We start from the raw sequence: 222,704 nt of genomic DNA, 5'->3' as shown, positions 1-222,704 counted from the left end.
TGAGTTGCTGAGTTATCCCGAATAGCTTCGTACAAGCGCTAACGGACCCTGGCAGTATCTCCAAAATTACCACACTAAAATCACATGCCATGACACCAAACTTCTACAGGAGTACAAATATGGTCTGTACTCAGAAAAAGATGCATTTGGAAGTTTGTACATAGTCCAGGAGTTTATTATTATCAACACAAGCCTGATAGCTTCTCTGCTGCTAAAGCTGCGTCGACGTCACTTCCTTGATCTGGGAGCTTCAAAGTAAGATGAGGGTTGATCTACTACTGTAGACAACAAAGTATGTGCTATATTCTACATGTTTTTTTTTATGAATTTTTATGTTGTAGAGTTGTGAAATTATTTTATCAATGGAGAAATTGAGCAGCCTTGCTTTGTTGTCTACAGTAGTAGATCAACCCTCATCTTACTTTGAAGCTCCCAGAAGTGACGTCGACGCAGCTTTAGCAGCAGAGAAGCTATCAGGCTTGTGTTGATGATAATAAACTCCTGGACTATGTACAAACTTCCAAATGCATCGTTTTGTGAGTACAGACCATATTTGTACTACTGTAGAAGTTTGTTGTCATGGCATGTGATTTTAGTGTGGTAATTTTGGAGATACTGCCAGGGTCCGTTAGCGCTTGTACTAAGCTATTCGGGATAACTCAGTAACTCGGCTGATGTTCAGCCAATATCGAAAAAACTGCGGGTGGGCTACTTGGCTGGATATCACGGTTCAAATGACCCCAGGGTGAATCTACTCCGGAGTATCGGTTTAATGTAGCAATAGTTTGAAGGTTTGTGCTCCTTCTGGACCTCCGTGTTCCCCTCAGGAACCTCGTCCGGTTCTTTAACAACTCAGAGATGCATTAGAACTTAAATGGTGCAGTAGAGGTTATTAATTAAAGTCCTTCACTTTTGTCAAACCTGTTAATTAAAAGCAGGTGTGAACAAAAAAGTCTTCAGGTTTCATTTAATAGAAGAAAAGTTGACGTTCTGCTCCATAAATGCTGAAACTAAGCATCAAAATGACCTTGTGTGGTTCTTTTCCTCGACGTAAATGTCAGGATGGCTCATGGCCACAGAAAAGCTGAATAACAGTCATGTTTCAGGACATTTACTTCCATACATCTGTTTCCATCATGGTTTTACACAGAAGCCTGTCGGATGGTTCAGTTAGTCGCCCTCTGCTGGCAGAAATAAGTATTACAGAAACAGAGGAAAACAAGTAGAAGAAGAGACAAATTTTTCCTTTTTTTTTTCAGGGCAAAGTTGAAAGAAAAAGGATGACAAGAATCTCTTTTTGTGTTTTGCATTTCAGGGCTTCCGTAGGCAAACGAAAAGAGGGGGGGGAGAAAAAAAAAAGAAAAAAAGTGACGAACTTAAATAAATTAGCCTCTCCTTAATTTTTATTTTATTTTTTTTCCTGTTTGCCTTTCAGGGCTTCCATAGTTTTATAAAAAAAACAAACAAACAAATACGGAGGAAGTCATACTTGGACCAGAAATGTTTTCTGTTTGCTTTGTGGGGCTTCCATAGAGCCCTGTAAGAGGAAAAAGAGTGGTGGAAAAAAACACTTTTTAAAAAAATAAAATGTATCTTTAAGGGCTTCCACAGTTTTAAAAAAGAAAAAAAATTGGAAAAAAAGTTCTGTTCATCCATTTTCCATCTTAAAGGAGAAAAGAAAGTTATTTGGCCACTTTTAGAAAATAAATTTTTTTTGTTCACCCTTCAGTTTTAAAGTGAATTTTTTTTTCTTTGTTTACCTCTCGGGGTTCCATACACTGTGAAAGGACAATGAAAAGTGGCTTTTTTTGGGGTTTTGTTTTTTGGCATCTTGGTGCTTCCGTAAAACAGTGTATGATGTAAAAATAATTAGTTAAGGGGAAAACTCAGTTATTACAGATGAAGTAAAAGATGTTTCCCACAGTGCTCATCATGCTGCACCACCTAACTCCGCCCAAACCGCTGCTGTAGTAAAGGTAAAATAACAGAGAAAATGAAGCTTTTTTTTTTTTCTGGTCGCAGCAGCAATTTGGAGACATTTTGCTGCCAGAACCTGAAACGCTGATATAATCCAATCTGAGGGCAGATGGCACCGGCTCCGTCCTCCTCTGATGGAGCTCCTCTTTGGCTCGCTGTTTAAGTAATTAAATGATTATTCCTGCTGAGCGCTGCCAGCGTTTCCACACTTTATGGAGATGAGTCGGACTCGACGTGCAAGCTTAGCAGATTGTGCTCCAGCTCTGCGGGACTTCCAGAGGAACCGACGCCGAGGTAAGACGCACCTCACTGCCTGTGAAAACGTCTCTTTTTAGGGTCAGATATCCTCCAGAGTCCAGCTGTTTACCTCACAGCTGCATTTTATTGATATTTCAGGGGAAGAATCGTGTTATTCTGATCATTTGGGTTTGTGTTCAGCTGTTTCTTCACATTAAAAAGTCAGTTTGAGCTTTTTAATCTACTGATTAACTCTTAATGTGTTTGTTGATGACTGATGACGATGATCTGAACTTTTTACACGAGTCTGAGATCATCTTCAGTAGCTGCAGCAGAATGCAATCTGAACTTTGATCAGGACATTCGTGGGTTTATGTTTCCCTGCAAGACCAAATAATTAAAGCTACAGCAGCTTAATTTATTAAAGTGTGACTGAAAGCTGTAAATCTGTCTGAAGAACTCAGTCGCTGCTTAAATGTCTTCATCAGCCAAACGGATTTCTGCTTCCAGCTGCAAACTTCCAGCCAACAGTGATACAGAAGTTACTGCATTTAGCAGGTTTAACACCAGCGAACGTTAAACATCAAATACAAACAGATTCATTCAGGCTATAAATCTGTCCAACTCTGGGTTTTATGGGATAAAAATTCATTTTCACCTGCTTTAAATCACTTCATTTTCAGTGAGAAACGAACAAAGATGGTTGTAATTTCACCTGCTCCTCAGCACGTGCACATTAGCTGTTAAATACAGATTCAAAGTTGCCATTTAAGTCCCAATATACAGTATGGTGCACTGAAACTGCCAAAATACAAAAATATCTAAATGGCTAAATGATGAAGTTTCTATGATAACAAATGCTAACTAACTAAAACATAACTACAATTATACAAAAACAATCGTATAAAATGTGTTTTGTGCTTTTTAATCAGCATTATTTTAAGCTTTGTTAATGTTTAATTTTATTTACATTTAGATTTTATTCATTTTAATTAGAATATATTTAATTTTTTACTTTACATCATATTTATCTATTCATTCCCTCCAAATGATTTATTTATTTTTGATTTCACCATAAATTTTTGTGATTTTATTTACGGATGTATTTACTTATTTGCATTTTCCTCTCCTTTTTATTTCCATTTTTCTTTTTCCATTTCTCCTAACTATGCAAATGGGGGGGCGGTCTCTGCGTAATTTGATTTGATATTTAAATATGCAAACGAGTTTTTTTTTTGCCTAATTTAATCGGGTGCTTAATTTTAGTGGCATTTATCATCATATAAACATCTTAATTTTGCAATTTGTATATAATTTTTGTCGTTATTTTTTATTCTGACCAGTTCTCCAGGCTGTAACATATAAAAAACATTAAAAGTCAGAAAGGTTTTTTCTTTACAATTATAAATATGACAGAGCAGATCCTGCAGATGATAAAATATCTCTGACGCTGTCGAAATTTTCAAATAATCATGAAACGCAACACATGTTGAAAATATTACTAATTTCCCATCTGCTCAACTGTTTAAGAATCAGAAAATACAACAAAGTTTGGAGATTTCAGGTTTTATTCTATTGTTAGTCGACATTATATTGAATTGTTTGTAAGTATGTTTACGGGCCTCGAAAGGGTAAACTTGGGGACCAATGAGGGAATATGTGACCCACAGAAGTCACAAAAAGCATCGTTAGCCAAATTAAACACAGCTCCACAGTTAAAGCTACATAACCTCCTGAACAGGAGAGGCTTTAACCTTTTTTGCTTACCCTAACCTTGAAATAGTCTATCAGCCGCAACGTTAAATTTAATTTCTGCATTTATTTTCTCACGAAGTGCTTAAAAAAGACTTGATATCGGACATAAAGCAGTAAGTCGTGTTAGTGAGCAGCTTCGTCTCTACGCAGTTTACTGTAAATATTCCAAAAACATCACATGATGCTTAAAAGGGAAACGGAGGAGTTGAAGCTTGGTAGTGTTTGAATATTAATGCCTGTCCTGCGGGGTAATTCTCTCAGTGGCGACATCTACAGCTCGGGTTGAAAACTGCAGCCAAAGTCACGATTAGCTCAAGAAATTATAAATAATCTAAAAGTGCTGCCGTATATTTTCTACAAATTAATTCTCGATGAAGAGTCTAAGACAGAGAACTATATGTAAAGACATCTGAGTTCTTGATGAGCATGGACGTTCAGTTGTTGTTACAGGAAGAGAAGAGATGCTGACTCAGCTGGTTCTGGGATGGACTGCCTTGCTGATCGGCCTCCCGCCGGCTGCCTCCTCTTTCACATCCAGTAAGTATCAACAACACTAAAAGATCCAGGTACTCGTGTCTAACTAACATTACGAAGTGTAATGAGTACTTTCTATAAACAACAGGAACAACTTCTTACTTTTGGTGTCCGTAAAACAAAACCCGAGTACAGAAGCTGGATTCAGTGCTGCTGAAGATGAGGCTGCATGTTTTCCATCTCTGCCCAGTGTGTCCCGACCGAGGCTGCAGCCTCGGTATCTGTCCTGAATAAGGCAGCAGCCTCGGTATCTGTCCTGAATAAGGCAGCAGCCTCGGTATCTGTCCTGAAAAGGCAGCAGCCTCGGTATCTATCCTGAATGAGGCAGCAGCCTCGGTATCTGTCCTGAAAAGGCAGCAGCCCCGGTATCTGTCCTGAATAAGGCAGCAGCCTCGGTATCTGTCCTGAATAAGGCAGCAGCCTCGGTATCTGTCCTGAAAAGGCAGCAGCCTCGGTATCTATCCTGAATGAGGCAGCAGCCTCGGTATCTGTCCTGAAAAGGCAGCAGCCCCGGTATCTGTCCTGAATAAGGCAGCAGCCTCGGTATCTGTCCTGAATAAGGCAGCAGCCTCGGTATCTGTCCTGAAAAGGCAGCAGCCTCGGTATCTATCCTGAATGAGGCAGCAGCCTCGGTATCTGTCCTGAAAAGGCAGCAGCCCCGGTATCTGTCCTGAATAAGGCAGCAGCCTCGGTATCTGTCCTGAATAAGGCTGCAGCCTCGGTATCTGTCCTGAATAAGGCAGCAGCCTCGGTATCTGTCCTGAAAAGGCAGCAGCCTCGGTATCTGTCCTGAAAAGGCAGCAGCCTCGGTATCTGTCCTGAATAAGGCAGCAGCCTCGGTATCTGTCCTGAAAAGGCAGCAGCCTCGGTATCTATCCTGAATGAGGCAGCAGCCTCGGTATCTGTCCTGAAAAGGCAGCAGCCCCGGTATCTGTCCTGAATAAGGCAGCAGCCTCGGTATCTGTCCTGAATAAGGCTGCAGCCTCGGTATCTGTCCTGAATAAGGCAGCAGCCTCGGTATCTGTCCTGAAAAGGCAGCAGCCTCGGTATCTGTCCTGAAAAGGCAGCAGCCTCGGTATCTGTCCTGAATAAGGCAGCAGCCTCGGTATCTGTCCTGAATGAGCCAGCAGCCTCTGTATCTGTCCTGAATGAGCCAGCAGCCTCGGTATCTGTCCTGAATGAGGCAGCAGCCTCGGTATCTGTCCTGAAAAGGCAGCAGCCCCGTTATCTGTCCTGAATAAGGCAGCAGCCTCGGTATCTGTCCTGAAAAGGCTGCAGCCTCGGTATCTGTCCTGAATAAGGCAGCAGCCTCGGTATCTGTCCTGAAAAGGCAGCAGCCTCGGTATCTGTCCTGAAAAGGCAGCAGCCTCGGTATCTGTCCTGAAAAGGCAGCAGCCTCTGTATCTGTCCTGAAAAGGCAGCAGCCTCGGTATCTGTCCTGAATAAGGCAGCAGCCTCTGTATCTGTCCTGAAAAGGCAGCAGCCCCGGTATCTGTCCTGAATAAGGCAGCAGCCTCGGTATCTGTCCTGAAAAGGCAGCAGCCTCGGTATCTGTCCTGAATAAGGCTGCAGCCTCGGTATCTGTCCTGAATAAGGCAGCAGCCTCGGTATCTGTCCTGAAAAGGCAGCAGCCTCGGTATCTGTCCTGAATAAGGCAGCAGCCTCGGTATCTGTCCTGAAAAGGCTGCAGCCTCGGTATCTGTCCTGAAAAGGCAGCAGCCCCGGTATCTGTCCTGAATAAGGCAGCAGCCTCGGTATCTGTCCTGAAAAGGCTGCAGCCTCGGTATCTGTCCTGAATAAGGCAGCAGCCTCGGTATCTGTCCTGAAAAGGCAGCAGCCTCGGTATCTGTCCTGAAAAGGCAGCAGCCTCTGTATCTGTCCTGAAAAGGCAGCAGCCTCTGTATCTGTCCTGAAAAGGCAGCAGCCTCGGTATCTGTCCTGAAAAGGCAGCAGCCTCGGTATCTGTCCTGAAAAGGCAGCAGCCTCGGTATCTGTCCTGAAAAGGCAGCAGCCTCTGTATCTGTCCTGAAAAGGCAGCAGCCTCGGTATCTGTCCTGAATAAGGCAGCAGCCTCTGTATCTGTCCTGAAAAGGCAGCAGCCCCGGTATCTGTCCTGAATAAGGCAGCAGCCTCGGTATCTGTCCTGAAAAGGCAGCAGCCTCGGTATCTGTCCTGAATAAGGCTGCAGCCTCGGTATCTGTCCTGAATAAGGCAGCAGCCTCGGTATCTGTCCTGAAAAGGCAGCAGCCTCGGTATCTGTCCTGAATAAGGCAGCAGCCTCGGTATCTGTCCTGAAAAGGCTGCAGCCTCGGTATCTGTCCTGAAAAGGCTGCAGCCTCGGTATCTGTCCTGAATAAGGCCGCAGCCTCGGTATCTGTCCTGAAAAGGCCGCAGCCTCGGTATCTGTCCTGAATAAGGCTGCAGCCTCGGTATCTGTCCTGAATAAGGCTGCAGCCTCGGTATCTGTCCTGAAAAGGCAGCAGCCTCGGTATCTGTCCTGAAAAGGCAGCAGCCTCGGTATCTGTCCTGAAAAGGCAGCAGCCTCGGTATCTGTCCTGAAAAGGCAGCAGCCTCGGTATCTGTCCTGAAAAGGCAGCAGCCTCGGTATCTGTCCTGAATAAGGCAGCAGCCTCGGTATCTGTCCTGAATAAGGCAGCAGCCTCGGTATCTGTCCTGAAAAGGCAGCAGCCTCGGTATCTGTCCTGAAAAGGCAGCAGCCTCTGTATCTGTCCTGAAAAGGCAGCAGCCTCGGTATCTGTCCTGAATAAGGCAGCAGCCTCTGTATCTGTCCTGAAAAGGCAGCAGCCCCGGTATCTGTCCTGAATAAGGCAGCAGCCTCGGTATCTGTCCTGAAAAGGCAGCAGCCTCGGTATCTGTCCTGAATAAGGCTGCAGCCTCGGTATCTGTCCTGAATAAGGCAGCAGCCTCGGTATCTGTCCTGAAAAGGCAGCAGCCTCGGTATCTGTCCTGAATAAGGCAGCAGCCTCGGTATCTGTCCTGAAAAGGCTGCAGCCTCGGTATCTGTCCTGAAAAGGCTGCAGCCTCGGTATCTGTCCTGAATAAGGCCGCAGCCTCGGTATCTGTCCTGAAAAGGCCGCAGCCTCTGTATCTGTCCTGAATAAGGCTGCAGCCTCGGTATCTGTCCTGAATAAGGCTGCAGCCTCGGTATCTGTCCTGAAAAGGCAGCAGCCTCGGTATCTGTCCTGAAAAGGCAGCAGCCTCGGTATCTGTCCTGAAAAGGCAGCAGCCTCGGTATCTGTCCTGAAAAGGCAGCAGCCTCGGTATCTGTCCTGAAAAGGCAGCAGCCTCGGTATCTGTCCTGAATAAGGCAGCAGCCTCGGTATCTGTCCTGAATAAGGCAGCAGCCTCGGTATCTGTCCTGAAAAGGCAGCAGCCTCGGTATCTGTCCTGAATAAGGCAGCAGCCTCGGTATCTGTCCTGAATAAGGCAGCAGCCTCGGTATCTGTCCTGAAAAGGCAGCAGCCTCGGTATCTGTCCTGAAAAGGCAGCAGCCTCGATATCTGTCCTGAAAAGGCAGCAGCCTCGGTATCTGTCCTGAAAAGGCAGCAGCCTCTGTATCTGTCCTGAAAAGGCAGCAGCCTCTGTATCTGTCCTGAAAAGGCAGCAGCCTCGGTATCTGTCCTGAATAAGGCAGCAGCCTCGGTATCTGTCCTGAAAAGACTGCAGCCTCGGTATCTGTCCTGAATAAGGCAGCAGCCTCGGTATCTGTCCTGAAAAGGCAGCAGCCTCGGTATCTGTCTTGAATAAGGCAGCAGCCTCGGTATCTGTCCTGAAAAGGCTGCAGCCTCGGTATCTGTCCTGAAAAGGCTGCAGCCTCGGTATCTGTCCTGAAAAGGCAGCAGCCTCGGTATCTGTCCTGAAAAGGCTGCAGCCTCGGTATCTGTCCTGAATAAGGCAGCAGCCTCGGTATCTGTCCTGAATAAGGCAGCAGCCTCGGTATCTGTCCTAAAAAAGGCTGCAGCCTCGGTATCTGTCCTGAAAAGGCTGCAGCCTCGGTATCTGTCCTGAAAAGGCAGCAGCCCCGGTATCTGTCCTGAATAAGGCAGCAGCCTCGGTATCTGTCCTGAAAAGACTGCAGCCTCGGTATCTGTCCTGAATAAGGCAGCAGCCTCGGTATCTGTCCTGAATAAGGCAGCAGCCTCGGTATCTGTCCTGAAAAGGCAGCAGCCTCGGTATCTGTCCTGAATAAGGCAGCAGCCTCGGTATCTGTCCTGAAAAGGCTGCAGCCTCGGTATCTGTCCTGAATAAGGCAGCAGCCTCGGTATCTGTCCTGAAAAGGCAGCAGCCTCGGTATCTGTCCTGAAAAGGCTGCAGCCTCGGTATCTGTCCTGAAAAGGCAGCAGCCTCGGTATCTGTCCTGAATAAGGCAGCAGCCTCGGTATCTGTCCTGAATAAGGCAGCAGCCTCGGTATCTGTCCTAAAAAAGGCAGCAGCCTCGGTATCTGTCCTAAAAAAGGCAGCAGCCTCTGTATCTGTCCTAAAAAAGGCAGCAGCCTCGGTATCTGTCCTGAATAAGGCAGCAGCCTCGGTATCTGTTCATCAGGAGTTCAGATCTGAAGCTGCAGGAACTCTGCTGGTCCTCAGTCGACATGGACCCTCCTCCTGACATTCCTGCTGATTCTTCAACACATTTGTCTTCCTCCACTTCTCTCGGAGAAGAAAATTAGAGGAAGACAAATGTCTCTGAGCAGGAGACCGATGCGGAACAGCAACTCATCAGGACTTCTAACACAACTCGTGTCCAACTGTTGTCCGTCTGCAGGATTTCCATCGAGCAGAGGCGGCAGGTGGTCTGCTCGGAGATGTGAAGTCTTCATCCCCCCTCCTCTTCCTCCTCCTATGTTTCCTCCAATCAAACACAAAGTGGAGCTGATGGTGACGACTTCTGTTTGTTTGTCCTCCCACAAAAGATCACACATCACAAAAGCATTCAGGACATCAAGCCGACTTGTGTTTGACTTTTCAGGTCGATATAACGGAAGCCATTACAGGACCTAAAGGGGAAAATGTGAGTCAAATTCTCCTCTTATTTACGTATTTGTTTATACCGACGGGCCCTAATATTGTGACGCCCACCTAATATGGAATGGGTCCCCCTTTGGTAGCCTTTATTTATAAAGCGCCAAATCACAACAAATGTCATCCATGTAAAGACACTTCAAAGATTCATTGTAATCATCCAATAAAGAATGTACTATTAACACGGTAGCTGCTGTTTTCAGTTCACTTCCTGATGTTTGTCTCAACAGGGCTGCAGAGGAGCCAGAGGACCGAAGGTGAAGAATAGCACAAGTCATTAAATGTTTTCAGACGGGTAGAGATTATAGATGATAGTTTGTAAAAATGTGTATATTTCAGGGTCGACCTGGTGTGACGGGGCCAGAAGGAGAACCAGGACCACAAGGTACCCTGGGACAGCCCGGTCAAAAGGTAACGGTCTCTAACTGGAGCTAACCGGTTTTCCAACGTGTACGTAAGCAGTTTGTTTTTAGTGAGAGGAACAAAAACAAGATAAAAGCCTTTAAAACAGGGCAGTTGGTAAGCTTTACCATGTAGCCAAGAAGGAAGCGGAACAGCCGAGTCACCGAAAGCATCAAAAACCAAATCTGAAAGACTTTAGCTATGAATCGACCTCATGATTGAGGTTTAAACAACTACATCACCGCCCAAAATCATTCTGGTACGCACAAAAATTGTAATACTTCGAGAATCAGTCGTTTCTCCTCTGCCATCTTTCCTTCGTCTGGAGTGCAGTGCATTCTGGGATACTTGGCTACACCCCGGCGTCACCTCTCAGCCGGCACGCCGATGTTTCCCCAGTGGCCACTCGTGGTATTGCGACAAAAAATCCCCTGTGGCCCAAAAAGCATTTTTCCCACAGACTGCAGTAGTAAAAGAGATGCCTGTAAAACTGTTCACAGGACGCCTCCAGCTGCAATCGCTGTTATTTACTAATCTTTGTATTCTATATTTTTAAGTCATTTTTATCTGTCAAAAAGTTTTCTAACGGCCAGAAAAGTCTCTTTTCCCAGCGTGACGTCACAGCTGTGTACGTGCACTGTGATGTGTACCTACGTGCACGTCCTCATCGCCCCGAAGCATGATGGGAGGCCCCAAAGCATCATGGGGGGTGACTCTACTGCGCATCCTCTATGGGCCGCATAACGCGGAAGTAAAACCCAGATGTCAGAAACTTTTTCGGCGTATGCGCCAGGCGAGCGACTCCATTGAAATCAACGGCGGCCATTTTGCGGTCCGTTATCCAGATGATATAATACATCCATGCTCCAAGCCCACACAAGTTGCCCCAAGATGGATCCTCCGTAAAATGGGCGGGGCAAGAACTCACCCCGCATACTTTGAATTAGTATTAGTACTTGGGTTCTGATTGGTCTGATTAGGCTCCGCCCACCTTTCTGTTACAGCTCTGTTGAAATTCAAAATCCTGAGGAAGCATTTCATTGGACGCAAAGTTAGGAGAGCAAAGCGCTTTCCAAGACGTCACAAACTTTAAAATACAGATAAGAACAAATACAGAAGTTCTTTTTTAACATTGTTGGACAGCATGAGCTTGTTTTAGGTCATATTTTAACGTAAGAACCTTTCACTTTAATTAGAATTTATGCTTTTTTTTAAAGAAGTTTTGGGAAGATTTTTTAGATGTGAACTATCGGCAAACTGAATATAAAAGTACTTGATCTGTTTTCATGGGGAATTTCATTCTTTGATATGAAAACGTGACATGAAACCACTTATTTAATGTTTGTTGACCGGAGCTCATGCATCGATGTGTCCGCAGGGAGAGAAGGGCAACAGAGGCTGGAGAGGTCTGTACGGAGACATCGGAACTCCTGGGATGATAAAGGTACAGCTGCATCCATTCAGATCTTAAGAGACTCATCATTGCGTTGGTAAAGGGTTCTGGCCGGGTAATTTATCTTTCATCAGTTTAACAGAGAGAACAAAGATGATGCTGTATGATTCAAAGACGCATTGAATGTACCGATGTAACCGATAATGAGAAATGTTTACATGATTTTCTGCAGAGATTTCTGTCGTCCAGGTCATGATAATCCAAAGAAAATGTAAAGAAGTGGTTTACGTCTCATCAGAAATGTTTCTTCAGCTCTGACTGGTGAAGAGTTTCAGACTTAAGATGAATTAATGGTGACTCATTCACAAATCTCTGACGTAAATCTGGTCATCTGCACCAGTTTACGATGGTGCGTCAGCTCCATCTGTGGCCCAAAAATCTCTAATCATGACTGAATGTGAGACTGGATCAACCCCCATTCAAGAAAAAAGAGTAAAGGACCAGATGAAGCTGAAGAATAAGATGGGACACTTGTTTTGAGGATGGGTTCATGGATCGGTGATGCACATGTGACTAAAGTGGCCCAGTTTCAGGCCGGAACCCGAACTCTTTCAGCTGGGGTCTGACCAGAGGTGGGTAGAGTAGCCAAAAATTATACTCAAGTAAAAGTACTGTTACTTCAGAATAATATGACTCAAGTAAAAGTAAAAAGTAGTCATCCAAATAATTATGAGTAACGTCTGATTTATTTGTTAACACAAGCATTCAATCAGACAGACAAAAATACTAAATAATCATCTTTAGGAAAATTAGAGTTCATCCAATTGATAAAATTAAAATGAATTTATTACAAAATAGCTTAAATTAAAATAATCCAGGTAAATTCAAGAACTTCAATAAAAGATAAAAGAGACTTAGGAAATGTGTAAAACATATGTAACCCATATGTAACCTAAAAAACAAACATTCACCTATCCATGGGGGAAAAACGAGTTTAGGAAACTTAGCGCTACATGTTTCCTCAAGTTAGATGTTGAGTTTCTGCTGAAATGTGCGTTTGTTTTGGTTGACACAGAAGACACATAATGTAGCTGCTGTTTCTCACTCTTTGTAAGGTAAACATGCTTTCAGTATGAGGCCTCGTCTGCGTCTTCATTTCCCACCGTTGGTTCTGACATTTTTCATCTGTTTCTTTGTTTGTTTGCTACGACTGCTAATGCTAAAGCTAACCCGTCCCGCCGCTGAGATCGAGTACGGTCACGTGACCAGACCGCACGGCTGCGTCTGATTGGTGGAACACAGTCAGGTGGTAGAGCCATTGGCGGAAGTCTCTCTCTCTGTCAGAATAAAACATTAAAATGAGGCGTACGCGGGGGGATAAAAATAATGAGGCGTAGAATACCAAAGAGGTAAGAAGAAAAGTAACCAGCTCATTGTAGCCTAATGTAGCGGAGTAAGAGGACAGTTTCTGCTGCACACATCTACTCAAGGAAAAGTAAAAAGTATAGAGATTTAAAACTACTCCTAGAAGTATAATGCTTTCAAAAACTTACTCAAGTAAATGTAACTCGTTACCACACACCTCTGGATCTGAAACATCTTCTATTCCAGCAATCTGCCCGTTTTTCTTAACTTCTCAACGTTAAAGTGTTGCATCGTCTGCTGTACTGTGTGTGTTTGCAGGGCAGTAAGGGACCCAAAGGATCCAGGGTGAGTAACGCCTTACTTTGGTTTGCTTAACTCTTCCTGTTCTGCTCGTTTCTGAGTTCACGCCTATCGATCTTTTAGGGCCATAAAGGTATGAAAGGATACCGAGGCCTGGCTGGAGAGAAGGTGAGGAACCCTTTCCTTTTTCTTTGTTTGTTTCTGGGTTGAAGCGTCGGAACTGATCCGGATGTGTGTGTCTGCAGGCTCAGCGTGGCATCCCTGGGATGTCGGGACAGAAGGTAAAACAGCGGCTGAGGCACTTGGGATAGAAACTGTGGATGTGCAGAAGCTGTGAGGGTGCATGTGTGGTGTTTCAGGGCGACCCGGGTCAGCGAGGCGACGCCGGTCCGAGGGGGGAGCAGGGACCCAGAGGGAAGCTGGGAGCCAGAGGACACATGGTAAATATACACAGATGTTCTACAGGGGAACTGGTCCTTTCATCATTAATGGGAGAAGAAGATTAAAAGGCTGCAGTCTGGAGCTCTGCTTACCCTGAAAATCTCCTAATTTGGGTTAAAGAGATCAGGTTGATGTCAAAATATTGTTGTTTGTGTGCCTGAGAACCAGCCAAAAGTTTCCATCAAGCTATCATTAATGGTATAAATGTGTGCAGGGGTTGGGGGGATCTGATGGGCTCACGGGACAGCAGGGACATCCTGGTCCGGCAGGACTGCCCGGTCTAACCGGAGAGCCTGGACGACCTGGACAAGGTTTGTGACCAGATGGCAGTTACAGTGCAAGTTCTGTTAAAAACGGTGAAATTCTTCTTTAATCCTGTTAACACAAGTTAATCATCCATGGCGCAGATTAAAAAAAGGTAAAAACCCTACAAACATCTGGCTTTTGATTGTATCTGAAAAGAGTTGCATGTTTATGCATTTAGCTTTTATCCAAAGAGACTTACAATTGAAAAATATATAACATTACAGCTAATATCAAAGCTAACAATAAGCTACATAGAAGGAAACCACAAGTCAGAGGCTGTGTTCGAAACCGCATACTACATACTTGCAAACTGATCGATCAGACGGTATGCAGAGCTTTTACCCACAATGCATTTCGCTCCTGCCCGAGCCGAAATCAGCCGGCCTGAAGCTGATTTCTCTTAAGCTCTAAACTCTGTAAACTTTAGCAACATTTGAAACATTTTCAGGTGAGAAAGTAGTCGTTTAAATCAAATCAAATTTATTTATGTAGCACATTTCATGTACAGAACAGTTCAAAGTGCTTCACATAAAATAAAAGCATTGCAGCAGGGAGTGTAAGAAGCATTAAAAATACATAAAAGAATATAAAGAGAAACAAATAAAATAATTTAAATGAATTTAAAAACAAGCAACAGTCCAGATAAGTTCAAAGATATCGTGCAGATTTCGTGCATAGACACATGAGAACAGAAATGTCTTTAACCTGGATTTAAAAATGTCTCCATTTGGTGAAAGTTTAATCTCCACTGGCAGTTTGTTCCACTTGTTTGCAGCATAACAGCTAAATGCTGCTTCTCCATGTTTAGTCTGGACTCTGGACTGGACTCTGGTTTAGATCCCCAACGTGTTGTAAACCTGACAAAATACCAGCTGTTTACAGTTTTGTTCCCACGAATTCGGCGCTACTAAAGCTAGCCGCAGTGAGCAATGCACTTCCGGTTATTTTCACAAAATAAAATACCCGTTGCCTTTTATCATAGGGAAAGCCATTACCATACAATTGGTGCTTTTGTTTTGAAAACAGGAAGTGAACCTACCCTCGTTGTAGCTAGCTTGAAACTGCCGTTTTGGCAGGAATTGACGATCGGCGACGTCACGTTACGTTGCATCTTGGGTAGTTTGAGTATAAGTAGTAACCTCATGATGCATACCCAACATTTCGGAGAATCTAGTATGCATCCGGGAACTTTTCGCTTACTAAAACTCGCATACTGACTCTAAAAGTTAGTAGGAGAAGTATGCGGTTTCGAACACAGTCAGAATTTGTCAGAAGTGACAGTGTAGCGATAGAGTGCAGGTATAGAGGGAAGTACAGGGTCAGTGCAGGATAGGAGATGCTCTCTGAAGAGCTGGAGGGTCTTCAGGAGCTTCTTGAAGACATTCAGGGACGCCCCTGTTCTGGTAGCGCTCGGCAGGTCATTACACCATCTTGAAATGACACATGAACAGAGTCTGGATTGTCTTCAGCGTGGTGTAGGCACTGCTAGACGACCGGAGTGACGAGTCGTGACGTAAGCCTTTGTGAGAGCATTCAAGAAGATTGGAGCTGTTCCATTAAGCACTCTGTAGGCTAACATCAGTGACTTGAATTAGATGCGGGCGGCTAAGGTTAGCCAGTGGAGCTCAATGAACAGAGGGGGGACGTGTGCCCTGATCTTTCTTATGTTTAACAAAGCGAAGCGGCGCTATCAAGCGGCGGAGGTAACATGATATTTAAAGGTCAGCTGGTCATCAATCATGACACCCAAGTTTCCAGCTACCTTTGATGGAGAAAGAGATGGGGATTCAGTTTGGATGCAGATGCTGGGGTGTACGGTTGGTTTGGCTGGGAAGACGAGCAGTTCAGTTTTAGAGAGGTTCAGTTGGAGGTGATGGGCTTTCACCCATGTTGATATGTCAGAGAGACAGTCTGAGATCTGTGTGGTCGTCAGGTGGGAATGACAGATAGAGCCGGGTATCGTCAGCATAACTTTGGTATGAGAAGCCATGTGATGGGATGATCTGGCCCAGTGAGGTGGTGGATATGGCAAAGAGAAGAGGTCCCAGTACTCTCTTTGAATCAGAATTTCTAAGCTTTAGTTCTCAGCTGCACATGGATGCTGCGCTCATGGCTGCGAGAGTGGGAACACCCTTCTTTTCTTCACAGAAACACGTTTACTCATCGTTTCGTAATGGGTTGAATTAGAACATAAACTTCTCTTTGATTCAATCACCCTGTCAGTGGGAAGTAAAAACTCAGGTTTAACTGGAAGAAACCTGTTAAAGAGGGACAACGAGCACCGTAACGGCCGGCCTGGGACACCAAACGCAACCAAGAGTCGATGGAAGGAATTGACCCACACTCGACGGAAAACTTAAGGAAGGCCTGGGATTCTGACCTTGGAGTAGTTTTCAGAGATGATCAGTGGAAGTCCGTCTTAAATCTGATACATACATCATCTACATCTGCTAAACACGGCCTAATCCAACTGAAAGTCGTACACAGAGTTCACTTTATCAAGGCCAGGTTGGCGAAGATTTATCCAAAACTTGACCCATTATGCCCCCGATGTAGGGGTCAACCTGCAGATTTAATGCGTATCTTCTGGCTATGTCCGAACCTTTCTACCTTTTGGTAGTATAATTAAAGCTCTCAATTAGATCCCGACCCGATTTGTGCCCTCTTTGGAACATCTGAGGAATCTCGAGCTGCCCTACCGACTAAAGCCTATGTTGTCATTGCTTTCACTTACACTCCTTTTCAAATGGAAGCAACACACACCTCCATCCTTTTCTCACTGGGTCAAAGATATCATGTACTTCTTAAAGTTAGGAAAAAAATCAAGTACACACTTAAAGGATCCTCCCAATCATTTCTCAAGGTACGGAGGCCCTTTCTTGATTATTATGACTCCTTACAAGGACCCCTTGATAATGAGTAGACTTGAACATATACATGGAACTTCCCCCTTCTATTACTTCAGGTTTGTGTAAATTTTATTTATAGAGCACAATTCGTACACAAGGTAATTCAAAGTGCTTTACAGCTACATAAAATCACAAGAAGGCAATAAAATCATAAAAAAATAATAATTAAAAATAAATAATTAAATAAAAATAAAAAACCCATTCAACATAACCATTAATTCATTCATTTAAGAAGGGGTGGGGTAAGAAGGATAGGGTGAACTCAATCGGCCAATGTAACTGATGAACATTGTACCCTGTGTTTTGGAAATTACTGTGTAAATGGAATTAACATGTACATGTGCTGTATTCTTGTGGGGTAAAAATTTCCAGAAAATCAATAAAACATATTAAAAAAAATAAATAAATAAAAAAAAAAAAAAAAAAAAATGGAGCGAGCGGGGCTTGATGAGTAATAATGGGGTGTGTTGTTGCAGTGTCCGTCCTGCCAGGTCTGCAGGGAGACTCGGGACGTCGAGGACCATCAGCCAGCTGCAGCTGCTCACAGGTTCAAACTCCACAGAGACTCCAGGACAGAGTCCAGACGGTCAGTGTGGCGTGAACATCTGTCCTCGCTCATCAGAGCCGTCCCAGCCGACTCTGTTCAGCTCCATGTGCTGCTTCTCTGTCTGCTCACACTGTAAATCGGTTGTTTTCTTTTTCCACGTCAGATCTTTGTTGCAGGTGGAGAGAAAGAGATGAGACGGCTTCGGGCGGAGAACGTGATGGTGCTCCGTACAGACAGGAGAGCTCTGTACCTCTACACTGAGTCCCAGTGGATCAACGTGCTGGTAAAAAAAAAAAAACACCCAACACAATTGTTTCAGGTAGAAACGACGCGCTGCCTGATGGCTCTGAGAACCAGAAGCAGTTTCTTTTTCTGGGGTGAGATGCCTCTTTTCTTCTAGGATCCAGGAATAGTGGCTTGGATAGCTAAATATTTAATGTTTTGTCCGGTCAACTTCATTTGATTTGATAATATCTTAATATTTACACATCTCAGACCGACAACATCTGATAAAACAAAAAAATCAAAGCTACCAATGATGTAAAAAAGAAATAAAGATGTTAACTAAACAGGTGATTTTAACCAGAAAAGCACATTCTGCACACGTTCCAAAGGCTGAGGAAGAAGAGGGTACGGGTGCTGGACTGGCCTGTCCTATAGCATGAAGTATATAAACTAGGGCTGGGCAACGATTAAAATGTTTAATCTAATTAATCACATGATTTCCCTGATTAATCACGATTAATCGCATTTGTACGCAGAATCCAAAAATGAATCCAAAAGTAGTGTATAGCTTTTAGCATTTAGCTTTATTTTAAATGTGCTGCCATATGAATGAAAGTGCCATAACATTTGTTGTGCAAACACACTTTTAACATCAGCATCTTCCTGTAGTTTTTATGTAGAAGCCTCGCTCCACTGTCTGTTTCCTTGAATGACTTGCTGCTATCAGTTGTGTGTTTTGCCTTTAAGTGATATTTTAGACTGGAACTACTACGCTGAGAAGACAATTCAACTTGGCAGAGTTTACAGATGACTTTGGTTCTGTCGACTCCGCCGTCTGGAAGAACTTTAAAATGAAAATGGCCGAGTAAAAGTTCCGTACCCTTCTCCATGTTTGGTGGATCCGCCGATTACTTTCTTTTCCTGTTCCACAGCAGACAGCAGCAGACTTTTACAAAATAAAAGCCTGTGAGCAACAAACTTTTACAAAATAAAAGCCTGCGAGCGACAGACTTTTACAAAATAAAAGCCTGTGAGCAACAAACTTTTACAAAATAAAAGCCTGCGAGCGACAGACTTTTACAAAATAAAAGCCTGTGAGCAACAAACTTTTACAAAATAAAAGCCTGCGAGCGACAGACTTTTACAAAATAAAAGCCTGCGAGCAACAAACTTTTACAAAATAAAAGCCTGTGAGCAACAGACTTTTACAAAATAAAAGCCTGTGAGCAACAAACTTTTACAAAATAAAAGCCTGTGAGCAACAGGCTTTTACAAAATAAAAGCCTGTGAGCATCAGACTTTTACAAAATAAAAGCCTGTGAGCAACAGACTTTTACAAAATAAAAGCCTTGAGCAACAGACTTTTACAAAATAAAAGCCTGTGAGCAACAGACTTTTACAAAATAAAAGCCTGTGAGCATCAGACTTTTACAAAATAAAAGCCTTTGAGCATCAGACTTTTACAAAATAAAAGCCTTGAGCAACAGACTTTTACAAAATAAAAGCCTGTGAGAAACAGACTTTTACAAAATAAAAGCCTGTGAGCAACAGACTTTTACAAAATAAAAGCCTGTGAGCATCAGATTTTTACAAAATAAAAGCCTGTGAGCGACAGACTTTTACAAAATAAAAGCCTGTGAGCGACAGACTTTTACAAAATAAAAGCCTGTGAGCGACAGACTTTTACAAAATAAAAGCCTGTGAGCGACAGACTTTTACAAAATAAAAGCCTGTGAGCAACAGGCTTTTACAATAATAAAACCTTTAATGTGATAAAATATTTATCGGCGTTAAATAATTAGCGATTTAACGCGTTATTTTCGCCCTAATATTAACAAATGAAGGGAAGTTGATGAGATACATTAAATATCTGGGGTTCAAACTATCTGGAAGGAAATAAAAGTAAAAGAAAATGTTGGAACGGATGCATTATTTAGATATGCATTTCCATCCCACTCCAGTTTTTTCTGATTTGGTCCATCCATTTAATCCATCTAAAGCCTGCAGTTACCTGTTTATGACCTGCAGCGTCGGTGCTGAAACGATAATAATAATTAATACTAACAAGCCCTAATTACAGTATCATCACCCTTTTTTCTTTCTGTGTGCTGTTCTACTTCCTCTTCGGAGCAGGAGGACCGCAGAGACCGCCCGGACTCCAGCGGTTAACCAGATCCCGCCGCCGCTGTGAGCTGCTTCTGTCTTCCTGCAGCAGTTTTTGGTCCTGATTAAAGATTTCTGCTCACCCTGCACTCACTAAAACGGACCCTTACTGTGTTATTATTACCTCTGATGTTCTGCTCGTCTAAAAATGTTTACATCATAAATGTAGAACACAATGTGCTGCTACAAAGACACGAATAAAAATCTGATTAACCCCTCAGTTTGATTTCAGAACCAAGTTTATGGGGGAAAAAACGTCTGTTTGCTGTAAAAAGGAAACGAGGCGGTTCAGTTTTCACTGATTTCAGTGCTGAAACTTGACTTATAACATTTGAACATGCGTGTCCTCTACTGGCAGTAAAGACGGGACACAGAAATCATAGTAAACCTAAATATGGGCTTAAATTTGTCTCAAAACTAACTGCAAATGCACAGAGTTTATGGGATCAAATAAGGGTCAGAAAGACTTTTCACTTGTATGATGTTCACATGTGTCACAAAGTTTTGAAGTTATAATAAACGTTATAAAAAAAGTAAAAATATTTTGTGCATGTGTAAAACTAAATCCGATGGACACACAAATGCGACCCTGAAGTTATGAGTGTACAAAACTCAAATTAGAAGCACGAATTTTGACCCTTTTTTTACGCCTGCGTGAACAGCCAATCAGCACGTTGCTTACTGACTTGCCACTTCGGTCTGCACAGCAGGCAGTGATACGAAGGGAGAGGAAATAGGGCCAAGAGATTGTGAGGTCTGACTTTTTCCTGGAGAACGATTTTGTGAACGCATACATCACATTACGGTCATTCTGCAGACGCTTTTATCCAAAGGGACTTACAATAAGTGTGTTCCACATCGGTAGGCAAAAGAACTTCAGGTCACAAGAAATCATAAGTGCATTTCCTTCCAAAACCAAACAGCTAAGAGCATAACTAGTGCTAGAGTAGGTGCAGTAAGTTAGGTACCGAGACAGATGGGAAGACAATTTAGGAAACGAATAAGTGCATACATACATTTTTTTTTACATACATTTGTATGTGTTGTTTTACATACATTTGTGTGTGTTCTTTTTACATACATTTGTATGTATTTTTTTTCATACATTTGTATGTGTTTTTTTTACATACATTTGTATGTGTTTTTACATACATTTGTATGTGTTTTTTTTACATACATTTGTATGTTTTTTTACATACATTTGTATGTGTTTTTTACATACATTTGTATGTGTTCTTTTACATACATTTGTATGTGTTTTTTTACATACATTTGTATGTTCTTTTTACATACATTTGTATGTGTTTTTTTTTACATACATTTGTATGTGTTTTTTTTACATACATTTGTATGTGTTCTTTTTACATACATTTGTATGTGTTCTTTTTACATACATTTGTGGTTTTTTACATACATTTGTATGTTCTTTTTACATACATTTGTGTTTTTTATATACATTTGTATGTGTTCTTTTTATATACATTTGTATGTGTTCTTTTTACATACATTTGTGTGTGTTCTTTTTAAATACATTTGTATGTGTTTTTTACATACATTTGTATGTGTTTTTTTACATACATTTGTATGTGTTTTTTTACATACATTTGTATGTGTTCTTTTTACATATATTTGTATGTGTTTTTTTACATACATTTGTGTGTATTCTTTTTACATATATTTGTATGTGTTCTTTTTACATACATTTGTATGTGGTTTTTTTACATAGATTTGTATGTTCTTTTTACATACATTTGTGTTTTTTATATACATTTGTATGTGTTCTTTTTACATACATTTGTGTGTGTTCTTTTTAAATACATTTGTATGTGTTCTTTTTACATACATTTGTGTGTTCTTTTTACATACATTTGTGTGTGTTTTTTTACATACATTTGTGTGTGTTCTTTTTTCACACATTTGTATGTTTTTTTTACATACATTTGTATGTGTTCTTTTTACATACATGTGTGTGTGTTCTTTTTACATACATTTGTATGTGTTCTTTTTACATACATTTGTATGTGTTCTTTTTACATACATTTGTATGTGTTTTTTACATACATTTGTGTGTGTTCTTTTTACATACATTTGTGTGTGTTCTTTTTACATACATTTGTATGTGTTTTTTACATACATTTGTGTGTGTTCTTTTTACATACATTTGTATGTGTTTTTTTACATACATTTGTATGTGTTTTTTACATACATTTGTGTGTGTTCTTTTTACATACATTTGTGTGTGTTCTTTTTACATACATTTGTATGTGTTTTTTTACATACATTTGTATGTGTTTTTTACATACATTTGTGTGTGTTCTTTTTACATACATTTGTGTGTGTTCTTTTTACATACATTTGTATGTGTTTTTTACATACATTTGTGTGTGTTTTTTTACATACATTTGTGTGTTCTTTTTACATACATTTGTATGTGTTCTTTTTACATACATTTGTATGTGTTCTTTTTACATACATTTGTATGTGTTTTTTACATACATTTGTGTGTGTTCTTTTTACATACATTTGTATGTGTTTTTTACATACATTTGTGTGTGTTCTTTTTACATACATTTGTATGTGTTTTTTTTACATACATTTGTATGTGTTCTTTTTACATACATTTGTATGTGTTCTTTTTACATACATTTGTATGTGTTCTTTTTACATACATTTGTATGTGTTCTTTTTTCATACATTTGTATGTGTTCTTTTTACATACATTTGTATGTGTTTTTTTACATGCATTTGTATGTGTTTTTTTACATGCATTTGTATGTGTTTTTTTACATGCATTTGTATGTGTTTTTTTACATACATTTGTATGTGTTTTTTTACATACATTTGTGTGTGTCCTTTTTACATACATTTGTATGTGTTTTTTTTACATACATTTGTATGTTCTTTTTAAATACATTTGTATGTGTTCTTTTTACATACATGTGTGTGTTCTTTTTACATACATTTGTGTGTGTCCTTTTTACATACATTTGTATGTGTCCTTTTTACATACATTTGTATGTGTTCTTTTTACATACATTTGAGTGTGTTCTTTTTACATACATTTGTATGTGTTTTTTTACATACATTTGTATGTGTTCTTTTTACATACATTTGTATGTTCTTTTTACATACATTTGTATGTGTTTTTTTACATACATTTGTATGTGTTTTTTTACATGCATTTGTGTGTGTTCTTTTTACATATATTTGTATGTGTTTTTTATTTTGCATACATTTGTATGTGTTTTTAACATACATTTGTATGTTTTTTTTTACATTTGTATGTGTTTTTTTTACATACATTTGTATGTTCTTTTTAAATACATTTGTATGTGTTCTTTTTACATATATTTGTATGTGTTTTTTTTACATACATTTGTATGTTCTTTTTAAATACATTTGTATGTGTTCTTTTTACATACATTTGTGTGTTCTTTTTACATACATTTGTATGTGTTTTTTTACATACATTTGTATGTGTTTTTTTACATACATTTGTATGTTTTTTTTACATACATTTGTATGTGTTTTTTTTACATACATTTGTATGTGTTCTTTTTACATACATTTGTGTTTTTTTTTACATATATTTGTATGTGTTTTTTATTTTGCATACATTTGTATGTGTTTTTAACATACATTTGTATGTTTTTTTTTTACATTTTTATGTGTTTTTTACATACATTTGTATGTGTTCTTTTTACATACATTTGTATGTGTTTTTTTTACATACATTTGTATGTGTTCTTTTTTCATACATTTGTGTGTGTTTTTTTACACACATTTGTGTGTGTTCTTTTTACATACATTTGTATGTGTTTTTTTTACATACATTTGTATGTTCTTTTTAAATACATTTGTATGTGTTCTTTTTACATACATTTGTGTGTTCTTTTTACATACATTTGTATGTGTTTTTTTTACATACATTTGTATGTGTTTTTTTTACATACATTTGTATGTTCTTTTTAAATACATTTGTATATGTTTTTTTACATACATTTGTATGTGTTTTTTACATACATTTGTATGTGTTTTTTACATACATTTGTATGTGTTTTTTTTTACATACATTTGTGTGTTTTTTTTACATACATTTGTATGTGTTTTTTTTACATGCATTTGTGTGTGTTCTTTTTACATATATTTGTATGTGTTTTTTATTTTGCATACATTTGTATGTGTTTTTAACATACATTTGTATGTTTTTTTTACATTTTTATGTGTTTTTTACAAACATTTGTATGTGTTTTTTTACATACATTTGTATGTGTTCTTTTTACATACATTTGTATGTGGTTTTTTACATACATTTGTATGTGTTTTTTTTACATACATTTGTATGTGTTCTTTTTACATGCATTTGTATGTGTTTTTTAACATACATTTGTGTGTGTTCTTTTTACATACATTTGTATGTGTTTTTTTTACATACATTTGTATGTGTTTTTTTACATACATTTGTATGTGTTCTTTTTACATATATTTGTATGTGTTTTTTTTACATACATTTGTGTGTGTTCTTTTTACATACATTTGTATGTGTTTTTTACATACATTTGTATGTGTTTTTTACATACATTTGTATGTGTTTTTTTTTACATACATTTGTATGTGTTTTTTTTACATGCATTTGTGTGTGTTCTTTTTACATATATTTGTATGTGTTTTTTATTTTGCATACATTTGTATGTGTTTTTAACATACATTTGTATGTTTTTTTTACATTTTTATGTGTTTTTTACAAACATTTGTATGTGTTTTTTTACATACATTTGTATGTGTTCTTTTTACATACATTTGTATGTGGTTTTTTACATACATTTGTATGTGTTTTTTTTACATACATTTGTATGTGTTCTTTTTACATGCATTTGTATGTGTTTTTTAACATACATTTGTATGTGTTTTTTTTACATACATTTGTGTGTGTTCTTTTTACATACATTTGTATGTGTTTTTTTTACATACATTTGTATGTGTTTTTTTACATACATTTGTATGTGTTCTTTTTACATATATTTGTATGTGTTTTTTTTACATACATTTGTGTGTGTTCTTTTTACATACATTTGTATGTGGTTTTTTACATACATTTGTATGTGTTTTTTTTACATACATTTGTATGTGTTCTTTTTACATGCATTTGTATGTGTTTTTTAACATACATTTGTATGTGTTTTTTTTACATACATTTGTGTGTGTTCTTTTTACATACATTTGTATGTGTTCTTTTTACATACATTTGTGTTTTTTTTACATACATTTGTATGTTCTTTTTACATACATTTGTGTTTTTTATATACATTTGTATGTGTTCTTTTTACATACATTTGTATGTGTTTTTTTTACATACATTTGTATGTTCTTTTTAAATACATTTGTATGTGTTTTTACATACATTTGTGTGTGTTCTTTTTACATACATTTGTGTGTTTGTTTTCATACATTTGTATGTGTTTTTTTTACATACATTTGTGTGTGTTCTTTTTACATACATTTGTATGTGTTCTTTTTACATATATTTGTATCTGTTTTTTTACATACATTTGTGTGTGTTCTTTTACATACATTTGTATGTTTTTTTTACATTTTTATGTGTTTTTTACAAACATTTGTATGTGTTTTTTTACATACATTTGTATGTGGTTTTTTACATACATTTGTATGTGTTTTTTTTACATACATTTGTATGTGTTCTTTTTACATACATTTGTATGTGTTTTTTAACATACATTTGTATGTGTTTTTTTTACATACATTTGTGTGTGTTCTTTTTACATACATTTGTATGTGTTTTTTTTACATACATTTGTATGTGTTTTTTTACATACATTTGTGTGTGTTCTTTTTACATACATTTGTATGTGTTTTTTTTACATACATTTGTATGTGTTTTTTTTACATGCATTTGTGTGTGTTCTTTTTACATATATTTGTATGTGTTTTTTATTTTGCATACATTTGTATGTGTTTTTAACATACATTTGTATGTTTTTTTTACATTTTTATGTGTTTTTTACAAACATTTGTATGTGTTTTTTTACATACATTTGTATGTGTTCTTTTTACATACATTTGTATGTGGTTTTTTACATACATTTGTGTGTGTTCTTTTTACATACATTTGTATGTGTTCTTTTTACATACATTTGTGTGTTTTTTTTACATACATTTGTATGTTCTTTTTACATACATTTGTGTTTTTTATATACATTTGTATGTGTTCTTTTTACATACATTTGTATGTGTTTTTTTTACATACATTTGTATGTGTTCTTTTTAAATACATTTGTATGTGTTCTTTTTACATACATTTGTGTGTGTTCTTTTTACATACATTTGTGTGTTTGTTTTCATACATTTGTATGTGTTTTTTTTACATACATTTGTGTGTGTTCTTTTTACATACATTTGTATGTGTTCTTTTTACATATATTTGTATCTGTTTTTTTACATACATTTGTGTGTGTTCTTTTACATACATTTGTATGTTTTTTTTTACATTTTTATGTGTTTTTTACAAACATTTGTGTGTTTTTTTACATACATTTGTATGTGTTCTTTTTACATACATTTGTATGTGGTTTTTTACATACATTTGTATGTGTTTTTTTTACATACATTTGTATGTGTTCTTTTTACATGCATTTGTATGTGTTTTTTAACATACATTTGTATGTGTTTTTTTTACATACATTTGTGTGTTTTTTTTACATACATTTGTATGTTCTTTTTACATACATTTGTGTTTTTTATATACATTTGTATGTGTTCTTTTTACATACATTTGTATGTGTTTTTTTTACATACATTTGTATGTGTTCTTTTTAAATACATTTGTATGTGTTCTTTTTACATACATTTGTGTGTGTTCTTTTTACATACATTTGTGTGTGTTCTTTTTACATACATTTGTGTGTTTGTTTTCATACATTTGTATGTGTTTTTTTTACATACATTTGTGTGTTCTTTTTACATACATTTGTATGTGTTCTTTTTACATATATTTGTATCTGTTTTTTTACATACATTTGTGTGTGTTCTTTTACATACATTTGTATGTTTTTTTTACATTTTTATGTGTTTTTTACAAACATTTGTATGTGTTTTTTTACATACATTTGTATGTGTTTTTTTTACATGCATTTGTATGTGTTTTTTAACATACATTTGTATGTGTTTTTTTTACATACATTTGTGTGTGTTCTTTTTACATACATTTGTATGTGTTTTTTTTACATACATTTGTATGTGTTTTTTTACATACATTTGTGTGTGTTCTTTTTACATACATTTGTATGTGTTTTTTTTACATACATTTGTATGTGTTTTTTTTACATGCATTTGTGTGTGTTCTTTTTACATATATTTGTATGTGTTTTTTATTTTGCATACATTTGTATGTGTTTTTAACATACATTTGTATGTTTTTTTTACATTTTTATGTGTTTTTTACAAACATTTGTATGTGTTTTTTTACATACATTTGTATGTGTTCTTTTTACATACATTTGTATGTGGTTTTTTACATACATTTGTATGTGTTTTTTTTACATACATTTGTATGTGTTCTTTTTACATGCATTTGTATGTGTTTTTTAACATACATTTGTATGTGTTTTTTTTACATACATTTGTGTGTGTTCTTTTTACATACATTTGTATGTGTTTTTTTTACATACATTTGTATGTGTTTTTTTACATACATTTGTATGTGTTCTTTTTACATATATTTGTATGTGTTTTTTTTACATACATTTGTGTGTGTTCTTTTTACATACATTTGTATGTGGTTTTTTACATACATTTGTATGTGTTTTTTTTACATACATTTGTATGTGTTCTTTTTACATGCATTTGTATGTGTTTTTTAACATACATTTGTGTGTGTTCTTTTTACATACATTTGTATGTGTTCTTTTTACATACATTTGTGTGTTTTTTTTACATACATTTGTGTTTTTTATATACATTTGTATGTGTTCTTTTTACATACATTTGTGTGTTTGTTTTCATACATTTGTATGTGTTTTTTTACATACATTTGTGTGTGTTCTTTTTACATACATTTGTATGTGTTCTTTTTACATATATTTGTATCTGTTTTTTTACATACATTTGTGTGTGTTCTTTTACATACATTTGTATGTGTTCTTTTTACATGCATTTGTATGTGTTTTTTAACATACATTTGTATGTGTTTTTTTTACATACATTTGTATGTGTTCTTTTTACATGCATTTGTATGTGTTCTTTTTACATACATTTGTATGTGTTCTTTTTACACACATTTGTGTGTGTTTTTTTACATACATTTGTGTGTTCTTTTTAAATACATTTGTGTGTGTTCTTTTTTCATACATTTGTATGTGTTTTTTTTTTTACAATTGTATGTTTTTTTTCATACATTTGTTTGGTTTTTTACATACATTTGTATGTGTTTTTTCATGTTTGTTTGCGTGTTTGTGCAGTTATGCCAGTTCTTGTTTATTTTATTATTGTTCATTAAAATGAGTGTGTGAGTATTAATAAATACATTTAAGAATTTCCATCACATTTTTTCATGTTTTTTTGTGTCCATTATCTTTATTAGCCACTTGTAGTGTTGTGTTGGTCAAGCTGGTGTTTGTGCCAGCTCTTTTAAGTGAACTCAATTCCACCTAATTGGTTGTATCCAACCAATCATATGATCACAAGGATCATACTCTAATGTCCCATATATTTCCAGGGAGGTTGGTGGAGGTTACTGTCCTGGTATAGAGGATGAGGGAGGCAGGGAGAGCAGTACAGCACAATGGATAGCAGATGAGATGAAGTACCCAGAGAGAACCCATGCATGTACAGGGAGAACATGCAAAGCACATACAGAAAGACCCCTGGCTGGATTCTAACACCTGCAACCGTGCTACCAACCGCACCACTGTTCAGCCTCAAAACTGTACATTTACTCGTAATAATAACCCGATTTTAGGTCTTTTGCAGCTTCATAATAAATCATTTTCAGGTGGATCAGGCTAAACTGGTGGGGTTTTTATGGAGTCATTTCAAGTTGGTAAGAAAGTTTTTATCTGTGTCTACTATTGTTAATAAATTCCTAATAAATAAAGGTTCTGGACCAAATGAGTCCACCTCCGTTATAAGTATCATAAACGGATCCGAAAAGGATCCGGGCCGGATGATGAGTTCTATGAACGGATCCGGGCCGGATGATGTGATCTATGAACGGATCCGAAACGGATCCGGGCCGGATGATGACTTATATGAACGGATCCGGGCCGGATAATGAGTTCTATGAACGGATCCGAAACGGATCCGGGCCGGATGATTAGTTCTATGAACGGATCCGAAACGGATCCGGGCCGGATGATGAGTTCTATGAACGGATCCGAAACGGATCCGGGCCGGATGATGAGTTCTATGAACGGATCCGAAACGGATCCGGGCCGGATGATGTGATCTATGAACGGATCCGAAACGGATCCGGGCCGGATGATGAGTTCTATGAACGGATCCGAAACGGATCCGGGCCGGATGATGAGTTCTATGAACGGATCCGAAACGGATCCGGGCCGGATGATGTGATCTATGAACGGATCCGAAACGGATCTGGGCCGGATGATGTGTTCTATGAACGGATCCGAAACGGAGCCGGGCCGGATGATGTGATCTATGAACGGATCCGGGCCGGATGATTAGTTCTATGAACGGATCCGAAACGGATCCGGGCCGGATGATGTGCTCTATGAACAGATCCGAAACGGATCCGGGCCGTATGATGAGTTCTATGAACGGATCCGAAACGGATCCGGGCCGGATGATGCGATCTATGAACGGATCCGAAACGGATCCGGGCCGGATGATGTGATCTATGAACGGATCCGAAACGGATCAGGGCCGGATGATGAGTTCTATGAACGGATCCAAAACGGATCCGGGCCCGATGATGTGATCTATGAACGGATCCGGGCCCGATGATGTGTTCTATGAACGGATCCGAAACGGATCCGGGCCCGATGATGTGATCTATGAACAGATCCGAAACGGATCCGGGCCGGATGATGTGTTCTATGAACGGATCCGAAACGGATCCGGGCCCGATGATGTGTTCTATGAACAGATCCGAAACGGATCTGGGCCGGATGATGTGATCTATGAACGGATCCGGGCCGGATGATGTGTTCTATGAACGGATCCGAAACGGATCTGGGCCGGATGATGTGATCTATGAACGGATCCGGGCCGGATGATGTGATCTATGAACGGATCCGAAACGGATCCGGGCCGGATGATGAGTTCTATGAACAGATCCGAAACGGATCCGGGCCGGATGATGTGCTCCATGAACGGATCCAAAACGGATCCGGGCCGGATGATGTGATCTATGAACGGATCCGAAACGGATCCGGGCCAGATGATGAGTTCTATGAACAGATCCGAAACGGATCCGGGCCGGATGATGTGATCTATGAACGGATCCGAAACGGATCCGGGCCGGATGATGTGCTCTCTGAACGGATCCGAAACGGATCCGGGCCGGATGATGTGATCTATGAACAGATCCGAAACGGATCCGGGCCGGATGATGTGCTCCATGAACGGATCCAAAACGGATCCGGGCCGGATGATGTGATCTATGAACGGATCCGGGCCGGATGATGAGTTCTATGAACGGATCCGAAACGGATCCGGGTCGGATGATGTGTTCTATGAACGGATCCGAAACGGATCCGGGCCGGATGATGAGTTCAATGAACAGATCCGAAACGGATCCGGGCCGGATGATGTGCTCCATGAACGGATCCAAAACGGATCCGGGCCGGATGATGTGATCTATGAACGGATCCGGGTCGGATGATGTGTTCTATGAACGGATCCGAAACGGATCCGGGTCGGATGATGTGTTCTATGAACGGATCCGAAACGGATCCGGGCCGGATGATGAGTTCTATGAACGGATCCGAAACGGATCCGGGCCGGATGATGAGTTCTATGAACGGATCCGAAACGGATCCGGGCCGGATGATGAGTTCTATGAACGGATCCGAAACGGATCTGGGCCGGATGATGACTTATATGAACGGATCCGGGCCGGATGATGAGTTCTATGAACGGATCCGAAACGGATCCGGGCCGGATGATGTGATCTATGAACGGATCCAGGCCGGATGATGTGTTCTATGAACAGATCCGAAACGGATCCGGGTCGTATGATGAGTTCTATGAACGGATCCGAAACGGATCCGGGCCGGATGATGCGATCTATGAACGGATCCGAAACGGATCCGGGCCGGATGATGACTTATATGAACGGATCCGAAATGGATCCGGGCCGGATGATGAGTTCTATGAACGGATCCGAAACGGATCCGGGCCGGATGATGAGTTCTATGAACGGATCCGAAACGGATCTGGGCCGGATGATGACTTATATGAACGGATCCGGGCCGGATGATGAGTTCTATGAACGGATCCGAAACGGATCCGGGCCGGATGATTAGTTCTATGAACGGATCCGAAACGGATCCGGGCCGGATGATGTGATCTATGAACGGATCCAAAACGGATCCGGGCCGGATGATGTGCTCCATGAACGGATCCAAAACGGATCCGGGCCGGATGATGAGTTCTATGAACGGATCCGAAACGGATCCGGGTCGGATGATGAGTTCTATGAACGGATCCGAAACGGATCCGGGCCGGATGATGAGTTCTATGAACGGATCCGAAACGGATCCGGGCCCGATGATGTGATCTATGAACGGATCCGGGCCGGATGATTAGTTCTATGAACGGATCCAAAACGGATCCGGGCCGGATGATGTGATCTATGAACGGATCCAGGCCGGATGATGTGTTCTATGAACAGATCCGAAACGGATCCGGGTCGTATGATGAGTTCTATGAACGGATCCGAAACGGATCCGGGCCGGATGATGCGATCTATGAACGGATCCGAAACGGATCCGGGCCGGATGATGACTTATATGAACGGATCCGAAATGGATCCGGGCCGGATGATGAGTTCTATGAACGGATCCGAAACGGATCCGGGCCGGATGATGAGTTCTATGAACGGATCCGAAACGGATCTGGGCCGGATGATGACTTATATGAACGGATCCGGGCCGGATGATGAGTTCTATGAACGGATCCGAAACGGATCCGGGCCGGATGATTAGTTCTATGAACGGATCCGAAACGGATCCGGGCCGGATGATGTGCTCTATGAACAGATCCGAAACGGATCCGGGCCGGATGATGAGTTCTATGAATGGATCCAAAACGGATCCGGGCCGGATGATGAGTTCTATGAACGGATCCGAAACGGAGCCGGGCCGTATAATTAGTTCTATGAACGGATCCGGGTCGGATGATGTGTTCTATGAACGGATCCGAAACGGATCCGGGCCGGATGATGAGTTCTATGAACGGATCCGAAACGGATCCGGGCCGGATGATGTGCTCCATGAACGGATCCAAAACGGATCCGGGCCGGTTGATGAGTTCATCCATTTTGTGGATCCGTTCCTGAGCCTACCCTGAATCCTGAACGGATCCGGTCCGGAATCTCTTTGCTTTCTGGGTTTCATGCAGGATTTGAACTCAAGTCACCCACATGAAAGGTGGCAATCTTACCACGACACTATCCAGTGTTTTCATGTGGTTTTCCTTACATATTCCATTTGTATGCGTGTTTGTATGCATGTTTTTTTTCATACAATTGTATGTTTCTATTCGTGTTTTTTCATACATTTGTATGTTACTATACGTGTTTTTTCCATACATTTGCATGCATGTTTTTTTCATACATTTGCATGCGTGCTTGTATGTTTTTTCATACATTTGTATGCATGTTTTTTTCCATACATTTGCATGCGTGTTTGTATGCATGTTTTTTTCATTCATTTCCAATGCGTGTTTGTATGCGTGTTTTTTTTTCATACATTTGTATGTGTGTTTTTTTCATACATTTGTATGCGTGTTTGTATGTGTTCTTTTTTTTCATACATTTGCATGCGTGTTTGTATGCATGTTTTTTTCATACATTTGTATGTGTGTTTTTTTCATACATTTGTATGTTTCTATGCATGTTTTTTTCATAAATTTGTATGTTACTATGCGTGTTCTTTTTCATACATTTGTATGTTTCTATGCATGTTTTTGTCATACATTTGTATGTTACTATGCGTGTTTTTTTTCATACATTGGTATGTTTCTATGCATGTTTTTTTTCATACACTTGTATGTTACTATGCATGTTTTTTCATACATTTGCATGTGTGTTTGTATGCATGTTTTTTTTCATACATTTGTATGTGTGTTTTTTCCCATATATTTGCATACGTATTTGTATGTGTTCTTTTTTTCATACATTTGTATGCATATTTTTTTCATAGATTTGTATGCGTGTTTGTATACGTGTTTTTTTTCATACATTTGTATGCGTGTTTGTATGCATGTTTTTTCATACGTTTGTTTGAGTACACTTTAGTCACTTTTACCTTTAATGCACCTTTTATCCTGTACAACACTTTAGTCAACCTCGGTTGTTTTTTAAATGTGCTCGATAAATAAAGTTTGAGTTGAGTTGAGTGTTTATATGCATGTTTTTTCCATACATTTGTATGTTTCTTTGCGTGTTTTTTTCCATACATTTGCATGCGTGTTTTTGTCCATACATTTACATGTGTGTTTGTATGCATGTTTTTTTCATACATTTACATGTTTGTTTGTATGCATGTTTTTTTTCATACATTTACATGTGTGTTTGTATGCATGTTTTTTTTCATACATTTACATGTTTGTTTGTATGCATGTTTTTTTTCATACATTTACATGTGTGCTTGTATGCATGTTTTTTTTCCATACATTTACATGTGTGTTTTTGTCCATACATTTACATGTGTGTTTGTATGCATGTTTTTTTTCATACATTTACATGTGTGTTTGTATGCATGTTTTTTCATACATTTACATGTGTGTTTGTATGCATGTTTTTTTCATACATTTACAATTTTTTTTCTATGCATGTTTTTTTTTCATACATTTACATGTGTGTTTGTATGCATGTTTTTTTTCAAACATTTACATGTGTGTTTGTATGCATGTTTTTTTTCATACATTTACATGTGTGTTTGTATGCATGTTTTTTTTCCATACATTTACATGTGTGTTTGTATGCATGTTTTTTTCATACATTTACATGTGTGTTTGTATGCATGTTTTTTTTCATACATTTACATGTGTGTTTGTATGCATGTTTTTTTCATACATTTACATGTGTGTTTGTATGCATGTTTTTTTCCATACATTTACATGTGTGTTTGTATGCATGTTTTTTTTCCATACATTTACATGTGTGTTTGTATGCATGTTTTTTTTCATACATTTACATGTGTGTTTGTATGCATGTTTTTTTTCATACATTTACATGTGTGTTTGTATGCATGTTTTTTTTCATACATTTGCATGTGTGTTTTTTTTCATACGTTTTCATGCTTGTTTGTATGCATGTTTTTTTTCATACATTTACATGTGTGTTTGTATGCATGTTTTTTTTCATACATTTACATGTGTGTTTGTATGCATGTTTTTTTATACATTTACATGTGTGTTTGTATGCATGTTTTTTTTCCATACATTTACATGTGTGTTTGTATGCATGTTTTTTCATACATTTACATGTGTGTTTGTATGCATGTTTTTTTCATACATTTACATGTGTGTTTGTATGCATGTTTTTTTCATACATTTACATGTGTGTTTGTATGCATGTTTTTTTTCATACATTTGCATGCGTGTTTTTTTCATACGTTTTCATGCTTGTTTGTATGCATGTTTTTTTTCATACATTTACATGTGTGTTTGTATGCATGTTTTTTTTCATACATTTACATGTGTGTTTGTATGCATGTTTTTTTTCCCATACATTTACATGTGTGTTTGTATGCATGTTTTTTTTCATACATTTACATGTGTGTTTGTATGCATGTTTTTTTTCCATACATTTACATGTGTGTTTGTATGCATGTTTTTTTTCATACATTTACATGTGTGTTTGTATGCATGTTTTTTTTCATACATTTGCATGTGTGTTTTTTTTCATACGTTTTCATGCTTGTTTGTATGCATGTTTTTTTTCATACATTTACATGTGTGTTTGTATGCATGTTTTTTTTCATACATTTACATGTGTGTTTGTATGCATGTTTTTTTATACATTTACATGTGTGTTTGTATGCATGTTTTTTTTCCATACATTTACATGTGTGTTTGTATGCATGTTTTTTCATACATTTACATGTGTGTTTGTATGCATGTTTTTTTCATACATTTACATGTGTGTTTGTATGCATGTTTTTTTTTCATACATTTACATGTGTGTTTGTATGCATGTTTTTTTCATACATTTACATGTGTGTTTGTATGCATGTTTTTTTCATACATTTACATGTGTGTTTGTATGCATGTTTTTTTTCATACATTTACATGTGTGTTTGTATGCATGTTTTTTTTCCCATACATTTACATGTGTGTTTGTATGCATGTTTTTTTCATACATTTACATGTGTGTTTGTATGCATGTTTTTTTCATACATTTACATGTGTGTTTGTATGCATGTTTTTTTTCATACATTTACATGTGTGTTTGTATGCATGTTTTTTTTCCCATACATTTACATGTGTGTTTGTATGCATGTTTTTTTCATACATTTACATGTGTGTTTGTATGCATGTTTTTTTCATACATTTACATGTGTGTTTGTATGCATGTTTTTTTCATACATTTACATGTGTGTTTGTATGCATGTTTTTTTTCATACATTTACATGTGTGTTTGTATGCATGTTTATTTCATACATTTACATGTGTGTTTGTATGCATGTTTTTTTCATACATTTACATGTGTGTTTGTATGCATGTTTTTTTCATACATTTACATGTGTGTTTGTATGCATGTTTTTTTCATACATTTGTATGCGTGTTTGTTTCATACATTTGTGTACATTTGTGCATGTGTGTTAGTATGCGTGTTTGTATGTGTGTTTTTTCATACGTTTGTTTGAGTACACTTTAGTCACTTTTACCTTTAATGCAGCTTTTATCCTGTACAGCACTTTAGTCAACCTTGGTTGTTTTTTTAAATGAGCTCGATAAATAAAGTTTGAGTCTAGTGTTTATATGCATGTTTTTTCCATACATTTGTATATTTCTATGTGTGTTATTTTCATACATTTGTATGTTTCTATGCATGTTTTTTCCATACATTTGCATGCGTGTTTGTATACGTGTTTTATTTTCATACATTTGTATGCATGTTTGTTTGCGTATTGTTTTCATACATTTGTGTGTTTATATGCATGTTTTCTTTTACATACCTCTGCACGCTGTTTTTTTTCATACATTTGTATGCATGTTTGTATGCGGGTTTTTTCTCATACTGACAAACTTTGAGGTCATTTGAGGCCACAGGTGTGTGAGTCCACTGCAGAGAGCTGCCTTGTGGATAATAATAGTTAGCAGCAACAGCTGTGCCCCCTCTCCTTCCCTCACCTCTAATGTTCTCTAATCAGCCCTCTATCAGGCCTAATACCCTGCAGTGGTGCCCTCACAGCTGTCTGAGGGGCCCTGGACACCCAGACAGCTGTCAAGCTCACTCTGCCTAATTTACACTCAAACAAACACGAACACAGGCCAAAAACAGGGGAGAAACACGGTCTGTGATGGCCGTCAGCTCACAGATAACACAGTTTGATGTTGCGTTTTCAGTCGATATCTTTCAAATTTCCCTGATGAGAGACATGCGACGTCAGTAGATAAAAATGCTCATTTATAGCAGACTCTACATTTTTTACCACCAGAACTCTTTGTGACAGTTGACTGCATTTGACTCACATGGACACTATTTTTCATTTTAACTGGTTTTATTAAATATCTGCTTTTTAATTCTGGAAGGAGATGTTGTCGTGGGCTGAAACAATTCCTCGAATAACTCGATAACAAAAAATGGGAAGATTGTACGTTCAGGTCACCCCATGGGTACACACAAAGCTCACATACATACATATTTCTTACACAAGATCACAACTTAACTTAATTAACCATGTTATAAGTCTGTGTCAATAAACAGACTTTTCATTCCCCCTTAAATTCCATCTCCTCTTCACTAAAAAATGAATTGTTGTATTTCTTTTAGATAATCAAACTAATTACCTTGTTACCAGGGTTACACTAACAATTTCCCTCATTTTCTATACCCACTTATCTGTCGGTCGGGTCACAGGGGGGCTGGAGCCTATCTCAATAGGCTAGTTGGCTGGGGCCACAAAAATAAAGCATTTTGCTTCTCAAAACAATACAGGCAGTGATACGAAGGGAGAGAAAATAGGGCCAAGCGATTGTGAGGTCTGACTTTTTCCTGGAGAACCATTTTGTGATGCAAATGTATTACTCTTTTGAACGCATATTGTTTTGAGAAGCAAGACGCTTTATTTTTTAAACCCCAGCCAACTAGCCGGACTACCTTCATCAACACCAAAACGAGGCTGGAACTCTGCTCACAGGACGCAGCAGGGGGTAAGAAGATGTTCAGAAATGATGTTGCTGATATGGGATGTTACACAGCTTCATGTCAAAAGAGGCGAACTGTCCCTTTAAGAAACAAACACATTTTCAGTCAGACTAACCGGTTTAGGGCGACAAATCCTTCACTTTTTAGGTAAACACACCAAACCATATCCACTACATTCGACACTTTTATCATGCTTTAAACCCCCGGGAACTTCTAATGTGGGCTTGTATAAAATCAACACAACATGCGCTTGATTTAGTCTTTATTTATTTGAAATGCAACAACAGTTCTGACACCATTAGCAGCCATGTGCGCTGATGGGCGTCCATGAGCAAGACGACTGAAGACACTGATCAGTTTCTTCTGCTCGATGTTCTTCAGCGTCTCTGAAACGTGACGAGGCCGAGCGCGCGTTGTCCAGCAGGGCGGCGGAGTTCTCCTCTGCGCTGTCATCCCAGAACAGATCTGATGCTCAAACTGACAAAAACATTTCCTAAACACTGAATATAAACCCATAAACAAAGACTTGCAGGTGAGGAGTTGGACTGTGTCGGCATCGGCGGTGACGCTGTGCAGAGTCCAACAGGAAGATAAAAACAGGAAGCAGCGGCAGGTGTGATGGAGCAATAAACTGACCACAAACCAGGATGAAGCCAGCTGTTTCTGCAGCAGCTGCAGCTGAAGGACGTTTGGGTGGAGCATGTGGCCTCACACCGAACCTACAAGCTCATCGGACGTACACAGTGGTCTGGGTTGGAGCCATTCGGCTTTCTTCTTCATAAGCTATGGCTTTTAGAGTTTCCCACTGGCCCTGCCATTTGATATTACCATGGAGCTTTCCACCTTTGTGCTTTGGGGGTTTTCCAAGCACTTAATTCAATGTCGGGAGGTTCAGAGACTAGAAACACCAACGGTACTGAGGACGCTGTTAACAAGAAAGCTGGAGCTGCTCGGCCGTTATGACACCATAACCCCGACTAAATGCTTCAGGCCCTAAACTGTAGAATCATATTTGATTTGGGGTTTTTTGTCACTTATTCCAAAAATCAGTTACTCGTCTAATAGGGCGGTTTCTCAGGATGTTATCCAAGGCCTTTAAAACGTGAGCCTCTCCTGGTTACCTCCTTACTACAGCATGTGTGTAAATATTGTTGATTTCAGATGATGATGCTCCAAACAGACGCAGGATACGGCAGGCAGCCGTGGTAAACATGCAAAAGCATCGTTAAAAACTGTCCAGAAATGTCTTGGATACAACCTTAGAGTGTCCTTTGACCTTTGACCTGTGGAATTTGTGAACATTTTGGACTGTAAATCTAGTAAATTATGGTCCTGTTCAGAGTAAAAGCTACAAGCTGCTGCCCAGCTGACAGGGCAGTTGTTGTCAGATTTTGAGAAGACAAGATGGCGATGTCAAAAATGTCAGACTTGACGTTTCGATTAAATTTTATTGATGTAGCTCCATCTATGGGGCATGTTACATGTGGAAACCCAATCAAAAAGCAACCCCACAGACCGGGCTGTTGCTGCATGGGGACAACGTCCATCTATTCTATACAGTCTGAAGTGGCTGAAACGTTGTACCTCAGCTCCTGTGAATTAAAGGTTCACTGTTGTTGTAATGAGACATTAAGGCCTGTAGGGGGCACGTTCTCTGGTGTTTGAGCCCATCTCGGTTCCTTCACTTTGCTCCACATTAGCACTGGCTGATGGTTGTGAGTTACAGATCCTAAACTCCAGGCTCTAACGCTGGATCAGTTTGTTTTTCAGGCACTTGTTCCCAAAGCATCCCTTGGGCTACTCTCATCACTACAGATACGAGGTGGACAAACATCCTTCATCCCTAACTAACAAAGTAACTGACAGTCATTGCAATGACAAACACATGATGGGTTTATTAACAAGCAAAGTCGCCTTCGTTCCGGCAGAGTTCGATGTGGCTGATGAGCTCCTCGGTGGAGTAGCTATCATCAGAGCAGGGTCCCATTTACACGATAATAACGAAGTTTGTTCTTAGAATTTGAGGAAATGTGTTTCGTACTGCTGACCAGTAAGGCTGAGCTCAGATCTAAGGAAGATGGTGGAGTTCTGCTCGAGTCTGCACCTGACTAACGTGAGTATTTATATATCTGACCAGCTGAGACGGAGGACATGGTGGAGGGATGGTGGAAGGATGGAGGGATGGATGGTGGTGGAGGGATGGTGGAGGGATGGAGGAGGGATGGTGGAGTGTTGGTGGAGGGATGGTGGAAGGATGGAGGGATGGTGGAGTGTTGGTGGAGGGATTGGTGGAGGGATGGTGGAAGGATGGAGGGATGGTGTAGGGATGGAGGGATGGTGGAGTGTTGGTGGAGGGATTGGTGGAGGGATGGAGGGATGGAGGGATGGTGGAGTCTTGGTGGAGGGATGGAGGATGGTTAGTGGAGGGATGGTGGAGGGATGGAGGGATGGAGGGATGGTGGAGTGTTGGTGGGGGGATGGAGGGATGGTGGAGGGATGGAGGGATGGTGGATGGTTGGTGGAGGGATGGAGGGATGGTGGAGTGTTGGTGGAGGGATGGAGGGATGGTGGAGTGTTGGTGGAGGGATGGAGGGATGGAGTGTTGGTGGAGGGATGGAGGAGGGATGGTGGAGGGATGGAGGGATGGAGTGTTGGTGGAGGGATGGTGGGATGGAGGGATGGTGGAGTGTTGGTGGGGGGATGGAGGGATGGTGGAGGGATGGAGGAGGGATGGTGGATGGTTGATGGAGGGATGGTGGAGTGTTGGTGGAGGGATGGAGGGATGGTGGAGTGTTGGTGGAGGGATGGAGTGTTGGTGGAGGGATGGAGGAGGGATGGAGGGATGGTGGAGGGATGATGGAGGGAAGGAGTGAAGATGGAGGGATTAGCGCTGGTTCAGAACTCGGCTGCCCCGGGTTTTTATTCCAGTTTCCTCTCTCAGTCCACAGAATGGACGTTAGGTTAACTGTTGACTGTGATTAGAGCTCAAAGTGAGCTTTCAGAGATGGACACCACCTCCTCCTGCCCTCAGTGACCCTGAACAGGACACCTCTTTCAGGTTAGGGCTGCTGTGGTGGCGGGGGGCATTTATCCAAGGGTGGTGGTTGACTTTTCTACCTAAAGTTAATCTTGTTAAAGTCTACAGTGGACTCTGATATTGTTTCATCTATTCTGAAGCCTTGATGGACCTCTGAAGACCTCTTACTCCAAACTCTGGTTCTAACGGAGGAGGAGGAGATGGGAGTCCGGTGACCTGCAACGATTAAACCGCCACTCTGCACAGAGGTAAACCCGGGCATTAAAAATGATTTCATGGATTCATTCGACTTTGTGGTGTAGAAAAAAAAAAATCGATTTTCTCTTTAACTTCCACTGCTGCCCCCTCTGGGCTTCCATAGTTCAGGTGTTTCCTTCCCACAGGGACACAAACAAAAAGGCCCAGTTGCTTCTGTGGTTTGGAACTGGTTTGGATGTCAGACCAGGAACAAACTACGGTCCACTGCAGAGTTTAGGGGGATCAGAGATTTTATTTTAAGGTCATATCGCCCTATTACCAACACACCAAATCATAAAAACGGCCCCAATTCCAGCTAACCAGGTTAGCTATTAGCATGGCAGAGGCTGGAAAGCACTCTCCTCTGAGACTGATTTAATGAAACACAAACTGACAGAAGTGCTATTAAACAGTTTGTTACGGCAGCTGTCATCACTCTTCATGCGTTGAGCAGCCATGTTGGATTTTCATTTTCTGACTCAAATGAAAGGCATGGATGTGCAAACTGTGTCCTAATTGGACGGGTGGAGGAAAGGTGATCTGAGAGCAGCTTTACTGGCAGCTTCTTCTCCACAGGAAGCAGTAGCTGTTCCCCTTTGGCAGCAGTAACCAATCAGCCACGAGGCTCCAGATTCAAACAAATACTCTTTGGATGAAATGATCCAAACATAAAATCTGATCGTTGGGCAAACCAAATGTTTTAGAAAACAGACCCATGTCCAGTCAAACTCTCTCTTCTGACGCCTCTTAAAATAATTATAACAATATCTTTCCAGTATTAAATAATCTTATATAAAAACACAAAAAAGAGTGAAATTAATGGCAATACTCCCTCTAGGCTTGCCTCCCCACTACCCCCTAACCCTCAGTTCACAATATACATTTCTGTACACGTCATCGCAGTCCTTCGTTGTTTGTTCCTTCCATCGATCAGCGACGCTCCTTCCTTAACGCCGCTCCATGCAGTACCTGTGATTTTGCAGCAAAATGTCTCTGTTGCTGTTGTCGTTCAAGTCTTTTTGTATATTTCATTGCAAAGCTGCACAGATGTGAAAAAAGCTTGATTTGTGACTTTTTTTTCTTCTTTTTTTTTTTCTGGCTTGCTTATATGTACATATATATATATATTTATTTATTCATGTTGGATTAAACATGTTCTGGTAATGAAGATGGTAATAAAGAGGCTAATACTAACAATCATAATCTGAGATTAAGAGTAGGAAACTTGCTACTTGTTTTGGAATTTTAAGGGTGGATGTTTGAGGATGACAAACATGACGGAGAATTCAAGGCGGGAACAACGAGACCCGACAGGGTCAGTTCTGTTTTTCAGGCTGCCGCCAGAGTCCCTACCAGAGTCCCTACCAGAGTCCCTACCAGAGTCCCTACCAGAGTCCCTACCAGTCGCTGGTCAGTTTGGTGCTTTGGTCCCGTTTGGGGGGCGCGGGAGGCGGGCCTCGCCGCAGCGTTGCATAGCCTGAGATGTTGGCGTGTTTGGTGGAGTGGGAGCGGGAGTGGTGGCGGGACAAAGTTTGGGAGTGTCCTCGGACGCCCTGCTGCTGCTGCAGGAGCTCGGGGGGCGGCGGCGGGAGGAGCGCCATGTCGTCCATGGTGCCCACAGGCTCCATCTTAGAGGAGGAGATCAGCTGGGAGGAGGTGAGCGAGCCGTGGCGCGACACCGACTTCCTCTTCAGGGTGCGGTTGAGGTCCTCCAGGAAGTGAGGCTTCAGGGCCAGAGAGCTCGGTCCTGGCGACTTCGGGGAGGTTGGAGGAACCGGGGAGGAGGTGTAAGAAGAGAGGGAGGGCGGGGGCGTCTGGGACAGAGGTGGGGGCGACAGCGGGAGGGACATGGTGTTGTCGTACTGGTTGGTGTTGCTGCTCCGCCGGTTCAGCGTCGGCGGCGGGACCGCGCCCTTCTTCAGCGAGCCTTGTTTCCACGACGATGACGTTAAGGAGGAGCTGACGGACTGCGGAGCTGGCTGCATCTGAGGCTGCGGGTTCACCACCGCCACCTTCGGAGGGTGGTGGAACTCCGACGGGTGGGGCGGCGGAGGGAAGAGCTCAGAGTCGGGGGGGGGAGGCGGGAAGTAGTCCGGGGACGAGTCGAGGTGAGCGGGCTGGGAGGGCGGCGGCGGCGGAGGGGGGGACGGGAACTCGGAGGGCTGGTGGTGCTGGCCCGTCTGCAGACCCTGGAGAGCCAGCGGCAGATTGGCCAGGTTCAGCTTCCCCGGTTTGGGGAGCGGAGCGGGAAGCGTCGACGAGTCTTTGGAAGGAGAACCGGTCGCCGAGGACGAGCTCGACGAGGTTCCCGTCTGAGGAGCTTGGCCAAACTTACTGACCAGGCTCTCCACCTTCTTGGGCCTCTCGTCCTGCGTCTCTCGGATGGAGGAGGCCCTCTGCGGGGCCGGCGGAGGCCCCCGTTTGGTCGATCCCGTAGATGAGGTGGAAGGAGACTTCTTGATGGGGGAGCCCGTCTTGGAGGAAGAGGAAGAAGAAGAAGGAGGAGGAGGAAAGTCTCCCAGCGAGCTGTCGGGAGGAGGCGGGGGGAACTCCGGGGACTGTGGAGCCATGACGCCGGCCGGCTGCCACCTCGGTTTGGCTTTAACCGCCGGGGGAGACTGAGGAGCGGCGGCGCCGGAGGCCGGCTGAGAGGAGGCGTTCCCGGGGAACTGATTGACGATCTGTTTGACCAGAGAGGAGGTAGCGGCTGCTATGGACACAGAAGAAAAGGAGGAAGAAGGAGAGATGGCCAGGTTTTTGGAGGAGAGGCTGTGCTGCTTTGGCAGAGTGGGAGGCGGCTGATTGGGGGAGTGTCCCGTTGAGAAGCTCTGCTGCTTCCTGATTGGCCCGTGTCCGACCTGAGGCTGCGTTGGAGACACAGGCGAGAGGGCGATGGGCAGGGACGAGGGACCCGAGAACTTGCGAGCGGTTTGCGGCGGAAAGCCGCCGGTGAAGGTTTTGGGAGGTGCGGGTGGGGGGGCATTCGGGGAAAGGGGCCGGAGAACCTGCAGGGAGGCGGGAGGAGACAGCTCAGCGGGGGGTGGAGGCGGTGGGGTGGAGCTCTCCTCAGCCGACGGGTGGAAGTCGTACACCATGTTGGGGAACTTCTGCGACAGGAACTGCTGGAGGCCGGAGTTGGAGAGCTGAGGGAGGGACTCGAGGAGCGGGTCCAGAGGGGGCGGGGGGGGCAGCCCATTGGTCTCCAGGCTCTCCGGGGGTGGAGGTGGAAGGAAGGAGGGGTCCTGCACCTCCTCATCCAGCGGGGGTGGTGGCAGAGCCGAGGGGCTCGGCGGGCCAAACTTGAGCGCAGCCATGGCCGAGCCGGGAGCCGGTGCGGTGGGTGGAGGAGGTGGCGGGGGGGATGGAGGCAACGGGGGGGAGGTGCTGTAGGCAGCAGGAAGGGTGTTGTAGTTTGGTTTGGTGGCCTGGAGGGGGAGGGAGGGTGGAGCGGCACCACCCGGCTGCTGCGCTTTGGACAGATTCTGGTTCTGCAGCCGAGCCAGCGTGCTGTACTTGACGTAGGAGGCGGGTCCCGGCTGATGGGTCACAGTGCAGATGCCAGGCGGAGGCGGGGGAGGCGGCGAGGGCGGGGACGGGGAGGAGTCGTCAGATGGAACCAGACCGTCGGTGTAACTGCTCCGCGAAGGCGGAGTCTGGGAGAGGGGGGTGGGCTGGGGGGAGAGGGTGGGTATCTGCACCGGGATGGGCCTACTGATAGGGTCGATCTTCATCATCTGCAGAGAGGAAGAGGAAGGAGAAACAGAAAAACGACAAGAAAACGTCACGTTCACGTAGACAAAACGATTAAAAACAAGATGCAAGACACCGAACATCAAGGCAGAGAACAGGCGGCATTCAGGTGAGACAGACGCGAGTTTGTTTCATCTGACGGAGAGACGGCGCCACAGAGCTGCGCTGTGATTGGACAGAGCGGCCTGGGTTTCCATCACCATCTTTCATCCACATTCAGACGACGTCAGTAAGAAACTTCCACTATTCAACCCTTTCTTCAGGTGTTTTTTCCACCTCGGGGTTCCACTTAAAGGGACAGTTCGCCTCTTCTGACATGAAGCTGTGTAACATCCCATATCAGCAACATCATTTCTGAACATCTTCTTACCCCCTGCTGCGTCCTGTGAGCAGAGTTCCAGCCTCGTTTTGGTGTTGATGAAGGTAGTCCGGCTAGTTGGCTGGGGTTTAAAAAATAAAGCGTTTTGCTTCTCAAAACAATATGCGTTCAACAGAGTAATACATTTGCATCACAAAATGGTTCTCCAGGAAAAAGTCAGACCTCACAATCTCTTGGCCCTATTTTCTCCCTTCGTATCACTGCCTGCTGTGCAGACCGAGCAGCAAACACCGTAACAGGTGTTTGGAACTCTGCTCACAGGACGCAGCAGGGGGTAAGAAGATGTTCAGAAATGATGTTGCTGATATGGGATGTCATACAGCTTCATGTCAAAAGAGGCGAACTGTCCCTTTAAGCAACTACTTCTCCTAAAGCTGCGATCACACTCGAGCAGACTGTGACATCAACAAGGCGCCATAACGTTCAGAATTCTGCGTGCGACCACAAACCCGACGCCACAGGAACGGCTGCAGAAGAAGTCACAAAGCAAGAACAAAAACAGACACAACTACAGTTATTGGACAGCAAAATATGTTGATTCTGCTTTTTCTAAAGCATCAAAGTGTGCACGGTCCAACGGTTAGACACGTCAGATCTGACAAGAGGTCAGAAACAGATTAAACATGTGATCTGACAGAGTGATTCATTCGAACAGGTTTAGGGTAAACACACCATCACACCATGACGTTAGAAAGAAAAGCAACAGTTCAGCTGCAGCTGTTTGAAACCAGAGAGTTTCAGAGGTCATTAAAGGGTTAAACCTTTTCTTCTCAGCATCTCCTAAACTCTCTGATGAGTTGGGTTTGGTGCAGTTGGCGCTCTGCGATACTTCAGATAAAATAAGTTTAAATTAGGGCTGGGCGAGTTAACTCGTTAACTATTTAACACCGATAAATATTTTATCGTGCATTAACGCAGATTTTATTTTTTCAATTTTTTTTTTAATTAAAAAAAAATAAAAAAAAAAATATATATATATATATATATATATATATATATATATATATATAATTTTTTGGGGCTTTTGTGTCTTTAATGGATAGGAAAGTTCAGAGAGACAGGAAGCAAAGAGAGGGACCACCCCTGTTTTATTATTTATTTTATTTTGTAAAAGTCTGTTGCTCACAGGCTTTTATTCTGTAAAAGTCTGTTGCTGTCTGCTGTGGAACAGGAAAAGAAAGTTATTGGCGGATCCACCAAACCTGGAGAAGGGTACGGAACTTTTACTCGGCCATTTTCATTTTAAAGTTCTTCCAGACGGCGGAGTCGACAGAACCAAAGTCATCTGTAAACACTGCCAAGTTGAATTGTCTTCTCAGCGTAGTAGTTCCAGTCTAAAATATCACTTAAAGGCAAAACACACAACTGATAGCAGCAAGTCATTCAAGGAAACAGACAGTGGAGCGAGGCTTCTACATAAAAACTACAGAAAGATGCTGATGTTAAAAGTGTGTTTGCACAACAAATGTTATGGCACTTTCATTCATATGGCAGCACATTTAAAATAAAGCTAAATGCTAAAAGCTATACACTACTTTTGGATTCATTTTTGGATTCTGCGTACAAATGCGATTAATCGTGATTAATCAGGGAAATCATGTGATTAATTAGATTAAACATTTTAATCTTGCCCAGCCCTAGTTTAAATACATTTAACTGTATTTAGTGCACGTGATCACTGCGCTCTGACCTGAACATTCAGCGGCTGAATCCCAAAAATCATCAAACTAGTCAAATCTATCAGTACGCCACGTGTAGGTGCTGCACTGATCTGTAAAAACACGAGTTTTCATCATTAATTCCGACTTGATTTAGGGTTAAATCTCTAAGAAACGGACGTCGCTTCGAACCCGGAGCGCTCAGAGGCTTAAAGCTGCAGCCGAACTGTTAACATGCCTGTTACATCACTTCCTGTCTAACCTCCGCTCCCTCCTCCTGCACACAGAGGGACTGCCATACGTCCTTTGACCTTTAACCGCTGGTAGGAAAGCAGAGGGGAATCATGGGAAAAGTAGTCCAACACCTAACAGAACAGAGTGTGTGTGTGTGTGTGTGTGTGGTCACACCTCTCCCTGGGTTCCTCTCCTCCAGGCGTCAGAGAAGATGGAGCTGACGACACTCTGCGAGCGGGTGTGTCCCGATGATGTCATCTCTGAGACGCCACTGTCCGATTGGCTGGAGTGGTTGGACTGGGACTCTGCGGGCATCATCGGTGCAGAGGTTAAACACAGCTCACTTTTTAATTATCGGGTTTTAGATCCGTCAGACTGATCAGAACCAAAGTGGAGACACGCACCTGGAAGGCTGGACGAGCTGGATCCAGACTTGATGGAGGAGGAGGAGAGGGAAGACCAGTCGTAGGCCGCCTCGGACCTCCTCATCGCCTCCTGGAAGTTGACGTACAGCTGCTTCCCGTACTGAAGGTGAGACGTGGTAAGTTTCAGAGTTCAGAGTCTCCTCAGGGGTCAGAAACCTGTTTATGTGTCCGTGAGGGAGCTTATTTCTGCCAGAAAACCCAATTTGGACGCCATTTTTAAAAAACGTGCATCCAAAATACAGGTTTGGGTGACATATTATGTTTAAAGAGGTTTAATATCTACATGTTTAAACGCAGTAATTAACTTTGCAACTGCATCACTGCGAGTTACGCTCAGAGGCGGAAATCAGAACGGCTTTTACTCTTGCTGGTGACTTCAGACGCCCTGATATATGCTCCCAGGAACAAGAAGAAGGAGTTTTACACCTGCTGGTGACCTCAGACGCCCTGATATATGCTCCCAGGAACAGGAAGAAGGAGTTTTACACCTGCTGGTGACCTCAGACGCCCTGATATATGCTCCCAGGAACAGGAAGAAGGAGTTTTACACCTGCTGGTGACCTCAGACGCCCTGATATATGCTCCCAGGAACAGGAAGAAGGAGTTTTACACCTGCTGGTGACTTCAGACGCCCTGATATATGCTCCCAGGAACAGGAAGAAGGAGTTTTACACCTGCTGGTGACCTCAGACGCCCTGATATATGCTCCCAGGAACAGGAAGAAGGAGTTTTACACCTGCTGGTGACCTCAGACGCCCTGATATATGCTCCCAGGAACAGGAAGAAGGAGTTTTACACCTGCTGGTGGCTTCAGACGCCCTGATATATGCTCCCAGGAACAGGAAGAAGGAGTTTTACACCTGCTGGTGACCTCAGACGCCCTGATATATGCTCCCAGGAACAGGAAGAAGGAGTTTTACACCTGCTGGTGACCTCAGACGCCCTGATATATGCTCCAAGGAACAGGAAGAAGGAGTTTTACACCTGCTGGTGACCTCAGACGCCCTGATATATGCTCCCAGGAACAGGAAGAAGGAGTTTTACACCTGCTGGTGACTTCAGACGCCCTGATATATGCTCCCAGGAACAGGAAGAAGGAGTTTTACACCTGCTGGTGACCTCAGACGCCCTGATATATGCTCTCAGGAACAGGAAGAAGGAGTTTTACACCTGCTGGTGACCTCAGACGCCCTGATATATGCTCCTAGGAACAGGAAGAAGGAGTTTTACACCTCAGACGCCCTGATATATGCTCCCAGGAACAGGAAGAAGGAGTTTTACACCTCAGACGCCCTGATATATGCTCCCAGGAACAAGAAGAAGGAGTTTTACACCTGCTGGTGACCTCAGACGCCCTGATATATGCTCCCAGGAACAGGAAGAAGGAGTTTTACACCTGCTGGTGACCTCAGACGCCCTGATATATGCTCCCAGGAACAGGAAGAAGGAGTTTAACACCTGCTGGTGACCTCAGACGCCCTGATATATGCTCCAAGGAACAGGAAGAAGGAGTTTTACACCTGCTGGTGACCTCAGACGCCCTGATATATGCTCCCAGGAACAGGAAGAAGGAGTTTTACACCTGCTGGTGACTTCAGACGCCCTGATATATGCTCCCAGGAACAGGAAGAAGGAGTTTTACACCTGCTGGTGACCTCAGACGCCCTGATATATGCTCCCAGGAACAGGAAGAAGGAGTTTTACACCTGCTGGTGACCTCAGACGCCCTGATATATGCTCCCAGGAACAGGAAGAAGGAGTTTTACACCTGCTGGTGACCTCAGACGCCCTGATATATGCTCCCAGGAACAGGAAGAAGGAGTTTTACACCTGCTGGTGACCTCAGACGCCCTGATATATGCTCCCAGGAACAGGCAGAAGGAGTTTTACACCTGCTGGTGACCTCAGACGCCCTGATATATGCTCCCAGGAACAGGAAGAAGGAGTTTTACACCTGCTGGTGGCTTCAGACGCCCTGATATATGCTCCCAGGAACAGGAAGAAGGAGTTTTACACCTGCTGGTGACTTCAGACGCCCTGATATATGCTCCCAGGAACAGGAAGAAGGAGTTTTACACCTGCTGGTGACCTCAGACGCCCTGATATATGCTCCCAGGAACAGGAAGAAGGAGTTTTACACCTCAGACGCCCTGATATATGCTCCCAGGAACAGGAAGAAGGAGTTTTACACCTCAGACGCCCTGATATATGCTCCCAGGAACAGGAAGAAGGAGTTTTACACCTGCTGGTGACCTCAGACGCCCTGATATATGCTCCCAGGAACAGGAAGAAGGAGTTTTACACCTGCTGATGACCTCAGACGCCCTGATATATGCTCCCAGGAACAGGAAGAAGGAGTTTACACAGTATGTCCCCTTTAAATGTAAGGTAGCAGCCACCTGGTTTGAATAACCTTTATTGAACTGTCGGTACAATAAAGGTTATTCAAACCATGACAGAGTTACGGTTCATTCAAACTGTACATTAATGAACTTTAAAGGTTTAGATGACTGTGCACGTCACACGCCTCGTGCACACTCCTGCAGGTTTGTACCTTTGCGATGCGAATGCTGTTGATCCACTGCTGGAGGGTTCTGATGTCATCACAGCACAGGTACTTTATGTACTGGGACTTCTTCTGGATCTGCGGGTGCTGCACACACAGACTTTCCTTTACACCAAACACTTTTTCTTCACTTTAACCTCTAAAATCAAACCATGAGCGGAGGCGTTGTTGCTGTTTCTGACCACCAGGCGGCAGCAGTGGCGTCTCACCTTCAGCACCATGCAGTAGTCTGTTGGAGCCTTGTACTTTGCTTTGTAGTCCTGGCCCAGGTAAACGTTAACATGATCCAGCTGGAGGAAACACACCAGGTCTCTGGAGGCCTGCACACACACACACACACACAATCAAACTGAGCTTTCCACTAAAAAACAGCCCGTCTTCTCCACTTCCTCCTCTCAGATTCCTGTCGCTGCACACCTTGGCCTTTCCCTTCGGGACGTAGTAGATACCAGACGCCCTCAGCAGGAAGTAGCGTTTCTTCCACGACTTCTTGCCGTCCTCTTTCAGCCACAACACCCCCTCCATCTCAGGGACGGACACCGAGCTTCCCCCGAAACACTCCTGACACACAAAAAAGGCGTTAAAATGCTTAAAGATACAGCAGAAAAAGGTACAGACGAGTTTGATTAAAGTAAATTAAACAAAGACACAGGAGAACAGCAGAGTCTTCAGTTAAAGTGGCAGCAGATTTATTCCATCTGTGTGCAGCACGGAAGCTAAAAGCATTTAGTTTGGATCGGATTCCAGGTTCTAACAACTGAAGATCCGTGTCCTACTTAAAGGGATAGTTCGCCTCTTTAACATGAAGCTGTATGACATCCCATATCAGCAACATCATTTCTGAACATCTTCTTACCCCCTGCTGCGTCCTGTGAGCAGAGTTCCAGCCTCGTTTTGGCGTTGATGAAGGTAGTCCGGCTAGTTGGCTGGGGTTTAAAAAATAAAGCGTTTTGCTTCTCAAAACAATATGCGTTCAACAGAGTAATACATTTGCATCACAAAATGGTTCTCCAGGAAAAAGTCAGACCTCACAATCTCTTGGCCCTATTTTCTCTACCTTCGTATCACTTCGTATCAGGGGGTAAGAAGATGTTCATAAATGATGTTGCTGATATGGGATGCCATACAGCTTCATGTCAAAAGAGGCGAACTATCCCTTTAAACGCTGCAAGGAGATCAGAAATGTATCATGGCACCATATCACAGATGGATTCTGTAAACCAGCAGCAGAGTTTATTCTGCAGGGAGCTGGTAACCAGGGTAAAGATCTGAGATCTGCTCAGTTTTCCTGGTTCTGCTCTAAACTGAATGTTAGTGGTCCAAGAATCAATCCCTGAGCAACTCCACATGTTGTGGCGATACGCTCAGATCTATGGAACAACATAATGCCTGTCTGTGAGATCTGATGTGAACCAACTGCACCTGATAACCAGTTTAACAGATTAACCAGATGAACTAACTGTGGAAAATGATGCGTTTGAATCTCAGCTGTTAGCAAAAAGCCGCACATGCTGCTGATAATAAACACGAACTAACCAGAACCGATGATAAACCCACCTCCAACAAAGCCTCTTTGTTCCTCTCGGCCATCTCGCACGTCTCCTTCCGCCCCAGTAAATAGTTCTGCAGGAGGCAGGTAGCAGGTGTGAAACAGAGGAATCTGCAGATGTTCCAGGTGTGCGTGCGTGTGGGTGTGCACGTGCGTCTCACCTGCGGGTTTTTGAACACGGCGTACTTCTCGATGCGCTCGGCGAACATGAGGCGGTTCTGACTGTCTCTGGTCCAGTTCAGCAGGTTCTCCACCAGGTTCTCGTGATCCTCGAAGATCCGTTCTGCAGACAGTCGGAGCGAAGCGTGAAAATATGCTCGTACGAACGCTCGAGTGTGTGGACAACAAGCGGCCAATCAGGTCAGCTTTCAGCTCGCGGGGCGCCATGACGCAGCGCTCGTTCCATCGTGCAAAACACGAACTGACCGAGGGATTCAGAGGGGGTTAGTCACAGGACCCCCAGGCCAACTGGGGAAAATACTGAGTAAAACTGGGGAAAATACTAATGGACTGGCTTTTTTTCTCTCACTATTTTTATTTAATTTTTCACATTTTCACACACGCCCCATATAACCAAGGCAATCAACAACAAGCGTCCTCTTTGGATACACATCTGCAGATATACATCTTAAATGTACAGGTGATAGTAGTTCCATGCAGAGACTCTGTTGGCTCTTGGCATCCTGGCCCCGGTCGTTCCTGTCCTTAGATAACCTCTTCCTCTTGAGACGAGTCCACCCCATCCACAAATGTCCAGAGGGGTCTCCGTATGTTTTCCAATAACTCCCTTTTCCATTTTAGGAGATATGTTATGCGTTCCAGGGGTAAGGTTTCCAGCATTCGTATGATCCATTCTTTGATACCTGGCGCTGTTGTTTTCTTCCAGAAGAGTGCAATCAGTCTTTTAACTTCCAGTAGACACATGTCGATCAGTAACTGTTCACACTTGGTAAGCAAAGTGTTTTTGGGATACACACCTAGTATAAAAAACCATGGATCCAGAGGAATGTCCTTCGAGACAAGATGTTCTATAGTTTGCTTAATTGTTTTCCCGAATGTTTTAATATTCCTGCATTCCCAGATACAAGCTGTGTTCGAAACCGCATACTTCTCCTACTACTCATACTGACTTTTTTCCCGGATGCATACTAGATTCTCCAAAATGTTGGGTATGCATCATGAGGTTACTACTCATACTCAAACTACCCAAGATGCAACGTAACGTGACGTCGCCGATCGTCATTTCCTGTCAAAACGGCAGTTTCAAGCTAGCTACAACGAGGGTAGGTTCACTTCCTGTTTTCAAAACAAAAGCACCAATTGTATGGTAATGGCTTTCCCTATGATAAAAGGCAACGGGTATTTTATTTTGTGAAAATAACCGGAAGTGCGTTGCTCACTGCGGCTAGCTTTAGTAGCGCCGAATTCCTAGGAACAAAATTGTAAACAGCCGGTATTTTGTCAGGTTTTCAACACGTTGGGGATCTAAACGACTACTTTCTCACCTGAAAATGTTTCAAATGTTGCTAAAGTTTACAGAGTTTAGAGCTTAAGAGAAATCAGCTTCAGGCCGGCTGATTTCGGCTCGGGCAGGAGCGAAAGGCATTGTGGGTAAACGCTCTGCATACTGTCTGATCGATGAGTATGTAGTATATAGTATGTAGTATGCAGTATGTAGTATGCAGTATGTAGTATGTAGTATGCAGTATGCAGTATGTAGTATGAAGTATGCAGTATGCAGTATGCAGTATGTAGTATGTAGTGTGCAGTATGTAGTATGCAGTATGCAGTTTGTAGTATGCAGTATGCAGTATGTAGTATGCAGTATGCAGTATGTAGTATGCAGTATGCAGTATGTAGTATGTAGTATGCAGTATGCAGTATGTAGTATGCAGCATGCAGTATGCAGTAAGCAGTATGCAGTATGCAGTATGTAGTATGCAGTATGCAGTATGTAGTACGCAGTATGTAGTATGTAGTATGTAGTATGCAGTATGTAGTATGCAGTATGTAGTATGCAGTATGTAGTATGCAGTATGCAGTATGCAGTAAGCAGTATGCAGTATGTAGTATGCAGTATGCAGTATGTAGTATGTAGTACGCAGTATGAAGTATGTAGTATGCAGTATGTAGTATGCAGTATGTAGTATGCAGTATGCAGTATGTAGTATGCAGTATGTAGTATGTAGTATGTAGTATGCAGTATGTAGTATGCAGTATGTAGTATGCAGTATGTAGTATGCAGTATGCAGTATGCAGTAAGCAGTATGCAGTATGTAGTATGCAGTATGCAGTATGTAGTATGTAGTACGCAGTACGTAGTATGTAGTATGTAGTATGCAGTATGTAGTATGTAGTACGCAGTATGTAGTATGCAGTATGTAGTATGCAGTATGTAGTATGTAGTATGTAGTATGCAGTATGTAGTATGTAGTATGCAGTATGTAGTATCTAGTATGCAGTATGTAGTATGCAGTATGCAGTATGCAGTATGTAGTATGTAGTACGCAGTATGTAGTATGTAGTATGTAGTATGCAGTATGCAGTATGTAGTATGTAGTATGCAGTATGTAGTATGTAGTATGTAGTATGCAGTATGCAGTATCCAGTAAGCAGTATGCAGTATGTAGTATGCAGTATGCAGTATGTAGTATGTAGTATGCAGTATGTAGTATGCAGTATGTAGTATGCAGTATGCAGTATGCAGTAAGCAGTATGCAGTATGTAGTATGCAGTATGTAGTATGTAGTACGCAGTATGTAGTATGTAGTATGCAGTATGTAGTATGTAGTATGTAGTATGCAGTATGCAGTATGTAGTATGTAGTATGCAGTATGTAGTATGTAGTACGCAGTATGTAGTATGTAGTATGCAGTATGCAGTATGTAGTATGCAGTATGCAGTATGTAGTATGTAGTATGTAGTACGCAGTATGTAGTATGTAGTATGCAGTATGTAGTATGTAGTATGTAGTACGCAGTATGTAGTATGCAGTATGTAGTATGCAGTATGTAGTATGTAGTACGCAGTATGTAGTATGTAGTATGTAGTATGCAGTATGTAGCATGTAGTATGCAGTATGTAGTATGTAGTACGCAGTATGTAGTATGTAGTATGCAGTATGTAGTATGTATTACGCAGTATGTAGTATGTAGTATGCAGTATGTAGTATGCAGTATGTAGTATGTAGTATGTAGTATGTAGTACGCAGTATGTAGTATGTAGTACGCAGTATGTAGTATGTAGTATGCAGTATGTAGTACGCAGTATGTAGTATGTAGTATGCAGTATGTAGTATGCAGTATGTAGTATGTAGTATGTAGTATGTATTACGCAGTATGTAGTATGTAGTATGCAGTATGTAGTACGTAGTATGTATTTTGTAGTATGTATTACGCAGTATGTAGTATGTAGTATGCAGTATGTAGTATGTAGTATGTAGTATGCAGTATGTAGTATGTAGTACGCAGTATGTAGTATGTAAGTATGTAGTACGCAGTATGTAGTATGTAGTATGCAGTATGGAAGTATGTAGTATGTAGTATGCGGTTTCGAACAAAGCCACAGTGAAATAAAGTCCCTTTTTCTTCTGAACATTTTGTGCATTTCGTGCAGGCCAACTTTAGTTCGTCTTTCATTCATTTTACGGTTCTCTGTTAACCTCGTAAAAAAATGCTTTAAACTGTTCTTTAGCCTTCAGATTTTCTTGTATTATTTATTTTCTGAGGTACTCCTTTAATCCCATGCGCTGCCGCTCTTATTCCTGCAGGGACCGCAGTGTCAGAGGTCACCTGACAGCGGGGACAAAGAGCTGCTTCTGGGTGTGTTTTGATAAAAGGCTTCATCCCACTGATTCCCCTGATCAGCGCCGCCCAGAGTTACATCCTGGCCTTCAGCCCGGCCTCCAGAGCACGTGTCGTCCGGCCTTCTCTCTCTTTTATGATGCAGAAGCCCTGAAGATGTGGGTTAGATCACACGCTTCGCTGCACCGGGCCCACGTCAACACTGTGTGAGTGTCACAGAGCGTTAAGCTGAAGCCTGTGATACACTGTGCGCTGCACACTGTGCGCTTCATGCCTCAGAAACACACACTCGCAGTGAATGTGTCGCACTGCTACGAGATTTTATCGTGTTAATAATTCTGTTTGTGAAGGAGACTCGGATGTGCAGTCATGGAACCGACATTTTGATCTGGAGACACTTTCTTTCTGTAGAACTCGTTGGGCAGCCGAACTCCGATCGGTGAGTTTAGAATAAGTACAACAAAGTGAGCATTTAACAGGGATTAATTATTACGTTGAATCAGCTTTAAGCTTCACAGAAGAAAACTTCCCATTCTGACCACAAGATTCCAAAAGGCTGCAGCTTAAAAAGGCTCAGAGATGAAAGGGAAACCGGGGGAAATACTGATGGAAACTGGCTTGAATTGGACTCTCATTGAGATTTAAATTAAAGTCACATCTAATGTGATGTGACCCTTAATCACAGTGCAGCTCCACCCTCTTGTCCAAATGTGGCGAATACAGACAAACTAAAGGTGTCAACACAACAGTCAAAGTAGTGGGTGGGGTCTCAGGGGCTCCGCCCACTTCTTACATTGAATTATTAGTGTTTGTGTGTGTGTGTGTGTGTGTGTGTGTGTGTGTGTGTGTGTGTGTGCGCGTGTGTGTGTGCGCGTGCACTCACCCATCTGCAGCTCGCTGATGGTTTCCACCAGGGACCAGTCTGCGCTGTAACCACAGTGAGATTTGTCCAGCAGGCTGTCCAGAACCTGAAGGACAGGAAACTGTGAGCCAGTGTTCAGTTGGAGCCAAAATGGCCGCCACCACCGCCGTCACAACATGACTGCTTTCACTCGTCATCCAAGGGGGAGAGCTGCAGCCCGGCTGGAGATCTTACTGATCATCGATTCTCACGTCTGATTAAACATGTTCGTCTGTCTGCTATGACTCAGCATTTTATAAATAAATAAAATGAACTGAGATGGTCTTTACATCAACCTGTAAAGGACATTTTTATTGATGCAGCTCCATAAAGTTTGTTCCTGTTTCTCAGTTTATCTCCGTTTCCCCCCATCCTGAGGTGATTATATCCCTGCTCACTGTGGAGGACCCAAACTGACCAATTAAATACAAAAAATGTCTCAAAATAAACCGATAATTCAATAAAAACTAAGTAAAAATGTGTTTGGGTAATTAATCTTAACCTTGCATCTATTCATTTAACTTGTGTTTAAAACCCTATTTCCTTATTATTCATTTATATTTATTTTAACCCGTTTTTTTTTACTTTGTTTCTGTATTTTAGGAATATTTTTACACTTTATAGATGTGAATGTTTAATTTCCTCTCACCTCATGAGTTAAACCTGTAAATAACTACTGATAAGCTTCCCCTGCTCTGTTCATATCACATAAGACACACATATAAGTAAGCGGCTCTTCTTCACTTCTCGATCACCATGACAGATCTTGGCGAGCTGTTTCATACCTGTCTGACCGTCTGTCTCTCGTCCACCATCATCGTCTTTGAGCTCTCGTCTGACAGATGAACACGAATCACCAGCTGTGAAACAGACGAGGAGGAAGGTCAGGTTACTGCTGAGGGACGGATTAAACATCTGGAGTTTAATCAGCATTCATGATGACATAATGCAGCAGTCACAGCATTTATCCACTCCAGCTCCGATCAGCATTGATGGATCGCTGAGTGAACGCAGCTGTCTGGGCTCTAACTCTGTGGGGCCCTAACTCTGTGGGGCTCTAACTCTTTGGGGCTCTAACTCTGTGGGGCCCTAACTCTGTGGGGCTCTAACTCTTTGGGGCTCTAACTCTTTGGGGCTCTAACTCTGTGGGGCCCTAACTCTGTGGGGCTCTAACTCTTTGGGGCTCTAACTCTGTGGGGCCCTAACTCTGTGGGGCTCTAACTCTTTGGGGCCCTAACTCTTTGGGGCTCTAACTCTTTGGGGCCCTAACTCTTTGGGGGCCTAACTCTTTGGGGCCCTAACTCTGTGGGGCACTAACTCTTTGGGGCTCTAACTCTTTGGGGCCCTAACTCTGTGGGGCTCTAACTCTTTGGGGCCCTAACTCTTTGGGGCCCTAACTCTTTGGGGCTCTAACTCTGTGGGGCCCTAACTCTTTGGGGCTCTAACTTTTTGGGGCCCTAACTCTTTGGGGCTCTACCTTTTTGGGGCCCTAACTTTTTGGAGCCCTAACTTTTTGGGGCCCTAACTCTTTGGGGCTCTAACTCTTTGGGGCCCTAACTCTTTGGGGCTCTAACTCTGTGGGGCCCTAACTCTTTGGGGCTCTAACTCTGTGGGGCTCTAACTCTTTGGGGCTCTAACTCTGTGGGGCTCTAACTCTTTGGGGCCCTAACTCTGTGGTGCTCTAACTCTTTGGGGCCCTAACTCTTTGGGGCTCTAACTCTGTGGGGCTCTAACTCTTTGGGGCCCTAACTCTTTGGGGCTCTACCTTTTTGGGGCCCTAACTTTTTGGAGCCCTAACTTTTTGGGGTCCTAACTCTTTGGGGCTCTACCTTTTTGGGGCCCTAACTTTTTGGAGCCCTAACTTTTTGGGGCCCTAACTCTTTGGGGCTCTAACTCTTTGGGGCCCTAACTCTTTGGGGCTCTAACTCTGTGGGGCCCTAACTCTTTGGGGCTCTAACTCTGTGGGGCTCTAACTCTTTGGGGCTCTAACTCTGTGGGGCCCTAACTCTGTGGGGCTCTAACTCTTTGGGGCTCTAACTCTGTGGGGCCCTAACTCTGTGGGGCTCTAACTCTTTGGGGCCCTAACTCTTTGGGGCTCTAACTCTTTGGGGCCCTAACTCTTTGGGGGCCTAACTCTTTGGGGCCCTAACTCTGTGGGGCACTAACTCTTTGGGGCTCTAACTCTTTGGGGCCCTAACTCTGTGGGGCTCTAACTCTTTGGGGCCCTAACTCTTTGGGGCCCTAACTCTTTGGGGCTCTAACTCTGTGGGGCCCTAACTCTTTGGGGCTCTAACTTTTTGGGGCCCTAACTCTTTGGGGCTCTACCTTTTTGGGGCCCTAACTTTTTGGAGCCCTAACTTTTTGGGGCCCTAACTCTTTGGGGCTCTAACTCTTTGGGGCCCTAACTCTTTGGGGCTCTAACTCTGTGGGGCCCTAACTCTTTGGGGCTCTAACTCTGTGGGGCTCTAACTCTTTGGGGCTCTAACTCTGTGGGGCTCTAACTCTTTGGGGCCCTAACTCTGTGGTGCTCTAACTCTTTGGGGCCCTAACTCTTTGGGGCTCTAACTCTGTGGGGCTCTAACTCTTTGGGGCCCTAACTCTTTGGGGCTCTACCTTTTTGGGGCCCTAACTTTTTGGAGCCCTAACTTTTTGGGGTCCTAACTCTGTGGGGCTCTAACTCTGTGGGGCTCTAACTCTTTGGGGCCCTAACTCTTTGGGGCTCTAACTCTTTGGGGCCCTAACTCTTTGGGGCTCTAACTCTTTGGGGCCCTAACTCTTTGGGGCCCTAACTCTTTGGGGCTCTAACTCTGTGGGGCTCTAACTCTTTGGGGCCCTAACTCTGTGGTGCTCTAACTCTTTGGGGCCCTAACTCTTTGGGGCTCTAACTCTGTGGGGCTCTAACTCTTTGGGGCCCTAACTCTTTGGGGCTCTACCTTTTTGGGGCCCTAACTTTTTGGAGCCCTAACTTTTTGGGGTACTAACTCTGTGGGGCTCTAACTCTTTGGGGCCCTAACTCTGTGGTGCTCTAACTCTTTGGGGCTCCAACTCTTTGGGGCCCTAACTCTTTGGGGCTCTAACTCTGTGGGGCCCTAACTCTTTGGGGCCCTAACTCTTTGGTGCTCTAACTCTTTGGGGCCCTAACTCTTTGGGGCCCTAACTTTTTGGGGGCCTAACTTTTTGGGGCTCTAACTCTTTGGGGCCCTAACTTTTTGGGGCTCTAACTCTTTGGGGCCCTAACTCTTTGGGGCTCTAACTTTTTGGGGCTCTAACTCCTTGGGCCCCTTGGGGAATGATTTAAACCTACTGGAAAAAAACTGCAGAAGTCTTAGTTGAAGAAGCTGAAGAGTTAAAAATAAGATGTATATTTGTATATGTTTTATATATATATATATATATATATATATATATATATGAAGGGTTGAAGGAATTTGAATGTTAAAAGACAAGAGTGGAATGATTTCAAGCTATTTGAAGAACTTAGGAATTGATTAAAAAGTTTTAAAAAATGCAGAAGTCTCAGCAGTAAAAGGTGAAGGCTGAAAAACTACGGAAGGAGAACGAAGATAAGTGAAAAGTCTTGATATTTTTCTAAATCATTCTAAAAGACTTAAATGGAAAGGATGTACCAGCTTAATTGGAACCTGAAATTGAATTTTAAAAGTGCAGAAGTGACAGCTGAAGAGCATTTCACCACAGAGATGAACAGTTCTCATGAGAAAGGTCAAAGGTTAAATGGATCCCCAGAACACTGATGTTAAATAGGAAACAGAGAAACACAGAGAAGAAATAAAGAAATGTTTTAATTCAAAGCAGCTGATTTGAACAATGGGCTGGAGGGAAATGGGCTCACATTTTACTTCAAGGTTGAAGTAATGAAGACACCTGAAAAAGCCAAAGTAGCAAAAGAAATGTTTAATTTTAATGCAAAACACTGTTGCTGAATGAAGGAAACGAAGGGTTTGATGAGGCAGAAAACTACACTTAGTCATTTGCTGAAGCTTCAAAAGGCCTAAAAGGTATTTTTTTAAAGGAGTTGGAGCTGAATGAAGGCACAAAAAATACAGAAAAGAGAAGAAAAATTCAAAAAGCATCGGCAGTTGGAAGGTACTGCCGTGATTCAGAGGCTTCTAATTCAAAAAGTAAAGTTCTGAAGGCTATGAAAGTCACATTGGCTGAAAGAGGACAGATTTTCCTACGTTTTAATGCTAAAATTATTTCTGTGGCTTAAAGATTTTGGAAACAGTGAGAGGTTAAAAACTTTTTTTCTGAAGAATCTTTCTGTATTCTTCCACTCCGTCAGTTGGAGCCTCCACTCTGCACACGAACATTCCGTGTCATTGGAATGCATTGTAAACTCAGAAATCATCAAGGATTTTACTGCATTTTTAAACTGTGATAGTTCAAAATTGGCTGAATATTTGAAAAAGCTGCTTCATTCAGTAATAGCTGAATGTCTTATGAACATTTTAAAGTTTGAATGGTGTCTCTAGCTGAAAGTATGCTGAAGTAGTTAAGTTTGAAAGAGGAGGAAGCTTTTATAATGATTTGAAAGGATTTACCATTGCTTTCAAAGGGAGGAAAAGTTGCACAAAAACCTTAATATTTTAAAAATGATAAAAGTCAGAAACACCAAAAATAATAGCCCCCCATCTCCAGAAAGAGCTGAACATTTTGTGCAAAAATGGTGTAATTTGCTTAAACTATGCGGAAGCAAAAAACGTACGGAAAATAGGATAATAATAAAGAGAAACGGAAAAACAATAGTGAGAATGCAGCCGTCAGTTTTAGTGAGAATGCTTAACAGCAATCTCACAATGAGTGTTTTTGAGTCTGGACTACAGATTCACCTGCAGACCTTTAACATGCACCAGAAGCTCTGATACTGAAGAAGAAGAAGAAGAAGAAGAAGAAGAAGAAGAAGAAGAAGAGCAAAATAAGACTTCTTTACAGTCGAATCAGCGTTTATAAACGAACATTAAGCCTCTTTTCTGAGTCGTCTGCAATGTTTTAGAACCCCCCCTCACCGCTTTTTTGATGTTTACTGCTGTCTCCGGTATTTGCCTAATTTTGATTCTTCTCAACCTGCTTCAGAACGGCAAGTCATGTGCATGTCTACAAAGGTCCGTAAAAGCACCATAAACGTCCGTTTTCAAAATAATCAACTCACCGGAGTGGTTACTGGTGTGCACTGGTAATACATATCAAATTTCGTGGCGAAAAGTTGCTTCTGTCGTGTTTTATTTGACATTTTGTACTGGATGTTGGTTGATATTACTCCGCCACGCTAAGAAAATAGTGCGAGCATGAACGAGCTGCCAAATAAAACACGACAGAAGCAACTTTTCGCAACGAAATTTGATATGGATTACCAGTGCACACCAGTAACCACTCCGGTGAGTTGATTATTTTGAAAAAGGACGTTTATGGTAATTTTACGGACCTTTCTAGACATGCACATGACTTGCCGGTCTGAAGCAGGTTGAGAAGAATCAAAATTAGGCAAATACCGGAGACAGCAGTAAACATCAAAAAAGCGGTGAGGGGGGTTCTAAAACATTGCAGACGACTCAGAAAAGAGGCTTAATGTTGAAAATACCGCAGTTCCCCTTTAACGTGTCGTAATCAGATGCAGAGAGATCGCCGTCAGTTTCAGGGCATCGAGCAGATCGACATTACAGACGATTCCACCTCACACACATAAACACTCTCAGGTATCTGGAGAATGAGTGCATGTGAGTGTGTTAGTGGAGTAAATCCAGACTGGTAATCCCGTCTCTCTTGGATTGGGATTTAACTTGCAGCGGTCATTATGCTGAGTGCTGCGTGTGCGCGCGAGCGTCGCCCACAGCTGTTATCGAGCCGGGCTTTCAGTGCAGAGTAACACTGACCTGACCCAGAAACAGTCCGCCGGACACGTGCACGCACACATGCACATTCTGTGTGAGCGTGGAGCGGACTCACCTTCTTCACCTGAGCCTCCTTGATCTTCTCCAAGGCCACGCGGATATTCTCGGCCTTCAGCTTGGCAGCCTGCTCCTCCTGCACACAACAACAACAACACATCATGCGGCGGTAAATCCAAAAATCCCAAAATCCAACACGGCCGCGCTCGCAGACGCCCGCCCGCCCGCCTACCTGATGCCTCCAGCAGGAATTCATCCTGCGTTTGCAGCTGATTTCACTAGTGTGTCTGCTTCCCTTCAGATAAAAAATAAAGCCGGCGTCGGGACGGTTTCAGAGAGTTTGATCAGGCTTCGGCCTGCAGCGTTTCCGCGGCGTCCTGACAGGCTGAAGGAGCGTTGCCAAAGGTCAGTCCCAGAACAGACGGCAGCCGTCCGCAGAGCCCGGACCGTGAGCAGGCATCGCTCCTCTTCCTGCTTCCCCTCATCAGCATCATCGTGGCTCAGCGGGGGAACGAGGCTGGATTAGTCCCCGGGCGCTACACGTTTGCAGGATTATCCACGGTGACAACGCTTCAGCGAAACCACGAGAGGAAACAAAGCTTCCCGACCGACAGCTGAGCCGGTCAGCGCCTGAAATCAGAGTTCCTGGTGAACCCGACTGACTCATCAGCCCGTCACAGCGAGATGGAGGGACTGCGAGGAAGAGGAAGAGGAGAGGAAGAGGAGGGCGTTATGGGAGGCTGGGGGTGGGGCGCTGCTGCCGGGCCAACTTACATCCCCTGATCTCTTTATCTGAAGCCGCCCCTTCCTCTCAGCCGCCTCCTCTTCCTCATTTTCTCCTCTTTTCTCTCCTCGTCATCAGTCTGTCTGCAGCTCCGCTCAGATTCATCACGAGTTCACCGAGTTTTAGGTGTTTTTTCTGTGTCCCAAAGAGCTCCGCTTTGGGCTCAGGGACACACCAGAGAATCCGTGTCGGGAATGAGCGAAAGGGCAGAAAGAAATGAAGACGATGAGGAAGGGGAGATTAGCAGCCAATCTCCTTATGGGACCCCCCCCCCCCTTTAAAACCCACTGAAGCTCAAACACAACCCAAATATTCTGGAAGCAGCAGCATTAAGCTCATAAACAGCTCCGTGATGAAGGGCCGAATAACTCACAGCTCACCGATTATAACCTCACAAACTCGAGTTAAAGAGGAATTAATGAAAGAATAAAGCTAGAAATATTCTTATTTACTTTCATTTATAGTAATTCATTCATCTTATTTGGATTCTCTATTTCTTTATGTTTGTTTTATTCCTTAATCAGGCCTGAAAACCAATTAAAGCCGTTATAATCTGCCCCTTTTTTTTTTAACAATTTGACAGAATTTTTCTGAGGTCTTATCCAGATGTTTGGGTTGGTTAAAACACCTGTTGGTTTCCGCCTCAGCCCTGTTTTAACACCTCTTTGTTCACAGTCTGTTTTCAGCGGGGGAGACTTAGCGGGAGCTCAACCCTTTTGGCGAGCTCAGCAGCTACTCGTTGGACATCTGCTGCCTGATTTAATAACAGTAACACAGACATAATGAAGCTGCTGCTCCAGTCAGACCAGAAACCCTCCAGCTCTACATACAGATACAGATAGTTCCTCTGTTGATCCCAGAGGGAGACAGGTTAGCATGTTAGCTGTAAGCTAGCAGCAGATGCTAGCAAACAATGCTTTCTAAGCTGTGTCCAAGCTTTTAGTCTGTGATGGCCAGAGGTGGGTAGTAACGAGTTACATTTACTTGAGTAAGTTTTTGAAAACATTATACTTCTAGGAGTAGTTTTAAATCTCTATACTTTTTACTTTTACTTGAGTAGATGTGTGCAGCAGAAGCTGTCCTCTTACTCCGCTACATTAGGCTACAATGAGCTGGTTACTTTTCTTCTTACCTCTTTGGTATTCTACGCCTCATTACTTTTATCCCCCCGCGTACGCCTCATTTTAATGTTTTATTCTGACAGAGAGAGAGAGAGGCTGTGTTCGAAACCGCATACTTCTCCTACTAACTTTTTGAGTTAGTATGCGAGTTTGAGTAAGCGAGAAGTTCCCGGATGCATACTAGATTCTCTGAAATGTTGGGTATGCATCATGAGGTTACTACTCATACTCAAACTACCCAAGATGCAACGTAACGTGACGTCGCCGATCGTCATTTCCTGTCAAAACGGCAGTTTCAAGCTAGCTACAACGAGGGTAGGTTCACTTCCTGTTTTCAAAACAAAAGCACCAATTGTATGGTAATGGCTTTCCCTGTGATAAAAGGCAACGGGTATTTTATTTTGTGAAAATAACCGGAAGTGCGTTGCTCACTGCGGCTAGCTTTAGTAGCGCCGAATTCGTGGGAACTAAATTGTAAACAGCCGGTATTTTGTCAGGTTTTCAACACATTGGGGATCTAAACGACTACTTTCTCACCTGAAAATGTTTCAAATGTTGCTAAAGTTTACAGAGTTTAGAGCTTAAGGGAAATCAGCTTCAGGCCGGCTGATTTCAGCTCGGGCAGGAGCGAAATGCATTGTGGGTAAACGCTCGATTGTACGATGAGTATGCAGTATGGAAGTATGTTTCGAACACAGCCAGAGACTTCCGCCAAAGGCTCTACCACCTGACTGTGTTCCACCAATCAGACGCAGCCGTGCAGTCTGGTCACGTGACCGTACTCGATCTCAGCGGCGGGACGGGTTAGCTTTAGCATTAGCAGTCGTAGCAAACAAACAAAGAAACAGATGAAAAATGTCAGAACCAACGGTGGGAAATGAAGACACAGACGAGGCCTCATACTGAAAGCATGTTTACCTTACAAAGAGTGAGAAACAGCAGCTACATTATGTGTCTTCTGTGTCAACCAAAACAAACGCACATTTCAGCAGAAACTCAACATCTAACTTGAGGAAACATGTAGCGCTAAGTTTCCTAAACTCGTTTTTCCCCCATGGATAGGTGAATGTTTGTTTTTTAGGTTACATATGGGTTACATATGTTTTAAACATTTCCTAAGTCTCTTTTATTTTTTATTGAAGTTCTTGAATTTACCTGGATTATTTTAATTTAAGCTATTTTGTAATTAATTAATTAATTTTAATTTATTTTATCAATTGGATGAACTCTAATTTGCCTAAAGATGATAATTTAGTATTTTTGTCTGTCTGATTGAATGCTTGTGTTAACAAATAAATCAGACGTTACTCAACAGTTACTCAGTACTTGAGTAGTTTTTTCACCGAGCACTTTTTTACTCTTACTCAAGTAATTATCTGGATGACGACTTTTTACTTTTACTTGAGTCATATTATTCTGAAGTAACTTTTACAAGTACTTTTACTTGAGTACAGTTTTGGCTGCTCTACCCACCTCTGATGGCACAGCTTGTTCTTTGAATACTTATTCCATGAAGCCCACACCCTTGTTCTTGGCTATCCAAAAGGCTTGCAGTGAGCGGCTTCTGTGTGAGATCGATATAACTGCCTGCCTGCATTCTGTATCCACTTTGACTCTGTAAAACATCTGTTTGCACTATTAAACTGTTAGAATCGGTGAGCTGCAGCCTTCTTTGGTCATTTTTCTGCCTCAGAGGAGCCTGTAAGCAGTGAATTACACCCGTTACTGCCTGTTTAACATCACACTATTGGATTTTAAAAAAACTTTTCAGAAAAAAGCCATTGAGCACACATTCATGCATTAATAAACACCAAATGTGGCTTCGCCTGGTCAGTAATTCTCCTTTAAAACATCGTGTTTTGCCTTAATTCAGACCTAAAACGCTGTGTTTCAGATAGGAACCCTCTCCTGCAGTTTTCTGTTGCACCACAGTCATCACCATCACCTCACATATATTCAGCTGACCTACATTATGGAGCCACTGAAATTAGCTTCTGTCCAATAAAGATCCCACTGCCTTTGAAGTCAGGAGGAACGTGTCCCTCCCCAGCCACCGTAGGCTGGAAACAGAGCCAACTGATGTGAATGAAGCGTAAACATCAGGAGCAGAAGTGGGCCAGCATTGTGTGTGGGTGGATGCTGAGGCGGTGTAACACTGACACAGAAACAGAATGCCACATACGGCTGAACTCCCAAATGAGAGCAGATAATTACACCCTCAACCTAATCACTGGAGCAGGAATTAGACCGGCCCCGAAGCTCGTAATCTGCCTGAAATCTCAGGTCCCATCGTGGCTCCGTCAGCCTCTAATCTGGAGCAAAGACGAAAAGAAAATGACTTTTTTCAACAAACAGCTCAGAGCGTTTCACGTCACGAGTCAGAGCGGCCGCACGAGACGGGTTATCTGGGCCTGATCTGCGGCAGGAAAAGCTGGATTTGGATCCGGAGCCAGATGCTGCAGAGGCAGAAAGATCCCAGAAGTAAAGCATTAATCTGAGAGCGTTCGGTTGGTTTTGATCCACTGGGCTCAGAGCGACGTTATGTGGGAGCATCGATCAGTTCACAACACGCTAAAAAGTCCAGAATCTAAAACTTAAAGCGATACTCCGGAGTAGATTCACCCTGGGGTCATTTGAACCGTGACATCCAGCCAAGTAGCCCACCCGCAGTTTTTCTGATATTGGCTGAACATCAGCTGAGTTACTGAGTTATCCCCAATAGCTTCTACAAGCGCTAACGGACCCTGGCAGTATCTCCAAAATTACCACACTAAAATCACATGCCACAAGCCTAATAGCTTCTCTGCTGCTAAAGCTGCGTCGACGTCACTTCCTTGATCTGGGACGAGCCCGTTGTTGATAATAATAAACTCCTGGACTATGTACAAACTTCCAAATGCATCGCTTTGTGAGTACAGACCATATTTGTACTACTGTAGAAGTTTGGTGTCATGGCATGTGATTTTAGTGTGGTAATTTTGGAGATACTGCCAGGGTCCGTTAGCGCTTGTACGAAGCTATTCGGGATAACTCAGTAACTCAGCTGATGTTCAGCCAAGATCGGAAAAACTGCGGGTGGGCTACTTGGCTGGATGTCACGGTTCAAATGACCCCAGGGTGAATCTACTCCGGAGTATCACTTTAAGAGCATCCTCGGGTTTACTCCGACGTGCTTTCATTAAAAAGACATCGAAAAGAGAACTGTCCGTCACAATCAATGCTGCTGACTGGGAAAGTATGTGAACCCGTGCTAAATTAATATCAGTTGGTAACCGTGTCAAATCAATACAGATTAAGATTTTGCATAGGATGCATTTATCCCCCTAATCGCAGACATAAGTTCAACCCTAGTTTGTCTTAAATGTAAAACAGAAATTGGCACTCTAACTCGCTGTCTTTGGTCGTGCCATAAGCTGCAGAAATATCGGTCTGATGTCTTAACAGAAACTGAAAAGATGCTGGGATTAAAGCTGGGGATGGACCCACTGTCTCTTATATCAGGCCTTCCTGCTAAAGGTGTGAGGTCAACAAATCAAAGACTGTTTTGTTTTCTTACATTTGCAGCGAGGAAGAATATTTTATTGCAGTGGATTAGCAATAAGGAAAAAAAAAGTTAAGGGACGGCATAAAGTGCCTCTGGAATACTTGACTTGCGTATCACATTCAAACTCCAACCAATTTTACGAGGTTTGGAAACCTTATTTGAATTACCTGGATCCCGATGTATCTTCCTTTCTTTTACAGGGATTCTCTGGAAGGTCATAATAACGGGACCCATTCTTCTTTTCTTTTATTTACCCATTTATGTTCTTCTTTTTTACTGTCTATCAATATGGATGCTGATTGTGTGTTGCTTGACCTTATCATCATAGCACAATATAATGTAAATTATCCACATACCCTATATTTCTTATTGGTTCAGTCTGCTCAGTTAAATTTATTTTTACCTTTATTGTTAAATGTACAAACCTGATTTATTTAGTTTACTGATGTTTATTATTATTATTAGTAGTAGTAGTAGTATTGCTATTATTATTATTTACCCTACTCTTCACACTGTAGATTTGTTTATAGCTGATGTTTATTCTCTATTTTTATTCTATTTGCTTGTTTTTACTTTAATTGTTTACATATCTTTTATACTGTACGCTGCTGCAACACAATAATTTCCCAAATTGGGATGAATAAAGTACTTATCCATCCATCCATCTATCTTTAGTCATTGTGTTTGTTTATGTTGAAAAAGGAAAAATAATAAACACATTTAAAAAAAAAAGACATCGAAAGCCATAAACTCCTGGCAGCGCAGCCCACTGCCTGCCAGCTGCTGTGCGCGTGCATGTGCCTGCCAGCTGCTATGCGCGTGCACGTGTGAGGGCGTGTGTGTGCACGTGCGTGCATGTGCTGCTACAGGGAATCACCCCTATTTCTACAAAGAGGATTATCTCCTCGCAGCTCAAACATTCCTGTGACATCCCATCAAAGTGCTTTTTTTTTTTTTTTTTTTGCTCTATCGTCCAATCGAATGAGAGCAGTGTGTATCCAATCAGAGCAAAGCCAGCTCACTAATTCACAAACACACACAAACACAAACACGCACATCCAACTTTGCCCTCAGCCGTTCAGAAGCCGACCGTTTTTAGCTTAAGGAGGACCAGGAGACACACTTCTGTTCGTGCACGAGCACGAGCTTGAGCACAAGCACGAGCACGAGCACGTGCACGCACATCATCTGGGATGGCGGCAGAAATCCACTGAACTTAATCTGTGCTGCCCTTTCATGCAGCTTTAGTGCTCCAGTGCTCTATATTCTGCATCAATCATCTGATCCCAGGACGGGCCGATATCCAGCTGTGGCCAACATCCTGACCACAGGAAAACAAACAAACACACACACACACACACACACACACACACACACACACACGCACACACACACACACACACACACACACAGTGAATGTGTCGCACTGCTACGAGATTTTACCGTGTTAATAATTCTGTTTGTGAAGGAGACTCAGTGCAGTCATGGAACCGACATTTTGATCTGGAGACACTTCCTTTTAGAATAAGTTCAACAAAGTGAGCATTTAACAGGGATTAATTATTACGTTGAATAAACTTTAAGCTTCACGGAAGAAAACTTCCCATTCTGACCACAAGATTCCAAAAGGCTGCAGCTTAAAAAGGCTCAGAGATGAAAGGGAAACCGGGGGAAATACGGATGGAAACTGGAGAAAATACTGAGTGAAACTGGGGAAAATACTGACAGCGCAGTGCAACCTCTGCCCGTGAATAAACACGGGCAGAGGTTTGATGGGCTTGTTTCGCTAATATCACCGAAGCTGGTCACTCAGTGGGGTCACATGGCACTGAAAGGATCGGATTATTGGCTGAATTACAATCAGACTGAGTTATTAAGTGCATGTAGACACCTTAATCTGACTAAGAACTGGATCGGATGGGATTCAGACCCCAGATAACTGGGCTGAAAGTCACTCTAAACCTGCTTGTAGACGCTGAAGCACGTGGTGAATCAGACTTTGCGTTCTGCGCATGCTCCAGATGTTTTCCCGGGGTCGTGACCCGGAAGTCAAAGGAGACGATTTAAAACCCAAAACAGAAACTTCTACGGGATCTCCCCGACGCTCCAAACGCCTTCCGACGCGTCATGACAGCTTTGTTTCTTAATAAAGGAAAGCAGACACACAAGTGTGGCGCGTTACACTCACCTCGGCTGGCCTCGCACCGGTAATACGTCATCATAGGTAGCAACACGTCTAATGTTTAATCATCAGCAAACAGAGCTGAAGCACAACGATCACACAGGATGTTTCAGCAGCTCATTTAAAACCGTTAGCTTGTTCCAAACGTTTTATCCGTCAGTTAAGGGCCAGATTAAATATGCATCTCATGCAGATGTTAAATCAGCAGCACAAACTAAAGGAAAAACACTCCTGTGTGATCGTATCCTTCAAAGTCTCTTCAGGTGCTTTCACTTCGGCCATTTACCCATGAGACAAACTCCGGCTTCATGGAGGAAAAAGGGAAATGGCCTCGTTTGATGAAAGCAAATCAGCTGTGTCATCGCTGCACATACAGGCTGTTTAAAGGGGAAGAACAACACACTCAGGCAGGGACACAAAGGCTCAATCCCCACGTCTCTCCCATAAGATGCTGCTTTTCTTTCCTTCAGTCAGAGCGCTGGGCGCCACAACCACAAGCTTCATCTCCAAAAGAAAAGAGGCACCTTAGCTTAGAGCCACGGGGAGGAGTTGGGTTAGGGCAAAAGTTTCATAGCAACCTCTGCAGAGGTGGGTGGTAACGAGTTACATTTACTTGAGTTTTTGAAAACATTATACTTCTAGGAGTAGTTTTAAATCTCTACACTTTTTACTTTTACTTGAGTAGATGTGTGCAGCAGAAACTGTCCTCTTACTCCGCTACATTAGGCTACAATGAGCTGGTTACTTTTCTTCTTACCTCTTTGGTATTCTACGCCTCATTATTTTTATCCCCCCGCGTACGCCTCATTTTAATGTTTTATTCTGACAGAGAGAGAGACTTCCGCCAAAGGCTCTACCACCTGACTGTGTTCCACCAATCAGACGCAGCCGTGCAGTCTGGTCACGTGACCGTACTCGATCTCAGCGGCGGGACGGGTTAGCTTTAGCATTAGCAGTCGTAGCAAACAAAGAAAGAAACAGATGAAAAATGTCAGAACCAACGGTGGGAAATGAAGACGCAGACGAGGCCTCATACTGAAAGCATGTTTACCTTACAAAGAGTGAGAAACAGCAGCTACATTATGTGTCTTCTGTGGCAACCAAAACAAACGCACATTTCAGCAGAAACTCAACATCTAACTTGAGGAAACATGTAGCGCTAAGTTTCCTAAACTCGTTTTTTCCCCCATGGATAGGTGAATGTTTGTTTTTTAGGTTACATATGGGTTACATATGTTTTAAACATTTCCTAAGTCTCTCTTATTTTTTATTAAAGTACATGAATTTACCTGGATTATTTTAATTTAAGCTATTTTGTAATTTATTTTAATTTATTTTATCAATTGGATGAACTCTAATTTGCCTAAAGATGATTATTTAGTATTTTTGTCTGTCTGATTGAATGCTTGTGTTAACAAATAAATCAGACGTTACTCAACAGTTACTCAGTACTCGAGTAGTTTTTTCAACAAGCACTTTTTCACTCTTACTCAAGTGATTATTTGGATGACTGCTTTTTACTTTTACTTGAGTCAGATTATGCTGTAGTAACGGTACTTTTACTCGAGTACAGTTTTTGGCTACTCGACCCACCTCGGGACCTCTGCAGAGGTTCGGGATAGACGGCACAGCAGGGACATGTCAAAGCAAAATGACTAACACAGACTATTCCGCTGTCAGAGCACAGATGGAGGGGATCAAAGAGGGGTTGGCATGCTCATGCACAAAATCATAGCAGAGAGGCGGGAAGCTAGCATGCGAGAGAGGGAAGGGGTGGCGTGCAGAAACGGATGAAGAGCGTCACCTTGGTCAGCAGGTGGGAAGGTTTTCCAGCTATGTTTCTCAGAATCAGAGAGGTTTCCCTGTCCAGATAGGAGTGCTTTAAAGAGAAACACGGAGAGAGTTCCTGTGAATGAATCTGCTGCTCGATTGGATGTGGCTGTTTAGCAGAAAGCTGTGTGGTGAAGCAGAAATCAGCAGCAATGACAAAGTGATCGTAGACTGAACCCCTGCGAAACACATGAACCGATTACAGTTTAAAATCACATCATCTCACAGTCAAATGCAGAAAAGTTTGAGTGCACGAGGAGCCCTCTGCAGGGCTTCAATGCTGGCCCGGGTGGGGAGGCCCCCTTTGGCCACCCTTTGGCTCCGCCCCTGGTGTCATTAACGTCAACAACAATGAACATGAAACTGTTAAAAGATCTTTAGATGTAACCAAACCGCTGATTAAAAAACAAGTTGTGTGAAGAAGAAGAAGAAGATGTTCAGAAACCTGCATTACAGTTAAACTGGACATTTTGGGAAAAACTGACTTTTTTTCTGTGCTTGAGAGCCTATTTTTGGGCTTTTGAAGTAAAAAAAAAAAGGTCCCCCAGAACACAACCGCGTCGCTTTGTTTTGTGTTTGGGTCTGAAAATCTGTCTTTTAAGAGAGTACCGCTCCATCTAAAGGGCCTTAATGCTTCTTTAGATGGAGAATAAGTAAAAGGAGGGACTGATCAACCTCACCTGAGCTCTGAAATCCGACTTCTTCCTGATGTTTTCTTTGATTTTTCTCAGCTGTAAAAACTCTGAAACTCTGTGAAAACCTTTCAGATTTAATCCTGACGCTGAATGGACATCTTATAGGTGATAGAAGCTGACATATTTCAGTCTGAATACAATGAGCTGCATTTAGTTTGCAGGTTTTTTTTCAGGAAAAGGATGAAATCACAGCTGATTTCTGATAAAACGCTCGACTTTTAAGGTTCGCCTGTATCATATAACTGACTCAGACTCTCATAAAGTGGAAAAATCAACATTTTTTGAGGGGAAATAAAGGTTAAATAATTCAAACGGACTTGAGCGTGTTGTCACCGCCGCTTCAGAGAGTTTTTACTCCCGGCCAGCAGGACTCCAGACAGACACTCATTAATGATTCATCTGCTGAATCATTTACCGTTTTACTCGTATGTAAAATGTGAAGCGTGCAAACAGACGTGAATCTGCGGCGCAATGAGGCGTCCATCATCGCACGTACGAGCTGCATCAGAGCCACCACCGAGACGTTCCCTGCTCTGTTTGATCCTGATCTGAGGCGCAACAACGTGTCCAAAAACTTTGAAATCTCCCTTTTAAAATGAGAGATTCAGACACAATCTCATCTCTGATAATCTGAGCGTGCAGTTGTTTCCATCACTGGAAATCGTTTGATAGAAAGCATTCGTTCTCTGGTTGTGAGATTAAAACTGATATTTAGGTCAAACACGATTAGAGTCAGATTTCTGCTCCAGCGTCCGACCGAACACAGAAGCAGAAGTTTATATTAAATCATTTCATTTATAGTAAATTAATAAATAACTGTTTCTGTCACATATGATACATTTAAATGTGAAGATTTGCTGATATTGTTATCAATCAAAGTTTGACATTTTATACTGAGTCATTATTTACTGAAGAAAAACTGAGACAAAACACTGAAAAAACTAAGTGAACCCTTCTTGCTTCCACAGTTAGTTTAACAAAGGTTAAAGGTCACCCCAAGGTCAGAAACCCAAGAGCTACATCTCAGACTCTGCGGGCCTCAGTTAGCATGTTAAAGGTTAAAGGTCATGACAGCACAGTTAGAAACAGGCTGAACAGGTGTGGCTTGTGTGGAAGGGCTGCAGGAGAAAGCCTCTTCTCTCTAAAAAGAACATGGCAGCACAGCTTAGGTTTGCAAAGCTGCATCTGAACAAACCACAAGACCAGGATCAGGGGTTCACTTAGTTTCTCACTCACTGCTGCTCCCAGCTGCTGGATCAGGGGTTCACTTAGTTTCTCACTGCTGCTACCAGCTGCTGGATCAGGGGTTCACTTAGTTTCTCACACACTGCTGCTACCAGCTGCTGGATCAGGGGTTCACTTAGTTTCTCACTCACTGCTGCTACCAGCTGCTGGATCAGGGGTTCACTTAGTTTCTCACTCACTGCTGCTACCAGCTGCTGGATCAGGGGTTCACTTAGTTTCTCACTCACTGCTGCTACCGGCTGCTGGATCAGGGGTTCACTTAGTTTCTCACACACTGCTTTTACCAGCTGCTGGATCAGGGGTTCACTTAGTTTCTCACTCACTGCTGCTACCAGCTGCTGGATCAGGGGTTCACTTAGTTTCTCACTCACTGCTGCTACCAGCTGCTGGATCAGGGGTTCACTTAGTTTCTCACTGCTGCTACCAGCTGCTGGATCAGGGGTTCACTTAGTTTCTCAGCGCTAGTGACGCAGCATTCCTCTGATTACAGGGTTCAGGCTGGACTCTGCAGGAAGAACCAGAACATCTGCAGCTACTTTGGGATTCGGTCCCAAAACGCGGTTATTTTTACTGGCCTTAATAGCCGATCGGAGGGAGCTTGTAATGAGCTGGACTCCTGGGAGCAGAGGTGAAAACAGTCCATCTCATCCTCTCCTCCTCTGGATTCTTCTTCTTTCCCTTTTCTTTTCATAACTGCCTTCCACTCTATCTCTTACCGACTCACTTCCTAATTTAATTCATTTTAAGCAGCATTAGCCCATTTTCCTGCTCCCTGGGCAGGCTTTGTGTGTGCACCGGGGGGGTTAAACCCCCCCAGCAGCTCAGACACTGAACATAAACTCCGGTTTAGATGCTCTTAGCTGTGAGGAGATCTCTGTGGTGACGAATCAGGAAGATCAGAACCGGGCTTTTCTTTCTGCTGCAGCTTTGGTCAGAGATGAAGAGGCAAACTGTCAGAACCCACTGAGCAGTTTTGGGTAGAAAACACCTCAAAGACATTTAAATGGTCCACAGAACATTAGCCTCAGAGAGAGTTTATCCACTGGGCTCTGATACGACCTCAGACGTCCTGATATATGCTCCCAGGAACAGGAAGAAGGAGTTTTACACTTCAGACGCCCTGATATATGCTCCCAGGAACAGGAAGAAGGAGTTTTACACCTCAGACGCCCTGATATATGCTCCCAGGAACAGGAAGAAGGAGTTTTACACTTCAGACGCCCTGATATATGCTCCCAGGAACAGGAAGAAGGAGTTTTACACCTGCTGGTGACCTCAGACGCCCTGATATATGCTCCCAGGAACAGGAAGAAGGAGTTTTACACAATATGTCCTCTTTAAGTCTGAAACCAGCAGATAATACTCAACATTTAGATTAATAAAACGCATCGGACTCAGTGTGCGTCACGATCTGTGTCGGTCGATGGATTTGGACTCACATCCACAAATTTTTAAAAGAACTGAACAGAAACTCTGAAATTTGACGTATTTTTTAACTAAATTAAACTTCCATCACCCCGTAGCTCAGTAGTTTGGTGCTGAAGGATCTTAAAGGGCCGGAGCTGCACAGACTCCCACATATTCTGTTCGCTGCCTTTATTTTTAAGTCTTTTGTTGATCGGGACCTAAACGTTCTTGAAGCGATCTAATCTCTGTGTTTGATGCGTTTCCACGGCGTCCACTCTTTGTTTTGGGAACCCTCCCATCCTAAATCTGCATGCTAATAATTCCTCTGAATTAAATTAATTCTGTTATTGTCTGATGAACGTAATCGGCTCATAATCCGCCTGAAACCACTAATCCCAGAGAGGCGGATCCAGTCCGCCTTAAATTCGCTTTTATTGGGAATTATTCCCGTGAAGGTCTCTCATCAGCCAAATTATAACCGTGTTGGTCACCGGCTTATTGTACGAGGTTCCATTTGTGCCAGAAATATGCTCACGTGCACACTTTCCGTGCACTCCCTGTGTCTTCTTGGACTCTCGGTTGTCTCGTTATTTATGCAATAATTTCTCTAATTTCCTAAAATCATTAATATAAGCCAAATATGTCGTCAGGGGAGCATCTACACAGGTTCCTGTGTTCAGTGTGCACGTGTGCAGGCGTGCACGGGACGCATTTCAGGCCCAAATGGACCCTCGTGTCCTTGTTCTTCACCATCAGTGTTTGTTAAAAGCTGCTTCTGGACGTATCTGCAGAGCAACACGGGGAGAAGAATCAGCTTCTTCGTGTTCGCACCTCTGAGTTGTGATGGCGCTGACCGCCGCCGTCCGCCGAGGTCGCGGCTGCCGCCTGCGCGCCGTCCGACTCGGAGCGCAGGACGCTGTCCAGAGAGTCCATGGAGGAGGCGGAGTTAACGGAGATGCCGGACGCCGAGGTGACGGAGGAGCGTGAGGAGTGGACAATCGAACGCGCCTGAAGACAAACATGGATGCAAGTCAACAATTTAAATAAAGTTTTTAAAGAGATAAAACATGAAAAGTCTTGAGTTCAGTGTCTTAGATGCAATAAAAGTCCAAAGTGAACACAAGAATCATTGTTTTTTTCTTTGATTGTGTCACTAACTGAAAAATAAAGGTTAGAAACATGAAGGGAGAGACTGGACTGGAGGATAAATCACTGCTCTGATGATCTTTCTGGGAAATTAGGACAATTTTTAGGCTGTGTTCGAAGCCGCATACTTCCATACTACATACTGCATACTGCATACTACATACTGCATACTGCATACTGCATACTACATACTGCATGCTACATACTGCATACTACATACTACATACTGCATACTACATACTGCATACTACATACTGCATACTACATACTGCATACTACATACTGCATACTGCATGCTACATACTTCCATACTACATACTGCATACTGCATGCTACATACTGCATACTACATACTGCATACTACATACTGCATACTACATACTGCATACTACATACTACATACTGCATGCTACATACTGCATGCTACATACTACATACTGCATACTGCATGCTACATACTGCATACTACATACTACATACTGCATACTACATACTGCATACTACATACTGCATACTGCATACTACATACTACATACTACATACTGCATACTACATACTGCATACTACATACTGCATGCTACATACTACATACTGCATACTGCATGCTACATACTGCATACTACATACTACATACTGCATACTACATACTGCATACTACATACTGCATACTACATACTGCATACTGCATGCTACATACTGCATACTACATACTACACACTGCATACTACATACTGCATACTACATACTACATACTACATACTGCATACTACATACTGCATGCTACATACTGCATACTGCATACTACATACTGCATACTACATACTGCATACTACATACTGCATACTGCATACTACATACTGCATACTACATACTGCATACTACATACTGCATACTGCATACTGCATACTTACATACTACATACTGCATACTACATACTACATACTACATACTGATCGATCAGACAGTATGCAGAGCGTTTACCCACAATGCATTTCGCTCCTGCCCGAGCCGAAATCAGCCGGCCTGAAGCTGATTTCCCTTAAGCTCTAAACTCTGTAAACTTTAGCAACATTTGAAACATTTTCAGGAGAGAAAGTAGTCGTTTAGATCCCCAACGTGTTGAAAACCTGACAAAATACCGGCTGTTTACAATTTTGTTCCCACTAATTCGGCGCTACTAAAGCTAGCCGCAGTGAGCAACGCACTTCCGGTTATTTTCACAAAAATAAAATACCCGTTGCCTTTTATCATAGGGAAAGCCATTACCATACAATTTTGTTTTGAAAACAGGAAGTGAACCTACCCTCGTTGTAGCTAGCTTGAAACTGCCGTTTTGACAGGAAATGACGATCGGCGACGTTACGTTACGCTGCATCTTGGGTAGTTTGAGTATGAGTAGTAACCTCATGATGCATACCCAACATTTCGGCGAATCTAGTATGCATCCGGGAACTTCTCGCTTACTCAAACTTGCATACTAACTCAAAAAGTTAGTAGGAGTAGTAGGAGAAGTATGCGGTTTCGAACACAGCCTTGGTCTTTTTAACCTTTAACACCAGTTTGCTGATTTAATCTTCATCTGGAACTTTTAAATTTAAAGTTAAAGTTTCTCATTTTGTTCAGATTCAGACCAAACTTTGATCGTTTCGTACATTTAAACATTTCTTTTAAAGTTAAAGTCAGCAGACGAACTCGGGTGCTCACCTCGTGCTCGCTGACCGTGCCGACTGATCCCGTACGCCGGTGCTGGCGCTGAGAGGCCCCGGGGCGTCGCACCGCAGCCGATGTGTAGGAGGAGGCGGAGCTAAGAGAGTGGGAGGAGGTCTGACGGGCAGCTGCGTCCATGCTGATGGACGCCTGAGGAAGAAACGACCAGAGGAAGAAGGACAGAGTGATGAAGAGGAGAAACAAAGCCTTTACACAGCAAAGCGAGCTGTAACCGCCTCCTGAAACCTGAAGGACCAACATTCACTTTAATTTCATGTTTCTCAGCCTCTAATCAACCTAGAGTCATGAAATAAGAAAATAATGAGAGCTTTTATTGCCTCTAGCAGACGTCAGAGGTGTGGACTCGAGTCATGTGACTTGGACTCGAGTCAGACTCGAGTCATGAATTTGATGACTTTAGACTCGACTTGACAAAATCTAAAAAGACTTGTAACTCGACTTGGACTTTAACATCAGTGACCCGTGATTTCACTTGGACTTGATCCTTTTGACTTGAAAATACTTGCTACATTCCCCAAACCCAAAGATTAAAAAGTATGTTGACATGGTTGCTCTCTCTATTTGCACGTGTGCATCTGTGTGACTGTGAGAGAGAGAGAGCCAGCGCGCTGTCGGCACAATATCCAATCAGATTAGATCCACGTTGTTTTGATCTGACAGCATCCAACTAATCAAATTACAGGACAACCAATGAAGAGGAACAGAGAACAACGCGCCAGTAGGCAAAAATGATGCCAATAGTTTTGTTTGAATATATTACATATAGATTTATGTTTGCGTATGTTTCTATATCTGTGTGGGCCGTAACAGAGGATGTGAACATGCAGGAGTGGAAGGAGAGTTTTTGGAAAGTGTGGATTTTTTCAGGATGTGAAGACAGTTTTAGAGAAAAAGTTTGAAAACTAAAAAGACTGTTTAGCAAAACTGAGGATATTTTGTGATGAAGATTAACACTGATCGGGAAAGCCGCCTCTTATGATGTGGAGGTTGTTTCCCCCCAGAGCCAATAAACTGCCTTTCCCCGCCCACAGCTCTTTGGCCAGCTCATTGCTCTGTACGTAAAAAATCTGTTTAGAGCTCCTGCATCAGAACCTCTAAAGAGTCAGTGGACAGATTTAGTTTTTTTCTGGGAAAGTGACGACAGAACGGAAGAGATTTGTGTATGTGTGCGCCAAATATTTCACAGACGAATGTTTCCAGAACTTGGGCCAATACCGAGCCCAAGGGAGAGCCCAGACACCCTGCGGAGGAAACTCATTTCAGCCGCTTGTATTCGCGATCTCGTTCTTTCGGTCACTACCCACAGCTCGTGACCATAGGTGAGGGTAGGAACTAGAGCCTGGCTCGGGCCGGATTTTTCTGTCCGAGCCCGGCCCTCAACCGATAGAAAAGTTCTCAAATCCGATCCGAGCCCGAGATTAATTAAAATATTTGTGTCCGAGCCCGCCGGAAGCCCGAGACCAGTGACCAACGTGACTTTCAGTTCTCCAGAAGCTATTTTTCTTGTCCTCCATAGCGCTTCCAGCCAACTGAGCTCGGCTGCATCTGACCACAGATGCACACAGATGCATGCTGCACGGCATGAGGCACGAATAGCCTACCAACATTTTCATTTATGCATATTCAATTATTTATGTTTATCACAAAAACTGACGTTTGCAATGAACTGAAACCTGTCCTCTGGCTGTTTATAATTTTCACGATGTCTGGTTGCTTTCGAGCCCGACCCGAGTCCGACAAGACATTCTAATTTTTTGTCCGAGTCCGGCCCAGCCCGTCGGGCTTCGGTCGGGTTGCCATACTCTAGTAGGAACATAGATTGACCGGTAAATCGAGAGCTTCGCCTTCTGGCTCAGCAGATTTTTCACCACGACGGGCCGGTGCAGAGACCACTGCAGACGCCGCACCGATCCGCCTGTCAATCTCCTGCTCCATTCGCCCCCTTACTTGGGGAAGGATCTCATTCCCGAGTAAGTAATTTAACGCTCTATTATTGTGTTGCTTTCCTGTATGTACAGTATAGTTACATAGCTTCTTACCACAGGAAAGGGTTTGTATCGTTAGCAGCTAACGTTAGCTAACGGTTAGTTATGCAGCTAATAGCATCTGCAAGCTCTTATCTCTGCCAACTGGGCTGTTGGAGGTGTTTGCATGTCCATGAGATGGTTAGCTCGCTCATTTTAGACCAAAACCCCTACTTCAAGCTTCCTGAAGAAGAATGAATCTGCAAATTCAGTGCGTTTCATCAGGATAATGATTCATTCATGGTTCCAGAGTCAAAACGGTCAGTCTGTCTGTGTCGTTAGCTCTGCAGCTAATAGCTCGGTCACTGTCGCTAATGTAACAGTAAATAGCATGAGGTATGCGAGTGGACACCTCATTTACTGTAACGCCAGTGTTGTGTACGTATTTGTTGTTTTGATAGCCGTCCTGCTGTTGGTGTTATGGCGCGCACGATATCTGCCTTTCCCCTGATTGAAATGACTCGCGCTACGTGCATCTTTGCAAACCAGAGCAATCAGCTGAGAATGTCAAAATCCTCACTCCTGCTTTCCCCTTCACGCACACCTTTTTTGCTGTGTCTTGTGTAGCACTTGCTTGATGTTTGGCTGTGTTAGGAGAGTTGTTCACTAACTAGTTCGTCATATTGTCAAAGTAAGCTCATATCAACAGGTTTCGCTAGTTTTACGGCATAGGGCTGCCGTGCCATCTACGTGCCATAGCGATTCACAAAACATTTGCGCAAGGTACCACGGGCGCAAGTAAGGCCACACCCCCACTAAACAGCTCATTCTGAGGATCCTAAGGAAAGCTCATTTTTGGGACTGGCTGTAATTCTGCACCAAGGCAGAATTTTGGGGAAAAAAACTCAGATACAGTATTAGGGGACCACTAAAGCCTATAAAAATATATAAAAGCAACCATTTAATTTCATGCCATAGGATCTTTAAGGTTACACTTAGGTTTTGAAAGGAGTTAAAAAGACTGAAAATATTTGATTATATGAGATCAATACAATACAGGACAGAAACTGCTGTGCAACTAGTTATAGTGCAATAAGCTATGGAAATACAATGTCAGCACTTTATGAGGAAATTACTAGCTTGAAACTGCTGTTTTGACAGGAAATGATGATCGGTGAGTAGTAACCTCATGATGCACTCAATCCAAACCTTTTAACCACGGTCGGGTGGCTCAGATTAAAAGGCCACGCCTCCTTTCTGTGACACACACAACCTTCCTTTTATTTCATGGAACCATAACGGTGTTAAATGTGACGTTTTCTCATGTTTTTCTGGGTCCAAACCTTCTCCAGCTGGGCGGTGATGTCGTCCAGGCTGAAGTTGGAAGCCAGCGGCGGCCTCCCCTGCTGCCCACTGGGAGCTCTGATGGTGCCGGCCGGGGACGCCCTGGTGCTGCTGCTGCTGCTGCTCGCCCCGCTGCTGCCACCGCCTCCACCGCCGCCCCCTGCTGGCTGCTGCCTGCTGCTACGCCCGGCGGGCGGCTTCTGTCGGACCTGCAGGTCGAGGAGACAACAAACCAAAGGATGCTTTTTACTTCATATATAAAGAACGGCGTTTATTTCTAAACAACATGTGGTTATTGGCTTCAAACGTTTTAAGATTCTCGCTCCGGTTGTCAGATGTGTGCACCTTGGTGTCGGTCAGCCCCAGCCGGACCAGGCCGCCGGCGCCAGGTTTGGCGTTGATAGTGCTGAGTTCCTGCTCGATGGAGGACAGATCAGCCATGAGGGCGTCGAGGTCCACGTTTTCGCCCTGATTCAGCGCCTCTGCAGACAGACGGAGGACAAGTGTGAGTTTCAGATGGACGACAGAGAGGAAACGTGTGGGTTAGTGTGTATTTTTTTATATTAAAGAAGATTTTTGGGATCCCAGGGTTCCTGAAAAAAATTGGTGGACTAAAATTACACCTTTATTTCATCAAAGGATTTCTGTCACCATGTTTCACCAGTTAGAAAAGTTCCCCACGTTGCATATAAAACAGGTATGTGTGTGTGTGTGTTAGTGTGTATTTTTTTTTTATTAAAGTTGAGTTTTTGGGTTCCCAAGTTTCCTGAAAAAATTGGTGGACTAAAATTACGCCTTTATTTCATCAAAGAATTTCTGTCCCCATGTTTCACCAGTTAGAAAAGGTCCTCACGTTGCATAAAAAAACAAGTATGTGTGTGTTAGTGTGTTTTTTTTATATTAAAGTAGATTTTTGGGATCCCAGGGTTCCTGAAAAAAATTGGTGGACTAAAATTACACCTTTATTTCATCAAAGGATTTCTGTCACCATGTATCACCAGTTAGAAAAGTTCCCCACGTTGCATATAAAACAGGTATGTGTGTGTGTGTGTGTGTGTGTGTGTGTATTTTTTATATTAAAGTTGAGTTTTTGGGTTCCCAAGTTTCCTGAAAAAATTGGTGGACTAAAATTACGCCTTTATTTCATCAAAGGATTTGTGTCCCCATGTTTCACCAGTTAGAAAAGTTCCCCGTGTTGCATGAAAAACAAGTATGTGTGTATTAGTGTGTGTGTGTTAGTGTGTATTTTTTATATTAAAGTAGATGTTTGGGATCCCAGGGTTCCTGAAAAAAATTGGTTGACTAAAATTCTGCCTTTATTTCATCAAAGAATTTCTGTCCCCATGTTTCACCAGTTAGAAAAGTTCCTCACGTTGCATGAAAAACAAGTATGTGTGTTTTTGTGTGTGTGTGTGTGTCTGACCGTTGATGTTGTAGATGGAGAATCTGTAGGAGAAGTTAGCCATGTTGGTCTCCTGTCTGAGGGGAGCTTTCTGCTGGGGGGGCTGCTCGGGGCGGCCATCATCCAGGCTCTAAAACACACAGAAGAAGAAGGACTGAGCGTGTGCACGTGTGTGCACAAGTCGTATGAAAGCGCCTCCTCTGTGATCCGATCGGATACCTGAGTGAGTTTGTCCAGCTCTCCCAACCAGGCTCCGAACATCTTATCCAGGTCCTGGTCCTCCTTATCGCTGTCCTCCTCTTCCTCGTCCTCCTCCCCCCTGACCTCGACCTCCTCATCTGAAAGCTGGTCCATCTGAGGAAGAAGAGAAGAAGAAAGGCAAACATGAGGAGACGGTTAGAGTCTGAGCTCTCAGCTCCATCTAGTGGTCAGCGGCCTGTATTGCAGCACCAAGCTTTTTTTTTTTGACAGCTTGGTGTTTAACTTGAACACCAAAGAGAATCAGAAAATGGAGGCAGGGTGGTGCATTTAGAATAGAAATAGAATAGAAAAATACTTTATTCATCCCCCAATGGGGGAAATTCAAATTAGTCAAGAATATTAATATTAATATTTACAATGATTGTATATTAACAACAACAATAATAATGCAAATTCTAATAAAAATACTACTACTAACTAATAATAATAATAGTAATAATAATAATAATAATAATAATAATAATAATAATAATAATAATAAATACATTTAAAAATAAATAAATTAAAGAGATATTCCAGCAGCATCCGGTCAGCTTCCATCTCCGACAAGAACACATGATAAGTATTGATTTAACTCTCTCAGTCTGTACTCAGCTGATCAAAAACCCTGCAGCCAGAGTTCTGATGAGATCTAACAGCAGAGATCATATTTCTCCAGTTTTAGCTTCTCTTCATTGGCTCCCTGTTAGATTCAGAATAGAATTTATTTAAGATTCTTCTCCTCACATATAAAGCTATGAATGACCGAGCTCCATCACATCTTAAAGATCTCATAAGATATTTTCCACAACAGAGCCTTAAGTTATCAGGCCCCTCTCTGTGGAACCAGCTGCCAGTTTGGGAGGCAGAGCCTTCAGTTATCAGGCCCCTCTCTGTGGAACCAGCTGCCAGTCTGGGAGGCAGAGCCTTCAGTTATCAGGCCCCTCTCTACCTTTAAGACCAGGCTTAAAACTTTCCTTTCTGATAAAGCTTATAGTCAGCGATGGCTCAGGTGACCCGGAATCATCCCGTAGTTAAGCTGCTATAGGCCCAGACTGCTGGGGGAGCTCCTATGATTGTACTGAAGCTTCAAAGTTGTTCCTCCCTTATAGTTTTGGATGAAAGCGTCCGCTGAATGAGAAAAAACCTCCTCAGGAAACACTTTTGGGTAACTAACAAATCCACTACAGATATATAATTGAATAGAAGAGTATGAGACATGTCCATCTCTGCTGGGGACAGAACACTCTGACTAGTTGGTGATTGTTAGAGTTTTCTTTCCAGCTATAAAACACAAGAAGAAGAAGACAGAACCACACTGAATTCTGAGTCAGAGACGTTCGTCCCGCGGCCTAAAAATAACCTTCATAAATACGATTTATAACAAAAGAATCCGAGAAGCCAGAGAGGGATTCAGGGGAAAGGTCATGGGAGATGAATGCAGCGTGTTTGTGATAAACTGTTAATGTTCGAGTCAACGCACTGTGGGGGGAAGTGCTGCTGAGATTAATGGTGGCAATAACCATCTTCCTCCCACACATGCACGCACACACACACACACACACACACACAGGAAGATGTAAATAGGCGGCGGCCTAAAGCAGAGCATCACAGATACACAGCAGCTGCTGAGCTCTTCACAACCAGAAGAAAATCATTACATCCCAAAGCCTGACGTGACGCTCCGTCAGATGGTTCAGGAACTGAAAACAAGCCGGAACCAGATGCTGGTTCTGTGGGGCAGATACAACTGGGGTCCAGCAGGGGGCGCTGTGACCTCAGCTTCACCTAACGCAGGCTGACCTGTTGGAGCATGGAGCTAAAAATGTTGGGTTTGCTCTGAAAAATGGAGGGAAATAGTAGCTGTGGAGCCCTTCACAGCTCTCCATAATGTTAGGTACACAGTGACGGTGCATTAAAGCGGCCATGTTTGGTGCTTTGGCGACCGATGACATCACCAGGTGCTGAGTATCCTCTCCGGTTTGTCCCTTTAAGCTTCTCCTTCAGCACACAGAAGGCCGGCTCAGCTGGATGTGATTCAGCCGACCGGCTCGGCCATGTTTCAGCTCTGAGAAACTCTGCTGCTGCTCAGCAGGATGTTTGGGATCATTCTCCTGTTGCAGCCACACATGCCCACACCATAACACCCCCACCACCGTGCTTAACAGAGGAGCTGCTCTGCTTTGGATCTCAGGCTCTTCCTGTTGATCTCCACACTTTCTTCCTGCCATCACTGATGCAGGTTCATCTGGGTCCGGTCTGTCCAGAACACCTTTTTCCAGAACTCTGCAGCTCCTTTAAGGACTTTGTAGCTAACTAGCGGTTAGCATGTAGCAGCGTAGCCTCTGTGTTTCTGTGGCTAACAGGCGTTTAGCATGTAGCAGCGTAGCCTCTGTGTTTCTGTGGCTAACTAGCGGTTAGCATGTAGCAGCGTAGCCTCTGTGTTTCTGTGGCTAACAGGCGTTTAGCATGTAGCAGCGTAGCCTCTGTGTTTCTGTGGCTAACAAGCGTTTAGCATGCAGCAGCGTAGCCTCTGTGTTTCTGTGGCTAACTAGTGGTTAGCATGTAGCAGCGTAGCCTCTGTGTTTCATTATTTTGGGATTAGGATTTTTTTTAAACTGAATTTCTTATATTAATTTGACTCTTTTGGTAACTGAAAGCAGTTTTAAACGTAAATGTACAAAAAAGTTTAAACTATAAAGCTGTTTTTCACAGATGCAGCTAAAGAAATGGGAACAAATGATGTGTCTCTGTGACAGGCCGCCGTAAACCGATAAGATCGACAGATTTATACAAAGTTTTGGACTCTTCTGGGTGTTTCAGGAAGTCAAGATGGAAGCGACCGTAGAGCAATCTTATTACAGCTTATAGACGGAAACAGACGAGACATTATAGACTAAAAGTGTGAATATATCGAAGCAAACATTACGATCCTGCCTGCTTTTATTATTCCGTGACTCTTTGCCCACAGTATTAGATTCATCAACCCACCAAACTGCAGCTGCAGAACACAGAAAATATCTCTGTTTGCTTTGTCCCTTCAAGGCTACTGTAGCAACATGGCGCTTTAAACGTTTCCGGATCATCGGCGGGAGGAGGCAGCAGTCCTGTGGGTCAACATATTCTGATCGATAATCGATGAGTTTCCCGCTGCAGCTCCACCCAAACGACCACAGAGTTACACCCAGGGCACGGCGTGCTATTCCTGGGCAGCGGCTCAGCTGACGCCCCCTGGAGCCCCCTGGGGGGATACGCAGCCAGCCAACACACACATGAGATTAGAGAGCAAAGCGTCACACACCCTCATGCAAACACACTGAAAAACACACCCCGCAAACGGCGAGGAGCGGCGCTACAATTAGATCCCTGCGGTTATGGAGGTCTGTCATTTAGACTGGAGGACAGAAACTCTGAAAACTCTGAAAACTCCCACAGCTCGGCCCTGCAGCGCCCCGCGGCCTCCACTCAGCCGCAGGGTCGACTCAAACCGACACACAGAACAGAACTCTGCAGCATCCGAGCTCAGCTTCAGAGTCCTGGAAGCTTTTTGAGAAGTCCTGGAAGCTTTTTGAGAAGTCCTGGAAGCTTTTTGAGAAGTCCTGGAAGCTTTTTGAGAAGTCCTGGAAGCCATTCTTGTCGTATGTCAATAGTACAAGTTGTCAGATCACTGTGAACTGCAATGCTGAGCTAGTGTCTGTTTGTTTTTTGTTTTTTTGTTTTTGTCTTTTTTTTCTGTTTTTTTTAAATGATCATTTATTTATTACTATTTTTCTTTATTTGTAATTGATTTATATATTTTGTATTATTATCTGCCAATTCAGATATTTGTCATTTTATATTGATCTCATTCACTGCTTATACATGTATATATACCGGTGTATATATATTTTCTTTTACTGATATTACTATATTTATTCTTTCACACATTTATTTATTTGTTTGTTTTCCTTTGCTTTCTATCTAAACATATCTATCTGCTGGGGCTAGGTCCCAGAGGGATAGGGGTGGGGGGGCGGATATCTGTTTTGTGATACATTGAATCTATATTTGCCAATCTAAAAAAAAAAATACACTGTAATCATTATTGTATGGAACTATTGTTTATTATGTAAAACTCAATAAACAGATTGTTAAAAAAAATAAAAGAGTTCTGGAAGCTTCAGAGAGTTCGGGACCAGACTCTGAGTCATCGAAGCTCCAAAATATAAATTATCCCAATTAATTCACTTCCTGCTACTTTTTGTCCCACAGACTCAAACATGTAATTCACCTGAACTAAGAGCAGAAATCTAAAACTATTTTCCATTCACCTTCATAGAAAACTGCTGAAAAGTCCAGATCCAGCCCTCAATTTCTTCCTTTCGTTCCAGTAAAAACAGGAAGCAGCTGATCCACTGAAACGGGTTCCAACATGAACATAAACCCAGAATCTGAGTCAGAACCAGAGTTTGTTAGAGAAATGGGAACAAATCTTGATTCCAGTCTAAAACCCACAAAGAGCTTCTAGATTATTCATTTCTGGTGGCATAAAACACTTTAATCATTTCATTTATATTAACTGTTCCATAATTAGTCATTAGATTATATCTTATATTCCTTTTTTAAGCTTTAAATTGAATCTTATTTACTTTTTATTGATGTTGAATAACATATAATTCTTATTATTGTCTGTTATTTTTCCTACTTTTAGACGTGATAACATTCATTATTTTGGGATTAGGACTGTTTTTTAAAACTGAATTTCTTATATTAATTTGACTCTTTTGGTAACTGAAAGCAGTTTTAACGTAAATGTACAAAAAAGTTGAAACTATGAAGCTGTTTTTCACAGATGCAGCTAAAGAAATGGGAACAAATGATGTGTCTCTGTGACAGGCTGCTGGGAACAAAGTGCCTAAAGATCCAGTTTAAAACGGCTTCTTTGCTAAGTTGGACACAACACTGGTTCATCCCTTGAGTTAGGAGCCTTTTTCCTGCCTGAATGGTTCACAGGTCAGAGTTCAGTGGCTTAACAAAGAAAAAACTGGACTGAAGATGAGGGAAAAGGCAGAAAATGTCTAAAGAAAAACGTTGAAAGAGCTTCAGAAAGTCTTGAAACTATTGCTGAGGATCACTTAAGCTGCTTGGATGCAAAATATAAAGAAATAAAAGGTGTCTCGTGACCAAAATGCTTCAAAAACCACATAAAATCCTTAATATGGCTGTCAAAGTCATACAAATGTAGTTGGAAATTATTTGTTATACAATAAATTATAATTAAATGTCTGTTTCTGTTCATTTTAGGCCACTATTTGAGTAAATTAATGTAAAAAAAATCTAATAATTTTTTTGTTGCTCGTCTGACTCCAAATCTGAGGGAAGTTTGTTCCTGTTTGGTGACATAAAGTCCTGTTTTTAAAGTCCTGTGACAGGCTGCTGGGAACAAAGTGCCTAAAGATCCAGTTTAAAACGGCTTCTTTGCTCAGTTGTCTGTTCTGTGTGGACACAACACTGGTTCATCCCTTGAGTTAGGAGCCTTTTTCCTGCCTGAAGGGTTCATAGGTCAGAGTTAAGAACAAGGACTGGGCTTAAGATGTGTGAAAAGGCAGAAAATGTCCAAAGAAAAACTCTGAAAGAGCTTCAGAAAGCTGCAGAGCTGTTGATGACTTTAAAAAGATTTCAGGAGAGTTAAAGAGAAATGAGGCTGGATCAGGAGTTTCTGTTTTTCTGTTTCAGGAACATCTGGCCACATGCTGCTGTGGGCTCAGGATCCATCTTCAGGCCTCGTGTTGGATAAGGCAGAGCTTTGCTCCCCTCAGAAAGAGTGTGAGCAGAGCTGAGGCAGCAGGTCACTGATGGACTCAGAGTCCAAAGTAAACAGTAATTACGCTGCTCGTCCTGTCTGTCAGACTCAAACCGTGCAATCATCCTCCCCTCCTTCATTCCTCCTCCCACCTCTCTTCGTCTCCTCTCTCCTTTCATTTCATTTCTCCTGTTTTCCCTCCTCCTTTCCTTTTCTAATAACTCCTCATCCCTCTTCTTGTTCCTTTTAATCAACAGGAGTGAGACGATAAATCCTAAAAGATCAGAAACTCTTCCACCATCATGTTGGAGCTCCTACAGAGTAACACATTGTTCTGTTTTAAAAAAGCAACGGTCCTTTAAAACTGCTTTTATTAGCTTCCAAACAGACGAGAACAACTTCCTGCAACCATCCGTCAAACACTTCAAAGGACCTCAGACAGGAAGTGACCTTAGATATGAAGGTGAGGACGCCAGGAAACAGGCCTGACTGATGGTTTTAATGGGAACGCTGGGACCAAACCAGCGCTCACGGGTCAAACTGAGACAGTAAAGTCCGACACCGAGGAGAGGAGGCGCCGAAAAGGATGGAAGGAAAGAAAGGAAAGGATGCGAGGTGAGAGGAGACACCAAAAGGAAACAGACAGAGGTGAAAGTTAAGGAAAAACAACGGTGAAGAGGAGGAGAGGAGGCAAGAAAGGAGACAGGAGACAAGGAAAGTAAATGAGTCAAGAAGAAAGGATAGGATGCAAGGTGAGAGGAGGGATTAAAGGAGACACAGAAAAGAGTAGAGGAAACAAGATCAGTGGAGACTAAAGGAGAAAAAGGGAACAAAAGATGGCGGACAGGACACAAGGGAAGGAGACAAGTAGAGATGAATGTAAAGAGATGAAAGGTAACAGAACTTAAAGTAGATAAAAGATGCCTGTGAAGGAGAGAGGAAAAGAGAAAAGGTGAGATGTGATAAAGAAAAAGAAAAGAAGCGAGGACACAAGGTGGGAGGAGATGAGGGTAAAGTGGAGTAAGGAAGGAGAGAAAAAAGGGAACAGAAGGAGAGAGAAAAGTAGACAAAACGCAAGAAGAGGAGTGGAAAAAGAAGAAAGGATGTAAGGTTGGAGGAGATAAGGGAAGAGGAGGCACCAGGAGAGAAGACAAAAAGTGAGAAAAGAAAAGGAGAGGTGAGAAGAAGACAAGAAAAGGGCATAAGTGGAGAAGAAAGGACACAAAACAAGGTGAGAGGTGATCAAAGGAAAGGAGACAAGGAGAGAAAATGAATAAGACATGAGGGAGAAAAGTAAACAAAAGTGGAAAGGAAGAATGAGAAGGGGAGAGGATGCAAGAAAAGGGTACAAGTGGAAAAAAGCAGAGGGTGTGAGGTTGGAGGAAAGGAGGAAAGGAAACGATAAGAGGAGAAAAAAGTCAGAGATGAGGTGAGAGTTCAGATCGACAGCTTTTAAAGAAAACTCGCAGAGCGTCTCATCCCTCTCGACTCCACCAACATCTGCTGCCGGAGTGCCTTTGAGCAAATTCCTCATCTGTAGTGGGACGCTCCCAGTTTCCCACAGAGCCAAATGGTCTGCAGCCGCAACAAAACACAACACAGAGGGCTTTAAAGTCCCCTGAAGCGCACTGAATGCGGCCCATTCCCACGGTTCTATAACAGGACGCACACACTCGGTATTTTTAGGTCTGCGGCGGGTTTCTGTGAAGTGAAGCTATAAATCAGAACCAGAGAGAAAAGGGATTCCAGTTGTAAGTTAAGCAAGAAGACACAAACACTTTCTCACATTCAACATCTCATTTGTGTCATGTGAGCAGTTTCAAAACAACAGAATGTTTTGATTTGAATTTTCTAATTTCAGCACTTCTTCCTGCTTCTGTTTTCAGCCAATCGCAGGTTTTTTAAGACCCGATCAGGTGACTGGGAGCAACCTGCAGTATGTGCTAACCCACAATGCATTTCGCTCCTGCCCGAGCCGAAATCAGCCGGCCTGAAGCTGATTTCTCTTAAGCTCTAAACTCTGTAAACTTTAGCAACATTTGAAACATTTTCAGGTGAGAAAGTAGTCGTTTAGATCCCCAACGTGTTGAAAACCTGACAAAATACCGGCTGTTTACAATTTTGTTCCCACGAATTCGGCGCTACTACAGCTAGCCGCAGTGAGCTAACGCACTTCCGGTTATTTTCACAAAATAAAATACCTGTTTCCTTTTATCATAGGGAAAGCCATTACCATACAGTTGGTGCTTTTGTTTTGAAAACAGGAAGTGAACCTACCCTCGTTGTAGCTAGCTTGAAACTGCCGTTTTGACAGGAAATGACGATCGGCGACGTCACGTTACGTTGCATCTTGGGTAGTTTGAGTATGAGTAGTAACCTCATGATGCATACCCAACATTTCAGAGAATCTAGTATGCATCTGGGAACTTCTGCTTACCCAAACTCACATACTAACTCAGAAAGTTAGTATGAGTAGTAGGAGAAGGATGTGGTTTCAAACACAGCCTTGGAAATTTAACAGGGCCACTGTCCTTGTCCCAGAATTCATGTAAAGGGTCCAGTTATTGACTCAAGTTTGTCCGACTTGCAATAAAATGTTCAAGATATTCTGCGGCTGATATAAGTTACTTTAATGGTAGCTGCTCTTTAAAAGATTCAGTAGAGCCCAGGGATCTCAGATGTAATGGTAGTGAGGTCCACAGTCTTCTTTAAATTCAAATCCAGAATGAGGAACCATCAGGACTTTCGGTTATGGGGTCTCTAAGGGCGTATTCACACCTACCTCGTTTGGTCCGGACCAAACGACCAAACGGACCAGATTTTCGTTGGTTCGGACCTTTTGGGATGGTCTGAATACAAACCACCGAACTCTGGTCCGGACCAAACAAGCGGACCGAGACCGAGCTGAAAGGTCGGACTCGGTCCGGATCAAACGAACCCTGGTGCGGATCTTTTGGAGGTGTGAAAGCAGACCGGACCTAATCCCAGACTTTTTGCTTTTTTGTACCTCGGCGTTTGTCTGCTGCTCGGTAACAGAACAGAGCGTCGTTCTTCTAATTACTAGACCGGCTGTGGTAAAGCTAATGAAAGACCGAAAATAATATTTCTAGACCGAAAATGAGTCACTTTTGAACTTAGCACTTTGTGTTGCGCGTGTCGATTCTGACCAATAGCCGAACGACTTCAGGGACGCGCCCTGAAGTCGTTGACATATTTTGGTCCGTTTACTGAAATGTACAGTCTGAAAGCTAACCGCACCAAAATGAAAAAAAAAGGTTCGGACCAAAGCAAGTGAACTATCGGACTTTCCTGGTCTGAATACGCCCTAAGAGTGACAGCAGAACTCTGAGCTCCGACCTATCTATTTAAAACTACACTTCTATTTTGACTGAGCGTCACACAGTTACTCAGTTACCCCACAACAGGCTGCGCCACCTGACCACCTGAAATGTCTCAAGACCTAAACCGGAAAAAAATGAAAACGGCAGAAAAGAGGAAGATGCTAGCAATAACTAGAGTTTACTGAATGGTGAGGGAGTTGAAGAAGCTAATGCTAGTGGCCAAGCTAACAAAGAAGCTAATGCTAGTGGCCAAGCTAACGAAGAAGCTAATGCTAGTGGCCAAGCTAACAAAGAAGCTAATGCTAGTGGCCAAGCTAACGAAGAAGCTAATGCTAGTGGCCAACCGAACAAAGAAGCTAATGCTAGTGGCCAAGCTAACGAAGAAGCTAAAAAAGATTAAAGTTTATAGATATAGAAAAAAAAAGGTCAGCCAGTAACACCAAATAAATAATAAAACCCAATTAGAAACTAAATAAAATCCCTTAAAAGTAAGTGAATGTGTGTGTGCAGCAGGAAAAAAAGCTGGTTTTGGGACAAAAAAACTTTCGTCCAGATGGAAAAAAGAAGCTACAAATGATTGAACAAAGGACGGCAGTTATCGTTTAAAATGTATTCAGCTGAACTGTAGCTGAACTCTGGTTCAGGGGCGCTGGGAGAAGCTGTGGGTCACCAATCAGACGACACTTTAACATCCAGTTAAAAGAGTTCTTCTATTATAAAGATGTTTGACCAAACCACGACACCACAGAGAAAGAGAGGACTGACCACCTCGAGTAAGCGTAGAAACTTTCTTTTTAAGATTAAGATTAAGATCCGAGAGGTTTTTCCATATTTTTAATCAACCTTTTCCAACATTCAGCTTCAAATTCTTCAATAAAATCCTTTACAGAAAGACCACATCCACATGAATGAAATGACCAAAGGTTTCCCACCAGCCCTCTAACAAGATAATTATTCACTTGTTGGTGGTTTTAATCGTAGTGGCTGATCTTTGTATGTTTTGGAGAGAAAGCCTTTGCTGACGATGAAACAAAGAAGAGCTGACGTTACAAAAAAACCCGCCGAGTAGATGTCATTAACCGTTGTGTGTGATGTCATCAACGCTGAAAGAGACGCAGTAAACAAGCCGCACACTGTCTGTGTGTCTGGATGGGGTGATTAGCCAAGGATTCACACTGTGACATCAATTACAGCAGCGACGGTGTGTGTTGGAGCCGGTGTGTGTGGCCCGAGGCGCTGCCAGGTCCGACAGCGATCCTGCAGGGAAGCGATCATGCATGCTGCTCGGCCTTTCATGCAGGAGGCGGGTTTCTGTTGTCCCTCAGCTGGGCTCCAGTTTGGAAATCAGTTATCAAGGGCTCAAGTTCAAACGACCCAGCTCAGAAAAGGGGGAACAGAATGGAACATTCATAAAAATAAAATAAAAATTTAATTCACATCTATTTTTACTAGGTCTGGGCGAGTTAACTCGTTATTATCGCGTTAACTTGTTAATTATTTAATGCCGATCAATATTTTATCGCCCATTAACGCAGGTTTTATTATTGTAAAAGTCTGTTGAATGCATCACATTCACACAGTTACAGCAAACACCACAAAGCATGGAGGAATAAAATAAAGATAAACTAGCAGCTAACATCACCGCTACAGGTGCTCCTCGGTCTCTGGCTGTGTTCGAAACCGCATACTTCTCCTACTACTCCTACTAACTTTCTGAGTTAGTATGCCAGTTTGAGTAAGCAGAAGTTCCCGGATGCATACTAGATTCTCCGAAATGTTGGGTATGCATCATGAGGTTACTACTCATACTCAAACTACTCAAGATGCAACGTAACGTGACGTCGCCGATCGTCATTTCCTGTCAAAACGGCAGTTTCAAGCTAGCTACAACGAGGGTAGGTTCACTTCCTGTTTTCAAAACAAAAGCACCAATTGTATGGTAATGACTTTCCCTATGATAAAAGGCAACGGGTATTTTATTTTGTGAAAATAACCGGAAGTGCGTTGCTCACTGCGGCTAGCTTTAGTAGCGCCGAATTCGTGGGAACAAAATTGTAAACAGCCGGTATTTTGTCAGGTTTTCAACACGTTGGGGATCTAAACGACTACTTTCTCACCTGAAAATGTTTCAAATGTTGCTAAAGTTTACAGAGTTTAGAGCTTAAGAGAAATCAGCTTCAGGCCGGCTGATTTCGGCTCGGGCAGGAGCGAAATGCATTGTGGGTAAACGCTCTGCATACTGTCTGATCGATGAGTATGCAGTATGCAGTATGGAAGTATGTAGTATGTAGTATGTAGTATGTAGTATGCAGTTTCGAACTGCTGTGTAGACCGAGCAGTCCCCTGCTTCCGAGCAGCAAACACAGTAACAGGCGCGGCTGTCGGCAGGCGGCAGCAGGCAGTGATACGAAGGGAGAGAAAATAGGGCCAAGCGATTGTGAGGTCTGACTTTTTCCTGGAGAACGATTTTGTGATGCAAATGTATTACTCTGTTGAACGCATATTGTTTTGAGAAGCAAAACGCTTTATTTTTTAAACCCCAGCCAACTAGCCGGACTACCTTCATCAACACCAAAACGAGGCTGGAACTCTGCTCACAGGACGCAGCAGGCGGTAAGAAGATGTTCAGAAATGATGTTGCTGATATGGGATGTTACACAGCTTCATGTCAAAAGAGGCGAACTGTCCCTTTAAATGAAGCTAATGAGATAAAATATTAAATATATGTTGAGTTCAAACTGTCTGAAACTAAATAGAAATCAGTGTAAACACAAGTGGGACTCTGGCGTTTGAAGCAGTCGAAGTGAATCATGGCGTCCTTTCATCACAGAAACGCTTCGCCGCTCTCACACAGGAAGTAGAAGCGGGGGGGGGGGGGGGGGGGGCAGAGGAAGGAGCCGCCTGCTGATCTAGCAACAATGATATCACTTCCCCTGAGACCCGCAGCAGGGATTACATCATTTCCTCACATCGACATCTGCCTCCATCTTTCAATGCGAGGAAGAGAGATTAATGCAGAGGAGAGGGAGCTGGTCCTCTTTTAATCTGGAGTTTTACTGCTCTGCGTTCAGCCACCAGGTCAAACACTCTGTTAGTGTGTCTAACATCAGATCCCAGGGGTCCTCAGATCGGATCCCGGGGGTCCTCAGATCGGATCCCGGGGGTCCTCAGATCGGATCCCGGGGGTCCTCAGATCGGATCCCGGGGGTCCTCAGATAGGATCCCAGGGGTCCTCAGATCGGATCCCAGGGGTCCTCAGCTGCCGCCATGTAACGTGACGCTGACACATGCTCGAAGTGTTCCACATTTAAACACAGAACAAATGAGCTCTATTTTTACTCCCAGAGCAACAAACAGCAGGAAGTGGGATCTGCTGGATGGATTTACTGCAGATGGAGCTGACGGGGCTGAGGCCCCGGTGGGTTTCCACCAGCTGGCTGAGGCTCGGGTGGACTTTAGATGTGAGGCTCAGCAACACGATGGATGGAACGGAAAGACAGGATCTGACCAAACTATAACGAGGAGGATGTTTTCAGACCGATCCGGACACCAGGCGGGACACCATGAACCAGCATCCAAACAAACGTCTGTTTCAGACTTTAGCTGCAGGACAGCAGGTGACTCTCAGCTGAAGGACGAGTTCAGACAGCTTTGTTCCCTCTGACGGGATTTAGAGAAAGACTAAAATATTATTATCTGACTGCGGCCTGAAAGATTATAAAATAATCCAGATTCTGTTGTTTAAAACAGAGGTGAAATGTAGGGAGAGAGAATTCTTTAACGCAGTGAGAATCCAAACCAGTTTCCTCCCCTGGGCTCCACCATATGGGCCCTTTTTCTGGGATAAAGGAGAAGTGATTGTCTCCCCATCCAGGTGGCCCCCAGGTGGTCCCCAGGTGGCCCTCAAGTGCCCCCAGGTGGCTCCCAAGTGCCCCTAGGTGGCCCCAGGTGGCCCCCAGATGGCCACAGGTGGCCCCAGATTGCCTCCAGGTGCTCCCAAGTGGCCCCAGGTGGCTCCCAAGTGCCCCCCAAGTGCCCCCAGGTGGCCCCTGGTGGCCACAGGTGGCCCCAGATGGCCTCCAGGTGCCCCCAAGTGGCCCCAGGTGGCCCCCAGATGGCCCCCAAGTGCCCCCAGATGGCCTCCAGGTGGCTCCCAAGTGCCCCCAGGTGGCCCCAGATGGCCTCCAGGTGGCCCCCAAGTGCCCCCAGGTGGTCCCCAGGTGGCCACAGGTGGCCCCAGATGGCCCCCAAGTGCCCCCAGGTGTCCTGGTTAAAGGACACAAAGACATTATTGAAGAGTTTTGCCTCGTCTGCGACTCTGAATGGATCGAGCGGGTAGAGAAAATGAGATGGATGGAAGGTCGAAGAAACTATCTAGGACCCAAAGATTTAAAATTTGGCTACAAACAACAACTACGAACCAAACTGAGATCTGCTGATCTTAAAGGAACCGAGAGGATCAGAGTGTTGGCTGTAAACCTGTTTCTGATGGTCACCAAACCAGCACCGGTTCTCTAAGGGTTTGGACATGTGGAGCTACTGAGAGATTAATCTGCTTTTAAAGTCCGATCGATGCTCTCAGCTTCGTCCTTATTCTGGATGTTTCCACCTTTCATCACGCAGCGAAACACAAATAGCTCCTTCCAACGCAGGAACACGAGCCACTCCTTCCCAACAGCCCACAACCGCTCACTGTGTGTATATTTACATTTATATACACGCCGCTTTCATATCGTCACCGGTGTGGCAGCTGTGTGTGTGTGCCACCAAACTCCCTGCAGAGCTTAATGATAACAGGGCAGCGTCGCACACAAAGCTTCTGATCTGTGCAGAAAAACCAACATTCCCAGCTAAGTGTTCCCAAACCGTCTGCTGGGACGACCTCACGTACAACTTGTGCTCGCTGGGTTCATTTCCAGAGTTGAATAACTGGCAGAATATTTATTCAGTTTGTCTTCTTTTGGTAAGAAGTTTTATTTTCTTCATAATCACCTTGTTAAACCAGCAAAACTGTTCCACATTGGAGTCCTAAACACAGGCAAAGTCCTTTGGACAGAGCAGACCAAAGTGGAGATGTTTGCTCATGATGCACAGCAGCACGTTTGGAGCAAACCAAACACAGCATATCAGCACAAACACCTCACACCAGCTGTCAAGCACGGTGGTGGAGGGCTGATGATCTGGGCTGGTTCTGCAGCCACAGGACCTGGGCACCTCGCAGCCACTGAGTCCACCATGAACTCCTCTGGATACCAAAGTGTTCTAGAGTCAGATGTGAGGCTAAAGCTGGGCTGAAACTGGCTCATCAACAGGACAAAGATCCCAAACACAGCAGCAGATCTGCAGCAGAATGTGTGAAGAAGAGAAGAATCAAGGTGTTCACCGGTCCAGTCAGAGTCCAGACCTCAGCCTGCCTGAGACGCTGTGGTGGGACCTTCAGAGAGCTGAGCAGAAACCAGAGCTGCAAACCTCAATGAGCTGAAGCAGCTGGAGAGAAGAGTGGGAACAAGATTCCTCCTGAGAACGTCCCACAGGAAACCAGCTACTGGATCAGGGGTTCACTTAGTTTCTCACTCACTGCTGCTACCAGCTGCTGGATCAGGGGTTCACTTAGTTTCTCACTCACTGCTGCTACCAGCTGCTGGATCAGGGGTTCACTTAGTTTCTCACACACTGCTGCTACCAGCTGCCGGATCAGGGGTTCACTTAGTTTCTCACTGCTGCTACCAGCTGCCGGATCAGGGGTTCACTTAGTTTCTCACTGCTGCTACCAGCTGCTGGATCAGGGGTTCACTTAGTTTCTCACTCACTGCTGCTACCAGCTGCTGGATCAGGGGTTCACTTAGTTTCTCACTCACTGCTGCTACCAGCTGCTGGATCAGGGGTTCACTTAGTTTCTCACACACTGCTGCTACCAGCTGCTGGATCAGGGGTTCACTTAGTTTCTCACTCACTGCTGCTACCAGCTGCTGGATCAGGGGTTCACTTAGTTTCTCACTCACTGCTGCTACCAGCTGCTGGATCAGGGGTTCACTTAGTTTCTCACTCACTGCTGCTACCAGCTGCTGGATCAGGGGTTCACTTAGTTTCTCACTCACTGCTGCTACCAGCTGCTGGATCAGGGGTTCACTTAGTTTCTCACTCACTGCTGCTACCAGCTGCTGGATCAGGGGTTCACTTAGTTTCTCACTCACTGCTGCTACCAGCTGCTGGATCAGGGGTTCACTTAGTTTCTCACACACTGCTGCTACCAGCTGCTGGATCAGGGGTTCACTTAGTTTCTCACTCACTGCTGCTACCAGCTGCTGGATCAGGGGTTCACTTAGTTTCTCACTCACTGCTGCTACCAGCTGCTGGATCAGGGGTTCACTTAGTTTCTCACTCACTGCTGCTACCAGCTGCCGGATCAGGGGTTCACTTAGTTTTTCCAGGTGATTCCAATAGAAATAAATCTTTCGTACAATGTTCAGCAGTATTGTTGGAACACGTTTTTAGTGACCAAAATGAGATTTACAACCAATAACTGGTCAGCATGAGGTCAGGATATAAATACTATAAATTAGCTGTTTTAGGAGAACTTTATTCTCCTAAAAAACGATCTCAATGTTCCCATTTTTCCACGATTTCTAAGAAATGCCAGCAGGCGGTTCGTAGAAAGACTTCTGAGAGCTGTAGCTCGAGTATCCAGGAATTAGCTCGCACCGACCACAGATTTCTGACACCAACACTCTGAACTGGCTGAGGCTAAACGCTGGAGACTCAGAGACGTTTGTTTTTCCACACATGATGAATCCTCTGTGATATCTGATGAATGTGGGTAAACACACCCGCCCAGAGACGGTGGAAGAACAGTTTATCTTGGAAACCGCCGCATAGTTTTCCACCCATCAGCTGGCGGCCGACCAGGAGGACAACTGCTCTGATATTTACAGACTGGAAACCAACGAGCGACATTCGGGCTGAGAAACACAGCGAGGACACTAAAAACCTGAGCCTGGTCCAGACCCCAAAGAGCCGACAAAAATAAGATTCTATTTGGGAGCAGACAGAGGAGGCTGGACACGCAGCGACAGATGCAGAAGGTGGCGGCGGCGGTATAATAATACCCGTCAGGAGCCGTTTAATGGAGGGCCGCGAGCACGTGGACCACATGTGACCGTCACTCCAGAGCCGTGAGGCTGCTGCTGTGTGCGTTTCACAGTCCGGCTGTGAGAGAGAAATGGGCTGTGTTCCAAACCGCATACTACTCATACTACTCATACTGACTTTTTCCTGGATGCATACTAGATTCTCCTAAATGTTGGGTATGCATCATGAGGTTACTACTCATACGCTAACTACCCAAGATGTTACGTGACGTCGCCGATCGTCATTTCCTATCAAAACGGCAGTTTCAAGCTAGCTACAAAACAAAAGCACCAATTGTATCGTAATGGCTTTCCCTGTAATAAAAGGCCTTGTGACCTAGTGACTTGGGAGGTATTGGAAAAAAAGACACCTTATTTCCTTATTGTGAATATCTGTCGAATATCCGAATATCCAATATCAAACCAACTTCACCACGGTCTGTAGCGGCAGCTGCAGCAGACACATTTCCGGAAAGGTACTGGCTTGATTAAATTCATTCTGGACTCTCTATCCGACCACATGAAGACCTCGGGACACTTCGGTTTGGCTTTAGGGACCCTCTACTCACTACCACGTAAGTGTTATGTTGTTTGGAGCTGTAGAAGAGGTATAAAAATAGCGTTTTGTAGCGGTGACATCATTTGCTCCTCTCACTTCCAGGCTAACGACTTTTGGCTAAAAACGGTCAAATCGAAATTCTCAAAACACATCCGAATGACATGATTTTGATGTCAACTCAACGTACGTACTCCCAACATCCCGTAAATTGATCTAAAATGCATTTTACTCCGGATTATCCCTTTAAGAGAAATCAGCTTCAGGCCGGCTGATTTCAGCTCGGGCAGGAGCGAAATGCATTGTGGGTAAACGCTCTGCATACTGTCTGATCGATGAGTATGTAGTATGTAGTATGTAGTATGCAGTATGTAGTATGCAGTATGTAGTATGCAGTATGGAAGTATGTAGTATGCAGTATGTAGTATGTAGTATGCAGTATGTAGTATGTAGTATGCAGTATGGAAGTATGTAGTATGCAGTATGTAGTATGTAGTATGCAGTATGTAGTATGTAGTATGCAGTATGGAAGTATATAGTATGCAGTATGTAGTATGCAGTATGTAGTATGTCATATGTTGTATGCAAGTATGTAGTATGTAGTATGCAGTATGTAGTATGTAGTATGGAAGTATGTAGTATGCAGTATGTAGTATGCAGTGTGTAGTATGTCATATGTTGTATGCAAGTATGTAGTATGTAGTATGCAGTATGCAGTATGTAGTATGGAAGTATGTTGTATGCAGTATGTAGTATGCAGTGTGTAGTATGTCATATGTTGTATGCAAGTATGTAGTATGTAGTATGTAGTATGCAGTATGTAGTATGTAGTATGCAGTATGTAGTATGTAGTATGGAAGTATGTTGTATGCAGTATGTAGTATGCAGTGTGTAGTATGTCATATGTTGTATGCAAGTATGTAGTATGTAGTATGCAGTATGCAGTATGTAGTATGGAAGTATGTAGTATGCAGTATGTAGTATGCAGTATGCAAGTATGTAGTATGTAGTATGTAGTATGCAGTATGTAGTATGCAAGTATGTAGTATGTAGTATGCAGTATGGAAGTATGTAGTATGTAGTATGCAGTATGGAAGTATGTAGTATGCAAGTATGTAGTATGTAGTATGCAGTGTGGAAGTATGCAGTATGTAGTATGTAGTATGGAAGTATGTAGTATGTAGTATGTAGTATGCAGTATGCAGTATGGAAGTATGTAGTATGCAGTATGTAGTATGCAGTATTCAGTATGTAGTATGTAGTATGCAGTATGTAGTATGCAGTATGTAGTATGCAGTATGGAAGTATGTAGTATGCAGTATGTAGTATGTAGTATGCAGTATGTAGTATGGAAGTATGTAGTATGCAGTATGTAGTATGTAGTATGCAGTATGTAGTATGTAGTATGCAGTATGGAAGTATATAGTATGCAGTATGTAGTATGCAGTATGTAGTATGTCATATGTTGTATGCAAGTATGTAGTATGTAGTATGCAGTATGTAGTATGTAGTATGGAAGTATGTAGTATGCAGTATGTAGTATGCAGTGTGTAGTATGTCATATGTTGTATGCAAGTATGTAGTATGTAGTATGCAGTATGTAGTATGTAGTATGCAGTATGTAGTATGTAGTATGTAGTATGGAAGTATGTAGTATGCAGTATGTAGTATGCAGTGTGTAGTATGTCATATGTTGTATGCAAGTATGTAGTATGTAGTATGCAGTATGCAGTATGTAGTATGGAAGTATGTAGTATGCAGTATGTAGTATGCTGTATGTCGTATGTTGTATGCAAGTATGTAGTATGTAGTATGTAGTATGCAGTATGTAGTATGCAAGTATGTAGTATGTAGTATGCAGTATGGAAGTATGTAGTATGTAGTATGCAGTATGGAAGTATGTAGTATGTAGTATGCAAGTATGTAGTATGTAGTATGCAGTGTGGAAGTATGCAGTATGTAGTATGTAGTATGGAAGTATGTAGTATGTAGTATGTAGTATGCAGTATGGAAGTATGTAGTATGTAGTATGTAGTATGTTGTATGCAAGTATGTAGTATGTAGTATGCAGTATGTAGTATGCAAGTATGTAGTATGGAGTATTCAGTATGTAGTATGCAGTATGGAAGTATGTAGTATGTAGTATGCAGTATGGAAGTATGTAGTATGTTGTATGCAAGTATGCAGTATGTAGTATGCAGTATGGAAGTATGTAGTATGTAGTATGTTGTATGCAAGTATGTAGTATGGAAGTGTGTAGTATGTAGTATGTAGTATGCAGTATGGAAGTATGTAGTATGTTGTATGCAAGTATGCAGTATGTAGTATGCAGTATGGAAGTATGTAGTATGTAGTATGCAGTATGGAAGTATGTAGTATGGAGTATGTAGTATGTAGTATGCAGTATGGAAGTATGCAGTATGTAGTATGGAAGTATGTAGTATGTAGTATGGAAGTATGCAGTATGTAGTATGTAGTATGTAGTATGCAGTATGTAGTATGTTGTATGGAAGTATGCAGTATGGAAGTATGCAGTATGTAGTATGTAGTATGCAGTATGGAAGTATGCAATATGTAGTATGTAGTATGTAGTATGTAGTATACAGTATGGAAGTATGCAGTATGTAGTATGTAGTATGCAGTATGGAAGTATGCAGTATGTAGTATGCAGTATATAGTATGTAGTATGTAGTATGGAAGTATGTAGTATGTAGTATGTAAGTATGCAGTATGTAGTATGTAGTATGTAGTATGCAGTATGTAGTATGTTGTATGGAAGTATGCAGTATGTAGTATGTAGTATGCAGTATGGAAGTATGCAGTATGTAGTATGTAGTATGTAGTATGTAGTATACAGTATGGAAGTATGCAGTATGTAGTATGCAGTATGTAGTATGTAGTATGTAGTATGTAGTTTGGAGTATGTAGTATGGAAGTATGTAGTATGTAGTATGGAAGTATGTAGTATGTAGTATGCAGTATGTAGTATGCAGTATGTAGTATGCGGTTTCGAACACAACCTGGTGTAATTTCTGAGTTTAGTTGAAAATGACAACAACACAAAAACAACATTCAGTAGAAATGAATGTCCCCAAACATGATATATGTGTCGGGTTAGGATGGATGGATGGGCGATGAAAAGGGTCCTGATGATCCAGTTTAGTAAAAACCTTTAGACCTAATATGAATGTTGATGGTTTCCCACAGGAAGCTGCAGCTGTGGTCTTAATGGAAACGTTCCTGATTGATTTCCGCCCACCTCCTTAGCTTTGATTGACAGCTCTCTTAGCCAATTAGAGTTCCTGCCGTCCACAGAAACGCTGCTGCACTGCAGTCAGCGTTCTGGTTCCACCCAAAGGTGCAGGACGGGATGGAGAAGCTGTCCCGAAACAAAACGAGGAAGAAAAAAAAACCTGAGATGAAGGCAAAGTCGAGCAAAGGCCAACAGTCGACCTGCAGAGACAGTTAATGGGCTCCTCTCCACCTATGACCGTCTGGGTCAGCCCTGCTGTAGGAAACGTTTGGACACTTTGGACTATAAATGCTTCAGAACTCAGCTTTGTAACACATGTTTGTGAGAACATCCGGTGGTTCCTCAATCTAAAACATACGGGCTCAGAAAGGCCTGTGTTGTGGTTTATAGCAACAGTTTATATACTGTTTAAACCGGATCTTTAGGCACTTTGTTCCCAACAGCCTGTATGACACTCAGTGGGGTCACATGACACTGAAAGGATCAGATTATTGGCTAAATTACAGTAAGAATGAGCTGAGCAAGGGTAATTCTCCTTGGATATATGGCGGTGAATGAATGGGATCAGAGGCACAAAGCGTGTCATACCCCGGTATGATAGGTGGCGCTGTACCCATTCCAGCTGTTGCTAATAGAGCCACTTCCTGTTGACCTCTTCACCACCAACAACAACAACAAACTCAGGCATTGGAGAAAGATGGAGAACGCAGAGCCAGATGAAGCTACGTCCCTCTACATTTGGTCTGTGATGAGCTGCTTGTTGCACAAACTCGATGCCCAACGGAGCATTCTCCATCGCGTTGTTTGTTTCTTTCTGACGGCGACAACAACAGGAATATCGTCTCCTTTGACTTCCGGGTCACGACCCCGGGAAAACATCTGGAGCATGCGCAGAACGCAAAGTCTGATTCACCACGAGCTTCAGCGTTTACAAGCAGGTTTAGAGTGACTTTCAGCCCAGTTATCTCGGGGTCTGAATCCCATCCGATCCAATTCTTAGTCAGATTAAGGTGTCTACATGCACTTAATAACTCAGTCTGATTGTAATTTAGCCAATAATCCGATCCTTTCAGTGCCATTTGACCCCACTAACAGAGACACATCATTTGTTCCCATTTCTTTAGCTGCATGTGTGAAAAACAGCAAAGATAACACAGTGTGACAGACAGAAAACAGGATTTCTGCAGCAACAAGGTGATTCCCAAAGAGCTGTTAGCTGAAAACTTGGCATATCTCAGCATGGTGTGCAGTGTGTCCTTAAAACATTTGAGGAAACTGGACAAGTGGAGGACAGAAGAAGAAGTGTCAGGCCTAAAGAACTATCTACAGCAGATGAACAGGATCTGAAAGTGATGTCCTTAAGAAAGAGGAAAACATCCAGCAAAGACCTGACACAGGAGCTGAGAGATGCATCTGGACCTTCAGCTGATCCATCTGCTGTTGGCCCAAGCCTCATCAGAAATGGGCTCCATGGAAGGGTGGCTGTCAGGAAGCCGTTCTTAAGGAAGGGAAACAGGGAGAAAAGGCTGAGCTGTGCCAAAGGACACAAGAAGTGGGCTGAAAATCAGTGGCAGCAGGTCTGATGGAGGGATGAATCCTCCCCAGAGCCCGGAGCTCAACATTACTGAAGCAGTGTGGGATCATGTTGGCAGAGAACGCAACAAAAGGCAGCCCACATCCAAAGAAGAGCTTTGGGATGTCCTTCAAGAAGCCTGGAGAACTATTCCTGAAGACTCCTTAAAGAAAGGACAGAAAGCTCGTCTGAGAGGGTTCAGGCTGTGCTGGAGGAGAAAGGAGCTCAGAGCAGATATTCACTTTAAAGCTGCTCAGAGCTGAACTAACTCTGGTTCTGACTCAGATTCTGGGTTTATGTTCATGTTGCAACATGTTTCAGTGAATCTCTGCAGCTGCTTCCTGTTTTTGTATAAAATATATAAATAAATTAAGCTGATCAGCAGTTTTGAGCAGAATTGTGAAGTTGCCTCATGAAGATAATAACTTTAAAGCAGTTTACCTTTGGTCTGCGAACAGCTCAGTGCAGCTCAGCGGATGGATTCAGTCACCCTGCAGACACAGAAAATTACACATTATTATTCTGTCACATGATGCATCTGAACAGACGGCTGATGGTTAAAAAATAACATCTCACAGTCGGTTTTTAAGGCTGAAACTCATCCTCTTTATTTGGACTTTACACTTCCACCCACTGTGCGCAGCCTTGAACCCTAACCAGAGCCACCAGCACCCTGCAAGAGCCCAGAAATCGAGTACTGCCCCATCAGAAGTCGCTTTTTGGCCCGTAAAGAGAGGAGTTAGCGCTTGGAAATGTCCCGGTGAGGTAACACACAGCTGTCCTCACACTAAATATACCGTCAGCAGGTGGCATCAGTGTGTGTCGGCCTCCCGCTGAGAAGGCGGGATGTGTGCGACCTAAAATTAACCCACAGGCCTCAACATTTCGTTCCTCAGGTTTGATCCTTCAGCTTCATCTCTTTCATTCAGCAACACAAAGTGTTTAAAGACGTCTCTATAAATGTCAGCGCTTCACATGACAGAGGAGGGTTAAACACACACAGTTCGACCCTCACTTGCTTAAGATCATTAGCAGCTCTCATGTGATCGCTCGCTGAGGGCTGAAACAACAAGAACGCTGTTGTTGGTGCAAACACACACAACAGAGAGCTGTTGGTGTGCACTGAACTGAGCGGGGGTTCAAACCAACAACTTTCTGTGGCCAGCAAACGTGCACAGCCTTTCTGAGAACCGTCCACAGCTTTTAGAAAAACAGAAATCTTGTTTTAACGTTGCTTTCTCAGAGTTAAAGGTGACATATTACACACTTTTTTTTAAACAATTTTTACATTTTCTGAGGTCTTATTGAGATGTTTGAGACAGAAAATATCTGCTGCTTTAACTCCTCTTTGTTAACAGTCTGTTTTCAGGGGTGGAGCAACCCCACCTTTTAGGTGAGGTGGGCAGCTGCTCACTGGGCATCCACCGTGTGATTTAACGCAGTAACACAGTCATAATGAAGCTATTCTTCCAGTCAGACCAGAAACCCTCCAGCTCTATATACAGATACAGATAGTTCCTCTGTTGATCCAGCAGTATAGCTGTAAGCTAGCAGCAGATGCTAGCAGCAGATGCTAGCAAACAATGCTTTTTCATCAACAGTGACGGACCAAGCCGCAGATGCATGCAGCGTAACAACAAATAACGGAACACTCGATTACTTAAATAATCGTTTGCTGCAGCCATTGTAGGTAGAGTTGCACGATGATTGTGATTCATAAACCAGTGACGTCCCCCTCCCCTTGGATGGTGGAGCTCCTCCCCCTATCTCTAAGCCCCGCCCCCCTCTGAAGGAAACTCATTTCAGCCGCTTGTATCCACGACCTCCTTTGGGTCTCTCCCCAGATCTGTGCTCACAGGTGAGGGTTGGAGCAAAGATGGACCAGCAACCTGAAAGCTTCTCCTTCGGGCTCAGCTCCCTCTTCACCACAACGGACCGGAGCAGCGCCCTCATTACTGCTGACGGAGCCCCGATCCGTCCGTCCATCTCTGACTCTAACTCACCATCACTGAGAACCAGATCCAGAGATACTGAAGCTCCTCCCCCTGAGGCAGAAACTCCTCCCCCCGAGGCAGAGACTCCTCCCCCTGAGGCAGAAACTCCTCCCCCTGAGGCAGAGACTCCTCCCCCTGAGGCAGAGACTCCTCCCCCTGGAGCAGAAACTCCTCCCCCTGAGGCAGAGACTCCTCCCCCTGGAGCAGAAACTCCTCCCCCTGAGGCAGAAACTCCTCCCCCTGAGGCAGAGACTCCTCCCCCTGAGGCAGAGACTCCTCCCCCTGGAGCAGAAACTCCTCCCCCTGAGGCAGAGACTCCTCCCCCTGAGGCAGAGACTCCTCCCCCTGAGGCAGAAACTCCTCCCCCTGAGGCAGAGACTCCTCCCCAACCCGGAGGTTCAGAACCGAGGCCTCAGATCTGGAAGAGCTGACTTTCATCTCGGCTGTGAACTGAAGGTCATGGCTGGAAGAAGCCAACAGAACCACATCATCTGCAAAGAAGCGGAGCTGTAACCCTGAGGTTCCCAAACCAGACGCCCTCCTGGGTGACGAAGCCCTGGAGGAGTCCAGCTCGACTGTAAACCAGCTCGACTTTGTGTCCAACACGGCTCAGATTTATCAAAGAGTTTCTCCCTGATCAGCAGCCGGGGCTTCTGTTGATTCGTGTAAAAAGTTAAAATTATGTGATCGTTAGCAGGAAGTTTTGTTCTCTAATTTTTACGAGACGACTATGACAGATAAATGCACACATGAGAGGGGGGGGCAGTAATGTATGGCTCTCTATAACCAACAGTTGACTGTTAAACTGTAAGAAAAGCTGAGATGGACTCTACTGATCCCGCATTGGGGGAATGTGAGCGATCCACCAGCAGAACACCGAAGGAACAAAGTATAGAACCGAGCTGTGTGAGATGCTACAGCAGACGGGGATCCATCGTCCTACAGGAATGAAAACTGAAAACACTTCCTCACCCACCGTGTTGCAATCGATTACTTCACAGGAAAGAATGAAGGAACTGACCAATAACTCTGTTTTGAAACATCTGGTGTGGTTCTGGATGAAGAAACCGCCGGGACCACTCCGACTGTGGTTTAATAACAGAGTCTTTGTACTATTAATACCCTTTATTTGTGGTAGCGGCTCATATAAATAAGATTTAGGGTTTCCGGATGTAGTGAATCGGTTATTTCTGTGTTGGATCACTTTTCCAACTCCACTGTCCTGCCTTTCATCTGAGTTAAGCAGAAAATTCTTGCTTCGGTAGATCTGGAAGCTTCATTCACATCAATGTGAAAAATCATTCTGCACAAAAAAAGACTCTAAAGTCTGAAATGATTTCATCCATCTCTCATAAAGCAAAGGGAAACAGAGCCGATGATATTCTGAGCTTTTAGGAGATGGTTTGGTTTTCCTCGGTCCTTCAGGCTTTCTTTAACTTCCTCGTGTCTTTGAACATGTTGAAGAATAATGGAAGATTGTTTTCCTGGCTTCAGCTGTTCTGTGCTGCTAATTTCTGCCCCGACTCGGTTCTTCGGATTCTCTATTCAGTGAATTATTAAAATAAATTTATCCTAAATAATCCCGCCTCATTTGCGTCCTCTACAAACTCAGTTAAATTAATTTCAATAACACTTTATTTATCCCTGAAGGTGAATTATATGCCTACAGTATTTATTATTATTAAAGATCAGCTGCTGTTCCAGATAACAGAATAAAATATAAACCAGCTGAAGTGTAGCAGAGAGGAAGGTGCGGCAGAAACCTTCAGTGGTCTCCATCAGTGGGTTGGGCTGTTGTTTCTGTAGCTTAGCAACAGCTCAGCTGATGATGTCACACGCAGCGTCAGCAGGTAACTCAGGTGAACTCTGTCAGCAGGAAACATGGACAGAAGCTCACAGCCAGCAGTTCAACATCTGGGCTGCAGAGACGCTCCTTCTCAGTGACACGTCCAGGATTACAGCATCTGTTGTTAACCAGCTCTGTGATCCTCCTACTTTCCTGTTACCGCTCTGTCTGCGGTCTCTGTCTGCCCGGATAGTCTTAAAGCTGAGCAGAGAGCTGTTAGAGCTGTTCCTGCAGCCAAGTCCAGGATTACAGCATCTGTTGTTAACCAGCTCTATGATCCTCCTCCTTTCCTGTTACCGCTCTGTCTGCGGTCTCTGTCTGCCCGGATAGTCTTAAAGCTGAGCAGAGAGCTGTTAGAGCTGTTCCTGCAGCCAGGTCTCTGCCTGATATTCCTGCTGTGTCCTCATCAGGGCTCCAAGCTCGTCCATTTTATCCACCAGCGATCTCACATTTCCCATGATGATGGAGGGAAGAAATGGTTTAAACTTCCTCCTCCTTTGTCTCCATTTTGTTCCTACTCTGCATCCTAGACGTCTCCTCTTCAACTCATCTGGACTCGGGATTATTTTGAGTTATTTTGGGTCTCATTCCTGGCATAACGTGGGCTTTAAAAAGCTCAGTTCGCTGCAGAACCAGCAGAAGTCCTTCACTGGAAAAAATCAAAGTCTTACCAAGTATATTTGTCTAATTTCTAGTCAAAAATATCTCATTACACTTAATATAAGACACAACTGCCTAACAAGCACCATTTCAGCCAGATATAGGGACTTGTTTTAATACAATACATCTGGAATATCTTGTTAAATGAAAAAGTCTTGAAAACAAATTGTTTTGAGTCGGATTTCATAAGAAACAAGCTTTTTTTTTTTTTTACATTTGAAGAGGTTTTTAAGCTAATTTCAAGATCTCTTTTATCTCAAAAGTCCTAAATATCACATTTTATTTCAAGAAATTTTGACAAGCCGATTTTCACTAGTTCCATTGGCAGATTTTTTTTGCTTATTCCAAGCAAAAACGTCTTTTATTGTTGTTTTTCTTACTTATTTTTGGAGGGGCATTTTTTCCAGTGTTCTAGCAGCACAGTGTGTCCGGAGCTGCTGCAGCAGGGCGTCTTTGTGGCATTTTGACCTCCTGAGTCACAGTTCACCATCATGCTGACACCATCTTTTCGTTGGCAGAACGAAGCTTTCAAAGTTTGTGAAAATGCAAATACAGCATCCAAAAATATTCCTTTGGAACAACGACTTGGACATCAGGCACCAATGAGCAAAGCTCAACAAACAAAGTAGGAGAGATGAAGAAACGATGCTGCGGAGAAACTGCCGACACAACAAACCTCTCAACGCTCTTTAACCCTCCTGTTGTCTTGCGGGTCAAAAGTGAGCCACTACCATGTTTAGCTGTAGAAAAAATACCTTAAACTATCTTTTTCCAACTTGAAATGTTATTACTTTTCCTAAAGGGACCCCATCATTAGAAAAAGTCACACTTTATTTTTGTTTATGTTTCCATGTGGGCTGTATGGAAGCCCATTCCCACCATGATAGAAAAAATAAAAGACCAACAGGAAGTCATAATTTTGACTTTCAAAGTCATAGTTATGAGATAGAAAGTCATAATTATTACTTTGTATCTCGAAATTATGACTTTGAATCTCATAATAATGACTTTGAAAGTCGAAATTATGACTTCCTGTTGGTCTTTTATTTTTTCTTTCATGGCAGAAATGGGCTTCCATAGAGCTGCACACCACTAGGGTACAAAGATTGTCTTATGGGTCATTTTTGACCCATGAATTATAAAACATTTAAACACCAGAAAAAAGTTCACTGTTTTTTTCCCTTTCAGTATAATTAATTCAGAAGTAATTACTTCACATTTATATAATAGCAATAATAAACCTTTATTATGTAAAAGAAAACTGAGAAAACAAGAAAACTGTTGGTCCAACTGACAGTTGTTAGTGGTAAAAAAAAAAAAAAAAAAAGTGTAATCCTGAAAACTGGTGATTGTGTTTTTGTATTTTGTAACAAAAAATACATGATAAAAGATGTATTGAATTGAGTTGAATAGATAAATAACAGGTGGTTTCATCATACAAAATAGATTTTGGATTTAAAATTCAATTAAGTTGCTTTATTTTGGGGCTTTGGTAGGCCGGGTCATTTTTTACCCAAAGGACAAAGAGAGTAAACACAATGCTAAGACCGCACAAAGGGTTAAGAACTTATTTCCTGAATATTTTGCACTTGGTTGTTTTTCCTCAGAAAGAACGCTTTCATTTTGTGTCGTGACATGTTTGTGTTTGCGTGCAGCAGAAATCTGCCTCTCCTTCCCGGCTGATTGACGACTCTCGTGTTACCAAACAGGCCACTTTAAAGGGAGTTATGAAAGAACCCGGCCTGCCAAAACAGAGGCTTTAAATTCTGGAAACAACAGTTCTACCTCCAGAACCCCCCCCCCCGTAATGAGACTCAGATTGATTTAGAGGGTCGTGCAGTTGGAACTTAATATAATGCCACGGTTTCAGTTTCCACAATGCATCATGAGACGATCTGGCAAACAGAGACGCGTAATTAAAACAATAAAAGGCGCTGCTTGGTGTCTGATGCACCGCTTCATCATCCTGAGGACGGAGTTTCCATGTGAGCTCCATCCAGGTCTCCACCTGTTTAAACATGTGACCCGAGCAGTTTGCCCTTTTTAAAGTTAACGTGACCTCATATTATTCATTTACTGCATCTGATGAGCCACAATGAGGCTGACTAAGACTGAAACAATGGAACATTTTGTGCAGGCCAAACAGGGCAAAAAGGCTTTGAATTGTCAGTCAGTTATTATACAAGTAATTTTACTGTCATTGTCTTTTCTGTTGATTTTAGCCCCATAACTTTTATTATTGGTGCTCTGAGCCTCAGACTGTCTCACCAAAATGTTTCCACTGATGTTCTGCTGCCTCATTTCTTTCTGTTTCCTTCCAAGCAGCCAGACTTTCTTTAATCTTTTAAAGTGTCCTGATCAACAGTTCTCCAGCTTTCTGAAGCTCTTTCAGAGTTTTTCTTTGGACATTTTCTGCTTTTTCTCTCAATTTGAGTCCCTTTTTTCTTTGTTAACTCTGACCTGTGAAGCATTCAGGCAGGAAAAAGGCTCCTAACTCAAGGGATGAACCAGTGTTGTGTCCACACAGAACAGACAACTCAGAAAAGAAGCCGTTTTAAACTGGATCTTTAGGCACTTTGTTCCCAGCAGCCTGTCACAGAGACACATCATTTGTTCCCATTTCTTTAGCTGCATCTGTGAAAAACAGCTTCATAGTTTCAACTTTTTTGTACATTTACGTTAAAACTGCTTTCAGTTACCAAAAGAGTCAAATTAATATATGAAATTCAGTTTAAAAAGAATCCTAATCCCAACATAATGAACATTATCACGTCTAAAAGTAGAAAAGTAGGAAAAAAACAGACAATGATAAGAATTATATGTTATTCAACATCAATAAAAAGTAAATAAGATTCAATTTAAAGCTTAAAAAAGAATATAAGATATAATCTAATGACTAATTATGGAACAATTAATAGAAATGAAATGATTAAAGTGTTTTATGCCACCAGAAATGAATAATCTAGAAGCTCTTTGTGGGTTTTAGACTGGAATTAAGATTTGTTCCCATTTCTTTAGCTGCATGTGTGAAAAACAGCAAAGATAACACAGTGTGACGGACAGAAAACAGGATTTCTGCAGCAACAAGGTGATTCCCAAAGAGCTGTTAGCTGAAAACTTGGCATATCTCAGCATGGTGTGCAGTGTGTCCTTAAAACATTTGAGGAAACTGGACAAGTGGAGGACAGAAGAAGAAGTGTCAGGCCTAAAGAACTATCTCCAGCAGATGAACAGGATCTGAAAGTGATGTCCTTAAGAAAGAGGAAAACATCCAGCAAAGACCTGACACAGGAGCTGAGAGATGCATCTGGACCTTCAGCTGATCCATCTGCTGTTGGCCCAAGCCTCATCAGAAATGGGCTCCATGGAAGGGTGGCTGTCAGGAAGCCGTTCTTAAGGAAGGGAAACAGGGAGAAAAGGCTGAGCTGGGCCAAAGGACACAAGAAGTGGGCTGAAAATCAGTGGCAGCTGGTCTGATGGAGGGATGAATCCTCCCCAGAGCCCGGAGCTCAACATTACTGAAGCAGTGTGGGATCATGTTGGCAGAGAACGCAACAAAAGGCAGCCCACATCCAAAGAAGAGCTTTGGGATGTCCTTCAAGAAGCCTGGAGAACTATTCCTGAAGACTCCTTAAAGAAAGGACAGAAAGTTCGTCTGAGAGGGTTCAGGCTGTGCTGGAGGAGAAAGGTGCTCAGAGCAGATATTCACTTTAAAGCTGCTCAGAACTGAACTAACTCTGCTTCTGCCTCAGATTCTGGGTTTATGTTCATGTTGGAACATGTTTCAGTGAATCTCTGCAGCTGTTACCATGGAAACATCTGCAGATATTCACTTTAAAGCTGCTCAGAACTGAACTAACTCTGGTTCTGCCTCAGATTCTGGGTTTATGTTCATGTTGGAACATGTTTCAGTGAATCTCTGCAGCTGTTACCATGGAAACATCTGCAGATATTCACTTTAAAGCTGCTCAGAACTGAACTAACTCTGGTTCTGCCTCAGATTCTGGGTTTATGTTCATGTTTGCATGTATTTTTAATAAATTTCTAAACTTCCTGTTGACAAAATACAATGAGATGAGGGCAGGATCTGTGTTTTAACAGCAGTGTCTGTGAGTTAATTCCCACTGAGCAGCTAACAGCAGACATCAGACTCCCCCCCGCCGCCTCTTTAGAGCAGCTCGGCTCCTGCTGGCAGTTTATTCTTCAGCAGCAACATTTTCCTCCTCAAACTGCTCAGAGTTCGTCTGCCTGGTAACCGCTGATCACCCAACCAAACCAGCACAGCAGTCGGGTCAGATCACTGACTCACATGCACACACCCTGAGGTTAAACTTGCTACAGGATTTTTTTTCATTCAAATGGGGCACAGGCCGGCGGGATTACAGGGCGGATTCAATCAGAAGTCTGAGGGTCAGACGGAGTAAACTGCGTCAGAAAAATGCCGTTTTACAGCAGAAACGAACGAAAAATGAGACGTTTCTTCATCAAGCTGTTTGATGTCAGAGCTGCTGAGAGTCTCAGGAAGCAGATGAGCTTCCACTCTGAGGAGCTCTGTGTCTCAATGTGGCATCCAGTTCAATCTGCTGACACAGCTAAATGTGTGCAATACCCCCCCCCCCCCCCCCCCCCCCCGTTAGAGTTCCCCTTTCAGCAGAAAGAGACTGTTTACTGAATCTTTACTTTTCACCGGTCAGATTAAAGAGAGGCCAGGCAATTTTATCTGTAGAGCACAATTCGTACACAAGGTAATTCAAAGTGCGGGCAGCAGACCCCTCCCTGGGGCAGGAGACCCCTACCTGAGGCAGGAGACTCCTACCTGAGGCAGGAGACCCCTCCCTGGGGCAGGAGACCCCTCCCTGAGGGCAGCAGACCCCTCCCTGAGGGCAGCAGACCCCTACCTGAGGCAGGAGACTCCTACCTGGGGCAGCAGACCCCTACCTGGGGCAGGAGACCCCTCCCTGAGGGCAGGAGACCCCTACCTGAGGCAGGAGACCCCTCCCTGAGGGCAGGAGACCCCTACCTGAGGCAGGAGACCCCTCCCTGAGGCAGGAGACCCCTCCCTGAGGGCAGCAGACCCCTCCCTGATGGCAGGAGACCCCTCCCTGAGGCAGGAGACCCCTCCCAGAGGCAGGAGACCCCTCCCTGGGGCAGGAGACCCCTACCTGAGGCAGGAGACCCCTCCCAGAGGCAGGAGACCCCTCCCAGAGGCAGGAAACCCCTACCTGAGGGCAGGAGACCCCTACCTGAAGCAGGAGACCCCTACCTGAGGCAGGAGACCCCTCCCTGAGGCAGCAGACCCCTCCCTGAGGGCAGCAGACCCCTCCCTGAGGGCAGGAGACCCCTACCTGAAGCAGGAGACCCCTACCTGAGGGCAGGAGACCCCTCCCTGAGGGCAGGAGACCCCTCCCAGAGGCAGGAAACCCCTACCTGAGGGCAGGAGACCCCTACCTGAAGCAGGAGACCCCTCCCTGAGGCAGCAGACCCCTCCCTGAGGGCAGCAGACCCCTCCCTGAGGGCAGGAGACCCCTCCCAGAGGCAGGAGACCCCTCCCAGAGGCAGGAAACCCCTACCTGAGGGCAGGAGACCCCTACCTGAAGCAGGAGACCCCTCCCTGAGGCAGCAGACCCCTCCCTGAGGGCAGCAGACCCCTCCCTGAGGGCAGGAGACCCCTACCTGAAGCAGGAGACCCCTACCTGAGGGCAGGAGACCCCTCCCTGGGGTAGGAGACCCCTCCCTGAGGGCAGCAGACCCCTCCCTGGGGTAGGAGACCCCTCCCTGAGGCAGGAGACCCCTCCCTGGGGTAGGAGACCCCTACCTGAGGGCAGGAGACCCCTCCCTGGGGTAGGAGACCCCTCCCTGAGGGCAGCAGACCCCTCCCTGGGGTAGGAGACCCCTCCCTGAGGCAGGAGACCCCTCCTTGGGACAGGAGACCCCTACCTGAAGGCAGGAGACCCCTCGCTGGGGCAGGAGACCCCTCCCTGGGGCAGGAGACCCCTCCCTGAGGCAGGAGACCCCTCCCTGAGGCAGGAAACCCCTCCCTGAGGCAGGAGACCCCTTCCTGAGGCAGGAGACCCCTCCCTGAGGGCAGCAGACCCCTCCCTGAGGGCAGGAGACCCCTCCCTGAGGCAGGAGACCCCTCCCTGAGGCAGGAGACCCCTCCCTGGGACAGGAGACCCCTCCCTGAGGCAGGAGACCCCTCACTTTGGCGCTTGACCTTGTACCCGAGCAGAGCTGTTTTAAAGTCTATTCTCTGAGCGACAGGAAGCCAGTGCAGAGACCTGAGCACTGGACTAATATGGTCGTATTTCCTGGTTCTAGTCAGGACTCGAGCAGCAGCGTTCTGGATGTACTGCAGCTGTCTTATAGCCCGTTTAGAGCCCAGTGAGCAGGCCGTTACAGCAGTCTAACCTGCTGGAGACAAACGCATGGATCAGTCTCTCCAAGTCTGCTTTAGACACTATTCCTTTGAGCAGCATTTATTCTACGTTTAAGAGGCCAAATCCTTAAAACGATCCTGAATCCAGTGATTAACAGCATCACACACAGAGGAGCGCTGCTGCAGAGGAGTCGGTCGCACTGCAGAGCTGTCAGGAAGAATCACAGCCTGAACGAAGGTCACCGAGCTCCAGGGTTCAGCTGCTGCTCCGAGGAGGAGGAGGAGCCATCGTGCTTTCATTTTCAATCATCTGATCTTCTGAGGGCGAGGAGAGGCGAGGAGAGGCTGATTTATGGTCGTCTACGGAGAGCCACGGAGAGCTACGGAGACCGTCCCGGAGACGCTCTTCCTATCTATCCGTCGAGGAGACGGAACTCTGAATTCAACACCTTTCCAGATGTTTTTCCTTTTTAATCCTTTTCTGAACTCATGAACTCAACTATGAGCAAAGCGGTCTTCGTCAGTACTCAGAAACTCAGTCCTAATTACTGCCGACACACCGGCTTCCACTCAGCCCCCCCCGTGCCCCGTCTACCTCCACCTTCTCCCCGTCCTTACCGTCAGCTCCACCTAGGGTTGCCAACCGTCCCTTGAAAAACGGAACCGTCCTGTATTTAGAAACAACAGCACCCGTCCCGTATTACTGTGAGAGTAAAAAAATAATCAGTATCATGCCAATGGAAATTAATAACAGGGCGCTTTATGTGTAAATGTACGGTAAACTTGTTCTCAATGAGCTGACAGCATATTGACACACAAGTATGACGATACAGAATACACTCATCCCATTGGTCGAGGAGGTATTGTTGCTCGCGGAGAAGACAGCGGAAGACACAAAGCAAACAGAAAGTTTTCTACAGACTTTCTGTTTGCACTGTTGTTATTGCACTAAAAATGTGCACTATTACAGGATGAATCTTCTGCTTTCTATCTATTGTTTTATATTAATGTGTACAGTTTTAATTTAAGCAGGACAGGTTTCTGTTTAAGAAAGATACTGATTTTATTCAATTAACAAACAGTTATTTTTTTATTAAAGTGAATCGCTGGATAATAATTTGTTTTCCATGTGTTAATTTCACTCAAAAATATACATCTAATTCAATTCAGGTTCGAGTCAAATAGTTAAAAAAATTATTTCACTCACAAAAAAATGGGCTAAAAAATTCACCAGGAAGAGAAGGCAACTGGGTCGGCCAGCCCTGCCAATGAGGGGTCCTTTATTTATTTTTCAGGGAGTTGGCAACCCTAGCTCCACCCGTTGACATCCCCGTCGCTCTCTGAGGGAAACTCTCACCCTCTGAATCTTCATCAAAGATTTGAACCAAAACATCGTCTCTTGTTAAACGTTTTCATTCATTTTCTCTACAGACGACAGACGAGACTTTTTCTGTTCACTTCGGGGGAATCTTACTTGTGGAGTCCCTCAGGGGTCCATTTTGGGCCCACTGCTATTCCCACTGTACAGGTTTGCCTATTTATAGCAAACATCATCTTCCTTTCCATTGCTTTGATTGCTCTGATGATTTCCATTTAATTGGACAGCCTGTACTGAACTAAGTGACAGCATCTTAATGAGCAAGAAGTCATCAAGTTTGGAGAATCTGATCCGTTCGGCTGACCAAAACCAGACTTTTAAAATACATGTAAACACTTTAGTCTGACCAAAACCAGACTTGAACCAAAACATCGTCTCTTGTTAAATATTTTCATTAATTTTCTCTAAATTTCACCCGTTAATATGCGCATCTTCCATATTAACACTTCCTGTTAGCTGCTGATGGCCGTCACTGATACGGCGTTTTATTTAGTCAATGTCGTCATCAGTTTACTTGAACATTTCTGATGGGAAGACGCCTTCATTTGGGGGGATTTGATGCGTTCTGCGGGACTTTCAACCTGTTTTATTCAGCGTGGTGGCCCTTAAGAGGTTAGAAAATATAATAACAAATAGACGAAGGTGAAGGAGCCTTCTCATAATAATAATAATAATAATATATAAGTTTTATATGGCGCTTTTCCAAATGCTCAAAGACGCTTTACATAAGGAACAAACAGAAAGCAGTCATCAGTGTGACTGGTCAAAAACAAAAAGCCTTCAACTTGTTCAGGGAACATAAAGCCTTCCATCAGTGGGTTATTTCTCCCCTGATGGTACGAACATATCCAGATGTGATTATGTCAGGATTCACGGAGCTCAGAGGGGTTCAGGGAACATGAGACATAACTTTCCCACCACTGAGTCTTTGGGATGTTCTGGACAGCTGTCCGAGTCTGCATCATCATCACAAGAAGAAGAAGAAGAAGAAATTCATGCTGTAACATTACAGAAGCTCATTAAAACAATGTCCCATAATCAAAGCTAAAATGATCCAACTAAACACAAAAATGGGACTTTTTTCCACTATTTTTGGCCTGGAGGTGAGCTAAAATGTCCAAATGTTTCCTACAGATCCCGGTAATTCAGGAGATCCATGTTTAATATCGAATCTGCTGTGCTGCAAAGATGATTTAACAGTTGGAATTCAGCCATCTAAATGTGTGCCGAGTGTTTGTAATCCTCCAAAGGGTCCAGAAAATATGAGGAAAATGTCACCCATCTCGATTTCAACTTGAAACTTTCAAGCCTTTGCCACACGGCTGACATGAAACACCACAGAAAACCACCAAAAAACACCATTTTTGCTCAGATTACAGGACTGTGGTCTACAGAGTACAGTTTCCCCTCCACGCACACACTAACACCCCAACCTAATGCCTCATAGCAAGAAGAACGTACAACTTTCCACCTCCGTCTGCCCCCTGTTGAAATGTTTCCAGCCAGAAACAGTATCTGCATTAGGAACCAATGACAACCCTCTCAGCGAGTCGGACAAACAGGAAAAGCTCCGTTAGCAGAGCAAGAAGAGGAGATAAAAAGCCCGCTCAGACGTTTATAATCTCACACAGAAATCACCAACAGAGTCACAGAGCTTATCGTGTAATAACAGAGCAGAAAACAAACAACCGAGTCTGACTCAGCTGAAAACCATCAGACCAGCTCCGGTCCTGACGAGTCAGTCGCCACTTACCCGAGTCCAGCTTCACATCAGCATCTTAGGAAGCGCAGCCAGCAGCATCAGACGGGAGTAAACCTGCCCAGAACTGTTCAATCCCACAGGATTACCGTACGCTGCAGCAGTCTCACTGCCTGGCTCTTATTTAGTCACCCCCACAAGTGCTGACCACACCATTCATTCAGTTCAATTCAATTTAGCTTTATTTATATGGCGCCAAATCACAACAGATGTCATCTCAAGGCACTTCAGAGATGAAAGTCCACGAAAATAAGACCAGAAATGGGCGGGTCAGAGATTTTAACCATGGAGGGTCGGAAATAGAAGCTGAAACAAGATCGTCTTCTAAGTTTGGAAGGAGACTGTCGAGCATTTTGGGATTAAGTTTGTTGCTGTCAAAATATATTCCCAGACAGACGAGACTTTTTCTGTTCACTTCGGGGGAATCTTACTTGTGGAGTGCCTCAGGGGTCCATTTTGGGCCCACTGGTATTCCCACTGTACAGGTTTGCCTATTTATAGCAAACATCATCTTCCTTTCCATTGCTTTTGATTGCTCTGATGATTTCCATTTAATTGGACAGCCTGTACTGAACTAAGTGACTCAGCATCTTAATGAGCATGAAGTCATCAAGTTTGGAGAATCTGATCCGTTCGGCTCCAATTAAAAAGATCAATCATCACATTTACATGAAAACTGTGTTCATCTGACCAAAACCAGACTTTTAAAATACATGTAAACACTTTAGTCTGACCAAAACCAGATGTTTAAAATACATATAAACACTTTAGTCTGACCAAAACCAGACTTTTAAAATACATGTAAACACTTTAGTCTGACCAAAACCAGACTTTTAAAATACATGTAAACACTTTAGTCTGACCAAAACCAGATGTTTAAAATACATGTAAACACTTTAGTCTGACCAAAACCAGATGTTTAAAATACATGTAAACACTATAGTCTGACCAAAACCAGACTTTTAAAATACATGTAAACACTTTAGTCTGACCAAAACAGACTTTTAAAATACATGTAAACGCTTTAGTCTGACCAAAACCAGACTTTTAAAATACATGTAAACACTTTAGTCTGACCAAAACCAGACTTTTAAAATACATGTAAACACTATAGTCTGACCAAAACCAGACTTTTAAAATACATGTAAACACTTTAGTCTGACCAAAACCAGACTTTTAAAATACATGTAAACACTTTAGTCTGACCAAAACCAGACTTTTAAAATACATGTAAACACTTTAGTCTGACCAAAACCAGACTTTTAAAATACATGTAAACACTTTAGTCTGACCAAAACCAGACTTTTAAAATACATGTAAACACTTTAGTCTGACCAAAACCAGACTTTTAAAATACATGTAAACACTTTAGTCTGACCAAAACCAGACTTTTAAAATACATGTAAACACTTTAGTCTGACCAAAACCAGACTTTTAAAATACATGTAAACACTATAGTCTGACCAAAACCAGACTTTTAAATACATGTAAACACTTTAGTCTGACCAAACCAGACGTTTAAAATACATCTAAATACTTTAGTCTGACCAAAACAGACTTTTAAATACATCTAAACACTTTAGTCTGACCAAAACAGACTTTTAAAAGACATGTAAACACTTTATCCGACCAAAATCATGTGCAACTGAGCTTCTCAAAACTAAGCTAACAAACTAATGATGCAGTTGGGGATCGAATCCCTGATGCATGTAAACGCTCAGTTAGACTCAAACGTGCCTCGGCGGCTTTTGTTCATACTCCAAAGCTTCAGGTTTTTGTAAAAACAGTAAAGCAGACACAAAAAGAAGACGTTTTTACTGCCTACAGCGTTGTTCAGTAACTGGGCCCCATCCCTAAATGTGGACTGGGATGGGAACTGCAGTCCAGTTAAACGACCGAGCCAAACTCTAAGCCACTCGACTGTGTATCTGCAGATGTGCTGAGAGCAGTTATCCGACTAAGAGTGATCAGTGAGGTGAAGCCTCATCTCCTTAAAGACCTGACAGAAGATGCTCGGACTTTAAGCACCTGGGATGTCGACTACTGCAGCACCGCGTCAGTCTGGATCAGAACCCCAGCAGAACATATTCTAACGGAGAGAGATAACACAACTCCAGTCTTGGCATCCCTTCCCTGATCCCCCGTCTGTTTCTGGGCTTATTTTAAGATTTTATTCTCTTCCTATAAAGTTCTCCAGCAGATGTTATTTGCAGCTACATCCCTGCAGCAGTTCTGCAGCCAGTTTCTTTTGGATGTTGCAGATAAAAACATTAAGATGATCGAGCTTCTGCCCCAGACTTGTGGATCAGTTTCCTCTTCATCAGGTAGGGACCACCCAGACTTTAAACTAGGGCTGGGCAACGATTAAATTTTTTATAATCTAATTAATCACGTGATTTCCCTGATTAATCACGATTAATCGCATTTGTACGCAGAATCCAAAAATGAATCCAAAAGTAGCGTATAGCTTTTAGCATTTAGCTTTATTTTAAATGTGCTGCCATATGAATGAAAGTGCCATAACATTTGTTGTGCAAACACACTTTTAACATCAGCATCTTTCTGTAGTTTTTATGTAGAAGCCTCGCTCCACTGTCTGTTTCCTTGAATGACTTGCTGCTATCAGTTGTGTGTTTTGCCTTTAAGTGATATTTTAGACTGGAACTACTACGCTGAGAAGACAATTCAACTTGGCTGTAAATGCAGGAGTTTTTTAAAATTTATTTTGAAATACGTGCTTTTATGTTGAAACAAGTAAAACAGGAAGTAGCGCCGGTTAGCTCCGTTAGCTTCACACCTGTAGCGGTGATGTTAGCTGCTAGTTTCTCTTTATTTTATTACTCCATGCTTCGTGGTGTTTGCTGTAACTGTGTTAATGTGATGCATTCAACAGACTTTTACAATAATAAAACCTGCGTTAATGCGCGATAAAATAAATAATTAACAAGTTAACAACGAGTTAACTCATCCAGCCCTACTTTAAACGTATTCAAATCTCAGCTTTAGACAAACAGATTTCATGACTTCATCTATTCCTTTTAAAATTGTTTTTATATTTCATCGTCTTGTGTTATATCTGTTGGTCAACTCTGTTTTTAAATGTGATCTTGGACCCATTTTGTCTTCCAAAGGTGATGGATTAGGCGACCTTGCCAGACTACATGCAACCCTGCAGGCGTTAAATAAAGCCAATGAGGCGTCACAGAGCTGCACCCGATGGAGCGTTCGGCTGAAACTCTGGTGTAACTCCAAACCGGCATATTTGCTCCAGAAGTTATTTCAAAGTTGCAGAAAGTTCTCCAGAGTTGTGCCGTTGCTCCCGTGATCTCGGTCAGCTTCATTTGGTGAAATGATCACCAAACTCTCTCTAAACTCACATCTTGGGGGTTATGACAAAATAAAACATGTTTAATATCATCACAAGTCTTTACTCTTGTTTTGTGCAAATCCCGTAGTTTAGAGACTCTTTCTGCGTTTTCAAACCAAAACGTGGAGCTGTGGCTGAGAGTAACCATGGCAACGAAGCAAAACAAAACAAACACGGGCCGAAACGTCGGTGATGGGCATGACGATCCATCCACAGAGCCAGCGGTGTGTCCCTCTGTGGGCTCCAGACCAGCTGGCTTCAGTTTGGTTTTTATTTCATTACGAGGGGAGAAAACTTGTGCCAAGTCGAGTGTCTCTAAACTCTGCTCTAAATTTGAACTTAGTTTAAGTTGAATGATCATGATCAGGAAACCTTTGAAGTTGACAGCTAAACTGAAACATCAACACAGGAAATAATATCCTGATTTGGTTTTGCCGTGTCGCCCGGCTCTAACGGTACAAAAGGAGGAGCTGCTTTTAAAGTGCTAAAAGAAGAATTTCCACCAGGTGCATGATGGGTAATAATCTCAGAAAAATATAGTTGTTGTCTTGCAGTTAGTGACCCTGCAAAGCTTCAGTGTGTGACTGTAAACTCGAGCTGTGACGGCGTGTCAAGCGTTTTAAAGGGACAGTTCGCCTCTTCTGACATGAAGCTGTATGACATCCCATATCAGCAACATCTTCTTACCCCCTGCTGCGTCCTGTGAGCAGAGTTCCAGCCTCGTTTTGGTGTTGATGAAGGTAGTCCGGCTAGTTGGCTGGGGTTTAAAAAATAAAGCGTTTTGCTTCTCAGAACAATATGCGTTCAACAGAGTAATACATTTGCATCACTAAATGGTTCTCCAGGAAAAAGTCAGACCTCACAATCACTTGGCCCTATTTTCTCTCCCTGCGTATCACTGCCTGCTGTGTAGACCGTGCAGACCGAAGTGCAGACCGAGCAGTCCCCTGTGTTATGGTAAATTCGATGTCTGCTAACCACTTGTCTTTTAAATGACACCTTGTTGTAGACCCAATGTCTGCAGACCATGTGTCTGTTGATTAACACATAGACAATAATCATTTGAATGACCATTATTACCAGATTCTACACCCTTCTCCAAAGCGTGAGACTTTCCCCCGGGGGGTGTGGCAAGGAGACAGGTGAAGAATATACACCTGAAAGAATCAAGCCCCTTCCTCCTGTATAAATGCTTTTGATTTCCTTTGTCCTGGGTCTTTCTTCACCATGAACGCTGACTGGTGCTGACTGACCCTTTTGCAGAAGAAAATAAACACGTGGCCGGCCGGCAAAAACATTGAAAGTCTCTATTTCACTTCTCATCAGATGTAATAGGAAGGTAAGCAAAACCTTAATAGGGATTTCAGACAAAATTTCCACGACACCTGCTACCGAGCAGCAAACACCATAACAGGCGCGGCTGTCGGCAGCAGGCAGTGATACGAAGGGAGAGAAAATAGGGCCAAGAGATTGTGAGGTCTGACTTTTTCCTGGAGAACCATTTTGTGATGCAAATGTATTACTCTGTTGAACGCATATTGTTTTGAGAAGCAAAACGCTTTATTTTTTAAACCCCAGCCAACTAGCCGGACTACCTTCATCAACACCAAAACGAGGCTGGAACTCTGCTCACAGGACGCAGCAGGGGGGAAGAAGATGTTCAGAAATGATGTTGCTGATATGGGATGTTACACAGCTTCATGTCAGAAGAGGCGAACTATCCCTTTAAAGAAGTTTCTGGGAGGCTTCACCATCTCAGCCGGCCGAACAGAGGAATATTCAAACTGTTTTCCAGCAGAGCAGAGCTGTTGTGGGCAGACCGCTCCCTGCTGAAAGACACCTACACAGAAGGCGAGAATATTCCCGTTTCATTCTTTCCATCAACACAGTTTTTCCAAACGAGTCTGCGGATATGAACTGGCTGCTCCCCAGCCGCAGCTTACCGCGTAGCCAGCTTTTAAAGTCGATCCTGCTCTGCAGTGATCGCACCTCAGTCGGCTGCAGGTGACCCCGTGAAGCCTGCGAGTCTGACCTCTGACCTCTGCCAGGAGGGCGTCTCGCCGTTCCCCTCGCACGAGGACAGCAGCCTGCAGGCAGACAGAAGGCGCGCATACTTTCCGTCTGTTTGGACGTGGAGGGGTAGCTGCGGTTTGGTTTGGACCCGCTTCATGTGAGCGTGTGTTTTCACATGTGGAAGGAAAACAGTAGCTGCTCCAGGCGTGCTGCAAGCCATAATAACACCACCCCACACGGGCCCACACGGGCCCACACGGGCCCACAGCGCCGCTTCCCTTTTTCTGTACAAACGATGGAAAACACACTCACAACTCTTAATGTCATCTGTTCCTTCAGACCGAGACCAACCACCAAACCCCAAACACACTCTCACCCCGTTCCACCCTCACACACACTTTATAGCATCATCGTCTCCTTCATACGTCGGTGGCACCGACACTCGAGCCTGTGAGGCAGAGCTCGGGGTGTAATTAGCACCTTTCTGTGACTGGAGACCGGACTACAAAGCTGGGTCTGTTGCTCAGCGAGGCAACTCCAGCTCTTCCGTGTTAACGGAGCAGGTAGCGTTCCACGTGAGATCTCAGCACCTGTTTGTGGACGGTTTCAGAAACATCTTTGCCTCATGCGCCGTCTGTACTGGGGATGTCCCGATCCGACCACCAATTACGTGGTTTCTGACTCGATCGGTATCGCTGTAGGTACCAGATCGGCTTGGGTTCAGTCGTCTGCTGATTACGTCACACAATATGGCTGTCCGCTCGAATGGGTTCCCCAACGTGTTGAAAACCTGACAAAATACCGGCTGTTTACAATTTTGTTCCCACGAATTCGGCGCTACTAAAGCTAGCCGCAGTGAGCAACGCACTTCCGGTTATTTTCACAAAATAAAATACCCGTTGCCTTTTATCATAGGGAAAGCCATTACCATACAATTGGTGCTTTTGTTTTGAAAACAGGAAGTGAACCTACCCTCGTTGTAGCTAGCTTGAAACTGCCGTTTTGACAGGAAATGACGATCGGCGACGTCACGTTACGTTGCATCTTGGGTAGTTTGAGTATGAGTAGTAACCTCATGATGCATACCCAACATTTAGGAGAATCTAGTATGCATCCGGGAACTTCTGGCTTACTCAAACTCACATACTAACTCAAAAAGTTAGTAGGAGTAGTAGGAGAAGTATGCGGTTTCGAACACAGACGATGTATGTGCTTCAAATGGAGTTTGAGAAAAAAATGTGAATAAAAACTTATGTCATGGATCAGTCTGCACATTTAGTAAAAAATGCCCTTTTAATGAGTTAAAAGTCACGCATGCAGGTCCTTTAATGGCTTCTGAATGTCTTTAAATCTCAGCTTTCACAGTTTTAATACCAAGAATCAGTTTATTTTGTACACGTGAGCCACGTCAGCGTCACATCCGAGGCCTAAATTTGAATCTTAAGCAAAGGATTTGAATGAGCGTCCTGATTCCCAGCTGCACAGCCGGCCCCTGGATCTCCACGATGGGCGAGGGACACAGAGACCGGGAGACCAAAACAGGCAGAGAGAGAGAGAGAGAGTGGCTTGGCTACGAGTGATGCAGCTCTGAGGACAAACATGGCAAGGAAAAATAAAAGCATAAAAAAAGAAAAGAAGAAATGAGATTAAATTTTCCAAGAAGAAGCACCGTGCACAGCAGCCAGAATGAATCTACATCTGTGTGGAATTAAAGAGAAACCCAGTCCTGCAGCTGCAGAAAAATGAAGCTCAACTTTGGTTAAAATCTCCCCCGTGCGACAAAAACACTGCCTTCACACGCAAAACACCAAAGCACAACATAAAGCCACAATGCTGCTATATTTAGAAGATTTAGTAACTCGGTTCTGAATTATTCAGCTCTCAGTAAACCCGTTTTAAATCGGATTATCAAGTGACACGGAGCGCGGATTCGGCCACCTGAGGGGTCAAATTCAGGCGCGCGTTGCATCAAAAAACATTTTTAATACAAAAGAAATGAGACGAATACGGTTGAATTTTCCTTTATGTTGTCCTTCATTAAACAAAAAGGAGTAAAAGTGTTTTAAACACTCACTGATTAAACAAAAAGACCTTATTTCTAGCTTTGCCAGTCTAATATCTAACTGGTATCCTAACACCAGCGAATTTGGCTATTTTCTGCTCTTTGGCTCCCCCTACAGTTGTGGGATGTAACACCACGGCCATAAAAACAGATGTCCGTGTGAGCCCTGCACATGCGCAGCCATACACGCCTTCAAAATCCCACAAAAATGCAGAGAGAGCTGCAGAGTTCAGAAGCATCTGAAAACAAACTGCAGGAAGGCCAAGAAAAACAGTCTGATGGTTGTTAACGGTCCAACATCAACCAGAGCCCAACTGTTTTCTACAGGTTTGAGTCATTTAAACTCAACGAGGAAGTGATAATTATATGTTTTATTTCTGTGTTTCTTCTCAGAGATCCTCTGAATTTATCAGGATTATTTTCCTCCAGTTCTATAAAATGTATAAAAGTCTGTTTTATGCCTTTTGAAAATCCAGTAGATGTGTTTCGATTGTTTAACCTGCTGTGATGTAGGTGGAGAACCACAGCGGGTGGAGAACCACAGCAGGTGGAGAACCACAGCAGGTGGAGAACCACAGCAGGTGGAGAACCACAGCGGGTGGAGAACCACAGCGGGTGGGGAACCAAAACGGTGATTTCCACACTGGACTTTCTGTATGACATCCTTACATCCCGCATCCGTCTCATTTCCAGCTGTGAGAGCACATCTCAAACACATCTCAAACAGCTCAAACATCTCAGACACAGCTCAAACAGCTCAAACATCTCAGACACATCTCAAACATCTCAGACACATCTCAAACAAATCTCAAATATCTTGGACAAATCTCAAACATCTCAAACATCTCAGACACATCTCAAACATTTCAAACATTTCAAACATCTCAGACACATCTCACACATCTCAAACACATCTCAGACATCTCAAACCTCTCAGACACATCTCAAACATCTGAGACATATCTCAAACATCTCAAACACATCTCAGACACACCTCAAACACATCTCAAACATCTCAGGCACATCTCAAACATATCTCAAACATCTCAGACACATCTCAAAAAACACATCTCAAACACATCTCAGACATCTGAGACACATCTCAAACATCTCAAACACATCTCAGACACATCTCAAACACATCTCAGACACATCTAAAACATCTCAAACACATCTCAGACACATCTCAAACACATCTAAAACATCTCAAACACATCAAACATCTCAGACACATCTCAAACATATCTCAAACACATCTCAGACACATCTCAAACATCTGAGACACATCTCAAACATCTCAGACACATCTCAGACATCTCAAACATCTCAGACACATCTCAAACACATCTAAAACATCTCAAACACATCTCAAACATCTGAGACACATCTCAAACATCTCAGACACATCTCAAACACATCTCAGACATCTCAAACCTCTTAGACACATCTCAAACATCATGGAACACATCTCAAACATCTCAAACACATCTCAAACACATCTCAAACACATCTCAGGCATATCTCAGGCACATCTCAGACACATCTCAAACATATCTCAAACACATCTCAGACACATCTCAAACATCTGAGACACATCTCAAACATCTCAGACACATCTCAGACACATCTCAGACACATCTCAAACATCTCAAACATCTCAGACACATCTCAAACACATCTAAAACATCTCAAACACATCTCAAACATCTGAGACACATCTCAAACATCTCAGACACATCTCAAACACATCTCAGACATCTCAAACCTCTTAGACACATCTCAAACATCATGGAACACATCTCAAACATCTCAAACACATCTCAGGCATATCTCAGGCACATCTCAGACACATCTCAAACATCTCAGGCACATCTCAGACACATCTCAAACATCTCAAACACATCTGAAACACATCTCAAACATCTGAGACACATCTCAAACACATCTCAAACACATCTCAGGCACATCTCAGACACATCTCAAACATCTGAGACACATCTCAAACATCTCAGACACATCTCAAACACATCTCAAACATCTGAGACACATCTCAAACACATCTCAGACATCTCAAACCTCTCAGACACATCTCAAACATCATGGAACACATCTCAAACACATCTCAAACACATCTCAAACATCTCAGACACATCTCAAACACATCTCAGGCACATCTCAAACACATCTCAGACACATCTCAAACACATCTCAAACACATCTCAAACATCTCAGGCACATCTCAGACACATCTCAAACATCTCAAACAGATCTCAAACATCTCAGACACATCTCAAACACATCTCAGGCACATCTCAGACACATCTCAAACACATCTCAAACATCTCAGGCACATCTCAAACATCTCAGACACATCTCAAACACATCTCAGGCACATCTCAGACACATCTCAAACACATCTCAAACATCTGAGACACATCTCAAACATCTCAGACACATCTCAAACATCTCAAACACATCTCAAACACATCTCAGACATCTCAAACCTCTCAGACACATCTCAAACACATCTCAGACACATCTCAAACAAATCTCAAATATCTCAGACACATCTCAAACACATCTCAAACATCTCAGACACATCTCAAACACATCTCAGGCACATCTCAAACACATCTCAGGCACATCTCAAACAAATCTCAAATATCTCAGACACATCTCAAACAAATCTCAAATATCTCAGACACATCTCAAACATCTCAGACACATCTCAAACACATCTCAGGCACATCTCAAACACATCTCAAACACATCTCAAACATCTCAAACACATCTCAAACACATCTCAAACCTCTCAGACACATCTCAAACACATCTCAGACACATCTCAAACAAATCTCAAATATCTCAGACACATCTCAAACACATCTCAAACATCTCAGACACATCTCAAACACATCTCAAACATCTGAGACACATCTCAAACACATCTCAAACATCTCAGACACATCTCAAACACATCTCAGGCACATCTCAAACACATCTCAAACACATCTCAAACACATCTCAGACATCTCAAACCTCTCAGACACATCTAAGACACATCTCAAATATCTCAGACACATCTCAAACACATCTCAAACATCTCAGACAAATCTCAAATATCTCAGACACATCTCAAACACATCTCAAACATCTCAGACACATCTCAAACACATCTCAGACACATCTCAAACAAATCTCAAATATCTCAGACACATCTCAAACACATCTCAAACATCTCAGACACATCTCAAACACATCTCAGGCACATCTCAAACACATCTCAGGCACATCTCAGACACATCTCAGACACATCTCAGACACATCTCAAACATCTCAGGCACATCTCAAACACATCTCAAACACATCTCAAACATCTGAGACACATCTCAAACATCTCAGACACATCTCAAACATCTCAAACACATCTCAAACACATCTCAGACACATCTCAGACACATCTCAAACATCTCAAACATCTCAGGCACATCTCAAACATCTCAGACACATCTCAAACATCTCAAACACATCTCAAACACATCTCAGACATCTCAAACCTCTCAGACACATCTCAAACATCATGGAACACATCTCAAACACATCTCAGACACATCTCAAACAAATCTCAAATATCTCAGACACATCTCAAACACATCTCAGGCACATCTCAGACACATCTCAAACACATCTCAGACACATCTCAAACAAATCTCAAATATCTCAGACACATCTCAAACACATCTCAAACACATCTCAAACATCTGAGACACATCTCAAACATCTCAGACACATCTCAAACATCTCAAACATCTCAGACACATCTCAGACATCTCAAACACATCTCAGACATCTCAAACCTCTCAGACACATCTCAAACATCATGGAACACATCTCAAACACATCTCAGACACATCTCAAACAAATCTCAAATATCTCAGACACATCTCAAACACATCTCAAACATCTCAGACACATCTCAAACAAATCTCAAACATCTCAAACACATCTCAGACACATCTCAAACACATCTCAAACACATCTCAGGCACATCTCAAACACATCTCAGGCACATCTCAAACACATCTCAGGCACATCTCAGACACATCTAAAACATCTCAAACACATCTAAAACATCTCAGACACATCTCAAACACATCTCAGACATCTCAAACACATCTCAAACATCTCAAACACACGACCTCTCAACGTGTTGCATTAGTAACCAGCAGCTGTGGAAAGAGCCTGAACAGAGTCCGTCTCCGGTGTTCATGTCTGCAGGAGACGAGCTGCAGCTCAACCAGAAATTAGCAAAATATTGTAGAGAAAATGAACTATTTAACCATTTCAGACCTTATGATCATCTTCAGAAACAGCTCCTGATAGATGGAGCAATAAAGTGTGTCGTCATCGTTTAATGTCCAAACCCCCCATTTCCTGCATCCTATCTGTAGTTCAGGGCCGATGCAGAAGCTTCTGGTCGGGGGAAACTTTGAAGGCAACGTGACAAAGGTAAACTCAGCCGTATCAGAGGGGCTTATATGGGGTCTGCCCTCCGTTTGCATGGTAGGAGCAGAACACATCTTTAGAACAAAGAAGAGCCCGTCGGTGTTCGGCTGCTGGTTTGTTGTGCTTAGTTCACAAAGGGGAGGCAGAGGAAGCTGGAGTACTGTTACCTCATCTGGATACTGCATTAATACTGTGTTTGTGTAAGTGTGTGGGAGGGAAACACAGGCTGAGTCACTGCGTTCGGCTGCCTGTTTCAACAACAAACATCAGAAAAACCATTCAGTGACACCAGCGCACACACACTCAAACACACACTTTTAATCACTTCAGAGGACATCAAATGCATTTAACAACATGTCCAACTCTAAGCTTAATCCTATAGTGTCGGATTCTTCTGGAAAACACTCAGAAATGGATGTTTTTACACAAACCGGCTGAATGTGATGTGCTTAAAAGTCCTGATCCGGCCCTCGTTTCTTTAGATTTTCAGTGTGGACCAAAAATATCTCTATTTTTTTGAGCTGAATGGAAATATATCAGTTTTTTCCACAAAGAAACAACAAGTCTGAGCCACATGTTCCACATGTCACATCTTGGACCGAGCAGTTTTAGTAGCTGCGTAACGCCGTCTCGCTCCACAGGAACCGGGTCTTCAGTAATATCCCTCCACATCTCACTTTTTCTGTCTTTGTTTTGACTGGAACTCATTTTTCCTGCAGAAAACATTCCACATTATTCAGCCGTGTCTGTAGGAAGTGACGGGTCGTGCTCTGAGAAACGATATCGTCTCATCTTATTTCTGGCATGAAAAACTATCGATACGTCTTAAAGGGATAGTTCGCCTCTTTTGACATGAAGCTGTGTAACATCCCATATCAGCAACATCATTTATGAACATCTTCTTACCCCCTGCTGCGTCCTGTGAGCAGAGTTCCAGCCTCGTTTTGGTGTTGATGAAGGTAGTCCGGCTAGTTGGCTGGGGTTTAAAAAATAAAGCGTTTTGCTTCTCAGAACAATATGCGTTCAACAGAGTAATACATTTGCATCACAAAATGGTTCTCCAGGAAAAAGTCAGACCTCACAATCGCTTGGCCCTATTTTCTCTCCCTTCGTATCACTGCCTGCTGTGCAGACCGAGCAGCAAACACCGTAACAGGCGCGGCTGTCAGCAGGCCTATTTAGTATTTAGTCTGATTGAATGCTTGTGTTAACAAATAAATCAGACGTTACTCAACAGTTACTCAGTACTTGAGTAGTTTTTTCACCGAGCACTTTTTTACTCTTAGTAAAGTAATTATTTGGACTTTTTACTTTTACTTGAGTCATATTATTCTGAAGTAACAGTACTTTTATTTGAGAACAATTTCTGGCTACTCTACCCACCTCTCATGAGAGGATTTCAGATCTATCTATGGTAACTAGGTTACTAGGTTTGCCTTGAAAAAAAGCTTGTTAGTACCAAATTTAAGGTGCTGCATTTCCTTGGCTGGTAAAACCTCCTGAATCCCTGCAGTCCACCATTAATCATGGGCCTGACGGGGGTGATTTCACCACCAGAAGCTGCTCACGATGAACTTTTAAACCAAGAAGGAAGATTTCATTCTTTCTTGCTCCATAAAGAGGAAAAGAAATGGTTAAAAAAGGAAAAGCAGGAGTGTGTTTATTTTAAACGCAGCTCTCTGACTAACAGCAGATAAATAGCATCTGCAGTTTCCTCCTCCAGTCCTGATGCCGTTTAATGTGCGAGCGTCTCTGCTGGCGTAGCACTGACGCAGCAGAACAGACCGGCTGCAGCCCCCTGCGTTACACCCCCCACACATGATTTATCTGTGTGAAATCCTGCTCGCACATCAAGACACTTTCAGCCAGAATTAGAGCAACAAACGGGGAAAAACAGGGACTCACAACTCCCGACACAACTCAACTAAAACAACAGAATGAAAGACAGCCGAGCGTCCCTCTGCAGCTCCTTCACATCCTCCATCTGACACACTCTCGGGACAAAGAGGAATTTCCTGAAAGATGGAGGGAGGACTTTTTCATCCACTTGGCAGGAGACTGACTGACAGAAAAGGAAGAGGAAAACAACAGCTCGCTGGCCTGGTGTGACCCGCTGTAGTCGTCGGAGGAAGACATTACCGACACGCAGCTGATACAGATGCAGCTAACACACCGAGACCGATGTTTACAAGATGACTGCAGATGTGCCAGGAGCAACGCTCCAATCTGGTGATGCAGGCCGCTCCAGAGCCTGAAAATGAAGGCGTTCGAGAGTCTCTGCAGGAAACAGCAAAGCCTCCACCGAGAACAGTCACGACTTCTCCAGCCAATCATACACAAACATATGTCCCGATCAGATCATCTCCAGTGCAAATACTCAGGTTGTTTTCAGCTAATTTAACCCATTAAAGTCAGATGCAACATGTAGGCGTGCTCAGGTCAGGGCCGGTTTTTGCTATGGGCAATGTGGGCGACCGCCCAGGGCGCACTCAAAAAAAACAAACAAAAAAACTTGTCAGTGTTCTATACTACTGCTCATTTCCATGTAAAGTTAGTGGAGTGGGCGCTGGGGCCTCATTAGCCGCTTTCGGACTGTAGGAACCTTTGGCAGTTCTAATAACCTTTTAATCCGCGGGGCCGTTTTCTCCCGTGTTCGGACATACAGGAACTCGGGGCTTTCTCCCTTAGTTCCTATAACTATTTAGCTCCTTCTCCGAGGTCGGGTCTTCTCATGGTTCTATAGAACGAATCTAACGGAGGTGTGTGGTGGTCGGTAGCTACGCCCCATGTCATGTTATCACGGCTGAAATGTTTCCTCATAGACACAGACACAACCGGCGGGTGTTTAATAAGTTAAACTTACACGTTGTCTCCTTTGTCTGCAGCGCTCTGCTCTCCTTTCTTCCTTCATGAAATGAAAAAGTATCTTCTCCTGACTCTCTCTGTGAGCTTTTCCAGCCTCGATATTAGACGCCTGATGTGATCGTCCATGATTAATATCACCATCATGCAGACCATGAACACGGTGGCCTCCCCGCTCTCCATGTTAGCTTCTTGGTGGTGTTTTTTCTACTCTCCTTACTTTTACCGGGTTTTGTTTGGTTTTGTTGTTGAATGTGGCGCTAAACGGCTAACGTAACACGTCACTGACGCAGACGGCTCCGCACGCCACATCAGGTCCCGACTCATGTGCGAATGCAGACTGAAACAGTTCCGCTGGGGAAGGATAGTTATCAGAACGAAATTCGAGTAGGACAGTTCTGATAACTGCGTTCTTAGAACGGCTCTGTCCGAAAGCGGCTATTGTCACGTCAACTTGCTGCTGAGAGTCCTACAGGTGGAGGGGGGGGCATAGACTGATCCCAGGCCACAACACAAGCTGCTTCCAATCCAAATAAACTGTATTTCATTCCTAAAATGAACATAGACCCATATACCTTCATGTAATTAACTGGGTTATGTGTAAAATGTAAATAAAAATCAAAGTGAATGTGTTTACGTCACGTGACTCCGGTTGATTGACGGGTGAACGGGCGGCGTTAATGGGAAAAGCAAAGGTAATAATGTGGAGTCATCATGGATCATCATCATGGGGAAAGACCAAAGAAGCCATCAGGTGCCCAGTTTAGAAAGAGAAGAAGAGGAGAAACGGGCAGAAGATAAAGGGATGCAGATTTCTATGAGTGACGTAGGCTATAGGCTATCTGTTAGCCTCTTGCTAACATGTTGCTATTAATCACGACTGTGTTTGATTTTTAGTTTTGCTGAACTAGAATTAGAATTGAGGCTTCATGTCATGCAGCTAATTTCACCCAAAGGCAACCTGGTCTGGTTTGTGTTTGCAACACAACAAGAAGTCTTGACTGTGGATTAGTTTTATTGTTATGAGCTGTATGCTAAATTAAACAACTTAAATAACTTCTAATATTCATTAGCATGGCATTTTGTTAGCTGCATGTGGTATATTTTTGTACCTTTTTGTATTTAAGATTATATATAATAAAATAATACAAAAAATATAATATTTTCTTGTGTTGGTAAGTCTTTTTTTTGGGGGGGGGGGGCGGCGGCAAAGGGATCGTTCGCCCAGGGTGTAAATCTAGCCAGGACCGCTGCTGGCTCAGGTAATCTGCTGAGATTCTGAGAGGAATGCTGAGGAGGAAGATTAGCAAACTAAAACAAAAATGTGGCAAAATAGTTGCATACATTCCTTAGATGGGATGTAAAAAGTACAACACAGAGCGTACGATCCAAAATAAAATAGCTTTGACGTGTATGAGACAAAAGTGTCGAGGTTTATTAAAATCATTGGGACGATGGCTGCACATTATAAGGAGATTTGTGAAGATAAAACTCGCTAAAGATAACCAGATTAGTGTGAAACACGTATCTGTATCAGGATGTTGCTGCTGATTGATCTCTACAGATGAAGAATAAAGATGTCATCGTGCCAAACCGTTCGAGCTGCACGAGACGGATCATTAGAGGGTGCAGAGCAGAAACGGATCAGATGGATTCTAAAGCAGCCTTGTGCCGAAGTAGGGCAGCAGGGATTTTTATACTCCAGTTAACCCTCAGCAGTCTGACCAGGAGAGCCTGAATTCTGCCCCACTTTGCTGCACGCGAGTGCGACGCAGAGGTGGGACGCACCGTCAGAGCGATTACGCTTCAGCTCTGACGGCCGCTCTGAGGCACAGCTCCCATCATCAATGATTAAAAGTCAATTAGCTTCTCAGAGATATTCATCGTGTCTCTGTTCATACACATAACTCAGTGCTGTCGCTGGAATATTAGGTTTTATTCAAGCAGAGAGGGCATTCAACAACAAGGAACCAGCAGTAAAAGTAACATAAATGTGGAGCAAAACACAACAAACTGCATCTGGAGACAGTTTGCATGTGACAGCTAAAAGCTAGCAAACAGTGTCGAACATAAAGAGCAAAAAGAGGAAAAGTCTCAAGTATTAGATATTCAAAGATCATACTTTTCATACCTGAAATATTACAGATAAATGCATTATAAAGAATTACTTAGTCTTGCCTGGGCTAATGTAGCACATATTACTTTTACATATAGTCTTTTCTCACCTCTGCTAAGCTAAAACGCTTTTAAGTTAGCTCCCATAGCAGCTAATGTTATCTAGTTTACGCCAAAGTGACCAACATTACTTTCTGAAGTCTGATGTAGTTACAAACCTCATCTTACTTGAATTTATTTTACACCATTGTTGCAACTAGAAGAACATTTGTCAGGCTAATGTAGCAGCTGATATTGTTTACGCTAATGTAGCAGCTAAGATTACTATGTTTAGGCTAATATAGCAGTATCTTGTTTGGGGAAGGGATCTCTTGTTAAGACACATTTAACAGTTAACTCTTTCGGTGCCATTGACGTCTATAGACGTCAATTTAAAAAAAAACGTTCACTGCCCAAGACGTCTATAGACGTCAATTGCGTTTTTAACGGAGCGGGCTGGGGGACAATCTAGCGGAGTTCGTCACTAAATCTTAGGGTTGTAAACACTAAACAGAGAATATACTGGCAAAATTACCCGCTAGGTGGCAGCAGTGCCACTATGCACAAAAAAAAAAAAGAGCTCGTTTTCTCAATTTTTTGGGTCAAACAGCTGTTTCTGGTGAAACCAACCTATGTTCTACTGTCTATTACTAAAAGACTGAAAATGGTAGAAACAAACTTTTTTTTCCTGATCAAAGAAGAGAGTCTACTCTTTCTTTTGGTAATTTCGGTGTGTACATAGTCATAAGACACACTTTTCTGTGGGTCTTGGAAAATCAGTCAAAATACTGAAAAACACTTTGTCAGGCTAATGTAGCAGCTGATATTGTTTACGCTAATGTAGCAGCTAAGATTACTATGTTTAGGCTAATATAGCGGTATCTTGTTTGGAGTAGGGATCTCTTGTTAAGACACATTTAACAGTTAAAGTTAAATTGATTAGGCCAAAGTTATCTAGTCTCAAACAACGCAGCTAACTGGAGTTTTCTTTTTTAGGCTAACATAGCAGCTAATGTTATCTTTTTAGGCTAACGTTGTCTTTTTTAAGCTACTGTAGCAGCTGATATTGAGAAGGCCAATTTAATAGCCAACTTCATCATGTTTAGGCCAATATAGCTCCAAATGTCATCTTGTTTAAAGTAGTGTTCCCTTGTTGGACTTGTTTAACTGTTAAAGTTAAATTGATTAGGCCAAAGTTATCTAGTCTCAGCAAACAACGCAGCTAATATTTTTGGGGGGTTAATGTATCATAATGGCAAGAATGACTGCTGCTGTTTTTTATTTTGTTCTGGCAAAAATAACAACTAATGAAATCTAGTTTGGCCTAATATAGTCATGTTTAGGCTAACATTGTCATAATCACAATAAAATGGCAACTGTAGTCACCTCGTTTAGGCTAACATAGCAACTAATATAATCTTTATTAGGCTAATGTTATTTTGTTCAGGCTAACATGACCATGCTAAGGCTAAAACTGGCATATTTAGACTAACATAACAGCTACAGTCATTTTGTTTTGGCTAAAACAGCAACTCATGTATCTAGTTTGTGCTAATATTATAATGTTAAGGACAAAATTATCATAATTAGACAAAAATTAGAAAAACAATCATCTAATTTAGGCTAACTTTGCTGCTAATGTTCTTTCTTATTTGGGCTAACCTCATGTTAAGGCTAATGATGTCATATTTAGACTAACATAGGTGTATGATACCTGACTTGAACCGTGGAATTTCAGTGTATTGATACCAACTTCCAAATTTCTAGTATCGTGACTTCACCAACAATAACTTTTGTGTAGACGTCTGTAACACACCTTTTGCAGAGCTGCTAGTTTTCATAGTGAAGGCTTTGCATAGGTAGCAAACCTTATCATCAAACAGTCAAATAAACCACATTTTATCAGCCTTTCATTGCTCCTTATTGGTAAAATACTTAAAATTCAAGTCCCTCCTGTCTGAGTTCAGGTTCATAAGTCCTCTTTAGTCAATACAACAAGTCTATTGATACATAAGACAGGAAAGAGTTAGCAATTTGATCCTAAAAAAAGAAAAAATACGTTTCTTTAACCTGTGTAATCACCTGGATCCTCACTTAAAGGCATTAGAGAGTTTACTGACCTGAAGTCAGCAAAGCTGCCTGGACAGCGCTGAAAGTCCCAGGAAATTTAGTTAAACTAAGAATAAAGAAGGCAAAAACGAGCCTTAACATTCAGCTTAAAATGATCTCATTCGTCTCAATTTGACTTAAAAAGGAAAACACTCCTCTGGAGTAATTTATGTCAAAGTACAGCCACCTGGCAGCAAAATGTATTTACCAAAAATAGGACTTCCTACTTTGTATTCCACGGATGTATAATAAGCTTTAGTGAATCATCACATGCTGGAGGACCCACAGCTACGCTGTCATACTCCATTAGGCAGAATTATAAACGCACTTTTAGGGCAAAGGAAACAGGGTTAGCCCCACAAAACATAATTCAACAATCTTTTACTATAAATTCGTTTTAGGCACCACCAATAAAAGTCACGAAGATGATAAGAAGGTGCCAAAGTAAGAATTCTGATTTTTATTCATCTTTATTTTCATCATAAAGTAACTCCTGTTGGTTAGAAAAAGAAAGCTCCAACTAAACCAAACCTGCGTTTTTCATGACCACAAACAGAAGTTTTTCATTTTAAAATCTGAATCTAAACATCTCATTTACTCATGAAGAAGAAAAATCATCAATCAGGTCAATCCAACCTCAGAGTACCAACAAAACTAAGTGAACCCCTGATCCAGCAGCTGGTAGCAGCAGCAGTGAGAAACTAAGTGAACCCCTGATCCAGCAGCTGGTAGCAGCAGTGTGTGAGAAACTAAGTGAACCCCTGATCCAGCAGCTGGTAGCAGCAGTGAGAAACTAAGTGAACCCCTGATCCAGCAGCTGGTAGCAGCAGTGTGTGAGAAACTAAGTGAACCCCTGATCCAGCAGCTGGTAGCAGCAGTGTGTGAGAAACTAAGTGAACCCCTGATCCAGCAGCTGGTAGCAGCAGAGTGTGAGAAACTAAGTGAACCCCTGATCCAGCAGCTGGTAGCAGCAGAGTGTGAGAAACTAAGTGAACCCCTGATCCAGCAGCTGGTAGCAGCAGTGAGTGAGAAACTAAGTGAACCCCTGATCCAGCAGCTGGTAGCAGCAGTGAGAAACTAAGTGAACCCCTGATCCAGCAGCTGGTAGCAGCAGTGTGTGAGAAACTAAGTGAACCCCTGATCCAGCAGCTGGTAGCAGCAGTGTGTGAGAAACTAAGTGAACCCCTGATCCAGCAGCTGGTAGCAGCAGTGAGAAACTAAGTGAACCCCTGATCCAGCAGCTGGTAGCAGCAGTGAGTGAGAAACTAAGTGAACCCCTGATCCAGCAGCTGGTAGCAGCAGTGAGTGAGAAACTAAGTGAACCCCTGATCCAGCAGCTGGTAGCAGCAGTGAGTGAGAAACTAAGTGAACCCCTGATCCAGCAGCTGGTAGCAGCAGTGAGTGAGAAACTAAGTGAACCCCTGATCCAGCAGCTGGTAGCAGCAGTGAGTGAGAAACTAAGTGAACCCCTGATCCAGCAGCTGGTAGCAGCAGTGAGTGAGAAACTAAGTGAACCCCTGATCCAGCAGCTGGTAGCAGCAGTGAGTGAGAAACTAAGTGAACCCCTGATCCAGCAGCTGGTAGCAGCAGTGTGTGAGAAACTAAGTGAACCCCTGATCCAGCAGCTGGTAGCAGCAGTGTGTGAGAAACTAAGTGAACCCCTGATCCAGCAGCTGGTAGCAGCAGTGTGTGAGAAACTAAGTGAACCCCTGATCCAGCAGCTGGTAGCAGCAGTGAGTGAGAAACTAAGTGAACCCCTGATCCAGCAGCTGGTAGCAGCAGTGAGTGAGAAACTAAGTGAACCCCTGATCCAGCAGCTGGTAGCAGCAGTGAGTGAGAAACTAAGTGAACTCCTGATCCAGCAGCTGGTAGCAGCAGTGAGAAACTAAGTGAACCCCTGATCCAGCAGCTGGTAGCAGCAGTGAGAAACTAAGTGAACCCCTGATCCAGCAGCTGGTTGCAGCAGTGAGAAACTAAGTGAACCCCTGATCCAGCAGCTGGTAGCAGCAGTGTGTGAGAAACTAAGTGAACCCCTGATCCAGCAGCTGGTAGCAGCAGTGAGAAACTAAGTGAACCCCTGATCCAGCAGCTGGTAGCAGCAGAGTGTCAGAAACTAAGTGAACCCCTGATCCAGCAGCTGGTAGCAGCAGAGTGTGAGAAACTAAGTGAACCCCTGATCCAGCAGCTGGTAGCAGCAGTGAGAAACTAAGTGAACCCCTGATCCAGCAGCTGGTAGCAGCAGTGAGTGAGAAACTAAGTGAACCCCTGATCCAGCAGCTGGTAGCAGCAGTGAGAAACTAAGTGAACCCCTGATCCAGCAGCTGGTAGCAGCAGAGTGTGAGAAACTAAGTGAACCCCTGATCCAGCAGCTGGTAGCAGCAGAGTGTGAGAAACTAAGTGAACCCCTGATCCAGCAGCTGGTAGCAGCAGTGTGTGAGAAACTAAGTGAACCCCTGATCCAGCAGCTGGTAGCAGCAGTGTGTGAGAAACTAAGTGAACCCCTGATCCAGCAGCTGGTAGCAGCAGTGAGAAACTAAGTGAACCCCTGATCCAGCAGCTGGTAGCAGCAGTGAGTGAGAAACTAAGTGAACCCCTTATCCAGCAGCCGGTAGCAGCAGTGAGTGAGAAACTAAGTGAACCCCTAATCCAGCAGCTGGTAGCAGCAGTGAGTGAGAAACTAAGTGAACCCCTGATCCAGCAGCTGGTAGCAGCAGTGTGTGAGAAACTAAGTGAACCCCTGATCCAGCAGCTGGTAGCAGCAGTGAGTGAGAAACTAAGTGAACCCCTGATCCAGCAGCTGGTAGCAGCAGTGAGTGAGAAACTAAGTGAACCCCTGATCCAGCAGCTGGTAGCAGCAGTGTGTGAGAAACTAAGTGAACCCCTGATCCAGCAGCTGGTAGCAGCAGTGTGTGAGAAACTAAGTGAACCCCTGATCCAGCAGCTGGTAGCAGCAGTGAGTGAGAAACTAAGTGAACCCCTGATCCAGCAGCTGGTAGCAGCAGTGAGTGAGAAACTAAGTGAACCCCTGATCCAGCAGCTGGTAGCAGCAGTGAGTGAGAAACTAAGTGAACCCCTAATCCAGCAGCTGGTAGCAGCAGTGAGTGAGAAACTAAGTGAACCCCTGATCCAGCAGCTGGTAGCAGCAGTGAGTGAGAAACTAAGTGAACCCCTGATCCAGCAGCTGGTAGCAGCAGTGAGTGAGAAACTAAGTGAACCCCTGATCCAGCAGCTGGTAGCAGCAGTGAGTGAGAAACTAAGTGAACCCCTGATCCAGCAGCCGGTAGCAACAGTGAGAAACTAAGTGAACCCCTGATCCAGCAGCCGGTAGCAGCAGTGAGTGAGAAACTAAGTGAACCCCTGTGCTGTCATGACCTTTAACCTTTAGCATGCTAACTGAGGCCCGCAGAGTCTGAGATGTAGCTCAGACTCTGCCAAGAGATTGTGAGGTCTGACTTTTTCCTGGAGAACCATTTTGTGATGCAAATGTATTACTCTGTTGAACGCATATTGTTTTGAGAAGCAAAACGCTTTATTTTTTAAACCCCAGCCAACTAGCCGGACTACCTTCATCAACACCAAAACGAGGCTGGAACTCTGCTCACAGGACGCAGCAGGGGGTAAGAAGATGTTCAGAAATGATGTTGCTGATATGGGATGTTACACAGCTTCATGTCAAAAGAGCCGAACTATCCCTTTAAGTCCGTAAAACCTTTTAACTTTCTATTTAACATGACTATAAATTTCTGTCTTCATAAGCTGTGCCAGCTAAACATCTTCTGCCCCGTCGATATAAACACAAAGTCTGTGAAATCTTTGGCCTGAGACTTAAAATCCAAAGTTTTCCATCACATTATTTCCTGCTACTCGACCCTCTGAGTTCCTGTGGAAGCAGGAAGGGTTCACTTACTTTCTCACACACTGCTTCTGTGTTTTTGCTCCATAAATAATGTGTTTGTGTTTGATTTACTGGGCTTTAACACCTTGCTGATGTTTTCATTGCATCCTGATGTAAAACCTTGAATTCCAGGACTTTTCCCTGACCAGCTGACAGGAAGTAGATCCAGCAGCGGGACGGACAGACACCCGGACAGATGGCGGCCTGCATGTCTGATGAGGCTGAATTCTAAATGATTTCTGACTGAGACTTGCCCCTGATCAGCCTACTTTATTTTTTTTTTGTACAGAAAACAGCGATGATGTCATCGCATGCACGGGGTCACATCTGTGCGGTGAGTGGCTGTGATTGGGCCGCACGCGCAGCGGGGCTGTTGTGTGGCAGCTGCGGGGGGAACACGCCCATGTGTGTGTAATGCTGTCTGCACGCCACGCCTTTGCTTGTGTCAGCGTGCACGCCCGGCCTCCGAGCCGCCGGGAAGGCGCTGTCAGCCGGCTGCAGCGCTGCAGCTCCCCGGCCAACCCTGCGCATCCAGGCCGGGAGGGAGCCCCCCTGCAGGCCCCTCCATCACAGCCCACATGTGCACAACCAGCCCCGTGTGAGGGCATTAACCCAGCTGAGGTGAAAGGGAGCCCTTTCTCCCTCACCCCCCCTCCTTCCTCTGCACACATGCACACACTAAAACGGGATTAATTGATTGTTATTGAGGCGGATGCTCATTAACAGGAACCGCAGCGCGAAAAAAGCTCTAGAGTTTCCGTTTAAAACCCGCAGATTTATCAAAAGCAGGAGAAGCAGCGAGGAGCAGGCGGAATGTGCTGGGATACGGATGCGTTCAGATGAGGGAGAATGGAGACACTTACTGTGCGGATCCGGGGAGGTTTCCGGGAGGAAAAACCGCAGCCAGCAGCGGGGAGACGGAGCGGAGGTGTCCGCCGGAGGCTCCGCGGTGTCACGGTCAAAGCTTCCCCGGTTCGCCGCCGCTTTAGTCCCGGTTTTCACCGACTGCCCTTTTCCAGGATATATCCCAGATTGCGCTGATTTCCCTGCTGCCTGCCTGCCTCACTGAGTCCCGTCACCGCTGCAGGAGAGTCCAGCTGGAGGCCGGCAGCAAGGGGACTTCCGGTGGAGACTTTCACAATAAAACCCACCACAACAGATTTATCACAGAAAATGAAAAACACGAATATCTATGAAATATATACTTAGTGATGACTAGCGATGGGAATTGATAAGATTTTTACGATTCCAATTCCATTTTCGATTCTGCTTAACGATTCGGTTCTTTGTCGGTTCCCTTATCGATTCTCATTTGGAGAAAAAGGACAACAAACCGGTCGATTGGCATCAACTTTGTTTAGTTTAGAAGTAACACGAGTCATGACCTCACAAACCCAACAACGGTGAGGTCCACATTGGTCTATCCTGGCCTGGGTAATTTAACTCTTCCTGCTCTGGTGAAAGGAGAAGCTGGAGGTAGAGGTGAACTGGGGGTAGTACCACCAGCCTCTGGCTCTGAGCCAGTCAGGCTCTGTCTCTCATGATTTCATCTAAATGTAATGCCTGAGAAGGCATTCATTTAACCTTAACCGTTACTAACAGCAGCTTTTACAATCAGGCAAATGGTGCTAACATGATAGGCAGTGTTTGTTAGTTAGTTACCTGCAGTGTTAGCCGAGGACATGCTAACGTTGCTAACGTTGCTGGGTTCAGATTCACCAACGTTAGTCCGGAGCAGATCGAAAACGCGACATTCATTCATAGTTATTGCATGTTGGTAGTATTTCCTCCCTTTGGTGAAATATTCACTTTGCAAGTTGCCCTGTTGTCGTCTTTTTTAGGGATGTGTAATCAAACTTTCGAGCGTTTGTACCGCTTGGGCGCCATGTTTACTGTTGGCTGCTGGCTGCGCTGGACTCGCCACGCCACGCTGCGTGGTGACGTCATTCGCGCCCACTGGGATCGATAAGGGAATCGTTTGCAAAATGGCCGAACGATTCCAAGGAATTGAAACACTGGGAACTGGTTCTCAACAAGAACCGGTTTTCGATTCCCATCCTTAGTGATGACCTGAATTTATCAATATATTTATATTACAGTCCAACACATTTCTGCAGAGAGCATCTCCTGCCCCTACTTCCCTCTGATGTCTGCACTCCATCTCTGCCCTGTCATCTCTGACAGAGCCTGACTGGTGGTTTCCTTCTGTGTAGCTTATTTTTAGCTTTGATGGTAGCTTATTTTTTTAGCTTTGATGTTAGCTTATTTTTAGCTTTGATGGTAGCTTATTTTTAGCTTTGATGGTAGCTTATTTTTAGTTTTGATGTTTGCTTATTTTTAGCTTTGATGTTAGCTTATTGTTAGCTTATATTTAGCTTTGGTATTAGCTTATTTTTAGCTTTGGTATTAGCTTATTTTTAGTTTTGATGTTAGCTTATTTTTAGCTTTGGTATTAGCTTATTGTTAGCTTTGATGTTAGCTTATTTTTTAGCTTTGATATTAGCTTATTTTTAGCTTTGGTATTAGCTTATTGTTAGCTTTGATGTTAGCTTATTTTTAGCTTTGGTATTAGCTTATTGTTAGCTTTGATGTTAGCTGCAGAGTTATATCCTCATCTTTGAGTCGCTTTGGATAAAAGCATCTGGTAAATGCAGAAACAAAACTTTAACACCACCTGCTGTTTCCCTGCTTCAACACCTGACTCAGATGAAATGGATCTCTTTCAAAGATTGTTAAGTTATGCACAAGCAGCTGATGCTGCACTGGTCTGAATCAGGTGTGTTGGAGCAGGAAACATGTAAAACCCCCCGGACAGCGGCCCTCCAGTCCACTTCAAACACTTCTATAAGGAAGCAAATCATCAAAAAGGCTCCTGAGTCTGTTATGATTGTTGATATAAATGACCAGTGCTTCTGGAAAATATTTTATGATAAAAATATATATATATATAATAATAAATATAATTAAACTGTTGAACTATTTAAATGTTTAATTGATAAATAAATATTTATAATAAAAAGCGTCTATTATAACTATATTTGGGCTTTTATTGTGAAGCTAATTCTGTTATATTTCCGGTTTTCCGGGCTGACTTCCCTCATCCTTAGATCCTCCACACCGGATCCCAAAAAACTCAGCGGGAGCGCGTATCCATGCCCTGCGCGTTCCCGGCGCCTGGTTTCCTGTCCAGCCCAGAAATTAGACTCATCCAATCAGTCCGGATTATCTCACTCTATTCTTCTGTTCTCTATTTCTATCTTGTTCTAATTTCTGTATAAATGTTCTGTCCCACGTGGGGTAATCAGAACCGGGTCCAGTTTCAGACCGTCTCTTTATAACAAAGTCTGGCCTCTAGTGGCAGGAGACGGTATTACATGTAAATCCATAGATGGATGGATAGATAGATAGATAGATAGATAGATAGATAGATAGATAGATAGATCATTTATTTATCTATTTTATATTTTCCGATAAAATTTCATGATATGATAAAATAAAGTCAAATGAAAATACAAAAGGGTAAAATAAAATAATTCAACAATTCAATTAAAATAAAAAATAACCAAAGTAAATTAGAAAAATAAAGTACAATGAAAAGCATTAATTTGTTCAGAGGTATTTCTGTTTACAGCCGACAGCTGAAAGAGTCACAGAGAAGATTCTGTAATAATTTAAGATTAATTTATGATAAAATGCTGCTTTAACCCGCATTAACACACACACACAATGTGCTGACAGCAAAATACACAAAATGATTAAATATATGAACGTATCAGAGTGAAAAACATCAGTTAACCAAGCAGGAGCAGCACCGGTAACATCTGCAGCCAGATGTGCTCCCTCCAAATCAATGAAAGGTTGGTTTAATGAGTGCAGCTGATTCCAGTGACAGCGAGCAGCATTCAAAGATACATTCACAGCTTTATCAGCTGAAAGGTGGAAAACAACACCGGAGTCTAACTTTGAGCTGCCGGAATACAGCCGAGGAGGAACTCTCTGTACAGATGTTTTACTTAAATAATCCAGGAAGGCGGGACATCTGGAATAAAAACTTCCACCCAGTCTGTCTGACTTCAGATTGAACATTTTCATCAGTGTGAAGCGTGAAATGCAGATTTTAAACAGCTAATTTACTCTGTAACAGCAGCTTTTCTGCCCTCTGGTGGTGGAATGATGTCCCTGCTGCTCTGACATAAAGAGCATCTCATGAATACAGTTTTCTCATTTCCTCTCAGTATAAAAGGATTCATTTAGTCAAACTACATGTATTTTATTTACTTCACTTCATCTGCGATTCTAGAGTCTGTGGGGGCCCCAAGCAAAAAAATTTTAGGGGGCCCTACCGACCAGTGTTCGTCACCAAAACATCTGACACCAACGAAAAATGTATGAAATAAAACCTCTTTTTATTCCAAACATGAAAAACATTGTTATTTTTAAAATATACATGTAAAGAATAAATAAATAACTAAAAAAGACTACGTTGTCTACATTGGCACTTGATATTCGCCTGTTGCTATTTATCTACCGGATGTAGCTGGCCATCCAATAATAATTGTGTTCATTTAAAGATTCTTTGTGACAAGTAAAGCTGTTCATGACATCGATTTCATAAGTATGGTTTTTATTTTCCACTAGCCTTGAATTCCCGGCGAACGTTGCCAACAGGGGCTAGTTCTCCGCGAACATAGCCTACAGTGGAACTCTATGTGAGTTTGACGAAGTCAACAATGCAATTATGGAATTATAGAATGGCATTTTAACTAGACAATCTTTGACTAAATCATTTAAATTTAACTGTTCAAAGAAAACATGTTCACCACGAACGTTCGCCACTGTTTGAGACAGTTTATAAAGTAACTAGACAATCTTTGATTGAATGCACCTCAGCTCTCGGGGGGGCCCTAGTGGCTCGGGGCTCCAAGCAGTTGCCTGTTGACAAGGTGCGCCTCTGCCACCGAACACACAAAGAAAATAAATTATGGTGGATTACCATGAGTGAAACATGCTGCTTCTGCTTTATGTTTGTCTCTAAGTTATTTCTGACTTTAGCAACAGAATATAATCTATCTGGTCGGTAACAAAGGAGCAGATGATGAAGAGGCTCAGCATCTGTACAGCTGTGCTGCAGCAGAGGAACAAAGAGGTGAAAATCCTCTTTGTGTGTGTGCAGCAGTCGGTTTCACTTTAAATGTGAAGAATCCAAACTCTAAACCTCAAACCTCTCTGCGGTTTCAGACAGCAGGTCCCAAACGTCATCTTTACAGTCTGTAACCTTCAGCTTCAGCTCCTCGAGGCGGGACATCCCCGGAAGCTTTTCTGCAGGTTGTTGATGGAAAGAGGAATTAAAAAGTTCCACCCACCTCTGTTTGACTTTACTTCAGGATGAAAACAGTTTTATGTTCATCACACGTCTTGAGAAACCTTCCGGCCCACAGCTCAGCGTGCCGCCTCGGCCTGTCAGTACGTCCCTCCTGCTTTTGTTGGGGTAAAGAGGTCGACTCCTGAGGTCAGGAGGCAGACTGGACTTCAGATTCGACATTTTCATCAGTGTGAAGAAGGAAATAAAAGCTTTAAACTTTAAATTTACTCTGTAACTGCAGTTTAAATGATGTTTTGCTGCCCTCTGGTGGTTAAATAATGTCCATGCTGCACTGACAGGTCCATCCATCTGTCCGTTATCTTCCACTCATCCGGCTGAAGGGGCAACAGGTCCAGCAGGGAAACCCAGCCCCCCCCTCTCCAGCTCCTCCTGGGGGATCCCGAGGTGTTCCCAGGTCAGATGGGATATATAATCCCTCCAGTGAGTTCTGGTTCTGCCCCGGGGCCTCCTAACCAGGTGAACCACCTCAGCCAACTCCTTTCTATTGGAGCTTTTCCACTAGTTCGGCACGGCTCTACACGACTCGGTTTGGTTGTGTTTCCATTACAAACGAGTATACTTGGTGCCTCCTGGACGTGGGCGGGGTCGTCGTAACACGGCTGCGCGTGCTGCTGCTCACCCTGTGGCTTTCTGTCGCACAGAAGGCAAGAGAAAAGAGCCAGAGAAGACTCCTGGCCGCCAGACAAAACAGTGTCGAAAAGTACCGGAGAGTTTTGTTACGAGCTTCAAAAAGATGACGTTTGGAGGTAAGCTAACGGTTGCTAACGCTAGCTTTTATTATCCGCGTTATGACGCTTCCAGTGACGACGCTCATCGCCCAATCAGTGGAAGGCAGTTGGCTGACGTCACGTTTTAGTAACGTTTCGGCCCGCTTGGAACCAGGGCTGAGGTGGTACGGAAAATCGTCCCGGTTGCAGGTACGGCGTGCTAGTGGCAACACGCAATAGCACGCCGAGCCGAGCCGAAGCGAGCTGGTGGAAAAGCGCCATTAGTGGAGGAGCAGCGGCTCTACTCCGAGCTCCCTCCGGACGATGGAGCTCCTCCCCCTATCTCTAAGCCCCGCCCCCTCTGAAGGAAACTCATTTCAGCCGCTTGTATCCACGACCTCCTTTGGGTCTCTCCCCAGATCTGTGCCCACAGGTGAGGGTTGGAGCAAAGATGGACCAGCAACCTGAAAGCTTCTCCTTCGGGCTCAGCTCCCTCTTCACCACAACGGACCGGAGCAGCGCCCTCATTACTGCTGACGGAGCCCCGATCCGTCCGTCCATCTCTGACTCTAACTCACCATCACTGAGAACCAGATCCAGAGATACTGAAGCTCCTCCCCCTGAGGCAGAGACTCATCCCCGACCCGGAGGTTCAGAACCGAGGTCTCAGATCTGGAAGAGCTGACTTTCATCCCGGCTGTGAACTGAAGGTCATGGCTGGAAGAAGCCAACAGAACCACATCATCTGCAAAGAGCTGAGCTGTAAGGCAAAGACTCATCCCGACCCGGAGGAGCGCTCCACCTTTTTTTGGTTCAGAACCACGGCCTCAGATCTGAGAGAGCTGACTTTCATCATGAGAGATGTAACTCTGGACCATGTTTACACCTTCCAGAGAGGAGCTTACAAGGCTTCCCCTTCCCCACCTCTGTGCCTCAGACCACATCACTCAGTGGGGTCACATGGCTCTGAAAGGAGCGGATTATTGGCTAAATTACAATCAGAATGAGCTGAGCGAGGGTAATTCTCCTTGGATATATGGCGGTGAATGAATGGGATCAGAGGCACAAAGCGTGTCATACCCCGGTATGATAGGTGGCGCTGTACCCATTCCAGCTGTTGCTAATAGAGCCACTTCCTGTTGACCTCTTCACCACCAACAACAACAACAAACTCAGGCGTTGGAGAAAGATGGAGAACGCAGAGCCAGATGAAGCTACGTCCCTCTACATTTGCTCTGTGATGAGCTGCTTGTTGCACAAACTCGATGCCCAACGGAGCATTCTCCATCGCGTTGTTTGTTTCTTTCTGACGGCGACAACAACAGGAATATCGTCTCCTTTGACTTCCGGGTCACGACCCCGGGAAAACATCTGGAGCATGCGCAGAACGCAAAGTCTGATTCACCACGTGCTTCAGCGTCTACAAGCAGGTTTAGAGTGACTTTCAGCCCAGTTATCTCGGGGTCTGAATCCGATCCGATCCAATTCTTAGTCAGATTAAGGTGTCTACATGCACTTAATAACTCAGTCTGATTGGAATTTAGCCAATAATCCGATCCTTTCAGTGCCATGTGACCCCACTGAGTGTCCAGCATACAGACCACTGGTTAAAGTCACCAAGCTAGTTCGGAAAGAGGTGCGAGTGGGGTCAGAAGGACCAGACTGACTCCGTCACTGCATACATCACCAAATGCATTGATGATGTAACAGACCGATACTGTCTGGGCCAATCAGAAGCCGTGGTGACAGGAGAGGTCTACAGGCTTTAAAAGGCTCGGGGCGCTGCCTTCAGAGCAGGAGACCTGAGGGCATTAAGGGCAAACCTGTCACACGGCATCAGAGTGACAAAGAGGAAGCTGATGTCTCAGAAACTTTATGGATCCAGTTTTGTGAAAGGAGGATGTTATAGGAGGAAGAAACCAACGCACACCAGAAGTTTCAAGGTGCAGGTAGCGGGTAGTATGGCCTTTCTCAAGTTTTTACAAAACTTTTGTAAAAACTTGAGAAAAGCCATACTGGCCGAAACGTTGTTTGTACAATAAATTCAGCATGATGGACAAGAGTGTGCGGTATCTTCCCCTTTGAAGTAAAGGAGGATGTTAAACATCATAGTAACACTGGAATGCCTTGATATCCGTTTATCCCTTTAACTGAAGAACAAATTTCAGCTTTTTATGTCGTTGTATGGTTTCTTTTTGTTTTGGTCCTTGTCTGTACTTAATATTAATCTGTTTTGAATAGATTTTTTTCAGGTTTTCCAGTGTTTTTATTTTTTATTTGTTCTTTTCTTTCACCGTGTGGGTTTTTGCTGTTGTATGGTTGTTTGTTTGCTTGTTCACAACGTTCTGTGTATTATAAGGCGCTTTCATGCTTCTGTACAAAGCTTTTCGTGTACAATTTGAAAAAGCAATAATGATGTGTTTAAAAATAAAAAAATTAAAAAAGGAGGATGTTTTCACCGAGCAGCAGCTGAAGCATCAGAGTGCATTTTCACAAACGCTCCATGTTTGATTCATAGGCTACTTTATTCAGTTTTCAATTAAAAGGGGGTAAAAATGGGTAAAAACCTTTGCCAGAAATACATATAAACACATATAAACTGGGGCGGACTGGGGAGAAAAAGTGGACTCGCAAACCATCGGTAAATTTACTCGTTATCTCGAGAAAACGATCATTGTTTTCTCGAGATCTCGAATTAATTATCTCGTTATCATGAGAAAACGGATGGAATAAAATGTATGTGTCTATGGCCGTTTAGGGCTTCCGTACAGAAGAGAAAAAAAAACACCGGAACTCAGCTTCCATTTAAAGTGGTTTTATTATGGGATGTGTTAAACGATTTTCTTGTTTTATGTGAGCTTTTTACACAAAACCTTTGCAGAATTTGCTCTTATTTATTTTTGGATGAAGCTGATGTCTCAGAAGCTTTCTTTATGGATCCAGTTTTTGTGAAAGGAGGATGTTTCCACCGAGCAGCAGCTGAAGCATCAGAGTGCGCCCCACATTCAGTCCAAAGTCTGGTTTCCTTCCCGGACCTGTTACCTCCCTGACCTGCGGTAGGTGGAAGATAACGGATGGATGGATGGGTCACAAACCAAGGGTGCTGTTCCGCTGATCGGCCACAGGAGGGCGCTCAGTGGCCCGCTGTGAGGCGCGTCCCTCTGCGGTTACCCAGCAGGCACCGGGCCCCGGGGTAAACAAAGAGGCTTTAGAGGTGAATGAGCCCAGCTGGGGAAGGTGCTGGCTGTCTCCCTTTGTGTCACAGCAGCCATCAGCTGGTGGCGTCAGCAGTAACAGCAGCTGGCGAGTTCCAGGCTCTCCGGGCAAAGCCCTGAGACCGCTGAGTCATCAGCAGGACGCCCCTCTTTGTCCGGGGGTTTAGCGGAGGTCCAGACTCCCAAACACCGTCACACCGAAGCACCACCCAGCGGGTGTTTATCAGCTGTCATGTGTTCAATGACCTCCATAAACTGAGCTGACGCACCTGAACATTCAGGTAGAAGTGACATCATCCACATAATTATGCACTATTTATATTTAATTATCTCAGTTATTCATCTTCAGTTACTTATTTAAATAGTATATATAGTGTATATATTTAATCTATATATATTATGTATATATGATTTATTCTGTACATATAAAAGCACACCTTTAAACTTCTGGTTGGATGCTAACTGCATTTCATTGGCTTGTACCTGTACCTGCTCTTTGACAATAAAGTTGAATCTAATCTAATCTAATAATTGCATTTAATATGTGCTCCTCAGTCCGAATGTGAGATAAATGTGAGATAAATGTGAGATAAATGTGAGATAAATATGAGATAAATTTGAGATAAATGTGAGATAAATGTGAGATAAATATGAGATAATTGTGAGATAAATGTGAGATAAATATGAGATAAATGTGAGATAAATGTGAGATAATTGTGAGATAATTGTGAGATAAATGTGAGATAAATGAGATATAAATATGAGATAATTGTGAGATAAATGTGAGATAAATATGAGATAATTGTGAGATAAATATGAGATAAATATGAGATAAATGTGAGATAAATATGAGATAAATGTGAGATAAATGTGAGATAAATGTGAGATAAATATGAGATAAATGTGAGATAAATATGAGATAAATGAGAGATAAATATGAGATAAATAAGAGATAATTGTGAGATAAATGTGAGATAAATGTGAGATAAATATGAGAAAAATATGAGATAAATGTGAGATAAATATGAGATAAATGAGAGATAAATGTGAGATAAATATGAGATAATTGTGAGATAAATGTGAGATAAATATGAGATAATTGTGAGATAAATGTGAGATAAATGTGAGATAAATATGAGAAAAATGTGAAATAAATGTGAGATAAATATGAGATAAATGTGAGATAAATGAGAGATAAATATGAGATAATTGTGAGATAAATGTGAGATAAATATGAGATAAATATGAGATAATTGTGAGATAAATGTGAGATAAATATGAGATATATATGAGATAAATATGAGATAAATGTGAGATAAATGTGAGATAAATATGAGATAAATGTGAGATAAATATGAGATAAATATGAGATAATTGTGAGATAAATGTGAGATAAATATGAGATAATTGTGAGATAATTGTGAGATAAATGTGAGATAAATGTGAGATAAATGTGAGATAAATATGAGATAATTGTGAGATAAATGTGAGATAATTGTGACATAAATGTGATATAAATATGAGATAATTGTGAGATAAATGTGAGATAAATGTGAGATAAATATGAGATAATTGTTAGATAAATGTGAGATAAATGTGAGATAAATATGAGATCATTTTGAGATAAAGGTTAGATAAATATCAGATAAATATTAGATAAATATGAGATAAATGTGAGATAAATATGAGATAATTGTGAGATAAATATGAGATAATTGTGAGATAAATGTGATATAAATATGAGATAAATGTGATATAAATATGAGATAAATGTGAGATAAATATCAGATAAATATGAGATAAATGTGAGATAAATATCAGATAAATATGAGATAATTGTGAGATAAATGTGAGATAATTGTGACATAAATGTGAGATAAATATGAGATAATTGTGAGATAAATATGAGATAAATGAGATAATTGTGAGATAAATGTGAGATAATTGTGAGATAAATGTGAGATAAATGTGAGATAAATATCAGATAATTGTGAGATAAATATGAGATAAATGTGAGATAAATGTGAGATAAATATGAGATAAATGTGACATAAATATCTGATAATTGTGAGATAAATGTGAGAAAAATGTGAGATAAATGTGAGATTAATGTGAGATAAATATGAGATAAATATGACATAAATGTGAGATAAATGTGAGATAAATGTGAGATAAATATCAGATAAATATGAGATAAATATCAGATAAATATCAGATAAATATGAGATAAATATCAGATAAATATGAGATAAATATCAGATAAATATCAGATAAATATGAGATAAATGTGAGATAAATATCAGATAAATATGAGATAAATATGAGATAAATATGAGATAAATGTGAGAAAAATGTGAGATAATTGTGAGATAAATGTGAGATAAATATCAGATAAATGAGATAAATATCAGATAAATATGAGATAAATGTGAGATAAATATCAGATAAATATCAGATAAATATCAGATAAATATGAGATAAATGTGAGAAACATGTGAGATAATTGTGAGATAAATGTGAGATAAATGTGAGATAAATATCAGATAAATATGACATAATTGTGAGATAAATGTGACATAAATGTGATATAAATATGAGATAATTGTGAGATAAATGTGAGATAAATATGAGATAATTGTGAGATAAATATGAGATAAATATGAGATAAATGTGAGATAAATATGAGATAAATGTGAGATAAATATCAGATAAAAATTAGATAATTGTGAGATAAATGTGAGATAATTGTGACATAAATGTGATATAAATATGAGATAATTGTGAGATAAATGTAAGATAAATGTGAGATAATTGTGAGATAAATGTGAGATAAATGTGAGATAAATATGAGATCATTGTGAGATAAATGTGAGATAAATATGAGATAATTGTGAGATAAATGTGAGATAAATATGAGATAATTGTTAGATAAATGTGAGATAAATGTGAGATAAATATGAGATCATTTTGAGATAAATGTTAGATAAATATCAGATAAATATTAGATAAATATGAGATAAATATCAGATAAATATTAGATAAATATGAGATAAATGTGAGATAAATGTGAGATAAATGTGACATAAATGTGAGATAAATATGAGATAATTGTGAGATAAATATGAGATAATTGTGAGATAAATGTGATATAAATGTGAGATAAATATGAGATAAATGTGAGATAAATATCAGATAAATATGAGATAAATATGAGATAATTGTGAGATAAATGTGAGATAATTGTGACATAAATGTGAGATAAATATGAGATAATTGTGAGATAAATATGAGATAAATGAGATAATTGTGAGATAAATGTGAGATAAATGTGAGATAATTGTGAGATAAATGTGAGATAAATGTGAGATAAATATCAGATAATTGTGAGATAAATATGAGATAAATGTGAGATAAATGTGAGATAAATGTGAGATAAATGTGAGATAAATATCTGATAATTGTGAGATAAATGTGAGATAAATGTGAGATAAATGTGAGATTAATGTGAGATAAATATGAGATAAATATGACATAAATGTGAGATAAATGTGAGATAAATATGAGATAAATGTGAGATAAATGTGAGATAAATATGAGATAAATGTGAGATAAATATCAGATAATTTTGAGATAAATGTGAGATATATGTGAAATAAATATGAGATAAATGTGAGATAAATATCAGATAAATGTGAGGTAAATGTGAGATAAATATGAGATAAATGTGAGATAAATGTGAGATAAATGTGAGATAAATATGAGATAATTGTGAGATAAATGTGAGATAAATGTAAGATAAATGTAAGATAATTGTGAGATGAATGTTAGATAAATATCAGATAAATGTGAGATAAATGTGAGATAATTGTGAGATAAATGTGATAAATGTGAGATAAATATCAGATAATTGTGAGATAAATATGAGATAAATGTGAGATAAATATCAGATAAATGTGAGGTAAATGTGAGATAAATATGAGATAAATGTGAGATAAATGTGAGATAAATGTGAGATAAATATGAGATAATTGTGAGATAAATGTGAGATAAATGTAAGATAAATGTAAGATAATTGTGAGATGAATGTTAGATAAATATCAGATAAATGTGAGATAAATGTGAGATAATTGTGAGATAAATGTGAGATAAATGTGAGATAAATATCAGATAATTGTGAGATAAATATGAGATAAATATGAGATAATTGTGAGATAAATGTGATATAAATATGAGATAAATGTGAGATAAATATGAGATAAATGTGAGATAAATATCAGATAAATATGAGATAAATATGAGATAATTGTGACATAAATGTGAGATAATTGTGACATAAATGTGAGATAAATATGAGATAATTGTGAGATAAATATGAGATAAATGAGATAATTGTGAGATAAATGTGAGATAAATGTGAGATAATTGTGAGATAAATGTGAGATAAATGTGAGATAAATATCAGATAATTGTGAGATAAATATGAGATAAATGTGAGATAAATGTGAGATAAATGTGAGATAAATATCTGATAATTGTGAGATAAATGTGAGATAAATGTGAGATAAATGTGAGATTAATGTGAGATAAATATGAGATAAATATGACATAAATGTGAGATAAATGTGAGATAAATATGAGATAAATGTGAGATAAATGTGAGATAAATATGAGATAAATATCAGATAATTTTGAGATAAATGTGAGATAAATGTGAGATAAATATGAGATAAATGTGAGATAAATATCAGATAATTTTGAGATAAATGTGAGATATATGTGAAATAAATATGAGATAAATGTGAGATAAAAATCAGATAAATGTGAGGTAAATGTGAGATAAATATGAGATAAATGTGAGATAAATGTGAGATAAATGTGAGATAAATATGAGATAATTGTGAGATAAATGTGAGATAAATGTAAGATAAATGTAAGATAATTGTGAGATGAATGTTAGATAAATATCAGATAAATGTGAGATAAATGTGAGATAATTGTGAGATAAATGTGAGATAAATGTGAGATAAATATCAGATAATTGTGAGATAAATATGAGATAAATGTGAGATAAATGTGAGATAAATATGAGATAAATGTGAGATAAATATCTGATAATTGTGAGATAAATGTGAGAAAAATGTGAGATAAATGTGAGATTAATGTGAGATAAATATGAGATAAATATGACATAAATGTGAGATAAATGTGAGATAAATGTGAGATAAATGTGAAATAAATATGAGATAAATATCAGATAATTTTGAGATAAATGTGAGATAAATGTGAGATAAATATGAGATAAATGTGAGATAAATATCAGATAATTTTGAGATAAATGTGAGATATATGTGAAATAAATATGAGATAAATGTGAGATAAATATCAGATAAATGTGAGGTAAATGTGAGATAAATATCAGATAAATGTGAGATAAATGTGAGATAAATGTGAGATAAATATGAGATAAATGTGAGATAAATGTAAGATAAATATGAGATAAATGTGAGATAAATATGAGATAATTGTGAGATAAATGAGATAAATATGAGATAATTGTGAGATAAATGTGAGATAAATGTGAGATAAATATCAGATAAATATGAGATAAATGTGAGATAAATATGAGATAAATATGAGATAATTGTGAGATAAATGTGAGATAATTGTGACATAAATGTGAGATAAATATGAGATAATTGTGAGATAAATATGAGATAAATGAGATAATTGTGAGATAAATGTGAGATAAATGTGAGATAATTGTGAGATAAATGTGAGATAAATGTGAGATAAATATCAGATAATTGTGAGATAAATATGAGATAAATGTGAGATAAATGTGAGATAAATATGAGATAAATGTGAGATAAATATCTGATAATTGTGAGATAAATGTGAGATAAATGTGAGATTAATGTGAGATAAATATGAGATAAATATGACATAAATGTGAGATAAATGTGAGATAAATGTGAGATAAATATCAGATAAATATGAGATAAATATCAGATAAATATCAGATAAATTTGAGATAAATGTGAGATAAATATCAGATAAATATGAGATAAATATCAGATAAATATCAGATAAATGTGAGAAAAATGTGAGATAAATGTGAGATAAATATCAGATAAATGAGATAAATATCAGATAAATATGAGATAAATGTGAGATAAATATCAGATAAATATCAGATAAATATCAGATAAATATGAGATAAATGTGAGAAAAATGTGAGATAATTGTGAGATAAATGTGAGATAAATGTGAGATAAATATGAGATAATTGTGAGATAAATGTGACATAAATGTGATATAAATATGAGATAATTGTGAGATAAATGTGAGATAAATATGAGATAAAAATTAGATAATTGTGAGAAAAATGTGAGATAATTGTGAGATAAATGTGAGATAAATGTGAGATAAATGTGAGATAAATATGAGATAATTGTGAGATAAATGTGACATAAATATGAGATAATTGTGAGATAAATGTGAGATAAATATGAGATAATTGTGAGATAAATATGAGATAAATGTGAGATAAATATGAGATAAATGTGAGATAAATATCAGATAAAAAATTAGATAATTGTGAGATAAATGTGAGATAATTGTGACATAAATATGATATAAATATGAGATAATTGTGAGATAAATGTAAGATAAATGTGAGATAATTGTGAGATAAATGTGAGATAAATGTGAGATAAATATGAGATCATTGTGAGATAAATGTGAGATAAATATGAGATAATTGTGAGATAAATGTGAGATAAATGTGAGATAAATATGAGATAATTGTTAGATAAATGTGAGATAAATGTGAGATAAATATGAGATAAATATTAGATAAATATGAGATAAATGTGAGATAAATATGAGATAAATGTGAGATAAATGTGACATAAATGTGATATAAATATGAGATAAATGTGAGATAAATATGAGATAAATGTGAGATAAATATCAGATAAAAATTAGATAATTGTGAGATAAATGTGAGATAATTGTGACATAAATGTGATATAAATATGAGATAATTGTGAGATAAATGTAAGATAAATGTGAGATAATTGTGAGATAAATGTGAGATAAATGTGAGATAAATATGAGATCATTGTGAGATAAATGTGAGATAAATATGAGATAATTGTGAGATAAATGTGAGATAAATGTGAGATAAATATGAGATAATTGTTAGATAAATGTGAGATAAATATGAGATAAATGTGAGATAAATATGAGATAAATGTGACATAAATGTGAGATAAATATGAGATAATTGTGAGATAAATATGAGATAATTGTGAGATAAATGTGATATAAATATGAGATAAATGTGAGATAAATATGAGATAAATGTGAGATAAATATCAGATAAATATGAGATAAATGTGAGATAAATATCAGATAAATATGAGATAAATATGAGATAATTGTGAGATAAATGTGAGATAATTGTGAGATAAATGTGAGATAAATGTGAGATAAATATCAGATAATTGTGAGATAAATATGAGATAAATGTGAGATAAATGTGAGATAAATATGAGATAAATGTGAGATAAATATCTGATAATTGTGAGATAAATGTGAGAAAATGTGAGATAAATGTGAGATTAATGTGAGATAAATATGAGATAAATATGACATAAATGTGAGATAAATGTGAGATAAATATGAGATAAATGTGAGATAAATATCAGATAATTTTGAGATAAATGTGAGATAAATGTGAGATAAATATGAGATAAATGTGAGATAAATATCAGATAATTTTGAGATAAATGTGAGATATATGTGAAATAAATATGAGATAAATGTGAGATAAATATCAGATAAATGTGAGGTAAATGTGAGATAAATATCAGATAAATGTGAGATAAATGTGAGATAAATGTGAGATAAATATGAGATAAATGTGAGATAAATGTAAGATAAATATGAGATAATTGTGAGATGAATGTTAGATAAATATCAGATAAATATTAGATAAATATGAGATAATTGTGAGATAAATATGAGATAATTGTGAGATAAATGTGACATAAATGTGAGATAAATATGAGATAATTGTGAGATAAATATGAGATAATTGTGAGATAAATGTGAGATAAATATGAGATAAATGTGAGATAAATATGAGATAAATGTGAGATAAATATCAGATAAATATGAGATAAATGTGAGATAAATATCAGATAAATATGAGATAAATGTGAGATAAATATGAGATAATTGTGAGATAAATATGAGATAAATATGAGATAATTGTGAGATAAATGTGAGATAAATGTGAGATAAATGTGAGATAAATGTGAGATAAATGTGAGATAATTGTGAGATAAATGTGAGATAAATGTGAGATAAATATCAGATAATTTTGAGATAAATATGAGATAAATGTGAGATAAATGTGAGATAAATATGAGATAAATGTGAGATAAATGTAAGATAAATATGAGATAATTGTGAGATAAATGTGACATAAATGTGAGATAAATATGAGATAATTGTGAGATAAATATGAGATAATTGTGAGATAAATGTGAGATAAATATGAGATAAATGTGAGATAAATATGAGATAAATGTGAGATAAATATCAGATAAATATGAGATAAATGTGAGATAAATATCAGATAAATATGAGATAAATGTGAGATAAATATCAGATAATTGTGAGATAAATATGAGATAAATATGAGATAATTGTGAGATAAATGTGAGATAAATGTGAGATAATTGTGAGATAAATGTGAGATAAATGTGAGATAAATGTGAGATAAATATCAGATAATTGTGAGATCAATGTGAGAAAAATGTGAGATAAATGTGAGATTAATGTGAGATAAATATGAGATAAATATGACATAAATGTGAGATAAATGTGAGATAAATATGAGATAATTGTGAGATAAATGTGACATAAATGTGAGATAAATATGAGATAATTGTGAGATAAATGTGAGATAAATATGAGATAAATGTGAGATAAATGTGAGATAATTGTGATATAAATGTGAGATAAATGTGAGATAAATATCAGATAATTGTGAGATAAATATGAGATAAATGTGAGATAAATGTTAGATAAATGAGATAAATGTGAGATAAATATGAGATAATTGTGAGATAAATGTGAGAAAAATGTGAGATAAATGTGAGATAAATATGAGATAAATGTGAGATAAATGTGAGATAAATATGAGATAAATGTGAGATAAATATCAGATAAATGTGAGATAAATGTGATAAATATCAGATAAATGTGAGATAAATGTGAGATAAATATCAGATAAATGTGAGATAAATGTGAGATAAATATGAGATAATTGTGAGATAAATGTGACATAAATGTGAGATAAATATGAGATAATTGTGAGATAAATATGAGATAATTGTGAGATAAATGTGAGATAAATATGAAATAATTGTGAGATAAATATAAGATAATTGTGAGATAAATATGAGATAAATGTGAGATAAATGTGATATAAATATCAGATAAATGTGAGATAACTGTGAGATAAATATCAGATAATTGTGAGGTAAATGTGAGATAAATGTGAGATAAATGTGAGATAAATGTGAGATAAATGTGAGATAAATGTGAGATAAATATCAGATAAATGTGAGATAAATATGAGATAATGAGATAAATGTGAGATAAATATGAGATAAATGTGAGATAAATATGAGATAAATATGAAATAAATGAGATAAATGTGAGATAAATGTGAGATAAATGTGAGATAAATATGAGATAAATGTGAGATAAATATGAGACAAATGTCAGATAAATGTCAGATAAATGTGAGATAATGTATATAATGTAAACCTTGTGAAAGTTTAACCGACTTCCATCAGACTGTTGCCTGGGCAACAGTTCATCTGCACTCTGTTGGAAGCAAAAGTTTTCTGCTTTAATGTGCGGATGTATGCCATTTTAACCCATTTAGTCTTGAACTACGGTGAGATTTATGGATGAGATGCTCTGAAACGCTCCCCTCATATTTATCAGACAGCCAGAGTATCATAATAAAATCTGGACATATTTACTCCCAGTTCAGGCTGTTTCCTTAACGAAAGTGAAAACTATTACTCCCACCAGATTAAAGTGTAATAAACAGCTTTTTTACAATGATTGTATTGAAAACCTACTCTGGTTGTGTTTTAACAGATAAAAATGGGTCGAGAGCAACACCGCAAACAGGATGAATGATTAAGATCACACCTGAACACACCAGAGACCTGCAGCACAAACACAAGGCGTTCAGGTTGTTTCCTTAAGGAAACCAACTAAAGTCTGAGAAAAACGCAACTTAAGATTCTTCTTTGTCTGCTTTGCATATTCAGGTGTCGTCCTCCTTTGATTTAGATTTAAACACCAGTAACGAGTATTTCAAGAAGGTTTCTGACGGGAGCTTTCTCTGGTGATTTCGAGCAGATTTTTAGGCGGAAATGAGGAAATCTGCGGCTGTTTGGCGCATAGAGATTTTTAAATCCAGGTTAAAAATATTTTTTTCTCATGTGTCTATGCAAGATATCTTTTAATTTATCTGGGCTGTTGCTTGTTTTTAAATTCATTTAAATTAATTTATTTGTTTCTCTTTATATTCTTTTATGCATTTTTAATGCTTCTTCCACTCCCTGCTGCAATGCTTTTATTTGATGTGGAGCACTTTGAACTGTTTGTACATGAAATGTGCTATACAAATAAATTTAATTTGATTTGATCAGGAGTTCCAGCCACCATTTTAATGTGTCTGATCTAGAACTAGAACATATTTTCATCATAGAAACTCATATATTATTAAATTTATCAGACAGGAAACACACCTAAAACTCACTTAAACGTCTAATCCAGAGACGAAAATCGACAAAAACCTTCAAAATAATCATTAATCTATACTTTATAGGATTTACTTTGGTAAATACAGGTAAATATTTTATAATCAACACAAAGTCTGTGTGGGACTCGACAAATATCTCATTAATCCTGATTATACTGATGAAGAATTGAAGCAGTGAGTGAGAAACTAAGTGAACCCCTGATCCAGCAGCTGGTAGCAGCAGTGAGTGAGAAACTAAGTGAACCCCTGATCCAGCAGCTGGTAGCAGCAGTGAGTGAGAAACTAAGTGAACCCCTGATCCAGCAGCTGGTAGCAGCAGTGAGTGAGAAACTAAGTGAACCCCTGATCCAGCAGCTGGTAGCAGCAGTGAGTGAGAAACTAAGTGAACCCCTGATCCAGCAGCTGGTAGCAGCAGTGAGTGAGAAACTAAGTGAACCCCTGATCCAGCAGCTGGTAGCAGCAGTGAGTGAGAAACTAAGTGAACCCCTGATCCAGCAGCTGGTAGCAGCAGTGAGTGAGAAACTAAGTGAATCCCTGATCCAGCAGCTGGTAGCAGCAGTGTGTGAGAAACTAAGTGAACCCCTGATCCAGCAGCTGGTAGCAGCAGTGAGTGAGAAACTAAGTGAACCCCTGATCCAGCAGCTGGTAGCAGCAGTGAGTGAGAAACTAAGTGAACCCCTGATCCAGCAGCTGGTAGCAACAGTGAGTGAGAAACTAAGTGAACCCCTGATCCAGCAGCTGGTAGCAGCAGTGAGTGAGAAACTAAGTGAACCCCTGATCCAGCAGCTGGTAGCAGCAGTAAGTGAGAAACTAAGTGAACCCCTGATCCAGCAGCTGGTAGCAGCAGTGAGTGAGAAACTAAGTGAACCCCTGATCCAGCAGCTGGTAGCTGCAGTGAGTGAGAAACTAAGTGAACCCCTTATCCAGCAGCTGGTAGCAGCAGTGAGTGAGAAACTAAGTGAACCCCTGATCCAGCAGCTGGTAGCAGCAGTGTGTGAGAAACTAAGTGAACCCCTGATCCAGCAGCTGGTAGCAGCAGTGTGTGAGAAACTAAGTGAACCCCTGATCCAGCAGCTGGTAGCAGCAGTGAGTGAGAAACTAAGTGAACCCCTGATCCAGCAGCTGGTAGCAGCAGTGAGGGAGAAACTAAGTGAACCCCTGATCCAGCAGCTGGTAGCAGCAGTGAGAAACTAAGTGAACCCCTGTGCTGTCATGAACTTTAACCTTTAACATGCTGACTGAGGCCTGCAGAGTCTGAGATGTAGCTCTTTGGGTTTCTGACCTTGGGGTGACGTCCACTCCTGGGCAGATTGACAGCTGTCCTGAAAGTTTTCCACTTGTGAATAATCTTTCTCTCTGTAGAACGATGGACTCCAGATTGGAAACGGCCTTATAACCCTTCCCAGGTTGATAGGCAGCAACAGCTACTGATGTCTTTCCTCCTTGGCATCGTGTTAACACACATCTGAATGCTGCAGAGCAGCAACACCTCAACAACCTGCTGCTTTGAATTAGTTTATTTACAAGAAAGCGTTAAAAGAAACTGTTTCACCTGTACCGTATCAAAAGAGGAAATATTATTGATCTAGATGTAATATTACCCCAAATGAAACAAGTAGTAAATTAGTGTTCTGAAAGAGGTTTTATGCTCGAAATTTAAAGTTTTTATATGGTAATTTGTGTATTTTAATCACAACTCCTTTTGTAATCAGTGTAACTGTAACTCGGCCCCAAAATGATTGGGATGATTAGAAACAGAAACAAATTCATCGAGAATCTGTTGAACTTCATTATTTTCTATTAAGTCAGTAAAAAACTGGCAGTTGACCATATATGCCAATAATTTGGTCTTTCACCACTTATATTCCATGAAGGAAACTTGACAGCGACACACAAACATTGGAATCGGGGGGCTTTATTGGAAGGTGTAATGAGTTGCCCTAAAGGGCCGACTTTGACGGCTCCACGATCCTCCTGATGGAGCCCACAGTGGCTTTGGGAGCTCCCCACTCAGAGTGGTGTCGGAACTTGCCTTTCTCCAGCAGGTACTGGCGACCGCTGAAGTTGGGATGCTCGAAGAACACCCAGGACCCGTTGAGGACCTCGCAGGACTGGACTTCACGTCGGAGGAACTTCTCCTGCACCGACTTCATGTTGTCCGTCAGCTCCAGAGACTGACCGGCGAAGTTGGGACGATCATAGACCTTCAGTTTGTACGGCCCTTTAGCCTGAGAGCATAAACAGTCACAGAAATGTCGTATTGTTTCAGGCAGGGATACCAAAGTCTATCCTCGAGGGCCGCCGTCCTGCAGGTTTTAGATGTTTCCCTGCTTCAACACACCATCATTAACAGGCTTGTGCAGAACTTAACAATCTGTTGAAGAGATCCATTTAATCAAAATCAGGTGTGTTGAAGCAGGGCCAAAATCCCCTGGTTTAAGGTTTGTTGGAGACTTACATTTTTGACGATTCTGCAGGATCTGATGCAGTCATTGAAACCCATCCAGAGGCTGTAATCCTTGTACTCCCCCGGACCGATGACATACTGGTAGCCTGTGAATTTGTTCCGCTCGTACAGAACCCACCAGCCGCCTTCTATTTTAACGGAGTTGCATCGGTGGATGAAGCCATGCAGGTCCGGTGAGTCCCCTTTGCATTCGTAGGACTTCCCCTCGAAGTCCCGGTCCTCGTAAAACACTATCTGGAATTACACACCGGTTCGATCAGCATCCTGAAAAATATATGAGAGAATTAAAGAGGAATCATTTCCTCTCCTGCAAGTTCTCACCTTCTCCATCGGTGCAGCTTAGAATCGTACACCTTTCAACCAGAGCAGTACTCTTTATACAAGGCAAGGACAATACTACTAAATGCATGGTTAGCAGTGCATGTAGCAGTTATTACGGTTCAAATATTCATCTAGAGTCTGCCTTTTGTTCTGATCCAGTGAATTGTCTCACGACACACAATGGTTGTTGAGCAGTGCCAAGAATCTAAACCTGCTCAGTCTAACACATCTGAGCTGCTCTGATGCATGTTTTCACTCCGTTTTATAAGCTGAAAGTTCATATATACGATTAGTTTTATTTAACATTGTCACAACATTGATGCGCATCATCCAAATTCCCCGTTTATAAACTATGATATAAAAAAAAGCAGCGGTGAGAACGGAGCACATTTGTGTGACGTTAGGAACTAAAATGCCAGTTATGTTGTTTTCAGCAACCACCCACAAACACCCCTAACCCACCAGGAGGGGAGTCGGTCACGATGAGCCCTGTTTCAACACAGATGGGTCTGAAGTGGAGCCCTGTTTCAGAAACTAACTGGGTCAAGGTGTGCAGGGAGAGCAGGAAACAAAACCTTCAGGCTGAGAAAAATTAAATATAAACAAAAACAGAAAAACCCGACATGAAAACAATTAAATCAGAAGAATAAAGTAACATCAAAACATGACAAAAACCCACAAACGTTTGTGCATTCAGTAAAAACTGAATAATCAATCCTCCTTCGTCTCCATTTTGTTCCTGCTCTGCATCCCAGACGTCTCCTCTTCAACTCATTTTTATTTGAGGGCGTTTTATGGGCATTACTTGGGCTTTGGATCGCTGAGTTAGAGTCTCCAACAGGTTAACAGCTTTCATGATGCGAAGGTTAAATTTTTGTGTGTTTTTTCTGGGTCTGGACGAGTTAACTGTTTATTATCGCGTTAACTCGTTAATTATTTAACGCCGATAAATATTTTATCACCCATTAACGCAGGTTTTATTATTGTAAAAGTCTGTTGAATGCATCACATTCACACAGTTACAGCAAACACCACGAAGCATGGAGGAATAATTAAAATAAAGATAAACTAGCAAGTAACATCACTGTTACAGGTGTGAAGCTAACGGAGCTAACCGGCGCTACTTCCTGCTTTACTTAAACATAAAAGCACGTATTTCAAAATATATATTTTTAAAAACTCCTGCATTTACAGCCAAGTTGAATTGTCTTCTCAGCGTAGTAGTTCCAGTCTAAAATATCACTTAAAGGCAAAACACACAACTGATAATAGCAAGTCATTCAAGGAAACAGACAGTGGAGCGAGGATGCTGATGTTAAAGGCCTAGAGAAAGCTGACACTACACCCAATACATAATGATAATATATACACAGAGGAATAATAATGATCATTGGACTCTACACCAAAACATTTCATAAATCGCGTGAAATTTGCGATTTTAAATTTGCCGCTAGGAAACTTTCCTGGAATTCCAGACTGGGGGCGGGGCTTCCGTGTGACGTCACAAGTGCCATGGTTTTTCCTGGCTGCCTCAGTGTTGCCAATTTAGCTATATTTAGCGACTTTTGGCCATCTCTGGCGACAAAAAAATAATAATCTAGCGACTTTCAGGCTCAATCTGGCTGAATTTAGCAACAATTCAAGTTGTTTTGTGAGTGACAAATCAGTTGCCCCGCGACACCATACAAGCCGAGACAGAAGCACTGCAGGACGGTGGCAACCCGGCATTTCCTGTCAAAACCGCAGTTTCAAGCTAGCTACAACGAGGGTAGGTTCACTTCCTGTTTTCAAAACAACAGCAAGTAATGGCTTTCCCTATGATAAAAGGCAACGGGTATTTTATTTTGTCAAGATAACCGGAAGTGCGTTGCTAACTGCGGCTAGCTTTAGCAGCGCCGAATTCGTCGGAACAAAATGGTAAACAGCCGGTATTTTGTCAGGTTTTCAACACGTTGGGGATCTAAACGACTACTTTCTCACCTGAAAAGTTTCAAATGTTGCGGGGACAGAGGAAGCAAATTCGAGTCAAATGTGGTGATAGTTTATTGGGCCTAATCAGGACTACCCAGGGGCCTAAAATTATTTTAAAATCATAAAAAATTCCATGGTATATAAGGAATCGATCTGCTATTTCAGTTTTGTGCAAAAAAAAAAAAAAAATCACCTTTCTGTAGGCCTTTAAAAGTGTGTTTGCACAACAAATGTTATGGCACTTTCATTCATATGGCAGCACATTTAAAATAAAGCTAAATGCTAAAAGCTATACGCTACTTTTGGATTCATTTTTGGGATTCTGCGTACAAATGCGATTAATCGTGATTAATCAAGGAAATCATGTGATTAATTAGATTAATCGTTTAATCGTTGCCCAGCCCTAGTTTTTTCTCTTTGGCAGGTGATGTTGTTCAGCTGATAATTACTCTCATAATGAACTGTGTCCTGTGGACGTCCCACGTCAGCAGTATGTCAGCTGCATGGCCTTCGTTCTGCTGCTCATGGAGCTGTAGAGACCAGGGCTGTGTTCCAAACCGCATACTTCTCCTACTACTCCCACTAACTTTCTGAGTCAGTATGCGAGTTTGAGTAAGCAAGAAGTTCCCGGATGCATACTAGATTCTCCGAAATGTTGGGTATGCATCATGAGGTTACTACTCATACTCAAACTACCCAAGATGCAACATAACGTGACGTCGCCGATTTCAAGCTAGCTACAACGAGGGTAGGTTCACTTCCTGTTTTCAAAACAAAAGCACCAATTGTATGGTAATGGCTTTCCCTATGATGAAAGGCAACGGGTATTTTATTTTGTGAAAATAACCAGAAGTGCGTTGCTCACTGCGGCTAGCTTTAGTAGCGCCGAATTCGTAGGAACGAAATTGTAAATAGCCGGTATTTTGTCAGGTTTTCAACACGTTGGGGATCTAAACGACTACTTTCTCACCTGAAAATGTTTCAAATGTTGCTTAAGTTTACAGAGTTTAGAGCTTAAGAGAAATCAGATTCAGGCCGGCTGATTTCGGCTCGGTCAGGAGCGAAATGCATTGTGGGTAAACGCTCTGCATACTGTCTGATCGATGAGAATGCAGTATGCAGTATGGAAGTATGCGGTTTCGAACACAGCCCTGGCCTTGTTTAGTCAGTGTTTAAAGACAGTTTTCTGTGTGGGAACTCCTCCATTTCTGAGTCTTTTCCTTGCATTAGCCTCTCAGGTAAGCTAGCTGCAGGTTGCTAGCTTCAGCCTGGACTCTGAGACTCTTGGATCTGCATGCACCTCGCAGCAGAACACAGTTTTAAAAAGATTTTATTTGATATGATACATGAAAACCTCCTTTAGCTCTGCAGTTGGTGATCATTTAGGGCAATCGAGCGAGTATGAGTGTGCATGATTTGTGTCTGTGTTTGCTGACTCATTCAGGGTGGACACAGCCTTTCATCCAGCGGCAGCTAGACCCACTCACTTCAGGGTTGAAGTGGATTAAGTGGGATTAGAAAATGGATGGATGGATGGATGTTTTACTTCACATAGCAGAAGACTTCTGGCTTGTGGAAATTACTTTCAGGTCTCAAATGCAGTTAAACTTGATCAAATAAAGTAGGATGTGTACTTTAATCTCAGTTTGGTTTGTATCCTGATGGTTAGAAATAGAACGAATAAATTAAAAGATGCACCTGCAAATGCTTGCATCAGCCACGGCGTCCATGTTCTGGTTTTCCACATAAATATGGGTCATGTGAGGAAGGTGAACAAATGTATGAAATAAACATGAGCAATGAAGGTGAATCAGTTCATTATGATAAAGTGAAATATTTCATTTTAATCTGTGTGAGCTGAGCTGACAGCAGACAGTCTGTTTCTGTCTGCTGTGGAACAGGAAAAGAAAGTAATCGGCGGATCCACCAAACATGGAGAAGGGTATGGAACTTTTACTCGGCCATTTTCATGTTAAAGTTCTTCCAGACGGCGGAGTCGACAGAACCAAAGTCATCTGTAAACACTGCCAAGTTGAATTGTCTTCTCAGCGTAGTAGTTCCAGTCTAAAATATCACTTAAAGGCAAAACACACAACTGATAGCAGCAAGTCATTCAAGGAAACAGACAGTGGAGCGAGGCTTCTACATAAAAACTACAGAAAGATGCTGATGTTAAAAGTGTGTTTGCACAACAAATGTTATGGCACTTTCATTCATATGGCAGCACATTTAAAATAAAGCTAAATGCTAAAAGCTATACGCTACTTTTGGATTCATTTTTGGATTCTGCGTACAAATGCGATTAATCGTGATTAATCAGGGAAATCATGTGATTAATTAGATTAATCGTTTAATCGTTGCCCAGCCCAAATTTTTTTGTTATTAGTTAGAGTTATTTATTTCATTCTACCATCCAGCATTTGAAATGCTAAAAAAATTTAATTTTAATCGTTGCCCAGCCCTAAAACTTGCACAACACTAAACACATCCAAGCAGGCATCTGTGCGGGCACCTTTCTCCTTGCTGCCTGCCTCTGTGTTAAAGGTTTTTTATGAATGCATCCGGTATGTTTCAGGTACTCTGAGATTTATCTCTGCACCCAGAGAAGATGACATCACTAAAAGAGGTGTGAGGAAAGCATCACAGAGTTTATTTGTACCAGAAGAGCCTTTATTAGTTAGATTATTAGAGTACAACACTGAGGGTGATGAGGGGATGAGGGGAAGGGCAGCTGTGAGGCAGACGGCCTTCTGAAACACCCCAGGAGTTTTCTGGTACATCCTCAGACTCCAGGACCTTGACGGAGAGCAGATTCTGGTTCAGGTTCTGCAGCTTTAGACGTTTTGGTGGCGCTTTGGGACTCCGCCGCCGCTCTCGAACTCTGTGACCATGCGGAAGGATCCGGCTGCCGGGGAGTTGGCGCCCCAGTCGGTGTAGTTGGAGTACTCGCCGCGCTCCAGGACGTACTGGGGCCCGTGGTAGTTGGGCTGCTCGTAGAGCACCCACGGGCCGTCCGACACCACGCAGGAGTGGAACTCCCGGAACTTAAAGGCATCGTAGATGGACGGGCAGTCCTCCACGCACTCCGCCGCCTGGCCGGCAAAACCCTGCTTGTCGTAGAACTTGATCTTCCAAGACTTTCCAGGTGCCTGCAAAGAATTGAATTAAAGATGATGAAAATTGTGTTTAAATCGTTTGATTTAGTTTCTTGGATTTTTCCCAAGCTTCCTTCAGTGGTTGATGTGCATGAGCGCGAGCATGAAGCACCCTGCTGCCAAACCATGAGCCTTTTATCTCTCCTTTTTGTCTGCTGCTCTTTGAGTGATTACCGTCTGGTTGGAGCACTCTGTGGTATTTTTGCTGGAGCTTAGCTGTCCGCTGCATGAAATTAACCCAAAAATGTTAAAAGAAGCTAATTTCTTCTGTGTTTATTTTCCATTCTTTTACTTCAGTCTTAAAGAAACTGGATCAAAGCGGTTCTATTTACCGTTAAAAACAGGATGATAGAGGCGAGGGTTACCTGTGAATCTGAGCTTACGTGTTTAATGGAGCGACATGACTTGATGCTATCACTGAATCCCATCCAGTGCTGGTGGTCGGGGTACTCCCCGGGGCTCAGGATGTACTGGTAGCCCGTGTAGTTGGGGCGCTCATACAGCACCCAGCAGCCACTCTCCACCTTGATGGAATTGCAGCGGCTCAAATAGGAGCTCAGGTCCGGGCTGTCGGCGCTGCACTCATGGCCTCTGCCTTGGAAGTTTTTATCCTTGTAGAAAACGATCTGGAGGAGAGGGAGCAGAAACAAACCGGCTTGATGCTCCACGATAAGCACAGCACCGTCGTACCGTCGCATCTGGCAGCAAAGCAGATGAAAGACGTGGTGGTCGTGCTTTAAAAGAGCCGTAAAAGCTTTGGAAAACAACGCCTGCTCCTTACCTTCCCCATTGTTACTGATGTTGCTTGCCTCCCATCCAGCTGCAGCTGAGTTGTGGTATATATCGAAAAGCGGAATGTGCAGACAAGGGAAAGCTTTTGTCATCTAAATTAGCTCGATTTGCATATCAGCAAAATGGTTTGGTCAAGCTTGATTTCCTTTTGTCGACATGTGATAGCTTCTGATCAAAGAGGTGCCCGGTGTAACATGTAAAACTGTAAAACACGGGTCGGTTTTTAAAGATTTTTCAAGTACAATATGATGCACTTCAGCTGTGTGTGTGTTTGCAATTAGCATGTTTTACACCAAAAACATTTGTTGCTTTAATACCTCTGCTGACGTAATTTGTTTTAATCACTTCCACTTAAGTGAAATGATGTTTAACACAGGAAACATTCAGATTTGTCACAGCACGGAGAGCAAAGATGCAGATAAGAACATTAATAAAGGCCTCTTAGTGTCACCAAAGCTTATGTATTTTTTTTTGTGGAGAAAAGTGATGAATTACTGAAATAAAAAGTATTTATAATATACTCTAATACTGTGAATCCTTCATTGGGTTCCATTTAACCCTCTTGTTAAGTTCAGGTAAACTTCATTCATCCACGTGGCACATTTTCATTATTTTTGGTCTTTTAAGGGTTAATTCAATAAGGCTTATTTCTAAGGCAATAAGGCTTATTTCAACTGTAGCTGGTTTAAAAAAAGAAGGAATCCTTCTTCTGACGCAGTTTTCCTCATTTTCAACAAATGAGTTCAAACATAGACACGATATTCAATGGAAATACACTGAGTTGGAATATAATATAAAAGCACAGGTTTAAGCTGCACTTAGATGCTTGTTTTTGGCTTTCAGGGAGACTTTAATAGGTTGTTGCCATCCAAAAAATGTGTTTTTTACGCATGTTTTCAAAGAAAAACATTAAACTAGCACAGCATCAGAGGCCTGTAAACTGACTTTGGAAAGTAACAAGCTCCTCACTCACCAACTTAGAGCAGAAAAAAGGGTGAAAAGGATGAAAAGGATGGAGATTCATTCTTTAAGAGAGCAGCAGAAGCTGACTTCTGCCACTTGGTTTGCCTTTTGTTTCCTAAACCTAACCAAGAATAATTCCTAATCCCAAAAAACAGTGAAAATGAAATAAACAGTAGCCGAAGAAACTTTGAATAAATAAGATTTTTGACAGTTTCCATCAAAGCAGCGTCTCCAACGCCTTCTGATCCTGAAAGTGAACTTTGGTGGAGTTTCTGACTGAGCAGGTTAAGTCATGTGCACGAATCTAATTGTCTTGTTTTCAACACGAATTAATTCCAACACACATCACATCACCTTGTACATGTTGTTTTATTTGAAGAGGTCCTACTTTCTGCTGAGTCAGAATCTTTAAAAAGGTTAATCTGACAGAAACAGTCAGATGTAAATGGCTTTCCTTATGATGAATAACTCAGTGAAGAAGTGAGCACTTCCAGTTTTACAGGATATCTCTTCTATCTGCTGTATTCTAAATAAACCGGTGGTTTGTTTGGATTCTGTGTTCATATTTCTGGAGTATAAATTTAAGGATCAGTTCTTCAAACAGGCTCGTTATTTTTAGCAATTTGTGTTTTCAGTTATTTCTTCTTTACATTAAAAAAAAGTCTAAAATAAACAATTAGATATGCATTAGCCCTTTTATTCAGTCAGTCATAGTTCCAACGAGCTAAACCTACACAGAGGACATGAAATTAAATGCAATCAAATGCAGATTCTTCATGGGTCTTCTCCCTCCTCTGCTGCCTTGTGTCTTCCACCCATTTCCCCTCCCTTTGTTCTGGATCATGATGGCACAAATGAAATTAACAGCGATCGCAGAGCTGCTTATTCATCAGCTTCCAGATCATTTGAATAACAAAACCCTGTTACAGCACGTATAAGGTATAAAAGCCGCCTGGCAGCGGCAGGTTATTGGACAGATTCCCACGAACACAGAGCATCAAACATGGGCAAGGTGGGTGGCGAGTAGACCAGAAAACAATCGGTGCAGTTAGCTCTGCGGACACGCTGTGCAAACAAGTGGGGGGAAATAAAGGAGAGTCACTTTCTGCTTTTCCTTTCCAGGTCATCTTCTACGAGGAGAGGAACTTCCAGGGGCGCTCCTATGAGACCAGCAGCGACTGCCCCGACATGACCTCCTTCCTGAGCAGGTGCAGCTCCTGCAGGGTGGAGAGCGGCATGTTCATGGTCTACGACCGCCCCAACTTCATGGGGAGCCAGTTCTTCCTGAGGAGGGGCGAGTACACCGACCACACGTCCTTTGGCATGAGCGACTCCATCCGATCCTGCCGTTTAATTCCTCAGGTACACAGAGACCGAGAAAGGAGCTCATTTTGTCACAAATGTCCGACGTTGATTTTTCTTTTTTGAGTGAAATGACCTCATGCCGAGCTCCGTTGTGTTGCTGCCAACAGCACCGAGGCTCTTACAGGATGAGGATCTACGAGAGGGAGAACTTCCAGAGTCAGAGTCACGAGCTGATGGAGGACTGCGACAACATCCAGGAGCGCTACCGCATGTCCGACTGCCAGTCCTGCAACGTGATGGACGGCCACTGGCTGATGTACGAGCAGCCCAACTACAGAGGCAGGATGATGTACCTGAGCCCCGGGGAGTACAGGAGCATGAAAGAAATGGGATTCAGCGGCATGAGGCTCAGCTCTGTGAGGCGTATAACGGATTCCTGTTAAAGCAGAGCCAAACAATGTGCTGTCAAATAAAGTGAAAGACCAATCAAATCATGCCTTCTACTTTTTGTCATCTCACATCCTGCTGAAGACAGTATTTTTGAGTCTCTGAAGCCTAGGCACACATTTACTAGCAGTGTGATACAGACATACATATACATTTGTTTTTACTTCTTCTTCTCTTTATTTATTACCTGCTGTAAAGCACTTTGGTACATTGTAACGATTGTTTGTAAAGGGCTGTATAAATAAAACACATTTACATGTGCATATTGAGACACTGTGAGGCAACCATACCTTGTGCCAGTGGCTCCACAGGCTTCAAAATCCTGTCTTGTGAAACTAAACTTAAACTTTTAACATTTTAAAGCTAACATATTTCTCTTTTTAACAATTTTACGAGGTATTTTTGAGATATTTGGTGAAAATACCTGTTGGTTTAAGCATAGTGGCTCTCTTTTTCAGCCCTGTTTTGACACCTCTCTGTTTTCAGGACTTAAGGCCCATTTATGCCCTACGGTAAATACGGAAACGGACGCTTTCACCCGGTTCCGGGGGGCGTTTCATCCGTCAGTTTGTCCGTAGGTCAAGAGCTTAGCAATCCGGTGAGCTCCGGGCGAAACGGAGCAATACCAGAGGAATTCGTGGGGGCAGTAGAGAGTCAGGAGCGTGTTGGCTCCGGAAGTTATGGAGGAAGAAGAAGAACGAAGAGTAGGAGATTAAAAAATTTTAAGGTTTAAAAATGCCAGGTAATGGAGGAGAGGATTTGTGAGATGGTCAGGGGGTATATACATTTGTATGACTGCAACTTCCTCAATTGACGCCATGTTTCTCAAACCCGCGGCCGACAATGACTCAATATATACCGCCCTCTAGAGGATTTCTTACGGACGTGCGCAATACGGACGGAGGCATAAACAGAAGCTCCGGGAGCAACGTATGGACCGGACAGACGAATTTCGTCCGGTTCCGTAGGGCATAAATCGGGCTTTAGCCTTAGCAAGTGCTAATCCCCGCCCTTTTGGTGATGTCAGCAGCTACTCATTGGGTATCGATTGTGTAATTTAAAGCAGTAAAAGCGAACATAATGAAGCTGCTCCTCCAGTCAGACCAAAAACACTCCAGCTCTATATATAGATACAGATAGTTCCTCTGTTGATCCCAGAGGGAAATAGTTTAGCAGTGTAGCTGTAAGCTAGCACCAGCTTTCTCATCAACAGTGATGGACCAAGCTGGAGGTGTACACAGCGTAACTCGTAGTGATGCATGTGTACCGTTAATTAATGCGTTTAAACATTTTGGATATATTAACCTCATATTAACCTGCATCTATCAGAAACATGTCGATAATGTGACGCTAACACACCTAGAATGAGGAGAGGACCGGTGTTGTGTTGGAAACACACCTTATCCACACAGCTGCAGGTTGATGAGTTACAGAACGGAACCGTTCAGCTAGAAAGCTTCAGCTAACAAAGTAATGTAGGAACAATGACGCTCATCTTTCAGAACGGAACCGTTCAGCTATTCTTTAGCTAACTCTCCTGGAACATTAGCCTCAGATAGAGTTTATCCACTGGGCTCTGATATCAAATCAGATCAAATTTCTTTGTAGCACATTTCATGTACAAAATAATTCAAAGTGCTTTACATAAAATAAAAGCATTGCAGCAGGGAGTGGAAGAAGCATTAAAAATACATAAAAGAATATAAAGAGAAACAAATAATTTAATTAAAATGAATTTAAAAACAAGCAACAGTCCAGATAAGTTCAAAGATATCGTGCAGATTTCATGCATAGACACATGAGAACAGAAATGTTTTTAACCTGGATTTAAAAATGTCTACATTTGGTGAAAGTTTAATCTCCACTGGCAGTTTGTTCCACTTGTTTGCAGCATAACAGCTAAATGCTGCTTCTCCATGTTTAGTCTGGACTCTGGACTGGACCAGCTGACCTGAGTCCTTGGATCTAAGAGCTCTGCTGGCTTTATATTCTCTGAACATATCACAGATTGTAAACCATCAGCAGGCTTTTAAAATCTATTCTGTGACTGACTGGAAGCCAGAGTAAAGATTTTAAAACTGGTGTGATGTGTTCAGATCTCTTAGTCCGGGTTAAAACTCCAGCAGCAGCGTTCTGGATGAGCTGCAGATGTTTAATGCTCTTTTTGGGAAGTCCAGTTAAAAGAGCGTTACAGTGATGGAGTCTGCTGGAGATGAATGCATGGATGAGTTTCTCCTGGAAACCTTTAATCTGTTGATGTTTCTGAGATGGTAAAAAGCTGCTTAGGTGACAGCTTTGATGTGGCTGCTGAAAGTCAGATCTGAGTCTATCAACACTCCGAGGTTACCAACCTGGTCAGTGATTGTAAGGTCCCGAGTCTCAAGATATTTACCAACGCTGACCCTCTTCTCTTTGCTACCAAACAGAATGATCTCAGTTTTATCTTCATTTAATTGTAGAAAATTCTCTCTCATCCAGGTGTTTCCTTCCTCCAGACACTGACACAGAACGTCAGCTGGGCTGCAGTCGTCCGGTGACAGAGACACGTAAAGTTGTGTATCGTCTGCATAACTGTGATAATTGATGTTAAAATTCTGCAATATCTGACCCAAAGGGACCATATACAAGTTAAACAGAAGAGGTCCAAGAATTGACCCCTGGGGGACTCCACAAGTCTTGGCCACTCGCTCAGATTCATAGCTGCCAATTGTACAAAATAACTCCGGCCTTCTAAGGCGGACCTGAACCAGTTAAGGACCGCTCCAGAAAGTCCAACCCAGTTTTCCAGCCTGTGCAACAGGATTCTGTGATCTACAGTATCAAACGCAGCGCTGAGGTCCAACAGAACCAGGACTGAAACATTACCAGAATCAGTATTCAACCTGATGTCGTTTAACACTTTGACCAGAGCTGTTTCAGTGCTGTGATGACGTCTGAAGCCTGATTGAAAGTTATCAAGACTTCCACTTTCATTCAGAAAGTCGTTGAGCTGGTTAAATACAACTTTCTCAATAATCTTAGATATAAAAGAGAGATTAGAGACAGGTCTGTAGTTGTTCATCATAGAGGCGTGATATCCTCTGAGGCTGCTGCTGGATGGAAGATGCATGCTCCTCAGTGCAGCTGACAGCAGAACATTTCCACCAGAAGCTGGCTTCATCCGTCCAGCAAGGTGGATGTGAGTGGGCGGGGCTTAGCAGAGGAGGCGGGGTCAACTTAAGGAGTGACGTACTTTTAAAACAAAATCAAATGAGGAACTTTCAAACAAAGGGTAACTAAATAAATACCAGGGTTGTTTTTTTGGGGGAGTTTTACACCTGCTGGTGACTTCAGACGCCCTGATATATGCTCCCAGGAACAGGAAGAAGGAGTTTTACACCTGCTGGTGACTTCAGACGCCCTGATATATGCTCCCAGGAACAGGAAGAAGGAGTTTTACACCTGCTGGTGACTTCAGACACCCTGATATATGCTCCCAGGAACAGGAAGAAGGAGTTTTACGCAATATTTCCCCTTTAAGGTATTGGTTAGGATGACTACATTTATATGAATTTATAAATCACAGGTAATATATGCAAAACTTAAAGAGTTTTATATACACAAGGTTTGACTGTTGAACTGCCATGAAACAATGAAGCACTCTGAATGACAAGAGTAATGATTATCCATCCATCCATCTATCATCCATCCATCCATCTATCATCCATCCATCCATCCATCAATCCATCCATCATCCATCTATAACATTTCCTTTTAAAACATTGATGACTGAAAGTGTAGCGTAGCTGAAAGTGAACTCATTGATACTACCAGAGTATTTTCCCCTCAGCCTTCTGTTAGTATATGAACTGAAACTATGACTATAACTGTGCAGCTCATGCAGTCAAACACTGGACAGACATTCAGTTTTATGTGTCCAGATGATGGCCTGATGAGTAACATGAGAATATAACAGCAGTTTTCACCTCCCTTACAACACAAAGAGTCCTGGCTGATACATTTGCTGCTGTCCCCCACCTGTACCCAATAGGAGAGCCACTGTGGTTGGCACTGCACCAGATGCATACACTCTGGAATAATAACCATTTACAGACCGATTTAACAAACATTATAGCCCTGCATGTTACGGTGCTGAGTAAGATGTTCAAAACAATGGCTCCACAGATCATTTACAGATCATGATGGGTATAAAAGTAACGCAGAGTTTTCCCGTCCAACGTATCAGTGGCATCAGGGATTGACCACCAAAATGGGCAGAGTAAGAGAGAATTTTTAATCATTTGTTGTAGCTACAGCAAATAAACAGCTGACCAGATCATGTGCGAGACTGTTTCATTTTCAGATCATCTTCTACGAGGACAAAAACTTCCAGGGTCGGTCCTATGAGACCAGCAGCGACTGCAATGAGCTGACCGCCTTCCTGAGCAGGTGCAACTCCTGCAGGGTGGACAGCGGCAGCTTCGTGGTCTTCGAACGTCCGAACTTCATGGGTCATCAGATGCTGGTGAGGAGAGGAGAGTACCCCGACAACCAGCGGCTGATGGGGATGAGCATGAGCGACTGCATCCGCTCCTGTCGCATGATTCCCATGGTAACGAAGCTTGATGGTGACCCATGACGACCTTTGTTGGGTTTTACCTTTTCCACATTACTGTGTCAAAATCAAATACTTTGTTTACAAAACAAAATCAATAACTTTGCGTACAAGTGAGTGTTCTGGCAAGATTAGTGGAAGCGAACCTACATAAACCATCAACCATATGGAAAGCTTAAAGAAAGTCTGTGATGTGACATCACTTTTACCATAAAGTGTCCCGCCAACCATTGATTCTGATAATTGTTGTTCCAAAAGAAATGAAAAAATGCAAAGATATTCATGTAAAGTCATCGTCTGTCGCCTCACAGCACAGAGGTCCATTTAGGATTAGGATCTACGAGAGGGAGAACTTCGGAGGTCAGATGAACGAGCTGATGGAGGACTGCGACTCCATCCAAGAGCGCTTCCACATGTCCGACTGCCAGTCTGCTAACGTGATGGACGGCCACTGGCTGATGTTCGAGCAGCCCCTCTTCAGGGGCAGGATGCTCTACCTGAGGCCCGGCGAGTACAGGAGCATGAGAGACATGGGAATGGGTCCCATGGACATGAGGATCGGGTCCATCCGACGTATCGTGGAATCCTCTTAATGTAATGAGAAAATTTTAATAAAGAGTTCATACATTTAAAGAAATTTATTGATTTCTGAGTTTCCTTGACAACCTTTTTGGCCACAAAATGTGAGACAGAACTGTGTCACTGCTTCTGTTTGCCAAAGGGCAGTTTGGACAGAAAGTAAATCTAACACAGATGAATAATTATCCTCCCCATGAAATATGTCCCATTCAAAATAAACTTTAAGAGGATGAAACAGCTGTGCGTCATGTTTGTTTATTACACATATGCTTGTTACCCTGTAAGCTGCTGGAAAAGTAGATTTGCAAATGAAAGTCAAAATGTCCACTTTAAGCCAAGGCATGCCGTTTTCCTAACCCTAACAAAGTAGTTGCCTGGATTCCTAAACCTAACTACCTTAGACCGATAAGCAAGAGAAAGATACAGTAGAGTGAAAGCACAAGATCGGCTTAAATTGAAAAGAACAATTTCAAAATATTGGGTCAAAAGGAGGAAGGACGCAAGTTGATGGAAGATAAACTTTGACCGCAGTGGTGACGGTCATGAAGGTAACCCTAACTCCAAACAACTCCAGCCTCCTTAAATGGATCGCCATAGCCTTAAAAATTGGTAATCACTTCTTTTATAACACTTTCAGTAAATACAACAAGACTGATAATAATACTATACGCAGTTATTTTCATATCCATTTTAATGGCGACGCCAATGAAGCCAAGTTAAATTTAAAGGGGAACTCCGGGGAATTTGTAAAACATTACAACAATATTGTTGTAATGTTTTAAATACTTGAACGCAGTTTTTCTAGAGAAGATAATTGTTTTGTATATGGGAGTATCGTCCATTGACTCTTTTGGGCTTTCACATGCGCGCGCATACCGACAAGAGGAAAGTGACATGCTGTTTATAAAGTTGTTTTGTAACGTCCCCATGCCAGTAATGTGAGAACCATGCATATGGTTTTGATGGTAAGGCTTGTGACTTTATTGTCAGATGCTTTATAAAGTGGTGTGACGTTTCTGCAGTGTGCAAGTTGTTGTTTTACGTGGAAGGTTTATTATTGCCCATTGACCACCACGTATTTGGCTAGCATGACAGGCTGCGCAAACAGCGCAATCGCCGCACAGGGAGCGCCGATTTGCACCAGTCTGTGTCCTACTGTCAGTATTTGACAACCTCTAGCAATGGGATTGCGCTATATATATATAAAAAAATAAAATCTCCATATGGGAATGCAGCCTCGTGGCATTTTGAGGAGCAATGACAAAAGGAGCATTTTTAGTTTCGGCAGCCAGTCCGACTGTCCTGTTCTGTAGTTTTTGATGGTAGTTTATGTGAAGAGGTCCTGGTTTGGTCAGGTTTAGACTTGGGGTCCAGTTGGTTGGTCTCAGGTTGCTGCTGAGCCCATCATCTCACAGTCAGCCAGCCTGTTAAACCTTCATGGAACCAGTTTTCAGTCCAACAGGTCCTGAAACCACCTTGAAACATCCTCCAGGAGGAGATGAGGCTCCCAACGGCCACCACCAGCTTCTTTGCTACAGCTCCACCCAGGGCCAGCAATGCCTCACCTGCCCCTCAACACGTCTGGAGGGCTCCCCTCCAACCTCCATCCATCCTTCCTCCCAACACCTCATCCATCCTTTCTTACCAACCCCCCTCTCCCATTCATCCTACCATCCATCCATCCTTCTTTCCTTATCCTCCATCCTTTGTCCCAAAGCCTCTTCCTCCATCCATCCTTCTATCAAACACTTCATCCCTCATCCTTCCCTCTCATCCATCTTTCCTTACCAACCCCCTAATCCCATCCATCCTACCATCCATCCATCCTTCTTCCCTCATCCTCCATCCTTTGTCCCAAAGCCTCTTCCTCCATCCATCCATCCTTCGTCCCTCATCCTCCATCCTTTGTCCCAAAGCCTCTTCCTCCATCCATCCATCATTATATCAAACACTTCATTCCTCATCCTTCCCTCTCATCCATCCTCCCTCCCCAACACCATATTACCTTTCCCCTACCTCATCTCATCTTTCCATATCTTATCTCTCTGACTCTCCTCCTCCTCCTCCATCATCATTCAATCCATCGCAGATGAGCCAATCAAAAGCCTCCTGCCCATCTGCTCCACCATCCACCCAGCACTCTTTATTAAAGCAGTAACTCCTCACTGCTGTGGCTGGTTCTTGTTAGTGAAATATCATTTATCAGGACAACACTGATAAAGATTGGCTGACATGAAAACTGAACTTTTAATAACATAATGATAAAACAATGTCTGTGGATCCAAACCAAGATATGATAAAGAATTAAACATCGTATGTGGCTCATAAAACAGAATTTATGATAACGGCTACAACCCATACACAACAACAGACTTAATACATCCAAGCAGTCAAAGACGGGAACGTTCCAAATAACTCGGGTGATGTTTCACTTGAGAGTCGGAGAAACAAAAATAAACAGAAAATCATTGAAGAAAACACTAATTTCATGAGTAAAACTTATTTTACAAACTGTTGAAAGTTTCAGTCTGATCTTCGGTAAAATCTTCATCGGTTCCCTTTTTCTGACTGACATCTCTGCAGTGACAGCTCTCTCCTGATGATGTGTCCAAAAAATGTTGGAATTCACCAGATGATCACAGAGTTTACAATATCTGCCTCCTCATTATGGCTAAAACTGATCAATTAACACACACTTTTGATTCATTATAAATCAAAAGTACCAATTAAAAAGTAATTTCAGAGCTCTATACATCCCACCTCCATGGATTTTCTTTATTTCTATGCACATCTTCAGTTATTTTATATTCACTTTTTATAATTAAAACTTCACATGGAATCATTTTCAAATTGTACACAAAGATATGTTGAAAAGAATAATTTTCTATGAGTTTCTTTGGTAGATTTTCCATCCAAATTTGGAAGTCAGAGATGGCTGTCATGTATTTAAAAAGCTGCTCTTTGGTTTCTTTATGTTCCACAACAATACTGAAAGTATAGAGAACAAGCTTTTTCACCAGTGTGGTTTAGTGCTGGATAATAACCCTTTAGTGGCCTGACTGCTCAGTAGCTTTCTATGGCATGCTGCTGGGTCAGGGCTTTGCACAATAGAAGCCACGGTGCTTTTTTCACGTTGAGCAGGTATAAAGGTGACGGTGAGCAGCAGAGGGAATGCACAGCAGCCACAACTCCCAGCTCAGTCCTGAGAAGCAAGCAAAATGAACATGAACATGGGCAAGGTGGGTAAAATATGCGATTTAATCCACCAGTGAAGCGTCATCTGAAGAAGACTTCAGCTTCAGGTTCTGATTAAAACTGTTCTCCTTTCAGATCATCTTCTACGAGGACAGGAACTTCCAGGGTCGTCACTATGAGACCACCAGCGACTGCGCCGACATGTCCTCCTACCTGAGCAGGTGCCACTCCTGCAGGGTGGAGAGCGGCTGCTTCATGGTCTACGACCGCCCCAACTACATGGGAAACCAGTACTTCATGAAGAGGGGCGAGTACTCCGACTACATGAGCATGTTCGGAATGAGGGACTGCATCAGGTCTTCCCGTATGATCCCCATGGTAGGTTACCGACTCTTTACAGAGATCTGAACAGAACGAGTAGAGGAATAAACCTTTAAATTCACTTTTCTAATGTTTTTACAGCACAGAGGCCAGTTCAGGATGAGGATCTACGAGAGGGAGAGCTTCGGCGGTCAGATGCATGAGATGATGGACGACTGCGACAACATCATGGACCGTTACCGCATGAGCGACTGCATGTCCTGCCACGTGATGGACGGCCACTGGCTGATGTACGAGCAGCCCCACTACAGAGGCAGGATGATGTACATGAGGCCCGGCGAGTACAGGAGCTTCAGGGACATGGGCTTCGGCGGCCAGAGGTTCATGAGCATGAGGCGCATCATGGACTCTTACTATTGAATCTAACTGAATAAAGACATCCATTTCAATCCTATTCTGACTTAGTTCTAGTTCATTTAAGGCTTGATGGGGGGTGCCGGTTGTGGTGGGAGATGGGCATAAACGATCCTGATATGTGATCTTTCATCGGTATTAGAACTGCATCATTCAAAAATTCATCTTGAAAGCTGGTTTTCTGACTGCTGTTACCAAAGAACAGGGTAAACTTAGCTTTAAAAAGTGCTCAAAGTAAGATAAAGAATACCCAAATACACATATTTAAACATATCCATCAACTATCTGTACATCACTGTAAATAATTTCTTTAATTAAACAGGACTTTGACTTTTTAAACAACTTTTTTCATCTATAACAATTTGTTGGTTGAGATAAGTTTATGTCTTTATTAAGACTGGAAGGGATCTGCATGTTTCTCCCTCTGCAGAGCAGAATATCATGAAAGCATTCAGGGAATCTGGAGGAGTTTCAGTGTAAAGGACGAGGAAGCAAGCCTAAGCTGGACCCCCGTGACCTCTGACCCCTCAGACGGCGCTGCATCAAGAACCCTCATTCATCAGCAGCTGATAGAAGCACACGGACAAGGGATTACTGTGGGAAACCTTTGTCCAGCACCACGATCCAGAGGGCTCGGAGGCGTCTGGGATGGAGTGTCACACGGTGGAAACGTGTGCTGTGGTCAGAGCCATCAGTGTTCCAGATCTTTGTTGGAAGAAACGGAGCAAAGAGCCAAAGGAGCATCCAGCCTGCTGTCAGCACCCAGTCCCTGCAGCCAGGCTCTGGGATGGGATGGGCTTGGATCAGGGCCCCAATGAGCAAAGCTCATTTCCACTTCTGTGATGGCAGCATTGATCCGCAGAATCTCCAACCCGTTAACCGGGCCTCCCAACACACGGATCAGCGTTTTGTTCGCATGGCTCTCATCAACACCAGATCCGTCGCAAATAAGACTTTTATCCTAATACCCAGTAGTATGATGACACTTTTATCTTATTTGATTTTGTTGTATTTTATTGCTTTCACTGTTCTTTTGTTTTTACTTAATCTTCTCTTTATTTATTACCTGCTGTAAATCACTTTGGTACATCGTAATGATTGTTTGTAAAGAGCTGTAATAATAAAATACATTTACATTATTATTACTTATCACAGGATGTTTAATCTTGGTGCATCATAAGCTCCCAGAGCCGTGCACGCATTTAGCTCAGCACGGCAAGAAGCCATCATTTCAATAAATGGTTGCTATAAACAGAGTCCCTCAGTTTCCTGCCTTACATTTTGCTGTTTGACTTTAGGAAGCAATGCTGAAATCTTCACCATTCTTGAAAAAAATGCACTGACTACTGAAAGCGATGCACATCAGACGGGATCTATAAGTGGATTCACTTAGCAAGTGCTCAACTCCACCCTTTGGGCGAGGAACTGATCCCTCTTTGTGGCTCAGTTTCTTCAGCCCAGCGTTGAACTGGACCGAGTTGTTAAAACAGTGGGATGAAAAGTGGCTGCTGCACATCCACAGTCTTTAGCTAACTCTGCTGGAACATTAGCCTCAGATAGAGTTTATCCACTGGGCTCTGATATCCTCTGAGGCTGCTACTGGATGGAAGATGCATGCTCCTCAGTGCAGCTGACAGCAGAACATTTCCACCAGAAGCTGGCTTCATCCGTCCAGCAGGGTGGATGTGAGAGGGCGAGGCTTAGCAGAGGAGGCGGAGTCAACGTAAGGAGTGACGTACTTTAGGAATGAAAATCAGAACGGCTCGTTAAAGGAGGAACTTTCAGACAAAGGAGAACTAAAACTACACTCACTGACTTCAGACACCCAAATATCTGCTACCAGGAGCAGGAAGAAGGATTTTGGGGGTCGGATCCATTTTTTCTTGCTACTTGGGCTTTTCCTCTGCTTTCCTGCTGTCAGACCTTTCCCTTTAATCATGATGTCAATGCTTTGATCCGAAGGTCTTCCAGCTACTTTTCTCACCCAGCCAATCAGTCGCTTTTCTGCCGTCATTCTCCTTCTAGACTTTCTCCACTTCCAAGATGGAGCCTCAACAGAAGCCCACCAACAGCTCCATCTTGATGTAGCAACCACAAAACTTTATTCTACTTCTTTCTGCAACAAACTGTATTATGATCGTTTGAACACCAATAAATTTGAGTCAACCTCTCATTTCATCTGTCTTTACTGAACTCCTTTTTCTGGCTGCTTGGAGTCACCACAGAATGTACTTAAAACGGGGTTGTATTTAGTTAAGAACTACACTAATTTGATAAAAGAATGATCAGAAAGTTACTCAGTGCGCTCACATGGCACTAAAAGGATCGGATTATTGGCTAAATTACAATAAGAATGAGTTGAGCAAGGGTAATTATCCTTGGATATATGACGGTGAATGAATCGGATCAGAGGCACAAAGCATGTCAAATGATAGGTGGCGCTGTACCCATTCCAGCTGTTGCTAATAGAGCCACTTCCTGTTGACCTCTTCACCACCAACAACAACAACAAACTCAGGCATTGGAGAAAGATGGAGAACGCAGAGCCAGATGAAGCTACGTCCCTCTACATTTGCTCTGTGATGAGCTGCTTGTTGCACAAACTCGATGCCCAACGGAGCATTCTCCATCGCGTTGTTTGTTTCTTTCTGACGGCGACAACAACAGGAATATCGTCTCCTTTGACTTCCGGGTCACGACCCCGGGAAAACATCTGGAGCATGCGCAGAACGCAGAGTCTGATTCACCACGTGCTTCAGCGTCTACAAGCAGGTTTAGAGTGACTTTCAGCCCAGTTATCTCGGGGTCTGAATCCCATCCGATCCAATTCTTAGTCAGATTAAGGTGTCTACATGCACTTAATAACTCAGTCTGATTGTAATTTAGCCAATAATCCGATCCTTTCAGTGCCATGTAACCCCCCCTGACAGTGAGTCTTCACCTCATCCACATTTCATACTTCCACGCTGATCGCACCACGATGATCCTGCTTTTTGGTTTGGTCAAACATCTTTAAAAGACAAGAACTCCTTAAACGTGACTGATAAAGTGTCCGATCGTCTGATTGGTGACACACAGCTTCTCCCGGCGTCCCTGTTCCAGAGACAGCTGCAGCGTTCTGCCGAATCCATTTGAAATGGAATCACTTCCATCATTTTAAGCTTTTTCTTTCATCTGGACGAAGGTTTTTAGTCCCAAAAACAGTATTAATTCCTGCTGCTATCACTGTTATCGCTGCCCTGAATGAGCACGCACACCTTCACTTATTTCTAAGGTATTTTATTCAGTTTGTTTTTTCTGTTTCTATAATTTTAGAGATTATTCATTTGGTGATATTGGCTGACCTTATTTCTACATGTCGGGATTTGCTGAACCTTTGTCATTTTGCTGTTTTAATTAGTTAATTAAATAATTTTAACTTCTTTAGGTTGCTTTCATTGGGGTTTTTACCAGGTCAGGGGTGGCTTTCTTTCCCCAGCCTTCTCCAGGTTTAATACATGACTATTTTTAAACCTATTTTAATGTTTACCTGGTCAGCTCCTGTTTTAACGTGATTAAAGCTTCAGTAGCTCCAGCTTTCAGAAAGAGCTTCAAAACCATTCATAAAAGACTCATCTGTGAGCAAATAAAGACTAAAAAGGGAAAATTCTGCCCTCACCCCATAACCGAGTTAGTATATGAGTAAGCAACTCAAAACTCTATAGGCTTCCATAGCATGTTGCTGGGTCAGGGCATTGAACAATAGCTGGACAAACAGTCTTTGTCTCTGTGCAGGTATAAAAGTAAGGGGTTCACACAGGCAGGGTATCAGTTCAGAAACAGTTCTCTGAGAGATCCAACAAACCACCACCAACATGGGCAAGGTACTGTCAACTACATCAACGTTTCCTACCAACATACGATCAGTGTCATTGTTCCACCGGTCATCTAAACCCTTTTCCTTTGTGTTCTCAGATTATCTTCTACGAGGAGAGGAACTTCCAGGGTCGTCACTATGAGTGCATGAGCGACTGCGCCGACATGTCCTCCTACCTGAGCAGGTGCCAGTCCTGCAGGGTGGAGAACGGCTGCTTCATGGTCTACGACCGCCCCAACTACATGGGAAACCAGTTCTTCATGAGGAGGGGCGAGTACGCCGACTACTCCAGCATGATGGGAATGAGCGGCGTCAGGTCTTGCCGTATGATCCCCATGGTAGGTATAAAACACGTGTAAACCGTGCTCTCACTTCTGAATAAAACAGATGTGATGAACTCTGTTCTGTTTCTTTAAAACAGCACAGAGGCCAGTTCAGGATGAGGATCTACGAGAGGGAGAGCTTCGGCGGTCAGATGCATGAGATGATGGACGACTGCGACAACATCATGGAGCGTTACCGCATGAACGACTGCATGTCCTGCAACGTGATGGACGGCCACTGGCTGATGTACGAGCAGCCCCACTACAGAGGCAGGATGATGTACATGAGGCCCGGCGAGTACAGGAGCTTCAGGGACATGGGCTTCGGCGGCCAGAGGTTCATGAGCATGAGGCGCATCATGGACATGTGCTAAATGCACACCAATGACGTCAATAAATGACAGAACTTTTTACTAATTATGGTGTCATGCCTTGTATTCTCAGCACTATTATCTTTTTGGAAAAGCTCATTCACACCGAACACAACTTCTGTGTTAGATTAAGAAGACATCTTAACTAAAATGTCCAGTTATTTTATTTTTTTAATTATTTTTGGGGGCTTTTTGTGCCTTTATTAGATAGGACAGTGTAGAGAGGCAGGAAGCAGGGGGTAGAGAGAGGGGGAACAACACGCAGCAAAGGGCCGTCCGATGCGTGACTCCGACCGGGGCCAGCTGCAGCGAGGACTATAGCCTCTTGTACACGGGGCGCCTGCTCAAACCACTACGCCACAGACCGCCCCTAAAATGTCAGTTATGACGGTTAAATTTGTGCCAAATATTTGACCTCGTAGGTAATTATTGCTAAATTTTTCAAGCTAAAATTACAATTTGGCAAACTAGTTTGGCTCCAAAGTCAGCAGAGTAATACTTTAATAGTTTTAGATATCTATACCAACAATCTGGAGCAGATCTATTTATGCTGACTCGTGTTATATAATTTATATTATATGTATTATATAGATTATATACGTATTATAGAACGCATTATATGTATTATATAGATTTTTTCAAGCTGGAAAGTTTTCGTACAACCAGGTCAAATAGAAGTTTTAATAATAAATAAATAAACAGAAGGATTATAGAGTTATAGAATGTGCTAAAGCAAATCACTTTAAAACACTTTTACTGTGGTTAATCTCTTAAAATCTGTTTTCAGCTAACAGAAAAATATGCGCTCATATTCGTTTTAATTTCTTCTGGATGTTTGTTCTTGAGTCTTGGCCTCGAATCGATTTAATTCTATTTTATATACATTCCTGTAATGTATCTGATAAGAATGCAACCGTCACTGTGTTCACAGTCCTGGATCTTTGGATGATGTTATGTTCTGTAGATGATGGAATATTCAGAGTTTGCAGAACATTAATGTGAACTTGTTCCATAATTTGTAGACTCTGCCTCTCTAAGGTGCTCTTTTTATACTCAATCGTGCTTCTGACCTGTTTTCAATCAACCTAATTAGTTGCTCCTGTCCCAGTCTCACTTTCAACATTTTGTTTGTTTTCTATGCTCCATTGAGAGTAAAATATATGCTAATTATTGCATTTTATTTCCATTTTACTGGGACTAACTGGGCTAAAAGTGAATCAGTGAAGTTTAAATTCAACCAGAGATGTTCGTGGCTGTAAGCAGACACAAATACATGTGTCGCTCTCACTGGGTGGAAAGAAGGGGCTGAGACCTGGCTTTCTGAAAGCTGTAAACAAAAAAATGTGCTTTTTTTTTTATGAACCGGTAATGCCCTGTGGTGGACTTTCTAATCAGGATGCATCCTGCCTCCCGCCCAGTGGCAGCAATGATCGGTTCCAGCCCCCCCATGACCCGGAGTTGAATGAAGCGTGTATAGAAAACGACTCACTGAAGGAATTTTCCCCAGAAGAATCAGTGATGTTCATGATAATTTGCCTGATACTGGATGTGTTTTTAGTCTTCATTACTTCACCATATTGTGTGCAGGTGGGAGTTTGGGATGATGTCAATAGCCGCTTTCGGACTGTAGGAACCTTTGGCAGTTCTAATAACCTTTTAATCCGCGGGGCCGTTTTCTCCCAGGTTCGGACATACAGGAACTCGGGGCTTTCTCCCTTAGTTCCTATAACTATTTAGCTCTTTCTCCGAGGTCGGGTCTTATCATAGTTCTTATAGAACGAATCTAACGGAGGTGTGTGGTGGTCGGTAGCTACGCCCCATGTCATGCTATCACGGCTGAAATGTTTCCTCATAGACACAGACACAACCGGCGGGTGTTTAATAAGTTAAACTTACACTGGTCTCATTTGTCTGCAGCGCTCTGCTCTCCTTTCTTCCTTCATGAAATAAAAAAGTATCTCCTGACTCTCTCTGTGAGCTTTTCCAGCCTCGATATTAGACGCCTGATGTGATTGTCCATGATTAATATCACCATCATGCAGACCATAAACACGGTGGCCTCCCCGCTCTCCATATTAGCTTCTTGGTGGTGTTTTTCCTACTCTCCTTACTTTTACCGTTTTGTTTTGTGTTTGAATGTAGCGCTAAACGGCTAACGGCTAACACGTCACTGAAACAGACGGCTGCGCGCGGCGCATCAGTCCCTATCAGGTCCCGACTCATGTGCGAATGCAGACTGAAACAGTTCCGCTGGGGAAGGATAGTTATCAGAACGAAATTCGAGGAGGGTAGTTCTGATAACTACTTTCTTAGAACGGTCTCTCCGAAAGCGGCTATTGACACAAGGAGGATGGGAGTTAAGGTTAAAAGGAAGCTAAATATCTAGTTTATAGTGTTGATATCATCAATCTAATCCAAGTCATCAGGTCCTATCTACCTTTATGTTTGTGCACATAAGCCTTTTTACCAACTTGCACTTTTAAATATCATCAGATCTTACAAATATACACAAGTATATACAACCCGAAAATCAGAAAAAGTTTGGATGGGATGAAAAATGCTCATTTTTGGACACAAAGAGCGACCTTCTCTGCAGCTTTTTATTTTAAAGCCTCTATCTTGATATCAGGAGTCGATTATTCTGTAATCTCCACACAGCAGTGCTTGTTTTTGTGCAATAACATCTTAATTCATCTCATTTTCAAAAGACATCGGCCTTTAGTTTTCTCAGGATCACGCCATGTTATCGTGGGAAAGCGAGCTATTATGGTGAGCTTGAACATGATATGAACATGAACGTGTTAACGCCCCGTTCCATCGTTCATTATCGCAGCCGTGACACCTGGAGAGGACTTATTACATGAAGTAAAGGTGTGCACGTGTAATTCTGTGTGCTGCACTGAGTTTAGTGAATGTGTGCTGTTGTTGAGCGCAGAGTTAACTAACTCAGTCTCAGCTTGTAGCTGCCCTTCATGCAGTCCCACCAGGTTACATCCCAGCGGTCCGGTCAAAGTGTCGGAATGGCGACACTTCATTTTCGATCAAACGTCCCGTCACACTTTTTTCCTCCTATTTTCTGAACGGCGGTATGTTTTTTTTTTTTTTTTTAAACATCCCGCCTTTCCTTTAATAGCCTTTTAGGTGGTGGTGGAGGAGGTGGAGGACTACAAATACCTGGGAGTGGTGATCGGTAACAGACTCGACTGGGCATCCAACACTGACGCTGTGTGCAAGAAGGGGATGAGCAGACTTTATTTCCTAAGGAAGCTGAGATCCTTCAATGTGGGCAGCAAGATGTTGGAGACCTTCTACCACAGTGTTGTTGCCGGTGCCATTTTCTTTGCTGCTGTGTGTTGGGGAAGCAGCATCAGAGCCAGCGACTAACAGACAGGACAAAATCATAAGGAAAGACAGCTCTGTACTCGGACAAAAACTAGAGTCCCTGGAAACCGTGGTGGAAAGGAGGACACGGAAGAAGCTGTTATCTATCATGGACAACTAACAGCAGCCTCTTCACCACACTGTGGACAGACAGCGGAGCACCTTCTCACACAGACTGCTTCAGCTCCGCTGTCGATGGGACAGATACAGGAAATCTTTCCTGCCACATGCCATCACTTTGTATAACAATAGTTAACCATTGTTCTGCACAAATGATCATTAATGGTATCTCAATTCGCACAACTGCATTGTTGCGCTTTGCTGTACATATATATTTTTATTCTTATTCTTATTTTTACTGTCCGTACGCTGCAACTGCAAAGTAATTTCCCAGCTGGGATGAATAAAGTAGTTCTATTCTATTAAAGCCTATTTTTTCACATAACCTCGCAAACCAACTTTAATAATCTATTATCAAAATCCCCTGACATGTCATATCAAAATACAGGTATTAAAGGAGGGGTAGGGGTTCTTTTTCTGGAACATTTTTTTACATATTGCTTTAAATACTCTTCACACCCCCATTGCAACAAATTAATTAAAAGTTTTGACACAAATATGAAAAGTTTTAGTGGCCTCTAAAACGTAGAATCCAGGAAAAACAGTATCCAATCATACTGAACGGACCGTTCACAATGATTGGATTCTGATGCCGTCTATCAAACTGCAATCTGCTCCTCCCTCCCCCTCCTCCCCCTGTGTGCGTACCCTGCTCCGTGAACGAATTACGCGCCCAGAAGCTTGGCAGGAAGCTAAACTAGAGCCAGCTTGGCTAGCACCTAGCATTATTAACGTATAGTTAGCATATACTAAATACTAAATACTAAATACTAAATACAGCAACGATCGATGCTTGCTGTCAGAACAGCGCTCGTGCACCTTCGTGCTCGTTCATGTACTCTAGAGGCGTGCCTTCGGGGGGAAAGTGAAGAAAAGGGTTGGGACTTTTTACCTGTGTATTTTCAAAATGCAGCTTCGCTGGACTCAAAATCCAGGATCTCCTACCCTACCTTTAATGCAACTCGGGCGAGTGTGAAACATGTTGGATGAAGCAGAAATACTGAGTCAGTGACGTGTTGCAGCAGCCAGCTGCAATTACAGACATCAATGACCGCTCACCTGTGTCAGATGTCTCAGTGCTGCAAATAAAACCAATTTAATATGTTAGGCTATACCCAAAACGTATTATTATTGTGTCTTTTATTAGTGAATTAGTTTTAAATCAATAAGTGAACAGTGTCCGTCGCTCCTTTTTGTGTAATAAACTATATGAATATCATTAATTTGCTTTTGGAGTGCATTTTGAAAATGACCACGGACTCATGACATTGTCAGGATCTGACACACCAACATGACAGCTGTTACACGCACACACCAGATTTATAGTAACAACACAGAACACATGGATGGATCCTGAGTGCCATCATCTTTTATTTTTATCTTTTAAATTCCCAAATAAGCCCACATCCACCTGATCCTCCCCTCTGACTGTAGATTTGACCCTTAAATCTTCATTCAGTATCAGTTTAATTCAATTCAAACATCACAAGCTTTGAAGAATAACAGGTAGAGAGAGAGGGGGAGGCTTTAATTACGCTTTTAAAGACTGTATCACATCTGTACATGTCTTAAAACATGTAAAATGCATGGTGGGACGTTTGCGTAACCAATTTAGCAATGATAAAGTGAATTACAGTGACAAGTTAGACTATTAAGAAGACTCGGTAGGAGCTAATGTGTTGAAATAAATAATAAACGTTGAGTAGCCACTCTGTATTTTTCACAGAGAATCAAGAAAAATGTTCAAGTTATAAAAAAACATACATGAATGACCAAAGTAAAATAGTGTACACACTGAGATGAAATAAAATTGTCCGTTTGGGGCCCTTAAAAAAAAAGAAAAAGAAATCGTTGCAGGTGCACCTGTTTCTGTAAAAGGTTCATGGGAATGTAATGGGAATGTATGTGTATGTGAGTGTGTACCTGTGTATCTCCGTTGCAAGTCTTGGCTCGCCACCGGTCTCAACCGGAATCTCGTCCTGGTCCGGATTTTCACCGTCCTCTCAAAAACCTGACCTACAAACAAGGTCTTATTTATTACACTCTACTCTCAGATGCATCGATTAAGGTTTAAATGTCTAAAATGCTAAATATTGCATCAAACCTCACATAAATCTTATCAAATCTTCAATTTCAGTTGTACAACATTCAATGTTCAAGTATATCAAATATGAGGACTAAACATTCAAGAACTCACATGTTTAACTGTTCCAATAACACTTATGGTAGGTAACCATTATCATTCAAAATATAAATCACAAACACATCAAAACTATGTGCAAATACAATAGCAGTACACATTGGGTGTGTTCAGAGGTATCAAAGAAGTGTGCTTAATTACTCCTACAATAGCGGCCTACTAATGCGAGAGAAACTGCACCAAAAATTACCCTCTGAGCTGCTTAAAACTTAAAATAAATTCATTATAATGGATGTCTATAGGAGCCGTTTCTGTAATCTGCCGCTGACAAAACTGTTGTTGTTGGTCATCAATGACATATCCCAGACCTATTAATCCCCCATAGAATATTTCACTTTGCATTGCATATATTGAAAATACAGCAGTTTTTGTGTGTGTTTTTTAACAGAAATTATTGTTTACCTCATATACACTAGTATTTAAAAGGTTAATTTTTTTTAAATAATTGAAAGTTTGGTGGTTATGATCAGAACTGAAGTGGAAGAAAAGATTTCTGGAAAAAAAAGTGGAAAAAAATATTAATATATGGTATTTTGGGGATCATTTTAGAAGGGGACAAAAATGGCCCTTTTTAGAAATTGAGTTTTTTTTTTTTTTTTTTTATTAAATCAGGCATAACAAAAAAAAAATTTAAATCCCTAAAAATCAATGTTGTTGCTAATCATTGACATATCCCAGACCATAATTATCCCTACTCAATAATTCCACTTTGCATTCCATATTTTGAAAATACTGGCACCTAAAGGCTTCAAATTTGGGCTAAAAAGTTCAAAATTGCATCTAAAGGGTTATTTAAAAAAAAAAAAAAAAAAAAATCAGTGAAAACTTGGTAGTTATGATCAGAACTGAAGTGGAATAAAAGATTTATGAAAAAAAGTGGAAAATATATATATATATATATATATCGGCATAAAAGAAGACTCAATACACACAAGTTCCAAAATATTGCACCATTAACCACCTCAGCTCACTCTCATGGACTTTTATATCACCACAGCTTTCTTTAGCACACGAGAAACAACAGAAAAATAGCTTTAGAGCAGCTAAAAAGACTCAAAGTTACTAAACTTAACTAAAAGTTTCTTACCGTTGCTCTGAGCTAGCAGATGACTGGTAAGTGGTTAGCCTTTTAGCCTGTTAGCCACAGAGCTAGCATTAGCATGGACGACGACGGTTGGCGTTAACAAGCCTTTATTTATTTTTTTTGTCTGTACTTGCCTCCTTTATGTAGCCACTCGGCTCCGGACTTCCAATCAGTACGTGCTTTGACTTTCTCTTTCGGTGTAACTCGGGATTTTTCTCCTTTTTCTGTCCTCTTCACAGTAGCTGCGCTCTACTTCTTTGGCGAAGGTCAGATTAAAATAACGGAAAAATCGCGCGCCTGCAGTTCACCTCCAAGCAAAGAGGCTGAACGTGGCCTGCGTAGCCCCTGATTGGCTGTTGAGTCACTCCCCACGTGGGGTTATACGAACTGTGCGGTGCATTCAAATGCAACAGGAACTTTAATCTTTCCCGATGTAAATATAAAATAAATACTCTCCCTCTTCTTTTATTGGTCTGTAATGTAATCTAATGTGTGTTTTTACACCTGGGCTACATTTGCATGTTGGAATGGCGGGAGGTTTGCTTGTTGGAATGGCGGTATGTCAGAATGGCGGTTGCCGCCTGTCCCACCATTAGCCATGACTGGAAATTTGAATTTCCTAGGCTGAAATCACAAAACATATTAACCCATTACCTCGAGATAATAAGGTCATGATGTCAGGATAATAATGATGATGATTTCTTTCGTGCATATTAAGAAGATTCTTAACATTTACTTAAATGTTTCTTTTGTTGCAGACAGCACAAAGCCAAAGTTCTTTCTGTTTTTATCTCGTCTGCTTAATTTAATTTGTTAATGTTCATCAATTTTTTATATATTAGATAGATAGATAGATAGATAGATAGATAGATAGATAGATAGATAGATAGATAGATAGATAGATAGATAGATAGTTTATTGATCCCGAAGGAAATTCATGTATTAAAACAGACTCACTTTAAATAAAGAAAACTGTCTTCACCGGATGGGTAAGATACAATACAAACCAGAACCAGAAATGTTATCAGGCCTGTTTGCTTGTAGATTTGGTTTGAATTTAATTGCTTGTTTCTCTACAACATGCAGTCTATGATTCTGTTGGATAAACAAGTTTCATATTCATACAGAGTGCATTTTATACTGACACGTCGCACCATTGAGGTCACACAAAGGGAAACTCACCTCTGTGAATCGTCCGCCTGCCTTTCAGAGGTCATACAGTGTACAATTGTGTTAAAGAGACAATTCACTGTACTGACTAACATATGGAAAAATCTATTCTAAAGACTTCTAGGGAACGTGATCACGTGGAACAGTGAAAAATACCCCTGAGCACTCTATAGGCCTCTATACCATGTTGCTGAGTCAGGGGTTTACACAATGGGAGCCACAGATTCTTTGGGTTTTGTCAGGTATAAAAGTATCGGTTAAAACAGGACCAGCATCAGTGAAGCACAACTGTTCTCTACCACCACTTCCATAACAGGAACTAACCCAACCTTCATCATGACTATGGGCAAGGTAAGCAACACTCACCTGGGCTCGTTTTTTAGCATCACTCATATCAGTATTGCTCTACAGCTCATCCATTTTTATTTTGTCCTTCCTCAGATCATCTTCTACGAGGAGAGGAACTTCCAGGGTCGTCACTATGAGACCACCAGCGACTGCCCCGACATGTCCTCCTACCTGAACAAGTGCCACTCCTGCAGGGTGGAGAGCGGCATGTTCATGGTCTACGACCGCCCCAACTACATGGGAAACCAGTACTTCATGAGGAGGGGCGAGTACGCCGACTACATGAGCATGTTCGGAATGAGGGACTGCATCAGGTCTTCCCGTATGATCCCCATGGTAGGTGTAAAACTCCTATAAACAGTGCTATCACTTCTGAATAAAACAAATGTACTGAACTGTTTTCTGCTTCTTTAAAACAGCACAGAGGCCAGTTCAGGATGAGGATCTACGAGAGGGAGAACTTCGGTGGTCAGATGCATGAGATGATGGACGACTGCGACAACATCCAGGACCGTTACCGCATGAGCGACTGCATGTCCTGCCACGTGATGGACGGCCACTGGCTGATGTACGAGCAGCCCCACTACAGAGGCAGGATGATGTACATGAGGCCCGGCGAGTACAGGAGCTTCAGGGACATGGGCTTCGGCGGCCAGAGGTTCATGAGCATGAGGCGCATCATGGACATGTAAAAACACTTGTCTAAATTATGTCTAAATTCACTAACAGCTAATAAAAAACTTTTTGACACAATGTTTCTACGTTTTGAGTGAATTCATTTTAATTCAGAGGTCTTCATTATCCTGTATCGTGTGATCAAAGATTCATTTTTACCACTTACTACAACTGTGCATGTTTTGTGCACATTAGATGCCGATAACCGTGTTAAAAATGATAATTTGGCCAATTGCTGATGCCAATTGGTTTTGCTGGGTTTTTTCTTCCTTTAGTATCAGGAAAACAATAAAATATGCATCATAAAGTCTGATAAAATGATAAAAATAAGCCTTGTGTAACAGATTTAGGCTGCCACCTACTGACAGTTCACTGGAACTGCAGCATCAGCTACTGCCATCGGTTCGTGTTATCCTTTTTGCCAACAAGCCGAATGCAGTCAACAAGCCAAATATTGGCTCATAGCGATGTTAGGCTAATAAATTACACCTACCTAATACATGCATATGAATCTATGAAATTTCATACGAAAATATTTCAATCAAGAGAAAAGACTTGTGTAACAATGCTTGTAACAACTGCATTAACAATCCTTTTGGCACATTTATCACAGTTTTAATATTCACCTCTTAAAATTAAATTAAGAAAAACATGCCTTTGTATTCTGTTCTGTTACAAATACATGACAAATAAAAGATCAATGTCCTTATAAACTTATCATTAGCATGGTGATAACAGACAAACAAAATATAATAGTTCTGGAAACCTACCTCGGTCTCAGCTTCCATCTTGGTTTGGTCATTTCTTGGAAACACTGGTTTGAATCACAGTCCAAACACAGAATAAAGACTTTTCAGCGGGGAACAGCAATGCTTTGGTCCTTAACAGCATATTGTATTCAGACATCCACCAACCACAATGCAGAGACTCAGAACAAATATTCATGATTCCCACAAGAAGAGTCCTGTGACTTTGCTGAGCTTTTGACCCCAACTCTAATACCCCTTGGGAACATAGCCGCCATGTTCACAGCTCCTATAGACGACCGTGTTCCAATTTAGCATTGAAGTTGAACTGCTCCGAAGGACACGATATACATATTTTATGAGACAAGTCCTCTACTGCTGTCTTTAGGGAAACTTGCATGTATATAGAAGACCAGCCTTGAAAGGTACCATCCAAAGGTATTGGGTTGGTGTTGGCTGAGTTTATTCACATTCCAAGGAATTCCCGCCTTTTTAACATTTGCGTTTCCCATTAGCAACTGCAAAATGATTTATTTGTTTATTCACGTTGGCAAAAAATAGTAAGACTACTTAATATTGTAATTTTCAGTTCCGTATTGTGCACTTTTTTTTCTTTTAACTAATAAACAGCCAGAATCAAAACTGTACCACAGGCGACATGTTAAAGGCACCAAAGTCAGTAAATAATGTAAAAACAAAAGTACAAAATTGTATATATAATGTGATCATATGAAATAGAAAAACGAGCTGCGATATTTGGTTGGTTCAGTTGGTTGTTAACACAAGTTAACGTGCGTCAAATCAATGATGCAAGATCGACTTGCTGTGGCGACCCCTGATAAAGGGAGAGGCCGGAAGAAGAAGAAGTTCTTGGTTTGGCGAGTCTTCTTCAGACGTTCTAGCAGTAGAACCCACTGCTTATCTCAATTAATCAAACTTCAATAAATACAAACCTGTTGGATGAACTGTACTTGATTTCGTCTTTTCTAACTAATTTTAGTATAATTTGGTTACAATTGACGCTAAATTTGGTTTGAAAATGACGGATTGTCTTTTCTTATCTTTAAGCTCTTGAGCATTTTTTATTGACCAACATATTTCATGGTTCTAATGGTTCAAAGCTCCGTTCTCGTCGTTGTGGTTGTGGCCAGATATTTTCTGTGCACCTTTGCTGATCGAGTGCAAAATTTCTTATTGGATTATTATTATTAGTTCTGAAACAACAGGTAAACTATTGTAAATGTTGTAGCTGACTGAGGTAGAACTGAACTTACTCATCCTACCAGGTTACACTGAGAGGGTCTGTGTCGAAGCCACATAGGCTCACCACTGGGGTTCCCCAAGGTTCGATCTTGGGTCCTCTTCTTTTCTCCCTCTACACATCATTTCTTGGTTCTGTCATCCACTCCCATAACTTTTCCTACCACTGCTATGCAGATGACACCCAGCTGATTCTGTCTTTTCCCCCTTCTGACACCCAAGTGGAGGCATTGCTGCGTGCCTGGCAGACATCTCGGGGTGGATGTCGATGCACCACCTTAAGCTCAACCTGGACCAGACTGAGCTGGTGTTTCTCCCGGGGAAGGGCTGCCCGTTCAGAGATCTGGCCATTGTTGTGGAGAAAAGGAGACAAATCCGTGTCGGTCAGCCTCTCATGGGGAAGTTTATTTGAACAAACCGTCACAGAAACATGTGCATACATGTGAATGTCCGAAGATTTCCTCTGACCTCAATTTGTGACAATCTTTTATACTGCCCTGCTTCCTACAATGCGTACGTAGCTCAAGCCCCAATCGCTCTCAGGCGCCTGGCTTTTGCCATTATCGTAAACAAGCTCATTCTAACCTTTGACAGACATGACATGACATTTCTCTCCCACACCATCACCATGGATGACTCCGTGGTGATGTCAACCCGGACCGCGAGGAATCTGGGTGTGACCTTGTTCGACCAACTGTCATTCTCGGCAAACATTGCATCAGTGACCCGTTCCTGCCGATTCCTCCTCTACAACATCCGGAGGATTCGCCCCTTCCTCACCGACGAGGCAGCACAGGTGCTCATCCAGGCTCTGGTCATCTCCCGCCTGGACTACTGCAACTCCCTCCTTGCTGGCGCCCCGGCTTCTGCCATCAGACCTCTGGAGCTGGTTCAGAAAGCCTCTGTTCGTCTGGTGTTCAACCTCCCCAAGTTCTCCCACACCTCTCCCCTTCTCCGCTCTCTACACCGGCTCCCTGTAGCTGCAGCATCCAGTTTCAGACTCTGGTGCTGGCCTACAGGGCAGTGGAAGGAACAGCTCCTTCATACCTCCAGGCTGTGGTCAAGCCCTACACCCCCGCCTGACCGCCTCGCTCTGCGGCCACCAGGCGCCTGGCTTCCCCGTCACTCAGCGGTCCCTGCGCACCATCCACACGGTCACGCCTTTTCTCTGTTCTGGCGCCCCGATGGTGGAACGATCTCCGACTGATGTCAGGACAGCTGAGTCGCTGCCCATCTTTGGCCGCAGGCTGAAAACCCATCTCTGCAGGAAACACTACCCAGATCCGCCCTCTGAGGACATCACCTGTTTCATCCCAGCTTCTTACGCACTTATTTGTTTCCTAAATCGTCTTCCCATTTGTCTCGGTACCTAACTTACTGCACCTACTCTAGCACTAGTTATGCTCTTAGCCGTTTGGTTTTGGAAGGAAATGCACTTATGATTTCTTGTGACCTGAAGTTCTTTTGCCTACCGATGTGGAACACACTTATTGTAAATCGCTTTGGATAAAAGCGTCTGCAGAATAACTGTAATGTAATGTAATGTACTCCACTGCACAACAATTCATTACTATCATTCATCTTAGGATGATGGTTTAATAAATCCTTATTATTTTTTAACTATAGCTGCCAGATCGATAAAGTCGGGTAAACGTACAATATCTTTCTCTGAAATGGTTCAATGTGCAAAATGATGCACGAAACATGGCTGGTTTTAGAATATCTCAAGTATTGAAAGATGTTTCATTGTTTGAACCAACGATGCTGCCGGGTTGCTGCATGTCAACACACATTGATGCAACGCTGAGTGGCCTCTGTTTACAGTTTGTGAATTATCAACGACGTATGTTTTTTGCACCAATAAGGCTGAACGCATCTTTTGCTTCATAGTGCAGATTAATTTCATATCAGTAAAGTATTAAATGACCCTAAAGTCTTTAATCCTGAATCCTGAAAGTTTGTCTTTAAAGGTGCTATTTGTGGGAAAAAAATGTTTAAAAACATTTAAAACACGATTACAGTTATCAACACGATAGGAAAATCTATATATATGACATTGTATAAAAGAGACCACACAGCTGAGATATAAAACTGAGACCAGATTTTACTTTAGTAGCACTTTGTAGCACAGAGTCAAGAAGAAGTTAGTAAAAAAAAAGGACAAACTGACAACAAGCAGAAGCTCAGAAGTTACTATTATCTTTAACCATCTACCATGATCTTCAGCACATCGCCTCCCACAGAGAAACCGCATTCACCACCAAAAAATGGAGAACCAGAACAAGAGTAATTATTGGTATAGTTTTTCTTCACTGTAGGCAGCTTTAGCGCAATAAAGGACTGAAATCTGCTGCAAAACGTTTATATTGTTCATTTTTTAGCTGTATCTTTTCACAGTTGATTCTGTGATGCTGAGTCTCCTCTGTTTGGTATGTGTGAAACACTAAAGAAGGATGAACATTGGTAGGTAAATGAGGACGTATATTTTTGTACCCTTAAGGCTGACCACATTTATGATACGGGCTACAGTGTTATATAAGTTTTCTACCATGTTTGTGCTTGAAACCAAGCTAATTTCATAATGTGAAGGTTATCAGTGTGGGAACGGTGAAGATGAAAATTAGCGTGTGCTCATCTTATTGTTAGACAACTTGTTCCGTGTCATTGTGATGATTTTTTCTGTTCAAATTAGAAGAGCTGGGAGTGAAGAAATGTACACTCCAGCTGGTAAAACTCTGCCCCCTGGTGGTGAAATACCTTTATGCTGTTTACATAAACTGAAGGTGAATGTATGTCAGTTTTTGGTTGTCTATAAATTATTGCTTATCATCTATCAAACACCTAATTTATTAATTTTAGTTATTTGTGTATAGAGAGTCGATTTAAAATAAAAAAAATTTTGAATAAAATGTTATTATTTTTCAACAGCTTGTTTGTTTTTTTTTATTCACAATAAACATACATAAATTACCCTTGATGTATGTTGCACATATTTTCATCTTCAACTATACTTAGGTTTGATTAAATATTCCAGCCAAACTTTTTAATTCTAGTCTCAGTCTGTAGTTTCTGAATTGTTTTCGGGTTTTTTTTTTTTTTTTTAATGGTAAAAACTTGCCAGTCAAAGTATGTTTAGCTTTTTATTATACAACAGTACATTATTTATTATTTTACTCATTTTCTTTCACAAAAGTAAGAGAAAATCAACATATTTAGCTAAATATGACAATATAAATATAAATTAGTACATTTATCACTGTGTAATCGTATAAATCACCTTTATTTTTTAACCCCTCACCCCTTTCGGCATTTAAAACCATCATTTAAATGCCTCCCAACATGCTATAACTGTTGTGAATAAATGTGTTTACCTAATTTTCTCAAACCTAAAGTCCTTATGTGCTCACAATGTTTAGTTAAGTGTCAAAGTGATCGATATACATGTACAGCATTAAGCGTACTCTACCAATAAAACAAGAGATGTCAGGTTAGAGAGTCAGTGAGAACACATTATGTACCATGCGGGTCATTCACACACAGTTCCTAACAGTCACAGGGGGCCAGGCTATTCATATTCCACAATCACTGTTGAAAAAGCCGTTTCCAACGAGAGAAAAGGCTTTCAAAAAAATTAACGTAACCTCGGCATTCTGTGGGGCTCAAAGGTAAGTTGCTGAGCTGGGGGTTTTGTGAAGGGGGGCGAGTAGGGTGGAGTCACCGGTTCTTTATGTTTGGTCAGGTATAAAAGGAAAGGGTTAAACGAGGTAGGAAAGCATCAGAGCAACAGCAGCCAAGAGCAGCAACTCACCAGCAGCAAACATGAGCAACTCTGGCATGAACATGAGAGGAAAGGTACCAAATCTTTCTGCGATAAACATAATTTATTTTGGCATTTAAATGCGGCTTTTTTTTCTTTTTCCAACTAGTACTATTCACTCTTTTTCAGATCATCTTCTACGAGGACAGGAACTTCCAGGGTCGTCACTATGAGACCACCAGCGACTGCGCCGACATGTCCTCCTACCTGAACAAGTGCCACTCCTGCAGGGTGGAGAGCGGCTGCTTCATGGTCTACGACCGCCCCAACTACATGGGAAACCAGTACTTCATGAAGAGGGGCGAGTACTCCGACTACATGAGCATGATGGGAATGAGGGAGTGCATCAGGTCTTCCCGTATGATCCCCATGGTAGGTTACCGACTCTTTACAGAGATCTGAACAGAACGAGTAGAGGAATAAACCTTTAAATTCACTTTTCTAATGTTTTTACAGCACAGAGGCCAGTTCAGGATGAGGATCTACGAGAGGGAGAACTTTGGCGGTCAGATGCATGAGATGATGGACGACTGCGACAACATCCAGGACCGTTACCGCATGAGCGACTGCATGTCCTGCCACGTGATGGACGGCCACTGGCTGATGTACGAGCAGCCCCACTACAGAGGCAGGATGATGTACATGAGGCCCGGCGAGTACAGGAGCTTCAGGGACATGGGCTTCGGCGGCCAGAGGTTCATGAGCATGAGGCGCATCATGGACTCTTACTATTGAATACTATCCTGGTATTAAATGTTCAACAGAAATTAATAAAATAATTCTAAACTACCTCAATTTTTTGTCAGCTTATTGATCAGCTCTCTAAATAAAAGACTGTCACACAACATTATGCCAGAATATATGATGGGACATGACATAAACATATTTAAAATGGTTTCATCTGATGGAAAAACTATGAACCAGCCGCGCTCCATCCTGAAAAATGATGACAAACATAGCTGCTGTTCTTTTAAAAAGTTCTACATCAAATGGGATTTCATTGGGACTTAAAAAGGCCAAAAATAATCAAACTGAGGGATGATATGAATGCTTTTAAGTTCAAAACTATTTTACCCTTACAAATAGGCATCTAAATTACACAATAGTGAGTAGATTTTTAGGATGATTTTGGATAATTCTGCATCTCTTTAATACTGAAAAGCATTAGAAAAGGAGCTTTTGCATGTCTGCTACACCCTCATTGACTAACAGTATGTGTGCAATGCAAAAAACACATTAAATGTTTGGTTTACAGACACAGAAATGCAGCTGTGCTCAGTTGAGATATTGCTAACAGTGGCAGCTCACGATAAACCAGCAGATGCTAACTGAAGATTTTGCTAACAGAAAAATGTTAGACATTACTCTCATTAAACCTCTGATACTACTCTCATTGAATATTTATTCATTTTCTAAAGAGGAATGTAGCCACAAATCCCAAGTACTAATGTATTTCAATGTATACTATGTGTATACTATGTCCTCATGTATCTGTGGAGCAGCTAGCTGTTAGCTTCAGCTAGCCGTTAGGGAAGTTGATCATCGCTAACAGCTAGCTGAAGCTAATGATGAGCAATAAAAACTCTCATTGAACAATTTAAGTGAGCTCAGAAATTACACTTTTATTTACTGTTTTTTAGATTAAATCAGTATCTACTGGTGTGTATTTTGTTCCAAACTACAGTATTAAAGCCCTCTAAATTCATTTTAAGGTTCTTCTGTCATCTCTGTCGGAATTTAGTTTAGGACTCATATGGGCATCAACATAATATAAGCTTTTAGCTATTCTCATTTAAAATCACGTTAATAGCTTCCTGCCAAAGAAACCTATATCCTCGTTAATATTTTAATTTGTCAGAATATGAGGGGCTATTTTATCAAGCTTATACTATACTAAGTTATTTTCAAATCCACAACACGACATAAAACAAAGAAAGTGTCGAGTAATGGTGAATTATATGTTATAGTTATGAGCTAGCGAGACAATGAAAAAACATTTATTATTACATTTTTATTGCTGTAGGCTACCATTATGACAGCAATTCACTTTTGATCCATTTTAGGTTTTTGGAAAGTCAAATTTTCTGAATTTAAAAACGATATTATATTATATCAATCATTTTCTATCATATCATATCGTATCATATTATGTCATATCATATTATATCATGTCATATTATATCATATCGTATCATATTATATCATTATCATATCGTATTATATCATATTATATAATAATATGATATAATATATAATATGATATAATAAGGATTATATAATAATAATATAATAATAATGATATAATATAATGATATAATAATAATAATATAATAATAATAATAATGATAAAATATAATGATATAATAATAATTATATAATAAATGTGGAACGCTCCACATCCACATCTGAGGGCTCCACAGACTGTGGAACACTTTAAAACAGGTCTGAAAACCTTTCTTTTTACCCAATGTTTTTAATGATCTCCCTTTAAATGCTCTATCCTGTATTTATTTGGTTTTAGCATTTAAAGGACTCACTACTTTTATTTGTGTATTTTATTTGCATTTCACTGTCCCTGCTTTTGAACCTAATATTTGTCTTTTATTCCACTGTAGCACTTTGAGATCTTATTGTAAATGTAAAGTGCTTTATGAATAAAATTTATTATTATTAATATTATATCATATCATCATCATATCGTATTATATCATATTATATCATATCGTATTATATCATTATATCAGCTTATATTAAATCAGAATGCATCATGTTATATCGCATTAAATCATATTATATCAACCCATTACTGCGGTTTATTGTATCTGTTTTAATCATTTAAGTATTATTTTCTTTACTGCCATATGTTTTGGATGTTTAAATTGTTGGATGTTGTTATATTGACATGAAAAAACAATAAATATATAAAAATCATAATATGTCATATTATGTCAGCATATATTATATCATAATGTATCATATTATATCACATTGTTTCATATTAAATCATATTATATTATATCGTATCGTATCGTATCGTATCATATTATATCATATTAAATCATATTATATCATCACCTTTTTATCTCTTGATTCTCACCAAATTTACAATGCTTAGTTGTTTTTTTTAACTCAATTTAGAAAAAGTTTCTGATTTGTTGGCATAAAACCATCTTTTTGAAAAAATGCTGCATACTGTTATAATGTAATCATTCCAACGAAACACATCTATCAGTTTTACCAATTGTATCAATCTTTACTGTGTATATAGACCTGCAAATGAATAACTAAAGTATGTAACTAAGATTTGCAAACAAAAAGAACCCATCCATGTTAATTCATTGTATTGTTTAATCACATATCATAGGCCTCTGTTTTTTTTCAGTTCCCTAGTTTATTTCTAAACATTCTAAATCCTACATAAACTGCTTAAACATCAGATTTTAAAAGCCGTTTGTCATAAAACTATAAAATAATCAGGTATTTAATGTAACTTTAACAGTTTTTAGCTTATTGGTATTGCATAAAAGGTATAACAACCATAGAATAGAGAAAATAGTTTTTCTAAAGGATGCATTTTCTGAAGTCTTCTAGGGCCCAGTCATGTGATTTTACAACACAGAATCACCAACCGCTACAGGGCTCCATACCATGTTGCTGGGTCAGGGGTTTTAACAATGGGGGCCCACTGACTCTGTAGGGTTTGGTCAGGTATAAAAGCAAAGGTTTGAACCCAACAGGACAGCAGTGCAACAGTAGCAGTCGCAGCAGCAGCACCAGCAGCTCACCTACAACCTACAAATATGTCTACCACCGACATGGGCATGGGCAAGGTAAGCTTTCCTTCACTTTCTATCCCAGATTTAAACATCCAAAATGTGTTGTAAACTGTTAACTTTCAGCTTCGACTCGACTCTAACGCGCTCCACGTTTTTCAGGTCATCTTCTACGAGGAGAGGAACTTCCAGGGTCGTCACTATGAGTGCATGAGCGACTGCGCCGACATGTCCTCCTACCTGAGCAGGTGCCAGTCCTGCAGGGTGGAGAGCGGCATGTTCATGGTCTACGACCGCCCCAACTACATGGGAAACCAGTACTTCCTGAGGAGGGGCGAGTACGCCGACTACTCCAGCATGATGGGAATGAGCGGCGTCAGGTCTTGCCGTATGATCCCCATGGTAAATTAAAAGCTGCGCACCTTCAGGTCCTGACAGATTTTCCAACCCAAACATTAGACATTCATTGTGTTTGTTTTATTCTTTCCAAACAGTACAGAGGCCAGTTCAGGATGAGGATCTATGAGAGGGAGAACTTCGGCGGCCAGATGCATGAGATGATGGACGACTGCGACAACATCATGGACCGTTACCGCATGAACGATTGCATGTCCTGCCACGTGATGGACGGCCACTGGCTGATGTACGAGCAGCCCAGCTTCAGAGGCAGGATGATGTACATGAGGCCCGGCGAGTACAGGAGCTTCAGGGACATGGGCTTCGGCGGCCAGAGGTTCATGAGCATGAGGCGCATCATGGACATGTACTAAACATTTTCATTTTGAAATAAAAAAAGAAGAAGAAACATAAACGTGAACCTGTTGCTTTTATTCTGCTCTGCAACGCACAAACCAAACACTATCCCTGCCTTATCGTCACTGCACACACAGTCAAAAACACAATAAAATAAAGTATAGAAAATAGAATTAATTGATATACTTACACTAAATATAAAGATAAAAATAGAAAAAGAGGCATAGAACTACAATAAAAATGAAGCAACTGGGTAACACTCAGTGCTCACTGGTCATTGTTGGTGTTATAAATAAGGGTTATTCCTGGTTTTGCAGGAGAATCGTTATCTTGTCACATTTTACGAAAGCTCACTGTAAAAACACACATTCTTATTAAACCAACGAAGAGTTATTTTCATTTATAAGAAACCTCTGCCTTTTTCTGGTGGAGCCACAATTATACAAATGCTGCCACAAAGTACCACAAAATCAAGGACTTAGCTGAGGTAGTTAAAGCATCTGGTTAGGATGCCTCCTGGTCGCCTCCCTATGGACACGTCCAACCAGGAGGAGGCCCAGAGGCAGATCCAGAACTCACTGGATGGATTTTATATCCCATTTGGCCTGGGAACACCTCAGGATCCCCCCAGGAGGAGCCGGAGAGGGTCTCTGGAGAGAGGGATGTCTGGGTTTCCCTGCTGGACCCAGTGGTTCTGAGACCGGACTTCAGATAAGAGGAAGATGATAGATTAATGGATGAATTCAAGGATGGATCGATGTTCTAGAATGCGCTGCTGAGGGTGGCAGCACGTTGGAGTAGCTCTGAACCTCACATTGAGATTTTTCTTTTTTCAAAATTTCATTCCTGTTATTTCTTGGAAGAAATTGCATTTTTTGGACAACTGTTCCTTCCTGCCTTGGATGCTGTGCAGCTGGATTGATTTTTCCCAATAATTTTGTATATTTTACTCTTTTGTCATGATGCATAACCATAGCAACAAGGTGGTTTACAACAGGGAGCAGCTGATTAACATTGGAAAAGCAGAAATAATTCGACAACTGAAGCCAGAAATCCCACTGGAATTGAAAAGGAGGCGTCGTGGATGCAGAGCAGGAGCAAAGAGGAGAGAAAGAAAGAAGAAGTTCAAACCATCTCTGCCATCCGTCATCATGGGAAATGTAAGATCGTTAGCTAACAAGTTGGATGAACTTCTAGCATTGACAAGGACTCAGCAAGAATATCAGGAATGTAGCATTATTTGTTTTACTGAGACATGGCTACAGGATCATATACCCGACTCCAGCGTCTCTCTGCCGGGCTTCCTGACTGTACGAGCAGATGGAGATTTAAAGAGTAGCAGGAAAAGGAAAGGGGGTGGATTGGCAGTGCTTGTCAACAACAGATGGTGTCACCCAGGACATGTAACTGTGAAGAGTCGTCTCTGCAGTCCTGACATTGAGCTATTGGCAGTAGGTTTTCGTCCATGTTATTTGCCAAGAGAGTTCACCAGTGTTGTTTTGGTGGCTGTTTACATTCCACCCTCAGCTGTTGCCGACACTGCATGTGATGTCATCAGTTCCGTTGTTGCTAAGATACAGACACAACCAGGGCTCGAAATTAACTTTTTTTCTTTGTGTCCCCCAGTGGTCCCGAATTCTGTGTTGTATTGTCCCGAATGCAAGCAATAGTGTCCCCATTTTTCTCTTGTCTGAAATTGAGCGGAGTGGTTAAGAATCATCTGAATATTGTATTAGGCCTATATTTGTAACTGCAATGTTACAATAAAAGTTACAAAACGCAAATGACATGTCCTGTCATATACAATATCTTCTTCAAAATAAGACTTATTCCATTTCCAGTTTTTTTGGCGACCGCACTGAATAGACACCTGTTTATTTAAAGGAGCCAAACAGCTCATTTAGAAAATGTTTCATCTCACAACATCTGCACTACACTATAGTTGAAAACAACACCCCTTTCATGTTCATTTCATCTACTTGTACCTTCAATATTTGATGCTACTAAAGCTAGCCGCAGTGAGTAACGCACTTCCGGTTTTGCCGTTTTGCCTGCTCTCGTCCCGTTAACGGAAAAGAGCTACTGTAAAGCAGATATCAGAAATGCACTGCTAATAAAGAGTTGTGTTGCATGAATTGTGACAACGACAAACCCAAGCGACAACCACACAGTAGTGTAGACTCAGTGCTACTGAGTTTTCCCATCAAAAGAACTTCACTCAAATGCTTAGCCAACTTTACACCACATATGCCATACAATACGTGCCTTAACACAGTACTTAACAGAACAAACAGATAGGTGGGAAGTCTTTAAAAGCAGCTTCAGAGCGGCGTTCTGAGAGGTTATTCAATTTCAGCTTTCAGAATTCGGCGCTACTAAAGCTAGCCGCAGTGAGTAACGCACTTCCGGTTTTGCCGTTTTGACAGCTCGTCACGGCCCGTTTTAACCACCTTAACATTTTCAGTCTTCAGCTCTTGTCACGCGTGTGAGAATGATTTGATTCTGTAAACTGTGTCTTGCACGTAGTAGACCTAGTACTAGCGTTAGTTCTAACTCTAGCAAGTGAGGGCAAAAGATTCTAGAACATTCTAGAATGCGCTGCTCTGTACTGATGCACCGACATGCATGAACATCAATGTATTTTTCGCTGTTAGCTTTTTAAACAATTAAAATGGACAGAGGGGGCTTATAATAAGTAACTAATAATACTAACTTTTTTTTTTTTAAGTTTTTTTCTCATTGTCCCGCGATTGTCCCAGATATGATAATGTTGTGTCCCTGTGTAATTTTTTATGGTCCCCGGCACGTCGGGACACCGTTAATTTCGAGCGCTGGACACAACACCCCAATTCTTTTGTGGCAATATCTGGTGATTTTAATCATGCCTCACTCTCTGCTACACTGCCAACTTTTCAACAGTTTGTCAGCTGCTCTACCAGAGAAAACAAGACATTGGATTTGTTTTACACAAATGTCAAGGATTCATACATTTCCAAATCAAGACCTCCCCTGGGTAAATCAGATCACAACCTTGTTTTTCTCTGTTCAGCATATAAACCCCTTGTCCAGAGACTACCTGTCACAAAAAGGACTGTTAGAAAGTGGTCACATGATGCTGAAGAAGCCTTACAGGGTTGTTTTGATGCAACCGATTGGATTTCTCTTTGTAAGCCACATGGAGAGGACATTAATGCCATGACTGAGTGTGTGACTGACTGTATAAACTCTGTGTGGACAACACCATCCCCACCAGAACAGTGAGATGCTTCCCTAATAACAAACCCTGGATCACCAGTGAGCTAAAGGAACTATTGAACAAGAAAAAAAGAGCCTTTAGGGAGCGAGACAGGGACTTACTGAGGAGTATACAGAAGCAGCTCAAAGTCAAGATCAGAGAGAGCAAGGAGGTGTATAGAAAGAAGCTTGAGAGTAAACTGCAGAGGAACAATATCAGAGATGTGTGGTCAGGAATGAAGAAGATCACAGGCCTCAAGCAGAGGGAGGATCGGATGGATGGAAGTCTGGACAGAGCAAATGAGCTGAACACATTCTTCAACAGGTTCAGTTCAGGAACAAGCTCACCATCCTCCCCTCCTGTTCCCAGCCAAAGAGACATCCCACCCTCCTCTGACCCACAGCTTTCCTGTAACATCTCCACCTCCACCTCAGTCATGGATTCTTCTGCTTCCACTAGTTTGTCTTCAACCCAATCAGGAGATGCTGCTGTCCCCTTAGACTCCCCCTCCCACTTTTCTGTTTCTAGAAGTCAGGTGAAGAGGCAGTTGGAGAGACTGAACCGGAACAAGGCTGCAGGTCCAGATGGTGTCAGCCCCCGAGTCCTGAAGGCCTGTGCAGAGCAGCTCTGTGGGATTCTGCAACACCTTTTCAACCTTAGCTTGACCCAAGAGAAGGTACCACTGTTGTGGAAGACATCCTGTCTGGTTCCGGTACCAAAGAAAACTCACCCTTCAGACATTAATGACTACAGATCTGTTGCCCTGACATCCCACATCATGAAGGTCCTGGAGAGACTCCTGTTGACCCACCTGTGTAAGCAAACCAGCACATATCAGGACCCCCTGCAGTTTGCTTATCGCCATGGAGTTGGAGTTGAAGACGCTATCATACACCTGCTTCAACAAACCCACTGTCATCTGGACAAAGCAGGCAGCACTGTGAGGATCATGTTCTTTGATTTCTCCAGTGCATTTAACACAATCCAGCCTAATCTGCTTCGTCTGAAACTCCAGAAGACTCAGGTGGAGGCCTCAACAATCACCTGGATTAATGACTACCTGACAAACAGACCACAGTTTGTCAGACTGAAGAATTGTGTGTCTAACCAGGTGATCAGCAGCACAGGAGCACCACAGGGGACTGTACTCTCACCATTCCTTTTCACTCTGTACACTTCAGACTTCCAGTACAAGTCAGACTCCTGTCATCTCCAGAAATATTCAGATGACTCTGTAGTTGTTGGGTGTATCAGAGATGGACAAGAAGCTGAGTACAGAGAGCTGGTGGACCGCTTTGTGGCATGGTGTGGGAACAATCATCTCATCTTGAATGTTAACAAAACAAAGGAGATGATTGTAGATTTCAGGAGAAACAAGGTCAGATCAAACCCTGTTTCCATCATGGGAGAAGAAGTGGAGGTGGTTGAGGAATATAAATACCTTGGTGTTCATGTGGACAACAGACTGGACTGGAGACACAACAGTGAAGCAATCTACAAGAAAGGACAGAGCAGACTGTACTTCTTGAGGAAGCTAAGGTCCTTCAAGGTTTGCAACAAGATGTTGCAGATCTTCTACAAGTCTGTTGTTGAGAGCGTCATTTCCTCTTGCGTCATCTGTTGGGGCAGCAGCATCAGAACCAGGGACCTAAAAAGACTCAACAACCTGATAAGGAAGGCTGGTTCTGTTCTGGGGACGACTGTGGAACCTCTGGAGACAATAATGCAAAGAAGGATTTTGCATAAAATCAAGAGAATTATGGACAACCCTGAACATCCTCTCCATGAGACTGTTATTGGAAAACAGAGTCTCTTCAGTCAAAGGCTTCTTCAGTTTGGATGCAAAACTGACCGCTACAGGAAATCTTTCCTGCCCACAGCCATCAGCATCTATAATAACTCCTTGATTTAATTGAGCTACATCAACATTTAATTTCCCTCTGGGATAAATAAAGTATTTTTGAATTGAATTTGAATTGAATTGAATGGTGCCCAAAAAAAAACTTTCTACAATTCTACAACAGATTTTCATGTAGTAAAATACGCCTGTGTTTACACTACATAATGCAAAGTGAATTAAAGTCAATTTTCTATGTCTATCCATCAATTTTCTGAACAAGACAAGTTTTTTACGAGTTAGCATTTCATAAATGTGAAATATATATATGTATGTATATATATATATATATATATATATATATATATATATGTTTATATTAGGGCTGGGCAACGATTAAAATTTTTAATCTAATTAATCACATGATTTCCCTGATTATTCACAATTAATTGCGTTAATGCGCGATAAAATATTTATCGCGTTGAATAATTAACAACTAAACGAGTAAAATAACGATAAATAAATAACAATAAATAACGAGTTAACTCGTTACTCACCCAGCCCTAATATATATATATATATATATATATATATATATATATATATATATATATTTAAATTGAGTACAATTGTATTGAACTGGTCTGAATTATTTCATTTCTACCCATTTCTCTGAATCTGCTCCATAAATAAACTAAATTCAAATGAATATTGACCTGGAATAAAATCAACGTTTGTGAGGTTTTTTTTAATGGTGCTCCTATCTATTGTCGATACTAATCGGCCTTGGCCTCGGGATTGATGTTTACTGTAATTGATTTAATTAAAATCCAGTTATGATTAAAATCAAATGAAGACATATGTCAAAGGAATGATTAAAAAAAAGCAGCCAATACATTCAATAAACTGTTAAGATACGTTAATGAGCATGAATCTCTTTATTATAAAGTAGATTATTATTATAAAAACAAAAAAAGAATGTCCATTTAAATCGATTTTTCATGTGGTCTGTAGCTGTTTCTTGCTCTGTGGCTCCCCCTACAGGAGTGGGATATAACACTAAACCTCTGTCTGAACCCTGTACATGCACAGTCAGCTGTACACATGAATTTGATGTGCTTTAGAGGCTGACAAAAGACACTTCCAGAGGCCACCAAAACTGTTAAAAGACAATGTACGGAAATGAATAAGATATGACAACAAAACAGACATCAGATTAAATGTATAGTTAATCTGTAATACGGTTTGTTTTATCCAATTTACATTTTTTAAGGATTTGAATGCGATGTACATGTGAAGTAAATCAATGTGAAACGTAACGCACATTGTATACATTACAGTTTCATGTATTGAGGATAGCAAAGAACACGTTGAAAGCCTGCAAACTTCCAAGGTTTTATTATCTTAAAATCCAATCCGATGTTTATTCTTGTCCCGTGTCTTCCTCGTACGCTTTCCTCTCATAGCTTTGTCTCGGTTCTCTGTATTATCTTGTTTTTTCCTTTTTTTTTTCTTCCTTTATTTGTAGTAATAACATTGTCTTTTTTTAACTATTTATTGTGGCTAAAGTTAGTTTTTATCTAGCAGCTGATGCATTCTGTGGTACTGAAAAGCAAAGCGGAGTCGTGCTGGACTGGAAACCAAAGTTTCAACTCTGGTATCTCAGCCATCAAATTTAATTGATTTATTTATGGTTTTATATGATCTAATAAATGTTTTTTATACCTAAAGACGGGCTGTGTTTCCGCTGGATTTCTTTTTACATCTGTTTTGATCCGTAACCATGGCAACATTATATTTGTTGACCTCCTGGAGCAGCTAACTGTGCTTTCCAAAGGCCAAGTAATACCTGGAATAATACCCCAAATCAGGATTAATCGAAGAGGAGACGTCTAGGATGCAGAGCAGGAACAAAATGGAGGAAAAGGAGGAGGAAGTTTAAACCATTTCTTCCCCTGATTATCAGGGGAAATGTGAGATCACTGGTGGATAAAATGGACGAGCTTGGAGCTCTGATGAGGACACAGCAGGAATATCAGGCAGAGACCTGGCTGCAGGAACAGCTCTAACAGCTCTCTGCTCAGCTTTAAGACTATCCGGGCAGACAGAGACCGCAGACAGAGCGGTAACAGGAAAGGAGGAGGATCATAGAGCTGGTTAACAACAGATGCTGTAATCCTGGACTTGGCTGCAGGAATAGCTGTAACAGCTCTCTCCTCAGCTTTAAGACTATCTGGGCAGACAGAGACTGCAGACAGAGCGGTAACAGGAAAGTAGGAGGATCACAGAGTTGGTTAACAACAGATGCTGTAATCCTGGACGTGTCGCTGAGAAGGAGCGTCTCTGCAGCCCAGATGTTGAACTGCTGGCTGTGAGCTTCTGTCCATGTTTCCTGCTGACAGAGTTCACCTGAGTTACCTGCTGACGCTGCGTGTGACATCATCAGCTGAGCTTTTGCTAAGCTACAGAAACAACAGCCCAACCCACTGATGGAGACCTCTGAAGGTTTCTGCCACACCTTCCTCTCTGCTACACTTCAGCTGGTTTATATTTTATTCTGTTATGTGCAGCAGCAGCAGCTGATCTTTAATAATAATCAATACTGCAGTGATATAATTCACTTTCAAGTGTTATTGAATTTAATCTAACTGAATAAGATAAAAACACCAACCTCATGCAATCATAGTGTTTGTAGCGAATGGTAATTTGTGACAATTTACACATTTAAAGACGTTCCATTGATCTCGTGGTCGACTGGTTATTTCTCCTCTTACTTGTTTCATTTTCTTCTATCATTCAATTCATTACTTTTTTATAGAAAAACAGACTTTTCTTTTCTTTGTAGTAAGTCTCAGACAGCATTTGTGATGCCAAACTGATGAGATTTGGGTTAGCATTTCAGCAACAGCATCACAGGTTCTACCAGCTACTGAGTCCTCAGAACACTGAACTGATCTGAAGCGAGTTTCTGGGAGGTCATTGATGTATAAACTGAAAACGAAGAAGGAATCCCTGTCTCAATCTTATGAAACACAGACTTGGTATTATTAAAGACAACACAATAGGCCCGGGAATTAGCACAACAAAGTCAGAAGCACACAGTTTTCGGGTTCATTCACTTTTCTACCGTTGCTTTAATGCTGTGAAAGTCTTCAGTCATCAAAACAGATGCGTCACACGGAGAATATTCCACAATGTAACTGTAAAAAAGAAGGAAATTACCTGATCCTGAAGCACAAATAAAGGTTTGCTCCTGTAATGATACAAACTACCACATCTGCCACGTAGGTGTGGCTTCCATCTGTGGTTCAACAATCTAATGCTTTCAGAAAATCTTTGCACATCATACAGAAATACAGCTTCTTAAAGGACATGTTTGCTTTAAACAGTCTGCAAAGTCACTCCAGCAAAATTTACTCTAACAGAGGAAATTAAATTCAGATTTCTTTCTCATCTTTTCAGCAAGTCGACATAAAGTCAGTAAGTTAAATCACATCAGACGTAGTCACGAAACTCGATGACAGGGTCTTTTTGATCTAGAATGATAGAGCCATAGAGTGAATGCATAATAACCCCATCTCATCAGCATTCACATGCAGAGGGACCGGCATTGCATGCTGCTGACTCATGGAAACCATACAATAGTGCCATTGCTTGTTTGGGATGTCACGTTCGGTATAAAAAAGGCTTAAATCCAGGATAGGAATGCCATATCATCACTCAGTCTATCAGCCACCATGCACGGCAAGGTAGGTTTCCTGCGACAGGACACAACCAACGTTCACTTCTTGTTTCTGTTTTATTAATTTAACACTCTGATAAGTAATGAAACTGTGCAAAAAGTCTTCCATCTGCTCTGCTGGGTCCTCAGATCATTTTCTACGAGGACAGGAACTTCCAGGGTCGCTCCTATGAGACCAGCAGCGACTGCGCCGACATGTCCTCCCACCTGAGCAAGTGCCAGTCCTGCAGGGTGGAGAGCGGCATGTTCATGGTCTACGACCGCCCCAACTACATGGGGAACCAGTTCTTCATGAGGAGGGGCGAGTACGCCGACTACCAGCGCATGATGGGTTTCAGCGACTGCATCAGGTCCAGCCGTATGATCCCCATGGTATGAGACAGCGAAAACATTTAGAAGTGAAGAGAAAACAAAGCAGCTAATCTTATGCGTTGTGTTTCCCAACAGCACAAAGGCACCTACAGAATACGGATCTACGAGATGGAGAGCTTCGGCGGTCAGATGCACGAGCTGATGGAGGACTGCGACAACATCCAGGACCGTTACCACATGAGCGACTGCATGTCCTGCAACGTGATGGACGGCCACTGGCTGATGTACGAGCAGCCCCACTACAGAGGCAGGATGATGTACCTGAGGCCCGGCGAGTACAGGAGCTTCAGGGACATGGGCTTCGACCAGATAAGGTTCAGCTCCATCAGACGCATCACTGACGCCTGTTAACTTCGCCAGCTCGACTGCTTTTATTTGTTCTACTCTTAGAAATAAAGCAATTTCAAAATTCAACATGGCACATGCAGTTTTTAAAATGTGATTTGACTTCATATTGTGTTATTTTCACACATCACTGGTTGGGAACTCATCGACATCTCCAGGTTTTACCATAAAAACCTGCAACTTTAACCGTAGAATCACCTCCAATGAGCCCATGAAAAGCAAATTAAACATGCCAGAACAAAATAAACCCGTTTGTAAACAACTGTTTTCACTGAATAAACTTAAAAAGTTAGAAAATTCTGGTTCATATTTCACCGATAACTGCCAACATCCCGGCGCTCAGGCAGAGACGGCGAGCTGCAGACCTCTGTTGGTGTATTTAGCGTGCAGCATCAGTCCAGTCACATGTTACTTTGAACATACGAGTTTGCAGTGCACTACATTATAGATTAAAACGTGTGCGTTGTTATGATCTCCAAACATCAGGGGCTCAGTGAACTTTTACATGTTTTAAAGCAGTGCATGCCACCATTCAAACAGTATCTGGGGGTACCATAATGGCATGTAGCCACAAATTCAGACCATTATTCTATGTTTTCATATTTAACATACCATTTTATCATGGTCGGGACTCCCTAAGTGTGCAGGTTAGTCAAGGTCATAAAGTGTGAACCAGTTCTGGACAGAATTAAAATGCACAGTGGCCCACATCCGGTTGAATGTTGGTTTATTTGGTCTGTTTTTGGTTGACGTCTGGCATTGTGATGGCTTGGTTGTGGCTCACTTTTGGCAAACATGAGCGGACCGCCTAAGTGCCATCATTCCATGCTGTATGTGGGCCGGATGAACATGTCAGGTATGGGCCAGATATGGGCCAAAAGAGTTTTGCTATCTGGGAGTCATCGGGCTGCTTTTCCCAACATGATATCAAAACAGAAACTCTACAGTCCACGTTCTTACTTTCTTTATATTATTTCATTCTTCTGGGGAGCTGACATTTTAAACAATGGCCACAAGAGGCTGCACAAAGGGAAGTCTGTTGCACCACAGATTTACTTTTGTTGGGGATTGGTGGGTTGTTGAGGACCCAAGCAGATTACAGACAGTTTTTTATTTAAGACAGAAACCAAAGGTGGAGCCAGGCTGGATAACCAAAAAACTACACAAGAGAACTGCGGTTCATTTGGAGACAGGACACCAGGAACAAAAGAAGCAACAACAGGAAAACCTGGTGCTTATATACCGAGGTTACTGATGAGACAAGTGATGGCAGCTGAGGCCAATAAACTAGAGATAGGTGTGCAGGAGAGCTGGGAACTGGGGATGTGAAAAACTGAGACCTGAACTAAAAGATGAACACAAGAACCGAACTGAGGCAAGACAAGACTGAGACCGTTTCAGACAAATATGAAACAAATACGGCAAATCATAAAAGTCCAAAACTATGACAGAAAAAGTGGGCGAGATGTGGAAATAAAGAGACAAACTGAGCAAAGAATAAACTAGGAGACCGATAACATGAATCAGCAAAACACAGAAGAAACTCAGAGAGAAACTCCATAAACCCTCACAGCTGCGTCCACCTTTAACTGCAGGCTGTGGCCGAAACCAAAACCTTTCATCGAATCAGACATGAAATAAACGATCCGCCTGCAGCGGTTCGACGCCAAGGGGAAGATTCATGAACAAGAACTTCACAGACTCGTCTAATAGATAAGGTACACTTTACTGATCCCACAGCAGGGATATTTAATGGCAGAACAGGGCAGGAAAACAGTGAATATGTACAAAAAGAGCACTTAGAATTAGGGCTGGGAAACGGTTAAAATGTTTAATCTAATTAATCACATGATATCCCTGATTAATCACGATTAATTGCATTTGTACGCAGAATCCAAAAATGAATCCAAAAGTAGCGTATAGCTTTTAGCATTTAGCTTTATTTTAAATGTGCTGCCATATCAATGAAAGTGCCATAACATTTGTTGTGCAAACACACTTTTAACATCAGCATCTTTCTGTAGTTTTTATGTAGAAGCCTCGCTCCACTGTCTGTTTCCTTGAATGACTTGCTGCTATCAGTTGTGTGTTTTGCCTTTAAGTGATATTTTAGACTGGAACTACTACGCTGAGAAGACAATTCAACTTGGCAGTGTTTACAGATGACTTTGGTTCTGTCGACTCCGCCGTCTGGAAGAACTTTAACATGAAAATGGCCGAGTAAAAGTTCCGTACCCTTCTCCATGTTTGGTGGATCCGCCGATTACTTTCTTTTCCTGTTCCACAGCAGACAGCAGCAGACTTTTACAAAATAAAAGCCTGTGAGCAACAGACTTTTACAAAATAAAATAAATAATAAAACAGGGGTGGTCCGTGGCGTAGTGGGCTGAGCAGGCGCCCCATGTACAGAGGCTATAGTCCTCGCTGCAGCTGGCCCCGGTTCGAGTCCCACATCGGACGGCCCTGTGCTGCGTGTTGTTCCCCCTCTCTCTGCCCTCTGCTTCTTGTCTTTCTGAACTTTCCCATGCATTAAAGGCACAAAAGCCCCCCAAAATGTTTTTTATTTATTTCTTAAATTAAAAAAAAAAAAAAACATGCGTTAATGCGCGATGAAATATTTATCGGCGTTAAACAATTAATGCATTAACGCGATAATAACGAGTTAACTTGCCCAGCCCTACTTAGAAGATAAAACACAGAGAATTGTACGTATGTACACAAACACGTAAAAAATCAGAGATTAAGAAGCTATTAGACTAGAAATAATTATTAAAACCACATCAAAATTTTGAGGTTAATAAACTAAAGGAAGAAAAACGTTATTCAGACTGAGAAGTATGTTATAATTAGGAAAATTGTTCACATAAGCACTTTGGATCGCCTTGTTGCTGAAAAGTGCTTTATAAATAAATTTCACTTCACTTCACATGGAAGGAATTTAAAGCTTAAACTCCACATTTAATTTCTTTTTCTATTTCAAACTAAAAATCCAACCTAATATTTAATCAGAAACATGATCAAAAGCAATATATTTCTGTAAGCAATATATATAAATGTGGAAATTAAACACACTTCTGTATTATAAATCAACATTCTCTGATGCAACAACAGTTTTAAGCTAAATGTATTTATTATTTTGCATCTGTTTGTTGCACTCAGTCCAGTGTTGGTTCCAGCGTTCGGTTTCAGCCAGCAGCTCGATCACATGCACTTCTTTTGGTTTGAAAAAGGAAACATAAGTCAGCTTTATTGGTTTTCCTTTATACGTTAGATGTGAAATATTTGATTGACACTTTGAAAGGAAGGCACATCTGTGGAAAACACACTATTATTCAGCAGCAAAGGCAATACAAAGCGGGGCCTCTTCCCATAAATGCAACCACCGCAAATCACTGTCCATTAAAGGTCCCTTTGAATTTAACTGTACGCGGGGGCCTCTGCTTCATGTTGCTCTGTCAGGAATTTGAACAATGGGGCCATGTATTCTTTTGGGAGCGAGGTCAGATATAAAAACCGGAGGACATGGAGAAAAGAGTGCAGTCAATTTGAGCCAAACAGTCCAACCAATCTGCAACCATGACTATGGGAAAGGTGTGTATCCACCAACGTCTCCACCTCAAACATTTTTTCCATCTGATGCTGAAGGAAATATGAGCTGAAACGGTTCCGTGTGACGTCTTAAAGGTTTCTTTGTTTTGGTTTTGCTTCCTCAGATCATCTTCTACGAGGACAGGAACTTCCAGGGTCGTCACTATGAGACCACCAGTGACTGCCCCGACATGTCCTCCTACCTGAACAAGTGCCACTCCTGCAGGGTGGAGAGCGGCTGCTTCATGGTCTACGACCGCCCCAACTACATGGGAAACCAGTTCTTCGTCAGGAGGGGCGAGTACTCCGACTACCAGCGCATGGGCATGAGCGACTGCATCAGGTCCTCCCGTATGATCCCCATGGTAGGTTACCGACTCTTTACAGAGATCTGAACAGAACGAGTAGACGAATAAACTAGGAATGCAGCGATACCACTTTTTTTTCAAACCAATACGATACCGATACTTGGATCTGAGTACCGATGCCGATACTCCTACCACAAAAAAAAAAATGGAATGAATTGGAAGACAGGTTTCGGTCTCACTAGCCTAACCACACTGTTCCTGATTAGCTCGACATCTCCTCTAGTTGCCAATCTAAAAAAATACTAAAAAAATTACAAGCCACCCTCTGATTGCGGTCTTCATGCAATAAATTGGTATCGGTTAACTTTAACGAGTACGAGTATATTAGAATAGTATCGGTCCGATACCGATACTGATATCGGGTATCGGTACATCCCTAGAATAAACTTTTAAATTCCCTTTTCTAATGTTTTTACAGCACAGAGGCCAGTTCAGGATGAGGATCTACGAGAGGGAGAACTTTGGCGGTCAGATGCACGAGCTGATGGACGACTGCGACAACATGATGGAGCGTTACCGCATGAGCGACTGCATGTCCTGCCACGTGATGGACGGCCACTGGCTGATGTACGAGCAGCCCAACTACAGGGGCAGGATGATGTACATGAGACCCGGCGAGTACAGGAGCTTCAGGGACATGGGCTTCAGCGGCCAGAAGTTCATGAGCATGAGGCGCATCATGGACATGTGCTAAAGAGCATCAGTGTATAAAACCAAGCTATTAAATAAAATCTCTTTCAAGTGAATCCCTCTGTTACTCTGTTATTAGTGAGCGATCTGAAACTAACTGTAACGTCATGTTCTGCAGAGGCAGACATCATGAGATGTTAAGCATATCGAGCACAACTTATCAGAGTTTTAGGGTAATGACACAATCTGCCTCCAGGTGGCAGCATTTCATCACTTTTAAACCTGTGCAGATAACACATAATAACACAAAAAAAAAAAAGCAAAAACCAAATCATATTACATCAAACTTTACCACTGATCAGTGGACCTTCTAAGGAATATCTCAAATAACAATGTCCATGAATGCTTAACATAAAAACTCCTATGTTAATAATATATCACCTATTTACTTGTTGATTTATTAAGTATGTTTTAAAGTCTCCACAGATGATTACATGGTTTATTCTATAATATTTGTCAGCCTACAGTCTACAAAATACAGAACAAATACGTTGCTGCATCAACTGTTTCTAAACAGTGTAAATATATGTGAATAAAAAGCAGCAGAAAGGTAAAGTAACAGCCTTTACATGTACATAGTGTGAGCTGTGAAAATATTCTACAGCTTTAACTCTACAAACATTCATGAGTTCCGTCACAGCGTGGATAAAATGCACATCAATCTTTTGTGATGCAGAGGCCCCACCTGCATCCTCCATCAGGAAATAGCTGACAGTCAAAAACAATTGATTGACGTTACAGTGTCTGTATTCTTATCGTATATAATAGAGCATTGTGTGCTACAATGGGAAGAGGACAGCATTTTGTTTTGCTGCTCGTCTGTTGTTCAGTAAAAAGAGCAACAGCCACTTTGTGGGAGCATCAAGAGTTTTCCATATTCTTCTTTTTCTTCCTTTGAAATGCATGTAAACATGTTATTTTGTTCGAAATCGTATAAAACCAGACAAACACGAACAGATAAAACAGTTGGGTTTGAAACACTAAAAACAGTAAAGTGTTTATTAATCCAGCTGAATTCCCCATAAAGCTGCTCTCATTCACACATTTTTCTGTTTCTTTTGTCAGAAACTGGGACTTAAAGGGACAGTTCGCCTCTTTTGACATGAAGCTGTATAACATCCCATATCAGCAACATCATTTCTGAACATCTTCTTACCCCCTGCTGCGTCCTGTGAGCAGAGTTCCAGCCTCGTTTTGGTGTTGATGAAGGTAGTCCAGCTAGTTGGCTGGGGTACAGCAGGCAGTGATACGAATCACTTTCCCGGTTTAGCTCCTTCCTCTAAGAACAACAACACCGCCATTTTTGAAAGAGTTTACTGTGTGCCGGTCAACATTTGGTCTAAATTATTTGCATTTCAACATCAACAAGCTCCAACTCCAACAACAGTCTTTCTCTCTCGGTCGCCATCGTTCGCTGTGAGGAGTGGAATGGAGCCGGAAGGGGAACAATCAGTCAACCACTTTCACCATAGACGTAAGAGATTGGGTCGTTTAACGTAGCGCCGCCTACTGAACGGGAGGTGAACTGCCTTGGGTATCCGACATCCCGATGGAGAATTTCGAAAGGATTAACAGCCTCTGCGTGACCACGGAGACGGATTGCCGGATAGCGATGGAGAAGCATACTGAGGCCTTAAGCATCTTGCTTCTGACACACCAAACAGAATGTGCTGGGTTCCTCGGATAGAATCAATTAAAACTGTATTATCAACATTGTCAGAAAGTGCAAATTTGTCAGATGCCCTTCATGGATAATGACGTTTGGGTGTAGAAGTATCAAAAGGCCTTTTTTTCAGTGGAAAATAATTAATATATTTAAAAAAAACAAACCTGTTGAGGAAAAAAATTGAAGTTGATGTGTAGATATGACAGAATTAATGCAACGTGACGTTTGTTTTCTTTACAAGGGGAAATAACAACAAATAATGAATTGGTGTGCAGAAGTTTAAAGTGTACACACTCACACACACACATATATATATATTTATATCTATATATAGATATAAATATTAGGGCTGGGCGAGTTAACTCGTTATTATCGCGTTAACGCGCTAATTATTTAATGCTGATAAATATTTTATCGCGCATTAATGCAGGTTTTTTTATTTTATTTTTTTTATTATTATTTTTTGTGGTTTTTGTGCCTTTAATGGATAGGAAACTTCAGAGAGACAGGAAGCAGGGGGCAGAGAGAGGGGGAACAACACGCAGCACAGGGACGTCCGATGTGGGACTCAAACCAGGGCCAGCTGCAGCGAGGACTATATATTATAATTTTTAACACATTGACTCCCAAGTCACGTAAAACTACGTTTTTACTGCCCATGCGTTGGCTCCCAAACCGTAAAAATACGTTTTTTTTTATGGATTCTGAATCTATACATTCTAATGCACATTCTGTGTGATTTTTGTAATTATGTGATGAACAGAACTGACATAGATGGCAGTCAAAAACTGGTGTCATCATCTGGACATTTTGATCATTACGCCAATGGCTTTGCGTCAACTCAAGAACAATTTTGATAACGCTGCATTGATTGTTGTGCATTTCCGCATTTTGTCCAATCGCACGTGTCGGTTTCCAGAGGGTGGCGGTAAAGTAACATAAACAAACAACAAGAAGGAGAAGAAGACACGGGACAAGTCAGGAGGCGGTCTTATGAACAGGTTAGCTTAGCTTAGCTTTGCAACGTGCTGCGATCACGCTTGGAGGGAAAGGGAAGCCGATATCTCAGTTTGTTGTTGATTTTGGTGGATACCCGCCTTGGTTTAGCTAAGGATAGCTCGCTAATGGCGGCACCTAGAGACACGCAGTTTTGACCCACAAAGAGTTTAAAGTCTCAGCTTTCAAACAAGCCATAACATGTTTCAGTGGCCCCATCACATAATATGCTGTGACTGTACAAAAAACGTCAAAAAAATGGTTTAGGATGCTGGGATTCTTCGACATAATTCCGTAATCACGGCCGGTATTCAATGTGTTAAAAGTCTGTTGCTTACAGGCTTTTATTATTGTAAAAGTCTGCTGCTCACATGCTTTTATTTTGTAAAAGTCTGTTGCTGTCTGCTGTGGAACAGGAAAAGAAAGTAATCGGCGGATCCAC

At 41.9% G+C, this 222,704-nt stretch overlaps 13 protein-coding genes across 14 annotated transcripts; 10 read left to right on the top strand and 3 right to left on the bottom strand.

The window, feature by feature from the left end:
* The first annotated feature begins 2,195 nt into the window (after positions 1–2,195).
* LOC142396047 (uncharacterized) lies at positions 2,196–20,095 on the top strand. The gene is made up of 15 exons (XM_075478589.1): positions 2,196–2,271; positions 4,420–4,506; positions 9,287–9,399; positions 9,491–9,532; positions 9,774–9,800; positions 9,883–9,954; positions 11,324–11,389; positions 13,022–13,048; positions 13,127–13,171; positions 13,249–13,284; positions 13,363–13,443; positions 13,659–13,755; positions 17,136–17,245; positions 17,370–17,489; positions 19,565–20,095. The coding sequence occupies exons 1-15, from the start codon at positions 2,196–2,198 to the stop codon at positions 19,598–19,600; spliced, it is 1,035 nt and encodes a 344-aa protein (XP_075334704.1). The 3' UTR covers positions 19,601–20,095.
* Positions 20,096–38,603: 18,508 nt separating this feature from the next.
* On the bottom strand, positions 38,604–141,938 carry raph1a (Ras association (RalGDS/AF-6) and pleckstrin homology domains 1a). 2 transcript variants are annotated; one of them, XM_075480253.1, is made up of 20 exons: positions 141,720–141,938; positions 104,317–104,366; positions 82,223–82,357; positions 82,025–82,133; positions 80,947–81,083; positions 80,601–80,810; positions 77,270–77,422; positions 75,251–75,427; positions 71,047–71,121; positions 61,670–61,747; positions 56,494–56,568; positions 55,691–55,775; positions 51,166–51,287; positions 51,013–51,078; positions 49,873–50,016; positions 49,665–49,775; positions 49,444–49,542; positions 46,869–46,989; positions 46,639–46,769; positions 38,604–44,177 (listed from the first exon to the last, which is right to left on the bottom strand). In XM_075480253.1, exons 3-20 carry the CDS (start codon positions 82,355–82,357, stop codon positions 41,841–41,843), a joined length of 4,365 nt encoding a protein of 1,454 aa, XP_075336368.1. In that variant the 5' UTR covers positions 104,317–104,366; positions 141,720–141,938; the 3' UTR covers positions 38,604–41,840. The 2 variants fall into 2 exon arrangements, with proteins under 2 accessions (XP_075336368.1, XP_075336369.1); XM_075480254.1 differs by lacking the exon at positions 71,047–71,121.
* Positions 141,939–162,962: 21,024 nt separating this feature from the next.
* On the bottom strand, positions 162,963–163,819 carry LOC142396046 (gamma-crystallin S-1-like). The gene is made up of 3 exons (XM_075478588.1): positions 163,811–163,819; positions 163,481–163,723; positions 162,963–163,250 (listed from the first exon to the last, which is right to left on the bottom strand). Exons 1-3 carry the CDS (start codon positions 163,817–163,819, stop codon positions 162,963–162,965), a joined length of 540 nt encoding a protein of 179 aa, XP_075334703.1.
* Positions 163,820–168,615: 4,796 nt separating this feature from the next.
* On the bottom strand, positions 168,616–169,726 carry LOC142396044 (gamma-crystallin S-1-like). The gene is made up of 3 exons (XM_075478587.1): positions 169,718–169,726; positions 169,320–169,562; positions 168,616–168,930 (listed from the first exon to the last, which is right to left on the bottom strand). Exons 1-3 carry the CDS (start codon positions 169,724–169,726, stop codon positions 168,616–168,618), a joined length of 567 nt encoding a protein of 188 aa, XP_075334702.1.
* Positions 169,727–171,151: 1,425 nt separating this feature from the next.
* Positions 171,152–172,439, top strand: LOC142396043 (gamma-crystallin M3-like). Its single transcript, XM_075478586.1, has 3 exons — positions 171,152–171,163; positions 171,685–172,053; positions 172,164–172,439. The coding sequence occupies exons 1-3, from the start codon at positions 171,152–171,154 to the stop codon at positions 172,437–172,439; spliced, it is 657 nt and encodes a 218-aa protein (XP_075334701.1).
* A 4,253-nt stretch (positions 172,440–176,692) lies between these two features.
* On the top strand, positions 176,693–177,630 carry crygm5 (crystallin, gamma M5). Its single transcript, XM_075480250.1, has 3 exons — positions 176,693–176,701; positions 176,786–177,034; positions 177,349–177,630. The coding sequence occupies exons 1-3, from the start codon at positions 176,693–176,695 to the stop codon at positions 177,628–177,630; spliced, it is 540 nt and encodes a 179-aa protein (XP_075336365.1).
* A 3,210-nt stretch (positions 177,631–180,840) lies between these two features.
* LOC142396973 (gamma-crystallin M3-like) lies at positions 180,841–181,552 on the top strand. Its single transcript, XM_075480252.1, has 3 exons — positions 180,841–180,855; positions 180,947–181,189; positions 181,274–181,552. The coding sequence occupies exons 1-3, from the start codon at positions 180,841–180,843 to the stop codon at positions 181,550–181,552; spliced, it is 537 nt and encodes a 178-aa protein (XP_075336367.1).
* Positions 181,553–185,400: 3,848 nt separating this feature from the next.
* Positions 185,401–186,099, top strand: LOC142396970 (gamma-crystallin M3-like). The gene is made up of 3 exons (XM_075480248.1): positions 185,401–185,409; positions 185,501–185,740; positions 185,824–186,099. The coding sequence occupies exons 1-3, from the start codon at positions 185,401–185,403 to the stop codon at positions 186,097–186,099; spliced, it is 525 nt and encodes a 174-aa protein (XP_075336363.1).
* An 8,252-nt stretch (positions 186,100–194,351) lies between these two features.
* On the top strand, positions 194,352–195,091 carry LOC142396971 (gamma-crystallin M3-like). The gene is made up of 3 exons (XM_075480249.1): positions 194,352–194,402; positions 194,493–194,735; positions 194,819–195,091. The coding sequence occupies exons 1-3, from the start codon at positions 194,388–194,390 to the stop codon at positions 195,089–195,091; spliced, it is 531 nt and encodes a 176-aa protein (XP_075336364.1). The 5' UTR covers positions 194,352–194,387.
* A 5,799-nt stretch (positions 195,092–200,890) lies between these two features.
* Positions 200,891–201,632, top strand: LOC142396969 (gamma-crystallin M3-like). Its single transcript, XM_075480247.1, has 3 exons — positions 200,891–200,932; positions 201,027–201,269; positions 201,354–201,632. Exons 1-3 carry the CDS (start codon positions 200,900–200,902, stop codon positions 201,630–201,632), a joined length of 555 nt encoding a protein of 184 aa, XP_075336362.1. The 5' UTR covers positions 200,891–200,899.
* Positions 201,633–204,697: 3,065 nt separating this feature from the next.
* On the top strand, positions 204,698–205,440 carry LOC142396968 (gamma-crystallin M3-like). Its single transcript, XM_075480246.1, has 3 exons — positions 204,698–204,727; positions 204,833–205,072; positions 205,165–205,440. Exons 1-3 carry the CDS (start codon positions 204,698–204,700, stop codon positions 205,438–205,440), a joined length of 546 nt encoding a protein of 181 aa, XP_075336361.1.
* An 8,792-nt stretch (positions 205,441–214,232) lies between these two features.
* LOC142396966 (gamma-crystallin M3-like) lies at positions 214,233–214,960 on the top strand. The gene is made up of 3 exons (XM_075480244.1): positions 214,233–214,244; positions 214,367–214,609; positions 214,685–214,960. Exons 1-3 carry the CDS (start codon positions 214,233–214,235, stop codon positions 214,958–214,960), a joined length of 531 nt encoding a protein of 176 aa, XP_075336359.1.
* Positions 214,961–218,509: 3,549 nt separating this feature from the next.
* Positions 218,510–219,604, top strand: LOC142396967 (gamma-crystallin M3-like). The gene is made up of 3 exons (XM_075480245.1): positions 218,510–218,545; positions 218,668–218,907; positions 219,329–219,604. The coding sequence occupies exons 1-3, from the start codon at positions 218,531–218,533 to the stop codon at positions 219,602–219,604; spliced, it is 531 nt and encodes a 176-aa protein (XP_075336360.1). The 5' UTR covers positions 218,510–218,530.
* Positions 219,605–222,704: the final 3,100 nt, after the last annotated feature.

The sequence above is a fragment of the Odontesthes bonariensis genome, chromosome 12 (assembly GCF_027942865.1).
Source record: "Odontesthes bonariensis isolate fOdoBon6 chromosome 12, fOdoBon6.hap1, whole genome shotgun sequence".
Lineage (NCBI taxonomy): Eukaryota > Metazoa > Chordata > Actinopteri > Atheriniformes > Atherinopsidae > Odontesthes > Odontesthes bonariensis.
The sequence above is the reverse complement of the archived record's forward strand: the minus strand, read 5'-3'. Positions and strand labels throughout refer to the sequence as shown.

Bases quoted from the DNA above. Each gene is read 5' to 3' on its own strand.
- LOC142396971 (XM_075480249.1), top strand. The intron at 194,736-194,818 runs GTAGGTGTAAAA...TCTTTAAAACAG, and splicing joins CTTCCCGTATGATCCCCATG to CACAGAGGCCAGTTCAGGAT.
- LOC142396970 (XM_075480248.1), top strand. The intron at 185,741-185,823 runs GTAGGTATAAAA...TCTTTAAAACAG, and splicing joins CTTGCCGTATGATCCCCATG to CACAGAGGCCAGTTCAGGAT.
- LOC142396967 (XM_075480245.1), top strand. The intron at 218,908-219,328 runs GTAGGTTACCGA...ATGTTTTTACAG, and splicing joins CCTCCCGTATGATCCCCATG to CACAGAGGCCAGTTCAGGAT.
- LOC142396046 (XM_075478588.1), bottom strand. The intron at 163,251-163,480 runs GTAAGTCTCCAA...TTATGCTCTCAG, and splicing joins CCTGCAGAATCGTCAAAAAT to GCTAAAGGGCCGTACAAACT.
- LOC142396043 (XM_075478586.1), top strand. The intron at 172,054-172,163 runs GTACACAGAGAC...TGCTGCCAACAG, and splicing joins CCTGCCGTTTAATTCCTCAG to CACCGAGGCTCTTACAGGAT.
- crygm5 (XM_075480250.1), top strand. The intron at 177,035-177,348 runs GTAACGAAGCTT...GTCGCCTCACAG, and splicing joins CCTGTCGCATGATTCCCATG to CACAGAGGTCCATTTAGGAT.
- LOC142396973 (XM_075480252.1), top strand. The intron at 181,190-181,273 runs GTAGGTTACCGA...ATGTTTTTACAG, and splicing joins CTTCCCGTATGATCCCCATG to CACAGAGGCCAGTTCAGGAT.
- LOC142396966 (XM_075480244.1), top strand. The intron at 214,610-214,684 runs GTATGAGACAGC...GTTTCCCAACAG, and splicing joins CCAGCCGTATGATCCCCATG to CACAAAGGCACCTACAGAAT.
- LOC142396044 (XM_075478587.1), bottom strand. The intron at 168,931-169,319 runs GTAAGCTCAGAT...AATTCTTTGCAG, and splicing joins CATGTCGCTCCATTAAACAC to GCACCTGGAAAGTCTTGGAA.
- LOC142396969 (XM_075480247.1), top strand. From the start codon at position 200,900: ATGAGCAACTCTGGCATGAACATGAGAGGAAAG. The intron at 200,933-201,026 runs GTACCAAATCTT...ACTCTTTTTCAG, and splicing joins GCATGAACATGAGAGGAAAG to ATCATCTTCTACGAGGACAG. The intron at 201,270-201,353 runs GTAGGTTACCGA...ATGTTTTTACAG, and splicing joins CTTCCCGTATGATCCCCATG to CACAGAGGCCAGTTCAGGAT.
- raph1a (XM_075480253.1), bottom strand. From the start codon at position 82,357: ATGGACCAGCTTTCAGATGAGGAGGTCGAGGTCAGGGGGGAGGAGGAC. The intron at 75,428-77,269 runs GTGAGCACCCGA...GTTTGTCTTCAG, and splicing joins GCACGGTCAGCGAGCACGAG to GCGCGTTCGATTGTCCACTC. The intron at 49,776-49,872 runs GTGTGCAGCGAC...GTGTGTGTGCAG, and splicing joins TCCCGAAGGGAAAGGCCAAG to GCCTCCAGAGACCTGGTGTG.
- LOC142396968 (XM_075480246.1), top strand. From the start codon at position 204,698: ATGTCTACCACCGACATGGGCATGGGCAAG. The intron at 204,728-204,832 runs GTAAGCTTTCCT...CACGTTTTTCAG, and splicing joins CCGACATGGGCATGGGCAAG to GTCATCTTCTACGAGGAGAG. The intron at 205,073-205,164 runs GTAAATTAAAAG...CTTTCCAAACAG, and splicing joins CTTGCCGTATGATCCCCATG to TACAGAGGCCAGTTCAGGAT.
- LOC142396047 (XM_075478589.1), top strand. From the start codon at position 2,196: ATGAGTCGGACTCGACGTGCAAGCTTAGCAGATTGTGCTCCAGCTCTG. The intron at 13,049-13,126 runs GTGAGTAACGCC...TCGATCTTTTAG, and splicing joins AGGGACCCAAAGGATCCAGG to GGCCATAAAGGTATGAAAGG. The intron at 13,285-13,362 runs GTAAAACAGCGG...GTGGTGTTTCAG, and splicing joins CTGGGATGTCGGGACAGAAG to GGCGACCCGGGTCAGCGAGG.